General features: G+C 37.8%; 3 protein-coding genes across 3 annotated transcripts; 1 reads left to right on the top strand and 2 right to left on the bottom strand.

Moving 5' to 3' along the window:
• Positions 1-4,030: 4,030 nt before the first annotated feature.
• On the bottom strand, positions 4,031-10,385 carry RIPPLY3 (ripply transcriptional repressor 3). Its single transcript, XM_050708312.1, has 4 exons — positions 10,276-10,385; positions 9,054-9,123; positions 5,417-5,484; positions 4,031-4,423 (listed from the first exon to the last, which is right to left on the bottom strand). The coding sequence occupies exons 1-4, from the start codon at positions 10,383-10,385 to the stop codon at positions 4,276-4,278; spliced, it is 396 nt and encodes a 131-aa protein (XP_050564269.1). The 3' UTR covers positions 4,031-4,275.
• Positions 10,386-16,742: 6,357 nt separating this feature from the next.
• On the top strand, positions 16,743-144,263 carry HLCS (holocarboxylase synthetase). Its single transcript, XM_035545978.2, has 11 exons — positions 16,743-16,966; positions 19,438-19,590; positions 24,807-24,969; positions 27,711-28,669; positions 31,980-32,162; positions 59,981-60,252; positions 130,192-130,259; positions 131,325-131,485; positions 134,748-134,862; positions 138,242-138,455; positions 138,918-144,263. The coding sequence occupies exons 1-11, from the start codon at positions 16,763-16,765 to the stop codon at positions 139,084-139,086; spliced, it is 2,661 nt and encodes an 886-aa protein (XP_035401871.1). The 5' UTR covers positions 16,743-16,762; the 3' UTR covers positions 139,087-144,263.
• Positions 144,264-146,988: 2,725 nt separating this feature from the next.
• SIM2 (SIM bHLH transcription factor 2) lies at positions 146,989-202,911 on the bottom strand. Its single transcript, XM_035545977.2, has 12 exons — positions 202,569-202,911; positions 202,042-202,224; positions 195,597-195,679; positions 192,862-192,951; positions 186,384-186,492; positions 170,595-170,680; positions 168,160-168,359; positions 164,612-164,718; positions 159,016-159,163; positions 156,976-157,144; positions 155,540-155,948; positions 146,989-147,716 (listed from the first exon to the last, which is right to left on the bottom strand). The coding sequence occupies exons 2-12, from the start codon at positions 202,214-202,216 to the stop codon at positions 146,989-146,991; spliced, it is 2,304 nt and encodes a 767-aa protein (XP_035401870.1). The 5' UTR covers positions 202,217-202,224; positions 202,569-202,911.
• Positions 202,912-204,509: the final 1,598 nt, after the last annotated feature.

Here is a 204,509-nt window from a genome sequence, read left to right as displayed (position 1 = left end):
TTTGTTTTTAATTCTAAATTGACAACTAGTGAAGGCCATGTTTCTGTTATCATTTAATGTAAGGATTAATTTAGTCCCCTGTTAAGGAGTCCCAAATCCCTTCAGGATAAAGAAAAGCTACTGGAAAATACCCTCAGGCCCTGAAAGCACACAAATTAAAGGACGGTAAACGTTGGACAAAGATTGTATCAGTGATGAATCTGCCATTTCATTTAACTGCTGACCTCACAATTATGGGAAAACCAACAGAGGCACCTAAGTGAATAGGTAAACTGGGGCCATTTGTTTAAGTAAAACTTGCAGGCATGAAACTCAATCTTTGCTTTTCTGTCACTACTGTGTAGCGGTGCTTCAAAGGCACTGTAGTGACCTTTTCTTCAACTCAGGAATAACAATTGACACTTCAGAAGTTGCCTTTGTGATCAAAATAAAACTAGATAACATGGTGTCTATGGGCTATCAAATGTATTTTGCTGGGGGATACATGTATTTTATTTGGGATTCATCAGTTCATGGTCTTGCCTATGGCTGCAATTAAGCAAAAGATACACAGCTCTGCCGCAAAGAGAAGAGAGGTTCTGCCTTTTGTAAACACGCAGCAAACATTAGCTATAGTTATTTAGAGGAGTCTATATAGATTTTGCCTTACATTTTGCCATTCTAAGAAAACCTGAAATGATTGAAATGTGTTGCTAGTAGTGCCTTTCTTTACAAAACATACCTGTTTAAAGGCTTTGGAGATCAGGTGTCCCTTATTATCAGACTGAGGCAAAAACTAACTAAATAAAAACAAAACCAAAATTTGCCCTCATTTTCACCCTTCTGGCTTATTGATGGCATCTTTTTATAGCACAACCAGTAGTAATCAGTAGAGTTTAATTCAACTTCTGTTTTTTTCCGTCAATTTTGAATGTGTTGGAGGCTCATGGGTTTTTACACATCTCAGTATAAGGTTTGTGTGATAAGACAGGTTCCCCCCAAATGGTATTGGAATGAATGTGTGTGTAAACATGTAATAAAAAATAACAGATGTGTGCTGTTTCAAACAAAAAGGCTGAATGCCAAAGAAAATTACAGAACTGTGGTTGCCAAATTTGTGTCATGATGTTAAAGATCCCTCCTTTCTATCTTACCTGTAAAGAGAAGGGTAGTAACAACAGAGGTGATGTTTATAATATTGAGAAGTATTGAAAAAGAAACTTTGGGAATAGCTTCCCTTTTTAATCATTTCCATGACTTTATCTTGGATAAAGTCTTCTGAGACTTCGGAAAAGACCTGGATAAAGTCTTTTACTGCATTGCACTGTATTGAATGCTGTAAGCTTGGAAGCAAATACTTAACTTATGCATATGAAGTAGCAGAAAACTAAATTCTCTGTGTATTCACATAATTTTATTTTTGTTGTAAGTATGTCAATAGAAGTATTTTTTCACTTCGTGATCAACAGGGAGATGTAATAAAAGATGTAAATGCCTGGTTATGAAGATCAAACATACAAGCATATGGAGTAAAATATGCAAATGTTATAAAAGCTAGCACAATTCTGTGTGCATTAGTGTTTACTGTTCCTACAGATAGGATGATAGCAATAAGAAAAGGAAACAACGAGAAACATGGCAACTCAAATTTTACTTCATTTTGTGAGCATGAAAGTGATGTAGGAAACAATGCTGCGTGAAGATACTTCTTTCAGCAGTAGTTAAACAGAGTTGTCTTTCTCCTTGTGATATGTAGGTATAGTTTTGCTGTTACCTAAAGCAATCTGAATTGTACAGGCCATCTTAAAAATCTGAGTGTAGTTTTGGGATGCTGTCAACTTGATTTGATTATCTTTAAAATAGCTATTGTGATGGAAGAATGGGCTAAAAGGTGTGTAACAACATTTAGGCAAATAGGCATTGTCTAGGTACCTCTCCAGCATTCAAGTACCAGTGGGACATGAACTTACCTGTCACTTTCATAGACAAACAATGGAAATGGAAAGGTAGCATTTGCTGGAAATGTTACAGTTGTTAAACTAGTAACAGAAATTCTGCAAGACGAGGTCCTGAGCCAACAATTTAATCTGTAAAATGGTACATTTCTAGCCTTGTCTTTGAAGTAGTAAACTCATGATAAACTCATTATTTGGGGATGCTTTGTTATCTTTTTCCTGGAAATGATGGATGATTCTAAGGTCACTGAAAACTTCACAAGGTCAAATTGCAGATGAAGTAACAAACCAGAACTGAAAACTGAAAATTAACTGCAGTTGAGAAACAGAGATGCTATAATTAGTTCACTTTTAGTCTTCAGTTAATTGTTAGCAAACTGGTAAGGAATCACAATGCACAATTTATTTAAGTGTGCAAATAAGGTTATGTTGACATTGTAACATGAAGAGACATTTGTTTATATGACACACACACAAAAATGCTGGTGTGTTTGGGAAAGAATAATGTAGGTTTAGCTTCCTCTAATAACCGTAGCTAAATATTACCAATCAGGAAAATAATACAGTAATAATACCTTAATTTGAAAATGGAATTTAACAATAAGGGGGAAAGCAAATGTGACGTAGTCAGGGTAGTATCGACTGAGAAACCGAATCAGTTTATGCCGGTAACATGTTATCTGACCTCAGCAGATATTTAAGGTGATTTATTTTGATATTCTTAAGAGCCTTTGGTAAGACTTGTATCCACTATGCAGTTTCATTTTTCTAATAATAAGGTTTGTTATACTCTCCTAAAGAACATACTTCTCTGAAGCTATTTTTTTGTGTTTCAGAGGTATGGATTTGCAACAGCTCTTCCTCATGTAATTAAAACTACATCTGATGTAGCCCATTTAAGAACACGTTTCATGCAAGACTAAAGGTAAATTTAGCTAACATGATCTTTCCGACACTGGCTAGTAGTACACACTCATGGAAGAGCAAAGATTAGGGCAAGAAGCTAGTAATATTTCCCCAGAATAACTTCCCAGCCTGTAACAATGTGAATCAGGAAACTTCTGTGCAGGATCTTCATATTTTTCTTATGAAATTGTTTCATTTACTTTTTAGAAGTAGGTAGACAGTTTCCACAACATCACAGCATAATCACAAGTTGGGTGAAGTACTTGCTTTGTTTTAAACCCACTGCTCACTATTTTCATTTGATGTTCAGTCATTCCCCACTATCTGCAAGCCTCTCAAATGTTCAAGACCACATTTACATATTCAATCGTCTCCCAGGCTAAAAAGTTGTGATATCTTGTTGTTTGCATAGACTATATTTTCGTTATCCTTTCTCCCCCTCTCACTTCTTTGCATTTATTTCAAGTGTGAACATCAGTGTCTAGAATACAGCAGGCTTATGGCACGCATTTTGAGTAGTTGATCTGCATTTATACAGTGGCCGCTTGTCTGGGACTTCCAAACCTCCAGCATTTTTCTGCCTGGGGATATTTTTAATGAAGCTGCTGGTGCTTGTCCAGGATGCTTTTTTACAGACCTCAGTAAGCCCACTGAGGAGAGGGAATTTGTAGCAAATAAGACAAAAACAAAGTTAGTATGTAATATGTTTTAATATGCCATTAACCTAAATCATAGTTTTTAACCGAGTTTTTTTTTTGTTTTTTTTTTCTGCTGGCTGACAACAAGGCACCTTTCTGATTAGAGGGGGAAAAATTAAGAATAACAGAAGATATCACAAGGCTGCCATTGAAAACATGTCTTGACAGGATGTTATATTGCAACCTCTGTTGAAATTGCTTAGGTTAAACTGGCATACAGTGTTAAAAAACAAATGTCCTCCCACAGAGCTAATAAACAATAGTCTTGCATTTGAAATCATTCCGTTCTTAAATTCTTACAAACATTGTGTTTCAAAGCCTTCAGGTTATTATGGGGCTGTATATTATATTATTTTCCCTCATGATCAGTCCTATTTTCATTTTATCCGGACTGCAATGTAAAAGAATAACGAATAACCAAAGACAGTGTTCTTCACATTCTTAATCCAAGTATTGCTTAAATCAACTAAACTTAAAACATTACAACTTTTTTTTTTTTTTTTTAAGTTTCAGGGTTTTATTTAAGTCTCTCAAAACACAAAAGGATTTCCTCTTAATTTCCAGTTGCATTGACTCATTCTTCTTGGTTATATAGCTATAAATAGTCTTCATAAGCTTTGATGTGTTTCTTTGTTCAGTCAAATGTTTGTCCATGCATTTGTAACAGTTCCTTTTTTGATTTCTTGATTTATTTATTTTTTGGTTACGTTTTTGTAAAGGCTGACAACTGTTCATTATTAGGCTGAACTGTTTTCTTCTTCATCTTCCTCAGAGTCAGTGTCATCATTGTAGAAATGAATTGTAGCTTGTACTGGAAAACTAGCCAGAACCTTTTCTCCGATGTTATTAAGAAACTTTTGGGATTTGGACTTAGGCAAATATAGTCTGATAAGAAAACATTTGAAGAGAAAAAGTAAAACCATGAGGCACTTTCCCAGCTAACCTAACTTGACTACTAAAATCTATTTTTATCTTTATTTGAAGGGAGAAAAATCCTGAGATTCCCTGTCTTTTAAAATATAAATTACTAACTTAAAAGGTACTGTTAACTTTAAATTACCTCAGTTGCTTTGGGCATATCATGTATTGTATTTACCTAAGGTCCCTCCCTGATAAAATGTTGCCAGGGCAATGATGCCTGTTTGAGACTTTTTATTCTGTTTTTCAGCTCAGTATAGAATGGAAGTATCCCGTGTGACTGCAGGAAGTGAGAGGAATGTTCTGGGATTTTGGAATTAAGATTAAAACACCAGATTAAGGTTGGGGTGGGTTGACTCTTGCACACAGGCTGATCTTAGTGATTTTAGTGTCTCGAGGAGGTGGATGCTGAAAGAGATTTTTTTCAAAATTCATATTGTTTTGTATTGACATCTTAAATATGTTGCATTAATTTACATTTCAGGTTTTCACCTGTTTTCCCACTAAAGCAAAATTTATGTGGTCTATATACATATGCATGTGGTTTTGTGTGCATATGTATGCACATCTTTTCCTCTTAGTTCCACTTTGGCCGGTTTTCAACTAACTTGACAAAGGGATAAAGGTCATACAATTTAAATTTCTACAACTTTTAAAAAATGATGCTCATAAAGAAGAGGGATATTCCAATGCAAATATAAATTGGATCAGGTAGGATAATGTTATTTCTTTTAAGATGGCTTTTTTTTTTTTTCATTATTAGAGTATTGTTTCAGGTTTTGTTCAGCCTGGGCAACTTTCCTGGTGGGCAGATAAAAATCTGCAGACTTTGGTGAGTAGTTAAACTGCATGATCAAAAAGAAACACTGCAGAGACAAACTGATACTTCTCCATAGAAGAAAAATGTTTTTTCTTGGAGACTGTTACTTTCCCTATATGAAGTGATAGGATTTAACTCACCTCACTGGATGTTGAAACCCCAGGGCTCCTTTTGATCTAAAATTCATCAGTTGACCATCCAGTTCTGACTGCAAAGAGACATTAAATAGAATAAGCTAAAAATGACAAATCCACTCTTTTCTTCTACAGGTAGCTGTAAAATTCTACAGTAATGTTGCTTTGTTTGGTGCTCTGCAGTTTTTCTGCTGACTAAACAGACTTTGGAGATTATTTTTGCCCACAGGCTGCCACAGGCTGCCCATAGTTGTCCATTTAACACAGCATTTGAACTTGTATGTTTTATGAGCCATAAAGCTATAAAGTAGTGGATATTCTGCTTAAGATCTTGTGGAATATCTGTAGAGACTGGTGAGCTAATAACATCACCAAATAGAAGTTCAGTGATTGGAAGAAAAAAAGGGTTTTCAAACAGTTTAAATGATTGGGGGTTTAGGGGTTTATAAAATACCTCTTTAACTAACCAGTAGGTTGGAGCTGGAATGTTCAAATCAGCAAGCTTAATTTTAATCAAGGATCACAAGTGCATTAAGTGGCCAAACAGTAAAATCAAGAGACAGCTGGCATCTGATATTTCTATTCAAACAGTGATTTAAAAAGCAAGCATTTTTTGATAATCAAACAAAGTAGCAAAAAATCCATTTTAAATATCAAAATGAAATTTAGCAAATAATAAACTCTTTAAAATAAAGGTCATGGTAAAAAAAAAAAAAAAAGAATTGGCAGAAAAAAGTTAACGTTACCAAATCCCATTAGGACTGTAAATCTGGAAGCAACTTCCAAAGTCACTGAGCCCTATCACTTGGTCTTGTAGGCATATGTTCTCTTCCATATCTTAAAATAACATTTCTTTTCTCCTCCTATTACTATAAACTTGACTTTGCATAAAATAGTAAGATTTAACTTTGCTGTACTATAATTTCTAGTGAACGAAATCTAGAAGCTGTCTACGACAAACAAAGATGACTTATGCCACTGTCAGAGCAATTCATCTATCTTTCTGAGGAAGTAGCCTTAAGCATGAATATTTTGGTGGGCCCCCAAAAGCCCTTGGGCTACAGATTGAGCAAGGGGTCTTAAAGAATTCTCTCTGTATTTTTTACGTTGGTGTTTTCTCCCATGCCTGCCTGTTCATCTCGTAGCCAGAACATTTTGTCTTCAGGCTGTTAGGTTTTTAATTGGGAGACTTCTTTACATTGTTTTCACGGTACCTAGTGAAACGGGATCGTGATCTGGCTGAACATTGTCAGTGTGATAATAATATCTATGTTAAATAATAAACACATATGCTGTTTTTCTTTTTTCATATTTACATTAAAATTAAAATAGTCTTTTTACCTATATTGACCTGCTTTTTTCTTGCTATCTTCTGTTTGGAAGATAGTATATATATTTAACATATAGCTATATATATTTAATATATAGCATATATATTTAATATATGTATTTAAAATTATATATGTAATAATGTGTGTTGATTAAACATTATATATGTACATTTTTCTTTTCAGACTGTAATACAGCGTTTCTGGAAAGCAATTTGATAAACCCAATTAACTGCAAATCTAATTCAGCTGTTTGCATATAGCAGAACCTGTTCAGTGCTAATTTGTATTATGTTGTAGATATGGCATAACTTTAAACTGATTTTCATGGCTTTTCTTCTGGCATAAATAACATTTGCATTTAGCTAGTATGAAAAGGATTGATTTTTATATAAGGAAAATATCACACATAGGTAAACATAGGGTGTATTGTAAAACATGATCTTGGCAATAGAAGTACAATTATTTTTATTTTTTTATTTTTTACCAGTACTTCTGTTTTTTAGTCATTTGCTTGGCATCTTTTAGTTTCTCAGGTTAGATTTTTATAAGTTATTCTTAAACCTTTTATTTAGTTACACAGATGGAGGATATTGACACTTACTTGCTTCTCTTCAGTGCTTGGAATGTCTACTGATCCATAAAACACTGGCATTTGTATGTATGTATTGTAGAAAATAAAAGTATATGGCATGCAACTAACTAGCAAAAACATTGTGCTCAACCCATTTTTGAAGGCCTTCTAGAAACCTCGATAATCTTGCTGAAGAAGATGCCTCTAGTTTCCCACAGCTGTGGGATGTCCCTATGTATCAGCCAGCACCTCTTTCCACCTATACACCACACAAAACGTCCAAGCATCTTTCCTCAGTTGTCACGACCCTGTAAAAGTGCATATGAAAGGTCTCCTGAAGCCTCACCTAAGCCCTCATCTCATTAGGTCCCAGGTTACAAAGGCATCTACGATGCTAAAGAAGGATGAATGGGCCATAAAGAGTGGATGAGAAGGATCTGAGCAGCTTCAGGAAGGAAGGAGAAAAGTTTTAAAAACATATATTTTTTCAAACAAACTGTTTCAGGTGAACTCAGTGTGAAACAATGCCAAGCTGTCAGCATGAATGTTGTGCTAGTGCTGTTAGCAGTAGCAAACTTCGTGTGTGGTTTGTTTTTCTTGCACAAATGGGAAGAAGACCAAGTGTGGATTAAAACTTTCAAGTAGTCTGAATACAGTTTTCTACAAAAACACAATTTCAGCAATAAACCACAATTTCAGAAACCTTAATTCCTTGAAATTGTCACTGTAATTATACAGTCCTTCTCATGAGAGTAGGATTGCCCTCATTCTTAGCAAATTTACAGGTGCCTCTGGGAAGGACATTCTTCTGCAGGCTTTCCTTAAGGTGCCTGCCAGGGGTATGGCACTCCAAAAGATCTGTACAGCTACAGCCTCCATCTTCAAGAGGCAAAAAGTACATGATAAAAAGATACTTCATGTGTTAGAATATAGTACAAATTATGAGTCTTTAAAGACTTGCACTAAGAGGAGTGATTGTCTTAACCCGCTGAGCTTTTGGTAAAAAGTTGAAGATGTAACTGTGGATCTGATGCTGCAAAAACTTACACAGGTGCTTAAAACTAAGCACTGGAGCACCATTTCAATATGTTTTTTAAAGTTTGCAGTGTTGGGCCGTATGTTGAATGTGCTTCAATCTCTTTTACTTTTATCCTCTGATCAACAAATCTTTCTAAATCAGTAAATAGAACTAATAATCACTGGGTCTTTCAAAGGCATTTGTCAGTATGAGCTTTTAAATTGATTTTTCTTTTGATTTCTTAGCTGTTTTAGCTATAGCAACATCCCTCCCAAACATCAATCAACAAAACTGTGCACCTGAAGGTATACTTTCCAAATTTCATCTTAAAGTCATTTTCACTCCAACTCTTTTTCGCCTTATACACAATATCACGTATGGGCTAGGAATGGAAAATTCACTCTGAGGATATTTTAATTTTTGTAATTAAGCAAATTAAAATGTTAAAATGTTAAAATATGTTATTGTCTTAGTAAGCAGTGCTCTCTGCAGCTCTTTAAGAGCTGATAGTGATTTTATATCTAGTACAAATTAGAGATACTCTTAAACATTATCATGCATTATAATTCAAAACATTTATAATACTGAAGAAAATGTTTTAAATTGACTAAAAGACCAAAAAAAAAAAAAAAAAAAGACCAAGCCTCACTTCCTCTGTTCAAATAGCTTCCATTTCTGCACCTGTTTTCTATAAGGATTATTTTCTCCAGAATTTAATCTCACCATTTGTTGATTCTCTGTCATTTCACCATCTCTGGCTGTGAGCATCCAGGGCCTCCATAAAACAGGGCTGCTGAAAGATTAAGATAGAATAGCACTCCCACAGTTAATTCTCTGTCGTAATATCCATACGGTATCCATACAATACAAATGCTTTTGTTAGATTCTGCTGGCATCTTTTGAAATAACTATATTTCCACCACATTTTGATCATAGAATCATATAATATCTGGAAAGGACATATTCTGATTTGGTAAATCTGATTTCTATGGCAATATTAATCTGTCCTCTGTCTATGATCTGATTAAACAAGTTAGACAATCACTTGCACATTTTTAACTAAGGTATCATTTCCTATTAAGATTTCACAGCTCAAAGGGACTGCATTGCACTCCAAATGATGATGTAATTAATACTGAAATATTATCTGTTTATGCAGTACTGCTACAAAATAAAAAAGTAACTCTCCTTCTCATATGCTATGTCTAATTAAAGGTTACATATGGTCATGGTGTGCCTGGTTATTTATTGATTAGACAGCTTCAGCTTTAAACTAACATGGGCAATCAGATCTAATTAGCTTAGGAGAGCATATACTGTCATGGATGCTGTGTGTCCCATTTTTTGGTGATGGCTACTACAATTTTAAATGGTATTTTCAGTAGTAGTTTCCTTCTCTGCTGCTATTACATACATTTGGGGAAATGAAAAAGTGATTTTAAACGTAAAAGGTAAATAAACTTTAAAAAAACTCAGTTATCGCAACCTGAATTTTCATATGCTTCCATTTACAAGTAAATCCTGAAATATTTGACTGAAAAGGATAAAATATTGGAATAACAAATAAAATACCAGTTCCAAGTGAAATGTTTTCAGAAACATATTTTGCCCATTATTTCTGAGGTTGAAAATTGTTTTTCATTGTTTATTCAATGTCCAAATTATTACATTTGAATGATACTTACAGTCTGGGCTTCTTAGTCATCTTGAAAGTGACCATGTTGTTGTTCTTAGTGGCAGAATCCATTTATTGCTCACCTTATGATACAGCTGGTGGTATTATTTTAAACAGGATGCTCAGCGGTGCCTATAGACAGATGCAATACCTCTCCTTGAACTGGATTCCTCTTTTAAGGGAGTCCTATGTTTTTCAGCTCATAGTATTTCTGGTGGAGTTTGGAATGGAAAGCTGGTGAAAAAAGTTCTCTGCCTGTCTCTGTCTTACCTCTGTGGCTGTTCTCCTGGTTGGAGTGAGTGTTGCTGGGCGTCTCTAGAGCAATGACAGACGTGATCCACTGTAGCCTGGAGCGAGAAATCTGCAGCTGCACCCTCCATAGTTTTTGACTGTCTAAAGCCTGCTGTTTCTGTGGCAGGCTGACTGCTTGTCTTGGCCTCTCAGCCCCTCCTTTATCTTAACTCCCAAAGCATACTTACCTAAAACAAACATGGCCTCAGGTAAAAGGAGAGAAATGTCCTTAATGAGTTTTCTTTTGACTCCTCCAAATAGTTCAAAGATATGGTTCTCACATGGCCAGGCTCCTGGTGAGAGCAGTTCTAGAGAAACAAACTTTTTATTAAGCTTAGTTAACAAATCACATTGAATAATGTGTCCTTTGTCTTTCTGTTGATGTTTTACAAAATCCATATTTGTTCTTTATGAAATATACAATGATTTACATTGTGTGTGTCTTGGGAAAGCTCATCAACATCTACTCCTAAAAAAGTGTAACTGAAATTCAAAGAGAATTTTAAATATACATAAAAAATTACAATGACTGAAGTCTTTTCCGTTTTCTAACTTCAAAAGAGAAAGAGATACCAAAAATCAGTGAAGGTGAGAGGATAGGCCTCGTGGCTTCCTTGAGGCTATTGGGATGTTCCTTTAATTTGCTTGCTATTTGATGGATGGAGAAGAAAGCTCATGCCAAGAAAGATTACTTCATCTTTTCAAAGATTAAGAGTTACAAATGCCATTGCTTTGAGGAATGTTTTATTTCACAATATGCAATATATGTTTTAAGCCTACAAAGAATGAATAGGAACAGACTTAGTCTAAGCTTCCTCCCTACTGTTTTCATTTGTAATAAGTGTTACTTGTTACCTATTACATTGTACAAGAATGATTTATTACCTGGTGGGTGACATTATCTGATTTTCATTGTTATGGTTCATTACACCAGTTCACTTTGTTTCCTTTATTTCTCAATTACTGCAGAGATGCGAAAGGATTATATGAACCTAATACTGAATTCTCTTCCCACTGATGCTGTTTACACATAGACATCAAAGAGAACAGATTGAACTCCCAAATATAATCAGCTTCTACTGTGAACTTTCTTCCCAGAGAGAGAAAAATAATTTTGTTTAGTGAACATGGAACGTCCATTGATTATTCATTATGAATTAGATCCTTGAGCTGAAGAAGCCATCAAAACAGTCACTTTGAGAGGATGCTGGCAATTCTCTGTGGGAGACAGGTTCCTCCTACATGAGCCTTCATGGCTCTTTTCCAAGCTGTGATACAGCAAAAGGTAGCTAGCACACGTCCAATCAGCAAAGAAGGGCAGGACTCACAGATGACGACCACTGGATATATTTGCTTGAGAGACATCATTTTCCTTTGTTATTGCTCTGTATTAGAAGACATTCTGTATCTTTGCACTTTTTTTTTTTCTTGAAATTAAGTTTTCCTATTCCCAACAAGAAGGAGTTTCAGTCAGATTTGAAAGACTGATTTTCCTATGTTGATGCAAGTTGAATAGTTGTGTTAGCTACTTGACTGCTAAAATAACAGCATTACAGAAGTACTTATGTTTCTGAAGTAGTCTTACGTAACATATTCTGGAATTTGTTGTATTGAGGACCAACTTTTACATTAATTTTCCCCATTCTTTAAAACAGCCATTCTTGCTGTGACAAATAGACACAGTTTAAACTTAAAAGGTCAAAGCCATTAAATGCTGTTCTGGAAAGCACTGACTGGAACAGAGGACTCTGAGTCTAACTCTACACCCTCCCATGTTTATATGCTATGTAATATTTGTAAATTTGTAACTAAGTAAATAAGACTGCATCTGAAAGAAAAGTATATGCACAGTCTCTATAACTTTAAACATTTATGTATCAAAATCAGTACAATTATTGGAATGAAGAATGTAGTGATTAGTATTCAAATAACTGTATATTACATAGCAGCATGGGTTCTGGAAAAAAAGGCGAACTTCCTAAGTAACCTGAATTATAATTACATATTTTGCTGAATTACAGTCTTAAATACAACTATGTAATTTCATCAGCTTAGTTTTATTTAGATCTAATTTAACTTGATAGCTGAAAAGGAAGTGTGCATTACACAACTGATGTATATGGTCCCAATCTTGCAATCGGATCCATATGTGGGGATAATTGATTTATAGCTCTGGACAGGATCTGCCAACAGGGATATTAGTGCAGAATTAAAGCCTAAACTACTAAAGCATAGCTCTCTGGAATATGGAAAGTTACCATCAAATAAATCTGTTGATAAAGCCCTGCAAGACCAAATCTGTTATAAAATTATTGAACATATTATTTTGTTAATGAAGTTATAATGTAATCTAATGTAATCGATAGGTAACATATAAAAATGTAAGTTAATATTACATTGTTGTATTAATTAATTGAAGCATACATCTTTAACTGGTATTTTCATGGAAATCATTAGCTAAATTCCGATTACAGATATGTGGAAAATGGTTTAGTCCAGTAAAATATGAGCAACTGTATTAATGTTTGATCTTTAGTTTCAAAGAAAAAGGAAAAAGAAAAAGAAAAGGAAGAAAAAGAAAAAGAAAAGGAAAAAAGAAAAAAAGAAAGAAAAAGAAAAAGAAAAAGAAAAAGAAAAAGAAAAAGAAAAAGAAAAAGAAAAAGAAAAAGAAAAAGAAAAAGAAAAAGAAAAAGAAAGAAAAAAAAAGAAAAAGAAAAAGAAAAAGAAAAAAAAGAAAGAGAAAAAGAGAAAAGAAAAAAAAAGAAAAAGAAGAAAAAGAAGAAAAAAAAAAGAAAACCAGTGGTTACTCCATTCATAGCTGTCTAATTTTAAGAATCATAGAATGGTTTGGGTTAGAAGGGACTTTAAAGACAATCTAATTCCAAGCCCCCTGCTATGGGCAGGGACACCTCCCACTAGATGAGGTTGGCCAAGGCCCCATCCAGCCTGGCCTTGAACACTTCCAGGGATGGGACATCCACAGCTTCTCTGGGCAACCTGGTCCAGTGCCTCACCACCCTCTGAGTGAAGAATTTCTTCATTTTATCTATTCTAAATGTTCCCTCTTTTAGTTTAAAGCCATTCCCCCTTTTCCTGTCACTACACTCCCTGACACAGAGTCCGTCCCCAATTTTCCTGTAGCCCTCTTTAGGTACTGGAAGGAAGAACTACTTTACTTTTTGCAATATACTTATTTTAAATACGAGGTGCTGCATTTGGCGAAAAACACAGAATCAGAAAACACTGATTCTGTTACAAATGCTTGTCTATTTCTGATGGAAACCTGTTTTACTCAGTTTTCTCATAAAAGCATTTATGCATTTGCAAGAATAAATAATATTCAATATGAATTGGATAGGTCCTGGAGTCAGGTTGGTTCTAAAGCATTTATAGTTTTAAATAATACCTGGCATTAAACAACATAACATAGGCATTTATAGCCATTAATAGCATGCAAAGCTCCTCAAAAATAAATTGTTGGAAAAGTTCTCATGGGACAGGGAAGAGGAAGAAGCAAAGTCATTTACAAAGTACAGCAAAGCCAGTCTCATAATACTCATTTTAAAGTTAAAAAAAAAAAAAAAAGAGAGAGAGAGAGAGAAACTCTTCCATATTGGGGTTTCATGGTAGACTTGACCCCCATGTTCTGAGTCTTTTGGGAACCTTCCCACATCGGCTTTTTAAAGAGCCTAAAGAGACTTAACCCCTCTATGCTGAAATTGGCCCATCTGTCTCATTTAAGGGTGGGGATTCCCCCAGACTGCAGGCAGAAATTCAAAATTTAGCCTATGCCTTTTATTCAAGCTTTACCTAATTCTCTTTAAACAATTTCATGTCTGTGTGTGCCTGTGTTCTGCATCTTGCAACATTTTTCTGTAATCTGTTCTCTCTGACAAACAAGCAAGAGTTCTGGGAAGTCTGAGAGCTAATATTACTCACTGTTTATTTTCAAGGCTTCCTTCCACCCTCCTTTACGGAGAAACTGATTGACATAGTTATTTTAGAATACCTATTTTAGTAAATTTCCTAGTGCGTAAATGGCCTTGACTTTATAATAATACAAAAAGAATGTTTCCCAGTATAAAATTCCTAACCTTTTAATCAGAGCCTGTCACGATTAAGTCTAAGCTACACTCTGACAGAAATTTGAACACCTACAGTAATGTTATGGCTTCAAATTATTCTTATTGAGAATGTTCCCACATTTCACTGTCTTAAAATGGTGACTGTTTTTGCCTATATATTGTTCTGCTTTAGATTCCCTTGTATCAGGAAGTTTTGACTCATTTTTCTCATATATTCATAAAGTTTTGCAGGGTAAAGCAACCTTAAAAAAAAATCAAAATACAGTTGACAGCATTCAATGCTGTCATTGAATACTGAAGGATTAAACAAAGTATGTTCCTCATTGTGCAAAGGTTATATAAACAGTTGTGTTTAGCAGTGTGCTCTGAAGGTCAGCAATGCATGGACTGTTGAACTGTTAGAGAGAAAGTGAATTCCAAAGCTGAGAGCTTTCTTTAGAGGCTGTACACTTTGCTTGTTTTCTTTCTTTTGATGTGCCTGTGTAAGTATTTTGACTTCCTGCATAAGATAATCTACACAAAGAAACAGTGCATAATGCAAAGTTAGAACCACTAGAGACTTAGTTTCTCTCTCTGTAGAATGTGTACAGGATATAGTAGCGATACAGGGGTGATACTTCTTAAAGTTGAAATGGAGGGAGGGAATTGTTCAAATTATTTGATATTCCAACTGAACATGTCAAACATTTCCACCATGTGTTGTAGAAATCAAAATTATGTCAGAGGTTCCTGTCATTTTGGATAAGCTTCTGCTGTGGGTGCAGATTTAAAGAAATAAAATTGTCTGTCACGGTACTAAAAATGCCTGCCATAGTACTGGTGGTGTTTTTTTGATATTGATACCCATACCAAACTGCATGGCTGATTTGTTCCTTGTTTATCTACAATGCTACTGTGGTGTTGCTGGAGATCCTTTTGGAAAATTGTGATTTTATAATACCTATTTTAGTAAATTTCCAAGAGCATAAAAGACCTTGAGTTCAGAATAATAAAAAAGAATGTAGCTTCATGTCTCGTTCAGGAAATGATTGTTACATATCAATCAGCTACAACTGTTTAATGATGATGTCACTGTCTTTCTTTTAGTCTTCTTGCAGTTTTCCTCATATATTTTTTTTCTTCTACTCACTAAATAGCCACCAGGATCAGACTGTTAGGTGTTCTTTTTATAGAATCCAGTATTACCACTACACAAGACCTTTCACATAAAATATAAGAATTATTTAATAACTTTCATGCATAGACATGCCAGATGAGTAGCGGATACCTTGTGTAAGTTGTTTACTGCTTCTACCCTAGTGGCAAGTTGTGTCTGTAGCACACATGGCACATGCCCATCATACAGTTTTATTCCCCAATATACTCTTCACTCCTGGTTCAACGACTGGCCCCTCAGAACAGTGATTTCAGGTTTCTCATTTGGTCAATCCAATTGAATTAAACGAATTAAGTGAAATCAAACATGTCAGTTCGTGCCTGCTTTGCCCTCTGGTGGCTATCCGTATGTCCGGGATCTGATGTCTGGCGTTTTTCCTGTGTTTGTGACCCGAGACGCTGCCCCCAGAAGATGCAATGAACACTGAAATAAGGTTGGGTGGCAAAGCAGAATCATTCTTGAGGAAGACTCATTCAATGTTTCTGCATGGAAACTAGCAATAAATTTGGCTGTTATTGTTTTGTCTACGGCGTATACTTTCATACAATTCATCCAACACACCTGATGGTTGAGGAAGCATTTCCATAACAGAAACACAAGTCTAGCCCTCTGAATTGCATCTATAGTGTAACGTGTGGATGGCAGAGCCCATAACCCACAATGCTAAACCACTAAATACTTGCTTTCACCTCAAAACATTGTTCATGTGGACAGCGTTGACTTTGGAGAGCAGGAGCTGAATGATTCCTTGAGGAATTGGTTAAAATTGGTCAAAACACCATCCCACAGGAATTTTGTAACAATTCACACCACACAAAAATACAATCCAGGCTGTTATTTAATTTAATGTACTTAATTAGTTTCTTTTCCCTTGTTTCAAACGCAGTTTTGTCTTTCGGGCGGCACACATCCCCCAACCGCCCCCCGAGGCCTCCCCTTGAGGCAGGAACCCCGAACGGCAGCGGTTGCGCTCCACCCCAGCACTCCGTTAGGCCATCGCCGCCATTTAAAAGGGGCGAGGCGGCAGGCAGGCAGCCAATCGGAGAGGCAGAGGGAAGGGTGGGAGGGGGAGAGGGAGCCAACGGGGGGTGGGCGTGGCTAGGGGCGTGACTGGGGGCGTGGCCCTGCCCGGCGGTTGCCGGCCGTTGGTGGCCGTTGGCGGGGCGGGGCGATAGGAGGCGGGAGGGGAGGGGGGGAAGGCGGGGGGGGGTGGGCCGCGCCCGCCATGCTGATCACGCTGTGCTACCTCTACCTATGGGCGCGCTGGGGGCCTTGCTCGGCCGCGCTCATCCGGCGCACCGTGCGGCGCCTGCACCGCTCCCGCTGCTCCTTCACCTTCTGCTGCCGCTGCTGCCGCCGCGCCGCGCCGCCCGAGGAGCGCGTGTGCCTCAGGCTGGGGAACAAAGTCTTCTTCACGGACGAGGCGCAGGTAACCGAGGCGCGGGGACGGGGCGCTGCGCTGCGGGGCAAGGCGAGAGGGGCGGGGAGCGGCCGCGCCGGCAGCGGCCCCCCCCCCCCCCCCCGGTTGCCGTGGCGACGGCTCAGCCGTCGCCACGGCAACCGAGGGGGGGGGGGGGGGGGCCGCTGCCGGCGCGGCCGTCCCCTCCCGAGGCTAAAAAAATCACAAATAAATCATCAAATATCGCCTTTTTCTAACGAGCGGGTTGCATCCCGCGTCAAAGAGGTGGTGGCAATCTGAGAATCCCAGGAAAAGTTAACCGCTAGTTAATTGATGCTTTGTTAAAGCTCTTAAACCACTTCTCGTTCCTGAAGGAGCTTCTCGCACACTAAACACTTATTTTTTTTTTCCCTGTCTGTAATGTTATTTATGCAGACTGACTTTATAAGCTTGTCAGTTTATTTGTGCAGGGGGCAGTTAGGAAACCCCCCAGAGATCCATTTTTTTTTTCTTGAACTTTGGCATAAAGTCAGGGCTCTTATTCAAAACGTACTCGCCCCTTCAAAATATGCACTGAAAGTTCTGTTAATCAAAATGTATTTGCCCCTTAAAAATATGCACGGAAAGTTCCCAGTTGCATATGACTCTGAGTCCCTGTGTGAGACGCCTGCCACCCTACACCTCGGTCGTGTGACACCCAAGGGTTCTGACCTAATGGCATTACGGATAGGGGTGGCATCGTCCCCAGACACTGTGAAGAGAAAAAAGGTTAATTCTCATGTTTTTTTGGCTTCTAGGAAGCTAGCTGAGCTAGTTTGGTTTCTAAGTAGGTGTAACCGCCTCTGGGCTGCAGTCAGTAACTTCCTTAAGATAAGATAGCAGCGGTCGTAAATGGTAACCTGTCGAGTGTTGTTGTTTGATCTGTAGTCAAATTGGGCGCTTAAGGTAGTATAAAGCTTCATCAGTTCAGTTCACTTTCCTGTGGAAGGTAGCAGTGTTTGCTCTTGCAGCTTCCATGCTCTGTGAAGCTGGTCAGGCAGTCTAGCCTGTCTGTCTATCCCCTTTAATTTTAGTTTTTCAAGCAAGACTTAATATTGCACTGTTTCCATTTACATGTGGAGTGATGTATATACATGCAACGTGTTCAAAGGCAACTCTTTCTTATATTCCTACCTAAAGTTACTGAAGGCATACAAAACCTGTTTCTAGCACAGTGGTACTGAAATAACTATTTCTTTTGATGTTTGTTACTTTTAAAATATGGCAGAAAAATACAGTTCAATGCAATATCAGTGTAAAATTTGACATAAGATGATATGGGAACAGATTATTTATTGAGAAGTGTTGAGGTTCTTAATGCTGTTTTTTGGTATAGTGATGCCAGCTATTGACCTTTGTTTGCTCCTTAATGAGGACGAGTGAGGGAACAATTTTTATAATTTAATGAAGAAAAGTGCTTGCCCAATGGTCTGCTAAGTGGATGGACTACCTTAAGGGCAAACTTCCTTTGAATGATTTATTTCTTTAAGTTTAGAGTTACAAACTGAATGAATTATTTAGGTGCTAGTACATGAAGATTTAATACTTTAAAAAGTACCCTCTCCTTTTATTTCAAATCATTTTTTAAGATTAGGAATTTGTGATAGTTCTTAGGAGGCTCTACCTGTCAGCAAAATATAACTGTCATTATATAACTGGCTTTAGGAAAGACATCCTAAAACTTTATAAGTTAGATAAATTAGGTATCCTAAAAATTAGACCCATATAATGTGTGGTTCTTGGGTCATTTGTGGCTCATGGGCTGACTGCTCTTCGGGCAGGTGGGTGCAGAGGCAGTGTATATTATTTGGCTGTGGGACAGAAGGTTTCCTGGAGGACTGTTACCCGACTGGAATGAAAGCCACCTGCAGTGCTAGCCAGGCAGCGGCACTGGCGCTGTCCTGACTGCTCAGGCAGGCCATGCATTAAGACTGCTTTCTCAGCCCCTGCCAGGGAGCTGGCAGCACTCTTCTGCCATCAAGAACCAGAACCAAGGCAGCAGGGCCATGGGTTTGTGTAGTCAGGGGGGAAGACAGAAGGAAGGAGGAGGCAGGGTGGACTGTAGCGTGGATAGGAGAAGAGGATTGGGTCGAATGAAGGATGCTGCAGATGGCGGAGTCCAGTGGCAAACGGCCCACAAAAGTCATGGTGCCAATGGCACGGTTGTCATCAGGGGCCCACTCAGTTGTGTACTCCTGTGGCAATGCTGACAGCTGGAATCCGGATTGGCTTGAAAGCTTGGGTTGTCACTTTTTATTTTACTTTTGACATGTTTCTGCTTAATGATTCAGACCTTTTACCCCTTTTTGTCCTCATGGGAAGTTGTTTTCCTCATGGCATTACAGAGAGTATTCATGTTAAGCTGAAGGGTCAGATTTGAATTTGGGCTGGGGATAATTTAGAAAAGAATTATTAAATCAGATGTTCCATATAGAGTTATTTTTCTTTCCTGTTTCTTTCAGCTCCTTGATGATTTAAACAGATGGAGTCTACTTCTCATTTCTCCTTTTATTTATCCTGATAAATTACTAGAAGCAGAACATATAGCTTTTGTGACAGAAAGCATTTCAGCTCAGACAGATAACTTGCAGAAAGTACCTGTCTCTTCAAAAGAGGTAAGCAGTTCTCTTTGTTTCTTGCAAAGAAAGTAGTATGGAGAACTCATTTGGTAGGCATAACTCTGAAATGCTTCAAGGAAACAAATCAATGGCAGATAGATTTTGTACATTTACAATGATTTTAGGAATAAAAATATAAGCTATTCATTAAACTTGATCACTTAATACTTTAGTTCTATTTTATACTTTAAATAAACCCATAGACATTTTCTTGAGTGGTTTATTTTTGTAGCACGCTTCTCTGTCTGTGGACGGAAACTGCAGAATTCTGTCATGATTGGGTGAAGCATATATGGTTATATATGTTGAACAGGAAAAAACAGCTCGAGAGCTGTCATACTGAGGCAGATCAGAAGTCCACTTAGCTCAGTATGTTGTCTCTGACACTAGCTGAAGTAAATGCCGAAGTAAAAATACACAAAGCAAGCATATGTTATGATTTCTGAAAAGCTCTTCAAGTCTCAGACTGAGTGTAAAAAGTTGTAATTGAAATGGAAACCTCTCTTGGAAGCTTCCTTCCACTGTGATTTATAAATACAAGTTTGGTGTTATACATTTGGGTAATTTTGTCAAAGTCTATAGAAGAAAGGCCCAAATCAATTCATTTCTTTTCTATAAAATGCAGTGAGGGAATGTCAGTACTTCTTGTTTGCAATCTTATAAATGGTGTTTGACCTTTAATGAATAATACTGACAAAATGTTCTTGAGGCATGTAGAGATATAAATTAAACTAGTACTGAAATCCTTATGGCAAGCATACTTAGAAAATGTTCACATCCTAGATGCTTAGAAATCCTAAAGTTCCTTCTCCATTACTGTGCTGAAAGAGGAAAGACAGATTTAAAAGATGATGTTCTAAAATTTGACTTACTGTGTGTATATATAGCATCTCTGAATGAATTATGTATTAAAAGGAGTATCCAGACCCTATCAAAACTTACTGTGAACTTGAGACAACTCCTCTCTCCCCTAAATTTTGTTGTTCAGTAACTTTTTCCTCAGATGAGGAATTTTTGCTGCCCGGGTGTCTCAGCTTGGATGCAGGTCTGAAGGGGAAGAAAAGTTGTAAGTCAAAGCAAAAGATAAACTTAACTTTGAGGGAAGGAAAAGTCTTGATTGTTGTACAGGTTGCCTGAGATCCTTCCTAAGGCAGTCTGTTTTTGCACGTTGTACGCTCTCCTTAGTGAAAAGGACAGAATGGACCATACTGCCTACTGGAAAGAGAAGATACGGAAAGACAGGCATGCTAGGATATCTCTGGGGAGACAGTAGTAAAATGTCTGGCCTGATGACCAAGATAGACAGAGTCCTCTCTAATAAATAAGCTATTTTATGCTACGCTACAAGCTAGGGTCCCCATCTGAAGGGAGTCAGCAAGGTGTCTTCCCGAACGGTCCCTACTCGGCACCCCACAGGACCATCTGTCATCCTTGCTTTCTGGCATCAGCGTGCCAGGCCCTTTTTGTTGTTGAAGGAAACCAGTCACGTCCGCAAGTGGTGGTGGCTCATCGGCTCCCCTGGATGAGGAACATGCATTTTCCAGGCAGCTTGTTCTGAGAGACGATCCAGAGCACTCACTGCTGGAGTGAACACTGAGAACAGAGTGGATGGTAAACAGACTTACCTAACTTCAGTACAGGAACAGAAGGACAGATCCGGAACAGGCACAAATCCAGATGTGTCTGCAATCCAATTTTTAGTACCTTCACCTTCCATGTAGGCCTCTGAATGGAGAACAGAGCATGCTTTTGGAACGTGGTAGTCTTTGCCCTCTAGAGGAATGATGTCCACGTAAAGTGCCAGATCAGGCCAGATCATTATCTCCATGCTACATCAGGCCAGATCATTATCTCCATGAAGATTGGACTGTGAGGACTAGAGGCACTGAAAGCTTGTTGAGAGCTCCGAGACCTTTTCTGCTGAAGCCTTCTGATCCTGGTCCAGCTCGCTTTGTATTTCCTTGGAACACATAGGAAGTAGCCACATTAGCTATTTTGTTGATGTTTTTGTTGCCTTTGGTGTAAGTCCGAGGAATCATCCAGGTGGGTTCTGATCGTGGGAGATAACTAGACAGGATGCCTGTTGTGCTCCCTACATTGTCTCAGAGGCAACGTGGTGTGCTGGGCCAACTCAAGGCTGAGGGAGTTTTTTTTTTTCCTCTTTTATTTATTTATTTATTTATTTTTCTTTTTCATAACAGAGGTCCACAAAAGCAACATCTGGGTTGAAGCTCTTTTGGCGTTTGTTATTAGGCAGAATTGTGGGTTGTGTTTTTTATCTTGTTGATTTTTGTTTGCATTTTTTTAGAATGAAAAATGTTTGCATTCTTTTATAGACATTAATAATAATGAATTTGATTTATCAAGCTCAAAAGCAATAGTCCAGACAAAAGACTGAAACTAAAGAGGAAAAGAACTGCTGCTTTGTTTATTATAGTTCTGTGTACATGTCACTTCACTAGAAGTGCTTTTAATTCTGCTACCTCTGGCAGCCAGCTGTCAACACAGACAGGGATTGTAAGAACAGATTGTTCCTGTGGCCTACAAGAATTTCTAGATAGAAAAGCTGTTCTTTATACAGCAATTGGTGATCTGTGACTGGTTTCTGCTGAAACTGGGGTGGATCTAGAAAGGAGGAGTATAAAGAAATTCTCATCTCTTAATGAGAGCTAGCCTTTCATTTTGTATTCTGACAGAATTTTGATGAAGAAGCAGGAAAGCTTGGCTGGTTTGAAAGTGCTTTCTGAGGACTTTTGTACATTGTGGATTGTTGCATGAGCAGGATTCCAGGTCGTATGTCTTGGCAGCACCCTAACTTTTTGAGGTTCTTTTGTGTATTTACTTTATTTGCACTAAACAGCAATAACTACTTTTTGTTGTTCCTTCTTATTCTGTCGAATGTTTTACTTGGTGCCATGAAAAATGGTAAAAGCCTCAATATATCCTCACAGTTTACAGGTGACATGGGTGTTAGCCGCTTGTGCCTGTTCTCTGGGTAAGAAAGGATATCTAAAGGATATCTTAAAAATGGTATGAGTCTCTTACCCTCTACCACAGGGGGTAGCCCAAAGTCATATGCTGAAGAAAAGAGAGAGGGTTATAGAAGACTTGACTTGAAGGACATGCAGAGAAGGAGAAGAGAGAAAGGTGAGAAAGGTTAGACAGTCTTGAGTGTCTAAGAATGATTGACCTCTTGCTGAATTCCTGGGCAAAGAGACATGGCAGCTGCATAGCTGTTGGAAAAATTCTGGTCCAGAACGGTGGTATGTGCATGTGTCTACGATGTGGATTAGAACAAGCACTTCTGGTCTTACAGAAAATCTGATATCAGAGAGCTCCATGCAGGTTGTGACTAAGCGTTTCATGTTTCATAGCCTTTCCTCTTCCCTGGGGTCTGACCTAAGACTTTTATTATTATTCTGGTTGCCCCAGATATGATATCATGGATTTGGCTGGGATAGAGTTAATTTTCTATGTAGAGGCTTGTATGATGCAGTGGTTTGGATTTTTGATGACAATAGTGGTGGTAACACATTGATGTTTTAGTTGTTGCAGAGCGGCTCTTACACAGAACCAAGGACTTTTCTGCTTCTCATGCTGCCCTGCCAATGAGGAGGCTAGGGGTGCTGGGGGGGACACAGCCAGGACAGCTGGCCCAAGCTGGCCAGAGGGATGTCCCATATGACATGGTGTCATGCTCAGCAATAACAGCTGGGGGAAAGAAGGAGGAAGGGGGAGACATTTGGAGTGATGACGTTTGTCTTCCCAAAAAACACTAGGCGCGATGAGCACCACTCTCCTGGAGGTGGCTGAATGTCTGGTGGCTGAAAGTAACATGGCAGTAGCGTACTACTGACTGTAGGTCAGTCCTTTATGCTGTGAACGTCAATACAATGCTGTGGGAGTAGATAATCAATTTAACAAAAGAGGAGGAAGCCAGTATCATAAATGTATCGTTACATGTTAGCTACCAGCAATCACAAATTGCTAACAGTTAGCAGTAGGCTCTGAGAGTAATACCCCTGATGACTACAACTGGATACTTCCATTTCAGCTGTGGGTATTGCACCAATGGACTACACAGCTGGGAATCCCTTCCATCTGGAAAGTGGCAGTGCTGTTCAGGACATCACTCAAGGCAGTCAGCTGGGGGTAATTCTGGCTGATTTGGTCACGAATTCCTGCAGTGACAGTAGGGGGAAGTCTGACTGATGCTCCAACTCCAGTGATACAAGTCTGTCAGGGTCTAGTATAGGTATCTTCCAGAAGCAGATGTTGTTTTTCTTCAGAACTGGTTGATACCATTGTGCCCAGAAATATATCCTGGTATGGAGTAGTAGAGATGACCTTTCAGGTCCTAGAAGTAGAAACTCCAGGGGAGGTTTAGGTTGGAAATTAGGAGACATTTCTTCTCAGACAGAGCAGTCAGGCACTGGAATGGGTTGCCCAAGGGAAGTGGTAGAATCACTGCCCCTGGGGGTGTTTAAGGAAAGGTTGGACCTGGTACTTAGGGATATGGTTTAATGGGTGACATTGGTAGTAGGGGGATGATTGGACCAGATGATCTTGGAGGTCTTCTCCAACCCTAATGATTCTATGATTCTATGAAATTCATTGTTATTGCTTTAACCAGTGAGTGGTCATTATGTCCAGGACCTGAGTGTTACATCTGTCATGAATTTGAGGGCTGGCTTTCACCAGCTGTGTGTTCTGGTGTGGATGGTTTGAAGCTATTACTTGTGCTTGTATTTCAAAGTTTGAGTTTAACCTGCATGTTAAAGCATGCAGCTGACCTGGTGGTTTTACAGTTAAACATGAAAGTTGTTTTCCAAGCCACTACAACTGTATAGTTTGGGTTTCACAAACCTTCTCTAAGCAGCTGAACCCAAGCGTGTAATTTTCATAACGGCTTTCTGGAGAGCAGAATTTTTGATGTATATGAGCAACTTGAATCTTTTACGCTTACTTAATGCTTCTGATAAAATAATAAAATTATTTCTGGTACTTGAATTCACCAGTTGTGCTTTTTTGGTTCGATAATGTCCCTTTGTTAGCTCTGCCTATTGTTGTGAGGCTTTTTAATAGCAGAATCCTTAGGGAAGGAAGGGAAGTTTTACTTGCAGTTGATCTCACAGAAGCATTATACTGTTGGTATTTTGATATTTTGCTGTATCATTTTCAAACTGAAAAACACGCATATGATTTATTCTTAGGTTGTGAAGTGGTCAGACTATTGTTCACCATTGGCCTATAAAGCTGGGGAACCTTATAAATTAATTGCTGAAGCAAGTGTAGATAATTTCAGTAACCTTGGAATAGCATTCATGGAAGACAGGCTTCAAATGGATAACGGAATGGTGCCACACAAGATTGTTTGTAAGTATTTTTGTAAACTGTGTTTTTAATGGTAAAACATCTGTTTTATGGCTATTTTAGGACTGTATTCTTCATACCTACATCTTCATACTCATACCTACATAAGTAAACATGCTTTTCTTTTTGTGCAATGTTTTCTTCCTGTTGTCATTTTAGGCATTTCATCACTCTTGTACTGTCATATTTTATACTGAATACAGTCAAATATAGAGATTGTTGAAAAATTAGACCACTTTTTGATTGAGTTTTTCTTTACAGAATGTGTTATGAATACAGCAACAAAAATAACAGAAAAATAGTTCAAAGATATTGGAATTAAAAAACATTATTTTTTATTCCTGTAGTGCCTCATAAGCTACTGCCTATAATTATTAACCTTAGTACAATGATATCCTTGAGTACCCAAGATGGTATTTTCCTTTTGCAAATATGCATGAAAGTATAAACATCACGATGGTTAAGTTGGAAAATACTGTTTCTGTAAATTTTGCCTGTTAGATTAACTGATCTATTTGCAAAAATTACAGAAGGTTTTAGTCAAATGTTTTCTTTTCAGTTTTGAAATGAAAGTATCTTCAAAGCTAAACACAGTTTGAGAACAATTGCTCTAAACTGAGCATCTTCATTCACTGAGAGAAGAGCTCACATGCTTTCTGAACAGATGGAGAGAAATAACCAGGGGAAGGAGGATGTTGTCAGTGCTAATTGACTTTTGAGTTTTTGGTGGATGGTTTATTTCTTTTAGGAGGTAATTTTAATAATATCAAAGCTATTAGCAATTGTGTCCTCATTAGCTTAATAGCTTCAGCTAAGATAGGGAGGAAGTTAGGGCGAATCACACACAGATGACAAGTAGTAGTAGTGGTTCCATTTGTAATACTATACTTAAATGGAATCGTTGTCTGAGCTGTGGGAAGTCCAAGGTTCACCTCTCTTTCCTTCATGAAAGTTGAACGTTTGTTTCCAGCATGGTTCTAATACGGACTGCACATTAGTACATTCTAGGGTATTCTGAAGTGGTGGGCTCTCTGTGACTAGATCCATTTTTTTTTCTTCAACAACAGTCTTGTTTCTTCTCCAGTTGTGCCTTCTCATCTGTGTTGATAAAACTGTGGGGTCATGAGGTCACCTACAATAATACAGTGATTTGGGCTGCAAAGATCCCTCTATAGCCCCTTACTCTCACTGCAAAATGAGAGAAAAAGCCTTTTTTTTTCATTTAAAAAAAAAAAGTAGATTATAGTGCACTGGCACATGCCAGGGAATGGCAAAATCAAGAACAACTACCTAGGGAGCAAGCTGGCAGGAATATGAGGAATATGCTGGCAAATATACGTGGCATGAAACTCAGTCTTCTCTTGGTGCTGTTTTGCAAAAATGTTCGTGCATGCATGCAGGGGATAGAAGCTGGGATAGTTTCCCAAGAGTCACGGAGAGCCACTTTCCTGGCTCATTTTGCATCAGGTACTATGTGCATGCTAAAACTGCTTCAAAAGAGACTGATGGAGTTTCTTGATGGAATAATATGCTGGTAGCTGTAAAATCCCTCTGGGGTCTGAAAACTCATACTTCAAATTTGCACTCCAAAGTAGGCAAAGGGATGTAGATTCAAGGGATTTCAAGTGTTCTTAAGTGAAGAAAGAATTGAATTTGGATCTGGTGTGTTGTGTGCCAGTTGACTGTTCTGTTAATCTACTTTCTCACTGAATTTATATAAGAAATCACAAACAACAACTTAGTAAGTTTATTTGGCCTTGTGGGAGTGGAGGGGGATTCAGTCAAATTTTGCGTGCTTTGATTTGAAATATTTCCATGGCTCAGAAGCTGAAAGAAATCGTTTACCATATAAAGAGCAATTTTTCTCTCCTCTTTCTCAGTTTGCTCTACAAGTTTTAATAACAATAGGCATCATTGCCCTTCTTTTCTCATTTGTACTTGCCAGAAATTGTTTATCTCTGCATTTCCATTCGGGGGGGAAGGGAGAGTTTAAACATTCCAATTTGTTATGTTTTCCTTGGATTTTTAGCTCATGTCTTGCTGTGGCTGGTTATGTCTCCCTTTCTGCAGATTAGAAGCAATTCAGATGTTTCTTCTCCCTTTCTTACTTGTGCAAAACCTTTTATTTTGCTGCCTACAGCAATGCAAGAGACATAGTTCAGTGTTTCCATCTTACCCAATATCATCACTTGAATAGCTTATTTCAAAATAGTTTATTTCAAAATAACAGCAAGCAATTTTCCACCCTACCCTCCTTAAGAGACCAGTATTTTTCCAAAGGTACTTCCCTTGCTTCATTTTGTACTTTTTTTAGTCATGGACAAAATAATATAAGCTGACAAGCCGATGCATTTATGTGAAAACTGCCTTCCATTCCTCCCATAGACTACTGTTAAGAACATGTCTGGATCACATACGGTAGCTGTCAGGTTTTATTTTTGTCCAAATATTTGTGTACTTCCAAAGAGCATTAGTGTTTATTTAAATGTTCCCTGTAAATGACAAGTGCTATGCCCTGTCAGACTTTCCTGAAACAAATAGTCATTAGAGTAAATAACATGTTATGAGTGCAAATTTTTAATATTCAAAGGGGTAGGGTTTAGTTTGTCAAACTAGTGGAATTATTAGTATGCTAGATGATTTGTACAGAAATTAAACCTAGATCCTGCTGGCATGGTGATATTTGTTATAGATCTTTTAATATAATTTTATAACTCCTTTTTCTTATTATTTAACTCTTCCAGCTGTCCATTTACAGGAATCTACTCTGAAGGAGTTGACGCAGGTGGCACCGTCTGTAAAAGAGATGAGTAGAAACAGTACACAGATGAATAAAGCAACTCCTACTGCTACTCGCGGGACTACTGCTAAATCAAAGTTAGGAGTAGCTGAGTCTGTAGGACAAGGTGATCCAGAGGCAGAAGAGAAATCCAAGCTAGAGGAAGAAAGCAAGTATGAAGATGAATCCAACAGCCTATCTGACAAAGAGGCAGGCTTTGGAGAGCATCATCACTTGCATCTTTCCAGCTGTCACGAATGTCTGCAACTTGAAAACAGCACTATTGAATCTGTCAGATTTGCCTCTGCGGAAGACATTCCAGAACTTTCTGACCATTGCAATAGCAAACTGGAAGAGAATGGTGGTGATTGTCTGGCAACAGGAATAAAGAGAGTAAACCTTGCTGGAAAGCCCCCTAATGTGTTGATTTATGTTGGTTCTGAAACTGCAAAAGTGGAATTTGACCCAGTAAAATCAATCCTCCTGGAATGCATCGATGCAGACAACTACACCATCTACCAGCTGCATGAGGAACAAGTTCTGAAAGCTCCATGGATTGATAATGCACTGCTGTTGATCATTGCCACAGAGGAGCCTATTTCTGATGAGAACCAAGAACAGTTTATGAAGTTTTTATCTAAGGGTGGAAAGATTCTAGGGTTTTCTTCCTCGTTTACATTTGGTGGTATACAAATAAAGAGAAAAGACAAACTGAAGAAGACTGTTCATGAATTAGTTGTCTCTAAAACTGACAGCACTGAAGTGAAGTTAAACCTTTTGATCAGTGGCTGTATTTTTGAAGAAGTAAGGAAGGAAAGTAACAGCAAAGTGAAGCCATTGAGTCATTTAAATAATGCTGATAAAGATATAGTTATTGTTCATCTGCCTTATGGAGACAACGGAGGAGAAGCCATTCTTTCTCAGGTACTGTTTATGCAAAAGCATCGATTTACACATTCCTACACAATGTTGTAGTATGCTAAAAAAAATCAATGGTTCTTTCTGTGTGTTCTTTGGGATGCTTTCAAGGGGCAAGTATGGATGGATGTCTTGGTGAACGTACAAGGACGCTGAACACAGAATGGTTTCTACTTGATCCTATCCTTAAGGAAGGATAGAAAATGTCACTGCTGTTCCATTTCCTTGTCTCCACCATGTAGCCATGAATTTGTAGATCATGCGTGATCACAAGGGGTGGCAGAGGAGATAGCAGATATGCATAGTAAGGAAGCATCTTCAAGAGCAGAGCTATCCTTTTGTGCCTGCTGGAAGTTGCATGGTGACAAAGCTGTGCACTTCGCAGACTTTGGAAAATGGGAACAGGAAAAGCAGTGGTAGTGAAGGCAGAAGGGTTATAATGGCAACATAAAAATAGACTTCCATACAAAAGTATGAATTATGGTGAAGTGGAAAGTCAGAGGAGGAAAGAAGATAAAACTCGCAAGAAACCTTAAAGAAGTCTCCTCCTAAGTTTTAAGGTTAAGGTAGACAACCCTTTTGGAAATCTGTGAGTAGTAAATGAGAAGGTCCCGGCCTCTATCATTGTTGCATACTGTATACCCCAAAACTGCTGTTCAATTTCTTGCTCGAACAAGTAACTATAATAAAGATTAGTCTGAATAGCTCTGGAATGCCACTGCTGATTTAGCTCTGCTGGTACTGTTTTGCTGATATTGTTACCTTTTTCTCAGTTCTGTTTATAACTTAGTGCTGTGAATGAACTGAATGGTTTCATGTTTTCTTTAGCAGTGTTCTGGCTACAGATAATTTCTAGACGGATGATAGGTTCATGGTGTTGGCCTTGCTGCTCTTTCAGATTAAAAACAATGACAACAAAAACACAAACACTTTTATATGTCTGGAATGTATTTCTTCTATTTACAATCAAAATTGAAACAAACTGAAAATTTAAATTAACCTTTTTTGTTTTCTAGAGGTAGACAAGTATGTTTTCAATCAGTAATATATGCTTATAATTCTGTGGGGGGAGAGGAAAGGTTTGGTCATCTGGAAACACTTTTTTTTTTCTTTCCAGAGTCTTCCTTTGGCATTTAAACTTGTATATGTTTAACATTTTGCACCTAACAAGTAGCTCAGAGCACGTTGGGGGTGGAAGGGGAAAGGTGTACAAATGAGCCAAAATCTTGTTAGCTCCACTTAAGAATAATAACATCCCAGCAAAAAGGTTCCTCTTCAGCATTAAGGTATTGTGATTGCTGTTTAAAAAACAAACAACAGCAACCAGATAAACAGAACCCCACCCCTTCCAAAAATGTGATAGTTAAGTTGAAGTGTTCATTTTTTTTTTGTTGCTGTTTCTCTCTGTCTTCCTGGAGGAGGTGTGAGGAACCTTCCATGGCTGTGTTAAATGTAAATGTTTGCCACTGACTACTGAAATCTTCAGGTAGTTGGCTAACGTTTTGAGTGATAGAAGGGATGATAAGATGTACCACTAAATTTAGAAAATAAGTCTATGTCTTGGGAGTGTATAGTCTGTGCTATTAAAGTGGGAGAGATTTAAAATGAGCATGAAGATAACTTGCACATTTTGTTAGCCTCAGCAGGAGCAGAGAGAAATGTGGTTGTTGTTGTTTTTGTTTTGCTTGTTTAGTTTTTAGCAGGGCTGTTCCCAACTGTATTACTTGCCTTACTCTGTCTTTGCTTTCAAGCAGCACATTGAGAAAAGCAGAGCAAGATTTATTTACCAGTATTTAAGTAGATGATGGAGATAGATGGAAATAGATGGAGATGTAGCTGAACAAACCTTATGGAAGGTTCTAGGAGATATTTTTACCAATATTTTAGTTATAGGAGAGCTATCTCAGCAGCCCAAACCACTCAGATGTAACTGCTTACATGGCAGGTAGCATGCACTTTTTTAGCAATTACTCAATTCAGAAATATTCATCGCATTTCTGAGAAGTGTTTTTGTCTCTCATCAGTTTATCAGATTAAATCTGCTAGGTTTTTTGGACACTAGTACATGTAGTAACATGTTTATAGCTTTTTGTTGGAAGTTTTGCCACCCATGTGCTCTATACTCGTACTAGAAAATTGATTAGATACTGTTGCTATCCATTTCTGCAAGTTCCATGGTAAAACCTGCTTTGCTGTACCGTTTAAATTGATCCTTCTGCTGTAATAAAACTTAATACTGCAGAGGTTTTCCCCAGAAAACGGGCATTACAGTGTAGCTTCAAAAATCAGATTAAAAGGATTAGAGTGTCATTTTATAATTTTAAATGACTTCCAGTCTGGATTTGAAAAGCCTTATTGTTTTCTCTTCAGGGGGTTGACAGTGACATCAGCCATTAAATATTCTGTCACAGACTAGTTGTTTCCCTTTTTCTGTGCTCTTCTGTTTTTCCATATCTGTCCCCCGCTACCTTCAGCAGACTTCTCTGAATTCCAGTAAAGTAGATCATCTATAAAAGAGGAAGAACATCGTTAAAATGTGCAAAGTGGGAGACATGAGCACAAATAACAGCTTGTGATTTTCATTATATGAATGTGCATATAGCAGAATGCTAAAGCTTCTAAATATTTTGAAACAGGAAAAAAAAGGCCTAGAAGGGATTTTTTAATGCATATCATTTCTACTTTTAAACATCTGCTTCAGCTGGAGATGTGATTCTCTACAAAGTGGTGTTGTAGGGTTCTTAGTTGACTTTCAGAGACATTTCCTTAACTGTGCTGATGGTAACTTAATTTGTGTGACACAGTAAGGATTTGCTCAGGCTGAATTCCTCTCATCTTGTGCAACCTCTGATAAAGGTCTTTCAATATTAATGCAATTATTCTCTTGTACAAGCTGGAATGTGACCAGTATTGATGTTGGTTGTAGGGTGCTAACAGACATAAAATGCCCCAGAAGAAGTTTAAATTAGTGAATACTTACAGGTTTGAACAAGTCCTCCAGGAGGATATCGGTTTATTTAGAAGGGATATTTTATGTAGTTTTCGAGAAAATTGTTGCGTGCTGGCAACTGTGGTCTCTGAGCTGACACCTATAAATGTATAGGTATTCCCTCCTTTATTAGGATGATAAAACTCTACATGTAGGTATGATGAAAGCATGAGACTTTTAAATGACACTAGTCGTGCTGGATAGTTCAGCAACCAGAGTCAAGACAGAGCTGCTTTGGAACTCTTGTGCCCATCTCTCTCTGTCACTCTAAAATGTGTAATGCCAGTAAAATGATTTTTGAAGTTCTCTTTGCACATATCCTGCCAGGTGCACTTGGAACTGGATATCAATTCTGTGGATTTCCAAACTGAAGAGGATTTTAATTTGCTGAAGATGAGCAATACCAAGAGATATGAAGTTCTCAAGGAGATCCTGGTATCACTTGGCCTGAGTTGTGAATTAAGTGAAATTCCTCCTTTAACGCCTATTTACCTTCTCTCTTCTGATGAGGTAAGGCTTTTACTTACATTTCAGTTGATTGAGATTTACCCTACAAGACAAATTCAGTGTTCAGTTGAATACAGCTTGTTTCTTATGTAGTGTTTTTGTTTGGAGAGCTTTACATGTATATTACAAGTAAACAGGAGGCTTAATTTCTACTTCATCACTATTTTGTTACCTGATAACAGTAGCTTTGAATTTAACAATGAGGAAATTTTGTAGGGTTAATTATTTGCTATACTTCTTAAGAATTTTTGTGCTTATTTACATACTTCTGCAATATCAAACCGTAAGCTTGTGGTAAAGTACAGAAAGAACTGATTTATAAGACAGGATTTATTTTTACTTAAAAGCAGGTAGAAAGTGTGTTTCATCTTTTGTTTGCAGCCTATACAGAAAATTACGGAAAATGATAGGGCAGACCAAAACTGAAAGTCCAGAGTGAATGGGAAAGGGAGTGTAATTAGACAATGAAGAGCTTTATTCCTGAGGATGTTCTGGTATTTGTTGGAGACAGAACAGTTCCTTATAACTCAAACAGTTAGCTGACTGTATAGTACTTTTCAGTTTGAGACACTGCTATGAAGAACTGTGAAGAACATATAGAGCAGTAATTTTAACTTATTTTTCCTTTTTTTTTATTTATTTTTGAATACAACTTCAAACACAGGAGAACCGTATTGTATTGTTCTGAAGGGGTAAAGCAGTAAGTGATTGAAAAGCAATATAGGCTACTCATGATCACCGAGGTGGTTGTTTTGCAGTGCATTTAGCCCTGTTGCTTCTTATTCCTAGCATGCTTATCTGATTCCTGCTCCTTTTCTATGCGACCCTTACATTAGCACAGAAAAGAGATGTCTGTCTTTAGCGGAGCTCAACTGTAAAAGCTCCTCCTTGGATGCCTCTTTCCATCATATAGCCAAACATCCTTGTTTGGTTACAGTATCAATCAGTGAACAAAGGGACATACTACAGCTGAATGTTTTCATATGACTTGGGTGGTATTTGAGATTTAGATTGTACTTTCAAAACACAGTACAGGCTCATTAATCCTTAAACTGCCTGAAAGGTGGGTATGGTAGTCATTACATTCCTTATAGATGGAAAAATATGTGATGTGTCACATTATTCATTGTGTGGCAGGCAGGTCAAAAGCAGATCCAGACAAATTCATAATTGCATAAGCCAGTTCTTTTCCAGGTCTCTTCAATGAATTCCATTTGCCCCTATGAATCTGAATGAGTTCAGGTTCTCTTGAGTACTCCTTCAGTTGACGATTCCATCATTGTTTCCTGCCTCTTCCTTTCCCAGATCATGCTGGTGCACATTGATGTTTGGGTGCAGTTGCCTCTGAAGACCAATGCCAAAAAGGCATTGAGTACTTCAGCTTTTTCTGCATTGTCTGTTGCTAGGTTGTCTTCCCTGTATGTCAGTTCACCAGTGTTTTCCCTGAACAACTTTTTGGAACGTGCGAATCTGTGGTATCCCTTCTTGTTACCCCTACTGTCCAGCACTAAATTAACTCTTGGTGGGTATTTACCATCCTGAGTTTTGTCTGTAGATACCCAGATTATGTTTTTGTATACTTCTCTCATTGCTTGTCCATGTTTCCACTGTGCACATGTTCTTTTTATGTATGTTAGTTCATCAAAAAGCTCCCTGTTTAGCCAATCAGGTCTGGTCTTCCTGCATAGCAGAATGGTTCAGAATAGACAAGTTCTCTATAAGTTTACTTTACAGATTGGTTGTACAACCTGGGTACCCTTTCCTTTGTGGTTGTTTTCCAAGGAATCCTAATGAGCAATTCCTTAAATAAGCTGAAGTCCATTTTCCCAGGATGGAACTCTGCTGCTTACCGTTCCAGCCTTCCTCCAAGTCATCGGTTCTCATGGTTGGTGCAGCCAGTGCTTCTGTCTGTGACCAGATTTAAAACAAGTTCTTCTCTGTCTGTCAGTGGTAAACTCAAAATAATCAGCTATCTGTTTGTGTGGCAGACAAAAACAAAACTAAAACTCATTCAACATTTCTGACTAATATTAAATACGCTGTATACAGAAGACTTGGAGGTTATCGATCTCATACTTTTTTTTGTGCTTTTTTTCCTTCGTTCTTTGTTGTGAGTATTGATCTTTCCCATGCACTTGCAATTTTCAAGCAATCATACTGTGTTATAAAAAAGTTAGCTAATTCTGTCCAAACTTGCCATCTAGTGGCATATTACAGGTTGCAGGCCATTAAAGATATTTTTAAAATGTATACTGTATAGTTAAATCTTATATCAAGATTGTTTTTAAAATGTTGTTTGTCCACAGTATTTTTTAAACTGTAGTTTTTCAGCACTCATATGTGTAGTCATTGTTTCAATGTTTTTCACTTTGGCTATGACATACTTCCTGAATATTGTATGAAAGGAAGTTGCCACTTGTGTGTATGAGCTACAGTTAATAATAAAGCGATAGCATATTAAAATAGGTAAGGAATATGTCATACTTGAGCTTTCTAGCAAATTATTTATTTTTCTACATACATTCTGTTTTACATGTTTTCTAACTTTTCCTAGAGAGCAAGAAGATACCATGAAATTTATCTGGTAGGTGAATAATTTCAGAAATATGTAAATTGAGTTTCAGATCACAGTGTATTTCAGGAGTACTGGAAATGGAGATGAAGGAAACTGTCTTGCTAGCTTTATTATTTTTGAACTTCAATCTATTTATTGTCACTATTTGTAGAAAGAGGGTAATGGCCCTGTACAAGTCTCTGGGATGTATCAGAGAGTACATCCTGAGAGATTAAGCAATTTGTGTTCATTGAGAACAAGGGATTTTTGGATGATTTTTCACTCTGGAATAAGAAATGCCATGATGAGTCAACTGATGATCAATCAATCCTAATGTCCTCTTAGCAGTTGCCATTAGTGGATACTTAGGGGAAAACAGAAGAATGGCAAGTGTTCTTCTTTTTAAGAGCTGGCAGTTCATTGGCTTCCTGCCTGCCTTCCTGCCTTCCTTCCTTTCTGGAAGTCGCATCTGTACCACTATGTAAAAAAACCACTGGTAACACCTAACCTTGTCAGAGTTTTCTAATGCATTTTAGAAACTATAAGCTCCTTTTTCTTATGTGTGAGAAATAATTGATTATGCTCTGCATTTTCTACTTCATTAAGAAAAAAATGTAGGTTTTTGTCCTTTTTTAATTCTTTGAATTTAAAGTGCTAGTTTGCTTAGTTTTTTTCTTTCTGTAAGCTTCAATTTGCAGTAGATCTGTTTCCTGTTCTGTGTGATTTCCTTGATTTGTCTTCCCCACTCCCTTTCTTCCTTTATCACTTCACAGCTTCCATCAGACAAATTTTCTGCTATGTTGTGAACTTTATATAAAATTTATTCAACTTTATTGAATGAATAAGTATCTTCTCTTGTGTTTTCCTCAGCCTAAAATTCCTGAACAATCTATGTCTTTCTACATTATTATTGCAATGCTGTTAATAGTCCCATCCATATTAGGCTAACTGTTATAAATTTGATTACAAATTAAGACTTAAAGTTCTTCTTGTCTGCTCTCTAGGTCTTAGAAGGTACCTTTTGTAATAAAACCTTCAGCTGCTTGTGAGGGGGAGAGGTTGGAATTATTGTTATTTTTCTGCTTAGGGTTTGTATATTGAAATTTAGTTTGTAGTTCATATGGTTATCAAACACCTTAAAATCAGTCTTATTACATAGATTTAAAAAAGCTATCCAAATATCAACAGACTGCCATTAGCTTTCTGAAAAAAATGTCAAACTAGAAAATATGATTTATTCAATTCTTGTGTGTGTCACTTTTCAAGTAATCTTACTGCTGTGGTTGATTTCCATATCTCAAGGATTATCAGTTTTATTCTTTTTTTTCCTCTGTGTTTCTTTCATTTACATGGCTTTTTCCAAAAATGGCCAGAGGCTCTACCAATCTGAGATTGAAATTCTGGTAATATTGTAGCTTTGAATTCAAGTAAAAGCTCTAATACTTGAATAATGGATGACATTGTCCATCTGTTTAGAGGTCTATATCTTAGCATGTGGAATTATGCTAGTCAAATCGTCAGCTAGCGCTGGCTGCTGTTGGTGTTGAATGATTTCTGTGACAGCGTGCACATTTTATTCCTGATCTCCTTTCTTGTAAATAGAGTACAGGGTAATGGGCCTGGAAAGTAACAGCACTTGAGGCAACTCTTTCATCACAAGATTTTTTGCACTAAGGCTTGCAAGTATGGTTTACTTCAGATACACACATATGGACATTTTTAAATTCAATTAACTAGGGAAAAAAACATATTGATACTGTGCTACAGCAACAATGAAGGCAGTGTTCGAAGCAAAAGTAATGTAGTATGAAAGGCAGGTTACTTGGTGGCTAAAAGTTCAGTTAAATCTGCACAAATTGCTGTTCTTAAAAGTCATTTTAATGGAAAGTATTGATATTGAAACACAGAACTTTTCGTTTCCTCTCTCCTTGATACGGTGTTAAGCAGACTGTAGACTTGTGCATTGCTGTAAAAAGAAAATTCTATGTCACTGTGGTGCTGGGTGAAATCAAAGTGTTGAAACAAATGGTGATCAGTGTATGCCTGTTGTCTGGCACCCATATGTTCGGTGGCAGCTTCAAGCATAGAGATCTGATTTTTTCTGCAGCTTTGCCTTTAAACACTCAAATATTTACCCTTTCACATTGCCATCTTAAAGGATAATTTTTCAGACATAAAGGCTAGGATTGTATTTTATTGCTCTAAATTTCAGCATAACGTATTCTGGGTTTCACAGAAACTTGAAACAAGAATTCACTCCTTGAAGAATGAGAAAGATTTGTCAGAATAGTGATTATTTCCATTAGGAAGTACATTACTCCCACACATTTGCTCATATGAAGCTTCTTAAACTTGACTAGTAACTCAGGCTGTGTTAGGCTGAGTGACTTTTTTCAGTATCTTCAAACGGATGGCAGCCAAACGATGAGATAGATATAATCAGTCTTCATTGGTTTGGCTGAGCTAGTAACCATCTTTTAAACAGTATGTTCTTCCAGAATAATAAATAGTCAATACAAGCACATTGCCTGAAGTTTGAAGTTGGGGATTTTAACTTTTGTTTACTGGAGACAGAGAGAATAATTTAACATCTCTTGAATTTTAAAGGACACCTTCAGGTAGAGAATGCCATGCTGAAAAGAATAACGCAGGGCAAAGATGACTTTGTGTATCTGACTAACTCAGGTACTTCATAGCAGAACCACTTAGACCAATTTTACATCTTGGGCTGTAGTCTTAAGTTGTGATTCTGTGGTGCCATCGGCTGTTTTGAAATTCCAAGTCCATTATGTCAGCAAAGAGAGTATGAAGTTACTTTATCCTGAATAAATCTTTCTTTGAGGATGGGAAATTTGAACTCTTAGCTAACACTATAATGAACCTAGATTTCAGGGTACATTTTGGGACAATTGTTTCTGAAATACTTCCATATATGTCAGTGCTTATTGTAGAACTTGAGATTCAACTGCAAAACTGCACAGTTTTATAAAAAAAAATCCAGTGCTAAAGTGAGGGATGGTTATGCTAAAATTCAAAATCTTGATTTTGATTGTTATCCAATCTTTTTAGTCACATCTAGAAAATAAGAAGCCTGCTTATTCTTTCCTACCATCCTTAAAGTGTAGCTTCATTCCTGTCTTTTAGCCAGTAGGACAAAAACCAGGAGCCCTTTGAAAGTATTTATTCCGGAAAGGAAATTTGCTCCTTTCTTTAGTTCAGCAGTAATCTGATAGATGAGAAAAACATTGAATGAAACACATGCTCTTGTGAGGTATCTGAAAAGATCCTGCTGATCACTGATGAATAGTTTGTGTCCAAAGTATTTTACTTTTGTTAATGTATCATTTCAATTGATCAGTGAATTATTGCCAGAAAACTTGGCAGTACATGAGAAAAAAAACAAAAAAAAAAAACAAAACACCACCACCACCACCAACAAAAAACACACCAATAACAAAACCCTGTCATGTAAATGCGGCAATGTAAATGCAGCTGTATCAGTGAAATGTCTATTTGCTGGAATAACTTATTCTTTTTGGGAAACTGCTTAGGCAAAACAGTGCATATGGCAAACCATTTGCATCCTGACAGGTAGGTTTTTGTTTGTTTTCCTTTCTTAGGTGGCTTTCTGAAGAATTTATCTGTGAAGTTTAACCCCAGGATTGATAACAGTACTATCAATTCAAACATACTTGTAACTTAACTTCATGTGTTTAATTTTTTTCTATAATAAATTCAGTCAAAGTTATTTGTTGGCTTGCAAAATTAGAGTTGCATGTGTATGGGGGGGTGGGTTTGCTTTTGTTTGTTTTATATTCCTCCACTTATTCCTCAAATTAACTGTGTTTCTTTATAACAAACCCAAACTATTTCAGTGTTATTGTCATTCATTTAAAAACTGTGGGTATCAATGTGAGATTCTAATAATAGTCCCCAATTCTGGTGTTGTTTTTATATGGTTCTGAACAGAATGACCCTCTAAGAGGGCTGTTTGGGACCCTCTCTTGCTTTGGCACTTCAGATCTCTGTTGGACAGAGGAATATAGGAAGCCATTCATCTGAAAACTAATTTTACCCTGACTGAGGCGTAAGCCTCTGCAAATTCCTGGTTTACAGAATCTCAGGATGTGTGAGGTGGGAAGGGACCCCTGGAGACCACCTGCTCCAAGCCCTGCCCAAGCAGGGCCACCCAGAGCAGGCTGCCCAGGGCTGTGCCCAGGTGGCTTTTGGAGATCCCCAAGGAGGAGACCCCACAGCTCTCTGGGCAGCCTGTGCCAGGGCTCCTCACCTGCACAGCACAGAAGTGCTGCCTGGTGTTCAGGGGGAGCCTCCTGGGTCTACTAATGAAGAAGTGAGAAGCTTGCCAGCTCCATTCTCTGCAGGTTCACCTTGGAAGAAAGCAAGTCTCGGAACTGCTTGGCATTTGTAGGGCTTTTTGGGCACCTTCCTCATGATAGTGCTGGACATAAGACTTAAAGGCATGGTGGCGTACATTGTAGAGATTTAAGCTGGTGTGGTTTTTACTTCATATTTGTGGATGGCTAAAAGAATGATTATGGTCAGTTACTGTGGCTCATCAAGCACAAGATAATGTCTTAATCTGTGGTAACTTCATAGCATAATTGTGAGGAGGGATGCTCTTCTGTTTTCTGTGCTTTGCCTCTCTAGCATACAGAAGAAGGGATAAACTGTGGGACTTGAAGACAGGTGTAGCACTAATGAGGAGAGGAGAAGGAAATCTGTCGATGGGAACCAAGGTACTGCTTCTTGTATCTCAGAGAACAGGAGATTTGTAAAACCTGTAATAAAGGAGTAACATGGGCAGAGATGAAATAAGTACTTTGTGTCTTTCTCTATTTTCCTCTGTATTCTGTTATTCTATATACCTGTATTAGCATAGTTTCCTATTATAGATCAGCCAGTTCTTCAGTAAAATTTTTAAACTTTTGAGTTCCAACTATTTGGCAGAGAGAGAAAAGCTTAAATGAAGTTGAGTTTCTACAGTAAACTTTGTGTCATACAGTCCAGGGCAGGATGCTTTTCAAAGCTAGTTGTGTGCCAAGGCATTCTGTCAGTCTTTCCTGGCAATAAAGAGATGTTAGTGGGGTTCCCAGTCTGCTTAAACCTAGCTGTGACAGAAACACCCACCCTGTTCTTGTCACCTCCCTGCTGGCAGGCCAAGAAGTAGTAATGAGGCAGGAACTTGTGAGGGACTGAGAGTGTTGCTGTGACAGGAGGAAGGGAATGTCACAGGGGAGGTGAGATAAAGGAGCTTGGGAATACAGTGGCAGAGTGATACTCTTTAAGTATAACAGCAGTAGGTAATTTTATGGGGTGCAGCAATGACTTGAAGAGTAATGGGTAGCTTTAGATTTGCTGTCTGACACCTATATTCTTCCCTACAGCTGAAAGGGGTGATGGGAGCATGACAAGGGAAGGCGAGCAGCATGCTACCGTCACAGAAAGAACATCAGTGCTATGTTGGACTTTCCTCTTCCTCTCCTAACACCTAGCAGCCCCACACAAATAAGGGAGGGGGACAGGGAAGGGGCAATGCTTTCCGAATTTTCAGGTCTCTGCTGCTGGCTGGTCTTTCCAGTGGCCTTTTCAGTCTCATTGTCTGGGAACAGGAGCAATCCTCTGTCTCCAGAGGTTGAAGAAAATGTATTTTCTTGGCTCTCCTCAGATGAAAAGAGCTTGCTTCAATCAGTGAGGGTTATTATACTGACATCTTGCCTTGAAAATTTATTTTATTTTATGCTGAAAAATAAACTCTCACCTCTGCTGCTGAGAAGCATTTAGCTGATGCTGTTGAGAAAGAGAGAGAAAGCATGGGAGGTGTCTGTTATGAAGGGGCGTTGGACAAAAAGACGAGGGGTACTACACTTAACCTCAGACACAATTACAAGAAACTGGGATTTCATGGCTCTGTTTAGACACTTCATTTTTAGCTAGTCTGAAAGTCCAAAAGACTAAGAAACTATAAATGTTTTTTTTTTTTTTTACTAACTTTTGAGACAAAATTTAAATATGCAATAGAAAGTCCTTTTCCTATTTGCAGACTAGTCAAGGCTTGAGTTCTTACTGGTAACTGAGTTTGCTTCTGCTGGCTTCTGGAAGCGTCAGAAGGCTAAATTATTTCTCAATTACTTATTCACTCATACATGTTTTTTCAAGCTCAGTATGGATCTCTTTATTGAAGAAAGGCTGGCATACTGCGGGTATTTTCAGTGAATTCACTAGGGGTCAGGCTGTCTAGCAGTGTGAGATTCCAGTATCGATCAGCATCCCTGCACAGCTGAGCTTTAGCAGTGTTGGCATTACATTAAAATCACCAGGAATCCATATTGCTCTGAAAACCTGGAAGCAGTTGAGGCTTTTTATGCAGCTTTTTGAGTGAGGGAAGGTACCTAACCGCTAGGGGTCACTTATTAGCTGGATTTAGGAAACTCATAGTAAAACCAAAAATATGGAAGGGATGGAAAATATTTTTGCACATTGTGTTGTGTATAGACTTTCGTTAAAAATCTTTGTGTGTTTGTAGCAACTGGCCTGTATAGCATTCCCTCAATTTTCAAACTGCTTTGTAAATTTCACAAGATCAATGATAAGTAGTGTCAACATACCGTAAAACCTTTTCAATTAAAAAATCTTGACGAGAGACGAGGGGGACTCCAAATGTGGCACCAAGTAATTCCAGGTGGTTGCTTTCTAAAGCTATCCTTTGCCTTTCTGCTATTTATCTTCAGGAAATACTTACTATGTATTGCTTGGGAAAAAAAAATATGGCAGACATTCCCTTTATTTTATACTTCTCTAGTTAAAAACGTGTTTTTTTTTTTCTTTTTTTTTCTTTTTTGGTCTTACATGATAGCAGCACGCATGCTGTTTATGTTAATCTACGGTGAATCACATTTGTAGGCACAAAATAGTGAATGGCATACAGTTTATAAACAAGTTTTGACTATGTATTGAGTCAATAAATGGTTTGGCCGATCATTTGGAAAATGCGAGAAGCTTTGAGGAATGAAAGGAAATAACTTGTTTACAGCAGTATCCATAAAAGGTTTCTTTATGCTGCTGTAAGAACTGAAAGTTAGTGCTTTTGTACCAAGTAGCAGTTAATCGTATTGTACAACTAGTTCTGTTATGAAATTGTTGTGTGCTGGCATCTGAGCAAAGTACAACTTATTGAAGTCTATTCTGTCGTGTTTCAACAGTTGCTTCATTCAAGTCAATGTGCATGATACTTCACAACCATTTTCTTCAATAGGCGTGTACTTTTGGTGCTGTATAGAACGGAGAACAAAAGACATCCAGAAATTATGATAACGTAATATATATTTAAAGATTTTGGAAGTGTTCATGTTTTCAGTTAACTTCTCATCCCTGAAGTTACAGAGAATAGCATTAAGGTTGAATACTCTTTCTTGAGCATAGGTCACTCAGCACACAGTGGTGCGAGCCAGTGCGTGAGGCTGAGTTTTCTTGGTTTTAGTTTATCTTTGGGTTTGCAATAAGAACCTAAATAAAATATGCTGAAATCCGCAGTGGCAGACTAATGCAAATTCGTGTTGGCTCTGTGTCTAGCACAGGCACACATTCTAACTTAATGTGAAGGCTGTAATTAAAGTGACTGGTTTTGGATTTTGTTTCAGCACTCTCCAAGTTGTAACCGATAAACCTTTTGGAGTCAGAGTTCAGAGGGTGCTGCCTTTGAGCAGATGGGTGATTTTAGATAGCAAGAATCCAGAACTTGTGACAAACGCTCTGGAGATCCATGGCGATTTGGCACTGATTCGTTTACTATGACCTCACTGGTAAAGATCTGACAAAAGTGGAGTATTTCCAAACTTGAAAAACTTGGAGATTCTCTGACTGTCAGTGGGGCCTGTAGCTAATTTATGTAAGCGAGACTGGGAAAATGAGAACAGGCTTGGCATCAGCTGGAGTCCTGTGAGATGCTATCATGTTACCATTGCTCAGAAATGACGATACATTTCCACAATGAGAAATCATCATAATGGTTATCTAACAATTTAATTAGGGCTTCTTTTGTATACTTACTTTTAAACAAATTATAGCTACATGACATAAGATTCTATATTTTAATTAAAGGGAAAAGTTTAAAAAGTATATAAGCAAGAGGAAATACAAATCCATCCTTATATTGCTCTTCAAAAAAGACGAACTGCAAACTTTATCTGTTATTTAAACAGTGCATTTACTACATTGAGGTCTTCCAAGTATGTTTCTTTGACTCTTAACAATTATCTGACAATTCAGCTACCCAATACTGTTGTTGATACTTTATGAAGAAGTTTGTTATCATCAGAAAAACATCATCCACAACACAAAGCTTTTTAGTTAAGTTTATTGAGCTGATATTTACTCTGGGAAATTAAGATGGGGGTTTAATTAGGACTCAGTACAGAGTGGTGCTAGCCAGTTTTAATTGATTTAGAAGACATTCCAGTATTCTCAGAGTTTGCCGTACAGTTGTTTCAAGTGGAGAAGATGAAGCCTGCAAAAAATATTTCAAGTGTGACTTGTGTAAGTACTTGATAGGAAGAGATTGACTTACAGATTCTGTTGTATTTATTTTTTGACGGTTCATTTTAAGAAATGATTTGAGGTTTCTGACATGTTGAGGAAATCCTGAAATTCCAGGTGCAGTGGGAATGGAATTTGGCATGTGACTATCTGGCTGATATTATGCAGTTCTTATAGTGAAAAGCTGATTAAAGAACAGCTGCTAGCTTAAATCAGACATTTGGTCTACTTTCTGCTATAACTTTCCTATAAAAGCTTTTTTTATTTGCATTTTAGTCAGTCTTCACAAGTGGAACATATTCCAAATTAGTAAATCACTGTACTTGGTTACTTGACAATTGTAGTGGTGACATTAAGTACAGAGGATTTACACAAGTATTGAAGCAAGATTTCACAAGTATTCAAAGCAATTAAGTAAAAAAAAAATCAGAATAAATCTTGTTCTCACGATACGTGTACTTTTTCTTCTGGCAGTAAAAGTATCCTCTTTAAAAATGCTGTGTAGCTAAGTCCCTCAGGCAAACCTGTATTTTACAGTTGGATTATACAGAACTGTGCTTTATAGGATTGCACGATTTAATCCTAGTAATTTCAACCAATCACTGTTTTGTGTGTGCCAACATTTCCTTGTATACCAGAGAATCAATTGTGCTGACAATTTTGTACCTGTGTGGTACCAAGTCTATATACAATTACATCTTATTTTATTAGCCATACTGGCAACCTCAGGTTTCAGAAATTAAGCCAAGTCCTCTTCCTTTACCCCTTTGTTAATGATACGGTAGAAATGATGAAAATGACACAGGCCTAGAGAAAAAAAACTGAGAAAAGTCGAGAAGTGAGCTATTTATCTAGTGTTCAAATTGGAGCATGCTCTTTGACAGATGAGGATAAGAACTTTTTTGAGAGTGAAAAACCTCAGGAGGAAGAGCTAGTTGATCTGCTTTGATACCGGATGAAAGGGAAAGCAAATACTGTGTGGGAGGAGGAGAGGGGAATGGGGCAACAGCTGAAGAGGCAGAGGTAAGGAACAAGACTTGGTCATGTAGAAAACAACTTGTATTGCTGCGTATTCTAGCATTCCCTACAGTTGGTAGTTACAATGCATGTCTAAAAAAATTGGCTATAAAATCTGTGCTGCTTCTGGATTGATTATTTCACTAGGATATAAGGTACAGGTCAGCATTCGATTTTTTCACGTTGTTTTGTGGACAATTATTTTCCTTTTCTAGTGTGTATTGTTTCCCCATTGTATGGCAAATTGTATTGTTGAACTTAACAAATATTTTAAATACTAATTCAGAAAGCATTTCAAAATATCCTTAATTTGTAAAAACTGACTGTGTGTGCATTTAAAATAATTAATTCAAAGCCAAACCTTAGCAGGATCAGTGTTCAGGAAGCTAGTGCAGTCTGTCCCTGCTTGTTTTTTCCCTGCAATTTGGTGGTTGCCATATAAAGTTTACAGTTTTTGTACCTTTTGAGAATTAAGATTTGAAGGCAAAACAATAGATCATTTTATAACTCAAGTCTTCAGAAGCAGGTGCACAGACTGCAGAGTCTCAAAACGTTCATCAGACAATGTAGGTTTTTGCTGACCTTCTTCCTTTCAGTACAGACTTTATAGAAAGTGAATACTATGTTTTAACTACTTCAGAGAAGCTAAATAAAAATAAGGTGATTTTTATTTGCTAAGATACAAACATGAAGATAAATGTTGGGATATAAAGTGTATTCCTGTGTAGTATGCGTGTTTCCTTTTTCCTGTTTTGTCCTGATACCTTTTTACATGTTACACCTACAATGAAACAACTGGTCATAATTTCTTTGTAAATTATTTAATAATGGATGATGTAGGTCATAACTTCAGTAGAAAACGTGAGGTTAATCTCACTATATTCAGAAGGAAGAACAACACTCAGTCAGGGAAAACATACCACCATCTCTTCCACTTTAAAGAACTGTACTTGGATGTTATCCACGTAATGTACAAAAACAACTTTTAGTAATTGAAAAACAATTTGAGATGCTCATAATTTTAAGGTATAGAGAGAACTATTTTGTGGGAATGTGTCTCAGCATTTCCATGTAGTCAGAATCAACAAAAATAAATTCCAGGAGATATCCCTAAAATTTGTTTATTTGATAAGGAGAAATAATTGGGTTTTGCTGCATAATTTTCGAGATTAAAAACAAAAATCACATATGGCATGTTTTGTCTTTATGACTCATTATATGAAATAAGCAATTATCCATGCATTTTTCTGGTCTGGAAGATGTATGTTTTTTCTTTCTGAAATGGGAGTTGTTAGTATTACGATTAGGTCACGCACCACAGCTACCTGACAGGAACAGCAGCTGCAGAGGTGGAAGTTATCTAATTAGTTTTCAGTTTTTTGGACTGCATTTTAAATGTTGATTTTTTATTTGCTTTTTCATTGCTATTGTATTGTATTACAGTAGCTCAAAGCAAATGCTTATTCCTATCTTTCACTTATATAGAGAGGGGGTGGCCGAATCCCAAAGTTAACAAGCAGTATAAGCAGCAAATTACCATAAATATGCAGGCAGCTTGTTTGAATTTGTTTCTTTTTTGTTGTTGTTGTTGGTGGTGTGTTTTTGTTTGTTTGTTTTTTAGGAATACCTAAAAACATTTAAAGTTCTACTTTTGTCTTTAGAATGCATCAGCAGTTGTTTCAAAGGAGTATGTTTGATAGCAGAAATACTTTGAACTGATTATGAAAGATGATGTGACTTTCATGGGAGAATAATTCATTGGAGTTGAGGCACATGCAACATTTTTGGCTCAAAAATCCTTGTGATATAGATCGGTAGAAGAGACAATAACCTTATGCTTGTTGTGTTTGTTGTTTCTCTCTCTGCTGCTGGCCACTATTGAAGAAAAAGGTGCAGGTTTAAAGAGGCCTACTGTCTTGATCTGACTGCTGCTCTGTCCTTACAGTCATGTTATTTGAGCAGCAGCAGCAGCTTTTCACAAAAGCTGCCCCTTTCTGCACAGTCATTAGTTATTTTTTTCATTTGAAGGGGAAGTTCATCAGGTTTTGTAACTATGGGAAACTTTTCCTTCTAACCGTTTTAGCCATAGGCAACATCTGAGAAGCAGCAATGTTTAATCTGGTATTTCAGTTAAATGATATGGATGAATAGCTAGCGACGATATGGATATGCTTTTGTTATCTCAGCAGAAACCAGTTCCTTTTGGAGTTGGGAGTGGACTTCAGTTTTCTCTAAATATTTTCAGGCTTTTTCTATCCTACACGATCCACTCTGTCTAATGATGCTGTCCGTTCAGCAGTCCAGCAATAGCAAGTTAGACACTTTTGAACTGCAGTAGACTTTACAATAATTAGTGCTATCCTTATTGCTCCATACAAAACAATTTTCTGTTCAGAGAAGTCCCTTCCTCTTAGCAGCATATGTTTATTTACTGGTAGAACATTACTTTCACAACGACCGTCGCGTCCCTGATTTGGGTAATAATATTAGCTAGACAAACTGAAAGTACACATCAAGCTTTAAACTGTTAAATGATAATCACTTTGCTCAGTCTCTTGTTTCTCTGGCTGTTTGGTTCAAGGAACAGAGACCCAAATTGTCCCTGTTTAACGAAGGATAAATTAATCATTAGGTGTCACAGATTGAGTATACAGACTTTCTCTGTAGCTTGAGGTCATTAGCTTGTATGGAACTATTCTGGAAATACATTTAAATTTTTGTTTTTTTTTTCAGTGGTTGAGGTAATTCCTGAAACTTTTTACTTTAGTGTAATTTGTTTTCAAAAGTTAATCATCTGGTTTGGGAATATTAATCAAGAGGCTTCAACAAAGGTGGTTCATATTTAATCAGTTAAAAGTTCATCTTTGGGGTGGATTTGTGCAGAGCTATTTTGTAGTCTTTCAAAGCTTTTACTTCATTCTGTCCAGGTTCTCGACTCAAGAGTATAGTCTGGGTAGGATGTTGTAGTCTTTGTACTTATTTCTCTAAGTTTCTTGCCCAGACCTTGGTTATTTTTCTTTTTAGTATTACAACAGGGCTCTGAAGTTCAGCTTCTACCACTTGCCATGGTCGGCCAGAGCGTCTGAAAGGCACAGTATGACCATATGCCCAGGGAGCTGGAAGTCTCCTTCATACACAGGTGGCTAAGCCAGAATGAAAACTGGCATTAAGCTGCATTGTTACCCCACTTTAAAAGCTTTCACACCTTGTCAGAAGGTTTAAGCTTGTTACTGCACTGCAGTCACTAACCTTTCCAATAGGTATATCACTGCTGATTTGCAACAAGCGTTTACTGCTTACGTAGTTTTAACAAGACTTTTTGGAGAGTTATTTTTTGTTTATTATCTCACTGTCCTTCTCCCTCCCAGCCCTCTGGCCCTAATGGTATTTCCTTACCTGGGTTAATACAACATTTTAATGGGAAAAGTCTAAGAAATGAATTAATCTTGTTTTTCAGGTGTGCTATTCAGTGGGGTCCTAAGGCAACACTGAAGCATGCTTCTGTGCGCTGTGATCAGTTTTTATTAAATGAGGTCTCCCTAGGCTGCATTCTATGTGAAATGTTACCATTTCCGTTAATGAACATTAGTCTGCAAAATTTTATTTGGCAGATGGTGTCTTCCCTCAACTATTTTAACAGTGATAGAAAATAAATATTCATAAGAACAGAAACAGGTGGTTATCCTCAGAGACAAGTCAAGGGAATCAAAAGTCCTTCACAGTAAAGAATGTGCCACTGTCATAAATGCTCCTGGCTGCTTGTATTTGCTTCTGTTGACCATTTTTCCTGCACTGCCTCGCCTCTTTCTTGAATCTGTTCTTGTTTGCTTCTTTGAGCACCATGTTTCTGTAAGTCAAAACAAAAAACAAAACCAGAAAAACAAAAACCACAGTGTATTTCAGTTACGAGTTCTGACTTCTGCCGTGCTGTCTAAAATACCGTAAGTTCTGTGTGCCAGGTGGGTCTGTTGGAGCAGAGCTAGTGGTGTATATGACAATTAAAGTGAGCTCAGCCCTGGAATGGCTGAAGGGTTTGTCTTGTTAAATGCTCATTCTTATCCCTGTATCCTGTAAGGGCTAAGTGTGATGTATGTCCACCTTTAAGTGACAAATTACATTTTGATGTTTTTTCCCCATTTACCCCTGATAATTGCAGGAATGCTTTCAGATGGCTGCTGTCTGAGGAGGTTGGATCTGAAGTTAGTTCTTGAAGCTGCGTGTGTCAGGAACCTTATAGTTAAAGGAAGGTGTAGTATATGCTTTGCTTGCTATTTTGTTATTTTTCCTCTGAGGAAAAAAAATTCCTCTTTTGTTCTGAGCAACGTTGAAGAAAGCAGCAGAAGAAAATAAGTGTTAAATATGAAAGAGGGCTGCAAAAGGGAAAGAAGAATTATAACGTGGTTAAAAAAAAAAAAAAAAACAAAAAAAAAACAACATGCAGCCAGGATAACTGTAAAAGTAGTTTGTACTGATTTTTCAACTTAGCATATTTGGTAAGAAAAATGTATTAATTTATAAGTTAAGTACTATAGAGGCTTTCTTGAGAGTTCTCAGTTTGATACCTAAATTTTTTATTGCTATATATAGTTGTAAAGCATGAAGCGTAACTTTTATGTTAGACTCCACTGAATAAAAAGCATTGGTTTGCTGGTTGTATTTTTGTTTGTTTTTGTTTTGAAACAATCCCATGCTATCATGCTAATGCTTTTTAGGATCCTGGATTAGGAGAATTCAGTTACAGTGAAAGTTAGTTGTTGTTATATTAATGCTGTTTTTCTCTCTTTGAGTATGTATATTATAAATAACATACTATGCACGTTCTTGCCATTATAACATATAATTCCCAAGAAAATCTACTTTTCTAGGTTGCTTCTTTTATCATATTTATTTATTTATTTATAAACTGTTATGTCAACCTGAATAAGTTTTAGAAAGGGTTATAAAACGTATGATACATATTGAACGTTAGTTCTACAACTTCAGGGACATAACTGTATTGTAATCTCTGAGTTGTGGTACATGCAAAAATGTGCTGTGGTCTCACCCCAATATTCCGCAAACCCCCTTGCAGTTTGACAGAACTGGGAGTTGCTGCTGAGGAGAGGCAAAAGCTAGGTACAGCAGAAATTTTGTCATTCAGGTCTAATGTGTGTTTGCAGTGCTGAGAAGAGAATCTTTGGCTCCTATGCCACTATTTCATATTCATGAACACTAAATTCAGTCACATTTTATATATATATAAACCTGTTGAAAGGCAAAACAAACCTGATGGAAAAATTTAAACTAAGAACTGTGTATTATCAGTGCTAAGAAAAAATATTTTCTTAGGTTTTATTTACTTAACTCATTCTACTACTAATTCCAAGATTTTCAGCAAACAATTTTATCCGCAGTTAGAAAAAAAAAAAGTTTTGGTACCAAATAAAAATACTATTATGTGATAGTTGTTTAACAGAGCCAGTTTTACCCGCTGAATATATTGCATCTAATTTATTGCCCTATTAGCTGAGAACAAAATTCTTCTGTATTTTTCTAGTCGATACTGAATACTTTTGAGAGCAATTTAAAATAAATGCATACAGCATTTAGGGTTAGATTTATACCTTAATTCATTCTTCTAAATGTGACTTAGATCTTAAAAAAAAACAAACAAAAAAAAACCAAACAAACCTTTTAGACTAATATGCATAATGTCATAATGTTCAGGTTTCAGTGCAAAAGTGGAGTGTCTTTTCCCTTCTGCATAGTTTCTCTGTACTTATTTTTAGCATGATTGCACGTATGCTCAATTTGCTATATACTTTTCTTCAAAAAGAAAACCACAACAGTTTTGTTACGAAGTAGGTGTCACAAAGAATTAAATGGTCAAAACGTAATTTATCACGCCTTTTTCTGGTAGGATAAATCAACACCTACTAGTCCTCTGATTTATCAGGCCTTTCATTGCAATGCTCGTTTTTGTGAAGTGTTATGTAGTGATGTTATGTCAAAGGTAGACCTTGTTCTTATTGATCCTTTACCCTCAAAGTCAGCTTTATGGTCTGTTGCAGCAAATGTACCCCAATTACTGTTATATTCTGAAACCAGTCTACGTTGCCTAGGTGGTCATATGCTATTTAATTTATGAGATGAAGAGCTACAAACTACTAAATTCGATTTTGCCCTATAATTTTCAGTATCTTTTAAAAGTGATCTTTAAAACTTTATTATGTGTGTTACAGAATTATGCAAAATATGAGGATCTTTTGATGCCTATATTCTTTGTTTCTCTTCGTGTGTGTGTGTGTGTTCTTGTGCTTATATGTAGTGAAATGCTAGTATGCAATTACTATTTTGCTTGTCTTAAAACATGTTTAAGTCTAATCCTCTAGTGATTTTTGACAGAGCTGTGAATTCTAGAAGAGGTTTTAACATCTGAATATGTGCTATTGCATTCAAAATTTTTCTAATAAGATTTGAAACTGACTTGGCAAGTGTTTGGTGAAGGATTTAACACCCAAGTATTCAGTATGTCATCATACTTCACTACCTGTATCTTAAAACTTCATTTCTTTTTGTAAAGCTGATACTGAACTTAAACCTGTTTCTTCAAGTTGTGTACATAACACGTCACTTTGTTGCATTTGTAATTTTCTAGGGGAATACTTATCTCATTGTTGCTGTTGTATATGAATAGTGAGCGAACTTATTGTTCAGTGTTAATAAATGTTAATAAAATATTTTAGAATGTTTTTGTTAAAATATTTTTTCAACCATAAAACACAGACTGAATTTTAAGTAACTTCTGTTTTTACTAGAAACCTTACACAGGTCTCAAAATCAGCACAAGCCAGAGTAAATTAGTTCAACATTATAAAATACTGCTTCATGAAATTAAGAAGTTTTTGATTAAGTAGACTTTTGGCCTTTTGGAATGGAATATGGTTTCCTTTCATATGTAATGTGCTTTTTTCATATGCATGGATGGCTTCAGTTTTTGTGATTTTTTATTTTTTTTTTTTTTAAGATACACTTTCAGTTCTGGATGACATTTAGCCTTTGACCCAGCCACTTTCTTACAATAAACAGTTTGTTGATGAGAGCAGCTGCTGGGAAGATTGCTTCCAGACTGTTCTGTTGCAGCTGAGTAAGAAAAGCAAAAGCCAGGATGCACCTTACAGTGTCGCTCTGCTGCCCTCCTGGTTCCTCTGCTCCGTTCCCGTTTGTACTGAGGATAGGGCAATGGGCCTTCCGCAGCTAGTGCTGTCCTGCAGCTACAAAGGCTGCTCCGTGGCAAGGGACCAGAAACGGTAGTACTTCGATATCGAAACCGAGGAATCGAAATAAATGGCTTCTCCTAAGGACAAGATGTATTCACTGTTTTTTGTACCTCTAAGAAATTATTCCATCCTTTAAAAAAATTTAGATACTTTTTAGCACTAAGAAAAAGTTGTCTTGTTTATTTCCTTGTTTTGTACATGTGAATGGTAGTACATACCTTCTAGTAGCCCAATACCTAGGAGCAACGCTGTTGAAAACAACAAATATTGATGTAGAAAAACAACTTGACATGTTGATTTCCTATTATCTTGTTATTACCTTATTTTATAGCCTGATTGACAGCATTCTCTTCTATACAGAAGGTAACATCTGATATATTTTTCATTATCTGGTGACTTCTGACCTAGGCCTGCAACCTGTTTTTAGAATTTACTGCAGCTCGTTGAGTAAATTAATTTTCTGCCTACATACAGTGGTCTTAAAGCTAAATTTAATTTTGGATTCAAATAGATGGTTCTTGTTTAAAGCAATGTAACAGTTATAAAAGTTCCTTACAAATCTTGCACAAGACATTTATTAAGTCTTCCTCAGGTTTTGGATTAGGTGTTGCAAACATCAGTGGTCAAAATGGCCCCACTTGGATAAGTAACTATTTCTACTCCCTTGCTGAGATGATACACTGTATAACTGGTTATTTAAAGGAATAATTATTTTAAAAAACACACTGAAAAGGGCAAAAGACAAAGTTTCTTATCTGTGTCTTTTAGAAGTGATTAGCTTTGTTTCTCCCTCCTCGAAGTATATAGCAAACTAACTATCTGAACCACTGGAGACTCCTAAAAATCCAGTTGGTTGTGAATTACACAGTTACGAATCCCTGCCATCTTTCTAAATGCCCTTCCAAATTGTACACAATTGACTCATGTTTTACATAGTATCTGGGTTTAGGAAATATAAAAAAGATTATTAAAAAACTGAAACAGATTTCCTAGTTATGTAGTATCTTGAGAATGCATAGCAAATATCAGCCAAGTAACTACAGAAGTTCATGAGAATATGAAATGAGAATGCACCTCGGCACTACAATAAAATCTTTATGAAGTTCTTTGGGGGATGGGGAAAGGAGGGAGTGGAGAGCTGGGGATTTCTCTCCTTTCTGAAATTTTTATACTAGGAACTAAACACAGAACTGTGAAAATAATGGCCCTCTGCCTGCTGGATGGATAGACTCAGATACATAGATTCTCCCCTGATTTAGCCTAGATTAGTGACCCCGTTCTATGATATGTTTTCCTATTAATAAAATGCTAAACAAATGAAAATGTTACAAGTAATCTGAAGAAGGATTAAAGTCAGCTAGTGTGGCTGTGAACGGAGACTGTTTAGCTTGTTCAATTTTTATCTATTCCCTTGAACAAGGACTGAACTTTGACATGAATTATAAGCAGTTAGTACTAGGAGAAATGTTTTATATACTTCCTGAAAATGGATTCAATTGAGTACTTCATATATTTCAAATTGGATTTTGAATGTTCGTTTTTTAAATACCCTTTGTGCTTTGCAGTTCTGTTTATTCTTTTTGTTTCCGGTACTACAAAATCTATCTTCAGGCTTACACTTACATAAATGTAAAAGGGCAACTATTCAAGCCTGCAAGCATTGACATGTAGTTTGGTAACATTTATTAAGTGTTAGCGACATGTGAGAAGTATTGAACCAATGATTATGACAATCTAATGAAATTTCTTAGCCTGATTGCTTGATGGGAGAGAGAGACAGAGAGATGGCCTGGCTTTGGCACACAAACACAAATCTGATATATACAGCCTTCTTAAGCCCTGGTGAACAAGTGAAAGATAGCCACTACAATTTCCTTGCCAGTACTGCTGGGAGCAAAGAGTGGCCTTTCTCCCATCTTTGTGGGTGTTTCTGTGGAAGAGGTTACAGCAGGCCTCTTTTTGGGCCTCTTTCAGTTCCTCTGCCTAGGCCACGATCACCTAGAAATTACCTTTTTCTTTCCTCATCTGAGCTGTCAAGAAGTTATTTTTACTTTTGTCACTCTTTCCCTAAATAGAGAGGAAGAAAAAGAAAATAATACCTGTCAATGAATTCAGCTTAGTGTCCATGAAATACTTTACAAAACTTCAGTAAAAGGTAATATGTGTGTGCTAGGGTATGAAAGCAATGAGGTTATTATATAGCTTCACATTCTCCATCATCTGTATTAGAGTAGGATTTTTTGGTGCAATTTAATATGTGTTTAACATTTTTCTATATTGACAAAGTATGAACATAATTTTAAAATGGGTTTATGCTAGCATTAGGAAACTGTCATCTGCTTCAGATCTCAATGTATGCCATTATTACAGGAAGTAAAAACATAGACAGCATCAGAAAAGCATTTTGTGTGCCTCATTAGTCAGAAATGTCTGCCAAAACCGTGCCCTCTTGTGCTAATAGCTGACTTTTCCTGCTGCTGGCCTCCTAAGTTGCTAGCATTCTGGGCTGGGGTTGCCACTGTAGGTGTGCTTTTTGCTGGCACCAGCCTACGGCTTACTACCACGTTGGACTTCAGTTTGTTTCTATTGGATTCAAGAGATGCTATGGAAGCTCTCCAGTGGCTAATTTAACACCTTTAAACTTGTATGCCTGTTGAGCAAAGCTGTGTAACAGAAGGAGGATATACTTTCTGCGTATACATATGCATGTGTGTATTTATTTTTATATTCTAAATTTGAAATCAGATTCCAAGTGGTGTGCTCTCTTTATTAAAACGTTTTCTTTTCCATCAGTGCTATTATAGAAGAATTCCTGTGCAATATGTATATTTAAGATCATATCTGAAACAAGTAATACTCATTTGAAAATGGCCAATTCAGAAAAAAGCAGGTTAGACATATGAAAGTGTGGTGTCTATTAAGGTGCTTATGCTCAAAATGAGCTATTCGTGTTCTCTAAAAGATCAGTACTTTGTGCCTGCGTAATATCCATTTGTGTGGAGCTAATAAACTTATAGTCGTATGTGATTTAATCGATACATCAATTAATAATAAATCAATCAATACATTAACTGCAGACTTCTTAAAGTACAGCGAAGCAAAACCAGAGGCAGTTCATTGGAAAGAATTAGATTTTATGAAAAGGAAGAAGAAAAATAGTTAGATGTCCCAGCTATGTATTCAGAAAGGGAATACTTGGCCTTACTTTCTCTACACGCAACAGCTAAAATAGTTTATTATACTACAGTCATAATATTGTGTCACTGGTAGAGCATCACTATTTAAATTTGTCTCATTTTTCCTTCCAAGAAAGTAGAGAGCTAACTAACTGATGTGTAATGTTTGTTCATTTTATGGCATTACATTTTTAGCTTTCATTTAGTTTCGCCTTCATGTTTTTAATAAAAACCAAATGAATTTAGGCTGTGACTGGAGTTTTGTCTCAACAAAGAATTCCATTGATATAAAATTTAAGATTTATCGTTACAGAATTTGGTAGAAAAGAGCAGCTCCCAAATATGCCTGATGGGGTCAGGAGGGGGAGAGGGGGAAGTATATATTTGTCTATGAATATATATATATAAGAATAAGAAAATGAAATAAAAAAGATACATCTAAATAGAATATAAGAATGAAATCTTGGATTTAGGTTTATTTGTAACCATTTTAACTGAAAGTTTATGTGCTTTGTGTATATGTCTCATTGGCTGATAGAGCCCAGGTGCAAATAAAATCATCTCCGTCAGGAGCTATAATTTTCTGTTATTTTATACTACAGCAGAGAAGGGTCCATATGCAGCTGGTTTTTGATCTTATGTCTGCCTCTTTTTCCTTTTTGTTCAATCTCAACTGCTAAATAAGCATTAGGAGAAAAGGAAACTAATGATTACCAAGAAAAAAAAAAGATTTTTAAACAGCAAAGGAGAACTGTTATGTAGCAGTTTCTTCACACACCTGACCAAACTCTTAAAATCATAGAAAGCAGATGTTAAATCATTAACAAAATACAGCTTTTACTCTTCCTTCTTTACACCGCAATTACCATTTAAACTTTAGTTCAACAACTTACAGCATGAGACCCCTAACCCTTGATACAGTGACCCTAATAAACTTCTGTGCTGATCGGTGGAGGAGCTGAGGGTACATAGCATGCAGTAGCTGAACTCTTCATTTCTATGGATTTTGTGAATTGACATCCACCATATTTCCTTACCCACTTCAGAACAACTTTCCAGTTAGTGACACTTCGAGTCCAGCAATCAAAACTCTGCTTTTTCATATGTTTGCCTCTCAGTACCAGATGAGTGAGGCTGTCACCACCGTGAGATGCTGCTTCTTTCCATGCTCCTGCCCTGTGGAATTCATGTTGCACTTTGGAGCGTGTGGGGAGAATTTCTTAGTAAGAAGTGGTGGCTGGCTCCTATTGCTTTTCTGCTTTTTATAATTGATTTTTACAGTGCATTGAAAATACATTGTGCTTTTGCTATGACTAGAAATCTTTCCTGTTCTAGATGTTAAATTTCTAGTTGACTATTTTAACCGTGAAAAGCTGATTTAGTCTCTTGCTATCTAGTCACTCAGCCAAAATGTCAAATTTCATTGTTCCTTTAAGAAAGGAGATGGCAGTATCTTTTGTTTGAAGAATGTACATATCAAATTGGTTTGAGAAGAGAATGGTTTCATACATACGTAATTAATTTGTCTTGACTTGCATTCTCCCTGCCAAAAATGATGCAGTAATGATGAATAACAATTTTAGATGTATTTAGGCCACCCTAAAACATGTAGTTACTATACTCATGAAGTATATTACTGATAATATGCATAGTATTGACTCCAGCGTGATTATATGTGTAAGTAGCTGCAGACAGTGTTGTGGTTGCCTGAATAAGTGACAGCTACAGCTCTTTTGCTTGCATACTCATTTAAAGTTTGTACCTGCATGTTTTAGGATTTTGATAATGAGCTACAGGCCAGGGTAAGCAACGGCCAGGATTTTGGGTGTTCCCTTCCCTTTTGTCTCTGTTCAGTGCCTTGCTTGACACACCTGATCTGGTCCCGAGGTATGTAGGGCCAGGCAGTTCTTGGAACCAACACTTACTTTTAAATGGCCACCAGAGGTTGCTGCAGAACGGTGCAGGCAGCTGGGGATAGGTTTGCTTTCTGCCTACAGCCAGTAAATGGTGTTAGGTTCCCCGTTTTGAATTCAAAGCTGCATCCTGAGCTTAGCAACAAATTGCACAGTTCTGTTTCTGACGTGATTATATTCTTTTCCAATGGAGTCGAGGCAAAGGTTAGCCCTGACTGTTGTATATATTTATTTCATTACATGACAATGTTCTTCTCTTTGTGCCAGTATAACAGTGGGGACAATAAAACATTGGTTCAGCATCTATGTTTCTGTAACTTTGAGTTTATGAAGTAAAAATTAACTTTCCTAGTGTGTATTTGGACAAGACTTGAGAATTTGCTAAAAATGTAAACTTTTTTTCTTATAGAAATTTCTAAAAATCAAATGCTGTTTTTGATTATCTAGTATTTGTGTTTATATTTTTGATCAGCTCAAAAAGTATGTATACATTATGCGAAAAATTAGCTTCATAATTATACAAATATAACAAATCTTAAATGATTCAATATGCATTAGAAACAGGAAAATGAAATTATGTAAACTAAAAATCTATGGAGGAAAAATCACTTGAAAGTATATGCTCAATAGGATAAATGTTAGGAATTGTGTGGCATATCTGTAGTAATGTAACATTACACATAAATATAAGTTATTTCAGTCTTTTCAGAAAGTATGCTGTGGCAAAAGTACACAGGACTTTCTGATGTATAGTAACAACACTTTCATTCTTTGCTTAAAATGTAGCAGTACTTTAAGCATCTTTACTTTTTAACTTAATGCCTGTTTTGGTAAGTCTGTAAATCCATCCTTATTGGAGTTAAAATTATGGTTTTGTGTCTAGGAATTGCATGTTCAGACAATCGTGCTAAATGAAATTCTGTGTTCAGAAAGCAACAGGAAAACACACTTTCTGCTTAAGCACAGTTTTGATATACTCCCTTACAAGAACTAAAGCTATAATTTTTCTAAATATCAGTTACAGCTAATAAGTTAGTGTGTGTGTAAAACAAGAAGGATAGTGTGTAAAGAATTTAGTAGCAGTCTTTTGAGGCTATGATATTACACGAAGTGAAGATACAAGTGGTTCATGCAGATCAATTCAAAGAAGTGCTCGTAAAACCTTTAATGCCACGTCATCATGTATGATGCAAAAAAGAAGGAAGAAAATATTTAAAGCATATTTTAGCCAACAAGTTAAATGCAAAGAGTTTAAATGGAGCTTTATAAAATGCAGAAATGAGAAGTAGTTTATCTGTAACTAAAATTTACCTACTGAGTCATTCTTAGATTGTCTTGTCCTAGAAGCTAGTGCTTGATTGCATTTGGAAAAAGAATGTTCCTTTCTTTGTGTTATGCTCAGTATGTAGTATGACTAAAAAGCTATGGGGGAAAAATCACTTGAAAGAATATGCTTGAGAGGATAAATGTCCTACTACAGAGCTGCAAACCAGTAAGTCTGCTGACATTCAGCATACAAAGAATGTCACACAAGAAACAGTGTCCATGTGAAACTTGAGAAAGTGTAGTTTCCGAGTATGGAAAATCCATAGAAAGGTGTTAGAAACAGGACCACTTTTCTCATTGCTTTTTAAGATACAACAATGGGATTTGGAAAATTGGAGTAATTCCTTAGATAGATAACTATTTATAGGAAGTTTGCTCTTAATTGCAGTTTGTGGGTTTTAAAGAGTTGGACTGGAGCTCAGGGACATCATATTCAAGGGCAAGAGAGCTAGTCTTTAGACTAGTATAGGAAACCCTCAGAACTGAGGTTCCCAGATCCTGCAGTAATGGGAAGGAGGGGCACATACTTGGGTAGAAACTGTGCATCTAAGAGAAGTTTTTTATTTAAAGGACAAATGTTGTCTTAGAAAATGTGAGGGCAAGAATCACTAATACATTATGTTTGGTAGAAATGGAGTATACATTTTTTGTGGTTTCATATAGATCTTTCAAAATAGCTATTATTCTGAAAATGAGAGTGTAATTATGAGGGCCAGATTTAGAATTGTGCCCTCAGGTGCAATTTAGGTTGCTGTGCTCATCTTTTAAAATTTTAAGGAGTCATTTGTCCATATATTCTAGTATCTTCTTGTGTTTTGTATACATTTGCTCCCAAAATGTTATTTCAGTTCAAATCTGCTATGTAAATTATTGATAGCTTTAATCAGTGATTCATTAGCTTTTACTTTTAGCTCTTCTTTTTTTCTGTTTAGCTTCCATCTAATTCAGTTTAAATTTTTGAGAAATAATGTATGTGTGATAGAGACTGCTCTGTTTCTAGAAAGAGCAGAGCTCTTCAAAATGTTAAAAAAAAAAAAAAAAAAAAAAAAAAAAACTTAGCAAAAAGAAGTCCCAGCATCTGCGTTTGTGGGCTGTTAACTTGCAGTTTCTACAGAAAGGGCAAAAATTTCATACCAAATCTCTCAAAAACACATTAGGTATCTCGAGAAAGAGTTCTATGAATGTGTAACAGTTGTTTCAGGGCATTACCAGACAGGTGATAATCACAGTAATTCATCTCTTCGTTTCACATTCAATAAAGCATATTTCTAAGTAACCTAAAATGAAGGAGAGGAAAATAAAAGGTTTGGCATGTAGATATGTAAAATTAGTTGTATTAGATATAATAAATTATATCTATGTATCATATACGTCTATTTCACATCATTGAAAATATTTTACAACGAAACGTCTACCAGCTGTGCTATTGGCTGTGACAAGGGAGCATACTTACAACTCCATTTTGTACACTGGTATAAAGTTTTCTTAGTTATGTGCCTTCTTGTGTTATATGCTTCTGCTTTAGCTAGCTTTTTAAACAGCCGCTTTGGAGTAAGGTAATAGTTGTGAAGCTTCTGTTAGCTGAAGGTAGCCCTTTTAACAGGTATTCCATTGAGAAATCAGTAAATGTTTTTCTTAGCTGCTGCTTTATCCTTCAAATCAAGTCTTAGCAGTGCGTGGAGAGGCTTGTAGCAGAGAAACTTAGCATGCCGAAAAACCTGCATAATACAGAAGTGCATAATACGCGCTACATGTTTCGGTATCTAACAGAACCACCACAAGTTTAAGCCTAATTAACCCACAAAGGAGCGTGGTCTCAAGATTAAGAAGAGCGTACCAAATAGTCAGGTCAGGCCAGAGTAGAACAAGCAGCAGAAGTTGATCTTCAAAAAAGAAATGAAGTTATTTTTTCCCATTTTGAAGCAGAAGGTGGTTGCTTGAATGTAAATATTCTCAGAAGAATGTTTGTATATCTTTCTGTATGTTGGTCCATATTTCTATGTCTTATTTCCCTTGTCCACAGGAAATCCATCTTACATTCCTGAAATGGCTTGAGGAAAATGTAAATGCTGAAGGAGTAATAGAATCCAGCAAAGTGTCTCTTAAATTTGTTTCATCTTGTGAATCAAAAATGGAGACAACTCTGTCTCTGATGTCAGTCATCACTGAGATGGGAAACTTCTCATCAGAACATTTCAGCCTGGAGATGTATCAACAGAATCTGCAAACAAAGAAGTTTGGAAAGATTCTTCTCTTTACTGAAGTTACCACCACAACGATGAATCTTCTAGATGGGTAAGACAGTGATCCATACCATCTTGAGTAAGATTTCTGATAGGAATTCACAATTATAGAAATGTTCACAATGTTTGGAAAGAAACATTTTTCTCTTTTGTTTATTTGTCACCTACAAGATACCCAAAGTCAAAAATGCTGATTGTCTATGAAATAGGACACAAAAGAGAGATCTTTGTGTTCACAGAATATTAATTGATAGTGTATAAAATGCCAAGCTATAAAGGGTGCAAGAACCTAGTGTGACAGCTTCTTACTTGGCGATTGACTTTAATTGTTAATCTTGCAAATCACGAGCATTATCACAGGAATGTTTAAGGTATTAAATGTCCATATTTAGGAGATTACATACATTTTCTAACTCAAGTTATTTTCTGAGCTAGTTACATAACAACAGTAGTACCAAGTAGGTTGGGGCCTAAATTTTAACATTGCTGTTTTCTCTCATTCCATTTAATATCCTTTCGCTGAATATTCCACTAAAATGCTCTTTGGTGTTTTTTAAACATCGGTTAGGGTTGTGCTAGACGTTCTTTCATCATCACATAGATGACCGTTGTGAATGAGTTGTGAGATACCTTTGAGAAAGTAGTTTGTTAGAGTTTTGAATGGGATTAAGTGATATGAAAATCACAGTTAGTAAATCTTAGGTTGGAGTCTATGTACAAAGACTATACTGTTATGTTTCAGAACATGAAATAGTCTGATGGAAAAAACTGTCTTTAAGAAGCTGTTCCTCTTCAGGAAAGATTTTTTCTGTGTGTTTCTACCTGCAGCTCTAACTTTTCTTGACAGCCACTTTTGAGTATCAGTGTTAATTTATCTGCAGAAATTGCAGGTGAATTTTGCTGTTGAAAATAACCTCAGTAATTTTGTTCTGGATTTTCTTTTTATCAACATCATCAGTTAAATCGCCTTGAATGTTATTGTAACTGATTAGTTAACTAGCAGTAATAGCTTTACTTCTCAGCTAGAGAGCCTAAATTGTAAGGCTGATATGTTACAGAATATGCCTTCTTGCAGGTAATAAAGGTGATTTGTTTTAAAATATACATACACAAAAACTGTGAATGAGCATGCATTAGAACAGTATTACAGTAAATCAGTGTAATTTTACAGTTGACACTGTTCTGATAACTAAAAATTACCTGAAATTAAGTATTTATAGTGTTTATAGATAGAATTTACAAATGATAATTTGCCCTAAAATTTTGTAATTTAGAGACAGTTCAAATCAAATACAAATTTCTTTAAAGCCAAACTATTCTGTGTGCGTGCATACATACACGTGCACACACATTAAAAAATGTAGCTATCCAGTTTTGCCACACCCCTTCCCCCAAATCTACATCCTACTCCTACAACTGATTTGACAAGGGCTTTTGGACGTAGACAGTCATGCTATTTCAATAGAGCCCAAAAATAAGTATTTTATTATTATTATTGAAGCATTTGTAGTATTTACATCTTCGTTTCTAGTATTCAAATCATATTCAACTCATAGGATTGAAAGCAGACTTACTGGTAAGAAACTGAAGAAGTGATAATTTAATATGTCAATACTTTTCTTTCTGACAGTTGTTTTTGGTGGTAGTTCTCAGTAACAGTATCTACATATCCCAGTAAGATGAAGTATATTATTCAAAGTCTGTGAATTTATTTAGATATCACAAGCTAAATAGAATCATGTCTGGCCAATTTATTTACGCTTATATCATCCAGAAGGCAAGGGAGATGAGAGAAGGGGTCTTGGTTTTTCGCTGAATCTGGAACCTTTACTCTTTTATCTCTAAACTGATGTCCCAGCAGAGTGTTCAGCTCACAGGTTGCTTTCTTATGCAAGTAGTCCAAATGTAATGAAGTGCTTGGAGATGTGGGTCTTCAAGATTTTCCCCGTTGTGATGCAACTCAAGTAGTTGGTTTTCAGATAAGATGTAAACCAGAAGTTCTTTCTCTAAGCAGCTTTTACAGGGAAGGTGGTCCTACTCGGATTATAATTTGAGTGATTAAATTTCTTGTAGAAAGTCTTTTGTTTTAATAATTCAAAATATTAATATGATGGTTGATGATATTGTAAATACACTGTTGTCATAGATAAAAGAATAATGTTGTCCATGTGATTTCCAGTTCAGCAAAGTACCTTGAGATTTCACAAATAATAAGTCATAAATCACTAGAAATCGAGGCAAATATCTATTAGATATTTTATTTATTCTTTCTGAAGAAAGAAGTTGTCAGTTTTTAATGTACTTCCATAAGAACCAATACGAATGTGTTAAGGTATGTAATATGTCAGGTTTAGGATATGTAGTATGTCACTTGCCAGTTCAAAATGAAAGTGTATCTCAAGAAAAAGAGTTTCTTTCATTGCACAAAAAATAAATTCATACTGATCAGTTGTAATTCCCAGAAGAAAAAAAAATTATACCTTGTATAGGTAATCAAATATTGCAATAAGCAAGTGCTACAGGATGGAATCTCTTAGATTTATCCAAAGTTTATGATGACTGAAAATGTGACACAGCCACCTCAAGAACTTAATCCATGGGATTAGTAGTGAATTGATTTAGTAAATTATTTAGTTAGTAAATTACAAATAAATGTAGCATTTAACTTCCGTGATTTTAGGTTTTCTTATACCTCTCCCACAAACTGAATGTCAAATGTTTGCCTCTCTTCCTTTTCACTTCCCCAAACCTTCATACCCCCAAAATTAAGACGTCGAAGGAGAAAGTGGGCTGGAACTAATTTAATGGCTGAGTGACCTCACAGTAGAGAAACAGCCGGAGCCTAATAGGGGTCTTTGTCTACATTTCCACCCTGGCTGGTAACGTGCCAGTCAAAAGTCAAGCAAGAGAAACAGGTGGAAACTATTAGACCTGTCATAAAGTTTGAAAAATTGATTCTGGAGTCTAAGTGAATAGATTGAACTTGACAGTGTTGTCCTAAAGATTCTAAGGGAAAATTCTGTAGTTTAATTTGGAATCCCTTGATTGTTCATTAGCTCTCCAGATGGCATGTCTTGACATTTTGCATATTAACATACACACTTTATTATCATTGGCATACATTTACATGTCCTAAGGTAACGAGCAAAGTGTGAATTCACCTGTAAGTATCTAAAATTAAATGGCATTAGTCTAATTGTAAAGCAAAGATTTGCTTAAATATCATGTACTTTTAAATAGTCAATATTGCTTCTATGATTTAAAGTTAAAAGCTTTAAATTAATCATAAGACTACATTTAAAGCATTTAATCTTTTATTTCTTAAAGTAAAATTTATATTTTTTTACCAAAGATAGAGACTCCCCTATTGTTTTATTTTGTTTTGGTTTTTTTGCTTCAAGGGAAATTCTTTCTGTCAGTCAGAAAGAAATGTCAGAAACCTTGTGTATTTCTTCAGAGATATTTATCCCAATAGCACCTGACCAGGTTAAACTTTCCAGAAGCAGTTCCACTTTCATTGTCTCCTCTTCTTAAAGAATGTCTGAGGTTGTATGACTCAAAATGAAACCATTATTTTTAAGGATGCATCTGGTATGGTGATGCCAGTATTGAGTTGTGGAAACGAACTTACTAGGCTCACAAGACCTGAGGTTGATAAAGAAATATTTCTAGCACGCTTTAATTAGCTGGAATGGTTTCACAATCATTTCATTAAAAATAAATTAATTAGGTATTCAGTTCAATTTTTTTCTTTACCAGCACCTAATATCTTGTTTTAATGTTTTATTTGGCAGAAGATGTGATTTATACATTACTAAGCCAGCATGTGATATACTGTACATAAAATGCCATTGTGGATCCTGTTTCCCCAGTGTTTAAGAAGAACAAAGGCAGCTGTTCCTGTGCCATTGTTAGGAAGAGTTTGACACAAATATGGTGAATTTTAGTAGGAATGAAATGTGGGAGAAAATTGCTTTCATAATTGCTGAGTGGGATTTTTAAATAAAATGTCAGTTTAGAGTAAACAATTTCCAAACAGTTAAAATCTTTGCAAAAGAAAATCCTTTACATTGTTGGTGCCATTTTATTTTTTCTTTATGCTTTTCAAGATTCATTGTGCTACAGCTTTAATTTTGGCAAGTGAGCATTAGGACTCGGATTTTATTTTTAAAACTCATGTTTTATATTTAAATACACGTGCTGCTTATGCAGGTATGAGTTAGTGAAAAGTAAGAGCAGCTTATAGTTGCAGGAAATTGGGATGGCAGTTCAGAGGCACAAACAAGCTGAGATTGACAAACTGTATTTTGTACCTAGTGGGTGTTTTTTTTTCAAATCCTTGTGATGTTTTACTCTACGTAAACACAGCAGCCTCCTGTTTAGTCATTCCATGCACCTCAGTGATCTCTTGTATTCTCTGTTTAAACCATGTTTTTTAAGAAACAAATTGAAATCAGATAAGCCGGGGGGGTGGGGTGGGTGGTTTGAAAAGTGGTTTGAAGACAGAAATTTGGAATTAACATAGCACATGCAAAATACGCCATATAGTCACAGTGCTTGTATTCATTCCATCATCAGGCATATCTGTCTAAAGCCTGACCTCTCAGGTATTTCCATCATAATTCCATGATGACTGGACTACACGCACGAACTGTTGCTATTGCAGCTATTGGCTCAACTTGATTGACCATTTTCTTTAAAGCTATGAAAATTGTTTACTGCTTCTAATATTATTTTAGCTAGCCATGTCTCGTAATCTAGGCTCAGCTGGGTGGAGGAAGCAGTTGTGCTGTGTAGTCAAAACCAGCTGCAAGGGGGCTGGTTTGGACAATATTTGCAAATAGGGACCTTGCGTTTTCCTCACTTGAAGATGTACAGGTAGTTGGATTACAAAATCTTCAAATGGTAGTCTTTGTCTCTTATTGTGATGAGAATATCCTAATACATTAATAGTCTTCTGTAAATAAATGTCACCAACATGTTTGTAAAAATTACCCCTCTGCATCCTTTTCTCTTAAGAAAGTGTGTTAGAGAGCTAGAAAATGCTGTGGTGGTCAGGAAGGATGCCTTTGTCTCAAGAAATTGCTGTTGGATGTTTAAAAAATACGTGCTGATAAACTGGTCAGTGGCATTTAAATGTTGTATGAGTTTTCTATGTAATTTGCTACAGATACATAACCAAAAAATATTTTATAATTTTGGATAGCCAATCCTTCTTTGTGTAGAGGACTCTCACAAGTGCATCTCTCTTTTAAAAGCTAAGATTCCTTGGTTGTCTTTGTTTGTTTGTTAAGCTATGTTGTGGGATAGGAATACTTTACTTAACAAATACTTAACCTAAAACCTAAAGTTAGATACTAGTGCCAGTAGACTTGCTCTTTAAAGGATTTCATTCTTTTAACCTATATACCTCCCATTTAACTTAGCCTTGATATAGTACCATCTCCCTTTGTTCTTTTCATCATTGTGTTTACTAATTTTTAAACTCGCATTTATTTTATCTATAGGGTTGAATTTGCAACAGGGCTTTTTATTCTCAAAAAAAAAAAAAAAGGTAGCACATTACATTGGAATAGCTGCTTCCATGATTGTTTTTCCTGAGTTTTTTTTTCATATTCAGTATTTTGTGCCTCTCTTTGGTCATAAAGATTAGCTCAAGTAACAGGATATGTTTGTTGCCCTTAAATTAAAATAATTTCAACAGTAATTTTTGCTAATTTAGTTTTAAATGTATATTATTTCTGACTTTATTCTTCCATTCACTTATTGGTACTGTTTTGCATCATCCAGCGTTAGAGAAAGCTGTCCTTCATCCTGATAACACAAGATCATACAGGAATTTTTGTAAAACAGCCAAGAGTCTGTTCCCTTCCTTGCCTGTATAAAGCGAGGAATTCGGAAGTTTTTGGCACTGATTTGGTTCTGTGCCATTCCCAGACTCTTCTCTGCAATAGCATTTTTCATTACATGCATGCTGAAAGATTTCTGTATTAGGATTTGTCATCTCCTTTGTGTCAATTTTCCTTGCCTTTCTTTCCACCTGTTGTAAATGGTTCGTAAGGACGCTAAACAATTAGGTCCCTATTTTCTTGTCACGCACCTTGTGTGTCTGATTTTCCATGGAACTGAAGACAAAATATGTTTCTCTTTATTTTTTTGTTATGTAAAATTAGTAGATTTTCTTCCTGTTAATGAAGTGGGCCTCCTGCTTGCATGGTTTTTGTCAGCACAGGGGGAGGTTTGATGTTCCCAAAGGGGATTGAGTCATAAAAAAAAAGATACCCGTTTTGCAGAGCAATTAACCCACATTGAACTCTTATAGTATATTGTATTACCCTGCTGCTGGAAGTTCCTGAACAATCCGTATTGTCGTATGAATACACATGTATCCTTGGGACACTCCTCATTTGTTAAATATGAGTGGTAACCCTATAAGACTGCACAGTTAAAATGATAGCTAGAGAATGGAAATAGAAGGGTTTCAAGAACATTATCTTGTTTTGTTTTACATGGAGCTGTTTTCATGCATGCATTTTAAATCAGACTTTTCATATTAAAATGAAAAAAAATAATGCTGAAATTAAAAGTCATCACACTGTTGAAAGAGGATTAACTTGAAAGAGTTGTATATTAGAGTACAATGTATGTAATGGAACGGAATACAATATATAATATATGGATATCTAATCACATAAATTATAACACACATTACATATATATTATTGTTACTCATTTGCTAACTTTGTGACTGTCAATTCTGACTTTGAATTTTAAATTTGGTCTAGTAAAAACCCTGTTGCTTAAGCTTAAATTGCCCAGAAGCACTTGTGTGTTACTGTTTGCACCTCAGTGAGAAAGAGCGTTAAGTTAGAAAGTTAAGGGTTTGGATAGGAAGGCATGAAATATAAAGGTTATGGGTAGGGAGTTTCTTTGTACGAGGAGAAAGTAAAGAGATTTTGATGCTTTTTCAATCATCATTTTGTAGCATATTGTTAAGTATAACAAAGTCAGTTGTGTAGTGTCAGTGTGGACGTGTATCAGGTAGGGCTATCGTTGTCTTCATCTCATAGCTTTCTGCGCACTGGGAAATCTCACACCTTATTGCCATGGGTCTAAGTTCAAATTGGAATATTGCCTCTGGTGAAGTTTTGCGTTTATAGTAATAAGGAAAAAACATAAAATAAGATGGGCGGAAGTTAGCGTAGGACATGATCCATTAATGATCTATTGATTTTAAAAGGGTAAGGCACAGCAAAACTAAATATGTTGATAATGTAGTCAGATGAACCAAACTCCCCGCCTCCGTACTTAACCTTGCTGAGTAGCTCAGGGCTTGGGCAAGTCATGGACCTGCATTCCTCCCCATACCTTTTTACTGTAGTTGAATCACTGGAATAGTAAAAGAATAAATTAAAGGTGTTGCAATCAGGTAAAACAGAATAGCAGTTAGGTAGTCAGATGTACTAGGAAGAGATATCAAGTGATGTGATAATGCATTCTGTTAATGGGCTACCCACAATGTATGGAGCTGAGGAAGTCCCAGTTTAGGAACTAGTAAAGAATCCATTTGGCTGGACACTGCACTTGTTTCTTACGCTGTTGACCTATTAAGGAGATGCGCTGGAGATACTCAGCACTTGCAAGTTCCAAACAGACTCCTTGTTTTTTTCAGTAAATGGAAATATGGGACAGGTTGGAGAAGTCAAGCCCAGTATGCTTTGCTTTGGAATTCCTCTGACCGTTGTATTTGCTTTAAGGGATGCATAGGGCCTACTTCACTTTTGGAAGTAGAATTAACATCTACAGAGTAATTTTTATCTGGTTATTTTAGGAAGCTGATGGGAAGAATCCCTTTTCTCAGACATGGAGAGAAATGTGTTGTGTGCTACATTTTTACTTTATTTTCTTTGAAACTACAATAAAGATCCAAATTCTGAACTAAAATTAAATGCAGTCAGACAAAATGTGAATTATTGTCTGGAGATGCCAGTTTCTCATTCTGACTGTACATGGAGAATACCATAATCATGTTTCTTAGAAGTTCAAAGTTAGGTCATGGCTTTCAATTTCCATTTTGCACATCTCCATCCCTTTGCCCTTGCCAAAAAAATAAAATAAAAAATGGTTGGATTTGCTACATCGTAGGAGCTGAGAAACTTGCAGCATTACTGTTCTGAGGAAGTTTAGACAGCACCTGTTCCAGTGCTGTTAAGAATAAACATACTGATTTTTATTCTTATGCTGCCAGAAGATAGTAATTTGGTTTCAGAATAATTCACTGATTGTTTTCAGTGCCTAAACCTTTCAAAGCTTGTGTAATTTCTACCTTAAGCAGTAAAATAAGAAAATCCCACAGAATCTGAATTCTTTTCTTAAATCCCACTGGCCTAATTTATTTTCACTTATACTCCTAGTTAAAATATTTTAAGAATCTGTTTGTATTCAAACGAAGGCTTGCATTTATCACACCTCATATCATTTAGCCTAAAATGTCATGGCCTGTAGAATGGTGTGTAAAAACCGAGGTTCCCCCACTGCAGTTTTGTGATCCCCAGGATTGCTATAAAATACAGTACCTCATGTTGCTTTCAAAAGAATTTACTAGCATTGTTCTTGTTGCTGAAGAGTTAAATGTGGCAGAACTTCCAAATGTTTTTTGTAAACTTCAGCTGATGCTATTTTAAGGATGATACTATCTTACATTAAAAAAAAAAAAAGAAAAAAAACACAAGTATTTTAAAGGTATCTTTGCAAACACTGAACTTTCGTTCCATCTTTCATTAAACAGCTGTGGAATACAACTGGAAACTGTTCTATAGACCTTTTTCATTTTATCTGTGTTTGAATGGATCATCAGTTTGTCCATTTGCAGAGGAAGAAGAAGGAGAATACTGAAAAGAAAACAAGAAGAAGAAAAAAAGTAGAGATGGAGGCTGAGATATAGGAAATAGGAAATAAAAATAAGGCATTCAAGGGAAACAAATCTTATCTGTGTTTGCTGAATATTTCTTTAACAAATGTTAGGGTGAAATGAGTGGCATGTAAAAAGATTGCAGTATTAATTGGGGAAAAATCTACATGTTGTCAGAGTGCATAGCAAACCAATTACTGATCAGAAACCTGATATTCCCTTGTTCAGCTGGCGAATTATCTACTGAAAGATCCTGTACTGTTTGGATTCGTTTCCTTCTGAAGTCATAGAGGCTGGTAATAAATCCACTTGAGCATGTGGTAGTTCCATTTCTAATTTTTTTGTTTGAAAACTGGGGAGTATGAGGAATTTATTTTTTTCAGGTTAAAAATAATTTTCTATACAGTCGCATATGAATCTGCAAATTATGATATACTGCTTTGCTTGTTTATTTTTAGTCACCCTTTTAATCTTTTTTACCATCATAAGCATCTTTGAATACGTAATCAGAATCCCACAAACTGCTTATATTTCATGTTTTTAAAAATGTGGCTTACAACATAGTACGTTATACTTTTTGGATCTCGTGTAATCCATGAAATTGCATGTTGCATGACAGTAGAAAAGCTTCAGAATTCATTCTACCTGACTGTAATGCTTTCCACCCATTAATTTACCATCTTTATTCAAATCCTAGAATAGGCAGTTAAAATATCAAAATGATATTTCATTGACCCATTTCTACAACCCCTAAAACATATTGGTAAACTCAGATGGCCTGTGGGCTTATTTAAAGAAAAACAGTATATTTTATACTGTCGTATTTATCTTTCAGCTAAAAGATTTCATCCATATAATGATTGTTAAGCCCAAGACTTGATCTTCACATATGTCTAAACTATTTGGTTGTATAAACTAGTTGCTACAGAACCAGTTTCCTTTTAAGGATGCATATTGTGCAATGTGATTGCGGTACTGAAACTGAAATTTCTGAACACTGGAAGAATAATGTGCAGAAAATGTTTTAGTGGCTAAGAGTACTATTTCACTCTTCACTGAAGAGTGAGGATTTCTGCCCTGAGAACAAATAGGTATTTAATATACTAGTGTAAATGCAGGTGGAAGTGATATCAATCAGGCTTATAATCCATTGTAGGGCTGTTTAGTGCAGGCATTGGGTAGAACTATCTGGTGAAGTACAGATCTGGTACCAAAACCTTTTTCTTTGGTGGCTGAATATAGACCCTCATCCCTGACCTAAGATGGAGTGAAGTTTGGATATCTGTTTTCTTAGGCTTTTAACCTTTTTCTTCTCCTTTTTCTCCTCTGTTTGCACTACTGGCTTCTGAAACAGTTTTATCAAGAGCATACGTTTCTGAAGTGATACAGAGGAATGCTTATGTGATCTCAGTAAGCCGTCTTTCAGGCTTTCATGAAGGAAGAAAATAGTCTAAAATGTTATCCACAGATGCATAAGAAAGAAATAATATTATTTTGGACCTTTAAGTTTGAAGACTCCAAATTACATAAGAGTTCTCACTCAATTCTTGATTTATTTGCAAAAGATAACGTGTATACCTTATCTGGAGTATGGAACCAGATGTGTGATACAAAAGAAATAGCTGGGGGCCACATGCTTTAATGCAAATCTAAAATCCTGTGTGGTAGTTGATTCATGTAAAATTCACGTGATACGGAATACTTTTAAGTTAGTAGACCGTATCAGGATAGCGAGGATCAATGCTTGTGGAATGCTTAGAATATTCAATCACAGTTTATCCAAATGTTTTAAAAAAGAAAAGCGAAATAATCACCCCTTGCCAAGGTATTTGGAAAGCAGTTGTGTGGCTTGGATATTTTTTGCGGTAGTAGCCAGGCAACACAGAATTTTCAACTGGAAGATGTTGGAAAATCTGTAGAGCTCTATGAATCTAGCTTATTTGGCTGCCTTTTTGTTTTTCTCTTGGCATCAGTATTCTGCTGCCGTTCAGTTGCTGCGTTTACATGTTTTTCTTTGGAACTAAGTATAGATATTCATATTTCTCCATCAGAATATTGTCAGTGTGCTGACAGAAAAAATACAAGGAAGATGCCCTTGTGCATCACAGTACCAGCACACTGTAAAGCCTAAGGTAAAAAAGAATCCTTATCCCAAGAGGCTTCTTGGTTTTACGAACAATAGTTAAAGAATCTTGATATAGCGAGCTGGAAAGCCTGATGTATGGAAACATTCAGCCTAGATTCAGACACAGAATGTCACCTTTGCAATGTATTTAACTGACTATGCCGATTTTGTCCCCAGGAACTGAAGTTTGTTTGATTAACTCAGATTTCCACAGAGCTGTATGCTGTAGCCACAGAAATGGAAATTTGATTACAGAATATACTGTCATAGATATTTCACTGTATGCCATGTTCTAAGTTGTTGTTTTTTTTTTTAACCCTTCTGATAAAGAAAGACAAGGAATTATTCTGCCTAACAATCAAACATGGCGTTCATAGCACCAAAATGGTGTTATAAAATGGTCCATATTTGAACATGTAATTTATCTAAGCAGTTGTAACTTTAGGTATGTAAAACATATTCAAATCTTACAGACAAATTGATTGTATTTCTTCATCTGCGTTATTGGCAAGGATTGCAAATACATGCTTATCACTTTTGGGATAATTAAAAGACTTCTGCTTATCTTCTGTTTATTTCTATTCCCAGTAGCTTTCTCACACACTTAAAGTATTTTGCTATTATCAGCCATTTTTATTTGTTCATTTTCTGGTTTTGGTTCAATTTCATGTTTGAGATGGATAAGATATAACTTACTCATACCGCAAGCTAGTTAATAAGTACCAGTGTAATTAATTAGTAATGCATGTCCTTTTTTAAAAATGTAATTTAATGTTAAAAAAAAATCTGATAGTTGCTGACTGATAAGTAAGATACTGCTGGCCGTATTCAGGAGAGAAATGAATTGGGAGAAATAAATCTTGTTTTAGTTAGTGACTCAGATCTTAACGTGGTATATGCTGGGAAAAAATGTTTTGTCTTGGTAAACTTTATTGGATGTAGCTTTTTCTGTAGTTTATTATCTTGAAACTTTATTGGTCTGATTTTAATACTGCAGTTCTGAACATAGCTTGGGATGAGTAAGTTGTAATGATTAATTACTTCAGAAAGAAGGAGAAAGATTTTCTTAAATCCCACTTCCTTTTGTCTGTGTCAGCTGACCTAAAAAATGTAAGTTACACATATTTCTGATGTGTGTCATTAAGAATTTGCATGCTGCCTTCTCTACATTTTCTGTTATTTTTCACCAGCTTATTCTCTCTAAAACCAAGGAATAAGGTTTTTTTTTTATGCTAGAGAATGGATTCAAACTTCTGTTTTCACAATATGATTAAATAGTTGCATCAAGTATGAAATTCAGCACAATTCCATCTTCTTTTTAACTAGCTATTTTAACAGTTCAAAGAAGGTAAGGTCAAAGGGAAAGAATGAACTCATAAAATTGAACTGTTTTCAGCTACAGGTTACAGAAATAACGCAAGTATCTTTCCTGGCGTTTTATGCAGAATTAGGAGTAGATGAGAACAGCTAGACGTAAATGTATTTGAGGATGCCTGCAAGCCTAGGTGTAACAGGTTGTCTAACTAATATTAATTGATAAGACTCACCAGAAAATTCTACCGATTTCAGTGGAAACCAGCTATTAAAGGGAACAGAGAAACCACTCACTGTGAAGATTTTGGAAACAATACAGTCACATTCTGGGGAGAAGGGTGGAAGAAAAAGGGAAGAATAAGTAAACCTGGAATGAAAATGAAGATTTCTTTTTGTGAAGTTCAGAATGATCATTTTTGCCTACAGGAAAGCTGCAGAGGGACTCTTTATCAGGGAGTACAGCGACAGACAAGGCGTAATAGATTTAAACTAGAAGAGGGTAGGTTTAAATTAGATGTAAGGAAGAATTCTTTACTGTGAGGGAGGTGAGGCACTGGCACAGGTTGCCCAGAGAAGCTGTGGATGCCCCATCCCTGGAGATGCTCAAGGCCAGGCTGGATGGGGCTTTGGGCAGCCTGGTCTGGTGGGAGGTGTCCCTGCCATAGCAGGGGGGTGAAACTGGATGGTCCTTAAGGTCCCTTCCTACGTAAACCATTCTGTGATTCTGTGAATAAGCAGGTCCTGCTACTTGTTGGCTATAACATTATTCATTCTGGAATATTTATTATTCATTTTCAGAATGTCTGAGGGTCATCATTAGCTCCACGAGGAAGGTATGCTAATGTTCCATATTGTTCTGTTTTTGATTTTAGCATGACATGAACACAAAAAGTATGCTAGGCAGTTTTGAGAGTACAGGTAATTGGAACATTAGGATTCTGCCTGATAACCTGTTTTTCATCTAAGGTACATTTCAGAAGTTTCAGCATTCAGTGGTCATCAGAACAGATAATAATTAGTCATTCACAAATTATATTTCACCAGTGACTGGAGAGCAACTGCACAGAAACTATATCCCTTTACTTGAGAAGGAGGTGAATATTCTGCTGTTAGCTGAAGCTGTAATACAGGGTATTCGTGATAATAGAATTATATTGGTTTGGGGGGAAAAAGTAATTTACTATGAGGCACTAGCTTAATAAACTGGTGTGCCAACAGGAGAGGTTAAGAAGGGTGACAATATTCTATTTCGATGTTTTGCCAAGTTAAGCAGTGAAATATTGTGAGCCTGAACGAAGTGAAATTAAATGCTTTCTACTGGTTGAAGTTTTTCTTTGAAAAATCTCAGTGAGTGAGTGACAATTCAGAAGTGGTAAAGTGTAACAGTAGATAAGTGCCCTTCCTTCTCTGCTTCCTCTCCCACTGAGGAGAAATTGCTGAGCAAAAATCTGAAGTGCTGAGGTGTTTATTTTAACACTGGGAAACACTTATTATTTCAAATATTTGCCTGCTTGTATATCATATCTATTATACCAGATGTGCCATATACAAATTAGACACGGCTCATAAAGTGTGGTAACCCTAGATTTTTCAAGATTTTGGATGTAAATTTTCCTTTTATTTAACGGATCTCTAACTCATGTCATGGAGGCTTACTAGTGATGTAGGTCTATACCTTTCTAATTAAAACCTCAGTAGAATTCTTCCTATACTTGAAACATACACCTTATTCAGTTCCTCCCTTAAATATATATATATCTTTATATATGTATCCTTAGATGGTGTTGAAGCAAGAAACGTCGAAATGAAGGGAGCATTCACTGGCTCTGGAACCAGGTTGTCTTAATTACTTGGCTAGGTCTGCAGCTGCATTTACCATCTAGTAAATCCGTCCTGATAGTAGAGAAGTTTCTTTACAGTGATGGTAACTATACAAAGAAAGCCTAAACTAGATTCAGATTACTAAATATGAAGTCAGAGATGAATAAAATATAAAGGAGACCAGGAGTCAAACTATACTGTAATTTCTTTTCACTTTTCCTTGTACGATGAGATAGTTCAAGTGAACACTTTATGCATGTGTTTATCTTTCACTCTCTATATAATGGATTCTGGCATAGGAGCATGCATTCACCATGCATGTTAATCTGGTTGAAGAGAAGGTTGGTTTTTGGCAGGCTGTGCTGCAGGCACCCTCCTCTGGACTTCGCAGAAGAGATGCCAGCCAGCTTTGCAGGCTAGCCTGTTGGGAGTGTTCTCTCATCTTAGCTGGCTGTGGAGCCAGCTGGCAGTCATATCCAGCACAGCACTAGGTAACATGAATGAACTAGTCTTCAGAGAACTGGAGGGTTTTTTTTCTGAATTTAGCAGAATCATTAAACACCAATTTCCAAAAATGATTTTGTGAATCTCTTTACAAGCTTCAACCATATAACTATTTAATAAAATGAAACTGAGAAGGTTTTGTATTAAGAACTGTCCATTAATTTTTAAAAATCACAAACTTTGACTGTTTTGCTTTCAATCTATCGTGTACTTCAGTATTTCTAAAGGTCTCTTTTATTGTGTGATATTAATGTCATCAAGGGAGCGAGCTGTAAGGCAAAAGTATTTGCCTAGTGTGTGTTTTCAGTTTTATGTGTTCTAGTAAATCTGAGGTGCTTCGTTCTGGTTTTCAGGTTTCAAAATACATTAACCATCTCTCCATCTTATGCGTGGCTCATACCCACCTCGTTACAAGAAGGGTAGGAACATGATCCCTAGATGTGGTTTTTCCTAAGTAGGTGATTATTGGTATGTATGCCATTTGTGTGTAGATTTCTTCACTGGACCATATTACATAGCGTATTAGGTCTTCCTAGCATTAGTTACATTTGCATGTAGGTTTTTTCTGTGTGAATGCATTCTGGAGGGTGGTTTTGAAACACTGATATTCGTGTTACTAGGGATATGTGTGGTGTCTGCATTATTTGTCAGTGATCTGAATTGGATTTGGTTTCAGAAAATGTGAGCTAGTTCTATGCTCATTGATTTTACCTACAGAAGTTTTAAAGCACCAGCTGTATGGCAGATGCTCATATTAAGGTCTTGCATTTCAAGCAGAACTCAAGACATTCTTAGGATACCTTATTTGCTTCTACTACAGATTTTTCTTCTTCAGATTCAGCCAATCCATATTCATGGGTAAAGAAAAATTTCAGTCTTTCATCAAAACCTACTGGATAGAACCTGTTGCCCTTCTTCAATTTCTGTTCTTCTCTGTTCTGCTTTCTCTTCTGCTAGACCATAGCTGGTGAGTAAGATTGAGTGGGAAAGAAATTCTATTCTGCCTGTTCATTTCTACCAAATCAAAATTGTGTTACTACCTGCAAGCAAAAATAAAACAAAATTTAAACATATTGCTCTCATTATGTCCGTGTCCTTAGGTCCTCAGTTCTTTTGATTCTTCAATAGTCCAATCAAATGTCAGTCTCAAGCAGTGTGCGGAATTAAATGGCACAAGTGACCTGATTGTCCAACAGTAGAGGTCTTTATCCTGTCCTAGGAGGCCAGCTTCTTCTTCTTTTTTTCTTTCTTTTTTTTTTTATGACTGTGATCTATATAGTTGGTTTTCCTTTTTTTTTTTTCCTCCTGAAATTAGAATCTCCTTCTTGCCTTGACCCTTTTTTTTCCCCATCTAGCTGCATATTGTAATTTAAAGCCTTCTTTGATGGTGGTACAACATTGTCCACAAACTTTAGTTCTGCATGGAAGTAGACTCATAAATTAAGGACAGATATAATACTGGCCATAAAGTACTTGGTATAATATTTTCTTTGCCGTATTTTCTACTGCTGCTTCAGGAGAGACTTGCATGTGTTTTTACTTGCATGTTGAATCACATAACTTTTTCTGGAGGCTGTGTGTGGCTTTAAAGATAGTTACAAAATAAAAATTGATGCAGGAGTGGGGCCTGAATTTACAGATCAGATCTGGACCACTTCACAGCTTTGTTTTTTCTGCAAATCTACAATTGTTATTATTAGGCTCTAACTATATAAATTGAGACTACAGACTGTAACTGAAAGTATATTTTGACCTTCCTTAATGTGGGAATTTGACAGTCCAGCCTGGGTTTTCTTGAATAATTTAATTTTTCTTCTCCATGTGCTTCAGAATTTTGCTTCCAGAACAACAACCAAAAAAAAAGGAGTATATATCGTATATACGGCATTATATTAATTATATTTATATTCTAATATATGTTAAATATTTATGTTTATTTTGTAGCAGTTACATTTTTAGTGAATACATTTGATAGAAGATATTTGAGTTTTTGTTTAGAATGTACTCACGTACACATTGCAGTTGTGAGCTTTAATAACGTAAGCATGTGAAGACTTATGAAAGGAAGGAAGTCTTTATTTCTAGTCTTTTATATGACAAAATTCAACCTCATGAAGGCATTCTTTTCATACATTTATATGAATAAGATGTTATACAAAATTGTAGTGTGATTTCTTTGCGCTTGGGATTTGAGCAAGTTTAGTCCTGTTCTGGATACTAGCTAGAATGCTTTTCAAGAGTCTTTCCCAACGTTTTTAACATGCTAGTGTTATGTTGTGTGCTTTCAGGAACAAATTAGAGCACTCCAGTAAAGTTGGATTATAACATATTTAAGAAAAATAAAATGTAATTTGTTCCTTATCTTTCTAACTTTAGTTGTCATAACTTTGTGCATCTTTTGTTGACAGGTATATGACAGTCTAAAATTGGAAAACTTGGGGGGAAGCTCTTTCTTGTTGTATTGACAGAGAATTACTAAAATAACATGTTATTTCAACACTTAGGAGTATTTGACTTGTTAGATTTCGTTTTCAAATTTAGCCCCAAAAGTAACTAAAATGAAATTTGTTTCTCAGGTTTTAAGTGATATCAGACCAGTTGTCTTCTTTATGGGAATTTTATAGCTCCATGCGTATCCTAGGATGTTGAATAAAAGTTGCAAAATAAGACTCAGTATAAATGTTTGTGAAAAAAGTAGTTTTTTGCATAGTATTGTATTACAGAGATGCAAAATTAGGAAGCCAAAGGTATGCCCTCCTAGATGTGAACACAGTGGTTGCCAAGCATCTTTCTGAATTGCATTTATGTTGTTAAAATTGCATCTGTGTTGTTATGCTGCACATGTTGAATAGTCTGAAGTAACAGCTGCTCACCCTATGGAAACCAAAAGTTTACGTGAACATTTGAAGGGGAAGAGCGCTGCAGAGGATGATGAGAAATGGGTTATACTGAGTTTTTCTTAATAGGACATGGTATACATATGTTCTAGACCTACAGTACTGTGGATTCTACAACATAGCACAGAGAGAGAGTGTAAAAAGGTGATTCCTGATTCATAACATGGAAGATTTCCGCTTAGTTGCACTTAAGTGACTACAAAAAGAAAATGGCACCGTTGATATTTGGCTATTTGTTTTTGATAACCACATTGATAACAATATTTTTGATATTTGTTGATAGGAATATTTGTGTCGTGCCCAATAGAAGTATAAGCAAGAAGAAATCCTTGGAAGCTCAACTGAGAATTCAAATTGCACCATTTGACCTGCTCCCCACATAACTGAAGTGGGTTTTCTGGTAACAGGTTCGCATTTAATTACGTAGCAATGTGGCAGAAAGCTGCCACTGCTGAAACTGTTTCAGCAGTCTTTCTGCATGGTTTTGCAAACAATAAATGAAGTTTTCTCAAAGTATCTTATATGTGTCTTTGGCCATTCCAGGCATCTTTTTTAACATGGAACATTTAGAGCTCAGTTTTACTGGCTCTAAACTTCTGGCTAGGAATTATCCCATAAATGCCTTGTTTATCACGTCTGACAAGACAACACCTTGGAAATACTATTGAAGGAAAGGATAACAAGCCTTCCAGGAAACTCTCTGAAATTGTGAAATACTGCCTGAAATTTTTATGCCTTGTCACAGCATCCCCTTAAATAGCTTCTTGCAATATCCTTCTCAAATAGTGATGTCTAGAATTAGGAATATTAGTAGATGGCTACTGTGCTTTCTGGCAAGTGTAGCTTCCAGCTCCACTTGGATACATCTCTACACATACGAAACTGCTGTATAAAACAGATATCTCTAGAGGCCCAAGTTTTGGAGGCTATAGTTTGTAATCTGGTAAGGGTTGCCATTCGTTATGTTTGTATTACAGCTTCTGCCAAGTACTTATGACAGAATTATGGAAGTATGAAGTGCTTAAATAGAGACCTTGAGAAAGAATTCCTGTGAGGAAACAATATTTCCTTACTGTGGTTAGGTGACTGGATGACTATAGACCACTATTTCATTTGCACTGCGTAGGATAAGTGCTGGTTCATGTGGGTGGTTCATTGGGTTGTTTTGCTAGAGATGCAATATTTCCTTTTCATGCACTGTTACTCTGCATAGATAATTTAAAGGTTGATGTGTGATAGCTGCTGCTCATTTACTTTGGTGTGAGCACTGTGTCCTTTTCAGGAGTGAACGTCACGGAAGAGAGCCACCATTTTGAAGTACTGTCCATTGAGAAATTGCAGATTGACAAAGAAATCCCCGATATAGTTCTCTGGGAAAATGCAGCTAATTGATTAGAAAAATCTTTTGACTGTCCTATACAAACAGCATGGTTTTTTAGTGGTTGCGTGTATGGAACTGATATTGGTGAAGTTATGTATGAGAAGAGCTAATTCTGAGAAATTCAGCCGAGCTAAGATTGTAGCAGATCAAGCATTTCAAGGGGCATAATGAACAGGTAGCTGCACTCTTGGTTCAGACTGGTGTGAACAGTTAAAACTCTGCTTTCATGATCTCACATTGAGTTTGTTTCTCAGTAGAAGGTTGTCTTCTGATTTGGACGATGTCGTGTCTGCATGCTCATTCTTTCCGAATGGAGATGCACGGGCTGTAATTTCAATTCAGTTGTTTCAACAGCTAATCTTTGCATGAGATTCTGAAGGTGTCTGTATCCTGGCAATGAGTCCAGCTAATAAGATGCAGACTTTCACCTGCGTGATTTTAGTCTGCCTCAGCAGAGTCTAAAATGTTTAGCTGGTGAGAACTTAGTGATCTCGTTCAGATGAGTTTGCTCTGGAAACTCTAAAACATAGGAGACGTCTAATAGAGGTGAGTATGAAGGACAATGCACTTTATAGCAAACAGGAAGATGAGGGACTGTGTGGGGGAAGTTTGATTATTTTTCTCTCTTCACCAGCATTCAGTGATTTATATGATTGTTCAAACACTGCTTTTAGTTGGTATTTGCATCTCCCATGTCTGTCAGTTGGTGCAAAGGGTTGTCTATGAGAACAGAAATTTGCCTTACTTGGATTAGTTCCAGATAAATCATAGTTGTGAAGTTTTATTCAAGAAGCTGCCACTTGCTACCATCAGGGGAGTGGAGCTGTCAGATGATTTCTTTTACTGGGATTAGAGCCATGCTATTTTAATATGATAACAACAAAGTTAAGAAGAGAAGTTAATATCACTTTTGCTGAACATCTCAGAAAGCTGCATGAAACTTTGTAGCTGCATAGGTGATAGTACCAGAAACCACAGCAATTTTACAATCCACCTTTATTTCAAAAATATGAATTGGAGCCTATCTGTGTTACTCCTCCATGGTGGACCCTCTGTTTAAAATCTCTTTAGTTCATGTTAAACATGTGCCGATGCAAATGGCACCTTGCTGACATTAGAGAAGGGGAGAAAAAGAGCAACAGGAGATGTCAAAGGAGTGTGTAACAACAAGAGAAGAGTGAGTAAAAAGATTCTTGCAAACTTCCCTTGTCAAAATACCAACACGAGGGAATGCTCTCTGGCATAAGATAGCTGAAACTACTGTAGTCCAGTGATATCAGTCTTGATATGAAGCTTGTAGAGATTCTCTGAACCAGTTTCAAACCAGCATTTACAACACTATAGTACTACGTTCAGCATGTGTTCCTAACCTGAGTTATCTTGACTGTTGTGCTTTGCAGCTCTTGTAACTTTTTACTGACACTTGAACTTGTGTTATTATTAGGCTCTAACTATATAAATTGAGACTACAGACTGTAACTGAAAGTATATTTTGACCTTCCTTAATGTGGGAATTTGACAGTCCAGCCTGGGTTTTCTTGAATAATTTAATTTTTCTTCTCCATGTGCTTCAGAATTTTGCTTCCAGAACAACAACCAAAAAAAAAGGAGTATATATCGTATATACGGCATTATATTAATTATATTTATATTCTAATATATGTTAAACATTTATGTTTATTTTGTAGCAGTTACATTTTTAATGAATACATTTGATAGAAGATATTTGAGTTTTTGTTTAGAATGTACTCACGTACACATTGCAGTTGTGAGCTTTAATAACGTAAGCATGTGAAGACTTATGAAAGGAAGGAAGTCTTTATTTCTAGTCTTTTATATGACAAAATTCAACCTCATGAAGGCATTCTTTTCATACATTTATATGAATAAGATGTTATACAAAATTGTAGTGTGATTTCTTTGCGCTTGGGATTTGAGCAAGTTTAGTCCTGTTCTGGATACTAGCTAGAATGCTTTTCAAGAGTCTTTCCCAACGTTTTTAACATGCTAGTGTTATGTTGTGTGCTTTCAGGAACAGATTAGAGCACTCCAGTAAAGTTGGATTATAACATATTTAAGAAAAATAAAATGTAATTTGTTCCTTATCTTTCTAACTTTAGTTGTCATAACTTTGTGCATCTTTTGTAGTCCAGTGATATCAGTCTTGATATGAAGCTTGTAGAGATTCTCTGAACCAGTTTCAAACCAGCATTTGCAACACTATAGTACCATGTTCAGCATGTGTTCCTAACCTGAGTTATCTTGACTATTGTGCTTTGTAGCTCTTGTAACGTTTTACTGACACTGGAGGTTGGGTGGTGAAAGCAAGTTTGGGAATCCCACATGAATCTCAGTTGCTGCTTTTAGCTTGCTGTGCATGTAAAGTCTTGAAGCACTGACCACATCAGCCATAAGATGTGTGGATCTGCAGACTTGGTTCTAGGAAATTCACATGCCACAAAAGAAATCTAAAAGCTCTACTTAGCGATGATACTAAGAGAATGATCAGTTGTGCCAAAGATATCTTTCCTAATTATAAACAGATGCTTTCCTTTCTGTCTTGTTTTTAAGTATGATTTTCCTAAAATGGAACCTAACAGTACATTAATTTTAACATTCAAAAATGGTCAAGCTGGCTTTTCTAATAACTTGGGGGTGCACTTCTGCAGAAGCTTTTTTCTGCTTGGAGATTGAGGGGAGAAGAAAATCCCACAGATTTCGCTGGGTTTAGGTTTTAACTTTGTAAATCACACTTAGGAATGTAGTTAAAAAACTACAAACGGTAATAGTGGAACAGAAAAATCTAAAACATGGAAGATTTTAACTTTAGAAAGTAGTTATATATATACAGTAGTGTATATGCTACACTTGTTAAAACAAGGATACATAAATATTTTCATTTTTAAAGTTCTGTTACAATTTTAAAAACAATCTTTTTATTATCCAAATTTGTGTATGCTATCTTATTTCAGGACTGATATTAAGTATCTAAATGGCAGAAACGTGGATTTGTCACATAAGTAGTCATGGTTCTCTCTTGTTTCTTCCTTGGTATATCCAGCCTTGCCAGGGGCCAAGGCCAGATTATTTTTGTGCTATAGAAATTGTTCCAAAACCAACCCTTTCTGTAGTTACATTATCCTTCAATGTAAGGAACATGTTTGGCTTATATATTGCTGACATCTGCCAAGTGTTTCTTTACCAAGTGTTTAGTGTAATTTGCAGTGAGCTGGTGAATACTTAATGGTCTTTGTAGAATTTCATCTTTTATGTCATCCTCAGCTAGAGCAAATCCTTTCATCATCAGTGTTATCTTTGTGCTGCTTTTTGCTACTTAGATGCCAGCATTTCCCACACCCAGTTTCTTTGTGATTTCCAGGATTGTATTTGAAAGTATATAATTTTTTTTTTTTTTTTGAATTGAGTGGTCCTGAATAGTATCCAGTGAATATATGTGGTATAATGAAAGGACACGTTTTTCATTTAACTCCTAGTATAAAGCAAGTTTACCTTCCTTGGCATTTCATTTTAAGTTGCATAAGGCAAAACTGAATCACTATTAAAATGGGAAACTTTTAAAAAGTTGCTGGAAGTGGTAATTATAGCTTTTCTTCTTTTCTAAGTCTTTACGTGTAGATGCACCTAGTTCTGTTTTTAGTGAGAAATTTTATACCTTTCCCCCTCTTTTCTGTCCTCCCTTGTTTCCCCAGGAAGGAAAAATAACCTGATCAGTTCAGTAAAAGCAGCTTGGGCCATTAAAATCAGCTTTGCACTATGAATCCAAACAGTTTTAAAATAGAATTCAGAGGAAAAGGTGGGAGAGGGGCAAATCTCTATCACTAAAGTTTTCCCTCTTTTGTTTAGGATGTACCTGTAGTCTCTAGGTTTGCCACAGTGGGGTTGCAGATTTTTAAAAACTAAAAGAGGAATGTTAACTCTATTACCTACTCAGTCTCAAAGATATAATTAATGACATTCTACTCAGCTAAGATTAACTTGAAAGCTTAAGAACATAGGAATAAAAAAGATTAGTTTACAGATTATCAGTGATAATCACCAGACTCCTCAGCCCTACAAAATTAGGCTACCCACTTCCTTTACAAGAAATAAAGAAATCCACAGTCTATTTAGACTCATAAATGCTAGATGAAGGAAAAATGGCTTGGAAAAAAATTCATAAGACATTGAAAATATCCCTTCTAGTAAGTCACAGAGAAGATGGATAGGGTGATAAGTTTTTAAAGCAGGCAGTATTGGGCCAAGCTGAGTAAAGACAAGTCTTTATTGATGGGAATGTTTTCTGAAAGCTCTGATGTTTGCTTTCAGATTTAGCTGTTGTTTGGACAAGAAGGACTCATATTACTTTTTCAGATCTGTATGAGCATAGCTTCAAGGTTGCAGATATAAAGAACTTTTACCAAATTTTTATACTTTCATCTATATTAATTTACTTTTAATGATTTTGACTGTGTATTGATACTGATAGTAGAAGGTGCTGTCCAGTATTTATTTCTGAAGCTGGGATTGCTGTAAAATGTGCTGCAAAGTACTTAAAGTAGAAACTACTTCACATTTAGTACAAGCCACAAAATTCAGGAGCTTTCAAATGCAATTTTACTGTATAGCCATTAGTTTTCCTATTGTGGTTTATAGCAGGTATAAATGGAATTATTTATAATTATTTCTATGCCGTTTCTTTGTCAAATATTGCAAAATAATTAATTTAGCTTTTTGATAGATCATCACTTTCCAATTAATTTCTGAACTTAATTATAAAATTGCAGACTGATTTTAATAGTTACTTACCTCTGCATCACAGCATTTTTCCTCCTCATTTTCAGAAGTGCCTTCTCTATGTTTAAATCAGTAAGGTTTGTGTATTACGTGGAGCAGTTCCGGACAGAAGACATGTTCTTGAGAATTTAAGTGAATTGGTTCAAGAAGCCTTTTGGCTGCAGGTTGCTACTCACAAGGGGGCCCTTGCCACAGTGTGTGACTCTTACAAACGTGCTTTAGTGCAACCCTGATCAGTTCAAGCTGCAGCTCAAGGTAACGACTAAAGTGGATGTCTTCCAAAAGAACTGGTCTCGGAAACTCCTGTGCAAGTTACTGTTGCTGAATTTTGAAGCACTAATTAGCAGCTAAAATTGGAACATTTTACCCCTCTGTCTGCTGTTGCTGGTATTATGGTCAGGGGGTTATGTCTTGAGGAGTTCAGTGGAAATCACTGTTACTGGGTTGTTCCAGTTTGAGGAAGACTGATGAAGAGTGCTCCCAATCGATAGCATGTTTCAGACATACCAAACATCTGTCTTCTTGTTCTGACACTTCAAAGGTGCTCCCAAATCCAGTTGTTAAGGATAATTTGCATATCATAACTATGCGTTGTAATCAAAACTCATTTGTCTTTGGTCCAATAAATGAAGATTTCCTAACAGGATTCATAATTGTTGTTTAAAAGTAAAATCAATCATTTCTGTATAATTGCCCAATTTATAACCTTTCCTTTACCTTGTGCTTCACCTCATAGAACTATGGCAGTGTGCTGTAGGTAGAGAGGAAAAAGAGGAAGGAAAATGGGTTATTTGCTGAAGCACAGGGCATGCGATTGTTGTTTGTTGTTGTATGAAATCACAATCAAAATTGACACAAGTTGCTATTAAACTCTATTTCCTGTGTTAAAAAAAGTCGGTATTAGCTAAAAAGAAACCTGCAGCAGTAGATTTGCACATAGACCTTAATGAGCCCAATTGACCTTCTGTGCAGTATTTACAATTGCCTTAAAATTGTAAGCAGATGTTTGAAAAACTTTTGTTAATAGGTCCCTAACATCTGTTTCACCAGTGATATTGCCCACCAAAGCAGTTGTAATTAGTAGAGCACCTAGTGCATGCATCTTTTTCTTATTGGAGCAGATGATCATATTTCTCCCTCAGGTATTAAAGTAAAATCTTATTGGCACTTTTCTTTTCATAAATTCTACAACATTTCTTTTGTAAAGACTAAAGTTTTTCCACCAAATGCAGGATAATGTAATAGTTTTTCCCTGTGAAGTCTTAAAAAATGCAGTACAGTACCAATACATCCACTAACACTAGACAAAATTCAGGGAATAGCAAAAAAACAGAATATGAAATACTGTGTGCAACTGAAACTTTTGATAGCGTTTGTCCATTTGTACTGCTCCGATGCATGATAGAATGTGTGTTTAAAGCAGAGAAAAAAGAAAAATGAAAGGGAGAAAATCTTAAACTCTGCTGCAGAAAAAGCCAGTGTCATTTGCCCATTAAAGTTCTTTTATATGACATAGTTTCCATTTATTTGAGAACACAAAAACCTGTCTGCTTGCTCAGTTTATATAGCAGTCTTTTCAAAGAAATTGTTATGACAATCTGTGAGGGTAAAGGTTCAGCTTTAACCTTGTGTTGGTTGCCAGCCTTCATATCTCTCATGGCTTCGTTTTTTTTTAAATAAACTGCAATTTGAAAGTTATTCTTTAACTCCTACTTTATAAAGTATAATATGGAAAACACAACTGGGGGAGACCTGTGCAAAGCTGCCAATAAAATTTCCACTCCAGTTGTTTCCATGTGGACTTCATTGGAGATAAGTCACTGACAGAGGAATAGCCCGTTTTCCAATGAGGAATCTTTTTGGAAATGTTCTGCTACCTCCTAAAGCAGCTGCCAGCCTTTACATAGTGCAGGAGCTTTCTAAAACATCCCCCATGTCTTCTCAAACCTGTGGAATGAAGACTGCGTCGGTCACGTCACAGTTTGTCTAATTGTAATGGGTTTGAGCTACATCATTTTCAGGATAAGCACTGTAAAGTGTTATAAGCTCTACCTTCCTGAGAGCGAGGTGGGGAGGATGGGAGGAAGGAATTTTAGGAAAGGGGATTCTTAAAATATCGCATCCCCTGAAGGGGAATTGTGGAATCTCACTTGAGATGCAGGGCTACATTATTACAGACATGTGTCTGGATCTTTTGCTAGCTCACCTGCATGTTCAAGAAAAGCTTAAATGCTTAGATCAACGTTACTGAGGCACTGGTGTTAATCGTATGGAAACTACTTTACTAAGAAGTGTTATTGTGGCAATGATTTTCTAAGGTAATGCAATTTGTACAGGGAGACTTCTTAGGACAGATTGAGTTAGAAAAGGATTTGTGGCCCACACTTCTGTAGTAAGTAGTGATTTCTACCAGACATAGAATCTGAAGCCCATTGCCTGTTCATCCAAGGAAATATCCAGAGCAGTCGTTAACGTTGGTCCTTTACTTTTCAGATTGTGTTATGTGTTTCTTGGTTAAAAAAAATAAATAATAAAGGTACTTTTTCAGTCTTCCCTTTTCACTTCCCCATAGTCTTCATTTGCATAACAAGTTAAGACGAGAATACAAGAACGTGTTCCTTATTTTCTGCTAGCAACACCATTTTCAAGAATGTTCCAATGTGTTGTTTTTTATGAAACCTCATTTTCCATAAGAAAATTTTCTAAGTTAAGTTTCGGTAATGACTGTGCAGATGCACTGTTACTTCTTAAAAAAAACTTGAATAATCTCTCTAGTCCTGTTTTCTTTCCAAGAGTAAAATGAAAAACAGCTTATTTCCTAGTCTTTATGTGAACCTGAAATCATGTGAATAGTAATGAAACAGGTTTTCTCTTAAGATGCCAAAAAGAAACATACTTAACTTACAGCGAGAGAGACATTTGTTCATTGTTTATATAGACAAATGTAAAAATAGAGAACATCATTATGAAAACCAGCTGATACACAGAGGCACTTTTGCAAACCACTTCTTTTTTATGTGGTGAAGATACTTTCATTGGTGCTTAGAGTTATGAAATGGAGGAACTGCACATTAACTACTGTAAATCACTTCCAATGTCTCTCTGATTAAAATACCTTTGGAAAAAAGAAGTAGAGTTAGTACCCTATGCAAAATGATATGTGTAGTTCAGTTTTAAAATAATTTTTTCAATGTTTCATCTGAAAAAGTACCACTTTTTACTTGCACAGTTTTTTCAGCCTTCTGTTTCAAGGCAGGCTAATCTAAATTCAATCAAAATTGGCAAGTAAAACATTCTCACACAGAAAACAAGGCTAGAAAGATTTATGTTGTGAAAACTCCAAAGATTTTTTGCCAAGTTTGCGATCAGTGTAATGTTTATGTAGTGCTGCTTAGCTTTCAGATGTAGCATTGAAGTGGGGAGGATGTACAGATACGCCCAAAGGATGTATAAGCCTAAATACTCAACAAAGTCAGTCTTAGCCTTGGGAATTATTGAAAAACTATTTTGCAGTTATATTTCGCATTCGAGTGACTTGAGTGTCCTTGGCAACTGTGACTTTGTAATAGAAGTCCTTCTAAATGTCGGTCTTCTGTAAAGATCATCAGATTCTCAAACAATGAGTAACCTGCTTGCAGAAATATTCATTAGAATTCCTCTGATTTGTCAAATATTCCCTTGTTTAGTTTGCACAAATATCATCAAAAAATAGAAGCTCATGCTATGCTATAATATCGAAGGAGTACATTCCCAGGATAAATTCCTCTCTTCTTGTTCTTTTTTAATTTTTATTATTAATTATTAAGGTAATATTGTATCTTTGAATATTGAACCTTTTTTTAGATTAGACACTATCAATATGAATGCACTTCTATATGTGCACTAAATTGTACGTGAATTAGGGAATCGTAATTCAACAGTTGCACATTTTTTCTTGATGTGAGCCAAAGCATAAAACCATGTAGACATCCTTTCGACAATATTAAAAAAGTGAATGAAAATTATTTTTTTTTCACATCTACACTTTATTTTTTAGATTGCAGCTGGGTCATTTGAAATGAATAATGCTCTTGGGCATTGTATTGCCTGGATAAAAAGAGAACATCTTTTGTTAATGTTGTATAGGCTACAGAAGATTTCAACAGGGCCATTATATTTTTTTCCCCCACTTCTAGTTTCTGGAGATGCATGTAACACATTTCATAGTTTTAGGAAAAGCCATTGGTTGCACATTGAAGAGTTCGGAAATTATTTATTGTGTAAAAAGTGTAGAAGTGGTTTAATGTTCAAAAATAGAGAATTGCCAGAAAAACAACAGAAACAGGAACCTGCCAAATTAGCAATAATGTAATCTGATTTATTTCTGGGACAAGACCCTGCAGAAGTTTCCTTTACTATAACAGTGTTATTGAGGACATGTACTTTCTACATCTAGTCTTAATACTCAGCTCCCTGGGAGAGTTGCCAGGAGGTCAAAAAGTGGGAACTGTTGGATTCTGGGCATTGCAGCCATGTTGGCCTTCTCTTACCTGTGCAGTTTTGGTCTAATGAACAATAGAGACATTTAGTGACATACGGCTATTGTGCAGCCATGGTTTATGTTTTTATAGCTGTAAATTATGGTTTACAGTTCTATAATTGAATCACTGGTCCCATTTATTTATCTTAAAGTAATGGCAATGTTCAGCCTAAAGTTAACAAGTGCTAAATTTATTCTGACTCTATCAAGCAGAGCTAACTATTCTGCAGTTTCTGCCATGAGCTACTTTAGGGATGTACAGATTATTAAACCACTTTTGGGGGGGGGTAATGTCAGTTTTCCCTTTCTCCCTTTATGTTTCTCTGCCTTTCCTCTTTTCTGTCATTTCAGCACTTGCACAGGTAATGTGTAATGTTCCTGCAGTTTCTGGAAATGACTGTTAGTAGTGGCTCAATTCATTCTTTGTGCTTCTGAAGGCCAATAAGTTACCCACACAGCCAACCTTAAACTGTATGTGTACAATTCATGACTTCACTTAGGAATTTTGGTGATAAGGAGCATCCAAAAAAATTGTGCAAAATAAGGTTAGGAAGCTTTAAAGCTATTCCTGTTTTTATTTGTCTGGTAGGCAAAATGCTGAGCACTGGACACTTATTTTTATTCTGAGGTATTGAAGTCTAAAAAATATTGCAAGACTTGTTATAAAACCACAAGTGTTGGTAACATTATGGTATATAACGATGAAGGGAAGCACCTACATTAAATGTTTGTACCAGTGCGCTTAAGAGGTGTTGTAGCCAAATGGTCTGTGTTGGAAGAAAATTGATAACTTTCTTGGAGAAAACCTGTATTTCACAGAATCACAGTATTTATTCTTCATAAACATTTTTATTACAAAGCTTTTTGAGATGAAGATGGACCATTGCAGTCAACTTTACTTTATAAATTTACATATACATCAAGTTAAGTGGCATGAATTTTCCCCTTTTCCCCTTAATTTTTTCCCTTTTCCCCTTAAATCAAAAATACACAGTAAGATATTAGTTTCAAAAGCTGGGAGATGGTGAAGTCTATCAGTAAGCACTGTATATGTATTATTGGTTAAGATTGTATTATTGGTTAAGATCGCTCTTGGTACTTCAGGAGATATCCTAACCCCCCCCCCCCTTTTTTTTTTTCCAATTTATATGCTGCTCCTCTTTAAAAAAAAAATGCTGTAGAGGGAATAAGCAGGAATCTTGAGTGTACAGAGTAGAAAGTCTGACTGAACATATAGAATTTCATGGTTTCATATGGGCTGTATGGAAAACAGTAGCATTCATTATATAGTTTGACAAAATGTTCGTGATTGCAGTTGACTTACAAATTTCTCTAAAATTACACTTCTGTGAGAAAACAGCTCTTTCAATGTGTAAAAATTACCATTCATTTCTTTACTTTTGACCTCTGTTGATCTTACTAATTCTTAGTTATTCTCATATGTTCTAGTTCTGCTGGGAAGAAAAATGGGACTTTAATATATCTTATTATTTTCTGTCAGAGATTTGGGGAGATTGTTTCAGAGAGTTATAGCAGCACCCATTAGCTATTCTCTTTCTATTTCACATCTTTGAAAAAGGTTTAAAACTCAGCTCCTTGAATTCCTTTTAAAATGGAATGTGCCAGCCATGAGGTTTTTTTGTACACCTTTAAAACTAACCCCACAATTTTTTAAACATTTTAAAGATCACACATAAGAAATTCAGTAAGCACACTGCTGTATTTGTGTTTAGTTGTTATAGTAATACAGCTATCTAAAAATCCCAATGTGAAAATATTCTCAAGGGGACTGAAGCAAGATACAGTTATTTCTACATTTTCAACGACGCCTGAACTTTTTACTTCTAATCTTATGTAGTTCACAGGTTATTTGGGGAGATGTTTTAAATTGCGATGCATACAGCTAGAAGCTCTAAACTGGTCTCTTTAAACTGGTTTGCCTAGTGTAAGATGGAGAGCAATGGCAGTCTGGATTTTCAAACAGCTGTGCCCTTGCAAGTCAGTGGGGTGCATCTGTGTTAACTGTTCAGATCAGGAATGAGCTTTTGAAAGTAACCCGATTATCTTACTACCCTTGGGTTCACGTTCCAGTGTTCCCATCATGGGAACTGGATCCCTTTTGGGTTAAACAGGTGCCCCAGAAGTGCTCCTCCTGTACTCCAACCAGTAACTGGCATTCAGGTCCAGGGAGCATTCTGTAGTTACTTCAAAATCCAACCCCCAACCTTTCAGCATGTAGATGTTGCATCCTGATCGTCGACTGATTCGCTCTGCAAATCTGCCTTACTGTGTCGCACTGCTAGCTAATTTTGTAGGCTTGCTAGAAGTGCAGCATTATCAGGCTGTTACACTTCACAGGTTCATTCCTCTGGGGCCAGACTACTACCAAACCTACTGGTGTCTTACAGACTTGGTGGACTAAGGGGTTTCTAGACTGAAGCTGGAATAATCTGTCTTTTAGAGGGCCCATAAACTGAGTTAAAGCTGGATGAATAAATATTTAGCAGTCTGAATATTGAATTTATGTTAGTTTGCGGTAGGTTTTGGTGTTGTAACTAGTTTCTTTTGATGAAGTGAATGATAAAAGGTCTTTTTTCCACCTATTCATGTTTTTTGCTAGCTATAAGGATCTTGAACGTCATCACAGTTGTTTCTGGATTTTGATAGTACAGGATCTGATGTTTCAAGGCCTGCCAGTTCCATTATTTAGGGTTTTGTAGCAATGACTGCATAGGAAAACCAGGTGGTGTTTTCTCCCAGCTGCAGTTAAAAGGGGGACAAAAGAACCGGAAGGAATTCTGTGTTTCCACATGAAGTACATTGAGGTGTCTTAAATTTCCTTAAATTAGTACCCATTATTTATCTGTCTTCATTCAGGCTATTATTTGATAAGTTTTGAAATGCAACTATTTTGTCTTGACCCATAACATAACTTAGAATTGCAGATAAAAATGAGAGTTTGGATGCCTTTATCTTCTCAGTAAAATGTTGTTACCTACAACTGAAAAAAAAGTTCACTCTACTCTTAATTAAATCGTGTTTTTTTTAATATAATTAACTAGCATATCTCACTACCTGTCATGCTTCAAGTATTGTCAATTAGCAGTGCTTACTTACTCTGGTTTAACTCCCACATTCAATACTAAAGTTTGGTCTAAAGAGTTTTAGACTATTTTAACCTGTCAGTCAGAGACATGATTTTTTTAACCAATGTAGTTGTATTGATACAATTCCTAGAATAAATATAGTTATGCAGGTAGGAGTATACATTTCCACCAATTTATCTTATTTCCCTTTCCTGTCTACCAGTATAGCTGTAAAGCAGTACAACCTTGTAAAAAAGCAAGCTCTTAGAAACAAAACAAAACAGAACAAGAAAGAAAGAAAGAAAGAAAAAAAAAAGGAAGAGGTTATCCTTGTTATAATCCTTGTTGTAATCCTTGTTACAGATTTCAGATTTCTTTCACAGGCCACTAAAACAAGCTCAGGTTGTCAGTCCCATTTCTGTAGTGTCCAGAAGATGTTTTGTGATTTGGTATATTCTCCACACTGTGCCGATGAGGTTTAGGTATGTCTGTATGGGTACGTTATCGAATGAGAAACTGTTGCTTTTCCATTCCTGTCTAAACACTGATAGGATAGTTTTGACTTTTTTTTAAGTAAGTGCAGGATTTTCCTCTTCTTGTATTTGTAAATTATGCCTTTAGAATATACTTCAGTAAACAGGATTTACTCAATTAATCATATTTACAGATTAGTTCATTGATCACAACTACTGCACGCTGGAGATCAGTGCTAATGTACTTCAATTCTTTAATTGTTAATCCATTTTTGAATTAATATTGATGTTTGTTGGTATAATCCCTGCTCATTTGATTATTTTGGGGGTGTAGAAAAATACTTCCTCATCCATTAAGGCACTTACGAGAAGAAAAGGACACCAAGCAAACAATTTGTTTTCTCTATGTAATGGAAGTTGCTCTTAGCTAAAGAATTAATGATTGACATAATAGTTGTTAGATATATATTGGGATGTCATGTATTGCATTTTATACAGACAGATGTGTAGCTTTTGGGAAAGGTAATAAAATATTCAAAGTTTGAAACTGGGAATTTATTTTCATTTTGATCAAAAAGATTGGTATTGTCCTGATTACTAAAAGCCATTGCTGAAATTCTGTAATGTTCTAGTGTGAATTGCTAACTGTATCTGGATAGTATTAAATGTAATATAGGACAAAATGATTGTAGATTTTATATCCCTACCTGTGCACTGCCTTGCCCTTCCTTAACTGCAATAGGGGTAAAAAACAATGCTGACATGCAGGGCAAGCAGCAGGCCTAATGACAATTTATCAGACCTCCAGTCAGTGTCCAATGCAAGGGTACTGCGTTCATCCAAAATTCACTTTGAGGCCCTGGTTCCTTGGTCTATTCAGAGAGCTAGTAGTGAATAGGGAGGAAGAGACCTCAGTGTGCTATTTTCCCACTTTGTTGCCACTCTCTCTCCCCCTCAGGGCTAAAGGTCCACCAAACCTCAACTCCGTGGCTTGTTTTTGGCTGATCATCTTTGGGCAGTTACTCTGGACTTTGCAGAATGAATGCTGGAACTAGGTGGGAGAAAGATGGAAACATCCATCCAGCTTAGGTCAGCCTGGCCTGCTGGATCAGGCAGGCAGGCAGCAAATCCCCAGTACAAGAAAACATGGTAGCGACACAGAAAAGGAGAGAGAGGGTAAGCTAGAAACACCTTCAATCTCCCTGGCCCACATAAGCTGGAAATAGATTGTACAAGAGCTTCGGTCAGGTTCCTGCTTGATCTGGCAATCAGTCTGGTGACACTGTCTCATACTACCTGAACTTTTTCTGAGAGAGGGAAAATGATAACAGGATCAAGAGTTAGGCCAGCATTGCCACTAAATCCTCAGCAGTAGCACATACTGTTAGATACACTTGGAATCTATTTAAATTTCTTTTATTTTTAGTAAATATTTTTTTCATAGTAATCATTTGTGTATAAACTTTTAAATCTGAAACTCTAAAAGGGGATTATTTCGATGGCAGAGTCAAGCACTTAGGTTAATAGATCCCACATATGCCATTTATTGCATACTTCTGTTTATTGCTTAAGGCACTAATTCCCTTAAGTGAAACACAGTATTTTATGGAATTAAATAATATAAATTGTTTCTCTACCCACTTTTAATCTGTTTAACAGAAAATCTCCCTAGCATTGTATTAAAGACACAACAAAGTCCACTCTAGACGTTGGTATTGATATTGCTAAAAAAACCAACCAAACAAACAAACAAAAAAAAAAACAACAGGACATTTCCATAACTGAAGTCAGGTAACTGAGAGCAAGCATTTCAGTAAAGTTTGGGTAGTCCTCCTGAATTTTCACAATATTTAGCAGGTGCGTTGAATGCCTGTTGAGTCATGGAAATAAAGAGCACCTTTTGTAAGCATTCTAACCTGAGGTTAACTAACTTGAAATATGGACACACTGGGTTTTTGTACTCGAGGGGAAGCCTTCATTAGGGCCATTAAGTCTGAGATTCCTCTCTTGGTGTATGTGGTGTTACCTGGATGGGGTTTGCCCAGCTCTCTTTTGTCCTTAGGACTCTTGTAGTCTTCAGCATGTTACAAGGAACAATGAGTCTGCATGTGCAGCTTTGACAGATAGACTCTGAGGTGCAGGAAGAGCTTGCTTTTCCTCTTGTAACCACTACAAATACAGACTCATTGTCATCTTGTAAGAATTCACTAATTTATGGGGTTGGGTGCTAAACTAAACAGTTTTTTGCTCTGTGGTAAGAGATGAACTCAGGGTGGATTTAAGTCAGTGAAATCGTCATACTCTTGATGATTCGATACATTTTCCTAAATAAAGCTTGTTGTTGATGCTCAGTTCTTAAAAAACCAGTATGGCCAAAATCTGATACCGTTTAAATATGATTTATGTTACCACTTGGAAAAACAGCGTTGGTGTTTAAAGTAGATAAGAACCGAATGTGCTAAACACATGGTCAGAACAATCCATCTGTAACAGCTTCGCTCTGATGATCAGGAGCAGATTCTCACTGAAGTGTCTGCTTGTTTTTTAATGACATACTTGTCAACATGTAACCTTAGAATATAGACACCATGGTAACAGTTTTAACACAGTCCCTTTAAAGAGCATAATTGTGTGGAGCACAAATAGAAACATCTTGACTCTTGTAGTCTTTTAATCCACTTAAAGAAATGCTTTTCAATCCATCAAGCTGCAGTTTCTGGATCTTGTTGAACATCTGTCTGTCTTGAAATGACTTGGAATCAAAGTCTAAGCAGGTCCTTCAATGCCATTTTTGCTGTAGATGCTAAAATGAACCTTTAGACAATGTTAGTATTTTGTTATTAGATTCGAGCTGAAGAACACAAGGAATGCTGAATTTCACTTGGCTATATTATAATAGAAATAAGCAGGATAACCTTTTGTAATACCGTGTGAATGCACAACTGCCTGTGTTTGTTGGCAGCTGCATACTGCTATGTGTTTCGCACAGACCCTGTTTTTCTCTTAAATATCCAAGAACCATAGCCATGTTGTGTGTGTTTGGGAAGAAGCAGCCCATTGCTGTGCTTAGGGCCATGTGAGGGACAAGCATTAGGTTTTCTGCCTTTGGAACATCTTCAGGGTTGGTTATGGAAGAGCCCTGCAGGAAGGTGTGCAGAGTCTGAGCTGATTCTGTTGCCCTTTGGAGAGCTTTCAGGTTTACATAAAAAGGCTCTGGTATGCAGCTACCAAAATGCAATAGAAATCAGTAACATTTCTGCTATGTGTGTCATGGTCTTGCCTGATATCTTTTGCTTAATATGGTCTTGCCTAATATCTTTTGTAATTTTCAGCATGCTTTTACCAAATGCAGTTCAATAACTTACCCTTTCCAAGATGTGATGACCCTCATCTTTACTGTCATAGTAGTAGTTTATTTTCTATAACTGGTTTATCTTTGTAACCTGATAATAATTGATGTTCTAGGATAGGAGTAATAGTAAGTGCAAAATGGCAGGCAGCGCAAAAAGATGAGTCTTAAAAAATACGGTATCACCATGATCTACACAAGTTTTTTTTGGTATAGATTTAAATTCACCTGAAATATTAGAAATGTTTTAAGAAAAAGAAGTTATGTTGATTTTCTCTACCTATGTATATATCTTTTTGTTTGGGAATAGCATTATCTGAAAAACATTTGCTATAAAATATCAGAGTCTTTCTGTATATGCATGACATTTTCCATGGTGATTACTGTGGGCACTATTTTACTGACCCAGCATATATTGCTGGTCAGTGTAGTCTTTACTTTCCCAATAGCAGCATAATATTTTCACTCCTAGTGGAATTTAATTTCATTCCCTAATTTAGTTGTTAGAACATAAAAATATATTGAATATATTGTTGGCTTAGCAAGTGGAAGCACTGTCAGGTTCCCAAGAACAGGAACATTCCCTTCAAAATCTGAAATTCAGTCCAGTTAAACAAAATCACTGACTTTTCTGAAGCACAACCTTATTGTTTAACTACAGGAACATTTTCACATGTTGTGTGTGTCTTTTAGGTTATGAGAAAACAAGGGAGTTCCCATGAACTGTCTTTACAAGTACATGGCATAACTTTGGTGCAAGATCAGACTTAACACGTGTGTATGAAGTAACTCCCATCTTATTAATATGTATGATTCAAAAGACTGCTCCCCTTCCTACTCTGCCTGTCCCTTAAAAAATAAACAAACAAATAAAGTTCAGAACAAATAGTAGTTTAGTAGGAGAAAGTACAACTTCTGTTTCTTTTCCTTTCTTCATATTTCACACTGGTTATTAAAATACTTCTAATTTTCAGTGCTGTCCTGAAGAAAACTATTACATATTTTATGTATTTTGTTTAACCTGAGAAGATTTGTACAGGCTTTCTCACAATGTTCTTTCACAGCTGTATTTACAACTCATAAAGTGTTAGGTTCCAGCTTCATATCCTTTATGGTTATAAAAGTTTGTGCAGAGCTAAATTCTTACCAACTTCCTGTTTTAGGGGTATGTTCAGTAAAATCAGTGCATGTTTGCTATGCTGTACAAATGAGTTTCTATCTACTTTTTTTTTTGTCAATAATATCTTTTGGGGATAACAAACTATTAAGGATGAAATCCAGAAATTCTGGAAGGTTGACATACATCTAAGTTTTTGCGTAAATATTTATAAACTTACATGTACATAAATACTGCTACATAAAAATATCTATGGCACAAAAGCAGTAAGTTGAAATGGAATTACAGTATATTGTTTTGCTTGTCTTTCTGGTTCTATAATAGAATTGTTAAAAATTAACAGCATTTTGTCACTTCTGTAACTTTCTAAATTTCTGTTGCTCTGAGTAATATCAGAAAATCATTACATAATTTTCTGGGTTAAAGTGTGCAGTAAGAGCTATTTAGCTGTAGGATTTTCCATGAAAAGTCAGTCCTTAGCTTTTAATTGCAACGCTGAGTACTATGTTAACTTTTAATTTATTTTTCTTTTTTTACTTAGTTGTTCTTAATGGGCTTTTTTCTTATCCATCTCTTGTGATTCAGTTATTTCTGCAAGCAGACTTTATCCCACTTTACCTATCCCATAGGCAAACATATGCCAGTCCATTGTATTGTGGAAACTATGTGTTTGGGTCATTTCCTGTGTTTTTAGCATATGAAACATTTTAATGTCAACATTATAGTATTCCACTAGCCCTTTGGTTCCCTTTGTGAAAGAGTAAGTGGACATTTTTGTTGAGGGGAAAAAATGTGTTAGAGTGTTTTTTTTTAAACTTTAAGTAGGTCAGTGTGTGGTATTCAGAAATAGTGGAAAATACTAGTTTTGATTTTCCATCAATTACTAAGCATCTTCAAGGCAGTGCTTGTGTGCTGATTGCAGGATTATATCACAAAAGCAGACCCAGCCAAAATTTAGTTGTACAGAAAGCTTAATAGATTGTGGTGGTACAAATCTGTTCCCCCTTGAGAGTGTGAAATGCTCACTATTGAATTGCTCGCTTGTCTTGCACATGATGTTCTGAGTTTGTTTATACTTCGATGTCGGCAAGCCATTATAATGAGTAGCGTTGACTAAAAAATAGCTGGATGAAATATGGTTGCAAACAGTCATAAAAGCCATTTTGCCAGAGTCTTTTGGCCTAAAAATTTGTTCTGTTTCCTTTCTGAATTTAAGGCACCCAGTAGATATACCATAATTTTTGGTCTGTCGTGCTAACAAAATCACAGCACGTTTTGATCACACTGGTAGACAGCACGCATCTATGATGAGAGTATGACAAATGAGTTTGTAGAAATGACACACAGCCCCATTGCTTTTTCTTCAATTATACCATGTCACATTTTATTGAGTTACAAATGCAACAAAGCCTTTCTTACCACAAGATCTAGTCTGGGATCCGATAATCAAGATATATTCTCTGTAAAGTATAGTTCACTGTTAGTAATAAGTTTTATGAGATATATAGGCTTTAATTAACAGTGATAGACATGCGTTTCATTTTCTCAAGTTTGAGGAGCAGAAAACAATAAAAAATGTATGTTTCTAATGCACTCCTCTAAAATATTTTGTGAATTCTATGCCTTTTGTCAAGATATCTGCTTAGTCCAGTTTTGGTGACACAACTGCTCCAGTTCCTAACCTGCTTCTGTTATATTTTACATGCTGAAACCACCAAAAGGTTCTAGATACATGGAGTGCAAAGGGTATGGTTTTAGGTTCTCCCAGTGATGCTTTAACCTCGCAATGACAATAGTACACAAACCTTTATTGCCATTTGGTATCCTCTTCATCTGTAATCTATTTTGAGATAATATGGTTCCAATGCTCTCCCATAATTACTGAGAAAATTTGCCTTGTAGTATAAAATATGTCTATTTTCTTTTGGTGCCTGTCTTCTTTTATTCTCTGTCTTTGGTGATGAATAAGGATTCCCGTTAAGACCTTTGAGTCTTTTGATGTTGCTGCCCTCAGAGCAAAAGGATCTAGGTGATATTTAGCATCTTGAGGTTTCCTTTCTTTATAGTTTGTCAAAAATTGGTGCCTCAGACACAATATTCAGTTAAAATTTCTGAAAATTGTGTAACTGCGTACAGACTGAAAATGTGTTTGGCAATGGTGTTGGCATTTGTAAAATTCAACATTAGTGTATCAGAAGTGCAAAGTTCTTGGGTAGTAACATGCTAATCTTTTTAGTTCTTTTGAACTACAAGCAAACTTATCTAGATGTAATTGATTATCGTATATTGTATTGGATACCATGTACATTTTGTATGTAAATACCAGCTTAAAGCAGTCTTGACTGTCCTCTTTTGTAGCGGATTTGCCATGCTATGGAAACTACAATTCCTCTTTACTGTGATGACATCAATATGTCTACTTTTATTTATTTGAAGTTTTAACAGTTCTTACTAGAAAATGATGTTTGCAGGTGCATCACAAAAGATGTGTTGAATATTTTCTATCAAACGTGTCGTAACAAAAGTCGGTTCTTTAAGACCTAGCACTTTTAATGAACCATCTTATTGTCAACTCTCAGAATCTAATAGTGTGCCTTTTGGTGACGTTGTTGAGAATTTTAATGCATTTTAGTTCTCATTCGGCACGGCCTATGTGCTCCTCACGGGAGGGTCTTTAGAAATGGGATTAACTTCTAGAGGAATGCATTAGCCATGCCACAGAAGTAGGCAAAGCTCTAACTAGCCTGATAGATTGCTCCACGCTTCAAATCCTCCTAACTACCCCCTCCTTCTTTTTATTGACAGCTTCTCATTGAGCGGCTAGAAGCATTAGTGTATTTAGGAGTTAGATGTTTTGTATGATCCCAGGCTGATCTCATATTCGCTTTGTGAAATTAATTCGACACTGCTTTACATGTTAATCCGCAAAGGATTGATTTTGGGAAGGTCAGAGCAGTGCAGCCGCAGAAAATGGAAGAAAAGCTCCACTTAAAACAGGTCATTTCAGTTCCCAGAATTAAGTAGAGATGCCTTTTCATTGCGACACTTAGCCAGCTGTAGGAGGCTTGGTCATCTTGCAGAATGCATCAAATAGTGGTGTTTGATGTGATCTGCAAGGAAGTTGAACTAATTAAATTTAACTTCATTAACCAATTGCAGTTTGCGAACTGCACAACTATACATGGAAAACCTGCAGTATGACAGAAAATGCAGTTGTCTTTTAACCACCAATACAACTACGTAGTGAGAGCAGTCATGATCACAGCTTAACATAATTTGATGCCTTGTATTTATTTTTTATCTTATTTGTATGTGTGTAGAATTTTCAGAGTTGCTAAAACTGGAAATAAATGCAAAAGGAAAAAAAAATCTTCATTGTGGGATATGGTGGTGCTGGAACAACGTTTAAATAGTATGTTTCTTCTGGAGCTACACAAAAGAGCAGGGGACTTGAATGGTAAAGTATTGTTGGCAAGAGCAGGATAAGGACATCTCGTAAAAGAAATCATTACAAATATTGAGAAAGTGTAACTGAGTTGCAGCTGCAACTTACTGAAACGGTTCTTTTCATTTGGAAGTAAATGTTCCTAATAGGGTGGTAATGTCGTTTGGTATTTAACAACATAGTATGCTTGTATGAATTCAGAAAGTCAAGCACAAAACCAGATTGTTCTTCACTGTGTGAATTAGCTTAAAAATACACACTATCTGTTTTATATTAAAATGCAAGAAGTTTTCATTATATTCACTTTTGACTTGTAGATTCATTAAATCATCACAATTAAAAATACCAGGAAATTAAACATTTTACAGTTTGTATTTGCACCTTTTCTACTTCAACTTTCATGAGTGCAATGTATGAATAACCATTTCACAAAAAAAAAAAAATTTGGATTCACATTTAGTTCGCAAAAGTTCAAACTGCCTCAGGTAAAATTTGTGCCCAAGAGCCTATCAATGTCAAAATTTGACTACATTAATCCCTGAAAGAGCAGTGAAGTATCTTAACGGAGTTTAGATGTGCTCCATTTTTGTTTTCTCTTTTTTTGTTTTCCCTTTTCCTCTCTTTTTTTTTTTTTTCTGTTACAGTGAATTGAGCTTCATACAGGTAAATCTCTTTCTTAAGGCTGGAGATAATTAAGTCCTAATCCCCCTCCCCACCAAATAAGCCAAATCAGTTCAGCCATGGTAAATATTATTGTATAATGATACACACACCGTAGGCTAAATTTGGCACTGAACCTGTGGACCTTTTCTAGCTTCAGTATAAGCTGATGGTTATATTTCTTTCATAATTTATGGGCTGTACCAATGCTTCCTTTATCCAAGAAAAGTTAGTTATTTGATGGTTTCCTTTCAGAAAACTTTCTTTATACAGAATCTTATGATTCCAACTATGCATATATGTTTATAATTGGAATGTAGATGTTTGGAGCCATTAACAATGAACATCATGTCCATATTGACCTGATAATATTTGGCCTGAAAGTGTAAGCATCTTAATGTGTCAATAAGTTAATATAATGTAGAAAAAATACATTCAGATTTAAAACTGTTTCAGATCATCATCGTGTGATTTAGACACTGGCTCGTTTTCTGAGTCATTAGTGACAGAAAGCCCAATGATAATTGGGGAGCATGTGGAATAACATTGATCCTGATGCAAGTTATATTCTGATAAAGTAGGTAAGGCTAAATCTCAGGTGAAATGTTTATAGTGATAAGTCAAAGCCTCTGTCTTTACACTTCTACAGCATAGGACACTATTCTGGAAAATGAGAATATTTGTATCTCTTTATATCTGGGAAGTATGATGAAGAATGCAGTTCAGCATTTCACAGAACAACAAGTCCACGATTAATATATAACTTTTTTTGTGGAAGTTGACAACCACATGTCTGAGTGCAGATAAAGTGAGGGCTAGCCTCATTGAATTCTGATTGGAGTCTGTTAACACTGTGTGAATCCCAAAATGTCACAAAATTTAATGCTAAATTTAGAATTGTAATTCAGATTTGACAATGTCCTCATTTATAAATATAAATACTATTTTGGAAAAAAATGAAAAAACATTCTAAATCAGTGTTTGTAGAAAAAAGAAATTTAAAAGTGGAATTGTCAGCCCAAAACATCAAACTGCGTTAATGCAAATTTTGCATTAAAACTATGTCAGAAAAGATTTTGAAACATTAAAGGTGGAGCATGTGTCAGAATATAAAAAGGGTATAATGCTGAAAATCAATTGTGGTGATGATTCCCTTCCTCATTTTGTTAGTGTTGCTCCAAACTAAGTTTGTTCTGTGTAGAAATTCTAGCAAATTCATGGTGTGATACTTCCAAAAACATATGAGTGATGAAACCTCAAGCAGCAAATAATGTATTCAGGGACATGAATGGATATGACTTATTAAGACCTGATTTTAAGAACATTAAAGGTCATGTTTCTTAGTGAAACGAATGAATGGGCTATAAAACTTGTTTTGCATGAGAATATTTGAGTAGATTTCTTATGCAACACTTAAAAGTATAAAAAGAAAATTATCTACTGGCTGCACACAAAGACTTGCACTTTGACAGTGTGAGAGACCACAACATAAAACTGGGCAATCTGATGTTATGATCCAATCTTTAGAAAGTATAACTAAATTAATAGTAATATGATAAAAAGTAACTTTTTGATGAAATTTTTCAAATGCCTTTTGTAATTTGAGTACTTCATTTGAGTGTGAAAATAAAAAAAAATCATCAGCAAGCAGGAAAATAAATCTTTTTTATGACAGATTCATGAGTTGATATTTATATACACGTGCATAAATACACCGAACAGTGATGGCTGGATGGTTAAATCCTTTGTGAGGGCAATACTTCTACTTCATGGTAAAATCAGAATTAATTCTAAGGTTATGTTGTATATCTCCTTCAAATTTTTCAAAAGAAAAGATTTGAGGACTCACATTTTTGGGGAGAATGTAGCAATATCAAGTCTTCAGTTCTTTGTATAAAGCAGAAGTAAACTATAAAAAAGAAAAACATTAAGCAGTCATAATCAGTCTTCGCTCTTTTTCTTTATTTCTCATGTAGTTTTCAGTGACATGATAAAGAATAAAAATTGAGACTGATAAGCCAAGACCTACAACTGAATACCTTGATTTTACATAGTCATTTATATTTGCAGGAAAATACAGTGTAATATTGACTAACATTGAAGTCATTAGCGTGAGTCTTTACTGAGTACCTTGTTTTAGAAAAAAATACATATATGTGTATTCATTTGAGGAAAACATCAAGAAAACTCTTTTAATAGACAAATACTGGTCTAGACTGACTTTCTGAAAATACCATTAAAAGTATGGAGCATGTTAACCTAGTATAACTGTTTTGTATTGCACCAGGGAAAATGTTGTCATAACAAGGAAATCTGGACTCCGGTAATTTTAACGAAGAAATGTATTGTCGTTGCAGTGTATAGACCTTGACTGGACACTGTGGAGATATGGATCTCTCATTTTTTGGCGGAGCAAATTGTGAAATAAAACAATTCGGTCTTTGCAGATCAGTCACATTCTCTGTCTGTACCTTTCTAGCAAAAATGGTCCTGGAACGGTATATACAGTCTGAATGCTCCAGAGTGGAAAAAGATGCTTGAGTTGAATGGGTTCAAAGTGAAGGAAGATTACAAGAGCTGATTATAGTTCAGCTGTATGTTGACTGTGATGACTACTTCAGGAGTGTGCATAAAATGCAAAGAGAAATGACTTATCCTAAAGAATACTAAGGTGTGTGGAAGAGAAATTGAGAATAGTATGGGAGAATAATTTGTAATAATGTTATGGTTCTTAGCTGTGATGGCTTAAGTGTTTAAGGTAAAGCACATAAAGACAGGTGGTGTCTTTTGTTAGACCATCCACCCTTGAGCTTAGTATTGGCCCCCTTGTCAGTCTCCCTGCCTGTATCTGGGTGATGGCCACCATCGGTCTGCAAATTAAAGTACCAAGCAGGTGTTATGGTGGCTGTTGAGCAGTTTTCTCTCAGCTCTGAATTCATTCCATCTTTAACTTTCTGGTAGCACAAAAACTCTCTTGTTCTTTTGCGATTTAAAGAAGTAAATCCAAATATCTTTAGGTAAATGTAATTGAATAAAACAATTATGTATAATAAGTGCACATTATCCTAAGAAAACTGTTTATTCATAAAGCAGAATTCTATGCACTGCCAATGGTCTTCTGAGATTAGCTTCCTCTGCGATTATCAGCAAGGGCACCCGCTGTTTATAGGTGTCTTCTCTAAGGTTGCGCCACTTGAGCTACTTGGAAAATAAAGCCATTTAATATTTCTGTTTGACTTGTAACTGATTTTAAGAACTGTGTGTTACTTCTCCCAGATAAACATTTTAGCAGAATTTAGAAGTGTGACTTATGAAAAACAGGTTATCAGCATGCAAAAGAAACAAGCTTCAAATTGGGATGAAAGATAAGTAATGAGTGATACGTGCATATAAAATATACAGAATATATAAGGGCATAATACCAGTAATTCTTTAAATGCAAATAAAAGAGCCGCACAGATACGTTCATAGAAAAGAAATCCATTGACGGTTGGTACATGGAAAGATAATGTCTTCTGCTCAGGAAACCTCTGAGCTGTAATTTGTTAAAAGCAGGGAGAGTATTTTGGAGAGGCATCACTTGGTGCTTGCTCTGCTCTGTTATTCTGCCCTGGATGTGCTTTAGGTCATGGCTGCAAGCAGGATGCTAAGCTAGCTGAAGCTTTGCTGTGACATAGCATAGTAATTCTTACGTTATTTACTCATCAAATATTACGGCTAGGTCTAAAAGAATTACAGTGCAACATGTAGCACAGTTTAGTTTAGCTCTTGGCGGATGTTTACGTGAAAAGTTGAAGATGAAATGCTGCTTCAAGGAGGTCTTTCTGATGTGTGAAGGAGTTTTTCCCTCCAGAAGAAGCGAGTCTTTAATCAGTCAGACCAGAACCTGGTTCTTCAACAACGGTGTTGCCACTGTGTGAGAAGATTTAGCATGAAAATTTACCCACAAAATTTCTTATAACGTTTTTTCCAATAGGTTCTTCAAGAAAAAAATCTCCCTGAATTTTAGAGAGTTAATTTTAAAAGTATGTATGCAGTTACTCCCATTAAATTTGCCCACTTGCTATTAACACCAATTGATTTTGCATTTGTTTTTTAGGCTGTCCATCCCAGTAGGAATTCACTGATGAACTAGTTAAGGCTGTAATTACTCTTTTACCTGGCGTTTTAACTTCATAAAGTAGGATCACAGAAGCATAGAATCATTCAAGTTGGAAAAGACCTCTGAAGATCATCCGGTCCAGCCTTGAAGTACTGCATGTTCCCAGTACAGTACACAACTCTAACATATGGCATGATATTCAGTACCACAGTTTTATCTGGACTGCTCTGTGGAATCAGAGGCATTTTTCAATCCCCTCCTCAAGCCCTGGGCTGTGCTTTTGATGTCTGACACTCTAGCCAGATTCTGAGTTTTTCCTTTTGCAATTCCACATCTCTTATATTTGTTAAGAAATCCTATTTTAAGGCTGTTCTTTTTTTTAACAGTTCCAAGTTGTGGAATATACCTTCTTTTAGCCTGAATGCAGCTGTTTGCTATTGCAAAAAGAATTCTGAGTTGTGTGGGGAGATTGAATCACCTTCTGCCCAAAACTAACAGATGGCTTAAAGATACCTCTAATTAAGGCTGCCTTGCCTTTGAGCATTTACCTATTGGTGATTTTGGGAAAAAAAAAGCTTGTCTGAGGAAATCTGAAGCCCACTACAACACATAATTATGCTCCTAACTGAAGGCCTGAGATTCAGAATGCAGCTTTCCCTGCCCCCCTTGCCATTATCCAGAAAAGGTGGAGAGATTGTTTGATAGAACAGAAGTCGCAATAAATAGGAAACATTTCCCAAAGCTGTGGTGAAAAGGGTATGAATGGAAGTTTGCTGTTAAAAGAGGATTTATGCACAGCCTTAAATTACAGGTGCTCAGGACTGTGATAATATATGCCCATCCTGTAGGCTATCCATCCTGTAAGCTAAAGAGATTGGCTGAGAGACCAAGGTAAAAATTTTCCATGCTGTCTTCTATTGCTGCCCTTATCCATTTTCAGCTAGAGCTGTGTAGGAAATGACTGCAAGAGAGAGCATTTACTTAATCTAGTGAAAAACCTTGTATTGAAAGACAGCCATCATGCTTGCTTCTGTATTTCACTGTTGAAAATGGTCAGAGAAGACTTATTTATTGTTTTTCTGTATGCCTCTGGCATAGATTCAGTTGTTAAAAATGGCTCATATTTCTTCTTTCTGATTCATTTCAAAGGATCTGCGTAGGTACTTGCCCTTTGACCTTCAGCCCTCATCCTGTAGCTCCACAATGCTCCTCAGTTCCATATCTAAGAAAAATATTGAAGAGGCTGGAAGGAGACTATTGAAACTACATAATTTAAAAAAAAAAGGAGGGTCAGTTCTCTCCTATTTTTTTAACCTACATATAAGAAAAAGACATTCTGTTGGTACTAGTTCTGTATATTCACTGGTAACTGATTCCAAAATAATCAGATTGAGAACAGACAGCTTTAGGGACAGTTACTTGCTATTTGGATGGTTGGATCATGTTTGTCTAGCTAACCTATGGAACTGTCAAGGTTGGTGTTTTGATTTTTAAACTGAGGTATATATTTGCAGAATTTGCAGATTTCGGAAGCTGAGGCACCATAAAAAAATATACACATACCATCATAGTGTGAGGTTTGCAATAACACCTTATCACCACGAAAATACCCTGATTAATTTGTACCAGGTCCTTTGTGACTGGCTGTTCACAAACCCTCTGGAAAGAGAGATGCACATTTACAGAGGCTTGAATTATCCCAGCTCTGTCATTGCCAGGCACTTCTAGGTCCTTCCTGTTTGATTTTGGATATAAGCTTACCAAGGATATCTGAAAGCTGAGTATGCTGACCACTGAGGCATCCTTATTCATAGTTTAGGTTGGATTTTTGGTTACTTTCTGAAGTAGAAATGATCTCAGAAGAAAAAAAAATAATTAAGGATGTGCATTACAGCCTTTTCAGTTGCACAAAACACATGCAGGTCACATCTCATGTATTGTATGTCCAAGTATGTTTTTGGTTGTATTTTTCATACAAGTGAAACACATATAAAAATGTATTTCCTTAGGCACTTTATGAAGACATCTGCTTACTGTTCTTGCTATAGTCTAACTTTTTTTTTGAGTAAATACATATTGTTTGCTCTTAGATTTTTCTAGCATCAGCTATCTTGAAATTAAGGCTTTATGCAAGATATAACAAGATCTAAGTGTGTGAGGGAGATACCCAGGGAGTGGCTTGTTTTAAAATGCATTTTTTATCTGAGGGAAATGATTGCTTCTAATCATCATAGCCTTTCACATTCTTTTGTCATACGTGATTGATAGTGTCTTGCACAGAAGGGTGCAGTTAAGCACTTTGCTTGACTGTAATATGTAATTTCTGTATGTAATTATTTCCAATCACTACTGAATATAATGGGCCATATTGATATAAATATTTTAAAATTGTAATCAGTATTCTTACATCTCCATTGACTTCAACTCTTAACATCTGTGTAAGGTTGACAGACGTATAGGATCTTTGAATAAAGATCAGAGTCTGAAACAATACAAAGGAACCAAAAAACACCATTTTGTGAATGTGGCATGTTAATATGTTAATAGACAGCACTTCTGATACTTACTTATCATCTTGATAGCTATTCTTGGTTTATCTGGAAGTCGAGCTTTAGACGTCACCTTTTGAATTTTATTTGGATGTAGTGTTAAGCAAGCTATCCCGAAGTCTAAAATCCCATGCAGGGTAAGCACAGCAAAGATGAAGACAAGCCTCCTGTCATTGCTCTTCTAGTGTGTTTCATGCCAAGTCTTCAGGGAGTGCCTCTTCAGATTGGCAAAATCATGCTAACGTTTGGAAATGTCAGCAGAGAGGCCGGAACTTTGTCCGATGATGCTATGTGCCGCAATATTAACATTGAATGCGGGTGGTTCGTACTTTGTGGAGGATTTAGCTGTGTATGTGTTTTATAGGGTAACCTGTACGATTTATCCATGTGGAACTTCCCTTTGAATATTACAAAGTTGCACTTCTAAATGCATCCTAAAAATTTAGAAGTGAAATATCAAATCGGTTTTAATAAAATGCTTTTTTTTTCTTACAAAACCTTTTACTTTTTCATCTGCCAGCTTTTGTTGCAAAACTTTTATTTTTGTACTCTTATTACTGAATATTATTACTGCCTTTGAAAGCTATATGAACAAAATTATATTGTAGCTTTCCTAATAAAATATTTCATACAGAATTATTCACTATCACCTCCTGTGATTCTTAGTTCTGTTCACACAGTTCCCAGCTGCATTATCTACCCCCAATGTAGAAAATTAAGTCAATGTAAAAGTATACTCTGTTTTTTAAAAAGAGGTCACGAATAGCCTTTCTTCCCTCGGTAGTCACCAGTGTTCTTATTACACTTCATTTATATAGTTGGAGGATTTGGGAGAACCAGCTGGGCCCCCTGTCTGCACTCATCAAGAGTTAATTTCTGAAAGAGGTGCTGTTGTCATGAACAAGTGCAGAAGGTACTCTGGTGGTCCTGCCAAACAACAAGAGCTCTTAATTAGCAGCAATGTTCAATCAGACTGCTTAACCTGCCACGGAGCGGAGGAGGTCATGTTCCTTCCTGATGCACTGCCAGCCTAAAAAGCACCCAAGAACCGATCCCAAATGTTTTAGAAAATGTCTACTTGGTTCTTAGAGGCAAGTAAGGCAATGCATGATCTGTTACTGAAAACTGTCATCAGGATAATGAAATTTTATTTTTCTGAATGATGTAGGCATTTCTTCTTTTGTATGGTATGTCCTGCATTTTTTGAAGGAAAAATATTTTTTACAGTAGTATGAAGAATATGAAAATTCAGACTTTTTGTGATTTGATTCTAGTCCACAAGGGTTGTCCTAGACTGCAGTCATTTTACAGAATATTTGCTAGACTCCAAAAATAAAAGTGGAGGCCAGTGATGTTTTGCATTTTGTTCTTTGTTCTAATCAGCAGATTTTGTTGGGATATTAAATGCTTAACTGATTATGATTTGTAGTGCGCAGCCCTGAATTAGGGAAGTTGCCAAGGCCAAGATGGCTACCTTTGAAGCCGTCAGCTCAAGATGTTAAGTGCTAGCTGATTAACTGCTTTAGAAATCAAATTCTTGAATTACTAATTTGTGTATATAAATCAGGAGGGCTAGATGTCTACATCCATATGAAAGTATTTCGTAGAATGAGAACAAATAGCACATGAACAAGGAGCCCAAGTAAATACCCAAAAGCAATTAGTTTTGTCCTGTATGAGCAACTCTGAGTAAAGAAGTCTGTCAAATAGACAACATTTTTGATAACAAAAAAGTGCAGCAAATGCCAGAATATGAGTAATAATGAAGTTTGAAGAAAACCTGCCACTTGAGCCAGATTCAATTGTTTGTCTGCCATTTTCAATGGCAACCAGAAATTGAAATAAAAATGAAATAAAAAATAAAAATTACCTAAAAAGTTGGAAATGAAAAGCTAAAGAGCTCATTTTTTTAATTGAAGATCTCATTAGGGAGTATATTTTGGTGTAATACTGCTTATGCCGAAAAGTATCTCAGTATTCCAATAGTACAACTCCAGTCGGTTGCAGAAGATGGAAAGTCAAGCTCACATTCAGCAGGGATAAAAGTTGCAGTTGCAGATGATAAACATGAAGATCTGAAGGGGAAGTAATTGAAACTCTAACTTCTGCAGAAAATTTGTTAGTAAGTTTGTGTAAGATATTTCAACCCTACCCTGTACTAATCTCAACCCTCCTTCCTTTTATTTGATATGAGCAATTTTGAATATGGGAATAAAAGATTGCAGACAGTTTCTGTTTGGTATGGGAAGATGCTGTAAACCACTGAGCTACAAGGAACTATTTGTAAGCTTAATTTAATGGGGACCAGACTTACTAATGTAGAAAGAATCTTTTTTTCCTAAAGGATAGTAGCATTTCTTTTTTTCTCAAACTTCTCCATTTTAAATGATTATGGTAACTGATGAAGTGACGCATTCAAAACAAGCAAAAGATTTGCAAGAGATGAAAATATAATTTCTTTAAACTTAAAGATAGGAAAGATTTTAGTGAAAGTTTATAGCCTCAATAGGATGTGAAATAGCTGATAGGAGAAATGCCACCACATTAACTGTGTATTTTTGTGGTTTAGCTACCATGGGAATTTAGGAGAATTAATACCAAGGAAATGTATTGCTCTATGAATATGGGAAGAATGAACTGAAAATACGGTATTTTTGTATAATACATATTTCAGAGTTTAAAACACGTGACTCCTTCTTTGTTTTTACATTTAGAAATAACCACACATGGACACTCAGCTACGTACAAGCAAACACAATGGGACCGTTTCTTTTAGCTCTCTGAGAATTCTCTTTTGCTGAGAATATTCATTGATTTAAAGGTGTAAAGTATGGTTTAGAGTAACATTCAGGACTGAAATGAGTACCTGGGTTGTGATGAGCTGAGTAATTTCTCCAGTGTTGCTGCTTTGATGTTCACAAAGTCTCAGGATACAAAAAAAAAGTTTGTCATTGCTAAAATAGTTATCATACAAAGCTGTAGCTGTCCGACAGCTGCTTTCTAGACGTGTAAGAAAAAGTTGTTTCGGTGCTCACATTGCTTGATTACTTGCCTAGATTAACTACTGAGATTGATCTGTATACTGTACAGTCTACCATGTGTTATAACAAACCAGGGTTATGTGCAGGTGAAACAGAAAGGACTTTGTTATGCCTGTAGAGACTTTTTTTTTACTTAAAGCCTTGAATTTCTGTGACACCTGCCTGTGTTAGCGATCGTCTATTTTATGAGTAGTTTAAATTAGAATTACCTCTTAATATCTTTCCAATGCAGATAGTTATATATGTACTAGTGTGAGTCTTAACTGTATCAGATATAAGTTTTTTAAAAATTGGTTAAATTCAGTCTGAAGTGAAATTGCAGTATAGACAAAAGGTTGCTCTATTTGAGAAAGGAAAGATGGATGAACACCACAAACCCCTTTTGTAAGGTCTTTGCTCTGGTGGGAAAAACCTGAGGCTTCTTGTAGTGAAGATGTGTACATGAGTGGAGGTTAGTATATGTAATCTTTTTTTAATCTGATTTCCACCTGTTGAAAATAGGACCTTAATGCAGCTAAAAGGAAGAATGACTTCCATAGAAGTTATTACAGAATGTAAATAAATGCATCCTTTAATTTTTAAGTTTGTACATAGAACTGAATCCACAGCATTTCTGAAACTAAGGATTTTTCTTTTCACTTTTTAATGATTTGTGAGATTGAGTAAGTTAGAAGGGTACTGGGACGCGTTATTCAATATTTTCATTTCAGCTACTTTTATAGGTCCTTCACTCTTAAAAAAGAAAAAAAAAGAAAGAAAGAAAGAAAGAAGGAAGGAAAGAACTCTGTATCTACCATGACTACTGAAGAAGTTTCCAATAACAAAGCAGAGCTGGCTGTTAAGAGAGTTGTATTGACATGTTGTGGTGTGATGGCAAAAAGAGGCCACACATTTTTAGAGAGGGAAAATAAGATGGAAATACTTTAGCCTCACTGTGTAAGTGAAGATGCTGCATTAATTGTTTTATGTGTGTATGTTTACCATAATGGCTACATTGTTCTGACGGTTTTGCACAGCTCAGAGAGTTCACTATATCTGCTGAGTAAGGATTTTAGGAGGGAATATCTGCTGTCTTCCTGAGAAATGTGAATGCTGTTTTTCTCCTGAAGCCAGTCAGCTTGATATTTGTAGGATGGCAGTCATTATCTTTCAGGTTTTGGTTTTCCCCTTCAGTTGCCATATTTTATAATGGTATGTTTTTATATGCTCAAATTCTAGAAGATAAGGATGGAAAGATGTAGGTGCAACTGAAAATAAATAATTTCACTGATGAACTAAGAAATTTTATAAATCTTTAAATGTAATTCCTACTTATAACCTGGTTGCATCTACATGATTCTTAAAATAATGGAATGCATTTTGTTTAGTCTCTGTCCATAACTCTGTCATTGTAAACCAGGCCATTTAGATTAGGATAGTAATTTTCCACTTTGTTGTCATGAAATCATGACTGGATTTCAGATGCCAAGCCTACAAAATGATTCAGTGAAAAGTGACAAGAAAAAGAGCTTATCAGTCCCTGAGTCAGTATAGTTTTCTTAATTATCGTAAATATTGTATGAGTTAGCGAGTCCACCAAAAAAGAGGAGAAGGAAAAAATATATTTTTTTAAAGTGCATCTTATGAGCATATGTGATACTTTGAGTGTTCAGATTGGACATGACATTGAGGTTTTGACCACTTTTGTCCACTGAAGACTTGGGATGTCCCTTCTTGCCTTGAAGTTTTCCAGAAAAAAAAGTTAATCTTTGTCAGTAATGTTGGCCACTGTCTTGTTCTTGTTCTGCCTTCTCATCTAATTCTTAAACTGTGGTCTCTTTGAGACGAAGACCAATTTTTTTGTATAATGAGTTGTGTGAAAAGGTCTCATTCATAATGGAGAGGGGGTATTTACTTTCTAGCCTGAACTTCTCTTGCAATTTTCAACTAGAAAATTTCAACTAGAAAATATTTCCCAAATTGCTTGCGGTGAAGAGGTAGGTTGCACTATATTTTGCTGACAAACAACTGCTATATTTTGTTGCTGAAGTGATTTCATATAATGCGTAGAAGTAGTGTATGTCCTATTGAGCTTTGTTTCATAGTTTCTGAGTTCTAGTGTCTACATATTTTGAACTGTTCACAAAAGCTGTACTTTTGTGTACATTTGTACAAAATTAAGGTGTTGATGTGCAAATATCTCAATATATTGTTATAAATAAAGTGAGATATCTGTGTTTTTAAAATGAAGGCATGTATTCCTTAACCAGAAATGCAGCCAGGCATATGCAAAGTTTCAGGATGGAGCATACCCACTACCATAGCTAAATGAAACTGCACTGGAATTTTACATGGGCAGAAAGTAATTGCACTGTTGGCATTTAGCCAGGGACCTAATATTGCTGTTCTGTAATCTCATACATCCATTATTTCAGAGAATAAAAATAGAATATTCTGAGTACTGCAGTCCAGTTAACAGTGGTGACTTCAAAAGACGCTTGCACTGTTATTATGCCTGTGATTCACAAATAGCTGAAACTTCAAGACTTAAAGTGATCTTATAGCTCCATTCAGAGCTGAACCTCTTTATAGTTTTCTCTGTAATTTCACAGACTGACGTGAGATTTAAGAATTTTTTGCAATGGCTGCATAAGATTTTTGTATCAGTATATTAGGACTGGGTTGCGTGTCTTGGAATGCACTTGAAATATCTTGGGTAGTTGCAGATATACCTGATCTCATTTGTGTCATTACAAGCAAAAGAAGTCAAAATAATTCTTTCAAACTTTATTAGCATCAAATGCATATTTTAAAAAGAAAAAAAGGTCATAGAAGTTCATTGTTTTGCTTTTTCAGCTTGAAGAACAGGATTGAATATATGATTAGCTATCAAAGTCCATATGCATTTAAAGGTGCAAAAGCATGAAAAAGTCATTAATTTCTTTTGTGTTTGTATATTATTTAATGTGATAAAATGTATAGTTTAGTTCAAGTTGTTCTGTTGTAAGCAGTCTTGCTTCTCTATGGTATGGATGTGAGATCTGGATATCGTATAGATAGCACTTCCAGTAGTCAGAGAAACTTCTAAAATTTGCTGTGTACCTTGCCTTGAATGATCTGCCATAACAAATGCTGTGGTGTTACTGTTCATCTGTTGCACAACTAGTGAAACACTAGTTGGCCTTGACATTCAGTAGAGATGGATGGTGAATGGAAGTCTGGGTGACCCCTATACAGAGGCCAAGAACTAGACATCTAGAAGGTGCAAATGCCCTGAAGCAGTTGTAACAGTGCTTTTCAGCATGTAACAGTAGATTAGTTTATGGTTAGAACTGCTGCCAGACATTGGTTGTACTCTAAAGCAAAGGCAAAGCGCGTTTTGAGTGATAGCAATGAGCTGTGGTGTTGAAGTAGAATAAAGAGCAAAGAAAAATATAGTAGCAGTAGACGTGCCTACAAGGCATGTGACGATGTCGGATTTCTGGAATATGAAGCCTACGTTTGTGGGGGAATTAGAGGTTTTACATGAAACCTTTTCCTGTAGTAGTTTTGCAGTCATTTGCACATCCAATGTTTGATTTGTTTCTCTGACACTGAAGTGCTTTCATATTTGACCATGGGTTGTATGATAAACATGACAATTATAACTCCATCTTAGATCGTTGTGCTGTTGTCTTTGATTTTATACACACATTTAAATACGCATTATTGATCTGTGTCATCAGTGAGATTAGAAATAGTATAGGCAGGCCTTCACTGCCTGTGTAGCAAGAGTACAAAACCCATTCAGAGGCCAAGCAAAGCACATCCTTCAAGTTGCTCCATCTGAGGGACTCCGGTGAACATGTAGAGCTTTTCATAACGTTACTTATGCAGGACAAGTAGCACATAGAGAAGCATACAGCAGTAGTAGTGTAGAACAGTAGTGTCCAAATGTCACTAAATGTATCATTTTTCAGAAATGGCACCTAAATATTCAAAACTACTTGAAGAGAAGGACTAGGATAAGAATTTCAATATTATTCTTCTCCCCTTTGCCACGTACAGTTTTTCTTATCAGGACAGTGATAGTTTATCCTCTTCAGCTTCTAGTTTCTCTTTCAGTGATTAATATATAAATATGCTTTTTTGCTTATGTAAATGGAGTCCAAACTGAACTTCGCCATGCCCGTGCCATCCTCATATGACAGCCCAATACACAGTCCCCACATGGGTAAAAGAATGCTTGTAAGGACTGCAGAGCCTTTGTGGCAATAGAAACTTAATCCCAGTTTGTCTGGGAAAGTGGCAGCCATGAGAACAGCTGCGTTTCATGAGGCCTCATGGCAAAATGCCTTGCAAATAATGTTTTCACTGAGTTGCAAGACAACCAAAACTGTTAGTATATAGTCCAGAGATATTAATCAGCCATGCAAATGACTTTGTGTTCATATAAGAATCCACATCTGTAATTGAGTATTACTTCTTTAAAGTCCTTTAATCTGCATTGAATGCTGGTTAACTGGATTATCAAAAATTTTCCACTAAGAAAGGTCTGTGGGATTTTATTGATGTGCACATGTACTTGGCAACAAAGGGATGGCTAAGGGAGAAAATTAGTTTTGATTGCAAAACTTTTTTTTTTCAGCTTCTGAAATCAGTTAATTTGTGTGTGTGTGTTTCTGTATAGCTATAGCATATTACAAGTTGTGTTTGGATTTACTGCTCACTGTGTATGTTCCATTTGGAAAGAATTGCTTAAGTTATAGGAGGTTTTGCTTAACAGATGGGTAAATAAAGCATTCTTCTGCTCTCACATTTTATGTTTTGCAGTCTCCTTTCTAAAATTCAGTTATCTTTTCTTGTGTCGTAAAAGCTAATGAATAAATTGAAGTTCATTTATAAATTCATCAAACTCTTCAATAACAAAAATAAATGTTCATGTCAGAGAAGGGATGAAGTGTGATAAATAAGCAGAGATGTATTTTATGTAAGTTTCCAATATTTTTTTTATGATAGTGAGGCTTTAGAAATGCATTTCAACAGAGAACTTCACAATGTGTTTAATGATTTTGGAAGCCACCTTGCTTTATCTGATATTGGAATAGGTAATATTATTTTATCACTTGAAATATGTAACTTAAGGAAGATTGTTTTTAATATTAAAAATTTTATAGTCACTTTCAAAAATGGATAGTTATATGCATAATTTATTTTAAAAATAAGAGTACACTAATCAGGGAGCATGCAAATGTAATTTGACAATATCCGACTGTTCAGTTGCTGCATTAGATAGGAAAATTGTGGTTTATTAAAAAAAAAATATTTTCATCTTTTTTTGTTGTTACACTGCTAAGAATTTCCAGGTAGCGTCACGCTGTATATGTGTACCTCGTACTTTCCGTTTGAGAGTTAAGCTCCTTTTGTTGTATTTGGCTTGCATCACTGCATATCTCAGCTTTCAGGGTTTGTGTAAAGGTAGAACAAAATCCCCACCAGAGAATTAGGTTATGTTCTATATATTGACAGAGGTCTATTTGATCATGTCTGCATTTGATTTTGGAATGAATGTTCCATTTCTTGCAGCATTTAAGATTATCTGTGTATAAAGTATTCTGCCTGAGTTGGGTACTTAACATGTATCTTGCCTGTTAGGAAACTTCAGGCTCTGCTTAAGTTCTGATGTATAGCCGTGGAATTAATGTAACACTTCTGCAAGTTGATACCTGAAACAGCTTAGTCTGTATACCTTGAAAATGCCATTAGAATTCCAGAAAACCTGTATGTTTATGATAGGAACATGTTCATGATAAGAAGCCATATGTTCAGTGATAGGCAATTCATTTCCTGGTCTCACAATTCAGTTCTTTCTGTTTGTCTGTTCTGTTAATACTAGTGGGAACTTTGCGTGTGAGAGAGAATCATTTCTCTCTGGTGGATTGACTGCAAAGATAAAAGATCTGCCATCACTGTCTGAGCCTTGTATTTTACCTGAACTCAGCCTTGTCGAGCTACAGTATGCAAACTCCAACTCCATTTGTATTTCTCTCATTGAATCATTTGAGCACCCTAGTGATGGATCAAGTGCTGGAAGTCATACAAACACAAAAAAAAAAGATGGTTCCTGACTGAGAGATTACAAAATTTATGCAAGAAAAAGACCTACAAGGATGTAAGAATCGCTGAGAGTGAAAAGGGTCTCAAAAGTCAACACAAGTAGCTTATATTTGTTGCAATAGACGTGTCCTGTAAAAGAAAATAAGGATGATCAGAAGTTGAAATTTACTTTTATTTTGGTTGGATCAGAATACTGTGTTCTGTTGTGTTAGGCCTATGCACAGCTTTAAAAAGTCAAAATTATTCACAGAGTACTTGTTGAAAAAAACACTGTGATAAAAACACCTGAAAGGAAAACAATTTGCCACCACAATTTTATTTATTCTTTGAAGAGTTTCTTGTTAAAATTCTGTTAGTGGAGAAAAGGAAAGATGATTATTTCTTTTTCAGTGATCTTTTTCTTTGTAGATGATTAAGTTTGTAGCATCACAGTTGAAATGTTTATACACCCTTCTTAAAACTAAGACCCATGTGGAGCGTGCTATTACAAAAGATCTTCCAAGTCTTAAAGCAGGTTATATATGACATATTGGATTTTATTCTATCCAAGATCCCTTACTGTTTACAGAATATGGTCACCTTTTGCATAACAGCTTCTGGGGTTGTGAAATTGCTCTATTTTTTCCAAAAATCCAAATGCTTTGCCTAGGCATGATAAGTTGGCATCTAATCATCACAAAAGAGGGAAAAGTACTCAATAAGATAATCTTGTTACATTGTTTTGGCAAGACCAAAAGCCAAATTAGCAAATGACATTTGTTTATACAGCTTATGGATTCACATAGGACTGGACATACTGACCTCGATTTTATTAACAAGGTATTCAACACAGTTTGTTCTTCAGAGCTCAGCTTAGCACTCAGAGAGAGTGAAAAGTAGTTCTCTAAAATTACTTCCTTAATCTAGGCTAATATACCATTTATGTAATTGCTTTTTACCTTTTCTTTTTCTTTTTTTTTCCAAATAAAGAAATTTAAGATGCTACAGCTAATGCTTCCATTTTAACTACAATATGAGGACACGTTTAATTGACTGGCTTGTTTCCATTTCTAATGTATTTGTAGTTGTTCTTCTCTTAGCCATAATTCAGTTTAATCTTTGTATAAGGTGAGTGGCTTCTAAAGTGTTGTTGAAGATTACAGTTACCCATCTCCTTGCTTGGAGTTTCAGCATCACAGATCATATTTGCATTGTCAGATGTATGCATTTGAAAAGAGTCCTTGTGTTTTTCTGATTTCACATAGCAATGTTGATAGAGTCATAGAATCATCTAGCTTGGAAAAGACCTTCAAGGTCACCAAGTCCAAGCATCAACCTGCCCTACCAAGTCCCATCACTAAACCATGTCCCTTAGTGCCATGACCACACATCTCTTAAATACCTCTGGGGATGGGGACTCCACCACTTCCCTGGGCAGCCTGCTCCAATGCTTGACCATTCTTTCCGGGAAGAAATTCTTTCTGACATCCAACCTAAACATCTCCTGGCGCAACTTGAGGCCGTTTCCTCACATCCTATCACTTGTCATCTGAGAAAAGAGACCGACACCCTCCTCACAGCAACCTTCTTTCAGGTAGTTGTAGAGAGCGATGAGGTCTCCCCTCAGCCTCCACTTCTCCAGGCTAAACAACTTCAGTTTCCTCAGTCACTCCTCGTAACTCTTCTAGTCCCTTCATCTTCTTCATACTTGTTTATGTCGCATGGGGCTTCAGTGATTCTGCTGATTCACTTACCAGGCCAGACTGCTGAGGGTTCCTATCTGCCGATGCTTCAGTATGATTCAGGCATTGTCATTATGATTTGAGTGACAAGAATTGAGGGTATACTTGCTGAAACTGAAGTTGGTTGGGAGGAGCTATAAGATTATGGGAAGGTAGGTTTCAGGTTCTAAACAATCTTGATGAATCAAAGAATGGCCTGAAATAAATAGGATGCAGGTCATTATGGGTAAGTGTGACAAATAATTAAATGAAGATAGGGTGGCTAGGTATCACTTTTCAAGAGAGGTTCTGGAAAGGTGAGCCAGGAATTGAATGGGGGGAGTGAAGGAGTCTTACTGTTGTAACCAAAGGAGGTGAGGGCTGAGATGGAAATATGCACAAAAGTGCTTTTAAAAACTGCTACGTGTAAAATGTACAGAGTAATCCTTCAGGTGTTCTACTTAACACTGAGAGTGCTTAACTGGAGTTACTGGTCCAGTTTTCAGCACCAGGTTTCTACTGTTAGAGCACTGACCTGTTGTTAGATTAGTATTTTAGCTTGCTTCCATGCAGCTGTGGCTTATTTTGTCAGGATTACAAATCTGGGTACTGGGAGATAGCCTTCTGCTGGTATGGTGGATTTTCACTTTGCACAAATGTGATAGACATTGATTTTTCTCTCCCATGTATGCATTCATTTCTGACAATAGAGTTTTTGCATAGTACCCTATATGTCTGTGCTGATACTTCCCATTTAAGACATTCTTCCCAGTTGATTTTTTCCCTTCTCTGGAGCTAAGACCATCCTAACCTTAGATAAAACCTTACTGTTTCATATAAAATAAAATATCCACCATGTCTGTCCCACAATTTCTTCTTGCTTAGTGCTAAGTACTGCTAAGAGTCATGGTATCATATAACTAATCCGCCAAGTCTTCCTCCTTCTCTTTGATGCTAGATTCTATTGCATGTGATCCAAATGTATCTGCTGATTCCCTTACTAGCCCAGAACACCTCTGCTGTGGCTTCACATCTGACAGAGCTTCAGTACAACTCAAGTGTCAAGTGTCTACTGAATACCTGTTTTGCAGAAATGTATCAGTAAACCAGAATGAGGAAAAGCTTGTATTTTGCTTTCGCTTTACAGCTAAAGCATGCACAAAAAAGGGGGTGAAGGAGGAGCCAGAGGCCTTTCAGGAGGTTCAGTAAGAGTTTATAACAGGTTTCTCGTATTACTCTTTGAGTACTGATCACATATCTGACAAGCAAATCAAAACACATCCACCCGAAACCTAGTAACAGACAAAAGGATTTGGGATGAGATCCTAGCTGTTGAGATACTACAACAGAGAAACACTGCAGTACAGATAGGGAGGAGGGAGAAATGGCAGGGGGTGGTTTCTCGTGCAGCTTGTTTTGTTTTTCATACAAGAAAGTTGAAATGCTATTTATAGCGATATACTGTTAGAATTTAACATGCTATGCTTGTCAGTTTTCACAAGTAATTCCTGGGTTTACTAAGGTAATGCAAGAACGAAAGGCATTTTTTCTTGGCTATGTATTTGATGATATTTGGTATATTCAAGCTTCATCATCCACTATGTGCAAATACCAGTGATCATTGCTCAGAAAAGTGGCAAAATGCCAAGATCCAACTGTAGATAGATTCACCTGGGGGCCTATTTGGTTTCTTGCCCCCCTAGCCCTTGCTGCTTATGCAGCACGCGGGATCCAGATGCACAGACCAGAAGGGTTGTGCAGCCCTCCACACTTGTGTGTAAGCTCTCTCCAGTTCAGTTCAAGGCTTTACCCATTCATCTGCCTCTCATGATGAGAGGTATTTGTATGCATTTGATTGTCGTAAAGTGAGCGTTACTTTGAACTTCACAGACTTGGGAAGTAACTGCTTCTCTTGCATTTGAAGAATTGGAAATAACGAGGCTACAAGGGGACCTTTGGATTTTCTCCTGCCAGCCCTGACAAAGAAAATCCACTGTTTTGGGATTTAAATATCAGCTACATTTTGTGTTGAGTCTGTGGTTAAAGTCTACATTATGATGACTGTTTCTGGAGTCTACAGAGGATGCTGTGGCCAGCATAAAGTAACTTCCTTATTTTGAAATCCATTCTTAATCACCCATGAAATTAACTATTGGAGTCTGCCTTCAAGTTGGCACAGTCTAATAGTAAGGGTTTTAAAAATATTTAACAACATATTTGGAAACAGAACTTTTCTGTTCCTTATTTATATGTTTTTGGATGTTGGCTCTTGCATGAGAAAAGTGCTGTATGCTTTAATACTGAATTTAGAAATCTTGTGGTTTCTGTTGGCACTATGAGGGAGCAGCTAGCATAAGTCTGTGATAGTTGATGAGAGCATTTTTGTGTTTTAATTATTAGACACATGAATACAGAGCCAACTGAATTCAGCTATTGTGTTTATTGCCTTTTTTATTCACCATAAAAAAACAATAATTTTTCTGGATTACTATCTCTAACATGATATGCAGCTTGAAATCAGAAGAAAGCTGAAGCATTGTTAGTTCTTTATTCACAAAGGGAACAAGAAATTGCAGAAAAAAATCTATTGTGGGATGTTGAAGTGTGATGTTCTGGATTTATAACCCAGCTAAATGTTGCAGCTCAACAATAAATTAGGAGTGTATATAGTACTTTTGTGCCTCGTGAAAGTATTAGTTAGGATACCCCATGTTGTTGCTGTGGTTAGTAGGCCAGACTCCTAATCCAAAATGCATCTATGAGGCATTGCATGGCTTAACAAAGGGGAAGCACAAGCTTGATGACAAAGGTAGCTTGGTAACGGGACCTGAGTCTTCAGGGGAAAACTAACGTATATGAAAGCCCAGCTGAGGTACCATGGATGGGTATGCTTCAACGCTGAAGTGATTCAAAACCTTAGCACTTGCATATATTTGAAGAAACTTCTATGAATAGGTTAAAAGTACCCCCCAAAAATGTTATTTTTTTAAAGGAAAAAAGATGTCATTTCAGACAAATTAATTCCTCCGTTTCTTAGCAAATACTGGCTAAGAATACTGACAATACTGAATCTGTATTTGCCATGAGAAGTTGTGTATGTGGAAAGTATCTGGGAAGTGCCAGGCAATAATGCCTTTAAAAATAATTCTGTAAACATCATTATCTGAACAGAGTGTTTCAAATAACTAAAATTTTAGACCTATATTGCCAGTTCCTAAGAATTTCTCAAAACCTGTCTTCCATCGGAACACTTTTTCTTTAAACAAATTATCTTTTCAGTTTTGCATTAAATTGTTCCTTGTGCATTAATCTCTTACATTTTACTTAAGAATTTTCTAGATGCTACATTAAGGTTTTTTTGAATGAAGAAGAAAAAAACATCTGGCATTTTTGTCTGTGGGAGTTCTGCTATTAAATTCTGTGCTTATTGACGTTTTTAGAAGAAATACAGTGCATTTGATTGTTTTTGTACGTATCAGTAATACCTTCTTGAAAGTTTTCATATTTCACAGGGCCTGATGGAAAAAAAATACACACAAGTAAAACAATTATGGTTTACCTGCCAGTTTATGAAGTCATAGTTGTTTTGTAATGTTTGTAACACCTGGGCAAAATTCTCAGGATATGTTTAATGCCAAATAACATGTCAAATTACTATCTGCTTGGCAGTGCTTGTAACATACATTGTACAATGTAGCGCGTATTATAGAAATAAGAATATGAATAGGCATTTAGAACTTGCAAGAAGTTCTATGTGTGTTTTTAAATTACATAAATTTTAGACCAGCTGATAGTAATCCATACAGTGGTCAAAGGTATGTGACTTATTTTTATATACAGCGTTGATCTAAATCATGGTTTTACTCTTCAGCAGCAGCAGCAATGTAAAAGCAGTATAGTCTAAAAACAAACAACTTAAAAAATGATAATTAATGAGAAGCATATGAACAATGTAAAATTGAGACTCTGATGCTTTAGGCCAATGAAAACAATGCCAATTAAAAAATTGCTTAAATTTTCAGTTGTTTTTCATGTTAAAAATGTTTTTCAGAAAGAGTGTTTACATGGCTGACAGGTCCCCTAGAGGTAAATCTAATCTATAGACCAAAAGAAATGTTGAACAGTATAAAAACACGTTACCTCTTGTTTTAATTTGGGAAAACTTGTGAGTGTGCCTTTATAAAGAGGAGGAAAAAAAAAAACACACACAAACAAAAACCCACAATATTTTTCATTTAGTGCTGGATTAGGAACTCTAGAAATTTGCTACATCCTAAGTTTATAACAACAGCCACCTCACTGTCATAAACCACCACAGTCTAGATTTGGAGCACATCACCTTTGCAGTCATAAAATAAAAGAAATAAAAGCAAATCACAGAGGAAAATTCAAATGCTTTTAGAGCATTTCTCTTTAGTATAAATTACTTCTGTGATTTAAAGTATTGTTTTTGATGAAATTTTCAGTACTAAAAGGATAACAGAAAAAAAACTGAGTATAAGTAAAACAAGTGGCATAGTTAATTTTGTAGGTCTTTTACAGTTATTTAGCAATGAATGAATTTTTGCTGAAATGATTCAATTTTTTTCCAGTTTTCACTGAGAACCTCTGTGGAGCATCTGGGGAGGGTAGCAAGGTAGTTTCTGCACAGCAGAATTCTTTTGCATGCTCATTTTAATTTTCATGTTATGTCCAATGTCTGTTGTTCCACATTAACCCTAAGTATCTGGCTGGCTACTTGGGAGTAACTTCATCTACTTCAGTGTGGAATGTGGCAACTATTTAACACCATGTATGATTTAAGACAGGAAATGAAGGACTGTCTTACAAAAATTTTGTAAGGAAATGTAATTACCCAGACTAGAATTTGGCTAGAATGCAAAGTTAAAACTGCTGTCAATGCAAAAAGTTCTCTTTGTTATTTTATATGAAAGGTGACTTTAAAGAAGATTGTATGAATTCAGCACTGCCATTGATTACTTTTTAGATCCTGATGCTTGAGTTTGCTCACACTGTAAGTTGGTAAATGCAATGCTAAATTAAAATAAATTTGCTCCCTTATTGAGATGTTGCTGTTTCTTGCCGTACTATGTGGGGTTACTTTAAGGTTTCCCTCTTAGATGATGACCAAGCTTGTACACTCTCATCTAATGAAGTGTGACGAAATTACTGATAGAAGTGACATAACAACAAGCTGCATTGATCTGTAAGTTTGAATTATTTTTTCAGCATCTGTACCATGCTTTGCTTTGGACAAGAGTAGTTAGATCTGGTTTTGATCAATATGTTTATAACTTTTTATTCCGCTCTGAAGATTCTGTTCTGAACATGTTATGATAAATGTGTTTCACTGCATTGCAGTAACTATTCAGTTCTTATATCTTGGCATTGGAGTTCATTTTTTAATGAAATCGGTTTCATTTCCATTTATCCTATGTTAAATTTTTGGTATGCTTCAGGTAGCATTTTCAAATAAAGAAAGGTCACGAATTGAAAAGGTTACTTTTTACAAGGTAAAAAAAAGTTCAAAATGATGTGTGGGGGGGGTTTGCTTTTCAAATTAGAAATTGAAACAACTTAAACTCCTAGACTCTCTTCACATCTCCCGTGGAAACTCCCTCCTTTACTGTAACTTTGTGGTCTTGATGATATTCACAGAGAAGCTGATTTACTGAATAAAGAAGTTCTTTAAGTTTTGAGTTTTGGAACACTACCAGTATGTCTGAACCCAGGTTTCAAATTTTACTGGCATTTTGTTGGCAAACCAATTTTTTGGAGTCCCTTCTTATTTGGGTATGTTTCCTGACACCTTTGGCTGTATGGTACTGTGTTTTAAAATTCTCTTTTTCTTTTTTTAAGAGGAAAAGCCTATAAACATATACAGAGGATTAATTATAAAATATCTGGTATAAAAATAGAGAGACAAGAAAATTACCAGCTGAAAAATGCAGTGAGCAGAAAAAAAAGAGCATTTAATGGTAGTTTTACCCTGTCTGTTCAGCAGGCCTGATTCTCAAAGCAATTCCACAAGCAAAGCATGTACTATTCTGAGGCTGTAATATGGTAATTTAAATCAAGCCTAAGTACATGTGTGGTCAGAAGGAGATGGTTTGGTCTTCCCTTCTATCCACTGGCCTTTTTTTACTGTTGCTTCCCTTTTGCCAACAGCAATGTTCACTTCTGGTGAGGCAGATTAGAGCATTGATCCAGCTGAAAAATAACTCACATGACTTACATGCCCTACTTACAATCTTCCTATGTACTGCAATTTTGTTTAAACTATATTGTTATTAGTGCACTGCTCTACAAGACTTGCCAACTAGCCAAAGTATATATAAGTCGCTAACCTATGTATCAATAGATATCATAGTATCAATAGATTATTCCTTGCTGAAAATGTCACGACTAATATAGGACTATCTTTTTTTGGTAGTATTTATGGCTGTAAGGTACAAGAAACTAGCAGTCCAAGGTTCCAGTACTATTTTAGTTTTCCACAAGTCTCAGACATTGTAATCCCTTATGCATTTTCACAGTGATGTAGGATATTAATATATCTAAAGAGATCAAAGAGAATTTGATACTAAGTGGTCCTTTCTGTACTAACGTTGCTACAGGGAAATCCACTATAACGTGAAAGAAGCTATGAATTTTTGCAATAGAACACAAGAGTGCATTCATGTAATAGTGTATTCTGGCACATATATTGCCTGCTGGATATAGGCAAAGTTATAACAGTGCAGAGCAGTAAGTTTCCTATCATTTAAATAAGACTCGTGAGGATTAACAGTTTAGGTGTTCTTCTGCCTGTCTCAACTGTGTGAGTCAATCTTGTGGGGGATTGTGTATTGCACCTGGTCATATATAAAATACTGCATGGAAAGTGGAAGATGGATAAAGTTAAGTGTTAATTTAGGTTAGTAAGCATGTGAAAATAACTTCAATGTAGGATCCTATTTGGGATAGGGAATTCCAGTGAACAGCCTCTGGACTAAACTCTTAATTCAGTAATTAATAGCTAATGGCTGGCTGCTGACTGATTTTAAGCAGCTTTCAAGGATGGAAAGGATACCAGGTTTCTGTATATTTCCTTGAATCAAAGAATCATTGCGGTTGGAAGAGATCCCCGAAGGTCTCTAGTCAACCCCCCTGCTTTTAAGCAGGATCAACAGTGAATTGAGACCAGCTAGATCAGGGTCTAGTCAGGTCCTGAAAACCTCCAAGGAAAGAGATACTCCACAACTTCTGTGGGCATCCTGTTCAGTGCTTAGTTATTATCCTCATAGCTCAGTGTCATTTGCAAACTTGACAGAAGCGCATGTCATCTCCTCCAGGTCATTGGTAAATATATTAAGATGACAAACGGGATAGATCTCAGGATAAACCCCTGAAGAACTGCAGTTGTAAGCAGCCTTCAGGTAAAGTACAAACTAATTCCAGAATCCAGGCATTTTTTTCTTAACTGATAGTGGACCCATCTAGACCACAGTGACCAAACTGGAATACGAGGGTGCTGTGTAAGACCATCTTGAACTCCAGTCATCTGGGACTTCCTCTGGTCTCTATGACCGTGATGATAGAAAATAACCTTGACATGACATCAGCCAGCTCTCTCAACACTCTCATATGCATCCCATCTGCTCTCATAAACTTGAGTGAGTCAAGATTTCTCAAGAGATTTATGATGTCAATCCGCTTTTACTGCTTTTTGTTGTTGTTGTTATTTTTTCTGCTCTTTGAACCCTATCTCTATGCGTAGAGGTCTGGGAGACCTTGTTGGTGAAGACCAAGTCAAAGAATGCATTTAATAACTCAGCCTTATCTATATCCATTGTGTTTTTGTTCCAGTCAGCTGTGAGCCCTCATTTTCCTTGTTTATTCTTAAAACGTAGCAGTAGAAGTTCTTGACCCTTTTCTTGCCAGTTTCTACCATGCTTGGGCTTTGGCTTTCCTCACATCATTGTTGCTTGTCTGGAGAGTATTTCTGCATTTCTTCTTTCTAGCCTGTTCTTTCTTCCATCTCTTGCGTATGTTCTTTTTGCAGTCATGCATTCCTGTTTTAGCCAAACAAGGCTCCTTGTTCATCTACCTGTTTTCCAAAGTATTCTAATGAGCTGTTGTGTTTGCAGGAGGTTGTCTTTAAAGACCAGGTCTGCTGAGCTCCTTTTGCCCTTCACCTATAAGATTCCACCTATCAGTTCCCTGAATAAACTGAATTCTCCTCTTGTGAAATCCAGGGTTTGTACTCTGTTACTTACCTTCCTTGTTCCCCTCAGGATTTTGAACGTCACTGAGCCATGGTTGCTACAGCCAAGGCTGCCACAGCTTATCACTTCCACAACTAGCTCTCCCTTGTTTGTAGCAAATCAAGGAGCTGATCGTCTGACATTTGTGTTAAGAGTTTGTCTCTAGCACCCTCCAGAAGTCACCTGGATTGCTTGCAGCCCACTTAATGGATGCCAGGGAGATCAGAGTCTCCCATAAGAATCAGGATCTGTAGTCTGCAGATGTCCTCAAATTGCTCTAAAAGATTTTTTTCCCCTTCTTCCTTCTGGTCTGTAACAATTTCCCTGTCTCCATGATGTCATTCTTGCTGGCTTCTCCTCTGATCATGGCCCACCAGCCCTCAATCAGCCTACTGCCTATACATTACAGAAAAATGCCTTATGTTTTAGCTGTTCCTTCAGGATTTCATGTTCTCTTGAAAACAGGCTTCCGGGTAGGCAACAGAGACCCAAATCAGTGCTGCCACTAGGGAAGGTCTCACAGAGTGGACTCGAGACCTGTTATGCTTGGCCAGCATGCCCTCTAGCAGGCCATTCAGGATGCACAGCGTGGAATCAGACACAGCACTGTGCAGTTAAAGTCTATGAATTGTAAATGTATGGCAATGAAGAGTTTAGGAAAGATTCTATTGGCCACACTGCTTATTTTCAAACTAGACATAATGGAGAGAAACAGTGGTTATAAAGAAGTAAGGCAAGTGTTTGCTCCACCTTTTTGTTCAAAGTAATGCAAGAAACTGATCAAGAGACCTTTCCATTTGACTAAACATTGAGAGTTTTGTTTTTATGTTGTTTTATAATTCTCTGTGTAAATAGTAGTTCCGAACAAGCTGTCTGAGAGTGAGATTTTCAGGCAAGAAACTTGGGAGTGAAGTGACTTCATAACTTACCCTCTTGTGTCCAGGTATTTTAACATCTGGAATGTAATGCTGCCTCTTGTAATACCTCTGCAATACTGTAACACAGCAGGATGCATTAATGAGAATTTCAACCTTAAACCCACAACATCAATGAAATTTATAGTTGTCAGGCTGTTAACATTATTCAAAACATAGTTTTTGTGGTTTCAATTCCCATATTACATTCATGTAGGAAGAAAAGTCATTGTGTTGACTAGTCATGAAGACAGATACTTTCTTCGACTTGAAATTTCTATAAAACAGTTGTGTATTGTTTATTATTCTTGACACCATTCATAGGTTGTGTTACAGGGTGGTGGGCTGTGTGTATACAATCTCTCTCTTAATCTTTCAATTGTTTTAATATTCCTGAGTACCAAAAGTGCCTTGCTTACATTTTGGAAAAAAACACAAAAATGTTCAAAGCAGAGAACAGAAATTTACCTAAAATTCAAGTATCTTCTTCTATGATCATGTAAATGCTGTCCGATATCCTTCCTGATGCATAAATTTGTTTTCAGATGTTTCATGTTCTGTATCTCAGTATGTTCTTTTGACCTGAAGTGTAGAGCAAGCCAGAAAAAAAAAAATTCATGAAAGCAAAAATTTAGGGGAAAAATATGTTGAACATTGTGACTAAGTTACTCTGCAGAAAAATGAAATAGTTAAGTCTGCAACTGATTAAGTTGAAAGAAAAGAGGGGAAGTCAATATGTAAAAAAGTGCACGTACAGTTACTCTTTCTGGTAAGGAAAATACAAGTTGTGTCTCCCAGAAAAAAAAACAACAACAACAAAAAAAACAAGCACACACAATTTACAAAGCTCTGAAGTTGGAGGGGATTGTGGTTTTTTTTTTGTTTGTTTGTTTGTTTTGTTTTGTTTTGTTTTTGTTTTGTTTTTTGTTTTCTTTTACCATCATAGTCTTTATGGTAATTCCAGAACAATCTCAGGAAGTAGTAAAAATAAATCTATCTGTCCCTCGCTGTATCAGTCTGGGTATTAACAACTTCCCCATGTTGTGTCCATCTTAAAGAATTTCTTCCTGACCCTTAAAAGCACAAACTCAGTCTCTGTGTTTAATATGTTGTTACCTGCTGCCAAGCCTCTAATAGCTACATTCATGTGTGCTGTTAATCATATCTCTTTGTTCTAAAACCTGTGTTTTGGATTCATAATTACTTTTTTTCCTGCTCTGATTATTTTCCTCCCATCATGGCAGCACATGACTTTTTTTTTGCCTATTTATAAACAAGTATGAATGGAGAAGAAACAGAAATCAGTGTATTTTGACAAAGCCTGTAATCTCTTCCTAACTGTACTTCCAAATTTAAATTAGATTTTCTTGTTGCAAAACCATGAACTTGCTGTTGTAACTGAAATCATGCTGTTCCCAGATGACAGTGCTGAAGCCACATGGGGGGCATAAAGAGCTGCCTAAGATTTTCTGCTAGGTCCCAGCATAAGTGGAGGTGTATTTTTAATGCTGAAGGTAGATGGGTGATCCTGGTCTCAACGCCTAATCAATAGTGTCCAAAGGAAGGAATTATCAAGCCATATTACATGTGAAACGGAAGGGGACTGGTAAAAAGATCTGGTTATTGCTGACTGATGATGTCTCACTGATTCTGTGGTACTGTGGAAAAACATCGTTGGGCCTGTTACGGCTTCGTCAGTTTTGGTTCAAGTATTTCAGACGAGTGAAGGCATTTATGATCCAGACTTTGCTTGGATCCTCAAATAACCTACCATTTTGATGATTATGAAAGCAAGTCAGCCATCTGAAAGCTATTCTGAAACTTTTTGCTACTGATGTCACCCCAGCAGTTACTAAAGCCCTACTTTGCAAACTGAAGCAGGAGAGATGGATGGTTCCTTAACTTGATGTCTGCCAAAATGTTTGTGCCTAGTGAGCAGTAGGGGTACATTTCTGCTTGGAGCTGGTCCCTTCTGCTCAGGGATACTTGCTTGATTTCTGAACTTGAAAGGCCTCTCGTATGTATCTGAAATTCAGAGGAAATAACTCTGAAGGATTGGACTGCACTTATCTCCGAGACAAGACCACTTTTATATGAATGAACAACATGATATTTGTGCCCATATTGGAAGGAGGTTTTTAGGCTATAAATCACTCTCTGGGTTTGCCTTGCTGGCACCATCTTGAATATCTATTTTATCTGTTAAATAACTCTTCGCAAAAATGTGAAATGAAGAAGGATCACAGCACAGTTCAGATCTGTTTTAAAGCGGCTCGAACTAAGTTCTCACAGTAGGGTTTTTTTCTTCCTTTTTAAAGTCTTGCATTGACTCATTTGGTGGTGTTAAAGTGCACTTTCTACTTATCCCCAGAGGAAAGTTAGTATTCTTTTAAGTGAAACTATTTTAAAAGCAGAACACAAGCCTAAAATAAGCCAGTGTTCTCTAGAGCTCTCAGAAGGTGTAGATTTATTTACTGTAGTTAAATCATAATTAGTTCTCAGGGGATAGTGTATCTTTTAAACTGCTTTATTGCCACCATATTGGTTTTCTAAATAATCAGAAACTGCTGCTGTTATATTCTGTAGTATGAACAAAAATTTGCTTTAAGTAGAAACAAATGTCTAGAATTGCTAGTTGTCACTTACTGAAGATAGCGACACGCAAAAAAATAAGCACTTCAAGAAAATGTGAAGAAATACAAAGCGTATGTTATCAGAAGGCACCTTAAATGAACTATGGCTATAACTTTTTCCAGTGTAACAGATACGGTAATGTTTTACATGATAATTTTTCAATTAATCTTTTCTAATATTCTAATGCTTTTTGGTCAAGAATAAATATTAACTGAAAACGGATAAATGGTAGTGCAATGTTAAAGTAAAATATTACCTGATATTTAAACCTAGATTTCATGAATGTAGCTTAGTGTTCCAGCTGATAAACTTTTTTTTTTTCCTTAATTGGCAGGTTAATGTTCAAGTTGCCTGAGGAGATGGGTTTAATAGCAATTGCTGTTCGACAAACACAAGGGAAAGGTTAGTAAGTTTCCTTCTTGTGCTAATAAATGCATATTAAACATACAAAATAGGACTTTTTAATGTCATATAGCTTCGTTAAAGATACATTATGAGTATTTTTGATAATAAACTACAGAATAATAGTGTTCTCTTCTCCTCCTGCTTGAACTGTGGATTTAAACTCAAAACCTAAGTTAACAGAGACCAAAGTAAACGTTTTCAGGATGTTTGGTGGCTTTTGCAGAAATGATTTAGTGGTCTTCTACTTTCTGCCAGAAAGTCTCCAGTCATGGAAACTGCCATCACTACATTTAGTGTAATACAATTCAGACTTCCAAATTAGAACTCCGGTTTGATTTAACTAGAACAAGACTGGGTTGTCAGACTGGAAGACTTTTGTCAGAGAGGTTTTGTTGAGTCTACAGGACTGTCTTGAAACGTCATGTGGGCTTTCACAATCTTTCGCAAGTAAATACAAGCGGGTTATGCCTCTTGTCTAGAAAAGTGCTACCACTGATATAAAAGCCACTTTCAGTTTATTAGAAAAGCACAGTGCCCAGCGTAATAAGCTTTTCTGAGCACACATCTATATAAAGTCAGTTAGCTGGTTTCTGACTCAGATCTAGCATGTGTCAAGTTGATTCACAATGTGGATGGATTTGTAGACACATACAGAGAATCTTCACAAATATTTCTTCACTCAAACAAAGCAAGATTATTTGAAATGTGTATGTTACCAAATACCAGGCAAAGCTTGGAAGCAAGTAATTTAGGACATTATAGGAAACCAGTAGCAGAATGCACTCTAAACAACCTGCTTTTTTTGTTGCTGTTGCGTGTAGGGGTGGGGTGGTTTTTTTTGTTTGGTTTTTTTTTTATTTAAAAAAGATAAAGCTTTGCACTTTAGCTTTTTAAATTTCAGAATAAGTTTGGAAACTCCTTTATAGGACTTATTTTATGTTCTCAGGTTGGTACTATTGAATCTTTCTCCTCTGTAGTTGCCTACATTAACAAAGTGATGTTTTTAATAAATATTTTTTTCCTGTGTTGAAATCAATATTTTTTTTTCTTTCCCCTCCCCAGGTCGTGGTGGAAATGTTTGGCTCAGTCCCATGGGTTGTGCACTATCCACTTTACATATTACAGTTCCTCTACATTCCAACTTGGGCCAGAGAATTCCTTTTATTCAACACCTAGTGTCCTTGGCAATGGTAGAGTCAGTTAGATCAATACCAGGATATGAGGTATCTCACTTTAATTTTATCAAAATTCCTGTTTCTGTTTCCATTTTCCTTAAATTCTGAGTTTTTACTATGTCTTCTTTGCATTGAATGACTCAACACTAATACAGTTGTAAACAACAGTAGTAAGTTTAGCCTTCATACATACTTAATTTATATGTTTTAAGAAATCTAGTATGCATATGATGAATACTGTCTTTTATTGAGCTGATTAAGTATACTACCCTCATTTCACTCATAATCTGATGAAACTTAAGACTCAGTCTTCAGCAATAAAAAAAATGTCTTTTTTGTTTGTCTAACAATTGAGTTGATTTGCTTTGGTTCTGAAGGAGTTGGGGAAGAGGGAGGAAGGAAAAATGAATAAAACTGACAAATCCTTTTCTGCTTTTTTTTGTCAGTTCTGTTTCAGTGGTCATTTTATCCCTTTTAAAGGATTTTTCCAACCCTTGTTTAAAGTTGAAAACTGATTTCTAAGGCAAGAACTTAGGAGTATTGCTCTCAAGAGGGAATCAAGTGTCCTGTCATCAGTATTAAAATGAAGAACCAGTCTTCTTCATCACCTCATATATCTCCTTTTTAATGTTACCATTTCCTAATATTTGCTAACTATAAAACTTTGGTATTTTACAGAAGTAGTTAACTAAAGCATATGTTTCCTATATTACAGAAAATCAATGACTTATACACATTTACACATGAACTTTATTATAGTGGCACCCAGTAGCTTTGCTGAAGTTTAGGGTCTGTCAGCCTTTCTATTAAAACCTTCTAACTTCAGTGCTTCATAACTTGACTATAAAAACAAAATGCTTTAGGCTAAAATTTGCAATATAAAATATTTGGCTAGAGTGAATAATTTAACCATTTAGAATAGAAGGGACAAGGGTTAGTTTTATAAAATATGAGTCTGACTGGGGAAGGAGTTAATTTATGAATGGAGGTGTTTTTGCTTCTGTATGCCTACCCCGATATACTGTGGCATTTTGTATTTTATTGCATTCAAGAGAAAGAATGTGACTGATGTACTAAATATTACTATAAAGATAATGTGTACCACTAATGCAGATACTGGGATACCAAACTTATTTGGACACTTCCTGTGTTCCCAGTAGCTTGGTATGTCCCAGGCAAAGCTGCTGAATCTCCTTTGAAGTAGAAAAATACATACTAAAAAGTCTTCCAATATACATCCTGGGGATATTTGAGAGGATTTAATTCTGTTGTGGTGTCCCATCCCACCCCCCAGGAAGTCAAGTCCTAGACAATGGGTTAAAAACGTGTTACGGGTCTGGACTCAAGTACATTGAAGCAAGGAAATTCAAGGATTTGTCTGAAACTCAGAGCTTCAATTTGTCCTTTATTTAGACTTGTGTATTGCAGGGTTTTTCTTTATGTCAGATGAACAGCCATGCCATACAAACTGTAGCAGCTGAAAACAGTGGGCTAATTTAGAGAAGTGGTTTTATTCTTACCTCTGCATTTCTTTACCTCTGTGGGAGTATGGGGAATCTTAATATTTCTTTAACACACTTTAATGGGGTTTGTTATGCCCAAAGTCCATTTCAGGATTTCCACAGACAGATATGAAATGCATGTGTTTCAGTTTATCATTCAGTCATCGTTTTTAGGATTCTGTCATGAATGTTTGCAGTTCTAAATAGGCAGCCTAAATAGGCCTTTGTTCTGGGCTCTCTTTTGGCAAACTCTGACAGTTCAATTGTAAGTTTTCCTGTCAGATGTTAGTGCTGCAAATTCAAACAAGCTTATATCCAGAGAGTGTTTTGCTTTCCCATTCTGAGAACAGCAGAAATCTCACTCTAGTAAAGGAAAATAAGAACATGCTCCATTCCCACTGTGCCTTACCCATCATTTCTTTGACACTCTGATAGTTATGCAGAACCTTGTCACTCTGTTTTGTGGCAAACAACACAAGTCTTCACTGTGTAGTTTGTTTCATGAAAATACCCCACTGGCTTGTTTGCTTTTCATGCTTGCTTGTGACATCAGTTGCCACGCTAAATAAGTGCCCAGTGTCTTACAGGCATATGGATTCCCTAAGTAAAATCTAGTGAATATATTGTCATTCTTTTGCAGAAGGAAAGTGATGTCTCCTTTGGTTACCTTCAGAAGGTCTCTTAACACTGATAATACTGTTTAACTGTGGCATACTTTGCATGTCTCGAGAGTCTTCTCTAAATCCTTTCACAGTGTGAAGAGTCAGGTTGTTTTTTCGTAATGAATATGAATTGGTGGTATTCTCTTAGCATGCTTTGATAGCAAAATCAGTTAGTATTTCCTGTCAATGTATGTATAATGGACTCCTCCCTGGCCTTTAAATCTGTCAGAGAAGTAGACATGGATCCAGGTGCAGTTTTCACACATCCTGTAAAGGGATTTTATAATCTACAATAGGAGAGAATATGGCTCTTGTAGTCCTGGAGCACCTCCCATAATCTGCCTCTTGGGATACGGTCATATGCAGTTTTTCAAACTACAAGAAGCACATTGCTTTCTTTTTGTGTTTAAGTAGCCAGTGCAAAGTTCAGTTCAGTTCTATGGTTTCAACAAAAACTTCTCTATTGCACTGGAACAGTGTCATACAGCACAGTTTGTGTTTCCAGCTCCACGGTTTCAGCATAGCTGCCGAAAGCATGAATATATTTAGAATATTACTGAAGTATTTACATAGTTGTGAACTGGAATTCCTCCTGTCTGCTGAGTTCAAGAAGTAGTTGTCTCGTTGTCTGGTTTCTGCAAGGATCCTCAAATCTAGAGTTGATAGTATTGTGGATTTACTCTGATCACTTACACTTCATCAGCAGTGACCCACACTTGCTGCCAGTTTTCATCTTTCTTGAACAGATCTTTCAGTTCTTTAATAGGGCATAATGAATGAAGTAAGTGAATTCTATAAAACCTTATGATTTTGATTCTATAAACCTCTACTATCTTTAGTTCTCCTTTTGGTTGCTCTAAGACTTTATTATCTACCATTATTTATTTATTTTTTAACTAAATTTAAACTTTTCTCTGACAGCTGTCAACCTCTTTAGTAGACCATGTAGCCATGTTACCATGATTTTATCAGTAACACTTGTGAAACCCTTAAATAGGTTCTTATTATGGAGAGTTGACAGTATCGTATCCAGTGTGGCAAAGAGGTACAGAAAATATAGAATATGGAGTGATGAATGAGCCATGTTCTTATAACCAGTTTCAGAGAGCAAATTGTTTCTAAATGTGTATGGTTTTGTTTCTTTAGGACATTGAACTGCGAGTAAAATGGCCAAATGATATTTATTACAGTGATCTTATGAAGCTTGGTGGAGTTCTGGTAACCTCTACACTTATTGAAACAACATTTCATATACTTATTGGTAAATGTCTATTTTTAAGCTTTTCTATACTGTTTTTTGTTGTTGTTGTTGTTTGTTTGTTTGTTTGTTTTCCCTAAAGAAATTTGCTGTTAATGTGTTTATGAGTTCAAATGATAAGGACAAGAAGAAATAATGACAGCAGGCATAAGGAAATAAAGCACAGTATTAAAACAAAAGAAAGCACATAAAGTAAATGTTTTCATTCTTCTTAAGAATTCCATATGCTTGACAAGGAAAACATAAACGCAAGCATCTGGGCTGGTGCAGTGGGGTTCAAAGAAAGAGCATTACAGGAGAGAGGGAAAATGTCCTTGATCTATTGCAAAACTAGTAGAATATAGAGAAAAATGTATGATTTTTTGGTTTTCATTTTTTTTGCAACATGACAAATAGGTAAATAAATAACATGCCATTTAAATCAGGAGAGAAAGAGCTATGTACACATTGTAATGTTTTCATTTCTTCTTTCGTCCTTTTAAATTTATTTGTAACTTGCTTCTGTTGATATCTTTTCAGAAATTGGCATATTGCCAGTGAAGCAGCACTGTAGTAATTATTTGATTAAATACTCTCTTTCTTTAGTTCTCTGAAAACATAAAATTTGCAAAGTGGTTAGGAAGGCTGGGAGGAGCAGGGTAAGGAATGACAGACTATTTGTTCATTTTGAAGATGAACGGTCTATCTGGAAGGCTGATTCCAAAAAGGTAGCAAGGCCAGTCCCAAAAAGACTGTATGTGTATTTTCCAGGAAGTGCCAGTGCTTTAACAAGGAAAGACATCAAAGTCAAAGTATCTCCACCACCTTCTTCTGTGAAGCTTGCCCAACCATTATATTTTCTGTTTAATTGTTATATCCTCATTTTGGAGATGGTCTACATTTACAGAATGGAAGTTACACCGAGATGCTTAAAGAATCTCTCTGTGCCCCATCAACCATTTACAGCTTCCATGTGTTCTTCCAGTGCCTGAGCTGGTTAACACAAGAAAAGCAAATAATGGCTTTAAAACTGTTCCTCTTGTCAAATGTCTCTTTGCACATGACAGCTTAGTTCTGCACCTCGAGCTACTTATTGCAAACACCAAAACATTTAAATTAAAATGGAAACTTGCTGTATGCATTCTCTCTGATGCCCATAGGAGTCATCTTGATGATGATAGCTCTGAAGTATAAAAAAAATATACATTTTCATCAACATTTCATCTTAGAAGCTTCCAGCCAAAAGAAAGTTACTTGTTATATACTACTCCAAGGATCTTTTCCATCATTTCAGTGATGGCACTGAGAGCAGTAAGGGTGACTCATGACACCTGATTTCTTTTATTAGTAGTAGCAACGAGATCAAAATTCTGCAACAGCAAAGATAAGCTAGATGCATCATCCTCTTTCTACAGTCATGCAGATTCCTTTCCTAGACCTTAGCACTCATAAAGAAAATCCCGTGAGGGTAATGATCAAAATCACAGGTCATGTACGTGGCTTCACTGCTCTGAGAAATACCTCAGAAGAAGAGGTGGGCAAGAGACAGACCTGCCTTCTCACCTGTACTGTGTGCTTGAGGCCTCACAGATGGCACAGTTCATGTTCATATTGGTATGAAAAAGGAAGAAAAAAAGAACACATTTTAAACATTATTTTTAAAAACTTTTTTTTAAGTACTTAATTGTTGTAGGACTTTGGGAAGAGGAGTTCTGCAGAATACACTTCTTTGGTGTAAGGGCCAGATTCAGAACAGATATAGGTAGCCAAATATAAATGGACTGAAAGGGACAGCCAACGTGCCCGACCTGCAAAAGCTCTGTCTACCTCTGTGTGGAGCTAAGGGATGGATGCCTGCTCGGAGTAGGGGAGAACAGTGCGCAGATGCTCAAGGCAGTACTAGCCCTAGAATTGGAAGATGTGTTAGTCACATCAACACGCTGCAAGGTCAGTGTTAAATTATTATTATTTACTCTTCTCACATGGGCAAGAAAAGATGCCGTAAGAGTCCTGAGCACCTCATATTTTCCAGATTAGCTGTCCACATTTTTGCCACCATGCTTATTCCCAGATGCTACTGCCTCATCTGAGCTCATCATCTCAGTATGTTTCTCATGCCCATTTCAGTTTTAGGAAACTAGTGATCTCCATACATAAGCACCTGAGTGCCTTTAGCCTGCAGATGAACTCAAAGGCTACATTTTGCACCCTGACAGTACATAACAGAGCATAATGAGCACTGTCATTCTTTCTTCACTTGTATTATATTTGAGTTTAAACAGCTGAGTTGTGATCTGCTGGCGTGGCATATTATTTTTTTCCAGTTCATTTTCCTTTTTATCTTCCTAATAATACATCTATCCTCATTTCAGTGAGATTGATATCTTAGCATTGATATTACTGTGGCTTCCTTCTACGAATTCTCTGATTAGTTAGAAGTCAAAAACTCCTTTTCACTGAAGAGATCCTTCTCCTCATGGTTAATACAAATTAATTCCATATATGAACAGTCTCATTAATAGCAAATTTACAAAACAATGCATCTGAACCTTCCTGCACATGGAGGTGCATCATGTCTAAACCTGATTGACAGGACTGGTGTTATATCCCAAATGTCTGAGGAAAGAAAAATCCAAATTATTAGGAGAAAAAATAAACAGGTAATACAATATATTTCTTTACATCCCTTGAAGCCTGTTTCAGCAGGCTGCAAAAAAGGCCCCAGGAGGCATATTTAAATAAGAAAGGCATTCTGCCAACGTTATTCTAGCTGGAGAAATCTCAGTGAGAGACTTGAGGCTTCTAAAGGATATGCTGTGGTAAAATAGATTAAGGAAACTGGAGTCTTACCCAGCAAACTTAAATCTTCTGGGCTTTTCGCAGCAAGCCAAACAAGTCGTATCAGCTGAGTAACAATGCTTAATTTTCAGAAAATGAAATCAGCTAACTGCAGTAAACAGAAAGTACTCTTAATTAAATTTTAAACTGAAAGATAAAACTGCATCTCAGAGTATGGTCAAGGGTTTGCTCTCAATTAGCTAACTACTACTTAGAGTGAGTAAAAGAATTTCTCACTTTGATGTTATTATAACCAATATGATAGTTGCCACTTCACATCTTCCTAAACCTCCATGATAGGGTGGTGTTTTGTTGAAAGGACTGTACTGGATTTACTTCTACAATTTTGAAGAGGCACTTTAAGGACAAGAACCAAGTCAAATCTGGACTGTAATTTGTAATTATGCAAATAGAAAGATTTAAAGGTGTAAGAGACTGAAGAAATACTGCAAAAAAATCCTCGGAGATAATAATATATCAACTAGTTGAAGTACAAACTTTTTAGTAGAGACAAAATAGTCATATTTACAAATCCTGTCCCATTCTTTTGGTTTGTCTTCTTCAGGCTTTGGATTTAATGTGAATAACAGCAACCCCACCATATGCATCAATGACCTCATCACAAAATTTAATAAGGAAGAGGGGACAAAACTTAAGCCTTTAACTGCAGACTGCCTTATTGCAAGAACTGTAACTGTGCTAGAGAGGCTTATAGATATTTTTCAGGAGAAAGGGCCCAACGGAGTTCTTCCCCGTTACTACAAGTACTGGATACACAGGTAAGCATAACGTTCTTCTCTTTTAAGAACGTTAGAGATAACTCATGGATGTTTTATCTTCCATTTTCAGTGTTCTACCAGGTTGCCTTTAAAACTGGTGACTTAACTGAAATATATATTCCTAAGTAGTATGTGATTCTTTGGTGAGAATGAAAATAACACACAGTAAAATCAATGGACTAGCACAGGTTAAAGAGTGTTTCTAGGTATTTTACAAAGCTGCTGTAGTCATGTCTTTTACCAAAAGGAAAAAAAAAAAAAAGGGGGGGGGGGGGACGGGGGTGTTACTGTTAATTCCACAGAAAGAAAGTAAAGCAGGAAATAGAAAATATTGCTGAAAAACATTCTCTGTTAAGAACCCATAAAGTGAGAATATTCTACCAGATAGTAGTCCTCTATGTTATTTTTTTATTGTTTCTGTAATCAATTAATTCATAACTGTCTGTTTTTCTTTAACGACAGTGGTAAGCAAGTCCATCTCTACAATGAGGAGGGCCCAATTGCATGGATAGTTGGGATAGATGATTATGGATTCCTTCAAGTTCATGAAGAAGGCAAAGGTGTAGAGTCTGTGCATCCAGACGGCAACTCTTTTGACATGCTGAGAAACCTCATAATCCCAAAGCATTAATAGTCCTCAGAGCTCACAATGCAAAAGGAGGCTCTTTACTATTCAACACCAAGCAGCTAAACTTGCTTAAAGGTGGGAGGGTGGTTGATGGCTTGGTTGTTTTGTTTTTTTTTTCTTCCAATTTCTAACATCTTTGTTCTTTGAGATGGATAACTTCAAGAGTTTAAGAAGAAGTAATTATCTTTTGCTAAAGTTCTGTTGCATTAACTTAAAAACACATCTATGTTGCCATTCTTTATAAGCACCTATTCTTTAAACGGACCCTGATTTCAAAGGAGTACTTTGTAATGAACAGAACTTTTTCTTCGATTACACACTGTATTTGGCTAAATCTTTTGGTTTCAGAAGGGGTGTTTTCATTGTGCTTAGCGCTATAGTACAGTACAAGATTTACATATTTACCATGTTTTTATTACCTAGATTCAGTTTTTTTTGTTGTCTGCAATGGAATCATCTAGAAGAGCTCATCATATATTTCTGTATTAGTGGGCTTACCACTGTGCTTAGCTTCAGGTCTAAGTAGAACCTTGCCGTCTTGGTTCTTCTCCATATGGACCTGTACAACAGTTTACATACTGTGCTTTGGTCTCAAGTCTGCAACTCTGTCATGGCTGCCTTGAGTTTTTGGAGAGTTTTCCATCAGCTCGTAAGAACTGTGGTTGGTTATACCAATGTATTTTTGCTTTTCATACTCAGTTGGATCTAAGCAAATCATCTCATATCTCTGTTAAATTATAGTCTTCTGAGAGGTTTTAGCCCTATAAGAATAGTCCACTGGAGGTCATGACGGGTGTAGCACCTAGTTGAAAAGCTCTTATCTGGTTTATCGTAGGATTCCATTCTAGGGGATGGAAGTCTAAACAGTTTAGAGTTTAATAGTAATTCCACTGTAATAGTAATGAAGTTAAGAGAATAAGTAAGAGAAAATGCCCCACTCTTTAAGATCCCTGCCGTAAACAGTTACTACAGTGAAAACAAGAAAACACGCAGTTACCTGTGTCCAAATTCTCTTCCATCATTTCTGGTTTCACCCCTCCTTTCCCAAAGTAGGGCATCTGGTTTTGCTGTTAACCACTGAGAACAAGAGGTTTAACATCTGCTGACCTGGAAATAACTTGCTTTTGGGGCTGGCTGCACAGTGTTAGTGTGGTCATGTTTGGAAAACATCGTGAGGTAGGCATGTGGGATCTTCTGTGTGATAAGCAGCTTGTTGGGTTTTCTCCTGTGCAAGATGAATTTGTACCAGGAGGCTGGCCACCAGAGCACTTCAAATGGTTCTCTACAAACAAAAAGTTTATCATAGGTGTGATGTGGCCAGCTTCATTTCCTCAAGTAGGCAGCACTGCTTATTATGTTACCTGGTCCCTACTAAAGGTGGATAAGCCAAATTGGTTTCCACAAAGCACTTCTGTCTACTAGCCAGAAATGTTTTTTTTTTTTTTTTTTTTTGGTTAAAGTTCACCTCATAAACAATCTGAACATGTTAGTAGATTGTTTCAGTTACAAAGCCAAGAAGTCTTAAAGCAAGGAAGCTAGTCTGTAATGGTAATTTAGAGTAATCCTCACATATTAGGTTTTAGGTGGTTTGGCAGCAAGTGCTAAAAATTAAGTTGTCCCTCTTACATTTAGGACTTTTAGCTCCATATCACAGTATATTAGTGTGTGTGCCTGGTTGTCTGTCCTCTGCTGTTTTGTTTTCCCTTGTGATCTGCATCATATGAGACTGCACACCAATATTTCATAGAACTGTACAGTGGAGTGTAGACAGCTGTTAATTGGCTTAGTTAAAATGATACACATGAACACCAATTTTTACATTTTCCCACCAGATACTTCAAAGCTGCTTTGGGCTGTTAATTTTTGGCAGCTACCTTTATTTCAGAACCAAATATTGATGTATATTATAATTGAATGAAATTTGAGTCTGAGTTAATAAAGTTTAAATAAAAAAGAGCCCATTTATATATACATATATATAGCGTGTTTGTGGTTGTGTGTGTGTGTATGTACACATCTTTGTGCATCTTCACTTCTTTTTTATCTTTTCCTTCAAGTAGCTCATAAACATTGCATGCTGCTGCTGGTCAGCTGTGGAAAGCAAAATTCTGGTACTGTTTTTTTCAACCACAGAGTTTTACAAAACTTTAGATCTGTATCTCAATATGAAATTTGTAGCTAAAACACTATCTCTGTTTTGGTACAGTAGACTATGCCAATAGGAAACATTGTTGATATCACTCATATTCCAGATACACTGATGAGTGCCTGTAGAGATTCCTTTTAATGATTAGGCTGGGCATCAGGTTTTGACTTGAATTGCTTCCTTAAAACATGCTCTCCCTACGCTAGGGACGAGTACTGTATAAGAATGATGGGAAAAAATGATAAAACATGTTCCTGTTGGAAGGACATAGTGGAGTACCTGCAAAATTTCACTTCACTAAGCTGTCACAGTGAGCAGAAGGCAGATGTATTTTTTAATAGTAAAACGCTGCAATATTTCATGGTTGCTATCATTCCATTTTGGATTTCTTCATAGTCTTTTTTAATGAAAAGCATGTTTTATTCTTGCTTTGAGTTGTAAGATTATTCTGAAAAGGTTTGCATTGAAACTTAGCACTGAACTTCCTTTCTATAAATAAGAACTAATCAAGTGTGGATTTGTCAGAGCATAGGTAGATGGTGTGGGAATACCACTTTGCCTCAACTTTTTAGTGGCCTCTTCCTGTGTGTTTAAAACTACCTTCTGTCGTGTGGAAACAGCCTGGAGTTGAATAAAGCATTTGTTACAGACTTGACCTTTCCTTCAGAAGAACCAAAGAACTTCACAAAGAAAATTCATGTTGTATACAGAGCAGTGGAATCAGGTCATTCTGGCTAGCAGCTGTTACTGTCAAGAACGCCAGTGAACCTTCCTATACCGCACTAATCTTAAGGTATTTGGGGAGCACAGCCAGTAATCTTATTCTTTTTATGGCAAACTTGGCACACCCAGAAAACCACAACATTTTTGTATTTTTGTTATTGTTCTTTACATAAGACAGACAAATGTGGTGTAGTGTGGTCTCTGAACATAGGTATGTAGAGAATCAGACATCTCCAGACCCAGAAGTAATGCACTGAAAATGTTTAATTTTATTAAATGTCTAGATTAGTAAACCACTCATTTCATTGTGAGGCTGATGTCATATCTTAAACTATTTTCTTGATGAAGTGCTTTCAAAAACATTTATTATGGTGTCCATATTTCTGTGACTTAATTTTTTTCTCCAAGACTGTTATAACGTTTCTTGAATTACACATTGTGCAAATATCTATAGAGATTGTTTATTGATCAGAAAACTTCTGCAGAGCAAGCAGAGTGTGTTGGCACGTCTGTGTTCAGAAAGAGTAAGCAGGTTGTGTCCAGACAGAACCAATGCTGTTTCCAAAGATTTGAAATAGTAATAATGTACTTAACATTTAAGAGTTCAAGCAGTACATCTCACTTCTATTAAAATGTTTTATAAGACTTCAGAGTGTTGTTAAAATCTATCCAGCAAATATAATATACTTCAAGGGCTATTATCTAGAAATAATATTAAAGTATTTAATTCTTTATGCTGCTGTTTAATTGTGCAACTGTTGGGGGGGGGGTTAATTATTTTTTTGCTTTTTCTGATCCAGCTACAAGACCTCAGCAGTCTAAAAAATTACTCTCTGTAACTACTTTGTAATATGCAATAGCTACATCAATTTTTTCTGAAGTACAGCTTAGTAGGTGTTGGGAAAAATATTTGTGCTGCTAACAGTTGATTCATTCCTGGGGGAAGCTGGCTTGATAAAAGCATTTGCATGCATAAGTTACAGTAGTGATGCACAGCAATGACCAGACACCAAAGAAATTAAATCTGGACTGAAGTAAGAACAGAGGTCAAAAAATGGTGGCATGCAGCAGAGTATCATCATGTAGCAAACAACTGAGAAAAAAGAACTGCAGGGAGGAATTGTAAACTGATGCTGTATTTGAATATCTTGCATTAGGGTGTTTCATTAGTGATTCTGTGTTATTTTCCATTCTCCAAGACTCTCCCTTTAAAATGTAATGTGACTTAAACAGAATACATAATTCCTTGTATTTTATGATACACTAACTGTCAAATATAGTGTCATAATTGAAATAAATTTTCAAATATACAGTGTTATTCTTTGTGAAATCTTGTGTTTTGTAGTAAAAAAAAATCAAACTCACTTTTCCTTTGGCTACAGGACTTTATTATCATTTTAACAGTTCTGTTTTACATAATAAATAAGCAAAAATGCTTTACATTTTTAGGGAATACATATATAATTCTGAGCATTAATAGGTTGTTTGTTTTGCGTGCTTTTTCACCTACATTTGCCAAATAGCTCATATCTGCATCATATATATATTAAAAAAAAAAGCAAAATCTAATGTTCAGGAAAAAATGAAATTAAATTTTCTCTGTGTTGCTTTTGAAGTATGACTGAAATGTTGAAAAAATGCTTGGTGTGGTGTTTTGTGATTTTTAGAGAAATGCTAATATCTGACAGGTATCCCATTCATAAAGATAGCATTTCCACGTTATCTCAGTGATCTATTATCAGATTTTACACCTATAGTCCACTGTGCTTAATTTAATTAAATTACTTAAATGCCCTTTTGTAATTACATGGTTGTAACCTGGAGAGAAGTCTGTTCCCTTACCACCTTATTTACATTTCACTGTTTCTATTAATAGGATAAAAACTTTTGAGACATCAATATGGGATTAACATTTCCAACTTTATATTTAGGTAAATCATTACCCCTCTCACACTCTTTCTCTCTTTCATACTGCATAGACTTTACTTGCTAGGCCTGACCTCCCCCAAGATTTTAAATCCCATCAAGTTGCATGATAAAGGTATCTATGATAAAGATATCTATACTGGCTCGAGTAAGTATGATGGAGAGAACTTAGGTTATTTTTCATAATATAATGCAATTCACACTCCACTTACATGACATAATTTTTTCCAATTATTAAAAACATTGCCACTGTCAATGGCTGTACCACATTCTACAGTAATAGCATACTATAAACATCTGTAGTTTAACTGACTAAAAGTCGATGCTTGAACTCGTATTTTTCTCTCAGTATAATGTACTCACATTCCAGATGTGAATATGCAATTGCTGTTTCTATTTTGGAATGGCAGGAAAAATGTTTCACACATTTGCTTTTATAATCACAGATCTTTTCTAAAACCTACTCTGTATTATCATATGTGAATGCATAATTGATTCATTATTTCCTAGCAGGGAAAATTCGTGTATTTGAATGTCATATACTGCAAAACATCTGTGGGAGAGTGATGGAACACCTCCTCTACTCAGGCTTGTTGAACAAAGCCTGGAAGTGTGAATAACAAGCTAGATGCTGGAAAAATATTTGGTGGTATTTTACTGAAAAATATTAATGGTGTTTTTTAACCAAAGCCTAATTTGTACGTTCCTGAAAACATGTTTTTATTATGAGAATTACTTATAAGAACAGAAAAATACACCAGATTGACTTCATGTGCAGCAATGCACTAATGAGGTATGTATGGAGAGACACGTAATATGAAAGAGTTGTGCATCAGGTTTCTTTTTAATGATGCAAACAATGTCAGTTACTCCTTAATAGGGTATGGTTTTAATTTAAGAAAATTAACATACAAGTTGTAGCATAATTGTATCTTCTAAGAAGTTGGGTGCATTCATGAGTAACACTGGCTGGGAAAGCTATTAAATAAAGCCACTATAAAACCAGCTTGGGTCTCATCAATTAATGAAATCAGAATGATAATAATACTCACTCATAACATTTCTGGAGAAATGCCTTCTCTAGCTTTAGAAAAAACAAGGAGTACAATTAAAGTGAATATGTTGGTTTGGCTTTGCTATTTTTTTTATCCTTGCTAAAAAGTCGCTATTCTCGTAGTGACTGATTAGGTATTTTTGCTTATATTTGTCATGAAAGGTAGCATTTTTTTAGTAAATTAAGTCAGACAGCTGTGAATTTCCAAGGTGAATACCAATTTAGCTTCATAATAAAGCTTTCTGTGTTAAACTTTTAATTGAAAGCAATAAAAATACTGAAGATTATTTTCAAACACGTTAACAGTATTATTGTTTACTCATAGCAATAAATATCCATAGGTGCAAGGAGGTGACTGAATATTATTACTGTACATACAAGATGGAGAATGTGTACTTTAAAAAAGTGTGTATTTCATTACATTTTTATCTGACAAGGTGCAATCCATGAGCGTGTATTTTTCCATATTGCACAAGCCAGGTAAGCATTTTCTTTAGCAAAGATCTCTTTGGAGAGAGAAAAGAAGTTTCTAAAATGTAAACTAGCTTTGAATGGGGCTAAGAAATGTAGCTAAATATGGTGGACTCAGATCTACAAAAACCTTTATCGTTATTTACACTTATTATGTAGAGAGCCATACGTTGTTTTATCAAAAGCACATGAATGTTTCGGGAAGTGGGTGAAAGACAAACTGGACCAACTTGTCAGGAAAACACACACAGATTCGTATGCTTCCTTATTTCTTGGTTTGCAAACTTTACAGAGAAGTAAAAACAAGGGGGGGATCTGTTCCTAATAGGCTGGGCAGAATTTAAATATATGCTGTATGCTTTTTGCTTTCTAGTTTATTGGCACAAATTGAGATGCATGCAAAGGGTTCACTTCAAAGCAATGATGTACCTGGCTTTACTTCAAGTGCAATCTTGTTTCTTGTGGTTGTGCAATGACTTCTGACTTTTCTTATTCAGATTGTCCGCTGACATAATTTGTGAAGTGCATGAATCGGGCAAATATTAATCTTACCTTTGTGTTGACAATGAGATTTATGCTTAAGGAAGTGCAGTGTTTTAAAAACTGAACTTTTCAAACTTCAGAAGGTTGCTAGTAAGTTTAAAATAAAGCGTAAATGTTCATTATTCCCTTGACTATAAATAAAACATTTTCTGGTGCTATTATTAAAATGTATTTTTGATTAGTTGGTTTGAAAAACTACACAGCGTTCTCCCGGAATATTCAGTGGAATACACTTTTTAGAAGTTTCTTTTTCTTATTACATTTTTATGGGGAATAATCTTTAGTTCCTGCTATGTGATTTGTCCCAATTCACCATGACAAGACCTGTAACCCTTTAATATATATCTTTTTATGTATTAATTTGTCATGATATCATTCGTTGTTACGTTAAATGGTGGCAGTAACAATCTCTGAATACTGAAATCTATCTTAAATAAATCAAATTCAGATTTGATTTATTTTAAAAACTTTTGGATAATTAATAAATAAGCGTGTTCCAAACTGAGTTCTGTTTGGTTTGTACAACTGTATTATGGATACTAAAAATCATCACTCTTTAAACAAAGTTCATTTGTCAGGATGTTTAACACATGGGTGGAGAGTTGATGTAAGGTTTCACACAGTTTGTCAAAAATACCTAAACTAGAGTGTACAGTTTATGATAATGATTAAAAAAAATAATATATCTTGAATGTACTTTGAGAAGGAGGGGATAAGGGAAAAAATGTTCTTCATATAAATCTCTGCATATAACACCTATCATTTAATTTTGTTGCACACTATAAAATAACAAAAATAAGATCTGTAACAAGTCTTCTCACTGGCACCAGAGCTTAATCTTTGACAACGAAGCACTGAAGCTAGATGTGTTCTTTTTTCCTGACCTTGAAGGTGCTGTTACACATGGCTTGCCAGGAACACACAAGTCTGTCCCTCAATGACCTTCAGCTATGCTCAGTAAATGTAACCATGTTTTCTCATGCTTTTTGGAAATCATTACAGTTTGACTTCTCAATTACATGTAAATACTTTTCTACTACCGTCACCTTCCATTGGCTATTATTACAGAAGTTCCAATATAATGGGGTAGTGCAGTTTCCTTGTGGGTTTCTGGAGAAGAAGCTGATGAGGGGCTTTGGTTTTTGTAAATAAATGTATTTACTTCCTCAGAATTGTATCCATAATTTTCTCCTACATGTCCTGTTGCTGTACATGGTGAAGTTTGAAATGTGCCATGTTTAGCTAAAACATGGTGATAATTTAGAAGCACAAATGGAACTTGTCCAGAGGGTCTTACATCCATCACACACTCACTTTCAGAATCATGATCGAGCTTTACAGTCATTCTCTCATCACTGTCCACTTCATCTAGATTCGTAGCATGGTGACTAATATGCCCATATTTGGGTTCTTTCATACAAATCCGTCTTGTTTGTTCATATACGGAGGGCACTGGTAGGAGATGACTTAATTGTCCTATAGCTTTAGACTGGAAACATTCTGATTTTGGCAGCAAGGAATTAGCTATTGAGTTTGAAAAAGAACTTTCATTAATACTCATTTTTTCTTGTAGGTCTCTGTTAAAAGCTAACTTGTTTTCTTCTTTAATAAGATGGTGAGGTGGCTGAATCCTGTTCTCTATTTTGGTGGGTTTCATGATGCCGGAATCATAAATCTCTTCTTTGTATCTGCTGCCTGGCATGGGTGCTGTGCAACTTGTAAAGTTGTCAGAGAGAGCATCTTGGTTGTATCTTCTGTTTGATATGGGCACTTGCAGGAAAGAGAAAATATGTTAATCACTGGAGACGAGCTCATATAATAGTTACACTCTGACACTTTTTATGACTGAACTTTAATACCCATTTGCTTTGGGACGGATCCAAGTCCCACTGAAGACATCAGAGACACTCCCGTTTGCCTCGGTGGCTTTGGATAAGCTTCTCTAAGACAGTACTGAAAAGTCAAAAATCATTCAGAAGCAATTCTAAAAATGTTTTCTGTGCTACTATGTGAAATGCCCATTTGTTTATTTGACTGTATGATTATAAATCACTGTCATTGTTAATACGGTCAAATCAGGAAACTAAACCTAAGAACTAAATATTAGGAAATGTGACTTACTATTTAAAAAATTCGGACCTAATAAGCTCTTCTCAGAACTCAACAAATGATTTATCAAAGGAAGTCTAACATTTACTAAATGTTGGTGATTACAGTAAAACAGAATTTATTTTTCCTGTCACTGTGGAAGTATACTGGACACCTGCCCTTGTAATGAAAGGGGAAGAAAGTATATAGTATTAGATACTGACTTCCATCATGTTCAAGACTTTGCTTTTTTTTTTTTTTTCTGTAAAAAAATAGTATCAGATATTAATAATGTCTACTGAGAGCAACAGAAATACTGCTTAAGTAATGCCGGATCTCTGCTTTAAAGATACTTTTATATGGTGGAACTGTATGTATACTAGAAATGTAACTTACAATAAACACTGAAAATGTTCACATTCAAATATAGGAGTACTGAACTGGGTGTGCATTGAAAATCAGAAGCTAAATTTTAAATTTTCAAGGGGTTTGGAACCTAGGATTTCTATTCAGGCTTCTCTAAAATATATTGAGAATCTTTTCCCTGGAGCTTTTGTGTGGTGGCTAAACTTGTTTAATAATTTGAATTGTTTTTATCATTTTCTGCTTGGTTTACACAACTTTTCCTTTAGTACAGTTCTATCTATCAACAAATGATAAGAGAAAAAAACCCACTGTCTTACTCCCATGCAATATGGCTAAAATGAGGTGAGTACTAATTTTTCGTGCTGAGTATCTTGTATGAACAGTTTGACAGTTATACTACTCCTACAAGGCATATTTGAAAGTTTTATGCTAAAGGTTAAATGAGGCACTTACCATATTTCTCAAATTAAACCTAAGCTCCATTTTGTGTCATGGTTACTGAAAGTCCTGAACCCCTAAGTGCCTTTTGTAAAAGGGGCTTTCTGTTTTTCTAAAAATTTTATTCAACATCTTAAAAGTTTTGGAGTTCCCCTGTAGTAGTTGCTGACATAACTGCACCCGCTAATAATTAGATATTCCCTATGCTATAGTAGACTGGAAAAGCCTTCATGTATAACAGAGGAAGCAGAAATAGCTCAATTGTACCTTTTTTTATATGCATAGCTTCATTAATTTCAGAGGGAGTTGCACCACATAATTAACACCAGAATTTAAACAGGAATCTGGATCCAATTTCTTCTTGATCAACCCACCATCCTCCAAGAAGCAACAACCTTTCAGGTTATTGTTTTTAATTTCTGTACCAAGAAGTATATGCAGCCCTAAGTGAACTGACTTCTCGTCAGCTGTTGAAAAAGAGCCCTCTTGGATCACAAATCAAAACAGGGATTCAGCCACATGTTTGAGAATAACTTAGAAATTTTACTAGTGTAATTATACCACTATAATTTTAACTCCACTTTTGGCATTCTTACCATGAAATAAGTATCCATGCTGAGAGTTGCTGAGGTAAAACTAACATGATTTAACTAAGCTGGAATACCAATTTTGGTGTTTTTCCCAAACTTGACATTTCCACAAGAGTCATGGGTTTGTTCTCTTACTGCATGACGGAGTACGCTTACCTTATGGCTCTGCTTTCATCTCTGAACAAAAGATTAACCTTTTCCATTTTTAGAGCCTACATCTGTAAGAAGCTGAAGCATCAAGGCAAACAGTTGGACACAATCTTTTTGTCTTCATTTTTGTAATCTCAAATTCTGCTGGGCTGATAGCTGCTCTCTTGGTACCAAGAAGTAATTTCCATACTTGGAGATTTACAGGATATTATCAATTTTTTTCTATCCGGTGTCTCAAACATGGTTTTCATCTCTCTTGTTGAGGAAGAAGGTAAGCATTTGGTTAATTGCTTGCAGGCTTCCATTAAAGTTGTCAGCACTTTTGCAGAGTTAGAGCAGACAGTTAAGCAAGCCTGCATTGCTACAGAGCACAGTAGTTTTTGCCCACTCACATTCAGAACAGTTAGTGGAGCTGGATGAAAACCTGCTTTTGTCTTCCTTCATGGAGAAAAACCCAGGCGTGCCCTGGGAAGGACTCCTCATGGGGAGTTCTATCGTGACCTGTTGCTCCATGCTGCTGTGGATGGGCAGCATCCCAGGACTGCTTCCACCCATCCGGCAGGCGGCCACGTGCCAGCATATCTGCCTCAGCAGGTGCGTCAGGATCCCCTGCGCTCCACAAGTTCTCCAGCCCTGAAAATGCTTTACAGTCCTTGCATTCAACGCACTTAAGTCAGTGCATTCATTTGGGATGCTTTCTGGATCACTCCTCTGTGCTAAGTGAGAGAGACGTATTGCACATCTAAGGCTGTATATCATACGAGAGTGATAGTAGCTTTCTAGAAGGCCCTTCATACTTTCTTACACTGCCTCCATTCATAGCAGCCTACAACTGCAACAGCAAGCTCCATCCTTCAGGCATCACATCTGTTAATTCTTGCCAAGGAGCTCTGCTTTCCCACTTGCGCACCAGGTGCAGCTCGGGCAAGCAGAGCAAAAATCCCGAGATTAGAGCTCCCCTCTCCTGGCAGCCTGCTCAGAGTTCGGCATCCCACCATCCAAATGGCGACAGGAAGACTACCCTAGGAGGAACTGGTCTGTAAAACATCGTGTCTATGCACGGTTGTGGTGTACTAGAGTAATCTTTTCCCCTGCTAACCTGGTGTTGCAGTGAGGGGCATTCCCTCCTGACCTTTACATAGTGCAGTCAAAGATCGGCTGGTGCCCAGTATGGAAAAGATAGTTGCAGAAAATATATTTCATTCACAAACATGCCTTTTTATACCAAGAAGTTAATAGGTAGATCTGCTCCTTGTTTTTTCATTGCCCCTATTTCAGTAAACAATGAAGGAAAAGCATCTTAGAACCAGCATAAATCAAAGAAAGACCAGTACTTTGAATAGACCGTCATGCAAAAGTTATGCAGTCCTTGTCAGCAGAGAGTTTTGCATCCTATCTCTGGAAAACCTCATCCATTTTTACAATGCTGGGGAAGCTCTCTTTGTCCATGCTGCATCTTTCATGCTTTTTCTTGGGCTTTCTGATCTGCATTAATCTCTGAAGAGTATACTCCTGACAGTCACTACAAATTCTGAAAAGACAAATGCCAACACTTGAATGTTTATGTGTACCCCATGATATTTCAGAATGTTTCCTAATCCTTGATACAAGAGGTTCTTCAGAGAAGAGGAGCAATTACTCAACAATCCTAGTTTTGCTGAAGACCAGCCAGCAGAGCTGCTGTACTGCACTCAGGTCACACACACCTGTGTAACAAAGGTGTGCTGACATTCCTCTGTGTCAAACAACACAGAGGTACAACAGACCTTAGCACTGTCCATGTGAATGAAAAAGATATTTTTGTAGATTAGCTCGATATCTGCCCTGTGTCCTGGCCTGAACCCTAATTGCAAATTCTCTGAGGCATGAGCTGATTTTTTAATTACTAGTTTTCCGATTATTTTCCCTCCAAAAAACAATAGTAAGACAATATGGTCTTCATGACCTCTTTAGGGGATTACATTTTTTCAAGGAAGATGTCATATTACTTCACAGGCAAAACCTGGGGAAGGGGGTTGAGGAGGCCAGAAAGATGGGTGGAGAGAAACCAGAGCCTTTTCATGGATTTCCTTAATATTCTTCATGATTGTCTGAGTTTTAGCATGAATTGCAGCACTAAGCTTCATACAGATAATAAAGACAGGCCAACAGCATAACTTATGAGATGTGCAAATACTCTGATACCCACAGTAGCAATGCATCCATTCAAGTGTAGAAAGGAACATCCCCGACTAAGAAGATGGTTGCCTTCTCTAAAGAGAGTTTCTTTACTGATGAGTAGGCCAGCTGGAAAAAAAAAAGTGGAAGAAGCTTTGAAACCAGATTCTGAGGCGGCAGCATCTGATTTGCAGGCAGTTTTATCTGCTACGTGCTTTTCCAGAGCTTTGATGGCTTGGCATGATCATCTTAAAATCTCTGATCTCTCCAAAAGAAACTATTTTCCATAGTGAAAAATGTCTCTGGCCTACGGCATTTTTGGCAGATGCCTCTATGGATGTGATGTGGAATAGCCCTAGCATCCAACCCGGTTGCCAGATGTCATATTTGGCATTGCCTTTGGACTGAAGATAATGATGCTAAGCAGATCCTCTCTGCTTTGAAGCTTACTAGCTGTCAGTCTTTCAGTGAACCACTGAAAAAAGCAACAGTTGACAATGTAAGGAAGATCAGATGCCCCTTTCAATTCGAAGCAAAAAGTTGCTTCCAAAGGTCCAGATTTCTCTTTTGCCGGCAGTCTCAGCAAAAGTACAACAGGGCTGATTCTACCTCAAGAGGAAACAAACTTGGGAACAATTAGAGATAAATCCTCTGCTTGCAATGGCTGCTCTGTTTTTCTCTCCCCATTCTCAGCACTGTGTGTGGACTCCAGCAATGATCTCTGACTAGGCCTTAGTTTGACCATATTCTTTTTTCCTTCCTAAATAGCACAAGTGTAAGGGATCTTGCAGAGAATTAATTGTACCAAGTCAATTTTCATCAAATGCCCAATAGCTAAGCATCCATTAAAATACATCTCCGCTCAGAAGAGAACCCACATATTCCAACTTAAGCAACAAAAGCTTAAGTACAAGTAGAATCGCAAGGAAGACCTGCTGGTATCAGAGCTCCATTTTCCTGGTCGCAAGAAAATGGTGAAGGTATGCATGCATGATGAAACAGAAAAATACCAGCAGTTGCTTGCAGCATTTTTTGAATTTTTTTTTTCCCCTAAACAGATTCAATAGTATTCCTGTGTAATTCTGGTAGCTATCTGCCCACATCTACCAGCTGATGGTAAATTGCTTGTCTGCTGCTGTGCTCACCAGGCTTTTCTGGCAAATTTTATGGCCGTGGTCAGTTTTACAAACTGTTCTCTGAAAAGCCTGCTCTTTCCACATCAGTTCTCAGTGTATCTGATGGCAACCTCTGAGTAGTCAGAGGTGGGTCTACTTTCTCAGTCAGTCTGACAGCACCCATTAGTCTGGAAGCAGAGAAGAAAAGCTGGGCTGACTTCTGTACATGCAGGATAGCTTTGTTCCTGGAGACTTACTGGTGGTGATTTACTTCCATCCTTATACTTCTTCTCAAAAGATATAACTTCTTTCTCACCCACAAAGACACAGCATCTTTAGAAGAGTCAAAACCATTCCTAAAACATCTCATAGAATCACAAAATAACCCAAGTTGGAAGGGACCCACAAGGGTCACTGAGTTCACCTCCTGGCTCTGCACAGGGCCACCCAAAAATCAGACCATGTGTCTGAGAGCATTGTCCAAGTGTTTCTTGAACTCCAGCAAACTTGGTGCTCTGACCACTTCCTATCTCTTCTGGTCTAAAGCTACTCCTTTTGACATCCAGCCCACAACAGTAGCAAAAGGAAGCCAGCACATTAGAGGAGCTCAGGGAAAAAATAAAAAAAAAAAATTAACCTGTGCTAGGCTGTAAGAAAAGCTTCAATTTTACTTATTTTCAACCTAAATGCAGGACAATAAAGTAAAATATGACAGTCAGCTAGGTGACTTCAAATGGCCCCATGAAGGACAGAACCCTGGGCAGAAGTTATTTTGTGGGAGACATGTTCACTCTCTGATACCATCTTCTCTCTCTTGTAGTAAGTTCATATTTTAACATCTGCAGATGTTCCCTTCAAATCTGAAATATTTAATGTTATGTCCCTATGTGAAAAAAATGCTTGTTTCTGGTATACAGAGAATTTTGAGCCTATCTTTTCTAGCATTTTTTCTAATAATATTTTTTATTTATTTTTCATTACTGCTACCTCCATCACATCCATAATGAAGTTATAAGAAAGGAATGTTTCCATCCAACTTTATAACAGTATGTCAAACAGCCAGCTCCCATTGGTGATTTTTAAATAATCAAAACGGTGTATGCAGATCAATGTAATGTATATGAGATCTAAGGATTAGAGTGTTTCTTTAGCTTGTTTACATTATTTACTTTATAGCTTTGAAAGGCTATTTCTTATAGGTTGCCACCTCAGAGAAATCAATGTCTTCAGTGCTTCCTTCAAAGTGTTTGAGCTAACCGTCTTCACAGAGAGGTGACACAGTTGATCAGGGGGAGCACTGAAGACATTTTAAATGAAGCAGGAAGACAAAGCATTTCATTTCGTCATGCCGTGTAGTAACTGTAAGGTACTGACACTCAGAATGACTTCATATTCAGAAAGAACAACCTGCAATTTTTGTGGAAACAGATCATGTTTATTTTAATTTCTGTATGTGGACTGAAGTTCATTTGTTTCTTTCTGACTTCGGTGATGACTTACCTCAGTAATTCCACTTACACAGCTCCGACAGTGCAAAACGTGAAGGCCAGTATTAAAGGAGGTAGTATCTCTGCCCTGTTCTAAAAGTGATTCTGGTGAATACATTTTTGCAACTGACGCTTTGATAATAGAATCACAGAATCACAGAATGGTTTGGGTTGGAAGGGACCTTAAAGACCATCCAGTTCCAACCCCCTGCCATGGGCAGGGACACCTCCCACCAGACCAGACTGCCCAAAGCCCCATCCAGCCTGGCCTTGAACACTTCCAGGGATGGGGCAACCACAGCTTCTTTGGGCAACCTGGTCCAGTGCCTCACCACCCTCACAGTGAAGAATTTCTTCCTAATGTCTAATCTAAATCTACCCTCTTTCAATTTAAATCCATTCCTCCTTGTCCTATCACTGCACTCCCTGACAAAGCGTCCCCCCCCAGCTTTCCTGTAGCTCCCTTTGGATACTGGAAGGCCTCTCTGAGGTCTTCCTGGAGCCTTCTCTTCTCCAGGCTGAACAACCCCAACTCCCTCAGCCTGTCTTCACAGGAGAGGTGCTCCAGCACCTTGGTCATCTTCGTGGCCCTCCTCTGGACCCACTCTAACAGGTCCATGTCCTTCTTGTGCTGGGTCCCCAAAGCTGAACACAGGGCTCCAGGTGGGGTCTCACGAGAGCAGAGCAGAGGGGGACAATCACCTCCCTTGCCCTGCTGGCCACACTACTTTTGATGCAGCCCAGGATATGTTTGGTTTTCTGGGCTGGAAGTGCACATCGCAAGTTCATGTGGAGCTTCTCATCCACCAACACCCCGAGGTCCTTCTCCTCAGGGCTGCTCTTGATCCTTTCTCTGCTCAGCCTGTATTTCTGCCTGGGAGTGTCCCAGCCCATCTGCAGGGCCTTGCACTCAGCCTTTCTGAACTCCATGAGATTCGCATAGGCCCACCTCTTGAGCCTGTCCAGGTCCTCTGGATGGCATCCCTTCCCTCCTAATACTCCTAATCAAGTGCTTATGGTAAAGGGAAGTGAGATAAGCATGTAAATACTATAAACATACTGGATGTTACATTTCACTGTTTCTGATTTTCTGTATTTCCTGAACATCTTGTATTTCCTATTTTCAAATTACAATTACAAATATTTCCCAGACACCCCACAGTTTTTCTTTTCCATTTTTCTTTTTTTAAAGTGACACCCACCTTCATAACTCTGTGCAAGATTATGCCGGATGATGTTCACTGGTTGCTCAGGAAGATTTTTGGATGGTGACTGGCTGCTGGGTACCAAGGAGTTGGCATAATGCCACTGGCATTCTCCATTTGTCTGCAGCGTACTCAAGAAAAACCGAGCCACTTCACAAGGTGCTCCTTGAGACTGCCCGAACTTAGAAGGCAGCATTTGCTTTTTGCTACTGAAGACATGAGAATCGACAGGGAAGTGTCCATAATGGTAAGAGAAAGGCAAGCTATATGACGGGGCATATAAAAGTTCACTGTTTTCTGAATGGAAGTTTTGTTCTTGAATGGTGGCAGCGTTCACTGCAGGGCTGGATCGCCAGTTTCCCACCTGGCTGCATTCCAGTTTGTCTGTTTGGAATGAGCTGTATTGCTGGGGGAAAGAAAAAAAGGAGGGTAAGAGAGTTAAATGACTAACTTTTATATGAAACCGCATAACATATCATACAGGCGCCCAAAGCTGGGCCTCCTTGAACTGCAATCTCGCTGGCTACAGTGGCTTACCAGTGCATTTGAAATTCCTTGTCTTCACTATACCTTACCTTCTCTTAACATGTGAACAAAGAACAATTTTGTCATCCTAATGTTAAGGGTTTATTTGATAATTTGCCAGCTGGATTTTAGCTAGTGATTGTAGGCAGTTGCAAATACCAGCGGGCGTAAGTTTGTTCCAGAGCACAGGAAGTTACTGATAAGTGCAGTGTCAGACCATTAATGTGATGTTTTGACTGAAGTGTATGTGCTAGATGCATTCAGTGCTTTTTTTTTTTTTTTTTTTTTTTTTAAGGTAATAGTAACCTCTTCCAACAATATTCATTGCAGTCTCAGAATGTCTTACAGTGATTATCAGTATCATCAACCCTGTTTTATGGGTGATCTCCATACATAGCTCCCTTTTGCGTCTAGTTCTGGCTCACCCAGTGACAGACATCACAAATCCCACTCCAGCCCTCTGTTTGCTAGGATTCCTTTGTATGAAGCATTCTCCAGCATAAGGAAACTGCCAGTATCTATGTGATGTTTAGACCTCTGCACATCAACAGTGAATAAGATGTTTTATGCTAGCTCAAATTTTCACTGCACAGCTGTCCTTAATACATCGCTTTCTTCTTCTAACCAAGAAAACACATTGTTTTTGTTTTTGTTTTGTTTTTAAGGACTTTACATCCTCCAAATCCAGAAGTCTTTCTGTTTGCAACACTTGCCAAAGCTGTTTTGTACTATTTATGCTGTTCACCCCAAGAACATAAGGGTCTGGTTGTATTCTGGCCTACAAGGACGTTCTTGCAGCAGAGCATGCTGTAGTCAGTTTTACAGTAAGTTCAGTTCCAGAGGATTTCTGTCCTGGCCCAAGGACTCTACCACAATAACTGGTGAGTAAATACTGCTGAAAAAGTTACCTGTTGTGGGTAAGGCGTTGTTCTGAGTTTTGCCTTCATTTTATTACTTTTGGGTTTTACTATTTTCCTTGTTTCCTGCGAGGTAGATACTGAGTTTCTGCACGAAAACTGTGACTTAGAAATGGTAACCTGGTCCAGCGACAACTGAAGTTCCTTATACTCAATATCTCTGCAAAAGAACAGTCCAATAGATTACATACTCAAACATACCACACAGATCCCAAATAACTCCTTTGAAAATACATTAGCTTTCACAATGTTTTCATTCGTCCAAGAATGGGTCTGCAGTGCTAGACTGGGGATGCTAGTAGGTAGTGAATTTTATGGTCTGACTCTGTTTCCACAGGAGTCTGTCATACACATTCCACTGGGAACAGAGTTTTAACATCTTTGCATTAAATGTCCCTACTCTCTGACCCTAAGCTTGTCCCAACTTTCTCTCAGCTACCTGTGGCACCCTGTATTTTGGAATCACAGCCATGTCAGCTGGTAGGAAGACACAGATCAATTCATACATCTTCTCCTTAGTCAAGAATTGGCCTCTTTCCTGGCTCTCACAACTTGCTCTGAGGAGAGGTTAAAGGAGCGATGTTCCTCTCCTGTCAGCGCAATGCCCTTGTAACTAGGCCATCGGAGCTGCAATGTTGTTTTTCTCCTCTGTTTTGTTCATTTTTACTTGTTCTACATACAGTGCAGATCTACAAAACTGGCTAAAAAACAAATCAAGGACAGACTATGGATCATATATTGAAACATTAATTGATATATTCCTGATGATTAAATGGTCTCCCCTTGTTTTGTCTGTAGCAACATTGGAGCATATTTTTGAAACGATAACTTTAAAAAAACAAACAAACAAGCAAACAAAACTACTTCTCTGACACTTCCTATCTAGAACTCTTTTCCATTGCTTTTTGATGGTGAACAACCTGGAATTAAATTTGAAAATTATACTGTTATGTCCCTGGCATAGTTTCCTCTTTTTTTTTTCATTCAAATCACTTCCCCAACTTATGGGACTCAATGAGGTTGCAGGACGGAGTCTTTCCTTAGTGCTGCTGCTCTCACATCTGTATAGGAATGACTGCAGCATTGGCCAATGTGTCTAGGGCTGTGTACCTACTTCAGGTAGTCTAAGGAAACATCCTGTGGTTGCTACCTGGTCATACACTTTAACTCCTCAAGGTCAGGTAGTAGAAACAGCAGTATCATATGCAAAACATATGACCCTACCACAAACATCATGCAAACAAAATTTACTTTCAAGCCAGTTAAGAACTGGACAAGTCTAGGCAAAAGGGTGTGTAGTTCCCTGCTTTTTTCTGCTGTTGTTCAACAAAAGCAGTGCCCTTTATCATTTTTTTTTAAATTATTTTTATTTTTTAAGGTAGTCTTTTCAGGCATAGTCTGTTCCACTGTTACTTATCTCCTTTATTCCACGTGGATTTCTGTCTCTCTCAGGTTGATATCAAGACAGGAATTTCATCACCTTCACCTTTATGACTTGAACCAGAATTCATAAACTGCATGCCCAGACCTCTGCACATTCACAAGCTCAGTGGAAGCCGCTTGGCATTGTGCGAAGATAGTTTCACCCTGACTGTCTGCAACCCAAGGCAAGTGAGGGAATCCTTGGTGATTCACCCACCCCTGGAAGGAGTAATGCTTCCTAACATTTCTCTGTCTCGCAAACTGAAGCTGTGACCTCTGCCGGGTAGCTGTATCTCTTGCTGTGTCAGGACAGCACCACTGCAGTTCTGATGCCAATTACAGAACCAGGTCCAGGTCTAACACAAAAAGCTACCAGTGGTACTACACATTCAAGCAGATGGTATATGAAATAATCACCAAAAATACTAGCTCTTTTTAGCTCAATGTGCTTCTGTAACTAAAAGAGGGAGGATATGAGGAGAGAAAAATGGCTGCAACATGCAAACACAGAATGATACTGGAAGACACAAGTAAAGCAAACTTAAAGGATTCAATTAGTAATGAATCAATTGCTGATAACACATAATGGTACAAAGTATTTTGACTTACGTAAGGACATAATTGACACTCACTATGCAGTGAGGCCGTGATGAACGGCTGTTATGCACAATGGTAGCGTAGCTCTGTACCCAAACCCAGCCTCCATGCTTGGACAGTAGTCGATAGTACTTGGTTGTGACTTGGCCTTTCACCAGCACTATGAATAAAAATACAAAAAAGCACTTCACATTGCTTGCACTTGTGACCACTTCCTGAAGAGATTTACTTGCAAGGGAGAGAATTTTCTCCCTCCTTCCCCTTTTTTAGACCTCCTTCTCCCACCAAACACAAGATAGCTTCCTTGCAAAAATAGCTGTCCTACTCTTTTACATCATTTCACGATGTCACATTGCTGTTTACAAGTAGCATGTTCTCAACTATTAAGGCTTGTATTCTTTCTTTTCCAGTTCACCCTGCTCTCTTCTGCTTACATTCAGCAAAAAACACTTACTATTTTTAATCTTCTAACTGAAAATGAGAAATTCAAGGCAGCAGAAATATTTTGAAGTGGACACAACTGTCTTGAACTTTTCCAGCGTATTTGGGAAGCACTTTTGATATTCATAGATTCAAAGATAACTGTATTTTGCAGTGGATTTTATGCTATGATACTTTTTCCTATGTAAGCACTACATTTTGAAGGTTGATTTAAAAGAGCAAAATTAAAATGCTATTTGGTTCTTAAGCACACAAATAAAGACAGGGCCAGAGATATGAATCAGTTATCAGATAGATTTCACTAAAAATGTAATCCTCTAAACACCAGCTTGGACTCTCTGTGAACAAAGATGTTTTGGCATAAGGCTATGCTATAATATGAATTGTGCAGCATCTTTAAATATTTAATCTAGCCACAAATCTTTCTGGTCCAGTGCCAGGCATTTATCTAATGATTCACCAGAATATAATTCCCAGCCTTCAAAGATTCTTTTTCTCTTGTGTGACCCAGAAGCATGTCTTTATGAAACTCAACCTTCTTACTCCCCTATACAATTAGTTATTTATTTTAAATTAGGAAATAAGGGATTGATTTTGATACTCAAACTATTAAAAAAAAAAAAAGTAATCAATAGCAGCAGTTCCTTGTAGCTTTGTGTAATACATGATGAAAAAATGGAATTACTGCTTTCAAATGAAGGATTTATACTACTTTGAATTCATTAGCAAAGCTCACTGTAATTTTGTTCTCTTAGTATACACGCTAGGTGCAGAAACAGAGCAGAAATAAGCTGATCAAACAAGTTGCCTCTTTCAGTACACTCTAGTAGAGCAAATGACCAATTGAAATTGAAAATTATGGCTTTATATTTAGCGTTCATAGGAGATTCTTCTGACAGGGAGGACATCCAGTATTAAATTGAGGACAAAAAAGTGCATAATTTTGGGGGGGTTGTCCAGATTATTAATTAATTTTATGGCCAGCAGTCATCACTGGAATTGTGGGTTTTTTTGTTCATATTTTACTTGGGGCAGTGTGGGTTTGTAATTTCAATAAATATCAAAGACTGCAATAGTGTGGATAACGTAAATAGCCCAATGGAAGACTGACAGAAATAGAAGAGCAGTAGTGTTTGCTCTTGCTAAGAAGTCTTTTAAGTCTGTTGCATGGGGGTCCTCTCTCTGAACTGTTTACTCTCCTGTCCACTGGTACAAGTCACAACATGTTTAAACTTTTCTTCAAATCAAGTTAATCTCCCTAAGAAAATCAGGTTCTTACTAAATGACTGTAGAACTATTTAGAGTTTGAAGTCTCTCATACATCATCTTTTTGCCTCATGCTTACAGGTGTTCTTTATCATGTCTACATTTCTACACAGATTAATTGTAGAGAGGCAGGGAGAGGAGGACCTATGTGCAGATATTAAAAAAAAAAAATAAAAAAAATTAGGGGAAATGTTTATAATTTCATAAACACACACACAAAATATATAGACACATATACTCTTAAAGTGCAATATGTCACTCCAAAGTAAAGGTGTTATATCTGCTACTCACAGATTCAGTGTAATGATGCCAAATAAACCTGTTGCAAAGATATGTGTTGATAACCAACCAAGTTCCATGGATTCACAATGTCTCTTGCCATTCTATAATCCAAATTGCCCACTCCTAGCAAATGATACTTACATTTTGGCTTAGATAATCTAACAAATATTTTTGTAATGGGGCCTCAGTTTTCCACAATGGAGATTAATGCTCTAGTGGTTCACCAGCTATCACAGAGTTCTTCCATGTGCTTTGGCTTTTCACTATTTTTTTTTTTAATCCCTGTTTTAGCTCTCCAGTTAAGACAGTATTTTAAAAGATGTGAAAACCACTGAGGACTACAGTGTTCAGCCTTCCTTCCTAATTATATGGACAAACCAATATTTCTCTTGGGACACGGGAGGACTCCATGTCTCCTGCATTTTTAGCAATGTGGGGAAAGTCTGACCTTGGCTAAGGGACAGTAGCTATGCTTCTGATACAGTAAATGAGGTCAATTTCCATTTGGCTCTTGGTGAAATTATCCTGTTTGATGCTGATTGGGAAACCTCAGAAATGGGAGTGAGGTAAATCCACTACCAAGATGATCTGTGCAGGCTCAGACTTCTTGGTGGCCTCCGCTGCAATCAGACAGGGAGGACTCAGTGGCTTTAGCCTTGGCTCTGAGATGTGCCATTTGTAGCTGGGTGTTCCTGTGTTGTGGTTCCCTCCTGGTTTAGCAGGCAAGCTGAAAAAGGCATTGGGCTGGCTGGGCTGGTCCTTCTGGCCTGTCACAAATGGCTATTTTAAAAGGCTCCAGCAGGCTCACAGGCATGTGGCTGGGAGTTGCCAGCCTGCGCTTCAAGATACCACTCAGAGAAATGGACTTCTTGGTTCTGCTCTCGCAGCAGTTACTGGTTTAGCTTCCCTGGTGCACACAACCTGGCATGTCATCGGCCCAGCCCTTGGGTGGTGTGGTCAGGGGTTGGCGCCCCAGCAGCCTCTACAGTTCTTTTACCCTCTTAAAAACTAGTGCAGCTCTGCCAGAAGGCTGGATTGCCAGGGGAGCAACAGCAGATTCAATGCCCTGGACAGCAAACTGTGCTCTCCCATAAGATAGGTTCTATAAATACATAGGTTGACTTCCAGGAAGCAGCAAAACATTTTGGTGATGGCATCAGATGGGGCTGTGGGTTGTCTTGCCAAGGCACAGAGATGCAATTCTTTTAAGAGTTTATAATGTGGGAAGAGCAATGACGCTACAACATGTGGGATGCACAAAATCTTCCTCACAGAGAGATGATGGTACAAATGATTTTTTTTCATGAAAGATGATTTCTCTGAGGCCAGAAAAATAGTTTGTCTGTTCTGGAATAGAGGAATATTTTGTCTGGACTGGAAGAGCTTCTCTAGCCTGTCTTTTAGATGAAAGTTTCTAAATCTAAGGAGACATTCTAAATGTCTTTCAGAATGAAAGGAGTCATCATTTGTGTGGCCACATTTCCCCTGTTGCAGAGAAAACACTGTGTATATTGATGGTGCTATAGAAATAAATAGCGCTAGTTCAAATATCAGAAGCTTTTTCATAGAGCTGGAAGTAAATCAAATGTTTAAAACAGGAAACACTGTTTACTGCCAGCACACCTTAGGCAAATATGCACATCTACATTTTCCTCATAGTCTGATGTTCTTTTTATATTCCATCTAATTTGTTCCCCTCACTGTTTCCTTTGTTTTGTTCTCTGTGCTGCCTAACAAAGTTCACTAACTTCAGGTCTTCAGTTTGGGCTTTTTTTCCTCTAAGAAAGAGCAATCGGTTACCTGATTTTAGGGTTGCTATATTTTCCTTTTTTGCTTAATACCCTTATTAGGTGTAAGATGTTTCTCCAGATTTCTTCATCAGATGACACTTAATCATCAGATTGTTTTATAGAAGGGTACGTCAAACCTGCCAACCTTTTACTGTTTGTGTTCTTCAGACATTTGCTGATGGATGGTGGGTGAGTTATAACAGTGCTCCCCAGAGGAAGTTTGTACACTTTACATCTGTTTTAATAATTCCTGTTGCTTAGTATTCTGACCACGATCCTGCACTGTTCCTACTGTTGCCCAAGCGTTAGCCATTTCCTTCTTTTTGCTTCTTGGCATTTAATTGCTATGATCTTTTTTTTTTTTTTTTCTGATTTTAAACTTCACAATAATTTATCTTTGCAATTCAGGTACAGTATCTAGAGAACTGTTTTCAGTTATTTTGTTTTGTTAATGTTTTTTGTTTGTCTGTTTGTTCCCCCTTTTTTTTTTTTTTTTTGAGTAAGTCAGTAAACAGGATGTGTCTCTTTTTAAAACTCCAGTGTGACATAGGTCAAACTGGTAGCCAAACTACAGGTCTTCTCCCACACAGACAGAGCTATCCATGACTCTGCTCTAAAATGGATAAACTGTTTTCCAGAGATGATTGTGGCTATATTGGAAGCATCTGTATAATGGTTGATATTGGTATTTTAAATAGTCTTGTACAAATAAAGAGTAATTTTTGTACAGGTTGACATTCACAACCAGATGCAGAAATTAGCACTACAGAAAGGATGCCCCCGATGTGGCATTCTGTAATCCCTGATTACAGAATCATTCTAGTTTATATTTTATATTGACTCAAAAACTTCAATAGCATTATGGTAAATATGATCTTGCTGTAAAGATCAACATTTGCTTTTGCAGGTGTAGTACACATGGCCATCAACAGAATTCAGTACTTGGAGTTCCAGCACTGATTTGTGCCAAACACAATTACATCCTTCTTTTATATTACAAATCCTCATGAACAGCACAGAGTAAGGTGAAGAACCAACTACCTTCTCCTTCAGGAAGCCTAAAAGAAGTATTTGACTCTGGCTGCTTTCAGTCCACAGAAGCAATCTGGAAAAAAATTCACTGACATTGGTTTTTGGATTTCATCTTTGCATTGTATGGGCTGCAACAGACTGAGCCAAGTCCAGATTTCAGCTATTGCCTCAATTTGCTTCTCATATTAATGTGCTACTGAATGAACTACTTCCCAAATCCAGATGTTTGGATATATGATTAGTGTCTCTGTTGGCAGATGGGGAATTATTAAATGTGTAATTTTTTTTCCTGACACTCCATTCTCCAAACCTCATCCACATGCTATTAATGAACATTCATCTCAGGATTTTTTGGGTTTGCATTCACTTCAAACATGGGTTGATTATTACTAACATGTTTCAGAGGAATGGGGAGCTCTTGCATAATTTTTCTTCTAAAAACAGAGGACAGTAAAGTCCAGATTTTCCCCTCTTGCTCACTCACTTGCTCTTTTGTATTTTCTTTTTTTTTTCCATCAGGAGTTCACCACCCAGAATCAAGTCCACATTTTCAAAAGAGCTCAGATCCTTTAAGTCAAAGATAAAAGTACCCAGATATATTTGGATAAGCACAGCATATTCACTATTTAGCTTATTTGCAGAAGTAATCATTTCCTTAAGTGATAGCCAAGCACTTTTGAAAATCAAGCTTCAGTCAAGATATGGAAACCTTTCTTTACTTTCCAGCATAGTGCCTGTTGCCTGCAAAACTTCTCGCTCTGGCTAATAAATTTCAGTCTAGTATTCTTTTTACTTACACAGATGATGAGCATATCGTAAATGGAACACATCACAGCCATGAACATGGTGGTAGAGGGTTTTTTCTATCAGATCTTGGGGCTCATATCCAGTTAACTCAGTCACTCTAGAAAAGGAAGATTCCATAATAAGCAAAAGCTCTAGGAATATTCAGTTTCATTAACCTAACTTTTGGTTGTGCCAACAAATCAGGTACCTAAAAACTGTAGGACAAAATATTAGTTTTGGAAACAGAATCCTCATCTTTATAAGAACATAAACCCTCTCAACCCAGCCAAAGCAAGGTGCAGCTATTCCCTGGCCAGCCTTACACACAGACAGGAAAGAGTTCTTTTACTTATTTCAGCTTTGGGCTTTTGCCACCGCCATGCATGATCCTTTGCACAAAAATCCAGTTGAGGAGCCAGTCACGAAACAATAAAACTACTCTTGTGCACTGCTGACAAATTTTCATTTGCTTTTGCAAATGTACAAGCATAGCATGTATGTCAGTCCATAGAGGCTGTGATCATGGTCTATAAATAAATTCAGGCTAATGACTAACAGAAGAAGGAAGCAGGAATTTATTCCAGCTAAGAATGTGGAGAGACAAGGAGCTATGAAGATCACAAGCTAAGAAAAGGAAAGCTGAAGCTAGACTTGAGAAAAACTTCCTCACTTGAGAAGAAGTGGAAGAATAATGGAAGAATTTGAAACAGCAGCATCTCTGCAGATGTTAAAGAACAAGGCTGCACTGGCCGGAAATACACTGGGACACACCTAAAAGTCTCCTGGAGGTTGGCTTCCAGGTTAGACTCTCCTGGAAGGAATCCAGTTCACATGTCTAAGGCCTCCTAATGACACAAACTGCAGCACAGTGAGCAAGGATGGCCAGGACATTCACTTCAAAAGGATGCTGCAGGTCTGAACTAAAACACTGATGTAGATATACTCCGTATCAAAGAATAACACAGCAGCATCTACAGAAAGGAATGCAGGGGTCTCAAGCAACATGTGCCACTGAGGGCTGCAGATAATGTAAACTTTTTTTTTCTTTTTTTTTCCCATTTCCTGTTCTCTCTCTCTTTTTTTTTTTTTTTTAATAACTATTATGTATCTTATTTACTCTTGCTTTAGCACTAAGTAATCATGCGGACTTCAAGGAAATCAGAAAAACAACAACAACAGAAAAAAACAATGCCTTCATGGCCTGAGTTCTTACAAATACAGTACAAATACATCCATACCTCCCCTAGCTATACCTTCATCTGGGAAAGTCTTGCATGCCTTTGCCTCAGGGATGACAAACGCAGAGCGAGCATGTGTGCTCTCTTTCTGCAGCAGGCTATGTGAGCACATGGTTCTGTTTCTCCTCTGCAGTGTTCCCTGTCCTTCCTGGTTTACAGTTCTAGGGGCCCAATTTCTCACTTAAGAATTTAATCACCCATCAGCGTGATGAAATACTGGTATAAAGTCCTGTTCAGATTTCAATGCTCCTTCTGGATTTACTGCAATTAAAACAAAGCTGGCAGTTCATTCTGCTCACTTAATGGGTGAGTACAGAGTCAGTTAATCCAGAAAACAAACAAGCAAAAAGCTACAAACCCAAGCCAGGTGTGAACGTTTCTGGAAATGCAGCTTCACTTTAAAAGTTGGAATCTAGAAATAAACTTAGCTGCTTGATGTCCTTAACACAAAAGCAACCCCTCAGTAAGCCGCTGTAGGGAGCCTGGGCTCTGAGTGTTGTTATCTGTGACAACGCACACGGAGAAAGAAAGAGATTGCCCTAATGATCAGCTCTGCCCTCTAGAGTTCCCTAAAACCTTTGTAATCTATGTAGCAATGGAAAAATAGGCTGCACCACCTAAATCAGAAGCTGCAGATCATTTAGAGGGAAGCAACTGCCTCCTTTTTCCAGTTACCTTGACAAATGAACTCTTGCACGTTTTACATTGTATTGAGCATCTAGAAAGTCTTGCCTGTTTCTTCCTATGGCTGTAACGCTGTAATGCCTCTCTGCTCTGCGACTTGTACCTCTAAAGATCTACCAACTCTTTTTCTTGCATGGATACCAGAAGCAAGCCTGTAAACAGTTTTGTCTTATTCCTACTACACCCCTACTCGGGGCAAATATAACTTGGTTTGCTCAGCTGGGAAAGCAAATGGCTCTGGTAGCGCTTAATACCCCCAGCTATCCTGTGTGTGGATGACACGCATCTGCTCTTTGGTAAACACAGCTATGCAAGAGTACTGGTTATATCTGTGCTCCTGTCAACACCTCTGGTTATACTGTCTCCTTTGAAGACACTTATGTCTCCAGGCAGTTCCTCTTAGGCACATCATTTCCTTTTTTCCACATGCAAAGACATGTTGCTGAACCCCGTGTGCTTCTTTGTAGCTGTTACATTAAGTAAAGCATGCCATAAAAAAAAAAAAAAAGAGAGAGAGGAAAAAAAAGAAGAAAAAAAAAGAAAAAAAAAAAGGAAGGATTCCAGAAACAACTAGTTCTTTGTATTTTAGCAGCTGATGGTCCACTATCTCATTGACTTAGCATGGAAAAGAAGCATGTTCTTGCATGGCTGATCTGCCATGCAAAACTTCCCCAGTCTTGGATACAGTCTTTTTCACTGTTACACATAAATATCATTTCTGCTTCTCACAAATCCAGCATGTCAGGGAAATGAGAGAGTATGTGACATACTGCTCCACATGCAGGGATTTCTAAAGAACGATCATCTTGTCAATGATCAAATCTGTTATATTGTCTGGGAACTGGACTTTTCCCCTGAAGGTATCTTGAACTGAACTGTACAAAGAATCATTGAATACTAAAAGATAGCAAGTTTTCAAAAAGGGTTGAGTGAGTCATTTCACAATTCCTTCAATTCTGTTTTTGTGCTCTTCTCTTCCTAGCTGGTATGTGAGCCACATCTACCGAGGGTGGAGACGAGGTTCTCTTTCCTAAGCAGAAATATTTTCCCAAGTTTTCTTTAGGAAGGCGGTGTTTCCATGTAGCAGCCAATGGAATTCATTTTCCTTGCTTCCTTCCAACCCCAATTAGTAGGGTTGGTTTCATTGTTAAGGCATTAAAATGTTAAGGCATTAAAATGTTAAGGCATTAAAGTGTAAAATACTCTGTTTTCTTACTACTTTGCCAAAAGCTTTCTGGATGACCCTGAAAAGTAATTTGAGCTCAGTGTTTCAATTACAGATGATGGTGCATGCTTATTACTTCCACTAGGTTTGCATGTTAAAATTTATCTTCTTTAAGGTAAAAATGTTTTACTGCTCTTCTGCACATTAATCATAGCAACAAGGCTTTAGCTGAGTCTCTGAAAATGTAGTGAACTACTAGTTAAAGTATACAGGCTCATATGTTGGCATTCAAGACAAAGTATGGCCTATCCAGCTACCTGAAGAGCTTTGAAGATGCTCATAGTGTTTGTCTTCCAGATTTATTTTGTACTGCTTTCCTTTTTATAGGTATTTTGATTTGTTTGGAAACCACTGCAACTTATAACACTTGACTTTGAAAACATTTTATGCTAGAAATGAAATAGCTGCTTACCTGGAATCTAGGAATATTAATTTTAAGTCCAAACTTGCTCTGAACATAAACATGTTACTGTGAAGTTTGATCTCAGTGATTGCACTGGGAGGTAAAGATTGACCTACAGCCACCAGTCCAACGATTTGGTAACAGGAATCATACAAAGACATATCTAGCATATACTGCCGTATCTTCAAATAGCCACTGCAATGGATCACCTGGCATGAAAAGAAAACACACTCATTATCTGATGGCAATGGAAGAGGCTGCAAGTCAGCTGACCATCCAGTTTCAATGAAGTTATAAAGCAATACACCCTTGTAACACAATTACTGCATAGTCTTAGGGCTTCAGAAGTGTGGTTAATTTATAAATGGAGATTAAAACACAATAAATGCAGTTTTTGTGTTTACTGCTGCTAACATGATCAATCCAGTATTAAAGCATATGCTCTTTGGGACTAGCTACACTGCTTTCTAGTCAACACTTTAAACTTTCTTAGGTATAAATTTCTTCTAGATCCAGTCAGAATTCTTGTTTGCTAATCAAAAAGTCTGGAAGTTGCTTTTTTAAATGTCTCAGATTCTCACTCTCTCATGGGTACACATAAACATCTACTTTTTCATGACCCACTTTTTCTGGTGAAAAACACACACTTCAAAAATCCAGTTGAAGTTAATGTATTGCATTTATAAAGATTAAATACTGTATGTGTAAATGCACTGAAAATGAGTTTTAACTAAGTTCTTCAGTCAAGTTCATCTGGCATTCTTTTGGTGTGTGACCAAATCCAGGGTCTTGAGATCAGATTCCTGAATCACCATATACAATTCCCAGTCACAGGAGCGTTAGCTTCAGTGTTGGCCTGTAAAAATTCACAATGTCTGCTAAAGAGAGGGAAAAAAAATAATAACCTGGGGACTCTTCCAGAACATAAGATTTATTTAATGTAGTGCTGGTGTTTAGAAATTATTTGTGCTCCTGCCAATTTTCTGCTCCAAACAGCAGGCAAGACACTGCCTGGGCTTTGTGGAGAACCAGAAATACATTCTAGACATCCATTATTAATTTCCATATATGCTTGACTTTTAACTGGGTCCAATGTAAAGGAATTAATTTCCAGTGTATTTAGTACTACAAACAACCTACTAAACAGTCACCTATAAATAGGCTCCTCTGGTATGACCTTCCTTCCTCCCCTCCAATCATCAAGTTATTAGTATGCTCAGAAACTTATTTAAGATCTTCCAGCAGATCCTACTAATTCTCATAATATTTGATTCATGAGTTTTTCCTGCACTTTAGCTATTCACATGATATGCTCAATAGTATTAAGTTCTGACCCTAAGTACAAAGAGAATAATAAATTTAAGCCAACATCTTTCTAGAAGAATAAGTCCTTAACTGTTTCACTGTGTAAACTTGTGATAATGAACAAAAAGAGAAAGAAGGTGATTCCCCTAATTACCTGTCATAAATGGAAATAAATAAATAAATAAAACAGAGATGCCACCACTACAAGCTCTACTTTTTCACCTGATTTCACTTTCTGCTTTGGGACATATCCATTTTTGCTGGGAAGCAGCTGAGCAAACAAGGGCCCGTAATGAAGAACTATCAGTGTAACCAGGTAGATAACAGTGTAAATAGGCAGATATTTGTCTGAATCTTGAACACGTTCCTTAAACAAGTTCCGCTTCTCTTGCATTCTTTTCTTTTTGTTTTTGAATGACGCAGACAAAACAAATCCTCACCAGACTGTATGTGAAATACCCTTCTCTCCTGATGCTTAAGTGATAAAATTTTACAGTGCAGCTCAAAGAGCAGCAAGTACATACTGTAAAGCTGAGATGAGGAACTACCTGAACGGCAGATGTTTCTGTAGAATTTCAGTCTTTGCTGTGGCTTGCTGATTTCGTGTAGTAAATAGAAAATTACTGCAAGCAATAGGATTTGTAAACAAACTTGTTGGTTCAAACCCTGAGCTGATAACAATGATGATTTAGGGCAATGTTATGGTCTTATTAACGTTGAGGTAATTCTAGCCAGGCCAATGAGGTGACCTGTGCAACTCCATGGCTGCTCAAAGTATGGTAATACCAAGGCAGAGGGAGATGGGAACTTCCTGTGTCTGGATTCCTGCCCCACCTGCCTCCAGTCCCATAAGGGAATGAGACCTGTCTGTGCTCTCTATTTTCATCCTTGTGGGTGTGCTCCAGGCCCCAGTCTGAAAGATCAGGGGATCAGGATGTGGAAATGTGCCACAAAGCAAACTCTAACTCACTGTGGGAGAGTCTAGAGTTGCATTACTGAGAGAGTCTGCAATCAGCACTTTTGCATCTGTTCTAATACTTCCTGTCAAAGACTTTGCTTTCAGCCACACATATTTAAAAACAAACTAAGTGAACTTGTCTCTTGTTGAATACATGAAAATAAAAGCTCATATACATTACCTTGTAGCCACTGCATGTCAATCCTGCATTCCTCTTGGCTAGAACACACTTCATTCTCAGGAAAAAGGATCTCTCAATTTCGTATTCTGAAAGCATAAACCACACTGCTTATTTTTTACTGAACATTTCAAAACTGTCCATAGCATTGCCCCTGACGATTTAATAGAAGTGTTTATACCTTAGACGGCAATAGAAGTCAACCACTCTACATTTCCACTCAGTCTCCACCCTCAGGGTTTATTTTACCTTGATATTAGGATTCCCTGTGAAAGCTGGACAAGCCAGCAGGACTAGGTGTCAAATTTTCTGTTTTTAACTACCCTTCACAAGGCAACCACCTTGTTTCTGAACAGCCAGGTACCAGCCTGTATTGGTAAAGGGAAGGAAAAGTCTCCTTTGGCACAAAGGTAAGGCAAGGTGCTCTCCTAAGTAATAGCAGAATGGGAAACAAGAAAATGTATTGTTTTTGTAATAATTTGAGTTTCATGCCCAGGCTGGCATAATTCTGGCCTCCATATCCAATATTATTACCTGTTTCACTGACTTCCAAGCTATTCTTGTTAGACAGTTTTTAATGTCTTCAAGGGTAATCTCAAGGAAATTTTTGAAGGCAAATATTGCTCAGGTACACTTGTATTTTCTCCTAAGAATAAATTATTATTCTCTTTCACAGCTAGCTATTCCCTTTAACATTTCCTACATCATTAATGGTTCTGAGATTTTATTATTGAAAGTTGCAGCTCAGCAGAAAACAACTATATTAGGAAAAGAAAACTCGTAGCATTTCTACGAATAGGAAAATCAGGGAACCAGAGGGTTTTTCTGATTTGTTGTAATGTGTATTGCTTTCTAAATCCCCACAGGGTTTGATACAAAACCCCCTATAATCAGCTGGATTCTTGCTTTAATTTGACTTAGCTGTTGTGTTCCCAATTTTTGTGAATCCATCACCCAGTTAGCACCTCTTGGCCACACACCTGCAGTGGTTTGAGCCTCAGACCACTACCTGGAAACCAATAAACTCTCTGCATTAAGTTCCAAGTTTAAAGATCTGAAGATATAACCACAGAGAAATGACTTGGTCAGGAGGGAAGATAAATGCAACATGCAGTGCATGTCAACTAGTATCAACCTTCCTGAGTATTTGAATTTTCCATTTATCTTCCTAATGCAAATTAGATCCGTATGGGGAAAAACAGGCACTCTAAATGAACTGGCACATCTACTATAGAGTTTTAAATACAAATGTATACAATTTGGTGGGAGGAAGCCATACAGTACAGATTGCTGCTGCTGAAGCATGATCTCATGATTAAAGAATGGATCTGAGAGTTAGGAACATTGGTGCAATTCATTGCTTTGGTACAGATTTCTACAGATTTAGTGCTTGCTCTCTTTCTGCCACAGTCCCATACATGCTAAATAAAGGTAAAGTTCTCTCTTTGAGGGTGCCATGGGGGAAGAAAAGAAAAAAATCACAGTAACGAGGACAATAAAACGTCTTTGAGCATGGGCTGAGTTGCTAGCGTTCTTACATTCTTTTATAAAAAGAGACGATTAGTAAAATTGAAGCTTTTCAAATGTCCTGCCACAAGATTTAAAGGATCTCTTTCAGTATAAAACTCCCTCTGGACACCTTATTCTTTGGTCTTCTTTAGCTACGTCCTTCTTTTTTAAGTATTACAGCAGACTACTGGAGACTAGTGCAGACACTACTACAGAAACACCCAGGTAGCTCTGACTTCACTGTTCCACCAGGAATAGGGTTATGATTAAACTGTGGTCTTTGAGTGTCTATAAAACTATAGTAATACCCAGACTGTAAGACAATGTTTTTTTTTCCTTCACTGTTTAAAACTGGAGATCGGTTCATTATTTAGAAAGGGGTCATATCTCCTTGATTTCATGATGGTTAATGGTAAGCAAGAGGTCCCCTTGGAACACCAGTTCTCTTAACTAGCTACAGAATCTTAAGAAAACCAGAAGAGTGATTAAAACAACTCAAGGGCAAGGGTTTTGTGTGTTGTGGGAGAGCAGTGTAAGGAAGGATATGTGCCCTAATATGAAGTGGTGGGGTGACTGAAGTGTGATAGAATTTTACTTTAATGGCAGCTGTAAGTGATTTGTGATACCAAAGACTAATAACTGGTAACTTCATTGTATGTAATCAAGTGCAAAATGATACAACTCTAATTTAATAATGATGTATTTATTAATCATTGATCATTGAATTATTATTTTTTAGTTGTGTTGTTGAACCAACATACACTAGTCTCTTAAACCAGTTACATCTCATGTCTGCAATCTGAAGAGGGAAGAATTACCCATGAGGTAACCAGGGACTCATCTGGGAGCTTCCAGTTCAGAGGCTTGAGCTGGCTGACATGAAGATAACCAAGCAAAAGGAGAGATGGCTGGTGTCACCAAACAGAATCTGGACCCTGACCAACAATACAGCCTTTTTACCTGAACAGGCTAAAGGAGTGTACACATGATGATAAACAAGCCTCTTCCTGTGTATGAACTGTGACTGACTGTGCTTGTGTGGGAGCCCAGTGTTGCCATGAGAGTTGTCATTTTGGGTGGGAAAAAATAGAATGTGCTGAAAGGAGGAAAGGAGAACCTCACCATTCCTGGATGGTCTGGGCCATAACAACCCTAAGAGTTACTTTGTAATGACACGTGCCCCATAGCACAGGTGGATGCACAAGGCCACATTTTTATCCAGCCAGCTGGGATTGTTATGTGGCTAGTTAAGGCTAATGGTCACTTCAGGGTGCCCAGTGAATGATGTGCAGTTACTACGTGGCTTCTGGCACCTTGTTTGCAGCATTGTAACTGAAGAATGCAAAAGCTTTCAGAGCGATTCCTTGTGAGTCTGTGTAAAATCCACTATCAAACTTTGTGACTGATTAGCTGGCAAGAAAAAGTGGGATCAGGCCATTCATATTGTTTATGCTTATGCGAGTATTTTTTGTGTGTATGGGTTGCTTACAAAAGCACTGTTCTCCCATCCATGTTGATATGTTATTGGTCAGCTCTGTGTATGTGTGTGTCTGTGTGCACCTACTGGGAATAAAACCATCTCCAGATCTGATCAAGAGACTGTAAAATATAAAGGAGCAGTAAGACCAAACCCTCACATAAAGAACCTAAATGTGCAAGACTGTGAACAGTGTGAATTAGTGTTCATATAAACTGATATGTTTACCAGTGTGAATCCTCACTACCCTTAAAAGTAGCAGAAGGGGGCTAGCAAAGCAAAAAAGAACTAAAGTAAATTTGTAATTGTAAAGCAGATTGGGAAATAAAGAACCCTGGTATCCTGCTGGATACTAACACATCCATCAATATAATGCAAAACTTGAGTTGTCACATCCAGGCTGTACTTGATGCAATTAAGATGGTCTACTCTGACGAAGAGAATGTAGAAAGCAAATGAGGTACTTAAAGGTTTAGCAAGCAAAAAGGGAGAATCTGAATATTCATATAGAAGAAATCAGAGGAGCTGTGAGAAGAGTGATTGCTAATGCATGCTGCCCTGATGCAGAGGTTAATAACAAAACTGTGAAGAGAGAGTAGAAATGCAAGCAGAGTTACAAAACAGGAAAAAGCCTGTAACATAAATGGCCTGCACCTGCTGTAAAAGCAGAATGACTGGAGATGTCCAAGCAAAAGTCTCAAATTAGTAAAGCAAGAAGAACAGTAAATGTAGAGCACTTCAGGCGTGTGAACTGAGTATAACTGAATAATCTGATGAGTTAAATGGTTTTATCAATCACAATTAAGCTCTGAAAAAAAAGAAAAAAAATATAACAAAGCAATTAGACCTAATAATATGATTATTGATATCACCAGAGTTTTTATCATGTAAATATGTAAGCACAGAACATATAAATAACAGAAAGAATCCTAGGCTTTCAAGAAGGTAAAAGAGTCTTGAAGCACAGAGGAAATCAGTCAAGCACTATCAGTTCTTAAATAGTTCAAGGTTGAGAGAACTGTGGGCTAAGCATGTATATATGAAACTTCAAGGGAGAATAATGAATAGTGAAATGTCATTATTGAACTAGGTTATAAGTAATACTGAAGGAAAGTAGCCTACTAAAGTATTAGAGAATACTCATACTTGTCTAATAATTGAAGCTTAACCATTGTATTTAATTATTCCAAGATGTTAACTCCATAAATGCATCACTGTAAGTGATGTTAGCACCTTTCCTTTAAGTGTTGAAAAAAGTAAAAGTCTATGTATAAATGTAAAATCTGCCAATTTAAACTGAAATATAAAGCTTTATTTTATTTATTTATTTATTTATTTATCTAAACAGAGAAAAGACTAAACCCTGGTTGCTGGCATCATCTAATGAAGAACAGCAAAAAAGCTACTACTGAGTAGACCAGAAAGTCTTACTGAGATGTTCCAGCTGAGTTAACACAAAACAAACCATTTGTAACAATGTTTTGTTATTTTTTTCTTCCATATAAAGTAGAGAAGAAAATGTAATCCGTTCAAACCCTATGGATATTGATAACTACGTGTTGCTCAGCTTTGTTTGTATGTTTGCTTTTTATTAAGGGAGATAGAGAAATAAAACCACATCCAGCATGAAGATGTTTTCATCTCCAAACAAAAGAAATCCTTTCTCTCTGTGTGAGGATGTACATAATATTATTAGTAGTGATAATGATTAAAAGAACACTGTTATGTATGTGTTACACATTACAACACTGTAATGTGTGTGTTTGTATGGATGTAACTTGACATGTTTACACAATAGCATTTTGAGAGCTGCAAGAAACAAAGGAGAATTCATTAAGCTTAGCAATGTTCCCCGTGGTAAGCTGTACTTTACAACTGCAGATCAGAGAAGTCCTCCAAGTTTCAACATAGAGAATGAGTGTGAATATGTGTGCATCTGTGTGCAAGGGAATGGGAGTGGGGAGGTATTTGGATGGTTTTTGTTTGTTTGTTTGTTTGTTTTTTCCAGAATACTACGGTGTTTTGCTTCTCCTATGCAAGTAGTTTATGAATATATTTAGGAAACAGCCAGCTTAGGTTTCAAAGAAGTGAGCAGTCACCACACAGAGATGTGAAATTTTGTTTCAATGCATGATAAATTTCACTGTTGTTGGATCTCTTAGAGCTATTTCTTTCAAATACCTATTATTCCAGCAAGTCCAACGCATATGATGAAATTTAAGTTTAATTGCACCTTCTCTAGCATTTGCCCTAGCTGTCTATAATTCTGACAAACAGCTGTGTATCTCTGTGAAAGGTTTTAATGCAGCTTTCCTTTATGGATGTAAGTATCGCAGCATGGCACTGCTTTTCCCATCTTCACCTTTGCTTTCCATGTCAGTATCAATTTTTCTCCATTTACGTGAATGTGACTTGTTTCCCTCTTCTAAACAATTTTAAAGTAATTGGAAAATTGATACTTCTTTTCATGAGTTGAATAATTTTCAAAGCTTGTGTGTTCTTCTGTTCAAGCTTTTTTCAGAAGGTGAGTTAAGAAAAAGTCTCAACAGCTGGTATAGCTAAAAAGAAAACTCTTCCCCCACTTCTAAATTGCGAAGTATCTTGAAATGCTCTGATGATAGCTTCCTGAAAAGAAGACCAACTGTCTTAATACAGCTTTTAACATTTCCCAGAACTTATTGATGTTGTGTTTATCTACTACAGGAATTACAGATGAAAAGCAGAGCTTTAGGGTTCTTTCTAAATATTTACCCTCTCATTTTTGGCATACTACTCTTCTTGATCCAGTCATGGAATGTGATCTCAGGTCAGTTTTCTATTCCAGCCATTTCCAATACTTGTTATAACTTGGATTTATTCATGGTAGTAAATTTCTGATTTTGTTTGCTCTGTATCAATGTTTACTTTCATTTGAAAGTGATTGTCCTCTCCCCATTGCTCCACAAACTCTTACTGAAATCTATTTAAGAGTGATCTGTAAGTCTCTCAGTTTTTATCCTGGAATTCTAATTTTACACTTTCCCCAACTGGGTGATTGGTAATACATGGAAATAAAAACTGATGCAAGTAGAACACTGGTTTTGATCAACATGATTATATACTTCGAGCAGATTTCTCTGTCTTTTCTGATTCTCTTTTTTGGAAAAGTGTAATTGAGGTTACTGAGATCCTGGCTTTTTCAGTAAGGCTACTATCGATATTTTAGTAGGCACTAAATTTGAGGTATCATTTATAACGAGTTTTCCAGGGGGATACACTGCAAGGTAGAATCCTTATCCATGTCCCAGATGGTCATTTCAAATATATCATTGTTTATTTTTCAGACAAACTCCATGTTTCCCTTATCAAATTCAGAGAAGTTTTTCTATTCCACTAATATACTACTATACGACTTGGTCATCTTACAGAAGCTCCCTTTCTGAAGCACCGCTACAATTTAATTGATTAAAATAATTATAAATAATTCAGAGAGTAAATGGCTTAATTCAAATCCCACCCCAGATTTAGCTGTTTGTTAACATCCACACAGAGCAACCTGTAAAGGAGGTTGCAGAGAAACATTGTTGTCTCTGGCCATACTGATGATATATTTCTGACAGCTCTTAACATAATGTCTACGAAGTATGACATGTCAGTTATGCCTTTTCTTTTCCTTGCCTAGTATATCAAACAATACATTTTGACTGCAAGCACTACTCAAGAACAAAATAGCCTGTTTATATTTTACAGATTTGTACTTTTTTACTTTTGTAAACAGAATAAATGTCATGGTACAGAAAATGAGTTTTGCTATTTTGGATAAAGAATTTGTGCATTTGTTCACTCATAGTGCACAAGACTGCCAAAAGGGATTCTCCAAACATTTCTATGAAATTATGGTTAGCTTTATGGAAGCCAGAATTGTCCATCCCTGGGGGGTGCAACTATGAAATCCATCTTTGCTTTCTACTCCATCTTTCATCTCTTTTGAAAGAAAGCAGTCACAAAGTTCTGTGGTTTGCATGCTGTTTGTACTGTGGACTGAGAAAAGATCATCATATTTTTTTCCACAGCTTCACCTCTCAAGTCTTTATTTTCTGTAAGGTAAAAGCTACTTTTTTATATCTCTTTCCCAAAGTACCCAAGTTTTGATAGTAGCAAAATATGGCATCGTTTTGTTACATAACCACTTCATAAATTAACATACATAGACATGCAATCTGCACACTGCTGCACCATGTACTATTTTTAAAATGTATGCCTCATCTATCATTACAAAAGATTATGAAACATCATTAAAACTGAGAGCTTTTGACACAGCTAATGATGTGCCACATCATTTAAAATCTTGATTCTTGTTTGTTCTGCAGGGCAGCTTGGTTGTAATTTCAAAGGTCAGCTATAGCATGGGAGAAGAAAACCATTTTGAAATTGCACACCTAGACTGAAGTCTAGGTGCACAGTTACCTGCTTCTACTTTCCCTCCTGCAACACATGCCTTCCTCTAGTGTTGAGGCATGAATGTGCGATAAACTGCTCTCCTTGTCACTGCTGGACTGTTTTACAGGGTGGAAACACAGATAGCACAAGTTCATGTCTGGATAACACTTTACTGCCCATCCCCCAAACACCCTGCATATTTTTACCCTTTCAGTTGGTTATTTTCATCTTACCTCCTCTACGCTATAAAGTTGCAAATGTTTTGCTCTTATTCTTGTGTAATCTGCAAAGCATCTGGGTCCCACACAGCACAATGCTAACTAAAAGAGCATGCAAGCATCTTGGCTAGCCTCTTTTTTTTTTTCCTTTTTTTTTTTTTTTTCAGAATAACAAGGCTATGGCTTTTGTAAGACACAGAAGAGACAAAATGCCACAACTTCCAGTCCTTCATTCTGAATGTGGGTGAACCCAACTTCTGGAACATGAAAGAGGTAAAAGCACTGTAGGGAGCATACAAAGGAGATGCTTATACAATAGCATGCATGGTTCTAGGGATGTCCTTGAAGCTGGGAATCCAGGATTGACCAACAGAGCCAGGGTGAGAATGGGTTTGCAAATGCCTGTGATGGACTTCCCTCATTCAGAGTTGGCCTGTAAATGAGCTAGTAGAAAATCAGGAGTGAAACCTGCAAGGCTGCTTCATACTGACCACCATCTTTATTTTTACCATGCCGGAAAGAACAGTGCCAGAGTGAGTCTGCGAATAAAACTATTCTGTGAATTGAAATACTGCATGCAAAGAGATGCGTGAACACCACATTTCCCCACTCTTTCTTGGATTGTGTGGTCAAAACTAGATTCCAAATAAGAGAGAAGAAATAAAACAATTACTTTCCCTTCTCCTTGTTGCACTGCAGTATCACATATACACATGCAGGTTACAGCCTGAAGTGTATACCTTTGAGAATACCTCTTTTTAGTAAATGAGTGGCACCAGTTAAATGATAAAATATATATGCCTTACATTGCAAAAATGCAGATTTTATATACATAGATAGCAAGTTCCTAAGCACATACTAAGTTGAAAAGTGAAGTTTGTGGGCTGACTTGTTTTGTCCTGGTAATGCTCTTGCTGTGGTAGGAAAGAAATCAGCTCTGTTGTTAAGCTCTGTCTTTGAGTTCCAAACTTGCAAGAGCTGCCCAAATTTCCTCTCCATTTGGACAGTTTGTTCTGTGTTCTGACTGTGTCCAGAATCCTGTCAGTGCTGCAGAGAGTAAATTGTCTCAATTATCATTCCTGTCATCCAGATTCAGCATTTACCCAAATTTTCTTTTCCTATAAGCGATGCTTCCAAACCTTTATTTAGAGAAGAAACTCAGCAGGGCAGTAGGCAGAAAGGAAAAGTCTAGCTATTTTAGTTTGAAACACTCTACTCTCTTGGTATTCTTTACTGCTAATTACTAATAAAAAAAAAAAAAAATTTAGTGGGGTGCCAGCAATCTGCCCTTCTTTCCACTTTTGTACATCCAAAATAATAATGTTTTCTAGATTTTCCTAGTTCAAAATTAATCCATCAGTGGCAGGGTCATTATGTTAAACCATTAGCAATGGTTAAACCAATAATAATGTTAAACCAATAATAAAGTTAAACCAATAACAATTCTCCTGTATTTTTAAACGAATCAAAAAAAAAAATCCTGTCAACTTTTGTCTTTTTTGCATATGTGTTACAAGAACAAAAATTTTTTAACCAGTGTAACAAAAGAGCTTTCCAGACATACACTTTTCTGTTCTGTTCTGTTGGTATCAAACAAGATGTGTGTAGGGAAAATGGTCTTCCTCTAGAGGAAAAGTATGAACTGGCATTTACTTCATAACTGGACTGAAAGGGTGCCCCAAAAGCTGGAGAGCCAGACACAATGTGTTCCATATTGTTTGTATTACCTACATTAGGCTTATAACACATCACATAAGAATTATCCAGTTGTTAGGAAACAATCAGTATGTCCATGGTAATAACTATAGTATTCCTCTTTCCTTTTGTCTACTCTGGGATATGTCAATAAACTGCTTTTAGTACACCATGCCTTGGTGTGCAAGTCAAAGGTTGTGAAGCTGTAGCTGTTTTAAAGTATGGAAATCTCAGAAAAAGACACATGAAACCAATAAAAGACACACTGTTTCAAACGAGCTGACTCCAAGTACACACGTGGAAGAGCAATATACAGTGCTGAATCCCTCTCAGTATTGCTCGTTTTTCTCACTCTACCTGCAATACAAATATTTCCAATTTCCCTGGCTTGCTTGCTTGTATTCTGCTGCAGTGGTGAGAGATGACTAGTCATACCCAGCTTTCCTTACCCTGATGTTTCATACAAAATTTTCCAGCTTTATTCTTATAGATACGGTTCAGGAGGTACAGCATTTCCCGCATCCTCCAGATGGTTTTGTGAGTGTTGCTATCTTGCTACAAGCCTACCTCACTATGCTGCTCTTTTAACTGTTAAAGAAAACTGTTAGGAAAAATGGTTGTTACAGACACACTTTTGATAGCAGCATCATTTGGAGGGCATAAAATCCCCACTTATGTTAGTACGTGCAGCCTGGTTTGTTTCATAATGTTGTTTCCTCTAAAAAGCACGCAAGGGGGAGCTGTGTGTAGTCAACAGTTCTGGTGTAATCTCCTCGTTCACTCCCTGAAACAGCCAGACACTATTTCAGATGCCTTGACAACGTTTATCACCCCCAAAAAAAGGTAGCATGTAGCAATTGCTTCACAAACCTCTGTTGGCATTGTATTTCCCACCAGGCTAGCACCAAAATGGTATGCTACTGACCACCAGCAGATCAGACTTACGAGACTGACAGAAGTTTAGGTCTATGCTAGATGCGAGGTGAGAAGAGGGGCAAATTCCTCACATGTCTCCATGAAGTTCTGGAGCTGCTGCTGGTCAGGCAGGGCTTGGCATGGCACCACAACCTACTTGGTCTCCTCCGCTAAGTGGGGGAGATGGGCAGCATGCATTGAGTCTCTACAGTCAGTCAGAAACGTAGCCTTGCAGTCTTCCAAGACTGAATAATTGCTTTTAAACTAGCATCCCCACATCTTGTGGCCCATCCTCCCTGACTGATGACCACCTTCTGCCCCAGTAGGAAAATCTCATCCAGTGGACCCAGTCCGTTTGTCCCACTACTGGAAGAAACAGAAAAGAGAAGCTTTCAGGTGCTCCAGAGAAGACAGCATACATCAAAACCACATCTCCAGATGCTAAGAAATCCATTTCTTAACACTACACCACAGAGCAACTCCTGGATTTCTGTTACCAAAGTACTGCATATGTTTGCATGGAGGCCCATGAATCTTGATATCAGCCTGTGCAACAGATACAGGTGGTGGGGAGTGCCAAACTGAGGTGTAAGGATTCACAAGTATAGAACTAAACCAGGTCACAGAAACATGCTGCGGGCTGCAAATGCTATAAGCAGTATTTGGAAAGGAGTGAAGAACCAATGAAGTCATCTGAAACCTGAGCACTGCCAGTACACATCATTTGGAAAAGATATCCTTTTTTTTTTTTTTTTTTTTTGCTAACCTATTCCAGTTGAATATAATGGATTCATTTTTTCATAACAAGTGCAAAGCCGGACTAAAGATTCATGTGAGACGATTTGCTGAGGCATACCCACAACTGATGTGTATTTCAGAGGGTATTTTTCCCTACCCCAGCCACCCTGAGAAGGAGAATCCAGCTGTTAGCTTCTTTCATAGCAAAGGATCAGTACATATTGCTTTACATTTTCAGTGCTGGTCATGCAAATAAGAAGGCAGCTTAAAGACTTTTTAAGTCAAAGCTGAAATTCTCCAAAGCCTCCACAGACCATGGGGCTTATGGCTTTCATTGAGTCATAGCTTATAGACTTTAAACACCAGAAAGGAACATTAGATCATAGGTCTAACCTGTACATTGCAGTTCATTAAACTTCAGTGAGTTACTCCTGTGCTGAGATCAGTAACTTCTGTTCGCCTAAAATGTATCTTCTACAAAGGCATAAACCCTTGATCTGAAGACATCAAAAGAGGAAGAAACCACTGCTTCCCTTAGTATTTTGTTCCTGTGGTTAATCAAACCCCTAGTTATAAATGTATGCATTATTCTAATTTGAGCTTTTGTGGTTTCAGTTCACAGACATTGGTCCTTGATATGTTTTTTTTTTCTTCTAAAACAGTCCTTTAGTTCCTAGTATTTTCTTCCCTTGGAAGTAAGCAGACACAGTTATCAAGTCACCTCCCAATCTTCTTTTCGAAAAATCAAACAGATGGTGTTCTTTCATCTCTCATTATAAGCTTTTCCAGTCCTTCAATCATTTTTGTGGTTCTCTTCTGTACTTTCTCCAATTTGTCCTTTTTTTTTTTTTTTTTTTTTTTTTAAGTGGACAACAGAATTATGCAGAAAAATCCAGTGTCCATTTCACTAATACCGTACAAAAAATGCAATCAGTCACCCTTGCTATTCTTGTTCACTATTCCACTTCTTATATGCACAAAGATTTCCCAGCACCCCTTTTGGCTACAGCAGCACCATCAGAGCTCACACTGAGCTGCTTGTCCTTTATGATTTTTCAATGCTTCTGAGAGTTGCCATCTTCCAGTTTCTTGGGCCAAAAACTTTCCTTACCATAACGTGATTTATGTCCTTACTGCATTGTCTGAATAGAGATGACACAACAGCTAGTTTATCATCTTCCATGTTCCCAAATTTTATTACATTTAAAATTCCTATGAAATCCAAACTCCTGGAGGTATTCCAGGAGTATGTGATTATTCAAGAATTTTCACTTTCTTTTAAAATAGTAAGGCATCTACCCTTTATGTTTGGAGACGTGCCTTGTACCTGAAACATTAGGAACTATAAGCCAAGTTTTAAAAACTTAAAAAGTTATGATTTAAGAAGGCTTATACTTTTAACATTAATATATCTTGTTTAAGTAGATGGCTGAGATATCTGAAGAAAAATAATGTGACGGAGCATTGTATAAAGAAATCCCCACTATGTCTGATTTTATGCATTGAGCAATAATTTCCTTTTCCCTGAGAAATAAAACACAAATAAGACTTCTAGAGCTCAACAGGTGCAAGGCTTCCACCTTTCTTATGTAATATCTGTCTTTTAGAAAAGCTTATATGAAGCTGATGAAGCACGGAAAATACAGGGAAGATTAAAAGAGAATAACAAAGGAAAATGAAGAAGATAAAAAGCAAATGAAGAAATAAGGGGAGAGCATAGAAACTTACAAAGACTGTAAAACTGGAGGGCAAAAATAACCTGTACTTTGTATTATTTAATACCAGTAACAGAATACAAAGTATAGATATGTATGCCTGCATTTGTGATTTTATTTCTACTATAATATATCTTACCCAGCTACAACTGTTGAAATAGCAACTGAACTAAAAATATTTATACATATCTGAGAATTAGCTGAAGAATACATCCTGAGCAAGTAAAGTTAAATGAGCCATGGTGCAAATTTGTGTTATGAATGTCTGTGTCTGCTGTGCAACATTGATTTTACTCCTGAGTAATTCCACAGATTGGAGAGATCTAAAAAATAGCAAAGTTAAAAAGGGAAACTTTTTATTCAACCCAGTGACTTGATGATTCAGACACATTTTAAGAGAACAGAAGAGGAAAAAATCAAACCGAAATGATAAAAAAATGCTCTTTTAAAATCTGTTTTCCCTTTTATTAGAAAATAAAGCCACTTTCACTCAACTTCCCTAGGTACTAAGTTATTTGTAGAACTCCATGTTTTATTTAAATATTCAGAATATCTACTAAGATACAAACAGAAGTCACTTCCTTCCTACCATTTATTTAATAGGTTTCAGGACTTCACTGAAGATACACAGGAAACCTGCTATGATTTCTATGTGCCAGGCAATTTTAAATTATACCTTAAGATTTAATGTTTACACTGCAGAAAAGGGAACCACTGGCACAGGGAAGACATAAATAAATATTTGCTCGCACTGTTTAGCTATGGATTCTGCACATTTTAATACACCAGCTCTATGCTTTGTATGGGAAAGAGACACACCGAAGTAAGATTTGCATAAAATAATCCCTATACAATCCAGAACACAGCTTAACTCCTTTATTTATCTCCCAAGTCTAGGATTCCAAATAAGATGCTGTTGTTTTGATGTTGTTATCAATTTCCTTTGCTACACAAAATTTTACACAAAACAAGACACATATAAATGGATCACATTTCAAAGTAAATTTTCCTTTACCTTTTGCACTACTGAGAACCCAGAGCTTGATGCTAATAACAAACAGCATCTGTATAGAAAGAGGTAAAGCAAGCTACAGAGAATGAGACATATAACTGGGGCTAGTCACCAGCAGAATTTCATACTGAAACAGTTGCAAGTAAACTGAAATTAACAGTTTCAATTGTGTGTAAAGTCTTTTCAAACACAACCAAAACAGAACAGAATTACACTTCACAGTGAGGGGAACTTGTTCATGAAATAAATAATTGACCATTAGTAGCTAAAATGAGAGGGATCTGATTATTTCAGAAAAGAAATGCTAACAGGCAAAATAAGCATCCAAAGACATCCAAATGTGAGTAAGAAGCAGGCAATAACTATTTCTGAAAAAAAAATAAAACTTCTGGGACTGCAGTACTAATGCACTGTCTTACTTCTGGTGAACCAGAGTCATAATTTGTACTTGACATAGTAAACAATTCAGATCAGTTGCAGGTGACTTTAAATCTGTAAAACTTTAAAACAAAATAAAATAAAATAAAATAAAATGAAAATCAACAAAACCATGACACCATTGCCATTGACAAGAGAGTGTTTATAAAAAGGTCTTACTACCAATTCCAGATACCAGCAGAACTTCATTAAAAGTCATGGATTTATACCAGAGGCAACCCCTCCACTCATCAGTAAAGTAGGACAAGAATAAAACGTGTTGTTTTCTTTTTAAATGTCAAAATTGGAAAAAAAAAATCCCTGACAGAGGAATGAGAAAACTATGAAATAGTCAAGTAGCAACTAGAATCAGAAGAGTCCAAGAGAAAGAAGAGTTTGTTTTTCAAGACACAGGGAGGTACACAAGAGAATCTGCTTGGGGAGGAGGAAGAGAGAAGACGGCTATGGTAGTTCTTTCATTTATACCACTCAGAGCACTGCGTATGCTCCCAGGAACATTCGGCTCCCCTGCATTCAGAGAGTAGTGCTGAGGGAATCACAGTGGTCGGAACTGTGGTGAGGTCGCCAAGTACAGAAACCGCACAGGCACCAGGACTGTGAAAAAACTTCCAGCTCCTGAACAGGAATGGTAGTGCAAACTCAATGCTCCTCATGCTTTTAGGAGCTGTGTCTTAAGAAGCCCAGTAAAAGCTCTAGCAGGATGTGAGCTCCAACTGATCAAGCAATCGTGAAATATACGTGAAAGCACATTGTACAATGGAGCCAAATCATTCCAATATTTTAAAGCTCAAAGAATTGCCCAATGGGAAACGAAACCTACTGGAGATGGTGTAAAGATGCACATATGTTTGTTAATTATATAGTAGCAACAATACTGAAGTAACAATACACAAAGGGTTATGTTAATTTTTATGTGTGGTGTCTGAGCACAGCCAGTGTGGACAGTCTGATCCAGGCGGTCACATAATAAGAGTTCTGCTGTCTTCCCTGACACTCCATCCAGCTTAGCACCATGCTGTATGGGTACGCGTGGGTGAATCATCTGCAGCACCTGAACGGGATGTGTGGAGAGGCTTGGTGAATCAGTGATCCAGCATCAAGGCAAGAGGACATTATTTTCCCGGAGAGATCACTTTTTATATGAGAGCTTCTAAATGTAGGTCATTTACAAAACCCATTTTTCCTCTTCCTACAGTGGAGAATATTAACTCTGGGTTTTTATACAAATCTCAGATTTAACAGTTGCTTTTATAATATTAAAAGTGTCCACCTATTTCCAAATTGCTTAACGTATTATTTATTTATTTTTTTCCCTAAGACCACGTAGCTGCAGCTGTGCACAGCTAGACAGTTGCAACATTCCTGCAACCTCACCGGTGATGACAAATCAAGAGATGAAATTGCCACTGAGCAAAATCTAAATAACAGTTTAAAACTGCAGGGACTCCACGGCATGAAAAGCATTATTTAATCTGGGATATCTTACTCTCTTTACTGCCACAAACCAAAATCTTGGATCATAGTTTCAGGTTCATGCTCCTCCTCCATTTGCATACATAGCTTCATAATGGATAAATATGAACTGGTCACAGCCTAGAGTTGTTACTTTTTTTTTTAGTTTTCCAATGGTAGTTTGACCACAGATCACACAAGTACCTTGTAAGAGGTGAGGATGAAGAGGCTGGTGAGCAGTAAGAACAGCTGTCATCTCATCATGGTCAGAAGGATGTATATACTCATAAATGCTATTACCAGTTAGCTCCACCTGTGAAGAGACATGTAACACATGAAGCAGTGCTGCTGCCCCTTTTTCCTTTCCTATCCCCCAAGCATTCTGAAGTGACCTGCATATACTGCATCTGGGTAGCTACACTCCATTTTTTAAACATAAGTCAAATGTATCAAAAACTTGTTCCAAATTATACTCCTTAAACTTCCTTGTTTAGCAGTAACTAACATTTTAGGGGCTTTTGTGGGAATTTCTGATGATGATCTGGACACAGAAGAGCTGCTAGTGGAGAGAGCTGGTGAATGAAGTGATAGACTAGAGCAGCTGTAGAAATGCTAGGTTGCCACAAAATGGGATAAAATCGTTGGGCTGTATTAATGTCTCTCAGAAAGGCAGATATCTAAAAAAAAAAAAAATTTGACAGGTTCCCAGAAACCATCACCTGCATTCCGCTGACAGTTGAGCCTTCAGAGCCAAACTGCTAGACTTACACATTTCTTTTCTGTCTTTTCAGATCGTCCACGACATTCAATCCACAGTAGTACACAGGGCTCAGAACGGTAGCCAGTGAATTCAAAAGACAGACTTCCATAGATTTTCATGAGCACTGGCTTGAGCCTTTGCTGCTTTAAGTAAACATGCACATTAAAAAGACTAAGAGAGCTATCTTAAATATCTGCACTCTCTCTTCTCACTTGAACTTTGCTCGCACAGGAATGTATTTCTATCTTTCCCACTGTTGTACCCATAATAACTGTTGTGCAAAAAATGAGCGGCGTACACCATATGTCCTTTTTGCTAACTCTATTTGCCACGTATAAAACTCACCAACAAAAGTCTCCAGATAGATGCAGTAATTGATTTAAGGAGTGAACCAATACTTTGAGCCTGTGTTTTAAATTAGTGTCAGGCTGCCCAATTGTTCAGTGTGGCCTGATGTGCCTTGGGCCCCCAAGATCAGAGACAGCTGCGAGGTGAAGTAATTTAACCTATTCTTCTGAGCCAATCCTACTGATTTGCTAAGATGTGTGAGTTGCCTTTTCTTTGGAATAAATGAAATTGTCTACTCCACAAAGAAATCTTTTTCTGAAAATGTTTCTCGTAGTTCCATTTTCTGCATTATTCATGGAATGTCTCTTCCCAAGACTATGCAAACTAACCTTTTTTTCTAGCCATCTATTCCCCACTTCTTCTTTCCAACAACCCCTCCCTGCAAAAACAAAAACACCAACACTGACCTGATAGTCTAACCAGAGTAAAATTTCACTGAATAAAGCAAAAGGGACAGAAAGAGTAAAGATGAAAGAAGAGGAGAGATAGAGAAAGAGACAGATAAAAAGAAAGGGGTGGGAGGGAAAGAGGAAAAGATTAAGAAAAGGAGAGGAAGAAAGGGGAAGGGAAGGGAAGGGAAGGGAAGGGAAGGGAAGGGAAGGGAAGGGAAGGGAAGGGAAGGGAAGGGAAGGGAAGGGAAGGGAAGGGAAGGGAAGGGAAGGGAAGGGAAGGGAAGGGAAGGGAAGGGAAGGGAAGGGAAGGGAAGGGAAGGGAAGGGAAGGGAAGGGGATTATTTATGTTGATTCATTTATATATATTATTTTTAATAATATGCAACTAATATAATAAAAAGCCGTGACTGTTCTTTTTCAGGATTATAACAGTGGGAACCTGTTTTAGTAACTCCATCTTCAAGCTTTAGTGGTGAGGGAGGGAGGAGACTGTACAATCTCACTGTGACTCATGCTTTTCGCTGTTTCTGTTTGTTTTTAATTATATGGGGGAAAACACATTTGTAAGTGTCTATAGCTAAGTCTGTACATATCATAATCACCTACAGACACATAAAACTAATAATTCTTATGTTGACAGGCATTTCATTGGCCTTTACACTTAGTTAATCAGAACAAGAAAAAAACAATCATTGGAGAAATTCACATTTGTGATCAGTGTTCGAACTGAAAGGAGCATCATTTATGACTCTGTTCTTTTTCAGCTTCCAAAAAAAATCGTTCACAGGTAGCCATATGCAAACTATCTATCCCTTCAATAAAAAGACTTTCTTACAGAAACAACACCAACCAACCTGACTGGCAATATCAACTGGAGTAATCAAGAAGATCTTATTGCAGCTCTGCCATTACTAAGTATAATCATAACCACATTGACATGTATCTACTCTCTTACAAGTATGACACATGGGTATCTCTTGCTTTTCCAAAAGTAGCTGCCTATTGCAAAAGAACTACTGACTGAAGTAATCATTGGTTCACAGGATTCACAGGACTGGGCCCAAGGTCATATTTTTATTCAAAACTTCATTTTCATCACATAATTTTCATAAATAAAAATAGTTTAGTTTTATATCTAAAGTTGAAAACTGAAGTGCTTTATCAAGCTAATGACTAGCTTTTCTCATTACGTATGTAGGAATGTTTTCTACCCTGATGTATGCATTTGCAACCCCAGCAAAGTCAGTGGGAGGTGAATATACAACACTGAAACCAAAATTGATTGTAAAAATGCTAGTGGAAACATAAAGCCATCAGCAAAGACAGGGGACTAAATAGGAGTCAAATAACCAAAATATGTATACATAATTTTGAAACTGACCACAGTCTCCTGCTACACATAGCATATGCATGCTATTTTAAAGCCTACAATGAAATACTGAAAACTTTTAAAAAAATAAATTATATGGTTCAATTCATAAACCTTCTAAAATCCCATGCCTCAGGCTTATTAAACCAGCTTCCTCGATGCAGCTTTTTAATATCTGTAAATACCTGCTTACTACCAAATATCGCTATTTCCTACTAAGAGCTTTTTTATGTGTAACTCAGCTGCACAGTTTTTTCCTGCCAAGAAATGATTCATAATAAACACAGAGGACTAAGTAGATGGATTCTAGAGCAAATAATTACATATTTTGCCTTTCATATACTTATTTGACGAAAGTAAAATAAACTCTTGGAAAAGTTCAGATGTTTGTGGTTAAATATTTCAAGATTTATCAAAAGTCAAAGATAAGCTTGGCTCCCTCATGGACCCAGAAAATGGCTGGAATAAGGTCCAGACTTTCACAATTAAAATATATATATATATATAATTCACCATTATTTCCTAAGAGGATTTTCTTTTCCATTCTGTGTCTCTGGATTCAGGGGTGAGGGGAGGGAGGTGTGGAGGGGGGGCAATATTTGGGGAATTTGAACATATTTACTACCCATGGAAAAAAGAGGCAAGAAATTGGCTCTATCTCAGCTAGCACAAGTCAGTTCAACAATGATCTGAGGCCAATTGAAATTCGATGGAGGAAGGGGTCCTAACCATCAGTATTTACAATATTTACTGTTAGAGTTGAGTGGAAAGGTTGATCAAAATCCAAACCCACAAATTAACCAACAGGTCCACAAATAGAGATGTAGTCTTTTCAGAAATATTGTTTCTGATTCTCTAAAATTGCAGGCAGAAGTGAGTCAAGTAGTGCTGAAAAACAATCCTTAATGTTGTTTTTACATTTTTAAACTAGCTTAACAACATTGGCTATGAAGGCTTTTTCAGAAGGTCTAAGTTCCTTCTGCTTAACCTAAATTCATGATATACTAGAAGATAAAGGCTACAGTAGTAGTTCTCCAAGAATATCCTGCAAAATATTTTCAAATGAACTTTTTATTTAGTTCAAATATACATTTTAAAACAAATTGCACTTTAACTGGAAATTGATGTGTGGACTAGTTAATTGTCAAATTATTTAATAAAAAGGTCTTTCTATGCACTTTCTAAAAGATTTTCTATGATTATCATCACTCTGGTCTCAGCTTGTATTGGCTGGAGCTCTATAAGAGCACTTGTTGAAAATATAGTGTGGGATTATGACTCGGTGAGGGAGACTTGCAGAATTTGCTTCTACAGACCAATCTCATTCTTGTTGATGACAGTGGCAAAACTCCCAGTGATTTCCAGAGTTGTAGGAACAAGAACTCATTTAGAGCCCTGGGAAGCTTACAGGAATATCCCAGTATTAATTTATTAATACACTAGTATTTAGGAAAAGCCTAGAATTAATTCTAGCATTAATTAAAACAAAATTGTCTCTTGAAAAATAGAACATTGAGCAATATCAAGAACAGATTAGATGATAAAACAGTATGACAAAAGCCAGGGAAAAATCATTGCCTTGCTTAGGTGTTTTATTTTATTTAAAAATAAATAATAAAAATGATAATAATAATAGGAAATAAAAAAGTGTTGTTAAACTGCATTCAGTGTTAAAGCATTCAGTGCTTTGAGTTTAAAAAATGCCCTTAAATTTCACGTGCCTCTGTCCTCTCTGATCTACACCTTTCTGGAAAATTCAAGGATACAGCCCATTCATTTACAAATCTTTGCTAAAGTGAAATATTTGAGATTTTGCTTAGAAAACTTACTTCAGTAAACAATATGACCAAATACTTTAGTTTTCCTTAGCAGATCTTGCAATAGGGCTTATAGAGACTTATGTGTGCAGCACAGAGGGAATACAGTCAGTGCAGAGGGCCATAAGATCATACCAGCTAAAGATGACTGAAGCCTGCACGATGCTTTCTGTCCCTTCTCCTTGACTGTGGCAAAGTTTATTCATTGTCCTACTGATCTTGTGGGTCTTTAATTTCACCAGATGACTGAATAATACCGAGACCTACAAGAGGACTTGATATTCCTCAAAAGAAAAAGAAAAAAAAATCTGGACAAAACCTAGACCAGCTAGCACTTATCAAACAGCAAGCAGGATAGAACAATGAGACTACTTCAAGGGCAGATGGGAACACTCAGTGCTTTGGAACAATCATACCGACTAAATGAATCTATTTAAGTAGTTAGCTACGTTGTGGATCTTTTCAAAACATTACAGGGAGAAAAACATTTAATAAGACTGTTGATTCAGAGTAGAAAATACAGCCATTTGGAAGAAAATTTATACTAAAAGACAGTAATATTTGAAGTAATTTGAACGTGCGTTAAATGTTATGAAACAACTAATACTACACTGTAACAGAGTCAAATGAACAAACTGGTTCAAATAAGAACATTCCCTGGACACATTTTTAAAAGTTGGCAGACAAAAGGTATCCATGCCATAATTTTGATCCTCAAAATTACATTTTCTGAAGGAGATTACAAAAACAGGAATCACAGTTGCCTTTGGATTTAGAAGGGGTGTTTATGAGACTATATACTTGCTTTTTCTATCTCTTCAGTGTTCTATTTTTTCTCATAGCTACTAATTCTAATTCAAATACTAGAAACATGCATCCAAAGAACTTCACAGTTTTTCAAACAAAAATATTAATTACTACCAAAGCTAAAGCACGTCTATAATTTCCACAACTCAGTCCCTTCTCTGTTGTTGGACATAGGCATATTCCTCAGCTGTCTTGCCTGAAACAAAACATCTTGCTGTCTCTCACCTTCATCTCCTCCTCCTTCTTCTTCTTCTCCTCTCTGCTATTTATTTTTCCACTTAATTTTATTTAACTCTGAGAAGTGTTTCAGCTGTAACTTGTTCTGAAGAAACAGTTCTGTTTCTTGCAAGTGTCATCCGGGGCCCAGTGAAATTAATTAGGCGTTTATCTATTGGAGTTCGGCAGGCTTTAGGTCAGGTGCTACCAATGAAATAGTGTAATACCTTTATACAAAAACGTATGGAAACTTGCACTCTGCAATAAATTCAGGCCATTTGCCCTTGTGCCTGTCCCAAGAAGGCAAAAAATTAGAAATGTCCTTCTAAGAAAAAAAAACCAACAACAACAACAATAAAAACCCCTTATACTTCTTGTGCAGAACAGTAGTAAACTGAGTTTTATGAGTTCTATCACAACCATATAAAACGCTTTACTGAAAAGACCACTGAGCTGGAAAAACTCAGGAAAAACTACCCTGAATTCCATGTGAACACTCATAAATCTGCCCCCCCTTTCTTTTTTTCCTAAAGCACATTTACCATAAAACTCATGTTCCACATCAGATTTCCTCTCTATTTCATAGCAAGTCTCAATATCTTACACAATCTAAAACATATAGCCTTGAATTCTAAACTTTATTTCAGATGTATAGCATTACCACACAGGCAATAGGTTTGGGTTTCAAGCTCTGTGTATATCTGCAATTTGCAATATCATATTATTTATTACCCTTCTTAAAGGTAATGAGGAGTAAAATACAATGAACAAGAACAGATATAAAGACAGTCATGATGTGGTCATAAGTATAGGAAACTTGAATATTTAAGGAAGGTCATTTATCAGAAAACAAAGTTGAAGCTTTGAATACCCCTAAAAACCAATGACTCGCTATATGTATGGCAAGATGTTAGTGCTAGGTCCCAAACGTAGTATCTATATTTAACAGATGAAAAAAATAAATCACTCCTACCTGAGATAAGCCAAGATGTACAGATGCCGTTTCTGAGATGTACATTATTTTGCCATCCGATGCCACCACGAAAACAAAGCCATCCAAAGTCTGTAGAAGAGAAATACGTAGGGTAAAAAGAAGTAACTGTATAAACCATTTACAGTGGAAAAAAAAAAAAAGTTTGAAGCCTTTTGGACAAGGATTGTTATCCAATTTAAAGAACAGCAAATATAGTATTTAAGAAATAGAAACCTTTATCTGATGGTGTTCCTATAAACTCTATGACACACACACATACATTGTGAAATCCAATTCATTCCCCCTACAGATGCGAGCTTTACTGCTTCACTTTAAGTTAACATTCTCCTGTTGATTCTGGTTATTTTAGTACTTAGTACAAATCCTGAGCTATGTGGTACTTAGGGGAAAATCTAGCACTACGCAAGCCATTTTTTATGGTATAATTGGCAGACACAGCTTACCACTATTTGCAATATATTTAATGATACAGTAAGCAATGCTTTAAATTTCTTTGACTATATTTTTATTAATGCATTTCTGAACAGAGGACTGTTTGCTATGTACAAGGTGAACTTAGGGAAAAAAAAAGTAGAATAAACAAATCAGCATTCAAAACTTTATCACACTTGAAGAGAGATATTTATGCTCATTAAGTGATATGCCTAGAGTCTGTGAATCTCAGCTAATGTTTCTTTGTAATGCAAATTCTTATTGATGGGAATTCTTAACTGGATGATAAATATTCCTTGTGTGAGTAAAAACTGAAGTTTCATTTTGTCCTGTGTCATCCATACAGGAAAAAATATGCTTTTGTTTAGCCAAAACTGGCCAAGATTTGGACATGCAGCCTATTGATTTGGGGCACTTTGATTCTTCAGTGCCCAAGGTCAGGCAGACTTTCAACAGTACCTTATATTATATAGTTTAAAAGTATCCACTATCTCTAATTGGTTTAGGAAGCCTTGATCAATACACACATATGAACATCACCAGAAAATGTATTTGGAATAGAGAAGTTATTTTTACAGTACACAGATAAAGCAGCCACCTATTTTTAATTCATATTTTAAATTACCGATCTTAAAACAAGAGAGAAGCAATAAAATCCTGTATGCTTCATGCTCTTACACTGCTGCCCTAATAAAAGAAAATATTCCAAATTATTCTCTGGCCTACTAACGATTCTACAGAATGTAATTGAAACCAGATTACTCTTTGCCTTCACTTTTTTTTTCCCCTTTTTTTTTTTGGAACATAAATTTTGTAGCAGTATTAAAATGGGAAGTAAATTATTCCATCCCTAACCATAACTTTTCATCCAAACACTGGCATCCTGCAATTGCTCTACCCACTATCACAACTAAAACTGTGTCAATCCTTTCATTACTCCATTGTATGGTGCAGTAGGTCTCTAACTTTCCCATCCAGAAAAACACAGAACCATACAGAAAAGTTTAAGAACCCTTAAAATAAGTCTACAGTGGATTTGCTGGCATTATTAAAGCCTTAACATTCACAACTCAGAAGTAACTGAACTGCAAAATGAGTATTACAGATGATTAGCATATATTATTTAAGTTCATCTAATGCCAGACAAAATGCGAAATGGCAAACACGGAGGAGGAGCAAGTGTGCCAGCAGTGATTTGTATGATATAACTAGACAAACATTTTGAAGGTAGACCAATGACTCTGAAACTGTGGCTATCAGCTTCTTGAAAGTCCAAGTGTGTTTTTCCAGGCTGGAAATACCTCCATGAAAGATCACGTTAGACTCAGTCAATCCCATGAACTTTATTCGGTCACCAAAGAACACTTCAGGACATTCTGCCCCAAGCGCTAGCCCTCCTTATTCAAGGAGGCAACTTGCAGGGCCTCCACGACAAACCCACCAACCTCATACCTCATTGTAAGTTTTGGGTGACCCCTCACAGCTGTCCCAGCCATCCCCTGGGGACAAAGGTCGCCCAGCCCTGCCGGCGGCGCGGCCAGCAGGGTTTCTGTTCAGCTTTTGTCCCCAGCCGGGCGAGCAGGGAAAACAGCTCCAGCTCTCTGACCAGAAATTAACCTTCTACAATAAAACCGACCTTTAAATGATTACGGTTTACTAGGTCTTTAAAATCGGGGGAGAAAAAAATCCTTGCGGTATTAAAATTGCGTATATAAAAAAAAATGGAGCTAAGCGTAGTTACTTTTTTTTTCCTCCGGCTGGCATCCACACCCCGGCTACGACTTCCTAAATTCTCCTCCGACCTACACAGGGGGAATTCAGAAGAATTCCAGAGCAGATCAACAGGATTTTGAACAACTGTATTTTCAGGTGCTAACGTCAACAGGAGATCTAATCCAGATGTGCGCCGCCTGCCCGCTGGGTCCGGCAGGGGTGCCCCAAACCGGCTGCGTTTGAGCACCGTGCGCTCGGACCCGACGGTGCGGGGCGAGATGCTGCTTCCACCGGCATCGCACGCGGAAAAAATAAAATAAAGAATTTGGGGTTTCGATTTTGCTCCTCTCCCGACCCGTTTGAGGGTCTGGGTGACAGGGAAGGCTTCACACGGGCGCCGCTAACAAGCCGGGGGAGGAGGAGGAGGAGGAGGAAGAGGAGGAGGAGGAGGAGAAGGAGGAGGAGGAAGAGGAGGAGGAGGAGGAGGAGGAGAGGTGGGGAGGTTAATCGCACCAAAACACAAGATTTCCGATGCGCAGCGCGTACGAGAGGAGGAAGGCGTCCACTACCTGAAGCAAATGGGATCCCAGCTCCTTGGCCACGTTGTCCAAGGGTCCTATCCTGCTCGGCTGTCCCCAGGCGTCGCCCAGACCTGCAAGGGAACCAAGGAGCTGGTTAGACCGGGGCAAGGGGCTTGGAAGGGGCCACGTTCCCCCTCCCTCCTCGCCGAGCGGCCCCGCTCCCCGGCATGGGGCACCGTGCCCGAGCTTTTTTTCCCTTTTTTTTTTTTTTTTTTTTTCTTCGGGAAATCCCGCCAAGGGTACTCCCACAGGCGCTCTTTCCCCAGACAGCCGCCGGCCCTCAGCACGCCCCACGGGATATGTCAGCCCCCAGCGCTACCCCTCGCCTGCCATGTCGCAGCGCACCCCCACATGTCGCGACAAGGAGCCCGGCACGCTTGGACGAGGGAGGCCGAGAGCCCCGGGGAGGCTCCCGGCCCGTCCTCAGCCCCACTGGGCTGTGTGTGTGTGTGTGTCTGGTCGGGGATTTAGTTTGTTTTCCTTCCCTCTGTGCAAAGAAGGGGTGCTCGGGGGGACTGGTGCCGGCACCTGGCAGGCTCCGCAGGCGGCAGGAGGAAGGCGCAGCCATTTCGTGCCTCCTTTTGGGAAAGAAAGGGGAAAAGAAGGCTTTAAGCCCTTCGGGTGAAGGGTCGGTGATGGGCGAAAGGCGAGGATGCTCGGTGCTGCCAGCCAGAGAGCTTTGGGGCTGGCAGCAGCCGAACCCGCAGGGTTTATAGCCTTGAACATCGCCCACACCGGTGCACGGCTGGGAAATGGTGTTTTTCTCCCGCTGCCTCTCACCGGGGCCAGGTGCTTCTAAAGAAAACTCCCTCGGCGACCTTGCAGGGAGTTTTCTTGAAAAAGAAAATTAAAAAAAAAGAGGCCGCCGTAGCGTGAGCCCCGCTCGGAGAGGAAGCTGGCACCTGGCTGGACGGCGCTGCCCCGAGCTTGGGGTTTAAAACAAGTTTTTTTTGGGTCGTCTTTATAAAGGCTCCCCCGAAGCCCTCCCAGTCCCACGTCTGCCTTGAGTCTCGCAGGTAGCCCTGGTCTGGAAGCCCTTGGAGCCCCTCTCCCTGCTCCCCGTCCTAGGGACCCACAGCATCCCCCTCCCCAGGGACGGGGACCTCGTCCCACTGCCCGGTCCCGGCGGGCAAGCACCCAGGAGCCTGCGGCTTCCAGCGCAGGAGAGGCTGGTTTAACCAGGGCAGTGCCACCAGCCAAGGTCAGCCCCAAAAGCAGCCGCCTGCCTCCCCGCCCCGCCTGCCGCTCCGGCTGCCCGAGCGGGTGTCCCCAAACTGTAGTCCCAAAGCGACGCTTTTCTGGGGGGAACACCTTCCCTCCGGTAAAAAAAAATGGCGTTTCAGCACCCATTAGGAAATTTACTCCCAATTGCCAAACGAAAAGGAGCGCTTTCGTACTGCCTTTTCCCAATTCGCAGTTGGGAAAAGGCTCCCAATCTTCCGAGGAGCCGTCATTTATTTATTATTTATTTATTTTTGTTATTTCTCCTGCCGAAATGCGGCTTCCTCTGCAGTGGGAAGTTTAAAGGATCGCGAAGGCATCCCGCAGTCTCTTTCTCGAGCCGGCAACAAATGCAAACGACCCAGCCAGTCCCGGTGCTGCGCGGATTGCCCTTATTTCGATTTACCAATTGCAAGTGTCGCAAAACCGGATTGCAACCCAAACGAGGGGTTTACGAATAACGACATTAATACTTAAAAAGAAACAACAAAAAATTAAAAAGTTTTGACACGTCCTGAGAAGAGCCCTGATTTTCGCAAGGAAGAGGCGGGTTGAGGATTTTAGCCGCTCCCTCCCAAAGCCGCGGCTGGGCAGGTAGGGTTTCGAGGCACCGCCAAAAATGCCCACGATTTCTGAGGTCATTTTCCAACCCAGGCTAAAACATTCGCTTCCGCAGATTTTTTTTCCCCTTTGAAATTTTAATTTGGGGTTGCGATCGCGAACTCGCATCAAACGCCAGCGCGCCCGGTGGCTCAGCCCGGCATTCTTCCCAGCTTATTTTAAAGCCGATGATTTTATCATTTAATCCACCGGCGGATCGGAGGTGGAAACGAAACGAAGGAAAACCTTCGGCTGAGATGAAGGACTAAAGCACATTAACTCGTCTTCCCAGAGATTTGCAGACGCGCAGCCTATGCCCTGTAAGCATATGGATGCAATAGACTCCCAAGAGTTCCTTCTGCCCGGCCAGTAAATAAGGCGCATTTTCACTCACTGCACTGGAGCGGGGCCAAAAGAGCTGCCGATACAAAGCGAGCGGCTTGCACATCGCTCCTCGGAGGAGGTGGAAATTTGCTTGGCACGGCCCCGGCCGGGCAGTGGGGGCTCCGGTGTGGGCACGGCTGTGGTGCCAGGAGGGTGGATTTTAAGGAAACCCTTCAAATGTCCCCGTTTCAGCACAAGTTACCTGTGACGCTGGCCTGGAGAGAGATTGCCCCGCGAGCAGGCGGTGCTAAGTGGGAAATAAGCGGCACTAATAGCAGCAGGGCCCGCCGGGCCCCCCCACCTCCAGCTTCGGGAGGTTTTGCGCAGAAATCCCAAAGCACGGGCAAATCTCATATGGGGCAAATCCCTATGAACGGGTCCGCCTTCCTTTGGCCAACCTGGGCGCAACTTCTCCCTTCAACATCCCCAGCACCCCAGTCCTCGTCTTTTGACATCTCGGACCCCAGCATTCACTTTGCACCATTTCCCAGTGTCCGAGTACGGGGTGTGAACCAGGCTGTAATGAGATCTAGAAATATTTGGGAGCAATCCCCACTTTCGCTCTCCAAACGTCTGAATGGGGACGCGCGGACGTTTGAAAGCCCGGCAGCTTTTCTGTTTGGGATTCTGCTAAAAGAATTACTTAGCGATGTGTTGTGCGAGTATCGGATTGCCCTGTAACTCGGAGTATTTCCTTCGTGCCTACTACCGTATTGTTCCTCGGCTCCCCCGGAGCGTGTGGTCCCCCCGCGTTATTCAATAACCAGCCTTCCCCAGGAACCTGGGTCAACTCCAAACGCCGGCGTTTCCAGCGCTGCCTCTCCCGGGGGATTTTTCCCCAGGCGAGCCCGGCAGAGCAAAGGGGAAAAGAAAGGGAGGCGACGAGCTGCCAGCGGCCCCTGCCCTCCGCCGCTCTGTCCCTGGAGGGAGACGGGGACAGCCCGTGGACTGGGGGGGTCCCTGGGCTCCGGGGAGGGGGCCGGAGCCGGCGGGAAGCCCCCCGGTATCCCCCAGGGTGGCTTTGGGAAGGAGTAGGGCCTCTGGGAGAGAGATATGGAAAGATCAAGCCTTTGAGAAGTTTAAAGGTTTAAAAAACAGGGAGAAAAAAAATAAAAAATGGCAAGTCCCGGAGGAAACCTACAAAAGTCCTTCCAGGACACCCGGACGAAGCCACAGCCGGCTCTTCCCGGGGTCACGCTAAGAGGGGGGGTCCCCTTAGCCCCCCCCCCAAGGCTTCCGCAGCTCCCACGGCGGTGGCCCCCTCCCGCTCCGACGGCACTTTGAGGCGACAGCCCGACACCTCTGGTGCCGCCGCTAGCCGCTATCGCGACAGCCGCGCGTTTTCGCTTTAATTATGTGATTCATTATTTCGTTAATAAACCTCTTCCGAGCGCGGAGTAAAAGAGCTGCAACTGGCCTTAATTTTCTTTAAATATAGGTTCAGAGATTCACACTCCAGATTTAATAGGGAGCGAAAACTCTGTACGCTCCCCACATTTTCTATTGTCTGCGTCTCAGAATAAGGAACAGGTCTCAGGGTTGCTACTTTGTCATTTTATTCCAATTATTTCGTCCAGAGCACTTGGTACTTCGGATCACTTATTAAATACCGCGTTCCCATCCGGTTTAAATGGCCATAAAAGCGCAGTTTTAGAGGCAGTTTTGGGAACTGCGCTGGGGATGGGGCAGGGAGAGGATCCCAATTTTAGCCGGCTGAGGAGAAGCGCGTTTTCTTTAAACGCTGTTTACTCTCGCGTCCCTTTCATTTGCTCATTTTTAGAAGAAAACGCTGACAGCCAAGACAGAAGAAGTCCCGTGGTATATTTTTTCTTCCACAATAATAAGTGCCTTGGCAAAAAATCAAAACGCAGCCGAGGACGAGCTTACAGAGCCGGAGCGCGGGGGAGGCTGGAGGTTGCTGTCTCCTGGACTCTTAATTCATGAATCCGAAGGTCAGAGCAAAACCTCACGGCAAAAAGTACGATGTCGGAGCACGAAATTTTTGCCTTCCAGGGCTTGCTCGCGTTTGCGGGGAGAAAGGAGCTGGAAGATAAATCTCCTTTCACTTGCACTTCGCAGAGCCCGACCGGGCGTCTCTGCTTGGGGGTTTTGGGGGGGGCTTGGTCCAAACCGTGCGTCTCGGGGCAAAGGCACGGATGGGGGAGATGGGGTCCTGTCTGAGCCCACTTCGCACCCTGTCGGGGTGTTGGGACCATCTCGGCCCGGACACCTCGGTGAGGGTCCCAAACTTTGCCCAAACTGCACGTCAGCGCGCTCTGGAAATAAATGGGGGGAGGCGAGGGGGAAGCCATACACCGGGTTTTTTAAAAGCACAGCCCTCTCTCTCTCTTCCCCTCCAGTCTAGACAGAGCTGGAAGCCAGTTTTATAGCTGGACAACATTTCTGATCGCGCTGGCTACAGCTACCCCAGGCCTAGCACACATGCTGGAGGCGTCTCAGGCCTTGCCCCCCCCCCCCCCCCGGCCGGCTGGAAGAGCTGAAACCCGTTCAAACCTTTTCAGCTTTTTGGGGGGGTGCCGGGGTGCTGGTGGGGAGCTTTGCCCGTGCCCTGGACCAGCGTCTGCGGCCCCTTCAGCTGCGATCCCCGGGATGGACGTGGGGGGCTGCTTCGTGTTCGGCTTTGTTCCAAGCCCCAGTAACCTTGGGCATTTCCGTGCCCTCCACGCATGGGGCCCAGCATGCTGGAAGGGGCTCTTTCCCCAGGTCTTGCTGCCCCAGACTTTGGGATGCGCTGCTGGGTAGCCCCCTCCAGCCAGTATGCCTCCCCCCCCCATCAAAACCAACTGGAAGCAGTCGGGCGGTCTTGGGAGAGACCCCGAGGGAACTCCCGAGGGGAGTTCACCCCCTCGGGAGAGGCAGGCAGCGGCAATGGGGCGCCGTGTGCCGTCAGGCAGCCCCCCCACCCCGACGGCCCGCTGCTCCCGGCTGCCTCCCTCCGGCTTCCCCCGCTCTGCCCTCGGCGGTCCCCCCGGCCTGTCATCCCCGGCCCCAAAGCTTTGGTTGGAAATGCGTTTCCATCCGGACTTAAGACGATGAAAGACGAGGAATTCGCCCTATGCATTTAAAACGTTGCTCTTAATAAGCAGGGTGTGCGGAAGCGCACGCCCGGCCTGTTTAAGGAAGACAGACACATAAAACACCCCCGAGCTGCTGGGTATAAACCTGCTCTCGGGGTCGGCTCGCTGCTCCTGAGGATCAGCAGGGCTGCCAAAGTGGGGACACGTTCAGCAGCATCTCTGACTGCGCCACTTTTCCTCCCTCCTAAACCAAACCCGTTCCGGCGAAACGCTCCCGAGCTAAGGCCGGCGAGAGAGAGACCCCCACATCCCCCACAGCCCCCGAAATCACGACGTCCTGTTTCTTACGGGGAGATTTGCCCCCGCGGGATAATGGCGAGAAATCACAGCGGAGCACCGCCTCGCTTCCCCCGGCGGGCTGCGGGAGCGCACTCCGAAGGAGCCCGGCCTGGCCGTAGCGCTGCTAGTGCTTGCTCGCGAAATCACTCAGTTAGATGGCCAGAACGGTAAGCTTTTCCTCGGGCTGGGAGTATTTTTTTTCCGACCCCCCTCCCTCCTTATTATTATTATTTTTTCATTTGTAGCCTTTTAATAAAGCTCCTTAGAAACCGCGGCGGAGAGCCCAGCTTCCACTCCGCAATTTTTTAATTCCTCTCCCCAACCCCGGGCCAGAGAGGCACAGACAAATAACAAAAGGGGGGAGCCGGGTTTATCCAGCCACCCCCCGACCCCAAAGAGAGTTTCGCCGCACGTCCCCGGGCTGGGGGAGCAGCGGGGCCAGGCGGGGGGCTTCTGCCGAGCCCCCGGGGAAAGAAGGAGCAAGGGGGGGCTCAGGCCTCCGAGAAGGTGCAGTCCCACTCCCGCACGGCCCCGCATGGAGCAGGTTGGGCCAATGACAACACCCACCCTAAGAGGTGGGGGTCTTTTTTTTTCTTTCTTTTTCTTTTTCTTTTTTTTTTTTTTTTTTTTGAGAAGCCGGGGTCCCCCTCAAGCGCTCCCCACCTGCTGTGCTCCCGGGGGGCCTCCTCTTCCTGGGGGGTTTAGGAGGCTCCTCTCCACCCCCGGCCCCCCCCCCTCTTCCCACCCTGGGCCGGGACCCGGCCGGGGCACGGAGGGGTCGGTGTCGGGGTGCGGGGCCCCCCCGGCTCTTTTCGGCTTCCCTGCGGGGAGGAGGCGCAAAGGGTGGTTACCTTCGGGGAAGACGGCTCGCATCTTCAGGTAGCTGGTGGTCAGGCGGATGATGGACGCCTTGTCCAGCTGGGAGGTGATGGCCGAGGGCAGGGGCAGGAGTTTGGCCAGTTCGTAGAATTCTCCATTTTCTTTTTCCCGTCTAGTCTTTGCCGCGTTCTTGGATTTTTCCTTCATCGCGACTACTGCAAGGCGAAGATGACACTGGCATATTAGACCCGATTCTTCCGAATTGCAGGGGGCATGGATTTCGGCTTCAGAGTTAGTATTTTCGTTTAAGGAAGGGAGGGAGGGAATTCACCCAAATCAAATCAACTTAAAAAAAATAAAAAGGGGGGAAAAAAAAGGGGGGGGAGAAAAAAAAAACACCAAACCAACCAAACAAAAACCACCACCAACAGAAGTGGTGCGAGGAGGGGGAAGGCGATCTCTGAGCCGCAAGCCCAGCAGGCAGAGCTGATCGGGAGAAGGCAGTCCTGCTCTGACCCTGCACTACCCAGCGCTTCGAAACCGAGACCGAGAGACCTACACGAGCCACGGTCCTCTGCCTGCAGCCGGAATCGTATCTTCTCCTCGCCGGGGAGCAAAGAGCACCGGCTTCCCCTCACCGAGGGATTTCTTCTCTTCGAGCCTTCCCCGTCCAAAACCAATAATAAGAAAATATCAAAAGCAGAGCGGCCGCGCGAGAAATCATAAGGGTAGGCGGGCTGGACCGTTGTGGGACGCTATTTTTGTCTCTTAAAAAAAAAAAAAATGGGGAAAAAAAAAAAAAAGTAGAGAGAGAGAAAGAAAAGCCCGCGCTGCTCGTTTATAAGAGAAGCTCTGGTCCCGGTGAGGGGAAGCCGGGAGGGCAGCCCCCGGCTAAACGCGAGCCACAGCGGCCGGAGAGGGAGCCGCTGGCCGCAGCTCTGGCAGATCGCAGGCTCGCATTTCCCTCCCGGCCAGGGCAGCTCTCGGCGGGAGGGCCCCTGCCCCTGCCCGGCCCCGGGGGGCGGCTTCAGCGGCTGAGGGCGGCGGGCTGCCCGCGGGGCTGGGGGCGCGGGGGGCGCGCGGCTCCGAGCGCGGCTCTCATGCGGAGCCGCCCGGGGGACTCCGTGCTCCTCGGGACCTGCGCCCGCTGCGGCGTCGCCTCTTTCTTCCCAAACAAGTCCGAGCGCTGGCAAAGGCTGGCGGTGGATTTCTTTGCTTAGTTGTCTCGGTTTTTCTCCTCTTTAAAGAATTCGCAAAGTCGGGGTTTGGTTTTCTTTCTGCGTTTGTTTTCTTTCTTTTTTTTTCTTCCTTTCTTTCTCTCTCTTTTTTTTTTCTTTTTAAAATTGTCACGTATTTAAAGAGCTGGTGCAAAGCGCTGGCTCTTTCGCACACGCATGCCTTTCCGAGTAAGAAGGAGGGTTCGCTATGGTCACCTCCCGCGAGGAGCAGCGATCCTCACCATGCGGCCAGGCTCCAAGGTAAAACTCCCCTCCTCTCGGAAATCCTGGCCGCCACGCTCCTCGCCTGAAAACACTGATATCTCCGTTTTTTTTTTCCTTCTTATTTCTTTTTTATTTTTTTTCCTTCTCTCTCTCTCTTTTTTTTTTTTTTTTTTTTTTTTTTGTCAGGGGCAGAAGGAGCTCTGAAGTGGACCCCTCGGTTTAATTCTTTCGCAAAGGCTTGAAGAAAGCCAGGAGAGCCTCAAGAGGGGAGGGGATAATGTATCCGTGACGTGTCATCCCGCGCAGCGCCCTCCGAGGAACCCAAATACAGAGGAGCCAGAAAAGAGCCGCAATTAGCACTTGCGAGGGGACGGGAGGCCGGCCCGGGGGGAGCCGGGGGCCGGGGGCGTTTGCTCGCCCCCACCTCCCCGAGCGGTCCCTTGGCCCCCGACCCTGCCGCCGGGGGGGGGCCCCCTCGCCCCCCTCCCCACGCGGGAGAGGGGCCGCGCACGGGCACGCGTGGGGACCGCGACACTCGCGGGGCCTCGTTTACCCAGGCAGTGCTGTTTATCCACCGGGTGAAAGGAGCAAAAGCACATACATAAGTGCAAATGAATCATATATGTAGCACGTAAGCGACATATATACATCATATACACAGGGCAGACGTTGCACTCTCAGCCCCCGACGTGACTCCTACCCGCTTGCCCATGTTTAGGGCTTCACCCAGCTGCCGCCTGCCTTCCCCGGGGAGCTGTAGGACCCCCACCCCGATCCTCCCGCGGGGAATGAACCGCTTTTAGTGGCTATGGGCCCGCAGCACACCGCGGGGAGGGACTCAGACGGGCCGCCGACGGGACCCACCCGGTCCCGGCCCGACGGGAGCCCGGTGCCCCCAACCTCACATCCCCACCCCTCGCAGCCCCCCGGGGAAGCGGCCCCCGGGGCTCCTTGCAAAAAGGAGGGGAAAACCCCCGGTGCCAACAACCGGGCCAAGTTTGCCCCTTTGGGGATGGGAACTGGGGCAAAGCCCGGGTACCTCCGCCGGGCCGCCCCGA

The sequence above is a fragment of the Cygnus atratus genome, chromosome 1 (genome assembly GCF_013377495.2).
Source record: "Cygnus atratus isolate AKBS03 ecotype Queensland, Australia chromosome 1, CAtr_DNAZoo_HiC_assembly, whole genome shotgun sequence".
Classification (NCBI taxonomy): domain Eukaryota; kingdom Metazoa; phylum Chordata; class Aves; order Anseriformes; family Anatidae; genus Cygnus; species Cygnus atratus.
The sequence above is the reverse complement of the archived record's forward strand: the minus strand, read 5'-3'. Positions and strand labels throughout refer to the sequence as shown.

Excerpts from the sequence above, each read along its gene's own strand:
- RIPPLY3 (XM_050708312.1), bottom strand. The coding sequence starts at position 10,385 with ATGGAGGGTGCAGCTGCAGATTTCTCGCTCCAGGCTACAGTGGATCAC. Across the intron at positions 9,124-10,275 it reads CCAGGAGAACAGCCACAGAG|CAGCCCTGTTTTATGGAGGC; the intron begins GTAAGACAGAGA and ends TTAATCTTTCAG. Across the intron at positions 5,485-9,053 it reads TGACAGAGAATCAACAAATG|TCAGAACTGGATGGTCAACT; the intron begins GTGAGATTAAAT and ends GTCTCTTTGCAG.
- HLCS (XM_035545978.2), top strand. The coding sequence starts at position 16,763 with ATGCTGATCACGCTGTGCTACCTCTACCTATGGGCGCGCTGGGGGCCT. Across the intron at positions 19,591-24,806 it reads TACCTGTCTCTTCAAAAGAG|GTTGTGAAGTGGTCAGACTA; the intron begins GTAAGCAGTTCT and ends ATTTATTCTTAG. Across the intron at positions 138,456-138,917 it reads TACAAGTACTGGATACACAG|TGGTAAGCAAGTCCATCTCT; the intron begins GTAAGCATAACG and ends CTTTAACGACAG.
- SIM2 (XM_035545977.2), bottom strand. The coding sequence starts at position 202,216 with ATGAAGGAAAAATCCAAGAACGCGGCAAAGACTAGACGGGAAAAAGAA. Across the intron at positions 195,680-202,041 it reads GCGAGCCGTCTTCCCCGAAG|GTCTGGGCGACGCCTGGGGA; the intron begins GTAACCACCCTT and ends GTTCCCTTGCAG. Across the intron at positions 186,493-192,861 it reads TACATCTTGGCTTATCTCAG|GTGGAGCTAACTGGTAATAG; the intron begins GTAGGAGTGATT and ends GTCTCTTCACAG.